General features: G+C 45.6%; 7 protein-coding genes and 1 pseudogene across 8 annotated transcripts; 3 read left to right on the forward strand and 5 right to left on the reverse strand.

The window, feature by feature from the left end:
* The first annotated feature begins 29489 nt into the window (after nt 1-29489).
* LOC120841324 lies at nt 29490-30491 on the forward strand. The gene has a single exon (XM_040212203.1). The coding sequence runs from the start codon at nt 29490-29492 to the stop codon at nt 30489-30491; it is 1002 nt and encodes a 333-aa protein (XP_040068137.1).
* A 25662-nt stretch (nt 30492-56153) lies between these two features.
* On the forward strand, nt 56154-72712 carry LOC8028251 (mediator of RNA polymerase II transcription subunit 18). 2 transcript variants are annotated; one of them, XM_029991786.4, is made up of 6 exons: nt 56164-56483; nt 61918-61984; nt 64340-64462; nt 65832-65910; nt 68164-68250; nt 72558-72712. In XM_029991786.4, the coding sequence occupies exons 1-6, from the start codon at nt 56303-56305 to the stop codon at nt 72687-72689; spliced, it is 669 nt and encodes a 222-aa protein (XP_029847646.2). In that variant the 5' UTR covers nt 56164-56302; the 3' UTR covers nt 72690-72712. The 2 variants fall into 2 exon arrangements, with proteins under 2 accessions (XP_042142494.1, XP_029847646.2); XM_042286560.1 differs by lacking the exons at nt 68164-68250; nt 72558-72712 and having other exon boundaries at nt 56154-56483; nt 65832-66153.
* A 4157-nt stretch (nt 72713-76869) lies between these two features.
* Nucleotides 76870-124732, reverse strand: LOC8028252 (26S proteasome non-ATPase regulatory subunit 14). Its single transcript, XM_029991787.3, has 11 exons — nt 124430-124732; nt 124169-124227; nt 120410-120484; nt 114635-114754; nt 101004-101074; nt 97281-97431; nt 92846-92953; nt 84604-84678; nt 82498-82623; nt 80005-80067; nt 76870-77089 (listed from the first exon to the last, which is right to left on the reverse strand). The coding sequence occupies exons 2-11, from the start codon at nt 124214-124216 to the stop codon at nt 76991-76993; spliced, it is 936 nt and encodes a 311-aa protein (XP_029847647.1). The 5' UTR covers nt 124217-124227; nt 124430-124732; the 3' UTR covers nt 76870-76990.
* On the reverse strand, nt 107984-110442 carry LOC115316746. Its single transcript, XM_029976183.3, has one exon. The coding sequence runs from the start codon at nt 109791-109793 to the stop codon at nt 108075-108077; it is 1719 nt and encodes a 572-aa protein (XP_029832043.2). The 5' UTR covers nt 109794-110442; the 3' UTR covers nt 107984-108074.
* A 175-nt stretch (nt 124733-124907) lies between the features above and the next one.
* Nucleotides 124908-133858, forward strand: LOC8028253 (bifunctional peptidase and (3S)-lysyl hydroxylase Jmjd7). The gene is made up of 2 exons (XM_002410712.4): nt 124908-125689; nt 133548-133858. Exons 1-2 carry the CDS (start codon nt 125020-125022, stop codon nt 133820-133822), a joined length of 945 nt encoding a protein of 314 aa, XP_002410757.3. The 5' UTR covers nt 124908-125019; the 3' UTR covers nt 133823-133858.
* LOC8028254 (nuclear transcription factor Y subunit alpha) lies at nt 133817-187038 on the reverse strand. The gene is made up of 9 exons (XM_029991788.4): nt 186708-187038; nt 168290-168528; nt 165957-166094; nt 162595-162642; nt 159207-159318; nt 157664-157776; nt 154784-155023; nt 147682-147867; nt 133817-137110 (listed from the first exon to the last, which is right to left on the reverse strand). The coding sequence occupies exons 2-9, from the start codon at nt 168443-168445 to the stop codon at nt 137018-137020; spliced, it is 1086 nt and encodes a 361-aa protein (XP_029847648.2). The 5' UTR covers nt 168446-168528; nt 186708-187038; the 3' UTR covers nt 133817-137017.
* Nucleotides 187039-195056: 8018 nt separating this feature from the next.
* Nucleotides 195057-196436, reverse strand: LOC120841325. Its single transcript, XM_040212204.1, has one exon. The coding sequence runs from the start codon at nt 196434-196436 to the stop codon at nt 195057-195059; it is 1380 nt and encodes a 459-aa protein (XP_040068138.1).
* Nucleotides 196437-232878: 36442 nt separating this feature from the next.
* On the reverse strand, nt 232879-233447 carry LOC120841326 (annotated as a pseudogene).
* Between the last annotated feature and the right edge of the window lie 54911 nt (nt 233448-288358).

A 288358-nucleotide genomic window follows, 5' to 3' on the forward strand; every position in this document is an offset into this window, starting at 1 on the left:
CACACCTATAAACACCTCGTCTCGTGGACTTTATTTGCGTCAGCGCACTAGCGCCAGTTGAACCTCTAGCGTACACTATACTAAGTCTATGGTCGCGCTGCTTGAGCTAACTCTTTCCTTGAGTACAAGGAAAGAGTTAGGTCACACGCAACCCCAAACTCGCGTTCAGATTAACCAAACATGAATTGTGAACGATTTGTACCAACGAAGCGCTGAAGAGGTCACGTGATATTTGCTACTACGTAACGTCATTATGGAACTGCTCATAGACGCTGCTTGCAGAAGCAGTTCTCACCACGGTTCGCCTCCCGTCGTTCGAAGCGCCATTACCTTGGAGACGGCCGGTGCAGCCAAACCCTGGAGCTCCACCAGGGGGTTGCTGGACTCCCTGCGTCACCGCGAATTCGGCCGGCTCGTCTGCAAGTTGGGCGAGCAGGGAGCCCTCGCCTGGCGCTCGAGACTGGCCTGCTAGAAGTCGGCAACCCATGTCGGCCCAGCGAAGACCACCGTCGAAAGCGCCGCTGCTAGGCTTGACGCTCTTCACCCTCTTCACCATCCCATTATCATCGTCATCATCCACACAACTCATTTGTACAGTATCAGTTCATCGTCATTAGAAGCGTCGCCGCAGGCCTTCAGAGTATAAGCGATTTGCCTTTCTGTGGCACCGCGGCTCACATGAGCCAGAACAATTATATCCACAAGCGACAACTACAGGGGTGCAGCGGGGCGCCTGCCCCCCCCCCCCCCCCCCCCCTCCTTGGCCCTTTGTTATCGCGAAAAGTTCCGGGAATTTGAGGCCTGTGCGACAAAGAAGGAGAAGGGACTCAGAAACTATGGAGTATTGGAGTTGCGGGATAAAGCAGGACTATGCGACGAATAAATGATAACCTGACACGCGCGCACTCGCGCGGGTCCCTAAACGAAATATTAATTGTTATTCTTGAAAAATAAACACAAACTGTACCTCCAAGAGGCCTCGCCCATTTTCTTTTTGAGTAAAAACACGCGCTGCTATCCTTCGGGTCAAAGTTCGCCTGACGTCCGCGATCAGAGTCAATACCGATGGCTTTCTAATGGGCCTTGTAGAAAAGCTAAAAGCTGCTTTTAAAACAACTGATTACATTCGGCTGGCGGCGCGCAGAAAACGCTGAACCCACCGGACAACAAGAGGCGTCTTCGTTCAGGCGAGCCGAGGCGACACAGCTAAGCAGAACGCGTTTGGGGAGGAGAGGAAGCACAAAAGTCCAATGGGGTTTTTGTTTCTTCTTCTGGCGGTCTCCTGGCTGGTTTGGTGAAGGAGCAACGCCATTCAGCTCGGAGCTCTAATGGCTGCCCGCCGTAGGGTGCGCCTCAAGAGTAGTTTATGACTAGACGAAAGAAGAGCTAATCGTTCAAAACTGACTAGGTTGGAGAAACTGCGCGCCGGCTCGCCTTGGCAAACAGATACAAGCACGGCTTTGGCAACAGCTTGAAGCGTTTTGCAACAAAGAAGAGTAATGTTAGCCCAGGGTAAATGGTGACAGTGTTTCAGTGTCTCCAAATGGGTGTCATTATAGCCCGACTTTAGAGTTCCGGAAAAGGAGCGTGATACGCGTCTTTGATTGGTAAATAACATCTTAGACAAGGAAAAGCCTGCAATAAGGTGCCGAAAGAGGCGGATCCAACCAACACCAACCGTGTATCCAGCAGATACATGGTATTGGAACACGCCCAACGAGATGTTTTACGAACATCAAACATATATAGTAGTTCAGACATATTCTTACCAACAACGTTCATGGAAGGAGAAGGGCGAAAGAACAATAGCGTCTAAGCATATAACAGAATATGCCAGGTCTGCATCTCTCACACCTGTGTCACTCCCCGGTCCGACACGTGGTCACCTGAAGTTTTCAATGCGGTCTGTGCTTAACCTGCCAACATTTCATCCCTGCTCAGTAAAAGTTCAATACTGGTGAGTGTTTTATTTCTTCTGCAAACCCTATTCCCAAATAATCTTAGATGGCCCGTGGCCTTTCATACAGGCCTTATGCTGTACTGCAATTCTATTTAAAATACTGTACACGACTTATTGTTCGCGGGCTCAATATTTTGCGATTTAGGTCAAAGCTGAAGTTTTTTAATAATTTGCGTGTTCCGATTTTAGCGACGCGGTGGGATCTCAATATAGATTCCAATGAGTTTACATTTTACTGGAATTTTTCGCGGGACCTATTTTTCGCGAACTGTAGCGATTCCGGGAATTCGCGAAAATTAGGTCCTCGCGAAAATTTAGTCGTTTACAGTATGCTGGACGGGAACATTGCGAGGTAACCAATTGGGGCAACTATAGTGTTCGTTATTATTCTCACCTAACGGGAATCGACTTTTTGTACTGATTTTTTATATGAACCTAAAATACTTCCAACTCTGTTAGCAACTGGATTTTAATTCAGTTGCGAGTCAGCGCTTTGTTCTATCCGGTGTGTCTCTTAATTTTATATATTTCTGCGCTGTTTTATGATTAGGTATAACAACTACCACCTAGCCCAACTTTTTACCTTATTACAGTATATGTGTGTCTGTAATATGTTTTAAAATAGATATGAAAATTTAGACATGTTTTGTTCGGTCGTGAGCACCATGAAACAAAGTATAGTGCACGCTAGGTAATTGCTAAGCCACGTTGGCATGCATATAAGAACAAATTCACGCGCAATTAAAGTTTTGGTGCTTGCTTCTTTTGGAAATAGCTGCGGTTTATGCTTTTCTTAGATAGATAGATATATAGAGGGTGTTTCAGAAAACTCAGGCAAAATCGCTCCTGCGAAAACTACTCATCGCAACGAAAAAAGGCTCGTGTTGTTTTTGTCCTGGGCCAGGGGCCCATTTAGGAAAATTACTGAAGTCCGAGATAAATAAGTTGTTAATTATTTTTGCGTAATTAACTTTTTAATATTGTGTTTAAGGGCATGGTTTCAATTAGAAAATTGCTCAGCATTGTCGAAAAACACTAAATCAACAAATTGCAGAACGCTAGAAGGCGTGCGAAGCATTTGACGGTTTTCTGAAAAACCGCACAAATTCGACGGGTTTTTTAAGTTTCGGTTTGCTATCGTAGCGCATCTGGGCCTCGGTGGCATCGCGCCCCGTGGTGAGATAGTGCAACCCACTGATCTCTACTATAAGGGGCTGGATGGCGCTTAGCTGCTCTCCGAGCCAGGCGCAAGTGAAGCCACCGGAAGTTCGGGGCTTGTCCCGGAAGTCGGGAGTGCGCTGGGCTTCCTAGTGCATTCAGTCGATATTTTGGACCATGCTTTTTTGTGTCTTTGATTGGGTTTTAATACTCCCGTTCTGGATTAAATCCCGAGAATGCGGCATTTGAACTTGGGACATATTCACAATTTGATCAACTAGAATCTCAAAACGTTTACATTGCATGGCTCCCCATGATACTTCTCGGGTCCGCATGCGCTCTTGCTGCGCAACATGCAGGCTCTCTTGAGGGAACAAGCGAAAATCCAGCACCCTCGACACTTTTCGAACCAGCACTCGAAAGGGTTACAAAGCCTGCCAAGCGCTCACTTCCGGGACAAGCCGCTCACTTCTGGTGGCTTCATACCTGTTTGCTCAATGCGCCATCCAGCCCCCTCTAGTGGAGATCAGTGGTGCAACCAGCCTCTGCTGCGCAGTCATCGCGCGACGCAGCAGGGTCTGGATGCACTACCTTTCCACGGGGCGCGGTGCCGCCGGGGCCCAGATGCGCTCCGATAACAAACCGAAACTTAAAAACCCGTCGAATTTGTGCGGTTTTTCAGAAAGCCGTAACATGCTTCGCATGCCTTCTATCGTTCTGCAATTTGTTGATTTGGTGTTTTTCGACGATGCTGAGCAATTTTCTAAGTGAAGCCATGCCCTTAAACACAATATTAAAAAACGTTAGTTACGAAAAAATAATTACCAACTTAATTATCTCGGACTTTAATAATTTTCCTAGATGGGCCCCTGGCCCAGGACCAAAACGACACAAGTCTTTTTTCGTTGCAATTAGTAGTTTTCGCAGGAGCGATTTGGCCTGAGTTCTCTGAAACATCCTGTATATACTGTATATATATATATATATATATATATTTTTTTTTTTATGTTCCGTTGACGCTATGGTTGCACTTTTCTTGTAACGTTCTACTCAGAGAATCTACGAAAACTGATCGATTATCTGCAGCTCAGCAGAAAATATATCAGGTTTTGAAATATTTTAGGCTTTAAACAACGGATGCACAGCAGAAACGCGCAACGAGCAGAAACGCGCAAGATTGCGGCATTTTCCTCCTGAAACCAGGAGCGGCAAGGGGCAGCTTACACGTTCCTGTGCTGGCCTGTGGCTGGCGTGACAATAGTAAATTATTTAAGATGTAAATTTATGTGCTCCAAAACCTCCTGGATGAGATATCTGGGTTCTGTAAAGTGTTCAGATATTGTTATTTCAGTTCTCTAATATTTATATTTACGTGTCCTCAATTGTTGACCACCACACACCAATTGTTTCAAAATCCTTGTAGGTCTTGGACATGCACAATGGGCAGATATCTCATCAAAAGACCGCGACTTTCAGCTGATCATCCAGAACGTATCCGCGAGTTCTTGCTACCGGCATTACTCCTCACAATGGCGAGACATGAGCTACGGCTGTGGCCGGTAGATCCAAGGAATCCCCTTCAGCGATCGTGAATATGACTTCAACCGGGCAAGCCAAGCTCTCGTGGTCTCCATGAGCGGCATACACTAAAAGCAACGGTTGGTGAGGCTTCTTGAAGAGTTGGGAATCCACCTACGGGTGGCTTTCATAAAAGGGAAAGACCGGTAAGGTGTAGCTTTCCACCTGCGTAACGCCTAGTGAGAAAGGTTTCCACTCTCATGTAGGTCGCGAGACAAAGATGCGTATACCGCTTTCGTTGAAAATGGCTTCCCCCCCCCCCCCCCCCCCCAGAACTGGAAAAAAAACATTGGAAAGGTTTAGTAGTCATGAAAATTCAGCACTTCATCGCACGGCTTCCATGGCACCGACACCTACAAGCACAGGACTAAATGTAGCCTCCGTGCTCTCAGAGTATAAACGTTAGCAAATGAAGGAGAGGCGTAAAGCTTTATTGGCAATATTGTCATCTGCTGTTGTTGTTGTTTTTTTTTTTTCTTTTTTTGCGTTTTAAGGTTTTGCATTGCGCAGTCACGATGATGACGAGGGCAACATGAATCAGCTTTTGCTGTTGCGCGAAGCTGATGTACCAGGGCAAGTAGTATGGCTGAACAGAACAGGCTATAAGTGGACCTCTCCAGACATACAGAACGAAATGCTGAAGCTAACAACCCACAGCCTACTTTGCTCCCTAATGAAAGAAGTGCACGATTGAGAGTTTTATGCAGTAATTGCTGACGGAACTCCCGACATAACTACGCAGCAGCAAGTGTCATTCTCTTAGGTATGCTAAAGAAAACCTCGAAGTGGAGGAGGTATTCGTTGGATTTTATGCAACCACGGACACGAGAGCACGTACTCTCTTTTCTATTCTGAAAGATGTGCTTTGTCGATTCAACCTTCGAATCGAGAACTGCTATGGGCAATGCTATGATGGAGCTGCAAACGTTTTCAGCAATAGCGGTGTCCTTCATGCCCTAGTGTAAGGTACTGAGCCAAGAGTTCCATACGTACATTGCTTTGCACACGTAATGAACCCTAGTGTTGCAAGATTTGTGCATGAAAATTGTTGTCTGTCGTGATTTTGTTAACTTGTCCCCGGACCTCGTCAATTTTGTTCAGACATCTCCGAAACGCCTCAGCGGGTACCAGCAGCTTCAGAAGGAAGTAGCATATGTATTGCAGGGACCCCGGAACCGGGGGTGCAACGGGGGCTTGAGTCCCCGCTGACATTTTCCAAGAGGTGCTGGGTAATATGCTAAGCCCCCGTGTGTTTGGCCCAAGGCCTACTAAACAATGCCTCCACCCCTCTCTCCCCCCCCCCCCCCTTTGGATACTGACTGCCAGTCAGCTGCCTTGGTGGAACGTGATGGACCATCAGACGTCATCTGATGGTCCATCAGATGACGTCTGACTGCCACTGCCAAGGGAATTTCATCAACAAGGGCAGCATTTATATAAGAGTAAAGCTATACGCACTCATAAATATCTCCAAATGCCTCGATAAAACAAAATGTTCGAGAAAGAAAAAAGAAAAAAGAAAGTAGGACCACCGCGGATCGAACCCGCAACCACTTGCGTACAAAACGGACACCTTAACCCCTATACTATGCTATGCCATCGCTTTGGAAACTCGATTTGACCATTCGTTTTATACGAAATGCTTCGGCTGCAAATGCAATTAAGTTTTCAGCATGTTATGCAAAGCACTCGTACATCACTCGCCGTACTTCAGTTCTACTCACCTGCCATGTAGAGTACTTTCGTGTCGTAGAACGATCCTTTTGTTCGCGCGTCTCCGGCCCAGTAGACCTGGTACACCTTATCGTCTTCAACTACACCGCTAAAGTCCCTTACATCGTCGGAACTCACAACAGGCTGGGTCTTGTCGAGTAGAAATTCTACTAAAACATAAGAGATTGTAGAGCCCAGGTATGCGATCGACAGGTTGGAGCAAGGGGGCAAACAAAACGAGTCTCGAGCGATTGTTCATGAAAGCTCGGCGAAGCCTCTATGGGCGAAGCGAAGTGGCGTGTTCCGCGTTTCGGCGGGCTTCTGATCAAGGTTGTCGGTCGGCTGCGTGTCATATCTCTAACATCAGCGGTTTTATGGGCTCACGTCCCGAAATCGTTTTCTTGTGCATAGATTATTTTTCGTATTCATAGATTTGAGGAAATAGTGGTATCCGAATGAACTTTACGTCCTTTGACCGTACGTCTGTCTGCACGTCAAAGCTTTTTGACGTACAGTCAGAGACAATCGATGTACAATCAGAATCGCTACCAAGACATCTTGATGGCATTTCGCGGCGGCCGACTGCCACCAGGAAACCATCAGAAAGCCGACAAGTGGAGTCTGACTGGAGTTTGACTGTCGGTCAGAGTAACTTGTTGGACAGTCAGAGATGCTTGACGTACAGTCAGGCACAGTCAGCGGTCCACTAGAAAACATTGACTGCCAAACAGGGTTACATTGATGGATTTTTCCTTCGGGGAAGTAAAGCAAAGTGTCAGTAAACCGCGGACGAGGCGGCTGCTCCGAGAAAATGGGGAGAAAAATGAAAGCGTTTACAACTCCCTGTAACGTCGAATTAGAGCGGAGCTCTTGAGGAGGAGGAGGAGGGAAGGGTGCTGAGGGTCACGTGGTCTCGGGGAGGGGGGGGGGTCACGTGACCTCGGGGAGGGGGGTCCACATGACCTCGGGTGCCACGTGACCTGGGGTCACATTTCAAAGACGAACAATTAAACAAAAATCATGCTGAAATAGAAAAGGCCATCGCCAGTAAGTGGGAGCGTAAAGTACGCGCTCCTTTACTCCTACTCCGACGCTCCGAGTTTCACACTCCGAGCGCAGCAACTAAACAGCGCATGGCGTACAGAAGCGCGACATACCGAAATTAACATCGACGAGCCACACGATTTCCTTCCGACCGCACGCGGTTATGACGAACCCGGCATCTCGTGGATACGGGTGGCAGAAGCCGAAATTATTTCGAAGATAAATTAATTAGGCCTGTGTGTAGCGGCAGAATATACCATATCACATGAGCGAATGGAGTTTTAGCGAACAGCGACATTCGAGCGAATAGACGTTTCAGCCAGACTTGTACGTAATCCGTTACAAGTAACGAAATTACTTGTAATCCGTTACATTTATCAGTAATTTAGTAACGGAATAATTACAAATTTTTAGTGTAATTTTAAAGTAATTTCGTTACATTTTTTACGTAACGGATTCCTTGTAATTCGTTACATCTTTTTTAGGACCAATCCCCCTCCCCTTCTTTCTAAAGAAAGGGTTGTTTTCATTTTGGTTAAAGTCGAGCGCAGTGACACTGTCACGCGAATTGACCAGCGCAAAGGGAAGCTTGGCACTCTTCAATTCCGCAAAGCCTTTTTTTTTTTTTTTTTTTTTTGCAACACCAAGCCCTTAAATCTATTTTTTTAGACCCTAACAACAATCTCAAAAAATCCAAATAAACATTTAAAAAAGGGGGAGGGGGGCAAGCTATATCCGCTTTTTTTACTCCCTTTGTTTTTTTCTTTGCGATCGAAGACGGGGAGAGGAGGACGCCAAGTGATTGTGTGCCTCTTCGAGAAGCTCGAGGTGGTAAGTGCACAGAAAATAATTAACAATGTCCTTCTCGATTATAGGTGGTATTCACTGAGCCTGCAGGTTCGATTTTGCCAGGGAGCGCCACCGTCGATCCGCCATCTTCGAGGTCTCGGTTTGACTGGCTTGGGTACGCTACGCGGTCGTCCGCTGCTAGTGTGTGCTAATTTCATATCGTTGAAGCTTCGTTGAACAGAAGAGAGACGAAAAGTTGGTCTCGGGGGCTTGCCGTTTTCCTTGTTGCCGCCGAGTAGCGTGTGTAAAGGCTGAACCGCATGTAAGCAATTTGGCGAGCGACGGGACGAGACAAGCGACGACGACACGCTTCGCTGTCGCTCGGTCACTCGCGCGACGTGGCAAACCGCATGAAAGCGACGGGAGCATGCGACCAAGGCGATAAATGACCCTTTCTAGAAATCCAAAAACCGAGCGACGCGACGACCGACCGCGAGAAATCTCCGTCGCTCGTCGCTGTCGCCATCGCTCGCTAAATCGCTTACATGCGGTTCACCCTTCACTGTCGCTCGTCGCGTAGCTCGGTTTGGGGATTTCTAGAAAACTTAGCGCTCATCGGCCTTGGTCGTGTGCTCCCGTCGCTTTCACGCGGTTTGCCTCGTCGCGCGAGAGACCGAGCGGCAGCGAAGCGGGTCGCCGTCGCTTGTCTTCCCGCTCGCCAAATCGCTTACATGCGGTTTTTTATTCGCTAGGGCTAATGAAAAATGCGCCGCATTTTTCATAAGCTCCGCACTCTGTGAGCCGCACGGTATGTTTCTGCACAAGAACGAACACCGAAGGCACGACGTACGTACGACACAGCGGCGATGGAGCAACACGATTACACGGCCGTAGTACAGAAAAAAATCCGCTAGAGAAAAACAATAAAGAAACTAGCAAAACGAAACAAAGAGTAATCACACCGTGCTACAAAGTAGAAAAATCTGTTCTTGCAAGAGCTACCGCCGTCGGCACGTCGGGCGACACGGAGCGCTTCATGGAGCCGAGGGAGCAACGCGGCCGCGGTGAACGAGTCCGATAGCGACAAAAACGAACTAAAAAACACAAAAAATACTCCCACGGCGCTTCAAAAACACCAAAGTATAAGAATAACCCCTATTTTCGATCAAAAAGACCCTTTAAAGTTGTAAAATACTGCTAAACCACGCTCAAAAGGTCCGGCCAGATGCAACCGGATGGCATTCGCGATAGCAAGAGACCTCGAAGATGGCGACCGTGGTGGGCGATGGCAGCGAACCTAGCGAGTGACGTCAAGTGAATGTCACCTATAGTGACTACGACCATTCTCATGTCACAACACGAGATAACGTCCCGTCTGCCCTTAAATCCACTAAAAGAGATGTGATAATATGTAAAGGTGTTATTGCCACAAGCATCCTCGTTCGTCGCTGCACACTTATCATCTTCTCTTAGAAAATAGGATGTATTTTTTTCTGCATCTTTCACATTATTTGACCTTGTTTTAAAAGCTACTTACTTTTTCATAGTCCAACTTCTAGGGTTGGTCCTCTTTATTTGTGAATTCCAGCCAGGTTATCTGCATCTCAGTCACCCTTTTATGAGTCAGCTTTTTGCGAGCATTTGGAAAAAGGTAATAATCTTCCTTTCTTCTTTTTTCTGTTTTGCCCCAGCAGAACGCATATCATTTCAAGCAGATATTTTTACAAATAAAACATAATGGTGGCTGACATAGACTTGTTATTCTGTGCTTGAGGAGTGAGTGAAACTCGTGAGTGGGACCATAGCGCGGCTTACTTAGTACTCTGCCCTTCGCTGCTCGTGGCGTCAGCGGACATCTATCTGGAGAACACCGGAGTAAACTGCAGTCGGTTCATGCTTCATGCGGTTATAACGGCACCAAGAGAGGTACATACGGCAAACGTGCGTTTACATTTCCTTGTTTTAACCGACGCTCTAATTAATTGTTGTTATGAGTTTTTTTAGTATTTATATTTATATACTGGAAACTTTGTTTTTATTCACCAACGTCTCAACCGAGGCTCGACCTCTTGAGAACCAAAGGAAAAAGAATATTGAGCCAAACCTTATTTATTATTTAAATATCACTTTACTGTTACAGCTATGCTTTGCTATTGTCTAGCAATATATGGCGGTATAGTAAGATGGACATAAATCAGTTCTTATTCAAGTTTTGGCTACATGTCTGATGACTTCCACAGCTTCGCGATTTCGACAATGGAGAATTTTAGTAGATCGGTCCGATGACTCCGATAACGGTACCCGATACCCCGCCGCCGCCTTTGCGCATGCATCATATCGTTATCAAGGGCATCGGAGTAATCGGAACGATATACTAAAACTCTCTTATATCAAGCAACGGCTGCAACGACGAAGCTTTGTTCTATCTTCGATGTAAATAGTACTTCCATTGCTTCGCTGAAGAAACTCAATGCAGAGCATAAAGCATTCGTGAGGAACAATATGGTAGTCCCATCCAGTGCCTCAGTGCAGTGGGTGTTCAGCGTACAGTCGACATATTGAGTAAAAAATAACCCAAAATGTCTGGCGAGACTTTCGAGAGCCAGCTGTTACTCAAAATACTCAGGGTCATTAAATGGAACAGCTTGCAACAATGAGAACTTGAATAACCCCCTTCCCTTTGTTTCTTACTTGAGGACAATAATGATGAAAGTAACGCCACGAAAGTGAGGGACTACTTATTAGGGTAACGGTCAGTTACTTTCATGGGAAGGTAACTGTAATTGTAATAAATAACAATTTAGCCTTGAGTAATTGTAAATGTAATTCCTTACTATTTTTCAGTAACGTGTACAAGTCTGGTTTCAGCGAATAACGCGAACGCGTGCTAACTCCGCCGCCCCCTGCCCCCCCCCCCCCCCCCCCCCCCCCCAATTCGCCCTCCTCCCGCGCTGCGCTTGCGCGGCGGCTCATTACAAAAACGTGCATCCACTTGGCCCATACGTAAACGCCGCTTCGCGGCGACCAACTATTCTCTAAAGTGTCATTCGCTGAAACGTGGGCGTCCGCTAAAACGTCATTCGATCAAGTGAGTGTCTCCCAAAATAAAAAAAAAAAATGGCGGGGTTATGAAGTTTCTATGAACGTTTTAATATTCCTGAAAGGTTTAAAGCCCTGCTACGAGCATATATAAGGAAAGTTACCTTGGCTTATCTATTTATTGACCGTACATGCTGTTCAGATTTAAATGAAAGACATTCTTGAACCCGCTTGTCGACGCAGGAAACTTTAAAACTTGTCAGATATTTCGTGGCTCTGTCCTGCAGTGCGAGACGGACACCGTCGGTGTGCTACGCCGATACCGGCACACCGCCGTTCAAAAGAGATGCATGAACAGAGCTTTTCCGCGACGCCAACTGATGTTTCGGCTTTCCGATCAAAGTATCTTTATTCGCTGGGCTAAGTGTTCTAAAAAGAACGGCGGTCCGACTGTCTTCTCATCTCGACAACTGTTCTGTCGCTGTGTTATCGGCAGTTACCGTTCGATAGATAAATTCGTTTTCATGCGAGGTCTACCCTTAGCGAAAAGTCGTTCAAAATCAGTATACTGAAAGTATACTAATAGTGAACTTAGGGTATGTACTGAAATCGTACTAGTTTCACACTTTTATGAAACAAAATAGTATACCTTTAGTACACCCCAAGTACATATGTAGTACACCATAAGTGCACCTCGAGTGTATTTTTAGCATACTATAAGTGCCCGTTTAGTACTCTCCATGTATGCTTTTAGTGTACTAAATGTAAACTACCAGTACATATATGCGGAGTGTCCCAGATAACTTGCACCAAACTTTAAAAAAAAAACACACACAAAAAAAACGAGCGTTCTGCGAGAGTGAAACCAACTGTACACTGTTAGAAAGTCTCTTGCGAAAGTGCACGAAATTGTTTTAGTGCGCCTATTTGTTTAATTAAAAGTAACAAGCTAACTTTTGAAATCTTCGTTTAAAAGCCGAAGTGTGAAAGGGAAAGTTGTAGAGCGCATTAAGAAACACCCAATTAAACCATTTTCAACAAGGTGCACTTTGCATGCTCCTTTTCCCTAGCCTTAAAAAAAACGCCCGCAAAATACAAAAAAAAAATACCCCGTGACAACTCGCTTCACCAATCACGGCCTGCGAGCGCGCCGCGAATGTGCATTCTTTGAAGGCCGGAAAAAAGCACGAAAACGTATCATGTTTCAAACACTTTAATTGGGTGTTTCTCAATGCGCCCTCATGGCCGAGACATTCGGTTTAGTTCCATTCCGCGACGACATGTGGCGCCTAAGCCCCGAGCGAAATCACTTTTCCAATTTCCAATGTGCCCTCTGTTTCCGCCCGCACCGCCAATCTTATCTTCGAATCCGGAGAGGAGACATCGTAATGCAGTAAGGGCATAGCACTGATAACACGCTCAAGACAGCTCCGAACCTCGGAACCTCTCAAGGTCACAGCTGGGCGCGCCTAGCGCAGACGTGCAATGTGGAATTGCTTCTCCCGCAGTCAATGTGCATTCTAAAGTGATAAGCTAACGCTCAAGACATTGCTCCATCGCTAAAAGCCAAATTTAAACCGAGCAAAGTTAAAGCTATACTTCGTCTCACCTTAGCATGGACTGGCCCCAAAGGCTGCTCTAGCGCGAGACGGTAGCCTTGATTGGCATTCGCGCCACACGAGTCCTCGTGCAGCCGCCGAGGTGTCGTCGAAGCACGCGACCAACAATAGCCCATGCTAAGGTTAGACGAAGTATTGAAGCGCGAGCCGAATCCTCTGCGTTTTCCTACCTCGCACCTACAGTGTACTAGAATATTCTAGTACACTGTATCGCACCGGCGGTAGTGCATCGGACATAAGGTAAAACGATGCTAAAAGTGCTCTGTTTCAGGCTCGGCTTTCTCTTATCACTGGGGCCTGTTAGAGAGGGTCTTCTGGCTTAGGGCACCTTGGCTCAGGCTAAACTTTGTCTCACCTCAGCATGGACTATTGTTAGCCATGCATGCTAAAGGCGCGAGCCGTTTCCTTTGAATCACTCCTCGGTGGCTGCGCGAGCGCTCGGGCAGAGAATACTTCAGTCGAGTTTGTCAAGGCTAGCCGCTCGCGCTTGCACAACCTTTTCAGTAGTACTTCGCAGTCTCACGTTAACATGGACTAACCACGGAGGCTGCGCTAGCGTGAGACGGCAGCCCTGACTGCGTAGATTGGCATCCTCGCAGTACGAGTGCTCGCGCAGCTGCCGAGGCGTCATCCAAAGCGATTACCCCAGGCTTTTATTGCGCGTGGTTGCTAAAAAGACACAATTATAGCTTTGGCCGTGATACGGTGGAATATGCACGTCAGCTATTTATTTGTCTGTTTGTAAACAAGCTCACTATGGTGGGTGACAGCTCAAGAGTGCAGTGGAAGCTCCGCCTTCAGCGCGCGCTCCTTGCCTTCCGCCGCTCTTTGGCTGCGCGTGCACACTTGTGCTATCAAGGCCACAAAGCTCATGCTGTAAGCGGAGCTTCCACTGCACTCTTGAGCTGTCACAGACTATGGATTCTACTAATGGCGAACCCCTGCGCGCTTCCGGATTCGAACTTTTTTCCGTTTTGTTCCACGTCATTTTGCTTTCTGTACAGCTCGCAAGTACAAGGGTCGTTTGATAAGTTTGTTAAATTTATACGATGAACTATTCAATGGATGACACCATGGCTGGCAAGTGTCATTCTTCAAACTAACCCAGGCTAGCTTCCAGACGGGAGTGAAGCGCTGTTCATGTTTGACAGACGGTTGAAGCGAACACTGTAGCGCTCGCCACAATGGAAAAAAAAAAAAACCTGTGCAATGATCAAGCACGTTTGTTTTAAAAATGTTAACGTCCACGTATCAAAACCGAGTTGCATGAAGTTCATGGGGACCATTATTCAACGTTGAAGGCTGTTTAGTTCTGGGTTCATTGGAGTAAACGCGGCAGAACGTTCCCTGAAGATGAAGCGCGCTCCGGACGCCGAGTTGAGGTCACCACGACGGATATTGTTGAGTAAATTCATAATATAATAATTGGAGGACAGTCGAGTGAATGTGCACAAGACTGCTGAGACCATAGGCATCTCAAAATAACGTGTGCACAAAACCCTTTACAAAAAGCTGTGTGCGCGATGGGTACCAGCACCACCTCCTAGATAACAAGGCCGTAGTGCTGCTAATTTTTCTCCACAGAAAAAGGCCGATCGTGGGCCGTGATTGGACGCGAGGGCTGCGTCAGCGTCTCGTGTCTAATCAGAGAGACGGACGCAGCGCTCGTATCCAATCACCGCCAGCGATCGGCCTTCTTCTGTGACGAAAAATTATCAGCACTACGGCCTTGTGATCTAGGAGGTGTTGGTACCAGACCGTTCATTCACCAAGACAACGCGCTCTCCTACGAATTGACTGTGACAATGGCAAAATTGGAAGACTTGGGCTTCGAGTTGATTCTTCATCCACCCCATTCTTCTGATATGGCGTCGTGTGTTTTATTCGTGTTCCCGAACTTGAGAAATCTGACTCTGTCGAAAAAAGTTCTCCTCGAATGAGAATGTCATTACTTCCGTCAGTTCATATTTTCTAGCCTTTAAGAAAACCTCTTTTTCTGAGAGAAAGAAAATTTAGAAACTTGCTGGGTCAAGTGGATAGTCCTCAATGGGGACTATGTTGAGAAAAGACATCAACCTTTTGTTCTAACAAAGCGTTTAACCAGCTTTTTTACCAAACTCATCAAACGACCCTTGTACGCACGTTCATATAAAGGTATAACTCGGAACACAAAGCACGCTTTGCATCAGAGATGGACAAATAAGCGCATTACCAGAAGTCTACTGGGGCGCGAAACACCCTGGCGCCCTTGTGATATCAACTCACGCCGAGCGCGATGAATAGCCGTCGTTAGGTGGTACAGATAGAGACGGTACCAACGAATGGTTGGACCACACCGAGAAGGTCAGCAGGAGAAGCTCCGTCTCCACCTCGCGCTTGTCATTCTTCGTAAGTTGAAGCGTTACCAAACTTAGAGAGCTAGAGCCGGAGTTAGAGCTTCCGCTGCTGACCATATATTGTAACAAACTGTATAATATGCAAGTTTTTGCAAGTCGTGTTTCCAGGTTCAGCAAAAACTCTGCAAGTAGCCTTGAAATTGTGGTAACCCACATGATTTTAAGCCCGTGTCGAAATTTGACTAAGTTGTCTGATAGTCACAGAAACATCTGTAAGCTCTGCAGTTGGTAATATTGTGCAAGGGAGAGAAAGAGAGATACTATATGGTGCAAATAAATAAATAATTATATGCTAGTTCGCCCATATATTTTATACCTTCAGCGAAGGCGAGGGACCCGCAACATTTCCTGTTTGAGTCCTGGTTTTCTGAAAGTCCCTAACCGAGGGTGCTAGCACATGCTAGCTCGGGGCATGTGGAGAGCAGAAAGATCAGGCTACAAAAACCCGGGGATCCTGGGTTCGTCCCCACCAATGAGGATGAGCATCGTACCGGCACGTGTTTGAGTTGCACAGGCTGAATTTCTCAGGCACAGCGTGAGCCAGTATCACCACCTCTCAAACGGCAGATCTAGCTCATGCGGATTTGTGTGGCTTCCTGAGCGAGGCGCAACTGCCCAAAAAACTCGTTCGGACTTAGCCGCCACAGCGAACAGTGCCGACGTTTGTTGCGAGAGACCAGATTGAAAAATTTATAGAAAAATAAATATAGGTGATATCAAAATGCTCTCCCGGAATATAGAAATAGGCATACAGAGGTACGTGATAGGGGAAAAATTAATCTTGTCAGACGATTTGTGTGGCTTCCTGAGCGAGGCGCAACTGCCCAAAAAACTCGTTCGGACTTAGCCGCCACAGCGAACAGTGCCGACGTTTGTTGCGAGAGACCAGATTGAAAAATTTATAGAAAAATAAATATAGGTGATATCAAAATGTTCTCCCGGAATATAGAAATAGGCGTACAGAGGTATGTGACAGAAGAAAAATTAATCTTGTCAGGCGATTTGTGTGGCTTCCTGAGCGAGGCGCAACTGCCCAAAAAACTCGTTCGGACTTAGCCGCCACAGCGAACGGTGCCGACGTTTGTTGCGAGAGACCAGATTGAAAAATTTATAGAAAAATAAATATAGGTGATATCAAAATGCTCTCCCGGAATATAGAAATAGGCATACAGAGGTACGTGATAGGGGAAAAATTAATCTTGTCAGACGATTTGTGTGGCTTCCTGAGCGAGGCGCAACTGCCCAAAAAACTCGTTCGGACTTGGCCGCCACAGCGAACAGTGCCGACGTTTGTTGCGAGAGACCAGATTGAAAAATTTATAGAAAAATAAATATAGGTGATATCAAAATGCTCTCCCGGAATATAGAAATAGGCGTACAGAGGTACGTGAGAGAAGAAAAATTAATCTTGTCAGACGATTTGTGTGGCTTCCTGAGCGAGGCGCAACTGCCCAAAAAACTCGTTCGGACTTAGCCGCCACAGCGAACAGTGCCGACGTTGGTTGCGAGAGACCAGATTGAAAAATTTATAGAAAAATAAATATAGGTGATATCAAAATGCTCTCCCGGAATATAGAAATAGGCATACAGAGGTACGTGATAGGGAAAAAATTAATCTTGTCAGACGATTTGTGTGGCTTCCTGAGCGAGGCGCAACTGCCCAAAAAACTCGTTCGGACTTAGCCGCCACAGCGAACAGTGCCGACGTTTGTTGCGAGAGACCAGATTGAAAAATTTATAGAAAAATAAATATAGGTGATATCAAAATGCTCTCCCGGAATATAGAAATAGGCATACAGAGGTACGTGATAGGGGAAAAATTAATCTTGTCAGACGATTTGTGTGGCTTCCTGAGCGAGGCGCAACTGCCCAAAAAACTCGTTCGGACTTAGCCGCCACAGCGAACAGTGCCGACGTTTGTTGCGAGAGACCAGATTGAAAAATTTATAGACAAATAAATATAGGTGATATCAAAATGCTCTCCCGGAATATAGAAATAGGCATACAGAGGTACGTGATAGGGGAAAAATTAATCTTGTCAGACGATTTGTGTGGCTTCCTGAGCGAGGCGCAACTGCCCAAAAAACTCGTTCGGACTTAGCCGCCACAGCGAACAGTGCCGACGTTTGTTGCGAGAGACCAGATTGAAAAATTTATAGAAATATAAATATAGGTGATATCAAAATGCTCTCCCGGAATATAGAAATAGGCATACAGAGGTACGTGATAGGGGAAAATTTATTCTTGTCAGACGATTTGTGTGGCTTCCTGAGCGAGGCGCAACTGCCCAAAAAACTCGTTCGGACTTAGCCGCCACAGCGAACGGTGCCGACGTTTGTTGCGAGAGACCAGATTGAAAAATTTATAGAAAAATAAATATAGGTGATATCAAAATGCTCTCCCGGAATATAGAAATAGGCATACAGAGATACGTGATAGGGGAAAAATTAATCTTGTCAGACGGTTTGTGTGGCTTCCTGAGCGAGGCGCAACTGCCCGAAAAACTCGTTCGGACTTAGCCGCCACAGCGAACAGTGCCGACGTTGGTTGCGAGAGACCAGATTGAAAAATTTATAGAAAAATAAATATAGGTGATATCAAAATGCTCTCCCGGAATATAGAAATAGGCATACAGAGGTACGTGATAGGGAAAAAATTAATCTTGTCAGACGATTTGTGTGGCTTCCTGAGCGAGGCGCAACTGCCCAAAAAACTCGTTCGGACTTAGCCGCCACAGCGAACAGTGCCGACGTTTGTTGCGAGAGACCAGATTGAAAAATTTATAGAAAAATAAATATAGGTGATATCAAAATGCTCTCCCGGAATATAGAAATAGGCATACAGAGGTACGTGATAGGGGAAAAATTAATCTTGTCAGACGATTTGTGTGGCTTCCTGAGCGAGGCGCAACTGCCCAAAAAACTCGTTCGGACTTAGCCGCCACAGCGAACAGTGCCGACGTTTGTTGCGAGACCAGATTGAAAAATTTATAGAAAAATAAATATAGGTGATATCAAAATGCTCTCCCGGAATATAGAAATAGGCATACAGAGATACGTGATAGGGGAAAAATTAATCTTGTCAGACGGTCTGTGTGGCTTCCTGAGCGAGGCGCAACTGCCCGAAAAACTCGTTCGGACTTAGCCGCCACAGCGAACAGTGCCGACGTTTGTTGCGAGAGACCAGATTGAAAAATTTATAGAAAAATAAATATAGGTGATATCAAAATGCTCTCCCGGAATATAGAAATAGGCATACAGAGGTACGTGATAGGGAAAAAATTAATCTTGTCAGACGATTTGTGTGGCTTCCTGAGCGAGGCGCAACTGCCCGAAAAACTCGTTCGGACTTAGTCGCCACAGCGAACAGTGCCGACGTTTGTTGCGAGATACCAGATTGAAAAATTTATAGAAAAATAAATATAGGTGATATCAAAATGCTCTCCCGGAATATAGAAATAGGCGTACAGAGGTACGTGAGAGAAGAAAAATTAATCTTGTCAGACGATTTGTGTGGCTTCCTGAGCGAGGCGCAACTGCCCAAAAAACTCGTTCGGACTTAGCCGCCACAGCGAACAGTGCCGACGTTTGTTGCGAGAGACCAGATTGAAAAATTTATAGAAAAATATAGGTGATATCAAAATGTTCTCCCGGAATATAGAAATAGGCGTACAGAGGTATGTGACAGAAGAAAAATTAATCTTGTCAGGCGATTTGTGTGGCTTCCTGAGCGAGGCGCAACTGCCCAAAAAACTCGTTCGGACTTAGCCGCCACAGCGAACAGTGCCGACGTTTGTTGCGAGAGACCAGATTGAAAAATTTATAGAAAAATAAATATAGGTGATATCAAAATGCTCTCCCGGAATATAGAAATAGGCATACAGAGGTACGTGATAGGGGAAAATTTATTCTTGTCAGACGATTTGTGTGGCTTCCTGAGCGAGGCGCAACTCCCCAAAAAACTCGTTCGGACTTAGCCGCCACAGCGAAGAGAGCCGACTTATTGTACAAGGGACGCGATTAAAAAAGTCACAGAAAAATTGTCTCCTGGAATGTGATGCTATACATACCGAGCTGTGCATGAAAATGCACAGCTCGGTATGTATAGCAATGCTTCTACACGTATTAAAGTTGAGGACGACGTATGGGACGACCTCTAGGACGACGTCGAGGGTGACATCTAGGACGACGTCTAGGACGACCTCAAGGACGTCATCTAGGAGGACACGGAGGACGACCTCAACGACGACGTCTAGGATGAAGTTGAGAACGACGCCTAGATGACGACGTCTAGGATGACGTCAGAACGACGCCTAGATGACGACGTCTAGGATGACGTCAGAACGACGCCTAGATGACGACGTCTAGGATGACGTCGAGAACGACGCCTAGAGGACGACGTCTAGGACGACCTCAAGGACGTCATCTAGAAGGACGCGGAGGACGACCTCAACGACGACGTCTAGGATGACGTCCAGAACGACGCCTAGATGACGACGTCTAGGACGACGTCGAGAACGACGCCTAGAGGACGACGTCTGGGACGACCTCGAGGACAACTTCAAGGACGATGCCTTGAGGACGACGTCTAGGACGACCTCAAAGTACCGGTTGACGACGTTAGACTTCAAAGCGTAATGTTAGACCTAACGTCAGGCCAGCGCATACCCGCGTCCCACCCTCACGTCAAACATCTGCGCGTACCGGTTGACGACGTTAGACCTCAAAGCGTGACGTTGTACCTAACGTTAGGCCTGACGTCGGTCCAGCGCATACCCGCCCCACCCCCTCCCCCTTACCACTGCGCCGCCAGCAGTTTGGCAGGCTCCTCGGCAAAGATGACCCCGTTGCTATGGAGCCACATGACGCGTCGCACCCAATGGGATTTTAGGTGACGTCTTTCCCCGGGTTCACTCCATGGGAATGCTTTCGCATTAATACATATTTAATCTATTGAAATAGTAAATATTGGCAAAAAGTTTTGAGCGGGAACTTCGTGCTGGCCGATCCATGTTTTCACGCTATTGCAGGCTCTCCATTATCACGGAAGTTTAGACCTCGATAACTCAAAATTGAACGTGAATTTCAAAATGCTCTCCTGGAATCAATTAAAGCTAAGATTAATAAAATAATCGTATTTCACCTCAAGTGTCTGTGGCGCCAAGATTTTCTTCCTGGTAAGTGAATGTCATGGTCTCTTTTTTTAATGGGGGTCTATGGGAACCGGTTCATTGATTCAGGAAGAAAATATAATGGTCGTGTGGCATTGAATTTTTTAAAATAGGCGGGCTATTAGGTCAATATTATAATCCTCCGAGTGCAAAAAAATCGGTGGGTTCTTTACTGAGTTACAAAAATATATTTTTTTTTGCCCATTGAGTTAAGCTGGGGCGCTGATGTGACTGCCAAAAGATGGCGCAAGTTGTAAGCAGCGGCGTGTCCCGGATTCCTGGGGTTGGCAACTTTACAATTGATATCTTGGCCCATAAAAGAATATTTGAAAGGTTAGCTCATTAATCTTAGTTATTTACATAACCAGGCGCATTAAAAAAATCTGTGCACTTTCTCAAGACGCTTGCTAACGACAGTTGATTTCACTCCTGCAGAGCCCTCCGGTGTTCTTTTTAAGTATGGTGCAAGTTATCTGGGACGCCGTGTATGTCGGGCGTTCTGAATGGAAAGAACGGTCTCAAATTGACAAGAAAAATCGGCGCCTGCATTTAAAAAGCTAACTTTTCAAAGGTGTTTCTTTGAACGGCTGTATTCTAACCTGTGAAATTTCATGTCATATAGCTCCATTCTCGTGAAATGTTAAGAAACGCCGTTGACAACTCAATTGATGATGATAATGCAGAGGCGCCACCATCGGGAGATGCACTCTTAAAAATGAGTCAGGAAATTAACGAGGAAATCTTTGGCAGCTCTATTCCTCGTGAGAATGATGTACCGGCGTCTTCTGAAACTGTGTGAGAAAAGCCATAAAGAAGGGGTGCGTTGCATTTTTCAACTGAAAGTATGTATGTGTAGCATACAAACATTATGGTCAGTGTTCTTCGCGTAATTGATAAGACAGAAATTGAAATCCTACTTATCACTTTATTCAAGTTTCCGAGCCTGCCTCACTGTACACTCTCGTTTGTGATGATGGTATGCCATTACATCCTGCGTAAAAAGAGAAGAGAAAATTACCCTATGCCACTCTATGATATGACATCACATAATTCGCTCAAAGGACCACTATTTGAGGAAGGCAAGATAGTAACAACTTCATCCTGACAAAAGGGCGAGGAAAATCGGACAATATAGTTTCTGAAAACCTGATACCTGAAAGAAGCTCTAACACAGAACAAACAAAATGATTGGCATTTTCTTAATGCCTCCTTTTCTTTTGCTGTGAACACACATACAAGTGATACGCTATTACACATTCAGTGGTGCGGCTTAATTTATAATAAGTACTCTTTTTATATAACTTCGAGCTTTTAGAGAAAATATTCAATATAATGGGTCGGACATAAATGGTTGCTATGAACTATCCTATATATTTACACATTATCTGATATCATAAAAGCACTAGAGCAGGGTAGGGCTGTACCTGCATCAGTTATAAATTTCTAGCCAATTAAAAGTTGGCATTTATTTAATTTATTAATATTGGCTATTATTCCTTGACAAAGAATAACTGGGCGAGTTGGAACATTGGTAGTCTTCCAACTCCATCGAATATTCAGGTTCTTTTAACATTTTTTCATGCTTTTGCTTTTTCTAACTGCTCTGCCTTTCGCCGCCACTAAAAAACGTGACATCCAAACCCATTTTATTCACAACACACAATCGCAAACTTAGAAAGCGTGCCGCTTCGGCATACGCAAAGAGATCGTCCGTCTCTACGGCACAGGCATCAGCACGGGCAAGAAATCATGCTGCTCGCTCTTGTAACGTTTTTCACGCTCCCGCTTTATGAAACAAATCGTTGACGAGAGACTGTTGGAACCACACCTCAGAACTAGCATGACCTGTGATTGCTTGAACTTCCGTCAGACTGTACTTGAACGCTCCGCAAAAGAGTCAGTCGGGCGACTGTCGTAGGGACGGCGCCCAGGACAGGCCCTCGGCTGGCCCTCGGTTCCGCCGCACGCGAATCTTTCTCACTCTGCGGAGAGAGTCATAAATTTTGAAGATACGCTCTTTTCAAATAACGAAATAAAACCGGGTAGAGCATAGTGAGAGTCAAGCATAGCTTAGCAAGCACACGGTACAAGACAAAGTTTGAAACAGCGGCGCACTTCGCAGAAACAAAAGAAATTTCATCACCTTTGCTTGCACCAGTCGGCCATGACTGTCCACCACTTGCGACGCTGCGTCTCACAGCTCTCAGTAATCGCTTGCTATTATTTAACACGGTATTCGTAAGCAAGCTATCTAAAATATCCGCTAAAACGGCTAAAACGTAAAAAGGAAGCGATGCTCGAACCCGGCGGAACTCCATGCGGCGGCCAAACAGAAGCTGATTGCAATAGCGATGGTCTTGCGCAGTTTTCAAGTCTCTTCTTTTTTATCTTTTTTTTTTTTTTTTTTTTTTTTGAAGACAAAATTAAGCAAATCAATATATTAATAATATTAATGTCACTTTATTATATTCGTGAGAAATTAACAAAACGTTTAGTCTATCTTAGTTTTTATCTAGACTTTCGGTTTTCGTTTTCAGTGAAAAAACCGAAACTATCTCAAGCAATTTCTCCCTTGTCGCCAAGGCTATTTTGATTCATCAGCGCATGCTTGCACCGCTGGTATTTCGGATTTTCTGGAACGATCGGCTCTCGCGGCACATAAATAATGAGGGCAACCTCGCGTTTTGAAACAATGAGCGTGCCCGTCTTTTTTGACGAGGGAAAGACACATTAAATTTACGTCGGTTTTTTACAGTGTGGAAATCTCGATCGACGGTGTTGTTCGTTGTTGCAATTGTCAATCTCTTTTCACGTGAATTGAGATGTCCTTAGAGTTTTGCAAGATAAATCTACACCATGAAACACTTTCGGTGAAAGCTTGAGGTTGTTACATAAAGGCGCCGATTTCTCCAGCCAATTTCAGAGCGAGCTTCCATTCATAACATCACTTCGCTTACGCGGCTCGGAAGTTGATTTGCGCTGCATGTGACCATGGAAGGTGGAGGATCTTATGTCCCCATTATTAGCCGTGGTTTCTTTTGCCTCCTGTCCTTTTGATTGCTGTGGATGCAGGTATCTGAAACAGCGTATAGTACGCTGAGACCTGCATTACAAAAACACCGGATTATCCTGCAAACGTAATTTGTCTACTAGCCTATGAGGCAGCACGCAAGTGGCGGTGCACTTTGAAAACAAAGTCATGTGCATTTTTTCATCAGCAGCATTAAACACTTGGTGCGATTGCCCTCGATCGCCTAGCTTCCGAATAGTGCTAACAGTTTCTTTACAGTAAACTTTTATTCTTCAATAAAGGTAACAAATACAGCTCAGGGAAAATAAAAGCTATCTTTGCAATAAAAGTAGACTGTTCAATTGATAAATATAGTAGAAATGGCTAGCTAAAATAATTATTGACAAGTTAGATAACGCTACTTTCCGTGGCGTACAATGTAGCTAATTTTTCTATTTGTGCTTTTTTTAGGCGTAAGTCCAGGTTGCATTTGCGACGTAAGTATGCTCTGACAGTGCCGGTCGTTCCCCGGGGAACTTTTGAACCACGTGGTCTGCAGTGAAATGAGAAATGAAGCATCCCTTTGTCACATTAATTATGTCAGCTATACCCGGTGATATTTTTTAATCAACTGGTTTCAGGAAAATTGGGGGCTCATGTCATGTTGATCCACTCTTTATGTGTGTCGTGCGACTCGGGGGACATTACATGGGTGAATAGCCGTGGCAACATTTTTTTTTTAAGCAATTAAAATCCGTAAATTTACTTTTTTTTATTATTGCTGTTTTAGAGGCAGTCGTTATTGGAGCCTAACACAATCAAAACTATTCACGAAACAGCAAGGGGCTTTAAGATATTTATTTATCAAATTTCGCACTTTTTCCCTCGATTCAAGAACCACGCGCGGCAGCGGCGGGCAAAGTGGAGAGTGAAATTAGCGGTTTTGACATGGCATATCGGTGATGGCATGTTTGTTTGTGTTAGCGAGAACTTCTCATTCTGGAGTTCTATGCATTATTTAATTTTCTAGTGAAGTTACAACCCTCATAAAGTGCTGTCGCATTCAGCATGAACGAAGTTGCACTATTTTGAAAGCGTGCCTTTGGTGGATGCTCCAGCATCATACTTCCAACAGTTCGACTTAAGGAAATACGTAATAATAGCATCCTGCGCTCAGTCCAGTGCGCTGTTTTTAATCAGGCGACGAAAGGCAGAGTTTTAGCTATGAATAACCCAAAACTCGCCACCTTTTCGCAAACTGTTTCATTTGGGCTAGAGTTTATTCATAGCCCCTTTAAAAATGAAAATTCAACATGGTCAATTACACCGTCAATTAAAAAAGCTAATTAGACAACGTACTGTGACGTTTATTTACTTATCTAATGTCCAGCGAGCCCCACAAATATTCTGTGAAAACGGCATCGGCCTATCTATCGCGTTTTTAGTGTGTTGATGTTAAAAATCGCACTATATATATATATATATATATATATATATATATATATATATATATATATATATATATATATATATATATATACCCGTTATTATAATTTGAGTACACCGACTGCAAGCACTGAAAGTAGACCTTTAGTATACTTAAGTGCACTTTCGGTATACTGATTTTGAACTACTTTTTACCGTGGGCACTACGATTCTACTACATGTACTAGTTTTGTACGGACGAGTATACTTTCAGTCCACCGCCATTTTTACTGGAAGTATACTTTAAGTACACTTAAGGTATACAATCAGTACAAAGACCGCACTGAAAGTATACTTTTAGCATACTTCAGTACACTTCGAGTGTACTGATTTTGAACGACTTTTCGCTAAGGGTATGAACAAACCTTTCCCGCAACGCTAACTGGTGTTTCGGCTTTCCAATCGAAGTACCTTTATTCGCTGCGGCTGGGCTAAACATTTGAAAAAGCACTGCGGTCTGATTGTCTTTTCGTCACGATAACTTGTCTATCGCCGAGCTTTCGGCACGCTCGATCGATAGACCAATTGGTTTTCAGGCAAGATGCCAAAGACATTTTGATGGACATAGCAAAGCAACGTGTCACGAGCCTTGTTCTATTTCAAGACGTGAGGGACCTTCTTTCGGGAGAGGAAGGGGAGCGCCTGAGAGCTCTTCTTCTAGAGCTTTTCAAGCTTCTCCTAATTGCACTGACGATTCCTGTAGCTTCCTGCACATCAAAACGGTCTTTCCCGTTCCTCCGGAAAGTTAAGACTTACGTACGCTCTACAATGGAACAGGCCAGACTAAACCATACCCCCTTGCTCTATTGCCACAAGGACCTTTAGCTCCTTCTCATTAATATTTTTCAAAGGCTTGTTCATGTATGAAACCTATTCCCTCGATCGTGCGTTCATATATCGCATGTTTCTAATAGGCTGCCGATTGGCCTTTGTGTAATTTCTTTTCATCTTTATGCAGTATCCCAAAGAACTGTAATGTTTGTGCTCATTTTGTACTTTGTTCAATGCGCGTGTAAAAAGCCGTTGTGAAGTAGCGACAATTTTACCTTCTATGGTAAACTGCGATTTGTTCTTAAATTTTTTTATGCACTTAAAATGTAAGCCAAAAGTTTAATATGTGTTTGGTTTATTTTGTTTCGTGGTTAATTATATTTTGGGGTTCCGTGTTTTAGGAGTTTATTTTTCGTCAAATTCGGAGGGTGTTTTTCGGAGTTTATTTTTTGCCGAAGATTCTGAGTTTATCGGAGTTTATGTTTCTTGGATTCCCAATTATCAGAAATTCTGAGTTTAATTTCGCAATCTCTCCTATTAAAAATAAATGTATAATTGATAACCGGATGTAAACTTATGCCATATTTGAAAAAAAAAACGCGTTTGTATCAATTAAAAGTTTAGTTAAATTTGGCGTTGGTGCCATTGCCATTGGCAATACTTATTTGTCCAACGACAAAAGTCGCACACAAGTGTTGCTTCGATAAACGTCGACACCTCAAAATCAATAAACTCCTGGAGGTAGTCGCTATGAAGCTCGCAGTCATCCCATCCTATTTCATCAATCTAGCCCGCGGCAGCGCAAGGTGAAGTGGTAAAAGATGTAATAAGGAAGTTTCAACTGCCTCTCTTCCCTATTTTATGCAATCTTTATGGTCCATAGCTTTCACTGTTTCAAAAACATACCCCATCCTTTTTTCCCAAAAGAGTGGCTTTTGTCGTGATCCGAATGTACAATGACTTGTTTCCCTGAATCAACCTTGGTCAAGCGACAAGACCCAACAGCGGCCCGAGATTTGAAAGATAATTATGGTGGCAATTTTCCCAGGGCCATTATACCCCCGCTGCTCAAACTGTAAAAAAAGAAAAAAAAAAAAAGAAGAAGTATATATATATGTAGTTTTTTACTCTTTTTTTCTTCTTTTTAGCGGGGGGCAGGGGGGGGGGGGGGGGAGGTGGAGGGGTGAAGGGGAGTGTGGCACTGGCACATAAAAATTCGGAGTTTGTCGGATAAATCCGAAAACCAAAATTTTACCGGCGGATGTTTTTTGGAGTTTTCGGATTTATCCGAAAACACGGCACTCTAATTATATTTGAGGGGTGATTTCAGATAAGATCGACCAAAGGGTGGCTGGTCCACATTTTTAAATCAACCGATGTTTTTGTATGCTATTGTCTAGTGTCTTGTATAAACGAATCTAAACTGAGTTTTGACCAGAAAAAAATATTTGGGGACAGGAAAAATCGTAAGGCATGAAGAGGTGGACAGTTGCATTAACGCGCACTGATGGAGGGGGCACGTTTGAAAGCGAATAACTAAAAGGATAAAACTACAATAATTCCAATACTTTTTTTCAAAAACAAACTATCGGTACAGCTTGCTTGTTATATAAAGTAATAATTTTTATTTAAGTTTTATTTATTTTTCTAAAAATTCCCGAACATGCCTCTCGAACGACAAATGGCAAATTTGGAGGCCTGTATCTTATGAAATAATTTAACCATTGTCATATAATTTGCAGGTAGTATCCTCCTTATATGTGGCTATTATTTAAAAAAAAATAAGGTATCTGAGTGATACAATAGTTGGGTTCTATTTAGGCAAACATGGGGAAAAAATCGAACAAAAAATTTCGATGCATATAAAAAACAAACATTACTTTCTTTTTTTTTTAAGTCTGGGTACCCTGTCATACTCTATTTCGGCATTCATTTCTATTAAACACATGTTGCATTATTTTATTGAGAAAGGAGACGCAACTCCCCAAAGTAGGGTCCTTTTTCAACGCCAACACTTAGCAGTGCCCCGTACGAGAAGTGACTCTGAGTTCCAGTTTCAGGAAACTAACACACATCTTTCATAGATTTTTATTCAGATGAGGTCACTGACAACCAGAGCAATCAGTCACACGCACTAAAAGTGAGGAGAAACTATATACAGTATTTTACATACAGCGTACAAAGAGGTATCGTATTAGAGACTAGTGATTCGAGAAAGGATGATACGGTGTGAAGTTTTACTTTCCGGTATAATTTATATTTAAAATTAAAAAAAAAAACTTTACTTTCACGCACAAAAATAAAGATAGAATACTAACATTATTGGTTAGTTATGTATTTCCGACGACAAACGAATTTCAGATGAGCGGTGCCACCGCGCCGGACTGTAAGAGCTTCGATACTCTCGGTGCACGAATGATATCGTGGCAAGCCGAGATATTTTATCCTGCGCGAGGATAACGTATCGGGATTCTCATATGGTGATCAGATAAAGATTATAAGCTATCACCAAGTAAAATAGTAGTTAAATACCTCGCGAAGAAAACTGTGACAAATAAGATGTCCCTGCATTCAAAATGAGCTGTCCTTGGGGCAACAAATTTGGCACTTGACACTAAGGCTTTCCTTGATGTACCCATTTCATAGTTTTTTCTAAGCAGATCCGAGTGTCCGTGCTACATATATGTCACAGGTGCCTTCTGTTGATGACTTGCACAGCTGCCACGCGCGCCAAGACTGAATGCCAGGAAAAACGCGCACCGTGAGCCGCTCCTCTTCTTTTTGTTGACGATTCCGAACAAGCTCATTTTCGTCCAGATACGCAAGATGCACCTAGTTTCTCAAATGGAACGCTCATCATTGTCCTGGCTGTCTGAATTGCGTTGATTGAACTTTCTCTCAGGTTGTTTAGCGTGGCCTGGTGCTTCACGAGATCGCCCACTCCGTCGCCTGCATTTTCCCGTGTCCAGATGCAGAAAATAACCACTAGGGTTGTGGGAAATCGTTCTGTGCAAACTGGTGAAGCTGTTAGCGGTTCTTAAAAATACTGGCGGCCCCGTCACTTACGTACGTCACGTGCGAGTATACTGCGACGTTGTCTTCAACCCATTGTTTCACTTTCTCTATAGAGCCGAGCACGTGAGAGCGACGTTGTCACACAGGTTTTCACTAATGATAGCAATGCTGTCTGCAGATTTTCTTGTCGTCATTACACACGTAAATATCGTAATCTTTTTTCTTCAGTGGTATGCTTCGACTTTGTCAGGAAGCCCGATGGTCTAGTTCCAGGAAAGTCAAAATTAAAGACAACGCTCCCGCGTTGCATATGCATCTGCTTTTCATCGTAGATCGCTTTATCTTGCCTCTGTCGGATATGGTTGTGAAATATCCAACTTTCAACCGTTACTTGAACGACTTTTAGAAAAGTCTAAAGATTTCATGTTTTCTTTTTTTTTTTTTTTTTACAAGGTCGCCGGACTCCCGTGTTCTAAGCACAATCTCTTCATCCTCTGGGATATGAAGTTCCTTGAGTGTAAGAGACTGGCCTTTTGGGCAGTGTTCACAGTCTTCTTAAAGACACAGACTTGTTAGTGGGTCGCACAGAAATGCTGAGTTCATCTGAAAAAACGACGACGAAGTGATCGATTATTCAAGCTGCTATAGAAGTTGATGTATATCATGTAAATACGTATTATTTTATATAATTTTTAAACTTTTCTTTTTTCTCTCTTTTTTTTTCTGGTAGGCTGAATGTGAAATGAACGACAACCAGATGGAAGATCTGACGGCCTCATCGAGTGCCGCTTCATCCTGCGCAGAAGTGTCTCGTAAGCTTGAAGACTCATCGGAAGCCTTCCAATTTCCAAAGCGCCGCAAGAGGCCAAGTACCGCCATCAGCTCCGTATCATCTGGCGCGACCATAATCACAACAGCACCGCTTCAGCCTACCCTCACCGTGATTCTGAAGCCCACAGATCCCGACAAGTCACTTGCGAAGATCAATCCTCTAAAGATCTCTGAAAAACTCGAAATGACCGCACCAGATGGCGTCATTCTTGTTAGACCAAATCGAAGACTTAACCTTCTTGCAATTGATTGGAGAAACACAGAATCAACGAAAGCTCTACTTAAACTTGAAAGCATCGGAGGAATACCTGTGCAAGCCTACGCACCGCACTCACGTGAAGCAGCCAAGGGAGTAATCTACGGAGTGCAGGAAGACATCAGTGACGTCCAGCTAGAATCTTCGGTTCGGGCTACAGCTCCCGTTCTCTGCCTTCGGCGTCTTGGGAAGTCAGAGGTTGTGAAACTAGTATTCAGCACTAACACCCTACCTGCCTACATCACCATCGGGTACACGAGGTACAACGTTGAGCCCTTCATTGAAAAGCCTCGACAGTGCCCGAACTGCAGTTCGTATGGTCATATCCGTGGCACCTGCTTGAAAACAAGTCGCTGCAGTCGCTGCGGTGGAGCTCACGACAGGAGCAAGTGCGACACAGAAGACCCTAGATGTATAAACTGCGGGAAAAAACACGAATCAACATCTCGTCAGTGCCCCAAATTCAAGCTTGAACAAAACATATACCAGTACAAGAATTACGCTGGAATGGACTACAAGTCCGCAAGATCAGCCATACTCTCCTCAAATGAAAAAGTGGAGGTAAACCCACCTGACACAACTGAACGTAGGCACCATCAAAACCACGTTGCTAATAACTCAACAGAAGTGGCCGGCACATCCTCTGTTAAAGGGTAAATACCAATTGAGAAAAAGTAACGCAGAAACGACAGGTCGTAGTACTTCAGATGACAAATCAAACACGTCTAACACACCAACATATAAACTCAATGACGCTAAGGAGTTTCCAATCCTTCCCCATCGGGAGCCTCCAGATAATATTAATTCCAGAGACCAAACTAGAACATTGCGAGAGAAGTATCCAACGAGTCCCTCTCCCCCGAGCTTGGGACCCACACTGAACACAGTAGCCGCGTTTATTCGTAGCATTCTTCTCACGTGGCACTCTCCTATAGCAACAGCTTTAATAACACTTCTTGATTACATCCTTCCGCTCATTCAGCTATGGTGTCAATAAGTACACGTCAATTAGACGCCTCCGCCGACATTATCACACAGTAGGCCCATGCAGTCCATTGAAAGATTACGTAGTCGAGCAGCTATCTTTCAGTGGAATGCAAGAGGTCTACGTAATCGCTTATCAAATTTTCGCCAGTTTGGTTTCAAATATCGTTTTCCTGTTATAGCAATATCAGAGTCACGAGTCGGCTCAGACATAAGACTATCAGGTTATGAGCTCTTTTATTCCCAGAGAAGATCGGGTTTAAGCAGGGTACTTCTTGGAATTAGGAAAGATCTCACCTTCTTTTTGCATACTGTTTCACCCCACCAAACTAACGAATACATTGCTGCAAGTATCCGCAAAGGAGCGATCACTTTCACGATAATTGCGGCATACATTCCACCAGGTAAAGCATTCGACAAGCTTAGACTAGAAGAAATAATTAAAAAGACACCAAGCCCACATATTCTGACAGGCGACTTTAATAGCCATCATCCAATGTGGGGCGGTAAAAAAGCTAATACTCGAGGAAGAGCATTAGTTGATCTGGCCTACAAATATAATCTTAAGGTTCTCAATGACGGAAGTCCCACGTATTTCAAGGGGGTCACGATGAGTAGCCCACTAGACATTTCACTGGCATCTGCCGATCTGGCCATTAAGACATCATGGTTAGCCGACAACGAAACCCACGGAAGTGATCACGTCCCCACCTATATCACAATAAACAAATTTTGCTGCGTAAAACTGGGTACAAGTTTATCCTACACTAACTGAGAAAAATTTCAAGAAAAACTAGAAACAAAGTGTCATGAGATCGCTACTACTGAAGACCTTGCGCACGTCATTGCGTCCGCAAAATCAGAAGCTACAAAGTCGTACAAAATGGCGAATTCGCAAGCTGCTGTTGATAGCGAATATGAACGGCTTCGCGCTATTCGCCGTCGTGCAGAACGTAGAGCCCGAAAAACAGGCAAATCTGAAGAATTGAGAGCATCACGGCGAGCGCAAAAGCACGTTCAACGGCATTTAGACAAGCTCTCAAAGAAACGATGGAGAAATAAGAGCGCAAGCCTAGATCCCAGGAAGCCTTTGACACGCATTTGGCCAATGATGAAAAGCCTTCGTAATAAACCGCAGCAATTACATCCCTTCCGATCCATAGCCTTGAGTCGAAAACTCACAGAAACCGCCGTGGCAGATGAGTATTGTGCAAAGATCACCTGTTACACGTCAAGCTCTAAATACAACATCAGTATCACAGATCAAATAACACATGCTTGTAGCCTAATTAATGTCCCCTTTACGCTACAGGAGTTAGAAATCGCGCTTGCATCATGCAACACTAAGTCATCTCCAGGGCCAGACGGAGTTGCTTATTGTGCCTTAACTCATCTTGGTGAAAGAGCACGATGTCTTTTACTGGACTTTTATAACATATCATGGGAATCTGGCGCTATACCAAATGAATGGAAGGTAGCTCGTGTCCTGCCTATTCTCAAACCTGGAAAGTCGCCTCTTGACATTAATTCCTATCGACCAATCGCACTATCAAGCTGCATTGGAAAGATAATGGAAAAAATGGTGCTTACGCGGATCGAATGGGATTTTGAGAACAGAGGCCTATATCCACCCCAGATGTCCGGATTCCGCCGCGGAAAAAGCAGCATAGACAATGTACTAAGTTTGGTTTCTAGTATCGAACAGATGAAAATGCAGAAAAAGAAAACAACCGCTCTTTTTATTGACATCAAAGCGGCATTTGATACAGTGGAACACGATGCAATACTTCTTGACATGAAAAACATGGGATTCGAAGGACCTGTAGTGATGTGGATATCAAACTACCTTAAGGGAAGAAAAATTTACATTTCAACACAAGACGGTGACACAGGACACCATGAAGTAAAACGAGGGGTGCCCCAAGGGAGTGTTCTTAGTCCAATTCTTTTTAATATATCGCTCATTAGTCTTCTCAAACTTCTTCCAGACACAGTGCATATATCTTTAAATGCTGATGACATTTGTCTTTGGGTATCGAGCAAGTCTTTATACATAAATCGGGTACGACTACAGAAAGCGATCAACATTGTCATAAAATACCTCAAGTCTCGTGGGCTACATATATCTCCCATAAAGTCAGCCGCTGTTGCCTTTACAAAAAAGGATACCAGCAAATATCCCATATATGTGGAAGGAACACCGATACCCTATGTTCCTGAATATACCTTTTTAGGTGTAACTGTAGACAGATATCTCACTTGGGGCCCTCATATTAAACGGCTGAAAAATAAACTCTTTCACTCAAATAATCCGAATGATAAGCGGAACAAGGTGGGGTTGTTCCGTCTCAGCAACGATGACTCTGTATAACTCTCTTTTTGTAGGACTCTTACGATACACCTTACCAGTTATGAACGGAGCCTCAAAGACTGTTATGAAAGATCTTGAAAGTGCCCAGGCACAAGCACTGCGCTCTTGTCTGGGCCTGCCCAAATGCACATCGAAGAACGGCACACTCGCTGAGGCTAGGGCACTTCCACTTTCAGCTTTAAGAATTCAAGAAACAATCAGAACTCACCTTCGACATGTCACTCGCAATACACATCACCCCCTTAAAAATATTGTTGAATCCAAACCTTCCTCTAGCTTCTCCAAAATCATTGCGCTCCTGAAAGACTATCTCCCCAACTTATTTGAGGCTGCACAGAATCCGACACTTCCGCCTTGGATGTATCCCCCATTAGAAATTATAGTGAACATTCCAGGTATAGAAAAGAAAGCAGAGACATCGATCGCCGTGATTACACTAATAGCCTTAGAATATACATATCGAACCTATTCACTATCTGTGCATATTTATACGGATGGGTCTACCACTCTAACCTCCTCATGTATCGGTGTATATATTCCATCAACCAAAACAACTATTAAAGCAAAACTAAGTCATATGACGTCCTCGACTGCTGCAGAGCTCGCGGCGATCAGAACAGCCATGCAGCATATTATTCTCCAAAATCCACACCAATGGGTGATATTCGTCGACTCTAAGTCTGCTCTTCTAGCTCTTTCTTCACTTCGTAAACAAAGTCCAAACATACAACTTATTCACGCAATCCGGGAGATCCACCAAAACGCTTTGGTTAAGGGGCACAATATAGTTCTCCAGTGGGTGCCAGGGCATTGCGGGATTACTGGAAATATTTGTGCAGACAACGCAGCCAGAGAAGCTCACAAAGAAACTGCTACTTTCCTCATTCCACTTTCAAGAACTGATTCCAACACCGTCACTCGATCAATCGGCAGGGAAATAACATCGTCGTTATGGACAGACCCACATTATTACTACAAATACCTAAAACACATTGACCCCAAATTAGAATTTTGCATGCCACGAAACCTCTCAAGAGCTCAAGAGACAACACTTCATCGACTGCGTCTCAACGTCGCATATACGAAGAAATACCTCCATCTTATTGGCAAGGAAGAATCACCCATGTGCTCTTCATGTTCTTCACCCGAAGACTGTGACCATCTATTGTGTATATGCAAGAAATACGATTCTGAAAGAAAGACGTTAAAAATACAGCTGGGACTAGGACCAAATGAAAAACTTGAACTGCACCACCTTCTTGGGCCGTGGTCAACGTCTGGAGACGCACATAAGGCCACGAAAGCACTAATTAATTTTCTCTCTCATACTCGATTATTCAAGCTGCTATAGAAGTTGATGTATATAATGTAAATACGTATTATTTTATATAATTTTTAAACTTTTCTTTTTTCTCTCTTTTTTTTTTCTTTCCTTTCTTGCCCCCCCCCCCCCCCCCCCCCCCCACCCCTACCCCCCTCTCCTTTACGAAGTAGCAAATCAGCTTTTAAGCAGGTTGACCTCTTCGTGACTGTAAATAAACAACTATTCTCTCTCTCTGAGTTCATTTCACCAGTGTTGAATGTTGAGCCTCTAACGTCCTCTACAGCGGCAATACAAAGGTAATAATTGGCGCAGCGCACACAAGCGCACAATTCCTAATGTGGAATATATTTGACTCATCTAGGGCGCAAGAAATAAAATTCCGCCGCAAGGAATAAAATTCCGCCAGCCCAATGCCGGAATCAGAATGCTTGTCTTTGTATACAGTACACGAAAGGCCTCTAGAATTGAGCGTGTCAGGAAGTGATTTGGCACGAACGTTTTCTTCCCATCGAGCATGATAGAAATCACGTCCTTCTGGTTGGGACTTTGGAGCGAAGATTGTGGCTCGCCTTTCGTGAAGTACTCTAGGGCAGCAGACAGGTACTCAGGGCTCACCTTGCACCTCGTGTAAGAATCCGGCTCGTACCACACGCCATGCTTTTCCTTACCTATACCGTAAACACTTTCGACATGTTAATCTTTCAAAGGTTAACATGGCGACAGTGTTTGCGCTTTATTGTATTTAGGCGGGACTCGAGTATTTGGGGGTCCTGCTCTTGTCGGTGTGCCTGTTTGTACCTGATAGTTTCGCCCTCGAAGCCAGCGAGTGGCATGGCGACAGGCACGACTGCTCAGTAAACAGGCATCGGCGGCCATATTTTGCTGGTTGAAGCGAATTCCCTCATCCTTGACAGCGAGCGGGGAAATACGAAAAAAGATTGCATCGGCCGTTTTGCCAGAACTAGCGACGAGTGTCGCCTGCTACTTCCGTCAACTATTGCGCCATAGTCGTGATCTTCGAGAGGAAATTATTGTTGCTAGCCACAGAACACTAATCACGCAGAAAGGGAATGTTGGAATATGTTTGTATTCTAGATATAAGTCAGGGATATATATAAGAGAGAGAGAGATAGAGAGATGGAGATGGAAGGTGAGAGAGAGGAGCATATAGTGCTGTAGGAAAATAAAGTAAACAAAGTACACAGTAGCTGATGGCTGCAGGATCTTTTCTTGATTCACTAGTTCGTAGTATGACAGCTCTTTCTACACAGTAGTTTCTCCTCAATTTTAGTGTGTGAACGATTTCTATAGTTATCAATGGCCTCATCTGAATCAAAATATATAAAAAATGTGTCACTTCTCGTATAAAGCAATGCTAAGTGTAGGCTTTAAAAAAGGACCCCACTTTGGAGAGTTGTTTCTTCTTTCTCAATAAAAAAATGCAACATGTGTTAATAGAAATTAATGTTTAAATAGAGTATAACAGGGCACCCAAATTTAAAACATATCGAAGGTCTTTTTTTTTAATATTTACATTGGAATTTTTCGTTGTTTGATTTTTTCTCATTGTTTGCCTAAATAGATTTCGACTATCGCATCACTCAGATACCTTATTCATTTTTAAATAATAGCCATATATGAGTAGAATATTATCTGCAAATTATATAATAATTATTAAATTATTTCATAAGATACAGGCCTCCAAATTTTGCCATTCGTCGTTCGAGCAGGCATGTTTGGCAATGTTTAGAAAATGCACAAAACATAAATAAATATTAATATTTGACATTACAAGCAAGCTGTACCCATAGTTTCCGTCTAAAAAGTATTAGAATTCTACTAATGTTATCGTTTTAGTTATTCACTCTGAAACGTGCCCCCTCCCCCAGTGCGCGTTAATGCAACTGCCCATCTCTTCATTCCTTACTGTTTTTCCTGTCCCGAAATATTTTTTTTCTGGTCAAAACTGAGTTTGGATTCGTCTATACCAGACACTAGACAATAGCATATAAAACCTTCAGTTCATTTAAAAATGTCGACCAGCCATTCTTTGGTCGATCTTATCCTAAATCACCCTGAGGATTTAGATATATCTGTATATCTATACATAGCATAAAATCCCGAGAGATGCCCCACCCTCGAAAGATAACCACCCTAATTTTAGACACGATTTGCTATTTTTTGGAAACACCGAAATATAGCCCACTTCTAATAATTGCAGTGCCTTGGCCAATGATGTCCTTGACAGAAATGGTGTTACTTGGCCTCAGCGGGAGATAAGCGAACATTGTTGATTGGAAAGGACAGTCGTCTTTACAAGTTTCGCAGGTCACAAAATACAAAACTAGCATTTTTTCAACTTTGTTTGATCGCACACCGAAATTTAGCTTACTCCTTATTTTCAACCAATCTGCATTCTATTTTAGGTGGGCTATCTCTCGGGATATCACGGTATATATGTAGACTGTCATGAAAAATAGAAATTGTGTGTGCCTTTCACGTGTGTGTTGTCAATATTGTCACGTAGGCGAAGGAGACGTTGGCGCGGTGATAGGACCCAAGAAGGGTTTAATGAGCAGGCTGCAAAACAGGATCAAAAACAGGCGGCGGGCCGGTCCGGTCGATCTGTTCGCAGTTCTTCGAAATTGCGCGGGGTATGAGAGAGCGCCAGGCGTGAGCCCCGTGCAGAACCGAAATCGAATATTAGCCGCGAGATGTTTCGGTGGCGCCCTCGTTCGGTTACCTTTCGTAACGTCATTACCTTGTGAACAACAAGTTCGATGGTGTTTTTAATGAGCGTGGTGGAGGCCTGAAGTCATAGCGCTCTCAAAGCAACACTGCCCACACCGTCAAAATTGAAGTTCTTACATTCCACTTATTTCCGTCGATGAGACATCCTTTGCTGACGTCATAGTCAGCCGACCGCAGCGACGCTTTCGATCGCTCACGTGTCATGTGCTCACGTGTCATGGGCGAACAGTGAAAGTAATTTGTTAACTGCGGCAATATATGTCATTTCTTCTTTCTTTCTTGTTTTGTTTAATATTATTGTGAGTGAAAGTGTTAAGGGAAATACAATGAGGTAACAAGCTGCAGCGTATCATTATATGTGTGAGAACAGTGAAAACATTTTTGCTATGTCTTGTTTCTTTGATGGTATTCGCTGTTATTCAATGTTACAAATATAATTTTTGAATTTATGTATACCATTTATGTGCCCCACTTCGCAAAGAATGCACCGGCCATGCGGAAATAAAATCTTCAAAGCTTGCTCACTGGGTGACCTATTTTTATCTGTGTATCATTATCGACGCATTTTTTAGCGTTAACACGCAACCACTCTACAGTCTACAGGCGCTTCACTTCCGCAGCACCTGTCACCCCCGAGGAAAATGAAAACACGACGTCTTCGAATATATTACATCAATATCATAGATATAAATATACCTTATAATGTTCGTCTTTTATTTTCGCGCCCAGCTGATTGAAAGCAGCAGTGTGCCTAGATTTCAGTGAACTCTGAAAGCCACTTGATCTTATCCGATGTTCGCCGCTATTTCCGAAGATAACTGATATGTACCCCCGATTACCCCTGGGCCAATGACGTGGCCGGTCTTCTGAGCATGTTCCGCCAGCGCGCTGCCTTGGATGTCATTCTTCTTTACGTCATACGTATGTCTACGCAGACGTTCGGAAAAGTTCTTCGTTTCCCCCACATAAGAGGCGTCGCATTCAGCACAAGAAATTTGGTAAATCAGGCCTTGAGCTTTTTCTTTTGGTGGACGATCCTTTGGAAGAGGAAGAAAATGGCCTAGAGTTGGAGACAGGTTTATGCGTAACTGCGATGCCTTACGGTCTCAAAACGCGGGCTAGGACCTCGCTCGTGCCATGGAGGTACGGGACGCACATGCCGCTGGAGGTGTTTTTGTTCTTGGACAGTGTAGGAGGGTGACGAAGTTGCTTGTATATTTTGTCGACAAATCTCGTGGGGTAGTCGTTTTTCCGAATGTCTCGCTTTATAATATCGACTTCCATCTTAAGTGACCTCTTTGTTGAGCAGACCGTGAGCGCGCGTCGAAAGAGCGCCGACACTACAGAGGATTTGTGAGTTGTAGGGTGGTCTGACAAGAAGTTAAGGTAGCGACCGGTGTGCGTTGCTTTCCTGTATACTTGGAAGGATAAATGGTTCCCTATTTTTTCCACTGCCACAACCAGAAATGGAAGGCACCCGTTAGACTCATGTTCAGCTGTGAATTGAATGTCTGGATGGATGGAATTGAGATGTTCGTGGAGGTGTTCGACTTCGCTGGACTTGGCAACACAGAAGCAATCATCCACGTAACGTAGAAAAAGAGTCGGTGTGGGAGAAAATGTGCTTAAGGCTTTTTGCTCGATGGCTTCCATTGTGAGGTTGGCTACAGTGACGGACACCGCGGCACCCATGGCTGTGCCACTACTTTGCTTGTAGTAGCGACCAGCGAAAGAAAAGTAGGTATTTGTCAGGCACAGCTCTAGTAGCCGACATAGCTCCATCCTCGACACATAAAGAAACTGGAGAAAGCGGCTTTTAATAGAATCTTGGCACATACAAGATACAAGCAACAATCTGAACCGATCCACCGGAACGCTTCCAAGCAGCTATATACACAGGCTAAAGTGCGCCACACACAGAAACAGAAGAAAACAAAGCTAAGAGAGAAGAGAAGAAAACGACGACAGGTTGCTACTTTTGGGCCCATATACAGTCACCCGAGAACAAGGAGCCGAGCTGGCTTTGAAACGTCGGGCACATTGAAGAAATTGGTTAGAATCTACGTAGTACTTTTTCTTAATGAAAGGGTACCATGAAACAGTGTTAAAAGTACTTGGTCTTTGAATGTACATTTTATTTATCGTACTTTATTTGAATTACATTGCGTCCGGTGTACTTATTGCTTTACCTGGAGTGCATGACCTTTCATTTACTATGTACGTTGTGCTAAAGTATTTTTTTTTAGATGCACGTAATTTACCCAACACTGGCAAATTGCATTTACAGTTTTTTGCCGCGTAAAGTCATCCTTATCTGTGCATTATTCATGGTTTTAAAGAGAAACATTCCAGATCCTCTGAGTTGCAGACAGTGCTTTGTTAAAAGGGGCCCTGCAATCATATTTAAGCGTCTACCTTTTTTGCGGTTTCCACGTCTCTTGAAGTTTGGGCAAGCCAGCGGGCACGGAGAGAGTAACTAAATATCAGTGCGTCATATTTTAACCGGACGACGCGGAAACCTCCTCCACCGACGAGGGCGACCCGCGGTACCGAAAGCGCGCAAAATGTGACGTCTTTGGTCCTGGGCTTACTACTGGTCAGAGCCGCTAAAAGCTTCTTTTTAGTCGAAATACAAAATATAAGTGTCGCGAACCGTTTCAATTACTTACAAAAGTAGTTTTTGTTCACTATTTTAGATGAGAAAAGAAACAAATGCAGTTTATAAAGTACGGAAACAAGAAATGACCCGTCGACATACCCGCCACCTAGAGCACTACATAGCTCCTTCGGAGCAGAGTAGCGCAGAGCCGTATATTGGGAGAGTTTGGCCAGTGGGTGTGGCGACGAAGGCGCCGGAGAGGAGAAAAGTAAATGAAATGGAGGAGAGCGCCGAAGGAGCGAGAGAGAAAGAAGGGAGCAGAGAGGAGACGACCGCCATTTTTTAGCAACTCTGTCGGAGACTGGTCAGAGAAGAACATTGCTGAGGCTACGCGTCGTCTGCTATGTGTTTTATGGAATTCCTCTTATTTACATCAGCATAACTGGTCCCTGCTTCGATCGAGTCCAGACCCTGTCTCGTGCGAGTCCAGCTCCCGGTCTCGTGCCCCGTGCAAGCGGGAGCACATCATCTTCACACGCACCTGGTTCGCTCTGGCCACACCCATGGCCAGTCGCCACCACATATCCCCCTCCCCTCGGGAATGATCAGTCATCTAAGTATCGAGAAGGACGTCTAATGCAGCGTCCCGTCCTTGTGTGAGGATGTGATGCGTCCTCGCACCCCTCCTGTGGTACTTCTTGCCCATCACTATCGGCAGGAGCCGCAAAATTCGTGAAGGTCTGAGTGGTCTTATTGGTGTATGGTACGAGATGTGTACGATTTCTTCGCACGACGCTTTGGCCGGTGTCAACGAGATATGAGCGTGGCTCTGATGTTGGGCACTGCACCGCTCCCTTCCTTTGGAGATCGACAACCCATACGTCTGTTCCATCGACTATGTCGGGCAGATGGCGGACACCATGGTGTTTGTCGTAAGCCGACCGTTGCTTGAGCCGGTAGCTTGTTTCAAACTTCGCGAGCTGCTGTAGGTTTGGAGCTGTTGGCCTTAGCAGTCTGTTCGGGATGGGAAGCTTTGACCGCAGTCGGCGTCCCATGAGTAGATCGGCTGGGCTGTACCCGTTTTTCAGGGGTGTTGTTCGATAAGACAGCAGGGTCTCATACGGGTCTCTTGTCTTATTCGTGGAGCTCTTTATTATTTTCACTGCAGCTTCCGCAAGTCCATTGCTTTGTGGATAGTGAGGGCTCGAGGTTATATGTTGGAAGCCGTATTCTCTAGCAAAAGTGGCGAATTCTGAGGTTGACACTCGTGAAAATTGTGGGCCATTGTCCGAGACGACAACTTCTGGAATACCGTGTCGTGCAAAGATACTCTTGCAATGGTTCACTACGACTTGTGCGGTCGTACTCTCCAGGCGGGCGATCTCAGGATATCTTGAGAAATAGTCGGTCACGATCAACCACCACTGCCCCTTCTGGTAGAATAAATCCATTGCGATCCGTTGCCAAGGTCTCTCGGGGAGTTCGGTGGGTTTAAGCGGCATCTTTCTATTTGTTGATCCTTCAATGCAAAGATGACAGCTCTTAACTTTTTCTTCAATTTCTTTCATCATTCCTGGCCACCACAACGTCTCTTTAGCTCGCGCCTGGGTCTTCTCGATGCCAAAGTGTCCCTCGTGAAGAAGACGCAAAATTTCCGATCTGCAAGATGTTGGCACAAGGATCCTTGCTGTGAACATAAGCAAGTCGTCTTCAAAGGTGAACTGGTGGCGAAATGGGTAGAAAGGCTTAACTTCGTTGTTGAGGTCACGCCGGCAGGGCCATGTATTCTTGCAATAGTATCTTATTTGCTGACAAACCGGATCCTTTTCCTGGCTGTCGATGAGCCACTGGAGGCTGGAACTGACAGCCGGAACGGTTGACCTTACAAATTGGACGAATGCTTCAACCTCTTCTTCCAGTTCAGACGACTCTTTTAGGGGAAGAGGTGCTCTTGAGAGCGTGTCTGCGGCCATGAGCTGCTTTCCTGGAACGTATGTTATCTCGTACGTGTATCTCATCATACGCATATGCATTCGCTGAAATCGTGGAGTGAGATCGTTTAAAGACTTGGAAGAAAATAGACTCACGAGAGGCTTGTGGTCAGTCTCTAATTTGAATGTTTTCCCGACGAGGTAGTCGCTGAACTTTTCGCACGCCCACACTGACGCGAGGCCCTCTTTCTCTATTTGCGCGTAGCGTTTTTCTGTATCTGTCAGCAGCCTCGAGGCATAGGCGATGACTTGGAACCTCCCGTCGTCTTGTCGTTGACGGAGAATGGCGCCAAGTCCATACGATGAGGCATCTGCGGTCACTACCGTTTCTTTGTTGGCATCGTAGATGCCCAGTACTGGTTCAGATGATAAGACAGCTTTCCATCTGTCAAATGCGTTTTGCTGGACTGGTCCCCAGACGAACTCTTGCTTCTTTGAGAGCATCGCAGTTAGTGGCTGCAGGATTTCGGCGAAGTTGGCTACGAACCGAGCCAGATAGGTCGCCATTCCGAGGACCCTCTGTAGCTCTGTTCTTGATGTAGGCGGTGGCATATCCATAACAGCTTTGAGTTTTGAAATGTCGGGTCGAATTCCTAGGCTGTCTATTCGGTGACCAAGAAACGTGAGTTCCTGTACACCAAACAAGCATTTGTCCTTGTTGAGAGTAATTCCTGCACTGCAAATCTTTTCAAGGACGTTACGGAGTCTTTCGTCGTGTTCTTCTTTGCAGGATCCCCAAATCAGAACATCGTCCATGAGGCATACGACACCGCTGAGTCCTTCAAGGATGCTTGACAGTTGTTTTTGGAAATGTTCTGGAGCAGATGAGATCCCGAATGGGAGTCGGTTGAAACAAAATCTGCCGAAAGGTGTGATGAACGTGGTGAATTTCTTGCTTTCGTCGCTCAGGGGAATCTGCCAAAACCCGGAGTTAGCGTCGAGTTTCGAGAAGATTTTCGCGCCCTGAAGAAGGCCAAGAGTATGTTCGACGGACGGAATGGGATGCCACTCTCTCAAGACATAGCGATTTAATTCTGTGAAGTCAACGCATATGCGCACTGCTCCAGTCCGCTTTGGTACGATCACCATGGGTGCGCACCATTCGGTTGGGTCACTGACAGGGGAGATGACGCCGATGTCCTCCATACGTTGAAGTTCTTGCTTCGTCTTTTCGTACAGTGGGATCGGGACACGACGTGGCGAGCTTAGAGCAAACGGTTTCGCGTTCTCCTGGAGCTGCAGGTGATATTCCCCAGGGAATGTTCCCAACCCTGTGAACAGTGATGGAAAGTCGACTTTCGGGTTTACCGTCGTTTCGATCCTGTTGATTGGTGAAAGTAGTTGGAGCCCTTCGATAGCCGGCTTTCCTAAAAGGGGTATGGTAACGTCTTGGAGAACATAAATGTTCTGCTCGGACACTCGGTCCTTGTAGGACATTGCGAGGCGTGCCACACCTTGTATTGCTAGCGCCTTTCCGTCTGGTCCACGAAGTTGGCGAGGTGGATTCTGCAGTAGCGGCTGTGGTTCAAGCTTGTTGAACACCGCTGGTGGGATTACCGTTTCGTCGGCGCCTGTGTCGATCTTAAATCTCACTGGCTCGGACTGGATTAACACATCAACCTCCCAACTATTAACTTGCGGAGATGTCACTGTTCCAAGGAAACCGACGTTGGGACCTGGAGCTTCTACGAAGTCCACTCTTTTTGACAGACATACCTCGGAGAAGTGTCCTTTCTTGTGGCAATTTGTGCATACTTTGGACCGCACTGGACACGAAGTGCGTGGATGCGTGTCTCTCCCACACCACCTGCATCGTGTTCGGTTGTCTGATGGCATGGTCGGCGGACGTTGCTGGTATGGAGTGTTTTCCCTCTGTCTTCTATCGTCAGGACCCTCGCGTTTGTTTGTACTGAGGGCCGTAGAAGCAGTTTTTTCTTTGTCCGATGACGAAATCTTGTGGACGTTCGGATTTCGGTCCTGGTTTAGTTCCTCCTGTTGTTTGCGCACGCTTTCTACATGTCGGGCTGTTTCCAGCGCTGTCTGAAGCGTTAGTTCGGCGTTAAGCTGTAGCTTTGCAGAGAGTTTTGAGTCTTGAATGCCGACAACGAAGCGATCCCTCACCAGTTGCTCGCGCAGATTGCCGTAGTCGCAGTCCTTCGACAGGGTATGAAGTGTCGTTGTGAACTCTTCAATGGACTCTCCGTCTTGTTGGGATCTCATGTTGAAGCGTGCCCGCTCGAAAATTATGTTCCGCTTTGGGATGAAGTAGCTGTCAAACTTTTGCAGTACGACGTCAAAATTCTTGGAATCCTCCGCGGACAACTGGAAAGTGCTGAGAACGTCCTCTGACTGATCTCCCATTATATAAAGGAAGGCGTCAATTTGGTGCTCCTCAGGCTTCGTGCAAAGTCCTGATGCGGTTCAGAACCGTTCGAAGCGTTTCTTCCACTTGGGCCACTCATTTGGTGACGTAAAGCAGAAAGGTTCAGGTGGCTGAATCATAAACGATGCCATCGAAGCAGAAGGTTTGAGGCTGGCTTCAGCCATTGCTCACCTTTCTGTGCAGCAGGTGAAGACTGTTCGTTGTTCCTCTATTCTGACACCATGTTTTATGGAATTCCTCTTATTTACATCAGCATAACTTGTCCCTGCTTCGATCGAGTCCAGACCCTGTCTCGTGCGAGTCCAGCTCCCAGTCTCGTGCCCCGTGCAAGCGGGAGCACATCATCTTCACACGCACCTGGTTCGCTCTGGCCACACCCATGGTCAGTCGCTACCACACACTATGGGCCGACTTCTTTTTCGCCTGAATAAAAGTTTGTGGCCATACGCCGAAAAATCTTCATTTATTAGCTTTTTAACCCACCGAGGAATAACAGAATGTCATTTTCTTGCCAGAGCCAGCGATATAAAAGGCAATAATCGAGATTTAGATGCCGATCCCACGCATTCCGCCGGGAGAATGATCGAAGATGGCGGCCCTCCCCACTCAGGTGGGAGCAGCCGGGAGTTCACGCGCATGCGCTCATGCCTCTCGCTGTACGCCGCGTGCTGATTGGCACAGTTGGGAGGAGAGCGTTATGGCGGCGAGATCATAGACTGACCAAACTCTCCCCATATACGGCTCTGGAGTAGCGCAATCTAGAACGCTGCCTCTCGGCGCCTAGCGGCGAACGCCCGGAGGTTCCAACAGCGGTCAGAAATGCATGGAGAACGTGAGAAAATCGTTGTTTCTCCAGTATTGTGGGAATGCACGGAATCGCAATCATTTTTGACATAATAATGGAACACTTTAGAATAATTTGCGCTAAATTTTGTGCCCCGCAAGGACCTGACTCTTTTTTAAAGATTGCCTGAGCGGCATCAGCAGCAGACGACACGGCGACGTCACACCATTCACGTCACCCGCTCCGGCCAACCCGAAAAGCCCATCTCCGCTGCGAGCAAAAATCGTCTGCTTCAAACGCCATTGCCTTGGAAATTGCCTTCTCAAAATTTGCACACGCATCCGATATTGTTAAAACTTTGATAAAGTGTTTAGTGCTTTACTAACTTCACGACAGACTAGTTTTGAAAAGTGTGAACTCGCCGTTCATTTTTTAATCAGCCATGTTGTGTCGATCTCCATGTGTTCTCCCATAGGGCGGGCCGCCTCCTGGAACCCTGAGTGCCACGTGACTCGCGCCGAGCCGCTCTGTCGGCCATGTTGTCGGCAAAACACGGGGTTCAAAGGATTGCGTTACTCCGCTCCGTAGCAGCTATATAGTGCTCTACCGCCACCAAGCGGTGGAAAAGGCGGCGCATACTAGAAAGAAGTAGTGGGATCAGGCGCCGACACGGAAAGGTCCCGGATGTACGCGGCAGCGCTGCGGTCGTATGGGCAGGAGGATCCGACCGGCTCCGTGCCTTCCGAAGGCCGTCAGCGAGATGCTTTGTTTTGCTGTTTGGCCGTTTCGCGGTATGGCAGCGCGAAGTGGCTCCCACTCTGAACTGATATTTACCCCGTGTTTGCTGTCGTTTGTGGCCAATGAAGTGCCATGCCGAATTAGTGTTTAACCACGCAGCAAAGGCAATGAGAGCCGCTCTGGCTGCCCGCTGCATACAGCCTGTCCAGAACATGCTTTAGTGGCGCCCTCTCGCGCCGTCGACACGGAATGCGGCAGCTGTGAGCGCTCGCGATGAGCTCACTACCCCTCCTCTAGTTCACGGCCGCTCAAGCAACCAAGGACGTCATGAGGGAGGTTATTTTTTGCTTGTTTTTGTAATTTTGATTTGACTATAACTTTTAAAATAAAGCTAATTTCAAGAAAATAAAAGTTACACTAAGTTACTACGTTCAGTGCGCTCAGGTTTGGTGCAAATTAAAAATTAGTAAAAAAAGTGCTTGCAGGGCCCCTAGTCCTGAAAAAGGGAACCCTCTTTCGGGGTGCGTCCATGTTTATACCGCCTAGAACCTAGTCTGCCTCAACGGGCAACTTATCTCCCAGCTGTAGATGAGCAGTTTAGCCAGTGCAGTACAACAGCTAGCCTGGGGTCTTTAGCGTGCATCACGCAGCAGTGATACACGACCGCACGCCGGTACAATGTAACATAACTTTTTACTGTGACACCGCCAAGAAATACGTAAGGTTTCGGTTTCAGTTTCGGTTTCGTTTTTTTTTTTTTTTTGTCTTATTTTATTGTAATGTTTTTCTTGTCTTCTATCTTAAAAGAAAGAAATCAGTTTCATGTTAATTTATTACTATATTTTCTTTAAGCCATTTAATTTTGTTTTTTGTATCAATGTCTAGAAAGAGCGGCGGCGATATGCAGATCCAGCTTATCTCAACTCGCAACCTTGGAGCAGGAGAGATGTGTTTTTAAAGTTGGCGTTCGCACATCCTGCTGTGCTGTGTGAACGTTCCGAGTGTCTTTCCGACTCAATTTGTCGCGCGAATTCCGCGAACAACCACGACATGATCTGACCTGTGCAGTAAGGAAGATATTGGCGTTCATCTCACGTGGCAACCAGCGCATCTGCTGCGACGTGTTTGTGGTGTCGTCGCGCGAGTCGACTTGTGGTACATACACGGAAATTCTCTCGGTGCCCAGTGAACGAGTTGTGCTTCAAGCTTTGTCTGTCGGCGCTTCGTGGGTAGCGTTATGTTTTGCGGTTTTGCCGAGAGACAGCAGGGTTTATTTTCAGTCCCGTTGCTACATTCTGCGGGATGTTCTGTTGTTATTACTGCTTTATCGGTTCACGGCGCTTGAAGAACCTGACGTCACTGGATAGCAGCTGTCGTGTGGACGAGTTTGTGGAGCCCCGGTTTGCACAGTGATTCCGCGGTGGTCATTCCGTGAAGCATTTGTTCGTAGAATGTGTGGTTTGTTGTCGAGCATGGCATTAGGGGGTGATAATGGAAGTGGTTTTTTTTCGGTACCAAAATACCTCGGTAAGGAAAAAAAAAAGGCGTTCGAACTGGAAAGTTTTCGAATTTAAGTCTAAATAGCGTCGGAAGGAGGATATCTGCACGGCAAGGCTTTAGTTTAGGGATGGTCACTGCACAGGGCTATCCCATTTCTATGTAGACCGACGGTGTTTGCTAATCATACTGTGTTTGATTCTTTCAGAATCCTCACCAGGAAAACTCGCAGTCAATGCGACAACTTGTAACATCAAGAGGAATCAACCTATAGAGACGTTATTGCATAGTGTACTTGGCCATCTTTGTTGTCGATCAGAACTGCATTATTCCTTGTGGTCTCTATCTTCGAAAACCCTGCCCCATGTTTGTGACATTGTTGTTGCTTCAGGACGTTGCAGCATACCATATTTTCGGGATTGTAGCCTGCACCTGGTGTATAGTCTGCAAACAATAAGTTTTTCCTTAAATACTTAGTGTGCATAGTCCGTATATGCTCGTAAAGAATTCTCATACACAGCACACCTTTAAAAATGCCTGCTTTATTAGCGCACAAAGAAAGTTTTATCACACACAAATAATCCCAAAAATCTTCAATTTACAAATTCCCGTGTCCCTCATAATGTCCGATCTCGACCAGCTTTCTACACAATGGGTATCAATTTGTTTGAACCGGCAATCTTCTTTTACATTTGCCACATTTTAAATATGTTTTGACGGAAAAATCTGGCAATTGCGAGCATTCTTCTTGTATTTTGTTCACTGGCCCAGTGTCATTTTACTTGCGCATGACTCTCTCAGGGAGAAGGATGACCAACTGGGAAGCCAGGTACCCCCAGTTCACACCTGCACGCAACACCTGCGCGAGTCTACAGGAGGCAAAGCTTCCTGACAACCACAGAGATGTGTAAGTAGTGTAGTGCCAACAACATGCTACTTTTTCTTTTCTTTTTTTGTTAGCATTGGCAAAATGACTAGCTGCCTCACCAATATCACTATACACCTATACTTATGTTTACAAACCAGAATGCCCCCAACGACACGCCACCGGCACCACGCATGTGCGATGGGGTGTGGGCAAGAGGTGCGCTGTCCCACCATTGACAAACCATTGGAGTTCCCGTGCTCTTTTTCGCGTTAAAATTGTTGACTCTTCGTCTTCCTAGCAATGTCTCACTACTTTAGAGGCCTAAGCAAAATTAGCGAGGCTCGTTACACCGCAAAACTTTGTTTAAATAATGTGACATGCGGCGGTTCATTCCGCGTGAATGGGCAGAGTGGATGCTAAAGCCTGATTCACGTGATGAGATTTTGCTCGCTATTTTCAGTTGCGACGTTGCTCGGGCTGCAAAAGAAGTGTGGACAATAGCTGCGGCTCTCGGCGTCGATACTGAAAATCATGAGCAGAATCGAACCAAGTGAATCGGGCGTAACAAGTCAATGAAGACCACTGGTAACAATGATCCAAATCTCCTTGTATCCACTGTTTACATTGAGCCTACTTACCCCAGCCAACCTTCAAACTTAATTCCTTTTGATGCCCCCACTTCTTATTGCAATTACCGGGTCAACATTTGCTCTACGGGCCGTTGTCGTTTGAACAAGCAGACGAGTTTAAAGGAGCAGGCCACAGTTTGTTCGATCAGATGGCCGTTTGAACCTGAAGGCACGCTGAACGTGGTTTGTGGGTAGTCCGGTCAGTTTCATGGTTTTCCTACATTCATGTTGAAACAAAATAAGTAAATCTGACGGCCACAAGCCTTTATGAATTCAACCTAAAATGCTTTTCCCAGAAGCAATCTTGGTCCGACAGCATCTGGTTTTTTTCTTTTTGCGGCACCTGTCTGGCGTTCTTGGACGAACCGGGCAGGCAGAAAATGGCCACTTGCGCCCACACCCCAGACCTGAAGTGCCACCGCCACGGCGTGACTACCATAAAATACCAAAATACCCACCCCGCTCTCACTGAAGACTGGGTTAATCTAGGCATGGGTGCTTGTCCGGTCAAATCAGGGGCTTAATCTATAATTTGAAGAATTCCCAAGTTGGGGAGGTGAATAAGGGTGGCGATGTGGGTTAGTTGGTTCATACTGACGAAAAGGCAAACAGCCTTTTCGTTTGGGAAGTGTTAATAGTGGACGCTTTTGCGGTATTTTGCGGAAGATAGTTGAGTGAGACGTCTAATAAATGCCAATCTAGAATGTAGGTTAAGTTTTATTTCAATTCCCTCCTTTGTTGAGGAATTAATTAGTCTGTCGTCTGCTACGCGACATTGGCTTCTTGCACGGGCGGAGGGAGCGACGCTCGATCACTCCTTATTGTGCGGGATGTCGCTGCTCCACTCAATTTTCTACTCTACTGTAGATTAGTCTCAGTGAGGTCAAATTAATGATGTCACATGATTGTAAACTCTCTGCCTTGTTGATTAGTGTTCGATGCATTTTATACTTTGGCTCCAAACACCTGTGAATGTAAGAAGGGTTTGAACAGGGTCACCCCCCTCCATTGTTTTTGGAGCATGCTAGAGAAGTAGAAATTGCAAGCTGCACTTTTCAAATGGTTCCACATGCATCGAACTGACTGGAGAAGATTATACTTCGTTAAGCCTTAAAGATGCCCAGATACAGTTTTGGGTTTGAGTGTTATGTATGTAACATACACAATCATACTGATGCAAGTGTGCCACGTGTATGCTCGCATGCAACACCATGAATGAAGCAGACTATTGTTTTCAGTTCCTCCTTTGCAAAGCTTGTTGATGTAGTCAAGGGGATTAGCTTGGTGTGACGATGGTCAAGTGCGGCTTATGGATTAGACATGAACATTGCACGAGCACTAGACTTGAGCTCGGTGACAATCAGTATGCTCGTATGCTTCTGGGTTGGGGCTTGTGTCCAGTCGCTAAGATGATGAGCATAGCCCAGTTCTAACAAACTCCGGAGCACGGAACAAGCCCCGTGAATTGCCAATCGTAGTGTGCGGCTGTGATCAAAGATGTGGGATAGCTCCCCCTGAGACATTTATCAAAACTTTAAATAAATGATATAAGATAGAGAGAAAGATATCTAAATAAGTAAATGAAATGAACTGGTGTGTGACAAAGATACATCTAAGTAAGTAAATGAAATGAACCTAGTGTGCTACCTGGCTACAGACGTTGAAATAAACACCCATCCTTGTCCTTTTGCACCGTGTTTATTTAAACAAAATGACTTTGAATCGAAATGGACTGGTGGGCTGGTTGGTTACACAGATTGAAATAAACGCTCAACCTCATATTTTTGCGTAGTGTTTAATTTTCTAACACTCCTCGTGCCGGCTCAGAGTGCACGAGATGTCGAAGCCTCATCGAAGGTGGTGCGCCAAAGGCGGGACAACCGTTGTCTTCACCTGGTCAGTGACAGTGGTCCCTCCGTCTCCTTGCACAGGGCAGTCCCCTGGCAGCGTCCCCGGCGTCAGGGCGGCCCGGTGCGGTGGGCGGTGGACCGGGAGTTCCGCTGCAGCGTGTGCGGCATGTCCTTCAGCCAGAAGATGAACCTGGCCCGGCACATGCAGCGCCACACGGGCGAGAGGCCCTACCCGTGCCACCTGTGCCCCAAGCGCTTCAACCAGAAGTGCAACCTGGAGCGCCACGTCCGCTGCCACACCGGGGAGAAGCCCTTCCACTGCTCCTTCTGCCCCAAGAGCTTCAATTCAAAGTCCAACCTCAACCGCCACGAGACCAGCCACCTGACGAGGATGCAACTCTGAGCGGGGCTGTACGCCCCGCGGTGATCGCGACGAGCTATTCACCCACTGCCACTGCATTTTCTGCAGCATGCGATAAAGTCGCTGGATCTGGGAAAGTAGCGCCATTGCTTTCCCACCTGCTAGCCGGAGACAAGCGAATATACCAACATGGAGACGACAAAGCCTCTCAAGGTGATTGGCTCATCTGTCTCGGTTGCCATGGCAATCGCCATTTCGGGCCTTTCAAGTCTTCAAAGCTTCGAAAGGGTTGTTCCAGCCAGTTGCACCATGAACGCTATGGGGCATCATCATACTGAAAGCGTTCATCGGCCAATTTTACCGTCTTTGGCTCTGTGCATGCAATAAACTTATCACTCATGCTCACCTCGCCAGATCACTTACATTTATGTTGCTCTTCTTGCTTATTTCAAAACGGTAAAACAATTTTCCAGTGCCTCCAAGCACCGACGTTGCGTGTGATGGCGGTACGAAGATGTAGGCCATTACATGCGACGTCTGTGCTTGGAGGCATTGAAAAATAATTTTCCTGTCTCGAAATATGCAAGAAGAACAACCATATTGTAACAGATCTGGGGAGATGAGCATGAGTGATAAGCATGTACTGCATGCACAATGCCGAAGACGCTTATATTGGTCGGTGAACACTTTCAGTACGATGATACTCCATAGCGATCGTGGTGGAACTGGTTGGAATGATTCTTTTGGTTGTTCTTTCTGCGGCCCATGGCAACCGAGACCAATCAGCAAATCAACTTGAGAGGTGTTGTCGTCTCAATGTTAGTTTTTGTTTGTGTCTGGCTAGCATGCTGAAAGGCAATGGCGCTACTTCCCAGATCCAGTGACTCTAACAAGCGTTGAAGGCTGTCAACTGTAGGTCATCACTATGGGCAGGCATGTCTTTCTTTCGAACACTGGTATGGGCGACGCACGGACAGGTCAGCTTGTTAGAATGACTGCTGCGAAGCTTAGGGCTGGATATTTGCTGTCAGGTTCCTGGAGCGTCTTCTTTCTGTGTATATCTTTAGTCTACCTCGAGTCTGAACACCTGAAAGGCAAAGAAACCACCTTCTTCGCTAGTATCAAGCTCTGAGGCTGCTACGATTCCTTGCCGCGCTGCCGAAAAATTCACCGTGATTTCTGCTGCCCGAGTTTGTGGTGTGTTCTGAACATCGAGAGTTTGATCCGGGACAGTTTGTTTTCAGTGTAAGTTTGTGTCGGTGCCTAACCTGACTGGTTGTGAGACAAGTAACGCGACCTTGATGGAGTTCTGAAATGAGAATCTGCTCCTATTGTAACACATCTCACAAGGAGCTTTGTCAGAGGCAGCGCTGTCGCAGACCTTCATCGTGAAGTTCCAAATGCCATTGCTGTCTGGCACCAAGAAGAATGTCCATCCATCAGCCTGTGACTTTCAGAAGTGAAACAGCTTTTGCCCATAGCTCCAACCTCTAGTCAAATGTAATGTTTGCAATCTTTTGCACACTGCAGTGTTTGTCCGAGACAGCCTGCTGGGATTGTTCCTCAAGAATGAGTTTGGACCATTCAACAATATAGAAGAGGAAACTAGGGCCCTTTTGGTGGCATTCCTGCCAGACTGCAATTAATGAATGACTGGAAGCAGTTCATTGTGAGCAAGGGTGGGGCCAGTGCGCCGGCGAGAGTTTTTTTGCTGCTGCTTCATCTGGTGGTAACTTAGTAAGGTTTGAAGAGTGCTTCCGAGATGACCACTGCAAAGGCATGTCCCACATCAAGATGACTTTGCACCATGTATTTTCTCTGCAAAGGGGATTTTGTGGACTAGCTTTCAAAGTTGTGTGTTTACACAATCTGGTTGACTCCATCTACCTCAGAAAGACCTTTTCTAGTGACCTGTGGTGGTTGCCTTCAATTTTGCATTTCCATGAACTGTTGGGCTCAAGTCTGGCACAGCATTTTGGCCAATGGAAGACGGTACATTAGTGAAGTGCTGCGACATGGTATGATTGTTTTGTTTTTCTACTTGCCATTGTTTCCTGTGGCTTAGTAGGGTGATGGTGCATAATTGCCACGAGAGTGTTTACTGCAATCCTCCAGGTGATTGTCTTTCTGGTTCAACGGGAATTTGGGAGTCACTTCCATCTTGCAGCTGAGCTGCAGGATTTCTGTGAAAGCATGTGCTGCTCTGAGTCGGTCTGTCAGAAATATGTGAATATCTTTAAGTACAAGGAATCTAAGTCAGATGAGAGACACAGAAACACTATTGATCTATTTTTTTGCTCTCCATGCAGAAGTCTGTTGCGCAAGAAATATCCAGTCCATTAACCCCCCCTTCCCCCCTCCCGAGTGTTATTGTGAATGCGGTGAGCAGTTTATCACTGATAAATATTATTCTGGAGCTTTAATGGACTAGTGGGTTTATTAGAGGTTCTTCAATTAGGCAATGTTTAAACATTTAACCTGTCTTTATTTTTTTAATGGAGTTCAAGGCCACTTGTGAAAAGCTACATATATTTAGAGCATTGTTTTTTGTTGCATATAAATATTGACCTCTACAAAATAATTTGTTTTATATGTTGAAATTCTATCCCAGAGGTAAATTATCACTGTTTGCCTTACTTGTTATGGAAAAGATGTTACATGTTTGTTCTTTATTTCCCCAATAGATGTGAGGTGACAATTTAATATTTGAAAGTGAGGTTTGCAAGTTTGTCACAATAGGATGCTGAGCATTTTGCACAGAGTTATATAGTGAGCTCATTCGATTTACCCGTGCCTGGCGCACTCTGTGCAGACCACCATACTCAATCTACGAGTGCAGCCTATCTAGAAACAACCGAAGGTACATTGCCCTGTACATTTCTGCACTATGCTACACTTTTCTGTGCCAGTGCAGGCTGATGGAGGTAAATCGAATTATCGCGACGATGCTCATTCGATTTATTTACCTACTTGAGACAGACAAAATGTTCCCAAGATAAATCAAGGTCAGTTGATAGATGTCCATGAAAATTATTTACTTTGTTATTTCTCGTTATGAAGCCTAGTCTCTCCTTGTCATCAATCCTGTATTTTGATCAGTTTGTTCATCTGTGGGACAATTTTTTCTTGTTTTCTTGCGTTCAACCGAAACCATGGATCCATAACTGACCATATGTTTTGTTAAGTTTGTGCAAGAGCATCTTGTTTGAAGGTATAATAAAGGCATAAAGATACTACTTTGTGCACTGTTTCATTGTAAGAACCCCAAAAGAGACATCTTTAGTGTGTTTATGCTAAATGGCCCTTTGGTGATACAGAAGGATGACTGCTGTTATTTATTTATTGTTGTAAAGGGGTACTGTTCTAAAGAAGTCTTGTCTCTGACAATGGTCCCCAAGTACGTCCATCAAAAAGCCATGGACGTAACAGCAAGAGAAGCAAACTTTTAGTATTAATGTCTTCATATGACGGTACAGGAAAGGTGTTGTTTTTTTTTTAGTAGAACAGGGCAGACTAGTTTGGTACGGTATTGACTTGTTTCCTGAATTATGTCGTCAACATAACTACACCGTGTCATCAAAAAAAAAAAAAAAAGTTTTTTTTTTTTTTTTTTTTTTTTTTTTTTTTTACAGTATTAAAGTATGCATTGCCGAATGCCCAATCTCCGCCTAAACTTGCTGTTAGCGATCCCGACCAGACACCAGAATTTCAGAACTGACCGTTACCTTATTCAAAAGTTATAAGCGATTTTTATAAATTTTCGATGGGAATAAAATGGTGCCTGATGTAGTTTCATTGATATTTATCATTTTTCTAAAACAACAAACGCGTACCCTCCATATTTACAGGGGCCTCAGGCTTGCGGCGTACAGGGACGTGTAAATCCTGTGACCAGCTGCACTTCGTAGACAACCCGCCTCACACTTTCGTGTATTCTTATCTGAGGAGGCTGCAGCCAACACTTGGTTGCAGGGTCTTCTGCCTTTTGGCTGCCTCAGGCTCTCGGTTGTATGGAAGTAAACCCAGTAAATTCCTTTGAACCTTTGTTGGCATCATGGTGAGCAAAACACAAATCTTTGACACGTTAAAAAAAAAAAAGAAAAAAAAGTGGGCGTTTGGGTGGTTAGTGATATTTCTGATCTGCGAGTGGTCCCAATCATGGACGAGCGAGGTTACGCATCATCCACGAGAATGCGACGGTGTATACTCCGTTTCACCTTATCTGTACAGCAGCGAAGGCTAGAAGCGCGAGCTCATAGCGTTGGCAGCTGCCCTTGGTGCACGGGATCTTGTGCCGCCGAGACGTGTCGTAGAGCACGGAGCTCGTGCTTGTGGCCTTTCCTGCGGTACATCATAAGGTGAAACAGAGTATAGTGCCAACTAGGGTGCCTCAATGTCCTTCTGTTTAGGGTGATGCCACCCTTTGTAGTACCACATGCCGACAGCACGCGCTCACGGGAAAAATACAAAAAAATCGACGAGAACAAAATGTCGCCATAGCACAGTCAGCGCCACAAGCGCGTGCAGGGACACGCTCTTTCACGCGCTTCTGAACAAAAAAAAAATAAATGTAAAAGTGTGTGACAAAATGGCGAGATGCCACCACCCTAAGCAAAGCGCACATGAAGGCACCCTAGTGCCAACAGTGCGGCGCCTGTTGTCCATTCGAATGGCCACCATGGCCACCTCTTTTTCTCCACGACAAGTGCGACAACTCCTAGAATGAGCGCAGCGGTCACCGCCGTAACAACTTCCATGTCGACCTTCCGACAAAGAATCGGTTCCCGAAGTGAGGGGATCACGGCTGTAGAAGAACGCAACTGACGCAAACCTCACCTCGTGACGCGCGCGCACCGCCATGTTCCTCGAAATCGCGCATCAGTGTCTGAACCACTGTAGTCTGAACCATTCAGTAAAAAAAGTATGTTTTATTCCTATCAATTTTTAAATTGGTTATTTCAAAATATCTGAAAGCCAATTTGAAACCAACCGGAAACATCGTCTGCTGGTGATGCGCATGCGCATTTCATTATGACCAAAACGAATTTGAGTTTAATTTATTTTTACATTTAAACTATTGAAATTGTTTTTATAATCCAATATAAATTGTTACGTTGTTATTTGTTATAAAATACGCTATTTCAATCAAAATCCAAGTTATAACTTACAGACTGTTCGAAAGCCAATCCGAATCCCATCCGGAGCGTCATTCGTTTCTCGCCGCGGGTTGGATTCGTCCAAGGGTTCATCCAAGTGTTCATCGGAAAACTGCGGGTTTCATTCCTCGTTCTCTGCACTGTGTTCATAACTGCGTTCCTCGCAAAATAAGTCTGCGAGGATGGAGGGCGGCAGTCCCGTGCGACGGGGCGTCGGCATGATTCCGCAGCAGGAGTACCTGCTGCAGGGCAGCATCATGGACGGCGCTTGCGAGGTGCTCCTCCACCGGCTGCGGGGCCTGTGCGACAACTCCGACTCGCCCATCGAGTCCTTCCACGACTACGAGATGGTCTTCCAGATACGTAAGACAACGTCGTCAGGTGTTCGCGGTCCGGTTCTTTGCGCGGGTCACACCGGTCGTTTTGTAGTGACAGCGGATGACAGGCTGTTATTTCGGCGGTACCGCTGCCGTAGCCCGAACTGGTGGGCGCCATAATTGAGTGCGGTTTTCAAAGCGTATGCTCGGAACAGGCCCCTACTCATCTTCCGAGGACTACAACCTTGGTGGTGCGCAATGCACGTTGCGGAAGCGTTTTGAAAACGCATCGTAAACTCGCGCTGAGCAGCAACGGGCTCAACTATGGCCACCCGTGAATACCATTCACTGATCTCTATGACAATTGCTGGATTGCGCTTCCCCGCTTGTTCGCTGCAGCGCGAGTGAAGCCACCGGACGACCATCTTGCTCGTAGACGATTTGCGGTTTTGCTAGCGTTGCAGAGGCTGGCGGCAGCATGCTAAAGACACGTTTTCTACTCGTTCGTCGTCATTCGCTGAAGGAAGTTTTTAAGACACTGTGTAACCGTCGAGACTTGCCGTTGTAAACATGTGGAAAATTTTACGAAAGCGGAGTGCCACAGGAAGAAGACGTAACTCGTCGAAAGTAAGTTTCGCCGGTCTCGTGGCGGGATCAAAGCTTTTTTGGCACGCCGAAGTGCTGCGTCTCTGTGCCTTCGCACACTTGCATGCCGATCAAGAATCGACACTGTGTGGACGTGGTTTGCGAGGGCAATGTGCGTGAAACCGTATGTAAAGGCACAACTCGTCGAAAGCAAGTGTCGCCGATCTCGCAGCCTGATCAAAGCTTCCTTGACATGCCAAAGTGCTGCGTCTCTGTGCCTCTGCACACTTGCAGGCCGATCAAGAATCGACACTGTGTGGATGTGGTTTGCGAGGGCAATGTGCGTCAAACCATATGTAAAGGCACAACTCGTCGAAAGCAATTGTCGCCGGTCTTGTAGCGTGATCAAAGCTTCCTTGGCATGCCAAAGTGCTGTGTCTCTGTGCCTTCGCACACTTGCCTGCTGATCAAGGATCGACACTGTGTGGACGTGGTTTGCGAGGGCAATGTGCGTGAAACCGTATGTAAAGGCACAACTCGTCGAAAGCAAGTGTCGCCGGTCTTGCAGCCTGATCAAAGCTTCCTTGGCATGCCAAAGTGCTGCATCTCTGTGCCTTCGCACACTTGCATGCCGATCAAGAATCGACACTGTGTGGATGTGGTTTGCGAGGGCAATGTGCGTGAAACCGTATGTGAAGGCACAACTCGTCGAAAGCAATTGTCGCCGGTCTTGCAGCCTGATCAAAGCTTCTTTGGCATGCCAAAGTGCTGCGTCTCTGTGCCTCCGCACACTTGCATGCCGATCAAGAATCGACACTGTGTGAATGTGGTTTGCGAGGGCAATGTGCGTGAAACTGTATGTAAAGGCACAACTCGTCGCAAGCAAGTGTCGCTGGTCTTGCAGCCTGATCAAAGCTTCCTTGGCATGCCAAAGTGCTGCGTCTCTGTGCCTTCGCACACTTGCATGCCGATCAAGAATCGACACTGTGTGGACGTGGTTTGCGAGGGCAATGTGCGTGAAACCGTATGTAAAGGCACAACTCGTCGAAAGCAAGTGTCGCCGGTCTCGCAGCCTGATCAAAGCTTTCTTGACATGCCAAAGTGCTGCGTCTCTGTGCCTCCGCACACTTGCAGGCCGATCAAGAATCCACACTGTGTGGATGTGGTTTGCGAGGGCAATGTGCGTCAAACCATATGTAAAGGCACAACTCGTCGAAAGCAATTGTCGCCGGTCTTGCAGCCTGATCAAAGCTTCCTTGGCATGCCAAAGTGCTGTGTCACTGTGCCTCCGCACGCTTGGATACCGGTAAAGATTTGTTTCGGCGCCATATGGATGTGTTTTGCGAGCGCAATGTGAGTGAAGCCGTATGTACCTCTGGGCAGCGTTTTACTTTTACTGTGACTACTGTATTTGTAACTTGTAGCACTCGCGGTCCAGAAAGGAGATTGATCCAGTGTCCAGTGGCAACAGAAGAGGGGGGGTTGGGGGAAGGGAGGGGAAGAGGGCGGCATCAGCGGCTTGTTGTTTTGTTTTGTTTACTAGACGCTTATGGCAATCAAATCAGTAGTACAAAATCTTACAGAGACGCAGCACTTCGGCGTGCCAAGGAAGCCTTGATCATGCCGCTCGAAACTTGATTTTGACGAGTTGTGGCTTTTTCCTGCTGCACTGTGCTTTCGTAAAAATTTCCACCTGTTCTCAACGGCAAGTCTTAACCCTGACACAGGATCTTAAAAATTTTCTTCGACGAATGACTACGAACAACTAGAAAGTGTGTCTTCAGCACGCTGCCGTCAGCCTCTGTAACGCTAGCAAAACCGCAAATTGTCTACGAGCAAGATGGCCGTCCGGTGGCTTCACCTGCGGGAGCGGGAAGTGCGATCCAGTAATTGTCATTGAGATCAGTGATACCGCCTATTCGTGACTCTCGACAAATATGGTAGCCAAAAACAGGTCGGACTGCGCTGCGGGCCAGCTCAACGCACAACGCTCGGGTTTAAGCAAGAAAGCATTGGCTTCAAAATGTTTTGCCCCATTTCTTATCAACTGCATTCAAAACCTTTGGCAGTGTGTTGGCGTAAAAGAGCTTCCAAAGTCTAAACCTGTTTCGTGGAAGCAATGGAAGAACTGCCTACTGTCCTCCTAATGTTGATTAAAGTGCAATGACCGGCTCACGCTGTTGCGTAAGTTGTGTTCAGAACGACCTAGGCAACTCACTGATGCGACAGTAACAACAGAGTCACTGCGACAACAGTTCGCCCTATACACAAAATGAAAAGCATCATAAGATGCGCCTAACTCGTTCAGACATTATGAGTTACAGTTTTCTCTGTTGCCCTTTTGTTGTTGTCCTTTCCAACACTGTTGTCACAACCAACGCAGCTTCCCTTGCTTCACTTTGGTGGCCATTGCGCCGTTCGCCGACAACATACAATCACGGAAACAGAGACAAACAAAAATTGCGAAAGGACCTGCTTCGGGCAGTTCAGTGTTCGCACTAAGATTTTTTATGGAGGCGGCCGAAGGTGGTGCATTCTGTGCATCTGAATTTCAGGGAGTGAACATACCCGAGTAAAGAGTAACGAAATTATGAGCGTGAATGCGCTACTTTTGGCGGCCATCTGCAAACAAAAGATGTCTGCGTGGCACAACAGGCAAGGGATGGGCGGCAGCTGTTTACATCGAAACAGCCTGACAAATAATGTTTTTTGTTGGTTTTGCATTCTTTCAGTGCTTTTTATTAGTAAAAACAGAAAAATCATGCATTACAGCTAAAGAGCCCTCGCCGAATTTTACTCAAAAACATTGTCCGCTATCGGAGGTCAGTGCATGCGCTGTACCGCTGCGCCAATTGGACACTTTTTGTTAGAAGACGGCCACCGTTCATAGCGAATTCACAACCTTAATTTTTTTTACATATTACTCAAGTGAGCTCATTGTTTAGAATTTTTGATACGCAAAATACACAATTTTCAGCCATCTCTGCAGAACATCTTAGCTCGATACGTAAAAAGACCTATCTATGCAGTCCCTTGGAAAAGCTAACGATCTCTGTGGCTCGCACGGTAAGGGCATTAAGAATCCAGGAACTCGGTGTCGTATTCGCAGGAAAAATCGGTGCCCACACGTAGCTGTCTCAAAGTTTCAGCAAAGCTGTATTTTAGTGGTGCATTTTGCCTCCTGACATTTCGAGACGTAGCTCTGTTGCCCGTTTAAAATTAAATTGACACTCGTGACATGTTTGGCGGCTGATGCCATGGCAGATGACAGAGTGGTCGTGCTTGCGGTGCCATCCCCTGATGGGTGCAGCAAGCGGAAGCATCTGGTTTCGACCGGGTGCCATCATCTGCTCGCTGCGCTGAAGGGAGATGGTGCTGGAAGCGTACCTGTCGTTTAACTCAGTTGTCGGCGGCCTCCGTCGAACCTGTTGAGGGTGTTGGTCTAATTTTCGATGGGAAGGAGACTTGCAGCCGAAAATTTCCCGGGGTAAAATACACCGCCAAAATAATCTTCAATGGAGGTTATTGCGACTAACAAATTTAGAATGGCGGGACAAGTCCTGCTCTTCTCTGCTTGCCATGATTGGTGGTTTCCTCCTCTCGCTTCGTCATCGTCCCTTTCTTTGCATTTGAAGGAGCGAAACTTTGAACCAATGTAGAAAGCGTCTTGTATACGTGGCTACTGCTTCACATGCCATACACTGTATCGCTGTAATGCACCAAGAAGACGGTGGAGCTCCGCATATCTTTGGAACGGTCTACCGCTCCAGCTTGAAAAGAACCTAAGCTCGTTTCGTGAGCTGTATCAAACTCAAACAAAATAAGAAAACCCAAGCAGCTTTTTTATTTTTATGAGAGGGGGAGGGAACGAGCCATCGAATTGAGCGCTGCGATTTGTTTCACCCTAGAGGGACACTGAACTGAAGAAGCGTATTTTGTTTTAAGTACTCAGATAGAGCGTGTGACTCGCGAGCTGAATGTTCCTTTAAGGCGCCCTGCAGAGAAGGCTACGAGCGTCAGCTACTTGCTCACAGTCGTGCCTCAGGTGCAATAATTCGTGTGCAGCAGGAGCTACGAAGGGGGACTCTCGGCCTTTGCTGCGGTACGTCTTGATGTAAGGAGGAGCATTGTGCCCGTTTTTAACGCAACGGCCGAGCTGAAACAAGTTCAAAGAAAGGGTAGGTCACTTGAGGCACCTTTACACACTTCCGGCTGTTTAGGATGTCTTACGTTCTACGAACACGTTGGAACCATCTGTCGGGCAGCCGTGGAACACTTACAATTTCCATATGTTTCCTTCCTTTTTACGCATCCTTCTTTCACTATCGTCGCGACAAAACTTTCGGCAATGTTATAAATGACCGTTTCTTGTAGATAGTTTGTACATTTGATCTCGCGAATACTGCAGAACCTTTGCTCTAGTGAAATGCAGTTCCAGGGCCACCTCACAGATGGCGCCAGAATGTTCTCTCGCCGGAAGAGATTGCAAGAGGTCGTAAAGCGGTCGGTCGAAAGCAGTCGCGAGTGTGTGAGCCAGCCTTCAAGGAAGCTGCAGCCTGCTCTGCCGGCAAACGGTACCTAGTGCGTGGCGCTGCAATGTCCTGCACTCCCGTAAGATCACACTCACGCCGACCAGATCATTCTACAAATGGGACATTTAGGCGGTTTTTACACTCTCAAACGAACACAGCAATTAAAATCAACCGGCAAGGTAGTTGTTTTCGTGACAAGTTCTATTAGAAGAAGTACGGGACAAGTTGCCAGTCGGCGCTTGTCCCGCATACTTACATCTTCTATTAGTCCTTGTCTTTTGCACCATTTTATTTTTCCGTCGTCTGCCACAACGGGCAGTTTTGCTGTCTTGCGATTTCTCGTCACTCTTGCAAATGTTTCAGGAGGTCCGACGAGTGCCCCGCTTTCGGTGCGTGCCAGGCAGTCCTTGGACAGCCCGCAGATGCCTTGGTGAGTGTCGAAGGGTATTACAAATGATGCTGCTGTCTGCGGACAAGAGTACTTCGGAGTGTCTAACCGGTAGGCACTCCAGTAGTCCAGCATAGTCTTTTGGGCCGTTTGGGCGAAACCTGAACAGCCCAAAATTCTCGAGAGAGTTTGGTCAGCCCACAAAAATTAAAGATGTCGGTGATTTGGGGCTAAACCACTTTCGAGTAGTATCGCCCTACTAGTATCACGATACTGTAACTCGTTATTTGTTTGGTAGCTCGTAACTATAATGCGGTACCTTCTTTTGAGGTAACTGTAACGATAACTTAATTACTCTTTTTGTAAAAGTACCGAAACGTAACGGCAAAAACACTTGATGGAAAACTAAACCTTTTTTTTTAAAGGGAAAAGTGGGCTTGAGCCTATGAAGAGGCTAAGCCCGACAGCAGAAGCGAAACATTAAACAAAAAACAAACTATGTTTTCTTCGCCGTAAAGTGTCCACACAGATGGCAGATTTTTCTACTTCTCTGTTTCTTCTTATTTATTGCTCACGTAAGCATATTTATTTTGTTTCCAACTGTTGCACGCAACTCTTTCACTCCGTCTTCTCCCTTTCCGACCTCTTCAAACACCCGTCTCATTCGAAAGCCGACTCACAGGAGCATGTAGTGTGAACCGTTCAAAGTCTCACAAAGGGACGAGGGCCTGTTTTAGGTCGGAAGGCTTCATCTTTTTTTACATTCAAAGCTGCGAAACACCTCCTTTAAGGCTAGTCTGGACACTGGAGTCTAGCCTCAAAGCAGGCTCTTCCTTTGCAAAAGCAAGCCCCAGATGACGTTTCCTTTGGCCAAATTGCCCTCTCCCAGAAACCTAATGCCCGTGGTCAACCTTTTTTTTTTTTCTTTTTTTTCTGCATTGTATAAAATAAAAAAAAAATAAAAAATTCAAGCACAATTTGAGACAACTTTTTGCCGTATCTGACCTGCCCTCATGTTATCAGCAAACGGCTATGTGTGCAATAAACCAAGAATATAACCAATGTTTTTAGTACTAGGCCAGCTCTGCTAACTTTCGAGATAGAAACTCCGCTCTCCCCCCAACGTGTGTCTCCACTTGATTCCTGCACAACCTCTCTTGCTTGCCTTTGGACGCATCTGTAACTAAGGTTCAGAAAACATCCCCAGTGCACAAGGAGGGTGGTGCTTCGGTCGACTGGTGATGAATTTTGGCGGAAGGGAGATTCCGGCTCGTGCAAGCGAGGCTCCGAAACGGTGGTCCGTTTTCCCTACATTTTCGTATCACATTGATCGTCAGTGTAAAATGGCCATTTAACGGAATTTCATACCCAGCACAGTCGAAAAATGATAGCACCATCCTACAGACCAAATGTGAAATCATTAGAACGTCTGGCAACACTCTGTGTGCTGCCATCTTTGTTGCATCAACATTCCTCTGCTGTTTATCAATTTCGTAGCGTTGTCGGTAACAATCGAGGATTGATTGCATTGTTACGTGCTCGACACCTTGCCGGTCGCTGGTTTCTCACCGCAACCACCATGGTATACATAAACGTCCAATCGAACTTTGGCTTTGAATGCCAGCAAAGGCATGCACGTAGGCACCTAGGTTTTGAAAGCGCTTTCTCTGCATGAGTGCTTGTGCGAGTGAAGTATTCTTCAGAACTATGCTTTCGTGCCCTGGCCTTTGCCAGCGCCAAAGCCAACTGGTGAGATGGAGCGTGTCCTTCGGCACCCCACTAGATGGCGCTTTGCATTTCGCATATGGCCTGTTACAGCAATCGCCCATTTTTTTATTTATTTCACATACATCCGAGTGGAAAGAACCATCTTTAAATAGACAGCTGCGTGGTACATCGTTCTGAGGGCTAAACCTTCTTGTTATTCCTTACATGGGAAGTATGTATGTAACGAGCAGTTGGCCTGAATTAACATGGAACCTCGTTGATGTATTTTGGTGCTTGGTGTATTTTCCCGGCTGTTACGTTCACGAACACCAGTCCCATTGAGCTCCCATAGGGGTATGTGTATTTATTTTACGTTCATTGCTTTTGCATTCCCTTCCGTCAGACCCCAAAAAACTGCTCACATCTGTCGTGCCTGGTTCTGCCAGTTTCTCTAGTTTCATTTTGTTCTGAAGTCCCGAGAAAACGTCCCTGAATTTGCTGAAAAATAAATCCCGAAAATATTGAACCCCACCCAAAATTGCCGGGGCAGAGTCCCGTAATAAATACAGGGCGGGGTTTCGTAACAAATACTGACTGAAGTCCCATGATGTTTATGGGGCAGGGACCCGTGACACCTACAAAGTCGTCTGGGTAACAGTTACGGCGTTCCCTGTTTGCGTCTGCTTGCAGGCACCTCCGCTACGTGGGTCAGCCCGAGGTGGGGGACAGGAGCAGGCACACGGTGGTGAGGAGCTGCATCGACGTGAGCACCTCCAACAACCTCGTCAGCTTCCTCAATGAGCTGGGTTTCCGGTAAGCAACACTGGGCCTAGTCGCCTATTCAGGCCTCAACGGCTCTGCAGGCCATAACAGTGGCGCCGATTTTAAAGCAGCTAGATGATACTTTGCAGACAGTTTGTTTGCCGACGCAAGCGAAGAACAGATTTTGTCTGCTATGAAGTGTCACTCTCAAACAAAACTGAGACAAAAAAAAAAAAAAAAAATCCGCATGGCACAGGGTTCTCACGGGTCCTCAAAAACCTTCAAAATCCCTCGAATTTGGAAACGCTGTTTTCCAGAACTTGAAAGCCCTGGAATTTTTATTGGTGCTTAAAAACCCTTAAATTTCCCAATGATAGTTTCTTTCTTTTTTTGCTACAATGAAATTTGTTTTACAATAATAAAATATAATTATTCTTGTTCTGTGTATGTTAACATAAATTTGGAAATTCCAACGAGGAAGTTTTCTTATATGGCACATTTAGACACATTTAGCGAATGACTACTAAGCGCCTTGCCACAATGGTTGCTGATCTGACAGCTTCAGCCTATCATTTCGCTGAGAAAGCAGAGGCAACAGGTGACATCACCTACATTGTCAAGTCGAACAGGCTAAGGAAAACGGCGAAAATCAACATGCAAGAGCTTCTAAACATCAGCCAGGAAATCAAGGAAAAGCTACAGTAGCTCTTCAGAACCCTTTACTAGCAGCTCTTTGGCAAATGCGCCTTTTTCTAGGTATCGTGCAATAAAGAATTTTTGCAGTGCATTTAGGAAAGTTTTTATATTATGAATTTACTATATAGAGTATTATAAGCACTCCTTGAACACATCTTTACTTGCTCTTGAAAACTCTTCAATTCTTTTCGTTGGACCCTGTACGATCCCTACTGCTATCTGCTAACAAACCGAAAACTGGTGGATCTCTACTACAGACCTAGTGCCACGGCGAAATATGATTGCACGCAGGATGAAATCGTGATCGTCTGCTATTTCACGTCATAAGCGATAGACGGCCCGTGCATTCTTTGCAAATCTTAAATTGTTCTTTTGCCTTACACAAGCTGATATCGACTGGTGGATGAAGGAGGTCTCAGGAGAAGCACATCAGAGTCCGCGAGACCTCTCTCACCATTACTGTGTTGGTGGCCAGCTCTCCCCAAAATACTGCCTGATTGTGGTCCCACAAACTGTTCCGATATTCCCCGTTGGTCGATTACGCTCGCCTAGCAGAAAGATGCGGCACCGCGACCAGTTAGCAGCCGAGAAAGCCCTCGCTTCTGCCATGCCCAAAATTGGAATGCGGGGGTTGTTTCGCTCGTGGCTCAAGCTCCATTCCAAAACTTAAAAATTTCACGTATTAATCTTTCACTCGAGGGTTTTTGTCTTTTATCTTTTCCAGGTTGGACTTTGAGTTTGTGCTCAAGGGTCACATGTTCCAGAAAGGTCGCATGAAGGTCATTGTTGCCAAGGTCTTCAGGGTAAAGCTCCTGCATTTCACCTTGCTCCTTTGCATTTGTCAACTGGTCTTCCACAAGGGTCCTTCGAGGTTGACCGGGACTTGTATTCCTTTGGTGGATATGAAAACTCTGGCTAGCATGAAACTATGTCACTTTTTCCAGTTATTTCCCGCATCCATTCATGCACCGCCGCCATCATTTTGGGCAACGACCCGATTCCTTTGGCGTCGGAAGAACTGGGTTCTCTGACCGCAGTGGGATGCACGTGCCTGCGGGGTTCATTTGTCGGCAGTTGTCGTCCTTCACCAAACTGTCGACACTGCTTGTCCACTCTTGTTTCTGACATTGTTTGTTCCCCACACATAAAATAGGAAAAATAAAAACACTGAGGATTTTTGCAGACAACCAAACTCTTCCATTTAGCTACGACAAAAGCTTATTTCTGGGCGCGAAAAATTCACACGTTGACCAAAATCGGGGAGGGCTGAAGGAGAGGAGGTTACAATCGGGAGCACTGAAAAGGAAGAAGAAAACAATGACAGATTGCGAAATGTGGGCCCACGTACGGTCACCCATGAACAAGGAGTCGAGCCGGCTTCGAAACGTCATGCACGACGAAGAAATTGCTTAGTCTACTAAGTACTACCCCTTTCGTATTGCTTACTTAACTAGGTGGAGCTTTGCCGACATGTTTGTATTTAAGACTGTATGTAGTCGTCTAAACAAATTAAAACAATCGCTTCTTAAATACTGCATTTCAGGCATTCTAGCACTTTGAAGGTAAAAGTCGCTGCCAATTTTATTCATCAAAAATTTGATTACGAACCACCACTGCACAGTTACAGATAGATGACTCGCCACCACGATAACTGGAACTGCTGCGCATGCGTGAAATAGAATAGGTCATTCAGACCGTGCGATATTGAAGAAGGATAGGTTAACATTCTCCGAAAGTTTCATCGTTCTAAACTTGTTCATTGATTTCCTTGTGGACGAAAGTTCCAGTCAACCTCGAACAACCCTCATAGGTTCCACCCACCATGACTCCATGCCTTTTCGTGTATTTTGAGAACTGCCATTGTCTATATACTTCCATAATTGTTGCCTTCTTATTTTATGTCTAAGAATAGCCCCTTGTTTCCCTAATGAACCTGACATCTATTTTTATTGCATGTATTGCCTATTGTAAGCCTAAGGTGAAGTAGGTACTTGCATAAAGATAAAGATCTTTTAAAATGGCAATTGCCGTAAAGGCCGGTAAATTAAGCGCAATGCTCCAGGACTGTAGTAGCAGGGGTGAAGGACAGCCCAAAGTATTTTTGTCTTCACTCTACGGCAGGTATTGACCAAACACACACGGAGTAGGTTCTAGAAATAGAAATGAGGCATTTATTTGGATAAAAGGTTAAAAGCGTTAATGAAAAAGGGGGACAATGAATATGCACACATGACAGGACAGGCGCTTTACTCTCAGCTGGTTTTTAATAGCAGCATGGTCACCTATATATACACACATTATTGCCCTATCTGCATCACACCCAATCGCACACTCAATGACAGCCATCCAAAAACACAGATTCACTTTGAAGCAGTTAGACAGATGGAGCACTGACACAATTGCCTTCTGTCTTTTTTATGTAGAACACCTCTATAATCTCTCTACTCCTCAAAAAGAGATTTAATTCAGTTATGGACCAACTAGTCTAAACCCAAGTTTTATTGCAGTATTTGGCCAATCGAGATAAGAAACAGAACCTGGTGGTGCAGAATTGGGATTGCAATAAAAGGATTGTGTCACGTCTTTCCTCGTAGCTGATTTGTTAAAGGGGCAACCATCTTGACTTTAAAAGAATTTGCAGCTCGTATTTTTTGTAATACTGTTTATCTTGCCATAAGTGAATGTGCGTCACCGTCCTCCAAAATACTGCAATTTCGTTGCGTAATCATGACAGAATAAACACTTTTTCCCCGATCTACAGCCACACGTGGCTGTAGATCGGGAAACGGTGTGACATCATTCAGGGTACACAAGTTATTGTGGTGCCATCTATCGGAAGCAAAGAAAATTATTTCCTCTCCGTCGCTGCTTTCTCCATCTTTAGCGGCGAACAGTCTTTCATCTTGATCACTTGCCGTGACCTTGAACAATGCTGGCAAAAATGGTTTTCTGTTCGTCTTCTTGGCGACACAGACCGATTGCTGCAATTAATTGGCCAAAGTCTGCAAATGGTTGCACAGCCCCTTTTATGCTTCATTGATTTGTCTCGCTCGCAGCTGCTGCAGCAGGGGAACCCCGACAGCTGCGAACCGGTGTCGCAGTCGCACATCATCGAGCTGAGCGTCATCGCTCCGGGAGGACAGGTGAGGCCCTAAAGCTTCAAAATCTTGAAAGAGGCACTGATGTAATTTTTAAAGCTTAGTGTCGGGGTTGCTGTAGGTAGTAGTACCATGTGGCAGCACTGGCACCGTTATCAGCCATGGCAACGGTGGCCACACCACTTTCCCGCGGCTGCGTGCACGACTGACCGAGCCGTACAGGTCGTCGGCTCAAGTGGAAAAGTTTTTATTATTTTATTTTGAATACTGTCAACCCTCGTTAAGGGCTATTCACACGAGGAGAAATCCCGGGGATTTCTCCCTCGTGTGAATACCCCTTTAGGGTCATTACAGGAGAGGGATTCTCATGATCTTATGAATTAATAAAACAGTAGCCTTAAACAACAACAAAAAAAGAACAAACACTTGCCCTGAAAAATATAGATGCCGCATTCTATGGTTTTTGTTTATAATTTATTTAAAATTTTCGACAATACAGTGTAGACCGCATATAACGTATGTCGCGGGAGTTGCGAAAATCCGCACGATAAGCGGTACCGCGCTGTAACCAAAACATCAATTTTTCAGGCCAAAATGCATGCCATCAGACAACTTACCTTTGTAAAAGAATTTATTTTATGTTAGATGAAAAATAAAGCTTAGTTTGAGGAAAGTCTTTATTTCACCAGACTAGTACTCTTTTCTCTCAAGTGTGTCACACATTCTGAAAGAAATGAGCGACTTTTGCCTGGCGCAGCGTTTTAACGGCGTCGCGGGTTGCGGACGGACGTTGCGAGCGTTCAGGATTGCTAACCCTAATCACTTTTCTCCAGTGATGAAAACGCGTGAAAATTCGCATCCTTCATACGGTACGCGCCAGCAATACCTTGAACTTGAGCACACGCATGAAATACGCCAAATAAGAAATCCGGGCGATGTTCGAGGACACAAATGCTTAGCAATCACCACTGTAGTCGAAGTAAACAAACACGACGACACGGGCGTTTCTGCCGTCTTGAGAGCGTCGCCACGACATCGCCGCACGAGTAGGTGGATCTTCCCTTCTAGTACGTGCTGGGTTATCATAGCGTCACACAGCAAAAATTCAGTCAAGGATAGCGCTTTTACGCAGAACGATGAGATGAACGCCGTAGAACCTCCTTGTTTCCAACCATCGCAGCGGAGGGACGCACGCACGTGAGCGACACGTGCGTGCGTCCCTCTGTCGCTATGGCAACTGAAGCCTCTCTCTTCGCTTCTCCCCGCTTCTTCGAGCAACCTCCTTGCCCCGCGAGTGCCGCTTGTGGCTCGCGCCGTCAGCGCTGTTATCTAGTGTCGCACAGGGAAGCGTGCTCGCTGCTCCGGTCGTCAGCGCGGTCGGCAGGCTGTGCCAGAAACCGCACTATAACCGGTATTTCCCTTCGCGCGCCTGCATTTGAAGCAGTATGTAATTACATGGAGTTCTATGGGAGGCGAAGCGGTGGTTTAAAAAAAACCGCGTTATACCCGGTCCTGCACTATAAGCGGTTACGTTGTAAGTGGTCTATACTGTACAGAATTGCCTTGGCGCAGAGGCAAAAGGCGACAGGGAATGTCGCCTGACTGGGCGCCTACCTTTAGAGTTCACTTGGAATGCAAGCGGAACTACAACAGAGCAACACAAGTATGACATAAAAACTGCAAATACTGTACAGTCAACTCTCACTTGAGCGAACGCCAATGAACCCAAGCAAATGGTTCACTTAACTGAGTGCACTAAACTGAATATATTGACTAGAACATGGAACAGCGTAGGGCACAGTATACATCCAGTCAAAAGTGTGAAATCCAATTTATGGAGTCATGTACATCGATATATACAAACAGCATAACAGTTGCGTCGCTGCCTTTCTCATGTTTAAAAAAAAAATCTAATTTTCATTAACACCGGCCGCAACGGCATCGCCCACTGGCTCGAAATATCCCGTGCAGAGTCGTTTCCCATTGGGATTGAACGCAGTTTCTCCTTCAAGCTTCGACTTTTGCTTCACTATCGTTGACAACGTTGACAGTGGAAACCCTTAGTCCTTCGCAACATCCACTTGCCTTTGATTGTTGTCCAGATGCTGAAGGATTTTGGGGTTGTCTCATAGAGACAACTGCTTCCGTTTTGTCGTACTCATTACGAAAGTGGGCGCACAAACTGCCGTCCTGCCGTCGTTACCCAAAACTAAGATGGCCGAACGGAACTGACGACGAAGAAAAGGCAGACACAACATGTTAGTTTTTGTCTACCGCACCGCCACTTTGCCTAGGCGGCGCTGTAAACGCCAGCGATGATACGCCGCCGCTGCAGAGGCGGTGATGGGCATTGGCTACGCCAGCACTGCAGAGCACAAAACTCCATTGAACTGCTTGCTAAAATAACCCTGGGTCCATCGATCAAGTTTGTTGAACTGAAATATTTGCTACTCTGAAATCCATTTTTCGTTTAACTGAAACATTCTTATATAGAATGCACAGCAAAACTGCCGGAGATTTTTTAAAAATTTGTTATTCTGAAATAATTGTTAGACCAACCTAGTTTACTGTACAGTAGTATATACAAAACATGCAGTGCAACAACAAAATGTGAAATAAAAGCCATTAAAGACATTGAACCCTATGAGAAAGCCATTAAACGAGATATAGGAGATACATCTTCAATTGTTTCCTGAAGGTCTGTGGACAGGAAGTGTGTTCCAATAGATCAGTTAAGTCGGGGTAAATATGCAGGAGGGTTGAGGCAATTCAATCGTTGTGTGCCATAGTTAGTTCTGGTTCTAGTTTTTACAAAATGTCTACAGTCGCCGACCGATTTTTCGGATTTGTCAGGGGTCGGAAAAACGTACAAATAATAAAGCAGTCAGAAAAATTAGCAAATTAAAAAACTTGCCTTTATTACATCTAAACGGGCTTAGAAAAACCTGTCAATAGTGCCTTGCTCCAGGTTATGCCTCCGCTTGCGTTGGCCACTTTCTATTAGCTTGAGAATCGTTGCCTTCTTTGCTAGCGTTAAGGTTGAGCAGGGTTGGGCAGTACCGCGATACAAATGATGGCGATGGTATCTTAGAAATATATGTTGTATTCATATTTCTGTATCGCAATACAATTTTTCAACTGTATTTCGTATTTCTGAATCGAAATACATTTTTGGGTGTATTCGTTTTATCGCAAGACTATCAAGGGTGAAAGTAACTCGTAACTTTTTCGAAGGAGTCGTTTAATCCTGGCCCAAAAGGGGAATGCTGAAATCCTACTGCGAGTATTTAATTGTTTGTTAACAATAATATCAAATTTAATGTAAATCATGTATCTCTACTTATATATCTACAAAATCTATTCCTGTATTTGAATTTTCAAATACTTTTCTTATGTTTCACATGTATTTCTGATACGTATTGCGATACCTTCTTATAAATGTATATCAGCATCAGCATTTTAGGCGTATTTGCCATGTATCCCAGTATTTGTATTTGAAATATTTTGTAGGGTATTTCTGCCCAACCCTGTGGTCGAGTACATTCCGCACTTCTTAGTGACACTTTGCGGCGGCAGAAGAACAGATGGGGCCATGACGTCCAATCCAGCGTAGTCCGAAAACACGATTCACCGATACAAGATGTGGCGCAAATCCACGACTGAGAATGACGAATGAACAAAGCAAAATGGTGACAGTGATGATGATAATGACGCTCAGCTAGAGAGAAAAAAAAATCCGTAGCATAGCATCACCTAGCGGTAAGACTTGGCAGTACTTGAGTATCACCGCCAAACCACGCCAATCCATGTGCAGCCAACATAGAATCTAAAAAGGCAGCTTCTTGGTGATGTTTCCCACTGATCGTTTGCTACGATTTTGTCCGAAAAATCAAACTTTGGGACTTCAAGTTGTCTGAAGCATTGATCGTGAATATATTCATATCGGGTAGGTAACAGTTCGTCCTTTAGGTCCAAAATATCGAACAAGTCCGAATCATTGGTGTCCAAAAAATTGGTCGGCGACTGTATGTCCAAAATTGTAGTGCGTATTAGAACTTGTACATGTTGGAAAAAATAATTTGCATTCAGCTTTTAGTTTTTAAAAAATTACCTCAGACAAACGCTGGTTATATAAGGCTTCAATATACTCAGTAAACAATTTGATTTGGATCGTCTTTTCATTTTGCTCGACATAGTGCTGGCACTCGTACAAGCAGTCGCTACATTGTTTTCTTTGTAAATTTTAGGATTTTTCACGGTATCTCAAGTGCATATAAATCCAATTTAATCCAGTATGTTGTCGGACATTTCCTCGGGTGGTTGACTCAAGTTAAGCATCTTACTCTTTTCAGGAATCACTTGGCGACGAGATGAAAGCATTTGCAGACCAACTCAAACCGTATCCTTTTTTGCATTCATTTTTTTCCTTTCTGCTTTTCCTAAAGCAATTCTTCGGGACATGTGTTCACCCGAGTCTTGGTTAGTGGGCTGCACTCTAGAATCTTAGTGGAACCAAGGCTATGCGTGCCCTTCTATCCCTAGCAGGCACTTGTAATGCTAGCAGATGCTTTTTGCCAGTGCAGCCCAAACCCACGGTCTCACTGGCACTGCACACAGAGTGCAACAAAGTATGGTTGTAGCAGCAGAGCCTAAGCCAGAAGTGTGCAAACTCTTTCGGTTACAACCTTCTCCTTTTAGGCCACAAGTTCAATCTATCTACGCTTCAGTTAGACGTGCCATTGCATCTTTTTGCTCCGAGAAGGTTATCGAACATTGAGAAGGTCTTGACTCGATCGGGAGTCCACGGTCGAGCAACATTTTCGCAAGAATGTCTCACGAATATTAGATGGCAAGAGAGCTCTTGAGAATGCGGATATGGTTGTTGCATGTGCTTCTTTGTCTGCCGGCGGATTGTGCCTGTGTACTGCCGAAGAGTAAGGTTCGCAAAGCAAGTCTGGATTCCCAAATCACTTCCAATCGGAAATTGCGGGAGTTCACAATCTCAGCTTGTGCTCAACCATGTCGTCTCCGGGACTCTATTCGTAGCAGACACTTTACTTATTTTCTGTTCTGTTAGCAGACGACGCGTTGGTTTTTTCCCGTCCAATTTTCATCCGCGAATGGCCCAGTAGCCGAGAAATATGCATTCGTTGCTTCGTCAGCTTACGATACCTTGGCTCGCTAAATGAATTATCTTTGATAATGACTGAGTGTTTCTTTTCGATACTGCAGAATATTACTTACTATTTATTACCTTTTGTAATAAGAATAGATAGAGCACAAAAGGAACACAGAGCCTTCCTCTTAGAAAGAAGGCCCTGGTCAAAGTAGGTTCTATTTACAATGAGTATAAAAAAAAAAGGTTGAAAAATTAATCATCAGAACATTTCATTTCGGATAGAGCTTCTTCCCTCCCTCTTTTACACTCCGTAGTTTTTTTAGCCTTTAAATATAACTTCTGTAAATTGCCAGCTCAATCGAGTGTATCCACTAACGTGTCTATCAATAAAAACGAGTCCCCCGAATTTTATGAGCCTACCAAATGCGAGACTCTAATATCTTATACTGCAAAAGCAGCCTACCACAAATATTCTGGGAGCCTTGTGTGCTTTCAAGGCGACGCTGGTCTTCAGCGCCGTTGAAACCAGAGTTGAGTCAAAGTTTGCCACTGTTTGGATCGACAGCTGCACAGACACTGCCCAATTGACTACCATATTAATTCAAATTACAGACCCATATTTTTTTTACACTTTTTCGGAGAATCTTTTTAAAATTAGTTCAACCTAGAATCAAGATCAAAGAAGGTCGACCCGCAATCATTCGGAGCTTTCCGAGCCTATCGCGTTAACCCCCCAGGCACTCCCCATGTGAGCAGCTGCTCTGAACACTCCGGTGTAAAGCAGTGAAACTCTTTGTACGCGTGTTGGTGAAAGGCGGTGAAGGTTGACGTAAGCGGTGCAAGGTGCCACGGTACACTGTAGCCACGTTACAAAGACATGTGGCAGACACAATAATCGAGCAATCTCATCGGGAGTACAATACCCTGGTCCTGTAGTATTGCAGTAGCCGCCACCCTATCTCGCAGTTTGCTCGTGACTTTTAGTTCCCGACATTGTCTGGATTTAGACGACGTCCACCATCAACCGGCCAGCACAGTTGACGAGGAATGCCTATATACTTTGTTCCACTTCGAGTCAAAGCGCAGCCGACGCTACGAGCAAATGAGAACAATCAAACAGCTTCAGTGAGCGACAGCATGGCATTTTCCATCTTCCTGTACGTGTTCCCTGGTCGGCTAAACAAATCTAGTGCAGCTAATGTTTACGACTCTCGCTTTTAGTATGTGTGCTTGTGGCTGTATGTGTTTAATCCTTCACCGCGCCGACTCGAGATGAAGTCATACGGCGAGTAGGGGCGTCGTGCAGTATGTATTTGTAGCATTTTCTTTTTCTCTCTCCCTCTTAACAAGTCGACCAATATTAAAACATTTTTATTCTTTTGCATATGACGCAGGTGTGGTGCAGCGTCGCTGTGGTAGGCGCACACCTTCGCATTCATCCGAGGTCGCACGCTTTGCCCTCTCGTTTTATTTAGGTTGACGGTACATGGCTGGATTGGGCCAAAGTCGTTCCTGTAGTCTCCGCTTCCCTTTCTTAACCAGGTGACACCAGACTCGTAGAGTTGGAGAAGATAGACCACACGAGGCTGCAGCATCTTTAAGGCGGACACCACATCCAGACATTCTCATCGTCACCCCATCATTTCACCGACAGACCCGTCGCATTCATTGTTGAATAAACAAATAAAGTTTGCATTGTTGTTTTTCAATCTACAATCAAGTTTATTCTTTGTAGCATAAGCATACATTACTACGTTAATAACATAAATATGCTTTGTAAACATTCCCTTCGTTTAGTACCTGTTTACCGGTGCCACTAAGCATAAAATCTATGCGAGAAGTATTTTTTGCACCTCTTATTATAAGATAACTCTTTGCTCACTGGTGCAGGCGAAAACGGCCACAATTGTCTCGATCTCTGTACAGAGATCGAGACAATTGTGGCTGTTTTCGCCGGCACATGGAAGGAACGAGTTTTCGATTTCCGAGTCTCGTGTCAAAAAAAGTTGGTGCCGATTGTGGCCTCAATCGTTTTGTATGGCACTGTGGTCTGGCATGCTGACATTCATTATAAATTACTAAAGCCAGCTGCTACACGTGATGTTTGTGCAAAATACTTCTGCTAGGAGCAGCACCGTGACGTCAGTGTGTCGTCGCGCACTTCCAGTATTAGGTTGGGGTTAACAACACTGGTTAGGTGGCTCAAGCTGATGCCCTATTCAAAGGGTTTCGCCGTATGCATCCGTCTATTCGGTACATAGCAAAGCCCCGACTTCCACAGCAGTCAAGAATGACGCTGGTGTGTCCCAATTTATCAGCGTGCTACACGGAATGATGTTTCGTCACAATTAGCAATAAATTACCAGAGTGTCGGAAAAAAAAAAAAAGGTGTCTATGGCAAAGATGAGTACCAAGGATCACAAAATATTAGAATGCAAGCCACGGGCTTTCTCAATAATCTGCACAGACCACCCTCCAGAAGTCTGCAATTGCGCAGCATATTTACTAACCAGTAAAAGTGAGGCTTACGAGTGCATATTATTGCTTGGTCATTTCTGTAAAGACCAGTAGTACCAGCATAGTTCATACGAAAGGTTACCCCGCATCACTCGACTTTGGTCGTCTTATCTGGTGAGAATGGAGAAAGCAAGTGGCGCCACCTACCAGATGGCACCAGAACTTTTCCACCTGCATACACATTTTCTAATTTGCCCTATGTAATTCTTTTGCCTCGAATTAATTTTGACAATGCATGTGCGGGTTTCTCATAGTGCGTAGGTCCCACAAGTACTGCCAAACCTTCAGTATATAGTTGTATGCAGATGAGGAGTGGACTACCCAATAAATGGCGACGGTGGGCCAGCATGTTCTCTCTCACAGAGGGAGCTTGAGTATTTGACCAAAAGGTCTCTTAGGCACTAGCAGTGATAATTCTTTATTATTCTTTATATTTTAATATATATATATATTGTCTTTTTTTGTAATTGCAAACAAGCACCGCACATTCCGTCACATGCAAATGTTTGAAACAGCCTCGATTTCAACCAGTCCCTCGGTTTACACTTTCGCATAAAAGTGAGAGTGACTGCACCAAACGCCGAGCAAATGACAACGCAATTTACTTCTGCACAAGTATGTAATGATGGAGTTCTGACATTACCATTTAGAACCTACCTCATATTACTTTTTATCTTCCTTTAAAAGTTCCCCCTGGCAATACCAATTTGGGATGGCCATCACTGATAACACAAATGCCTTGGAATGTTTGCAAGCTTTTTAATCTGGCTCGACTGAAAGCCAGGGAACCCCTGCCTGTCTCGGCAATGATATAATAAAGCAATTTAACGAACTTGGATCCTGTAAACAATAATGCGCACGAGTGTTTGGCTCACATTTATGCATCTGGTGAAGAAAGACCAGCGAAGCTGTACTATGGTGGGACGACCTTAAGGACGACGTCTGGGACGACCTCAATGACAACACCTAGAGGACAGCCCCTCGGATGACGTCTAGGACGACCTCAGGATAACTTCTAGGACAGAACCTTGTGTGTCTCCCAGAGTTTTTAAATGTTTTAATAAAAACTCCCGTACAGCTGAAGAGGGTGGGCACTCCCCCCATCTTCCCATCGTCCTGGATTGGCAAAATTAAATAGTTTGGGGATCTTCACTTGAACACCACGGTGTCCAGCATCGCTCCGAGGCACTGGACGATGTTGGAGGTCATGAGGACATCCACCCTCTCTTCCAGATGGCGCTTGGGGTCCTGAAAATGTAGATATGCAAGCCATTGAAACCAAAAACACCGCATAGACGGCGCAAGCTGGCACCAGATTTGGGTATTCCGCGTATTCGTCCATCCATCCAACAAAAAAGGGGCGTGTCACAGCCAAATGTTGAGACAGGCCCCATTTCTCAGATATCTACAATATAAGGCGAGTGTTTGGTCATGCTTTTAATTAGGGATGTCACGAACCACCCTAGGTTTGAACTCAAAAGGTTTCGATATTTTCTAAACCGAACTAAGGTTTGAATTCTAAAGATTTTGATGTTTTCGAACCGTATCGAAGCTCGAATTCGAAAAGTTCGCAACTTTCGAACACTGTGGAGTTTTGAATTCGAAAAGTTTGAAGCTTTCACGCTTTCTAAAAGTTCGGGCTCGAATATTTTAAATATTTTTTTACTTGAGGTTCTAGAAATTCGAAGATTTTGAACTTTCCTAACTTATAATTCGAGAGATTCGAAAATTTTGAAATTCTCTTTGAATTTCAGAACTTCGAAACAAGTTTCTCCTACCAAAATGTGTACAGGCTAAAAGAAACACGTCCCAAAAACATAAAACAAAAAAAAATATTAAAAATATTAAAAATTGCTTTCCTTTTATGATGTGCTGAACTTGAACAATATCAGAAATCTTCCCCCATGAGTCAATTTATTCCTTAGCATGAAGAATCAATAAATACATTATTTTGTATTCTGCAGATAATGATACATACTGTCTCTGGTGTAAATTTAAATGCGATACCTCAAACAATTTAGACGAAAAAAATTACAAAGTTTAGGGCATAATTGCTTGTAGATACATGTTTGGACATTTCTTTGAAACTCATCTTGAATAAGAATAATCACATCTTAAGACGACACTTACCTAGGCTATACACAGATCATTCTTAAGAAATTTAACACCTCTATCATAAATATCTTCAGCTATAGCGCGCTTCCAATATGGCACGAACGACAATTGTCAAAAGCCCGTGGTCCTTCCTCGCTCCTTCGGGAATCTATTTCTTTAAAACTAAGGATGCCAGAACATTGAAATAAATGGCATTGCCTTTCACAAGGAATGCAACACCGCATGTAAATATTCGAAAAAAAAAAAAAAAAAATTATGAATGTACTTTATTGTTTGAATCCAAATGAAACCGCCTGCCAGTCTTTTGAAGTTCGACAAACTTCGCAGTTCTACTTTAAAAGTTTGAAGTTCGTCGAACTTTCGTTTTTTAAAACTCGAGAGAAACTTTTCAAATTCTCTGAATAAATAAGCTTGAAAGTTAGAAAATTATAGAATTTCTAAGCGTAGAAAGTTCAAAAAGCTTTGAACTTTGTAGTGCAAGAAGGTCGAAAGTTCGAAAATCATTGAATGTCTATCAAGTTCGAAAGTTCAACAAACATCAAATTTTGCAGCATAATAAATTCGAAAGGTCAAAAAGAATCAGATTTTTTTTGCGTAATAAGTTTGAAGGTTTGAAAAACATTGCATTTCTGAACGTGCAAAGTTCGAAATTTTGAAAAGCGTCGATCTTCATAGCTTAACAAGTTTGATAATTCGACTCCCCTCGAATTTCTCAACATAGAAAGTTTGAAAATTCAAAATCTTTCTAACCTTTCAAACCGCTTGATTCGGTCATCGAAACTTCGGTTCGAAAAAAGTTTGCAGCATCCCTACTTCTAATAAAAAAAAAAGACCACGCATTATCATATTCTTTTTTTTATTTTTTAGGACGCTTGGGCCACAAAGATTTAGTTATCGTCGTAAAGAACGGTTTAAAAATCCACTTTTAATGTGCAAATTTTTGGGCAATATGTTAAAGTTAAAAAAAAGTTTTGTTATAGTACTTCCTGTTGCTAAAATGAAGAGACATACTTTGTGCCATAGTTTCTGATAACGGTGCTGTAAAAAAAGTTGTGCCAAAACATTTGCATTAAAGTTATGTTTTGTGTACTGGAAGAGATAATAGAAAGGAAATAAGCTTATTCTACATGTCTTCATCACCGAGAACAATGGTATGTGTGAGAATTTCCGTGACATGCAATGAAAAATTGCAAACATGTCAAGACCAGCTTATAAACTACACTTTAAGGGGGGACATGGGCCTAAATTTCAAATATTTTTGAAAAAAATCATTTTTCAGTTTTGAGGTTATCGGTTTTAGAAACTACTTATACACCCTTACACCAAATTCGATAACCAAACGCCAAATAGTTACCGTTAATATAAAATATTTTCAACACATTGTGAGGCAGTAACAAAGTAAGGAGTTCAATGTCTGAATGCCTTTTTCTCAGTTCCACTTTTTGCTGCAAATTTCATACGAAGGAATCTTTTGTTCAAAGGTAAAAGTATTCTGACACCACAATCAAGATGTTTCTGAACTGAAATTTACTGGGGAATGGGGCTATCTACTTTATTTTGTTTTAAATTGAAGTCCCCAGTGATAAAAAAACTAAGTTTTAAAGAATTGACACAGGGCAGAAAATGCTTTTTATTTTTTGAGGTAATAACTCTTCCTGAAATATTTACATTTAAGTTATTTAAACTAGATAGCCCGAAGTCCCATATCTCCCACTTAGTATTCAAGCAGCCAAAATGGTGCTTAATACCTTCATTTGCATATCATAGATTTCTTAACAAAGAGTGACGCATCATCTTATGCATGTATGTAAATTTGACGTAGAGAGCTGAAAGTTTGCACAGTACACCTACGTCTGAAGTTAAATCTCCCCTACAAATTTCATTCTAATCATTTCAGTAGTTCAGAAGTTTGACCTCCTAGCCAGTGTCCCCCCTTAAAACAAAAATGTGGCTAAATGCCACACTTGCTTTCTCCTGTCTTGAATTAAAACAAAAGGCCAACAATTAAACCAAGGAGAGACACTCTCAACAGCAGAACGTCAACCCACCTGTTTTCCAACGTTCTTAATGGCCAACTGTTCCGGGGTCATCTTGTCTTCTTCCTCCAAAGACTAAGCATTGAGAGAAGAGCAAAAGAATTTTGAGCACACATATGCTGCACCACTGTAAGACGTGCACTCAACAAGTTCTTTGTGATCCAAGCACGCCTATGTTAGGTCCCATCCTCCAAATAATGTGCCATATGCGGCCATTACCTTTTTGGTGTGACATTACAACACCACTCGAAAACCTGTGCAAGTTTCTCATCGTAAACTTGGAGGGTCCATAAAACAACAAAAACCGTCAATTACCTAAGTAAGGGTAAGCAGGTTATAAATGCTAATACAGTGTAGACCGCATATAACGTATGTCTCGGGAGTCGCGAAAATCCGCACTATAAGCGGTACCGCGCTATAACCAAAACATCAATTTTTCAGGCCAAAATACATGCCATGAAACAACTTACCTTTGTAAAAGAATTTATTATGGTAGATTAAAAATAAAGCTTAGTTTGAGGAAAGTCTTTATTTCACTAGACTAGTACAGTTCTGTCTCAAGTGTGTCACACATTTTGAAAGAAATGAGCGGCTTTTGCCTGGCGCAGCCTTTTAACGGCGTCCCGAGTTGCGGACGGACGTTGCGAGCGTTCAGGATTGCTAACCCTAATCACTTTTCTCCGGAGATGAAAACGCGTGAAAATTCGCATCCTTCATACGTACGCGCCAGTAATACCTTGAACTTGAGCACACGCATGAAATGCGCCAAATAAGAAATCCGGGCGATGTTCGAGGACACAAATGCTTAGAAATCACCTCTGTAGTCGAAGTAAACAAACACGACGACACGGGCGTTTCTGCCGTCTTGAGAGCGCCGCCACGACATCGCCGCACGAGTAGGTGGATCTTCCCTTCTAGTACTACGTGCTGGGTTATCACAGCGACACACAACGAAAATTCACAGTCAAGGATAGCGCTTTTACGCAGAATAACGCAGAACGATGAGATGAACGCCGTCTACGAAGACGATCACAACCGACGCCATGTTTACGGATAGCAGCAGCCGGCCCGCGACCGGAGAGGAGGAGGAGGAGGAGAAGCGTTGTAAGAGAGGTTGGGGGGAAAGGAGAGAGCATGCAACGCGCGCGAACACTTCTCCTCGACCTGCGATTGGTCTGTCGTTGCGGTTGTTTGTTTCTTTGTTTCCAAAGCAGCGGAGGGACGCACGCACGTGAACGACACGTGCGTGTGTCCCTCCGTCGCTAAGGCAACTGAAGCCTCTCTCTTCGCTTCTGCCCGCTTTTTCGAGCAACACCCTTGCCCCGCTAGTGCAGCGTGCGGCTAGGGCCTACCAGAGCCATACACGGCTCTGGAGCCTACTACGTGCGGCTCGCGCCGTCAGCGCCGTTATCTAGTGTCGCACAGGGAAGCGAGCTCGCTGCTCCGGTCGTCGGCGCGGTCGGCGGGCTCTGCCAAAAACCGCACTATAACCGGTATTTCCCTTCGCGCGCCTGCATTTTAAGCGGTATGTAATTACATGGAGTTCTATGGGAGGTGAACCGGTGGTTAAAAAAAACCGCGTTATACCCGGTCCTGCACTACAAGCGGTTACGTTGTAAGTGGTCTATACTGTATATCTGATGACAAGAAAGCCACATATAAAGGGTGTTAAATTTTTATTATAGACCAGATTTTCTCTGAAATGTGAAAGGTAGAAGAATACGGTCTGTGCGGGCAAGTTATACGGCCAGGGGGACATAATATGAGGGGCTAATCGCTGTGATAAGTAAAATAAGTAAAGCGTGTTAATTATCATTTTAATTAGTAAAAATAATTGCACGGTTCTAATTAGAAACTTGCCAAGGTCATCTAAAACCACTATACTCCATGTCACTAGTTGTGTGCAGCACAGGCAATGCCAGGCAAAGAGAAAGGGCATGCACTAGGAAGGCAGAACGGGAGAGGAGGATAAGAGGATAAAGGGAGAGCACTGGGACCGTTAAAGAAAAAGAGGAGGTTTCTCTCCTTGCCTGCTTCCTGGTGTGTGTCCTTTCTTCCCTCTACAGGCATTGCCTTCGCCTGTACTGCACGCAACCAGTGACACAGAGTGGACATCGGTAAATTGTTTTAAATTTCGAGGCCTGTGGCAAGCACATGGATGCGCCTAAGTTTGCGCTTGTGCAGCAGGCGCAATGCTGGCAGTTCGAAAATGCGAATAAAAAGTTATCACGCGCATTTTCGGATTGGAGGAAGAAGGGGTCCTCAAATGTGGCGTTTCGACATCCGACGGCAACAAAACGCGACATCCGATGGCGCGACACGGCAGCTCCCGCGACGCATTTTATTGCCACTTCAAAAACACTCTGAACACGCGGGCGGAACGGGACACCATACGCGTCGGTGGAGGAGGCATTCCGGGCATCATAGCGATACCACGCTGTGGACATTGACAGGACGGATGGATTGATCGGTCGGTCGGGTCGCCGAGGAAAAAGGGGCGCCCACCTTGTTGTACGCCTTGGCCAAGTCGAGCATCTCGGTGACCGTGGCCTCGTTGACCTTGCAGTGCTCGTCGTAGTCCTGCAGGGTCAGGCCGTCCGTCCAGCTCTTCTTGTGCAAGTTCAGCAGCATCTGCATTGCCATCCCCACCATCCGGATGTTATTATATAAAAACAAACTAAAAAGGTATGTATATACGAGGGACACACCATCTTCATTTACAATTTATTTTTTTGCCTCAGTCACTTGGAGGGTTTGTGCACAAACTTCTCGGAACACTCCCCCTGTAGCCAGATGCTTATGTGGCACCTGTGTGGCAGCTTAACACCCATACCTAGACAGCTGCTTCTAGCTCATAATGAGTAGGAAATGGCATCCTCGCAGGTTCTTTTTATTGCACTCTACAGGTGAGAATTACTGCTGGCCCGGTCAGGCCGTACCCATATGCGACTAAACGTCTGACTGATCGTACGCCGCATCAAAAAGACGGACAGACCCGATCAGAACCAGTCCATTACGGCCGAACATGAATGCACACAATGCAATGACTGATCCGAGCCTGATACGGTTCAGCCATCTTTCCGACACATCGTACGACCAAGCAGTTGTTTGGTCGCGCATTCCTGCCGGCAGACTCGAGTTTTTTTATTTGATTCCCTATGAGCGCCACGCTTTTCGGTGTCATTTTATTTATTACGACCGTCCGCTACAGCTGGTCGCTGCAGCCAGCTGTTGCAGCTAAACATTACAGACGGCCACTGAAATTGGCTGTAAACAGATAAACAGATTCTGTGTTAAACTTTAGTCCATAGACCATTCCGGAAATATGTGGTGCCTCCCATCGTCTTTTCGATGCACTACAGCAATTTAATGTATGCGCGTGAAAGAGCGCCCCTAGATAGGGGTGGTTTACGTTTGTTTGACATTTTGCGATTTCAGAAGGCATAGAAAGCGGGACGGTAACCAAACATGGTATGTATCGGCTTTGTCATGCATTTGCTCCGTTTTCTTTCCGTTCGGAACTTTGAGTAAAAAGAGGGAAGGAATTCAGTCGCTTCCAAGATGGCGGCCCGAGCATACTTTGAAACGGCCCTATGATTCCCAGTGCCGCACGATGCAATGGGGGGTGGAGAGAGGCCTTGCGCGATCTTCCGGAAAGGTCTATTACGGTATGAGAGAGACTGAAGATAGACTGTCAGAAGTGCTATAAATGCTGTACAATCATTTTGATTTGTGACGCTGTTAGGCAGACTTTTCCTCTCCGCTACTGCTAACGGCGACATAGAACAAAAGAAATGAGACAGATGAAGCGAAAACAGGGCAAAACTTTACCCACATTATTATTGCGGGGGAAAATATGACTGGGTGGAAATGACTACGAAACACAGACGTCACTGTTACGATAGTAGACTACACGAAGCAGACACAGGCGTGGGAGTTTCCTCCCGAACGAGAGTGAATCGAGGTTAGCTCACATTCTAAGCAAAGTAATGCTGGTGTCTCGTGAGTGATCTGAAAACATCAATCTGAACCTGCTTAACCAGTGAAAGACAATGCACGAGCAGCTGCAGTCAAGCACTCCCAATTTATGTTGCACCCACTCTACCGGACCGCTAGACTCAGCATCGAGCAATAAGGGTGCACAAATAGTGGCTTGAATCAAAAAGCGCAGCGGCATCCCCAGTCTTGACACTAAAAGGGACAATAAATTGCATTTCGAGGTCGCATTTTACGGTGATAACTGAACCTACAAAGCCCAGGTGACCTTAAAAGTTCGAAATCACGATCATGCGCAGCCCTGTTTTCCTATGAAAAGGAGCGTGTCGCTCTGTTTTGTCACCAATTTTAAATGGGAGAAAAGGCCAAGCACCCCCCCCCCCCCCCCCCCCCTATTTTCGGTTTTTCTAGGATGCGAAGCCATATAGACTTAGTTTGTGCCCTAAAAAGACAGATACATAGCCATATAGACCGAGTTTGTGCAATAAAAAGACAATCACAAAAACGAGTTTTGCGACATCTTCGGCAACCCTTGACTGTCATTGCCGTACAATCCCGGGCACCACACCGCGGCGGAAACAATGTGTCCAATGTTCGAAGACGGGGTCGACTCACCTTCTGCTCGAGCTCATTCTTGCGGTAGTTGATGGAGATGGAGTAGTAGTGGCGATTCAGGCCGTGGATCAGGGCCTGCAGAGGGAACCAGAGCGGCGAGCCGTTCAGCACCATACTGCCACCGGTACAACGCGACTCTCAAAGCGTGCAGCTTTGAAGGGACGATGCTTTTATGGGCCGGTTTTAAACTGCTCGCTCAAACACTTGTGACTGCTGATGATGAGAGCGGCGTTGTTTGTCGGGTGGCCGCAAACAAAAGAGATTTCCGTACATTTCCCATTTCTTCCGCTCGTCGTTCTTTCGCTACCGGTTCGAAAAAACTTTCGACGATGTTATAGACGACCATTTCTCGAATAATATGTACATTTGTATGCCACACAAAACGGCCCCTCGCATCCGTGTTCAGCATAACTAACTCAGACATTGTATGTCGCGTTTAGGCAATCTTTTTTCCCGGCAATGCCACGGAAAGGACCGCATGCCTTCAGCGCAATCAAAGGCTGAGGGTTGCGGATGCCTGCTCACACCTCACTGTAGGGCTCTTGTCTCTGCCCAAACCTCTCAGGCATCATAGAGAAAGCAAAAAAGTATGCTCGTTCAACGAATATTTCAGAACGGCCCGTTCCTGTGGTTCACAGGAACGGGCCGTCATCATGACGAATCCCCATTTTGCAAATCCTAACTTCCTAAACCTGGCTTCAGTAAGTTTGCTTTATTTTAAGTGTCCTCCAAAGGCATGATACGCAACAACTTTTCACAGTACGAAGTAACGAATTTCGCAAATTATAGGCTCGTACACCCAAGTGACACGCCACCCCCGTGCTGCCTCGCCGCGGAACAATTGTGTTTAAAGGGACACTGACACCCCCCAAAACTTTTTTTTCATATTTTGCCAGGCGCTTCATTATGGTGTCGGAGGACTACCCAATTAATATTTTGCAACAGCGTGGCGTATTTTTTTAATAAAGCCAAAAGACGCAACTGCTGGAAACCGAAACCGAAACCCGACGGAGGTCGGAGAAGTGGAGAGAAGAGAGTGGAGTGCGGAAGTCACGTGGCTACACCCGACCGTGCATTTTTTTTTTTTTTTTTTCTCCTCTCCGGTAGCAGACGACAGGACATGCGGCGTGCGATGCGGCGTGCGGGAACTGTTCGCCGTGATTGTAATTGTAATTGTAATTTATTTGCACAATAAGTATGATGTATATGCGACGATGTGCGAGGCTAGGCAGAAAGGTAACAACCCTTACGCTTGTGCGCCTGCTAGCCGGTCGCCGCATACACCGTGGATAAGGGGAAAGGAAAAGGGGAAAAACATTCTTTTGGAGTTATGTTCGTTCCGCTCGTTGTTCTGTACTCCGAGATGAGTTGTTTTGTACATTAAGAAGTTGGAGATGAGTAGTGAGTGCCCGTGGTGAATTTCCATGATCGGCTCCGAAAAGAATACACCCAAGATGTTGCGTGAAGAGCTGGCTCACTTGTCCTGCGTCCGAAAAAAAAAAGGGGCATTGTGCGACAGAGTTTCCGAAAGATCAACGGGATCGGGACCAATGGCTGGCTGTAATTCCCGTAGAACATATACGGACACCTCGGAAAGCGGACGGTACCTGATTTATATGCCCCTTGCATTTTGTGGAAAGTGATTACATTGAGTTCGCAGGTGTCAAAAAGGAAATTTCATACCATTTAATTCAGCGAAGTGTCGTCCACAACATGTGTTTGTTATTTTTTTGTTTGTTTCTTTAGTGATAATTAAAAAAAAAAAAGATATGTAAACAACAAAAAATGTTGAAAAAAAGAAAAAAAAAAAAAGGTTTCACGGGGGATTGAACCCGGGTACTACCGCATGTGAGGCGGACGTCTTTCGCACTGAGCTACCGGGGCAACCCTTTACTGCGGGATCTCTTTTCTTAGTAATAATTCAGCCGGTAAACTGTAAGTTGGAAAGTTTGCTGCCGATTTTCCTCTAGCAAAAGCACTCCCGGGTCGAAGTCGGGAAGCACCACGCATTGGCGACATTCGCACCTTGTAAAGGAATCGTACGCGTGCATATTCAACTCGAAGTAGACACGTCGTGCTTGACGTTTGCGCGAGCGATGTCTTCATCCACGAGAAGGGAGCGACGGCTCGGCGACGTCTTCGTGCAAATCGGCTTGGTGGTCGGGCGTGTCGTACGGGATGAATACCAATTCTTTTGATCAGTCCCTAATTTCTCTTTTAAAGGTAGACAGAATTCGCCGGTACCGCGAACGACAGTTCTGAAATAGAGGTCCCACGCCCGTCGTCCGCTGCCACCGCCGTCCCCGCGAGTTCCACGATACGCGAAAAGACGAACGCACAGAATGCTTCCGGTTGTCTGTGGAACTTTTTTTTCAATCAACGTATTTGCAGCTGTTTAGAAGCCACAAAAAATTGGTTTCATATTTTTTTCTATTTTTAATATTGAGTGTGTGCCTTCAGTGACCCACGACTTTGATCAAATTTGGTGGTCGCATCGATACCTTAGAAAACGGCCCGTGACCGCGGAAAAGAGAGTGAGCGAGACTCGAACCGGCCAGTTCTTGATCGGCGGTTTTCGGGAGGAAAGAAACCGAATTTCGAGCCGCAAATTCTGTTCTGGGTAGTTGAGCTCTCATATGTCACGTACAAATCAAAACCTCGGCGAGCATAAATACCCTGTCAGTGTCCCTTTAAGGGGGCACACCCCCTAGGGGGGTCAACTTTTGAACCCTTGTCTTAAAATTAATGAAACTTACAGGGTAGGCTGGTGGTCATGCTAGAGGGTGTATAACAAAATTTCAGGTCTGTCGGTTAAATGAGAAGAAAATAAGAGTAGCTTCTATCAGCAACACGCCTACGTTGTTTAGTTAATCTATCGTCAGAAAACTATTGCGATATTAAAGATTTTTATTTGCTGGATATGTAGCAGAATGCCTAGAGGGTGCGGCTATGGAACATTTTTTCTAAAAAATAATTCATTTCTATAAATTTTCTCTTCTGCAAAATTGGTCAACTTTTTGGTCTTCTGTGCCTTCGACAAAATGTCAACATTTTTTACAAAAGACATCCGTAAAGTGACGAAAAAGTTCCATAGCCGCACTCCTTATTAAATTTCAGTCAGGAAAAGGGAAGAATGAGCTTTCCCTGTTTTGCCATTATCAAACGATAGATTGACTAAAATGGAATTTATACCAAAAAGTGGAACGGAGAAAAATGTGTTCAAAGTGCTCCAAACCCTACCTTTACTATAGCTTTAGTGGACAGAAAATAATTTATAAAAAATTAACTATACAGTGAAAATTAATGAAACCTTTTGGGAATACTCTCTAGATGTTGGTGGATGTAAAGATATCATTTTTCAAAATCAACTTTTTTTGCAGAAATTTTTTTTTCTGGGCAGTGTCTCCCCTTAAGGGAGGAAATGGGGAATAAATATGAAATTTCTTATTTCTAGAGATATCTGAATGAAATTTACAGAATGTGTTTATAGCACTGACATAAGAGTAACTGCAAAGTTTCATGGAGCTGTGCATATTATTTCTCAAGTTACAAATATTTATCAAAATCGTCCATATGCATTCCTTATCCCAGGTCTGGAGAATTTGAAAAAGGTAGTAGCGGCGTAAAATTTGTTATGATGACCCCTGGATACATTCCCCAGGGCATAACAGAGCCCTTTTTTTAAATTTCCTTGTTGAAAAATTTTAACGCAACTTTGAATTTTGTGTAGTCAATGAAACCCACATTCAGCAAATTTCATTTTTTTATTATAAATTTTTAGTACAGTTTTCTAGAAAAAGGGCTCTGTTATGCCCTCACAAAGTTATTAGAGAACAGAATAAAAAAGACAGCACAAAAATCCATTCATCAGTTTCTGAGATATCGCTGGGACGAGCAGCCACGACAGTGAAAAAATCCATTCTGAGAAAACAGCACCTGAAAGTTGCACGCAGATTTTCGGCTTTAGAATGACCCTGCAGAATAGTCAGAAGTGTTCTTGCGCACTTTCTTCTGGTTCCGCCTTTTTAACTTGTCTTGATGTCGTTTGCTGGCCTTATGCAGACGTAGGGCATCTTTCTCGGCAGCTTGTTGGAGGGCTAGATGGGTCGGCTGAAGTCCCACTGCAACCGATATTTCTGCAGTTGCCTTGTAGCAGCCGGCGTTGAGCCTCAACACCGCTTCATGCAGTGCAGTTTGCTGGCATAGCTCCAAGTTCGGCTTGAGCAATATCACAATGTCTAGCTTCTGCTTCGATCTCCTCACGCGTCAGGAAATGCGTCCGCAGATGGGTGCTAGAAGACGCGCTCCTACTTGTCGCGGCAGGCGGAAGACGGGCGCTGGGACCCGCGATCTCGGGAGGAACCACAACGGTCGGCATGCTCGGTACTCCAGGCGTGAGCGGGGCGATGCGTTCTTCCTCGACGACAGCCGATGGCACAGAAAATCCATCACTGGAAGTGTTGACGCGATCATCATTGACGGCACGCCGTGCAGAAACTTCCAACTTCGCCATCCGCACTAACTTCATGGACCGCTTCCGCGCGCCAAACGCGTGCACCGTCTTGTACTTCGAACCCCGCATCGTGTGCGACCACAAAACAGACGGGCACGCTACACGAAACTACTCAAAGAAAGTTCGGAAAACGATCGTAAAGATGGCGAAAAACGAAGCGGAGCTGACAAAGCAAGAGCGCGTGCAAGCAGACCACTACCAAAAGCAGACGACGCAAGCGGCAACAGCAGGAGAAACGGAGGAGGAAAGCGCTCCGCGCCGTCCGCGCGTGGAGAAATTGCGTCCCAGCCAATAGCAGTCGCGCGCTCCCCCGCACGCTCCTCGAGCGCGCGCTCTGTCCAATCGCGTTCTTGCGATTGCGACATGGAAGAACGGCGACCACGCCGTAACCACGCGGCCAACGCCACTTTGGGAGCTGGCAAAAAAAAGAGAAAGAATTCACGTTCAAAACAAGACTAAGATGGCGGCCGTCGGCCCAACGCGTCGAAAATGGCGAGCGCGCGAAGTTGGGGTTGATTTTGACGTTTGACCGTCACTTGGATGCTATTCAGGCCTCGTAAATAATTGTTTTTAAATATTTCCCCGTTGTATTTGGTGCTGATAATTACAGAGAAGGTAGTTTATGAGATATACAACCGAAAAATAAGGTTTTCTAAAAATCGACTTTTTCGCGATTTTCCGGTTTTCAAAGCCCGCGTCCCTCCTTAAAGTCTTTTAAAGTCTGCTCACATTTCTGGCAAGTGCCGCGAGATGTGCGACGTGACTAGGGGCTCGAGAAACCGCTGTTTAAGTGCGAGACACATGCGCAACAAAGCTGTCCAATCCGACGCAACAACCGTCGGAGAAATGGCTGCTCCGATTCGCTGCACACGATGGTTCGAGACGTGCTTCAAACGCGTCGCTCCATTCAGCTCCGCCCAGTTCCGGCGTCCCTACAAGGATGCTTTACCACCGCATAAATGGATATATGTTAATGGCTGCTCCCTTTAAAACGGGCGGTACCTTGCACCACCTAGCCTAGGAAGCAAAAATATTGATCTTCCCCTCGCCCTTCTAATGCTGTTTAATTCCGCTTGATTGTGGCTTTTCTGGCCTAAAAAATACACTGAACCTTGCAAAAAAAAATTTTTTTTTCTACCTAATTAATACAAAATAAATACAGTAAAACCTCGTTATAACAAAACGGGATATAACAAACTAATGGATATAACAAAGCAATAATAATTCCCCTTGCTTGCTAATAGTGGGAAGAAATGGACATTGGCTATAACAAACTAATGGTTATAACAAAATAATTACGACCGCTCCTTCAACTTTGTTATAACAAGGTTTTACTGTATTAGTAAAAAAAGATAATTTTTTTGTTGTTGTTGTGTTTCTTCTTAAAAGGCAGAGATGCTCCGAATGCAGATTGTGTCAGATGTAAGGAAACGCATTTATTAAATCGAAAAGACCATGTGATCTTGAACATCAGATTCCTACACTAACCCCTAAACTCGACGGGTCTCGTCTAAGCAAAAAAAAAACATTTTGCCCCGTAACCCTCGAATGCCCATTAAGAAATATATTAACCCGGAAACACCCTATTTGCAGAATTATTTCTACAAAAATCTCCCTTCTCGTCATACATCGGTTTAAAAAAATAGTAACCGATTTCAAACCCCCATATTTCGAAAAACCCAAAACCCGAAGATGAAGAACCCCAAGCATATTCGGGTCTTTACAAAAACTCAAAGGCAGCCAAAGGCAGAAAACTCAAAGGTGCGAGTCTTCAAGCGATGGCCTTCCCTCCCGATCGGGCCGACCGTCACATGACAATGAGACGTTTGCACCATCCGTGCCGCCATTGGCTGCGGCCGTGCGGCAAACATCTGGCAAGTCGGTCGCACGCCGGAGCCGGACGGACCCCTGTCCAACGCTCCGGTGTGACTAAACCTGTCGTATCCGATAATTCGTACGTTGGATCAGACAACTTTTTTGCACGTGTCTCGCGCTTTATTCGAGCACGTGTCTTCGAGGCAATGCAATGCGCAACCGCGTCTGTGTGGGGGCCCTAAACCGGCAATGCCCCTATTGGGAAATGCGCGAAGCCGGAAGGAAATTTCGGCCCCCTTTCTGGCTCTGTTTGGGCACCTCTCTCTTCGTCCGCTGTGCCTTAGTCAAGTTCTTTTTTTTTTTTTTTATTTTTCGCATCAAACGAACGACACTCGTCTCAGAAACGAGAGAATCGGAGGGACAGTATTGCGGTACTTCCTTCCAACAGCCCGAGAGAAAAGAAAATACGGATTCTGCAATAATGTGTTTCTTTCACTACCTCTCCTTCACGTTACGCGTGTCGTCCCACATTGTTGTGCAGCAAGATGCGGCATCGCGCGACACCCCGCGATGTCTATATGTCGCACTGTGTCATTGCTTGAAGTTGTGTCACATGACGCATCACCCATATTTAGGGAAAAGTTTACCGGCCAAAGCTTTGGGAAAACCCACTGAATGTCAAGACACATGTCATAGCATTTTCGCGACGACTTTTCGCGATCCTCTAGAATGGAGGTCAGCAACCTTTTGCGGCGGCGGGCCGAGCCGACGTAGAGGGGCAGGACGGCGAGTTGCGAAGGGGGCGGGGCAAGCAAATAGAAGACAACAAAGAGAAGACGAAAAGGAATCAAGAAATGAAAGCCATTTACAACTCCCTGTAACGCCGGATTAGGGCACAGCTCTTGAGGAGGAGGAGGGAAGGGTACTGAGGGGTAGGTGACTCCCTGAGGTCACGTGACCTCAGGGGGGGGTCGTGTGACCTTTTGGGGGGGTGGGGGTTACGTGAGGGTAACTCTCACAAGCCTTGTGAGGGTAACCCTTTTGAGGGAACTAACCCTCGCAATCCTCGTGAGAGTAATGCTCAAGACACTCACGAGGGTAACCCTCGTAACCCCCATGAGGGTAGCCTCGTGACATCATTATGGGAAACTACCAATAATGCAACGCACAGTTACGCTGTTGCATGCAACGCACAGTTACGCTGTTGCATGCAACGCACAATTACGCCGCTAGCACGCAACGCACGGTTACACCATTTGCATGCAATGCGCAGTTACGCCAACGCCTATCAAGCCAGAAACGGACGCCTAGGGGCTGCGCTCTAAAATTCTTTACCCCAATATGGGGATGCTGGACATTGCCAGCTGGAAGCACTCCTTGTTCCTGTCCAACCCCATCTGAGGTCAAAACTACCGCGTGATCCTAGTTCAAAACTGCCCGCAGGTTGCCGACCCCTGCTCTAGACTCGTTAACCAGTCTATAAAAGCATTCCACCTCTACTTGTCTTTTTATTTATTTTTATCATTTTAACCGGAAGCAAACATCTGTACTGTATTTTCCGGACTACGGAAAATACAGTACAGACAATACATGTTTGAAAGCTGAAATTTCACGCATTGCAGACTATCTACGGGTGCGGACTACGCAGGAACCAGTTTTTTCGAGATTGTTCGTCGTGACGAGACGGGACCAATTGTGTGAGTGAAAGAGTATGGTAATGATGATTTATATATAATACAAGTTTCTCTGTGATCTAATAAAGCGGGCATTTGTCAATGTGTGCTGGTACATGGTCCACCAGGTGTGGAACATGTACCAGCTGCGGACTATGTAACGAAACATCCTTTCTAATCGCCATTTGCCATTACACACCATGTGGGCTATAGTCCCGAAATTACGGCAGGACTGCTCTACCTGTATAGATGGCTTGGTGAGGTGTCCCAGGTTAGAGGTGGTCTGCCGGGGCTCCTGACCCAGCACCATCATGTTGGGGTTGATCAGCCGGAAGGCGTCGATCACCACCTGTGCCGCAAACAAAGACCGTTCAAAATGGAAGCTTGGGCATGTTGGTAAGGCACAGTTATTAAAACGTACAGCCCAAACAGACGGGACAGAAGAGAAAAGACGCAACAACTGAAGTTTCACCATCAAGGCGCAAACCTATACACGACGACCAGACAAGAAAAAAGCACGCACGCACCCAATAACGCACCGCTAGCTCCCAGCACCATAATCGCAAATCCTGTCGTCATGCAAGGAATTTCGACACACTGCTAGTTCCCAGCGCCATAATCGCGAATGCTGTCGTTATGCAAGGAATTCCAACTCTTAACCAGGTAGTGAAACAGACGGGGCGCTTACATGCTTGCACCTTGACAAGGGGTGTGGTTTACAAGGTGATAGGGTTGCAAGTTCAGCAATTGCGTGTCTTCTCTTCAGTCGCGTCCATTCGCGCTCGCGCTGTACGTCACAAAAGGACGTACAGGTCAGTCTGACACAACTACATTCCCCATCATTAACAACCCTACCACCGAGGGCACCTCAAAATGGAAAGGTCACCCCCTCAGAGTGCACACTGTTTGCCGCCGAGTTTAGGGTTTCAAGACTTTGGGAGCTTATTTTTCTTGGACTTGGGAGATGCTTTTCCTCCCGCAGCTTCAGTGTCAATTTTCAGAGTGGGACACTACATTGGTGTTTATCGAGGCTTACGTTGAAAAAAACTAGACATGGGCGTGAGATTTCCGAAGTGCTGGCGAACACACGTTTCACCCCTTGGTAAAGATCCTAGAACCTACACGAGAAGAAAACGCGACAAGGGGCATGGTTTACGAGGAAAGCAGCAGTTCCCCCAACGGTGCAGACTGTGTCACGGCTGAACACAAAACAAAGCAGTCGATAATGGCTTCTTCCCACAAAGTTCAGGTTTTTCCCCGTTTTCTTCGATTTTCATAAAACCGGCTAGGCAGTGCTCTTCGGGATCTATCGGGGTTCCTCATAATTCAGTCTCCACGTCTCCAGCTTTACAAGCCAAGCGAGATTCCGAAAAACACTCGTGTTTTCAAAATTGAAGTGCCAAGTTCAACTACAAGTGAAACCCGACGTGAATGCGGCAATTCTTGAGCAACAAAGCAAGAACAAGGCACGGACTGACTCGTCTGCTTGCATCTACCAAAGCACTCCACAGAATTGCCCGATTTCTCGCACCAAGTGGAGGTCTTCGCAGAGTTTTAGAAGAGAAGGAGGTGGGTATTTTCTTTTTTCCTATTCTCTTCGAGGACTTTCGTATGCAGGCTTCCTTTAGCAAATACAGTATAGACCACTGACAACGTAACCGCTTATAGTGCAGGACCGGGTATAACGCGGTTTTTTTAAACCACCGGTTCACCTCCCATAGAACTCCATGTAATTACATACCGCTTAAAATGCAGGCGCGCGAAGGAAAATACCGGTTATAGTGCGGTTTTTGGCACAGCCCGCCGACCTTGCCGACGACCTAAGCAGCGAGCTCGCTTCCCTGTGCGACACTAGATAACGGCGCTGACGGCGCGAGCCGCAAACTGCACTCGCGGGGCAAGGAGGTTGCTCGAAAACGCGGGGAGAAGCGAAGAGAGAGGCTTCAGTTGCCATAGCGACGGAGGGACGCACGCACGAGTCGTTCACGTGCATGCGTCCCTCCGCTGCGTCGGAAACAAAGAAACAAACAACCGCAACGACAGACCAATCGCAAGTCGAGGAGAAGTGTTCGCGCGCGTTGCATGCCGGTCGCGGGCGGGCTGCTTCTATTCCGCAAATATGGCGTCGGCTGTGATCGTCGTTGTAGACGGCATGCATCTCATCGTTCTGCGTAAAAGCGCAATCCTTGACTCTGAATTTTCGTTGTGTGTCGCTATGATAGCCCAGCACGTACTAGAAGGGAAGATCCACCTACTCGTGCGGCGATGTCGTGGCGGCGCTTTCAAGACGGCAGAAACGCCCGTGTCGTCGTGTTTGTTTACTTCAACTACAGTGGTGATTTCTAAGCATTTGTGTCATCGAACATCGCCCGGATTTCTTATTTGGCGCATTTCATGCGTGTGCTCAAGTTCAAGGTATTACTGGCGCATATCGTATGAAGGATGCGAATTTTCAAGCGTTTTCATCTCTGGAGAAAAGGGATTAGGGTTAGCAATCCTGAACGCTCGCAACGTCCGTCCGCAACCCACGACGCCGTTAAAAGGCTGCGCCAGGCAAAAGCCGCTAATTTCTTTTAAAATGTGTGACACACTTGTGACATAACTGTGCTAGTCTACTGAAATAAAGACTTCCCTCAAACTAAGCTTATTTTTTCATCTAACAAAAAATAAATTCTTTTCCAAAGGTAAGTTGTCTCATGGCATGTATTTTGGCCTGAAAAATTTATGTTTTGGTTATAGTGCGGTACCGCTTATAGTGCGGATTTTTGTGACTCCGGAGACATATGTTATATGCGGTCTACACTGTATAACAAGGCGTAAACTTCCTGGCAAATGAAGCCTCAAAGCCCGGAACCCCCTGACAGAAATACAAACGGAGGGCCGGCTCTCCTCGGCTCTTAAAAATAAAAGAGCTATTCGCTTTATCAGCACCCCAAATGCTTACGCCAACACTCGAAGCATACTCAAACTTCACTTCACTCCAATTGTACATTTGCCTGCAGTGATATTCGGCCAGTGTTTTCTAACCATTGCGTTCAGACACCCAGGCACGACTAACGTTTGGTCTGCTCATGCAATCTAATGAGCGAGCCTGCCACAACATACTGGTTGTGTGCTTGCCACCGTCGCTTATAGATGGCAGTAGCTGTCCAGGTAGGTTTGTGTCAACATACCGGACACGATCCTGGGAAACCTAGCCCTTAACAGCTCTGCTGTAAAAAATTGCCATTTTTAGGTTCTGTCCCTTCCAAGCTTGTCATGGTGGCCATGGGCAATGAAGCAAAGATGACTGCACTTCCCAGTCAGCAATGTTTGCTTGTATTCCGCCATAGCTAACTCTCCCCATTTATGCCGAGGCCATTATTGATCCCAACACTGCTATTACAAAGAGTGGGCTATCTTTTGGTGCTTAAAAAAATATAGCAAATCAAACCAAAAATAGGGGTGGGTTATCTTTCAAGGGTGGGGCATCTCTCGGGATTTTACGGTGACTCTTCCTTGACCGCTGAAAAACTGCCCATCTTAAAAATTCTCAGTAAATTTTTTTTTTTTTTTGAATTGTATGATTGTAAAATTTGTTGATGTATATTGAAATGCAGACAATAAATACTTGTTTGAATGATAAAAGTATTAAATCAATCTAATAAATAGGCAAAATTTAATTTCTCAAAAACAAAAATTATTGCGGCCAACACAACAAAAATAGAAAGGTATGCAGATATTGCGGCAAAACAAATTTCAAAATAACAAAATGTGCAAAACTTCAGAAGCAAGAAAGGCTGCAAATTGCAGTGCTCTAGATAAAAAATACTCGTCCAGTTCTACCACCGTCTCAACCATCCTGGTGCGCATGCCATTAGATGAAGCAGTTTCTGGTAAAATCCCATAAGGCCACTTTCTCCCAATTCATTCCCCAACCCATTCTTCTGGCTGCATGCCTGTAATATAAAAATGACCGCATCTCCACGTGGTGAAGGATGTTGATTGGGGCGAAGCTCTGGTGGTGCTTGTCTGCGTAGACGCTGAGCCGCAGCATGCGGAGCCTTTCGTTCGTTTTCATCCAAGTCAGAAAGAGAATGTGTGGTATGGAACGTGGTTATATACGCATTTGAATATTTGACCGCAGCGCCCTCTCGTCTAGAAACGTTGAGCCAATGCATATAAAGTTTAACGCGATAATATACGCATTTGACCGCAGCGCCCTCTCCTGTATAGACGTTGGGCAGCTACATGCAACGTTTCATCCATGACATCCCCAGCTCCTGAGTTACTACCATATCTCAGAGACCCCTACTCATCATGCAGTCGTGGCCTTTAGTGACCGTTGAAATGCCAATCGCCGACCGCTGGCGTTCCGCATCACAGCGACCTTCGGAGTTGGTTCGAACAGTTTATGGGAAGAAATGAGGAATCCAAGATGAGCCCAATATCACAAAAGAAAGGACAATGTTTGCAACAAAACAAGCCGTAACCAAATAAAAAATAACCTGTGCATACTGACTTTGTCCATTAGATCCGAGATAAATCTAGCATTTTTTCACGATTATCTCCAAATTTTGCACGGGCACTCACACAATGTTTCATGGCAGACGGCCCTACGGGTGTTAGCAATAGAGAGGTCCTCACTGCAAAGCAGTGGGGCAACGAACGCAAGAGGGAAGGAAGGAGGGATGCACCTTGCCCTTGACGCTCTGTATGGGGTCCACGACCACAGCCACGGCCCGCTCCGAGAGGGCCTCGAAGCTCTGCTGGGTGTTGATGTCCACTCCCGAGAGCCAGCAGCCGAACCCTGGGTGCGAGTGGTACCAGCCCACCACCATCTCGGGCCTGCGAGGAGGGGACGGCGGGTTGGTTATTCCGATGCTGGGGACTAACATCTATGTTATTAGATTGTCTCAGTCGTGGAACTACCCGCCTCTCCCCTTCGAGCCTGCCACCCTTTGATTGGAGCGCCGCCTAGAGGTCCGTTTCAAAACCATATTCTTTGGAGACGCGTGAACCCCACTAGATGCTGCACTTCAAAACCTGCGTAACTCCAATTAACGTAGCGGTTGTCCCCTCTTAAAAACGGTGGCACGTCAAACGGCGGAAGGCGGACCACGGGATGAGGGGGGGGGGACCATTGACCGTGGAAGCGACCTGTATGGATAGTTCTGTAACCTAATAACGTTGACAAACGTGCCCGGAAACAAGATCTAATCCATTGGCGTGAGCATAATGTAATGTAACGGAGCGTTACTATAACATTGGCAGTGTCTTCGAGTTCTATGGTGCTCTACAATAAAATGGCTTTTATCTCTTATCAAATTGATGAAGGGAGGCCAGGAATATAGCTGAAAAACAGTTTGACGGGTCCCCAGTCCCCTATAATAAACGGACAGCAAACTCGTAAAAAGAAAGAGAATTTGGATTACAATGTTGATCAAACACATATTTAACATTTTGCGCATAAATTTTATAGTTGGATGGGGGCAAAAGATTTTGCGTTCAAATTACGACCAGTAAAACTCGAGTAACTTTTGTTGGTTATAATTCGTTTTCCAAGGGCCCACCTCCCGATTTTCAGCGTGACAGGTTCGAAAGGCTCGAACGATTTCGGTCAGCATCGTAAGACCTGCCAGAATTTTTTTGTTTTTGTTTTCCCCATTGATGTTACAATTACAGGCCAATTTTAAAAATAAAAAATCCGCGGGTTAATATTGACGCGAATTTACCACAGTCATTCCTGGCCTACAAAGCTGTGCATTTTACTAGATTAGTAGGTTTGATCGCAGAAATACAGTTGCGCAAACTTCTGTCGACGGCGTCGCTCTCCGCACAGTCTGCCTCCAACGTGCGGATGAAGTCTGCACCCCAAGAATGTGCTGGTTTCGCTCATTTCCCCACTATCCCGAGTCCTTCTCGAACCTCCTCCACCGTGTGGAGTCGCGTGACACGGTCACGCAATGCGGCCACTCGGTCACCCACACTGTTTTTGCCCTTGGCATAAAGAAACAACATAAAGCCATGATCACGGTGCTAATACAGTGTACAAAAAGCAGTCCGCACACACTGTCCAATTTTTGCCTTGTACGACTGTCACATTCTTCACACAGAAACCGTCTGCATGCACATTCAAAGCACACTTACGCACGAGGCAAAGGTGCTTCCAACATGCTCGAGGACTGTCCGTGGGTAATTCGGTCATTCTGTTTTAAACGTTGCGTGTTTTGTTCAACGGACGAGTCTCTCCGTCGGCACGGTGGCAGAGCGTCGGGTTCGGGACCCACGACGGTTTATGCCATTCGTGAGATCAGTCGCCACGGTTTCCTTTTAGCTTTGCAGCCTCGATACCACGTCTTATGAGACGGAGGAGCCGGATGGAGGCTATAGACCTACATTCCAGCTCCGCTATGGTGCCTGGAATGCACCTCCAACCGGTCCATTTGGCATCTAAAGTGGTAACAAATGGTGGTCCCCACATTCAATGTGGTCCCAAAGTGTCAACGAAAGACGTCGCCAAAGTAGGAGTGTCGATCCGCTGGACGTCGCGATTCTGATGGTCGGTCGTAGACGTGCCGGCAGAAAGTAGAAGAAAATGCGAACACTGCCGTCGTCGCATCATCCGATTCCGCATAATTAAAGTACTTTTTTCCTTAAAAATTGATGCATATTTCGAGGGTGCGTTTATCGTGCGGGGTGAACTTTTCTGCAGTTGTACTTTTTGCTTAAATGCCTTTTTAGGCACCTGTTCGATGGTTGCACCACTGCAGCACCTCTTCGCCGACGCTCTACAAATTGCTAACCTTCTTAGGGCACCTTCGCATTCTTTCCACCAAAGAAAAAGCGCCTTACGAAGCTCATTGGACACAGAGAGTGACGCGAACGTTCCTAGGACTAGCCATTCACGCAATATCACCGCCCGAAGGCAACCACCGACGAAGGCTTGTTCGTTGACGTCGATGCATCTGATGGACGAAACATCTCCGGAGCCCGCACAATTCCTCGACTCCAGCATTATTGGCTGCATGTGCCGCTTGGTTACGTCTTCGATCCCTTCTGCAACTTCCCACTTTCAGCTATAACACACGCGTGCGCTGCCACGCTTAGATTGGCATGGCCTGCCCGTTTAACATCTTACTTGACTCGATGGCTGGCAGGGTCAAATGCAGTTCACCTTGCAGAGTCAAAAATGGCTCGCACATTTGCACCCAGACACAGATGTGCCAACCAGTCTTTAGTTGGCCAAACGTCATTTCTAGGCGGTGCCAATGCAGGTCGTGGAAAAAGCGAAAAATACGACAAGACAATGTAAGACAGTTAAGAGCGCTAGTTACACTAGCGCTCTTAACTGTTGTTGATCCAACGACAGTTGACTCAGTCACGTTTGGCCAGAGTTATACGGCGACCCAACTGTCATCAAGGTTCTAACAATCATTGAGTTCAACTGAGCTGGCCTACCTCAGTTAACAGATGGGAATTTCCCTCAATAGAGCTAAGGATGGTGGCGTCGGCCACATCACCGCCCATGGCCAGCGCCAGAGAAGCACTTACCATTGCAGAAGATCGGGGGAGGTATCTAGAAAGCATCGTAGCAGCAAATATTGTAGGAAGAGATAGAATCTGGGGCCAGAACTGCCGCTAGAACGATCACGGCACGTCGCGGAAGCTAAAACTATGTGAGGGTGACCGTTGTGATGTCGGTGCCAATAAGACTTTCGTCGTGTCTTTCTTGCTTGAATTCGCGCAAAAACGTTCCGACTGTCAAAGTGGATCGGTGGCCGAGTGGGCTAGCGCACACCAGCTCGGAGCACGTGGAGCGAAAGCTTGTACTGCAGAACCCCATGATCCTGGGTTCGAGCCCCACCCCTGCCCGTTTCGATCTGCATGAGCATCGTACTAGTGCGCGGCCGTGTATCACTACTGCATGGTGCACGTTCAAGACTCCAGGCTAGCGGTTTTACTGCACTGGCTAAATTTCTCATCTACAGTGGGTAACAATATCGCCATGCTCTGGGAGACACTCCCTCTGTATAAACAACTAACGACTTAGTTGTATTTGTTTTCTGATTGTCATTTCTTTACTCCAAAAACAAAAAAGATGTTCATTTCATTTTGTTTTAAACATTTATAATGAATGAAGAGTGTGCATATAGTTCATATGCATCACTTTTTAGAAAAAGGTAATGCGACATCAATTTTGGTTTTTGTTTCGGTTTCAACTGTGTCCCTTGACACACACCTGAACTGGGGTTGTTAGGCCAATGTACAGTGTAACATCAGACAACTTAGTTAAGCTCAATGACAGTTGGGAGATGCTAACAATCGTTGGCTCAATGACAGTATAGAGTGCTAAGGTAACTAGGGTAGAAAAGGCCCAACACTATGAAAAGCTGCACATTTCTGCTGAGGTCACCCACCTGCCCGTCTGCTTGAGCATGTCCAGCATCTTGGCTTGGAAGACTGGGTCCACTGCCTCCACGCTCACACCCTGCAAAGATCACGTCTATCAAGGAACTACTCACAAAAGCCACTTAATGGCCGGAGATTGGCCAAAAAGGGTACCACATTTTCTTGACTACAGTCCCCGGGCTAGGCATGTCCACAAGTTGAAATTTTGCCTGGTGCATATCATCCACGGGGGCAGACTATAGGAGGATTTGTTTTTTCAAGACTATTCATTGGGACAAAATGGAAAATTTTTAGAGCTCAGCTCTTAGGGGCCCGTTCCCGGTTTGAGCGGCGTCGGCGTCGGCGTAACCAAGGTCACCCCAAAATCACGCGACCCCCAAGGTCATGTGACCCCCCCCCCCCCCCCGAGGTCACGTGACCACCCCCAAGGTCACATGACCCCCCTCCGAGGTCACGTGACCTCCCTGATGACGTCACCAGCATCCGCATCGTCATCATCACTGATGATGTCATCAGTGACGTCACTGATGACCACACCGGCAACCGCATCGTCATCGTCATCATCACGGATGACGTCATCAGTGACGTCACTGATGATGTCACTGACATCCGCATCGTCATCATCATCATCGCTGATGACGTCATCGGAGTCCGCATCGTCATCGTCACTGATGATGTCATCAGTGACGTCACTGATGACATCATCGGCATCATCACGTGACCCCCCCAGGTCACTTCACCCCCCCCCCCCCAGTACCCTTCCCTCCTCCTCCTCAAGAGCTGCACTCTAATTCGGTGTTACAGGGAGTTGTAAATGGCTTTCACTTTTTTTTTTTTTGTGGATGACAAATCAAGTTAAAAGTTAAAACCAGTTTCTTTAAGATATAAACCTCATTATGCACTAGCAGCGCGGGTATTTTTCGAGGTGAGCTGCATCTGCGTGCAAACTACAAATCATGTGCATGCTATCTAAGGCAGGGGTCTCTTCACGCGGCCCGCAAGCTTCCCGCGGGTGCAAGCACTCGTTCTCATGTCTGGAGCACTACATCTCTATGTGGTCGATTCATTTCCGCTCAAAAAGTAGCTCCGCTCTTATAAACTGTTCAAATATTTTGCACTATTCTGTTCTCTTACGTACCGAATATTCTTTCGCTTATTTTTTTTCCATTTCCTGGCTCTTTTTCATGTCAATCGCCAGCATGCCAATCCCACTACCAGTGTTGGGAAGTACTTTAAGGACATTGTACTTAAAATACTACTTCAAATAGGTTTAGAAAACTTGTACTTCAGGTACATTTTCTGAGTATGCACTTTCCGAAGAAAGAACAACTCCCAACTTCAAAGTACACTCCCTAAATTTGGTTTGGCAAAATTAAGCTTTTTTAAAGACCACAGCTCTTTTAAAATTAAGCTCTTTTAAAGACTACTTGTACTACTCTACTTTGAAAGTACACTGTATATATAGCACTTTACTCGAAGTACATTGCAGCTAGTGTACTTACTACTACTTCACTTGAAGTACATAACCTCTCACTTACTTTGTACTTTACTTAAAGTACTTTTATGATGTACTTTGCCCAACAGTGCCAACTACCTTGGCCACTGCCAGAATAAGGGGGCACTATAGTGGTTTCTGAAAATGTCTACTTATGGTCATAACACAATCTATGGCCTCCCAGCATACTAAATAACCCTAGATTAGATTGATACACGTCCAATTTCACCATTAAAAACAGGATCAAAAATCGCGACACGCCTGTTTTTTCGCCGTTTGGCGTAGAAACCGAACGGTGCCACCTGACGTGCGACAACCAATCGCGAGCAATTGCTTACCGCGTGGCAAGGGGCCGACCGACAGCAGAATACTTTTCTAATGTGCGTGACTCGCATGCCGGAAACGGTTGCTCGTGAGTGGCTGCGCCAAATCGCAGAAAAACGGTTGCGTCCGAATCTTGGGTTTAGTTCTTAATACAAAGATCAGATGCATATGAATCTAATCATGGGTATTTTAGAATATTTAGAAGCCCGTAGGTTGAGTTTTGACCATGAATAGGCAATCTCCAGAAATCACTTTAGCGCCCTTTTATGTACCAAGATTCTCTACCTCCAGAACGTGGTCGTCACCTTCCAAAGGGCTTTGGCTGCACGGGCGAGGAAGTGTTATTGAAGGCAGAAATCTCGCGCCTTACGGGCTTCTGAACTTGGGAGCAATCGTAGGCTGCAAGCCTACGATTGCTCAAAGACGCACTTTGGCTGCGCGAGCTCTCACTCAGCTGCAGCAACTGCCAAAAATGAAGCTACGTGATCAACCTCTTAGTCGTCGAAAAATATTATTAAAATATGAGTATATTCTTGTAAAGCTGGCTGCCATAAACGTTATCAAGAATGACAAAAGTGTACTATGAAGAATTGTTTTTTTAGACACCACGAGCTAGATTCATTCTTGAGCGAACCGAGTGACAGAGCAACGACAGTTTCCGCGCTCCGTCCGAAAATGCCAGCACGTTGGCAGAGCGGTGCCATTTCGAATCTCGTTATTGCATCAGGTATGGGCCCAAGGTAATTGTAAAAAAAAAGGAAAGCTAAAAATAGCAATGGCAAAACGTCGAGCTCGGAAAGAGCGGAAATCTCTGGGGTGTCTCCGAGAGACTCTGCATTTTTGGTGGCGTGAAGCGCTGTGTCTGTCTGTCTGTTCCAAAACATATCGCCCCTCTTCGTTGGCCCTGGACCTTTCCAGGGTGGGCTCCCCGGCCCCTACACTCGAGAGAGTGCAAGTCGGACCCCTGGTTCCAGAGCACGTTTTAACAACTCATGCCTTCCCCTTGCCACAACAGAATGGAATGATCTGCCAAATACAATATTAATCGCTTACTTAGATATTTTGAGAAATGCTGTATCATCTCCTATCGTTTTATAATCGGTCACATTCTCAAACATGGCTGCTGCTTGGTCTACATCCAAAACATTTTTTCCCCTCAAATTACTTTTATTTGTTTGCGCGTGCATCTAATTTTTCACATGCATTTTTTCTTCTATAATTTTTGTTTTTTCTCCTTATCTGCATGCCAATGTTCCACATAAATATTTTTTTACTGTATTGCCACCATAGGTCGGCATTTTAGGACCCACTCACTCACCATCACATCACCGAAATTGGCAGCCCATCAAAGTCATTCGGAATCACATCACAAAGTACACCACCATTCAAAAGTCACAGCCCTTCACATCACAGAGTTCAACTGTGCCAAAGACTCATAGCCAATCACATCACGCACCCGCAAACTTGCCCCCATCATGGTTACTCACAATCACGAGGAGGTCCCACTCACAGCCAGTCACTCACATCACGGCCCCTCAGAGTCGCCCCCTTCACGGCTACTCACACTCATGAAGAGGAGGCCCCACTCACGGCCGCATCACGGCTACTCACACTCATGAGGAGCTCACACTCACGGCCAGCCACTCACATCACGGCCCCTCAGAGTCGCCCCGATCACGGCTACTTACACTCATGAAGAGGAGGTCCCACTCATGACCCCATGACGGCTACCCACACTCATGAGGAGACCACACTCACGGCCAGCCACTCACATCACGGCCCCTCGGAGTCGCCGCCTTCACGGCTACTCACACTCATGATGAGGAAGCCCCACTCACAACCCCATCACGGCTACTCACACTCATGAGGAGCTCAAACTCGCGGCCAGCCACTCACAATCACGGTCTCGCGTCCCCTCATCGAGGGGCCTCCTCGCTACGAGCCGAGCGGGCCGGCGCCTGCGGCTCTAATGTTTGTTTTGGTTTGTTCCCAGTATTTCTTTTTAGTTTTTTTAACATTGAGCAAGAGGCATCCACACCACGCCGGCACCACAGCACTACTAAAAAAAAAAAAAACTATATATACAAAAAAGCCAACCCCCGAAAGTTTTTTTCTTTTCCCCTTTTATTTGCACCGAGCGCGAAACCCGCTTTTCCAAGGTCAAACAGATTCGGGACGACAACTTCCTGTTGTCCCCGGCCCCCCATCCCACGGGGAAAACCGCTCCGGGACAAGCAGGGAGCGTGTGCTGCAGCCAGCATGGTTGCAAGCGCTGCGGACTCAAAAGTCGAGACCCCCAACTCTTGTCCGCCGTCTTGTTTCCGCCCATCGAACGTCGTTTCTGGAGTGCAGACCGTTGAAATTTTACGTTGTGCGGACTATCCGCAGGCTTGTTTAGTATCACGAAACGAATTTTGTGAATGAAGGAGTATGTTAATTTATATATACATATATGTAAATTTAAAATACGTTTCGAAGTGCGAATTCATTACTTTATATATATATATATATATATATATATATATATATATATATATATATATATACGGCAAATCTCCCCCCTCAATCGTCTTTTTAATGTTTTGTTGAACGCTCATTCTCCGCCAAGATGCAGCGCTAGAGGTCCGAACCAAGGTAGCCAACCGTTATCTTCTTCAAACGTTATTTTTTCTAAAGTGGTCTTGGGAAACTGGGACCCATTTTTGCCCGTTTTCGCTAACTAGCGGCATAGAGCTCCATATATCCGAGCCATATGCTGAGAAAGTTCGGCAGATGGGTGGAGCTTGTGATCCGCTAGATATAGCTAAAATAAGCCGACCTCGAGATAACACAATATGGAGATTCGTTTTCGCTTCGCCACTTCGCTCTGAGCGAGCCCACTGAAATTTGAGGTTACAAGGAGCGTTATGGAAACATTTCTCATTCATCGGTATTCTATTACGCCTGTGATTCATCACTGTATTAAAAAGAACAAACTCTTTTTATCAATCTCTAAATAACAAGACCTACAAGCAAGTTTTTTTTTCGTTTGTTTGTTTAAAAAAAAAAAAGCATGGTTTCTCAATCAAAAAGGGTCAGGCAATTTAGAGCATGTGTTCGCAGTCTCAGCATGGGAAACGCTTTCAGTGGTGTTGAATTGTAGCAGTAGTGCGAACATAGAAAATTAATTTTATAGAAAAAAAAGAAGGAATGGAAGACGGTACAATTTTTGGAAATCGTTGCAGATAGGGAAGTCTGAGCAATTGATTGTGTTGAAAGACATGTCACAACGGACGTGGAGTGGCTAATTTAGAGTGGGCCATGTTTCAACTGAAAGTACAAGTATAATGTTTAACGCAATATTTTATAAATGAGAAAACACGATTAAAAAAGAGAATGACGTCAGCCCCGTAGCTTCCGCAAGCAATCATCTTCTGGAGGAGAGTCCTCTCCTGATATTTTTAATCTCTTTACTTGCGCTGACAGAGCTAGGAGTAGCGGGAATTCGAAATGCTCTGGGAAAGCCGCACAAGCAACACACCGTAAAAACAATTTTTACGGTGTGTTGCGGCTTTGGACTAGTAGGGCCACTGACTCGTGAGCAACGTTACTAAAGCAAGCTCAGTTTCGCAGCTCCCTATTCTCGCCTGCAAAGGCGAGTGGCCCAGGTGGCGGTCACGAAAACTAGCGGCGCTGCAGTCGGATCTTGCTCCCCGGTCCCGCGCGTCGTCTACTACCACCGCGTTGAGAGCTTCTTTTTTGCTTTTTCTTTTCTTCCTTTTATTTTTTACTTGCATGTGTATATTAGCAAAAGAAAGAAAAAAAAAAGGTAATGAAGATGAAGTGTAACACACCACAGAGATCAGAGTCGGTGCGTTGTGAGTGTTCTTTGAGTGTTTGAAATTTATTTTTGTGCGCGTCTGTTTCCTTGCGCTGTGAAATATTAGTATGAATTGCCAACTCGCTCAAACTCGAGTATTGCTATTGAAGCTTCGCGGGCTAGACGATCCGGAAACAAGACTCGACTCGCTGCGAGTTCTCGTGACCGCCACTGAGCCCACGTCACAGGCAGAGCTGTGAAACTGAGCTTGCTCCAGTAACGTTGCTCGTGAGGGCAGTCATGGGAAGAATTTCTCAAAAAACATCCACGGGATACTGATGTCTGTGACTCGAAATTAGAAATGTATGGGATCTGCTTGGGCATTTGCAGATTTTTTTTTTTTTTTTAATTTTTAGTTTTCGTTTGTGTAGTATATTTTTCTTATTTTTCTTTCGTCTGTTATTTATTTTATATATGTACTCCTTATTATGCTTTGTTCTTTAAAAAAAAATTCTAAAACTGCATTCTATCTCAAAATAAAAAACAAATTAGTTTTGTTTATACAGCAGGAGTTTAGTCTGCCAGAACATGGCGATATTGTTACCCACTGTAGATGAGCAATTTAGCCAGTGCAGTACGACTGCTAGCCTGGGGTCTTTAAGGGAACATGCTACTCGGAGGCACACTTTTTTTAATTTTTGCCCGAGGACGATGAAACTTTAGATATTTATAGAGTTTTGCCTGTTCTTTTCAGAACTGTAATCAGTTTTAATGTGGCTTATATAGTTTTTGTTTAGTGCCACACCCAACGACAGAAAAGAGTATTTTTTGTGCACACGCTCCAACATAGTAATTTTTCACAAGGAGCATTGGGCATTAGCTCATTTTGCTCTTTATGAAGTGTAGATTGCAAATAACTAGTCAGAAGCTGTGCACTACTTTCCAATCTTGAAAGAAAAAAAAATATCTTGGTAAAACTTCTATTCTAAAACCCCTTTACAGGTTTTTTTCAAGTTTCTATAAATATAACAGAGATATTGCAGTTTCAAATACATACCTGCACTCTACATATACCCAAGATCATAGGTGCAAAGTTTCATTGTAATGCGAAGATTCTAAGTGCCAAAAATGGAGCGCACAAACTGTGACGATTGCCCAAAATTGCAAAATGAGAAAAGTGCATTTGAAAGTTCAAAATATGTGTACTCATCAATATAAGTGAGATATTTCAATTTCAAATACATACTAGCATTCTGCATACTGTAATGATCATAGGGACAAAATTTCGTTATGATGTGAATACTCTAAGTGCCAAAAAAGAAGCGCACAAACTATGAAGATTGCCCGAAATTGCAAAAAGAAAACACATCTGAAAGTTCAAAAGATGTATTCCCGTCAAAGAGCAACAGTAATTACACAAAACTTGGCTGGAGCGGGGTGCCTAGGGAGAATGCAGAGTGTCTAAAAGTCTCCTGCACTGTACGTTGTTCCCTCATGGTCCTTGCGGCTAGAGTCCTCGAGACGGGCCTTCGTGACCATGCTGCGGCGATGGGCTCGTGCCTCCGCTGTCTGCTGGGCAGACATTCTCCGGATCCGTAGATCGTCACGGGAGTCGCCAAGTGTGAGAAGTCCTTCAGGTGGAAGCACTCCGAGCTCCTCCAAGACATGTTCGAAGCTTGCATGCCCCCTATTGAACCACAGGACTGCTATCGCTGTGGCCGTTTCCACGACCGTCCGGGAGGCAAACCTTGTCTTTGGGCAGAGCAGCCAGATCTTGCTGTTCAGGGACTCGGCAGCATTCTGGGTTTTCCCTCGGATACAGCGGGCCAGCAGCTTCTCGTCAGTCAACCGTCTGTAGATGGGGAGCACTGCCTTCCCCTGGGCCTTGGTCAGGGTTGGGGTGTGGTCTGGCGCAGGCTCTCCCAGGGCTTCGGCTCGTTTGTGTTTACACCAAGACGTCGCTCCCTCTGGGCAGAACTTGTGGCTGTGAGCAGTGTTCGTAGAGCAAGAGTGGAAGTATGATGCCCATATGGCACAATACATGCCGCGGATGTCGGCTCTGTTGCTTATCACTGCTATCTGGTAGTATGTTTGAAGCTTCTGGATGGTGCCGTCCTTGAGCTTCTCCCCACGTGGTAGCGGAGTCTTGAGTTTGCGAAGGCCAGGGCCAAGACGCTTCGCCACATGGTTAGTGCAGTCTTCCTTCTCAATTGCTGCTCCATCATACACGTCGGCCTCGGACACTGCTGTGAACGCCTTGCTATCTCCATCGCTCAAAAACTTTGTAAAGCGCAGTGGCGTCTTGTAGAATGGGGTTCTCTGCCATATGCGGACTGCTGCCTCCGTCTCCATGGCATGGGAGGAGCACTCAACATTCCTCTCACAGTCAACACTATGGAATGCCTGCCAGGCCTCTTCTTCTTCACCCAAGTCTTGGTGCCGACTACATGCAAGGCAGTAGTTTGACAAAACTTCAAAATCCAAACACAGACCAGTGTCCACAGACACGGCTGTGCCCACACCGTTGTGGCTCTTGTGGCCCCTCTTCTGCCAAGTACCATCAAACATTACGGCGACATCCGCTCCACCCACCTCCTCTTTGGTCAGGAGCCTGGCCTTCTCAAGGTTCTGACTGGCGGCTGTCATGGCAGCGTCATGAACCTTCTTGCCGATCGAATTGAAGGTCTTATGGTGCATAGGCTTCGGCAGGCCGAGAATAGCACAGAAGCGTGAGAGCTGCTCGTGTCCGGCTCCTATCGCACGCGTGGCCACTACAGCCTTCACATTGACTGCAAAACCGTCGCGCGAGCTCCCACTGTCGTGGCGTCCGTTCGCGCTTTCGGCTCCACTGGGGGTGACACGTTTTGACGTAAACGTTGACGAAAGAACTGACTCTGGGCACTCGCTGTTCTCACAATGCAGTTCGAGGAACGACGCAAGTCCCTTACGCTTCTCCGCCGACTCCCGAACGGAGAGTTTGCCTTCGTGACAAGCGGGGCAAGTCACACCGCTCACTAGTGTCGTCAGTGCACCAATGTCACACACCACTGCACTCGCAGAACCATCGCCGCTTCGTCTCTCTTCGTTTTCGAAGAACCCGATTTTTTTTTTCCGAAGCACTGACAAACGTGAACGCAGCGTCAACTGGGTCGATCTCTTCGGAGCCGCCGGAACAGCCATCGTTGCTGCGGTTAGGCCTATCGGGCAGCGGTAAACTTTGCGCCGTTGGCGTTCTCCGCTTGAGTTTGCGCCGCCTTCCTTGGAACTTGTACTTGCTCCGGAACTTTCGAACAGTAAAATCGCGCTTTTTACAGTTGTCCATCGCAAATAAAGTCGGAAAAACGTAGAAACACTGCAGTTCTTGTTTGCGACGTAGCGACGCGAGAGCAACACCCAGGCTTCGCTCCTGTCCCGCAAGCCGCTCAGCCAATGGCGGTCGCGCGATGGGACCACGTGATTTAAAGGTCCAGTAGAGACGCGCGAAAGACGCGGCAAAATGCGCAGTTTATTATTATTGGCCGAGGAAATACGAAACTGACGGATGTTTCGCCAGCGAGAGGAAGGTTGTCGCTACCTGCCCAAACATTAGCAATGGCGGACGGCGCCGCTATCGCGAGTTGGAGCCGCTCAAAGATGGGCGAGATTCGAAAAATTTAGCGATTTCTCGGCCTGCCGCGAGTTGTTCAGACGCGGTTTTCATAAACTTTTCGTACAAATATTGTTCTGATTATTTTATACGTAAATATAGGATGTATGAAGATAATAAAACAAGCACAAACGAAAAATCGGTAATTTTCGGGAAAAAGTCGGTTTTTCGACCCGCATGTCCCCTTAACGTGCACCACGCAGTAGTGATGCACGACCGCACGCCGGTACGGTGCAGCGCGAGCTTTCGCTCCACGCGCGTCGAGCAGGGTGTGCGCTTTAGCCCACTCGGCCACCGATCCCCCCATTCTATCTCGCAATCATGGAATGCTCGAAGGAACTACGAAGAAGAGGAGGTGGAGGAAGAAGAAGTATTAAATAGTTGATGGTCAGCTCTGTGTATGTCCTCCCCTGTCTGCGTGTAAGTGTTTAATGTTCAAGCTGTTTCCTCATAGACTGATTTGTACTCACCTCAGACGTGGACCACTTATTTTTTTCTGCGCCGTGCCAAGAAATGATTCTTCCCTTCTGATTATTCAATATCAGTCACACATAAGCGTTTAAATTAAAACTACCGAATGACGGAAACTCCAAATCAAAATAAATGCTGTTTTTCAGAATAATATTTGGCGGAAAGGGTTCATACAAATTGAGGCAGCAAGAAATTATGTGATTTAAATAAACTCCTTTTTTCTCCACCCTGCTTGTAAGTGTGCTGGTTAAAGCCCCTTGATAGAGTTCCTCAATGATGCTGTGCTGGCGCAGCGCACAAGCAACATTGAGGCACTTTAACCCTCGATGTGCTTCATATGTCTTATATTCGAAAAAAAAAGAAGTGCCAATGAGCAGGTGCACGCTTCGTGGGCTCTTGGAAACAAATGGCGGCGCAGCACTGAATTGTATTGGAATGAGCTATCGATCGAGACACAATGTTTTCGTTCTAGCACGTACTGCCTTTACGTTTCTCGCACGTCTGAAGAACAATGTTTGTCGACTTTTAGGAATCACGAATCGTTATTTATCGAAGGATATAGGCGTATGTGTCGCTGCTTGTACTTCTGGCTTATGTGAGAACTGCATTCGTCCGTGTGCTGCCAATGCACAACTCAATCACGCGCCTCAAATAAAAAAAAAAAAAAAACGTTTACGAGTTCGACGAAGGGCATCTGTACGCCCCAGCGGAGAGCTGAGGATTAATTTCGACCATCTGGGGATCTTTCGGAATGTCTCCGAATTAAGCCGACATTACGTTGTGCGATTGTGCATGTAATATTTGTTCTCCTGTGGCATAAAGCCAGTAAAGATAGCTCGTAGTTCAAGTGCCATTCACGATTTATTATTAATATTTTCTTGCCGCACGAGTGACCTTGCAATCGAAAATTTCAAGTATATGTGGAAAGGGAATTAAAACCCAATTAATATGATAAGATTTCGCTTGCGATGTCTCAGCTCTAACGTTAAGCACCGTAGCTTCCACCGCACTTTTATGGCCGCACAAGCGACGACGCAACAACAAAAGCTTACTTAAAATCGTACAACGTGTATCAAACATAAAGGCATGATTGTGCGAAAAAGACATGTGCAAAAAAACAACCCCAAATTGCACGCAAGCCGGAACAGGCGAAAACGGTTTCATGCCTCCTTTAAGATACTAAAGTGTTCAATGCTAGCTTATAAAACATATCGTTTTGTTAATAGCTCTTTAGAATGGAAAGAATACAGCTAGGCGAGTTAGTTAGGAAACGATTGTGAACCCATTATCAGGTTCACAAGTATGTCGTTAAAAGAATACAGTATGTAAGATTTCTGTGCGATAAATACCAGCCTGCAGATCGTCTCGTGCAGACGACCAAGCTTCATCCAAAGCAACTAGCTCGCGCTTTTAGCATTCCCGGTTAACAGTAGTCCATGCTAAGGTTAGACGAAGTATAGCAGGAGTTGAGCGCGGACATCGTTTTGTCCGTGGACTCGTGCTCGGAAACGTGATCACCACGTTCCTTGCTTCTAGCTTTACTGCCGACGGAAACCAAAATAAAAATTAGAGTTACGTCCAAAGTCATTTTACCCCAAGGTTTCGAGTTACGTCCGACGGAATTCGAAATCAAAATTAAAGTTAAAGTAAAAATTAAAGTAGACGGAAATAAAAGCTTAAGTTATGTCCTGTGTAACCAACGCAACCTTACTGAATGTTACACTTTACGACCTATACATGATGTAAACGAAAAGATATCGTGAATTATTACTACGTTACGTCCGATGCAGCATTCGTTGATCGGTTAAAAGCGCTGGTCCTATCTCGTCGTCCTCGTGTCCTCGTTTTTTAGGCGCTTCGCAAGTTAAACATCTACCAACTAGCCCACCTATCCATTTACCGTAACTTTAATTTTTATATCGGGCTCCGTCGGACGTAACTTCACTCTTTATTTCGAGTTCGGTCGAACGTAACTTTAATTTTTATATCGAGTTCGGTCGGACGTAACTTTAATTTTTATTTCGTGTTCGGTCGGACGTAACTTTAATTTTCATATTGGGTTACGTCGGACGTAACTCGCAGCCTTGGGGTAAACTTACCTCGGACGTAACTTTAATTTTTATTTCGGTTTCCGCAGGACGTAACGCTAGACATTGCGCTAAACGCGACCTTTCTAGTGCCACGCCCCCCCCCCCCCCCCTCCCCTCCCAGCTTGTGGCAGCGGAAGTAAATATTCTCGCCCGCTATCTTCGATGACTCCATTTCTATAGGTATACAAGCCCCGCTATCGCCGGTTTTTGCCCAGCCCGATGTGCGTGATGCACACAGCACTTCAAACGTTCCAAAGGCTGCGCGAACACAACTCGACAATAAACGTGCTTTCAATCAATCGCCATGAAATTGCTGGCAAACAAACTTCAGCTCCTTGCACTGCGAACGCCACCTCCCCAGCCCACGACTCTCCTCTTTTACGCGCGGAAGGCGCCGTAATCCATGCCGACTACACAAAAACCTCTCTACAGCTTTGCTTCTGCGACGCCCCCTCAAGCTCATCCATCTGCTCAAGCACGGAAACGCAATAAAAACACAACCAAACACAACAGTCGCACGTTTACAAAAAAAAAAAACAAAAAAAAACACTCCACCACCCGCGCGGTCCGCACCACCCTTGCCATCAATATCCCTCCCCCCCTCCCCTCTTTCGCGGCGCCACTCAGCTCTCCAAAGTCAAGCCGCACAACTTTCGCAAGAAACGCCAACAGCCAAACTCATTTCAGCGTCTGAATGCACTCATGAACTCACTCACAATCACGAACGTTTCAGATTTCACAGGTTCACTCCCCATCAGATCACGAACCCATCACGCTCACGATGCTACTCACAATCCCATCACAAACTCATCACGCTCACGAAGTCATTCACCACCCCATCATGAACTCATCACGCTCACGAAGTCACTCACCGTCTCGTCATGAACTCATCACGCTCATGAAGTCGCTCACGATCACATCATGAGCTGATCCGAGTTCATGAAGTCACTCACAATCACATCATGAACTCTTCAAACTTCACGAACTCGCTCACAGCCACTCACAATCACGCGGTGAGTGTGAGTGAGCGTGAGTGAGCGAGTTCATGAGTGAGTTTGCCGAGGTATGATTGCCACCCCCCCTTACATAATGCCCCTGCTGGGGCCCTTAAACAATGATAAATGGATGAATGAATGATAAACCCCTAATCTAAGAAAACCCTTTTTTTTTTTTTTTTTTTTGTGCAGTTTATAGCTTTGTGCATGGCCAAGTTTGCACGTCCCGCGGCTCCCACACAAAAGAATGGGGTATGAACCCCATCAACCTATAGAATGTTCTGAACAGGAACAAGCAATGCATTGCAGGATTCTACTAAAAGGTTCTAGAAGAGCCACGTAAGATGATTTCATGGCTCTTCTAGAACTTTTTAGTAGAATCCTGTCATGCATTGTTTGTTCCTGTTCAGAACATTCTACACACACAGCTCTTTCAAATAGCAACGGACATGTATTGACACCCATTTCACTAAAGTGGCTCATCTTGATCTGTGAAGAAAGAAAAAAAGAAAGGAATATGAAAAAGAAGGTCAATACATGTCTGTTGCTATTTGAAAGAGCTGCGCGTGTTGTCCTCTGTCCCTGTAAATGTATCCTCTTTTGTGTCTTCCGTGTTTCATCCCCATCACACTACCTTCCACGTACATGGCAACATCGGACAAGTTCGGAAAGAATGGCAGGTGTTCCTCGACAGAAAGGTTGAGAATCCTTTAAACCGCCAACCTCTCCACTAATACGTCGCAGCGACGGTCGTTTGCTGCCCGTTAGCATCCGCAAGCAAAGTGGATCTGAGGGCGATTCGGCCAATTCCCCGCTCACCGTTCCAGACTGGGGCATGGCGAAGACGTCTATGACCCGCACGGTGTAGTCGTCCACAAACTCCCCCAGCATGAGCCCCATCACCTCCATGGGCACGCCCGCACGCCCGTGCTTCAGCATCTGCCCAGGCAAGGACACAAAATATAAATGAAATCAGAAACAAGCACACATTCGTAAGAAATCGGCATGCACAACACCACAGCAGGCTACTAACAAAATATTGACGTAACAATCATTTTTTTTAAATACCAAGTTTTCCCGCAGGTAGTGTCTGAATGTAATCGTTTGTCTGACACCATTCAATCCACGTCTGTATAGATTCGTTCGCAAATACCTTAGACCATTACCTCGTCCAACTTGTGCATACTATTTGCTTACTACTAAGATTTTATTATTCGCTCACTGTACTTATTTTATTTTCTCCTTTAAACATGTAGGATGTCTGTTGCGTTATTATATTGCATTATGGCTCATATACGTAGATTCACCATTGTAGTCCAGTTATGTTCACCCTATAATTTGTATATAGTTCTTAAACTGCACCAGGGGCGTAGCCAGGGGGAGGGCTGATGGGGATTCAGCTCCTCACCGAAATCCAGCCGATCCTCTAAGATACGCATACATTTTGACACCTCCTGCCCCTCTCTGCACCCCAAATCATGAACATCCCAACCACCTTCCAGCCCGCCCCCCTTCCCGAAAAAAATTCCTGGCTAAGCCACTCAACATCACCACCAACTGCACAATCTTTATTTATTTATTTTAACCCTTTGTAACCACCCTACTGAAGTTCCAAATGTTAGTATTACTAAATAAATAAACACACTTGCTGCTTTCAATGAGATGTTGCAAGAATAGAGGCACTAAGTTGGTTCCAGAAGAAGCACATTGACAGCATAGAATAACAATAGAATAAAAGCTGATAAAGTTAAAATACACCTGCAACACTAGTAAAGCCATTCAAGCCGAAGCCCTAGGTTTTTTTACCCCAGGAGCTCACTTGAGATTTGACATTTAAAAGGTCAGATTCAATACTATAAAACTCAAATGTTCAACATTGTCACTGCAATTGGCTAGGGAAAAAAAAAGAGAAGGGAAACCCCAGAGCGGGCAATCCTCGACCCGCAGCTTTCTTGCGGATAACAGCTACAGTTTTGAGTCTCCAACTTTTTTTTTTACTGTACAATAAAATGTTAAGGGCAGTGTTTTTATCGAAAGAAATTGCATAAATGCCTCATTAAATGTACTTTAGCAACTTCTAACCAAAGAAAGGGCATACCCATCGTGCAAATAATTTCTGTAGCCCCTTCTATAAATTACGCAGCTAATACTTGATTCAGGGGTCCGTCTTTGGTCAGGGAGAGAGCGAGAGCACTCTCACTTGCCGATTGTACGTGGTATCGCAGCTTCCTGCCGGGCGCGCGTAATCAACCAAAGAGAAATTCTTGCCCTGTCCGCGAGTTCCCAATGGGTCAATATTTTGTTCAGAATGCCTCGCCGACATACAAATATCAAAAAAGGTCTCGGGGCTCCTGACCGAGCTCGTCCTTCGAACTCCTTCATTCACCGGTCGATGTTGGCCTGTGCCAGGCAGCAGAACAATTTGAGATTTGCAAACGTAGGCATGGGCGTACCAACCGGGGGGGCAAGGGGGGCACTTGCCCCCCCAGTTCTCAGAGTGGGGGGGCAAGGCATGCGTTTTGCCCCCCCTGAAACGGCCGCCACTGGGCAGAGCAGACACAGGCCGGCGGCGCCCAAGGAATACCAAGGGCACTGCCCCCCGACCCGCGCGGGCATATTTTTAACGCGCAGGCGATACAAACCCTAGCAACGGTGCTCACGCACGCCGGATTGGCTGGTTCGTAAAGCCTTGCTCCACGAACAAGGCTACACGGTAACCTTACGGAACCCATCCGCGAGACATGGGCCGGACGGGCCGTCCAGACCAGGACGTAGGCCCTTACACAAAATAAAGTTTTGCTTGCTTGCTTGGAGATAGGCGCTGCCGCCGTCATCATAGGCAGCGGATGCAATGCGAGTTTCCGAAGAGGTAGCGTAACTTAGTGGTGAGATGTCTGCCTCTTACGTGTCAGACCCGGGTTCTATTTATGGTGTGGGCCGGCTTACTTCTTTTTATTTTTTTTCTCGAACATTTTGTTTTGTCGAGGCATTTGGCGATATTTACATTTCTTTTTTACCATTAACACTAAAAAAACGAATGTTGTTGACGAAACATCGCTAAACTAAATCGTATCGACTCTTTTTACGGAAGTGCATGGGGGGCAGCGGGGCTTGGGTTGCCGACCGGACGCCGCAAAGCGGCGTGTTCGGGGGTTAGGGGGGGCTAGGTGGGTTAATAGATTTGTAATTAGCAGCCGCACACCGTCACCGCGAAGCGGCGTGAACGCAGGCGCGGGGGTGGGTTAACGCGCTTCGAGTGATACACGAGCAGCCCATCCGGCGTGAGCGTCGTTGTTAGGGGTTCTATCGCCTGCACCGTAAAAGGAGCAGTGTGTGCACCTCCTGTAGTGGGCAAGAATTGGAGAGAAGCGGGGACAAGCCCTTTCTTCAAATGCGTCAAGTCTCCTTGAGCTTCGGAATACAAAGAAACGCCACTATTCGGAGCTAATCCCACAGTTACTCGACCTCTCTTGCGTCATGTCTGTTCGCTCCCCGCGCCTCGTAGCAGTGTTGTTGCAGTGGGGGGGCTCGTTAAAATTTTGGGGTTTTTTGGACTATCTAAATCACTTTCTTCCTTCCCATCCCCCCCTTTTCTACTACGCATGCTTCCCCCTCTGCAAATATCAGCTGACCTTCCGACCTCTGTTCTCTGTTGATAGGCAAAACAACCACTAAAATTAGAAAGTAATTTGTAATTTGAGTGGAAGTCACTCGGAAAAGTAGTTACAGTAAACTACTGATTACTAGAATAGAAATGTAATTAAAAGTTACTAAACTACCCAGAAAAGTAGTTAAACTACAGTAACTTGAGTAAAGTAGTTGAACTACGTACAAGTCTGGCCTGGCAAGCGCTCTGCGTAAGTGTTTTCACTGATCTGCCTAGCCCCGCACACCATCACATGGGCCAAGAAAGGTGTAGTTTTACTGCAGAGGAGAAATCAGCAGGGTCCAAGATGGTGACAATGGAGGATGGGGGACTGTTCCAGTGGCTGATGGCTTGAGAAAGGAATGACCAATTGAAAGCGTTCGTAGAGCCAGAAGTGTGTTTGATGGTGCAGACGTTGTTGAGGCGAGAAGATGTTCGGTCGAGGGGTAATAACAAAGTGGTTTTGAGGTCGGGAATGTGGTAGTAGATTTTGTGAATAAGGCACAGCTGAGAGACTTTCCTGCGAAGCTGCAAAGAGGACATGGTTAGTTCAGTTTTTAGCGCCGAGACACTGAAAGAAAAGTCATAAGTGGATGAAATGAAGCGAGCAGCTCTGTTCTGAACTGCCTCTACAGCGTATTGATCAGGTACAGTCGATGGGTATTCCAGATGGTTGAAGCATATTCTATTTTTGGTCTGACGTACGTGTTAAAGGTTAGCTTAAGGACAAAGGGTGGAGCGATTTTTTAAGTTACGTCTGCTTAGTCCAAGAGTTCCAGATGAATCGGCGGTAATGACTTCAATGTGGTTATTCCAGGGAAGGTCAGATGTTAGTCTTACACCAAGGTATTTATACACAGTAGCGGTCTCAATCAGATCGGAGTCCAAGAAGTAATTAAATGACAGAGTGTTTTTTTTCTTGGTGAAGTGGATTAGGTTGCGTTTATACTTGTTTGGTGACATAATCCACTCTTTGCACCAATTGTTAATTTTATCTAGATCTTCCTGAAGCTGGTTATTATTTTGCACACAAGTTACTTTGTTATGGATGACGCAGTCGTCGGCGAAAAAGCGTTTTTTTGAAGAAATCCCAATGGGAATGTCATTAATAAATATTAAAAAGAGTAAGGGCCCAAGTACGAACCCCAGGGGAACACCAGGAGATACATTTATTAAGGAAGATTCATGATCATCATGGACGTGACCTGTACACGGGAAAAAAGAAAGTCACGAATCCATGCAAACGGTTATTGGTCGAGGCAAAAAGATGATAGCTTAGAAAGAAGGCGTTGATGGAGGACACGGCCGAACGCTTTGGAAAAAAAAAAAAAAACTGCGTCAGTTTGGACGTGACATTCAAGGTTAGTGTGCAAGTCATGGATGAAGTCGCAGAGTTGCGTTTCGCAGGAAAGTACCTTTTGAAAACCGTGCTGCTGTTTAAAGAAAAGAAATGGGATGATAGGTGCCTCATGATATTGGAGTAGAGGATATGCTCAAGTAGTTTGCAAGAAATTGAAGTCAATGAATTAGGGCGATAATTAGATGCGGAAGAGCGGCTGCCCTGTTTAAAGACTGGGAATTACCCTTCCCACCTTTTGGTCAGATGGAAGGCAGCTTTGAGATGAGGACTGAATGAAGATGTGTTTCAAATACTCACTAGAAATAACACGGGTGTTTCTTTTAAATTTTAGGGTTGATGTTATCGGTTCCAGCGGACGAAGTAAGTTTTAGTTTATCAATCAATGTTTTAATACCAGCGGAGTTAACGTTAATAGGATGCATGCGCTCGTAAAGCTCTTCAGGGAGAGTGGGGACGAAGTCCAAGCACTCGTTAGTAAACACTGATGAAAAGTATTCGTTAAACACAGAACTATCATGCTCGACGTTGCACATCCTACATTCCTAACTCTCCCCCTCTTCCTAAACGTCCGTGTGTGTCCTAACACCAGAAACCGGAATTTTAAAGGTTAAAAACGACACGTTGCGAATATGGAACGCGCACTTTCATGCAAAGCTGACGTCAAGTGACTCAAATCGAAAAACATGCATATTTACAGTATTGTTATCTCTTCTGGTGAAGGCTAAACAACCGTTGCATCCGTTTTCGCGCACGAAACGGTGCCTCCCAGAGAAAGTAAGAACGCAGTGATTGTCTTTATTTTAACAATGTAAACACACTTGCAGGCGTGCGCTGATGAAGCCTCAAAATCAAAACTCTCGTAGTGTGATTCGTGACTGCTCCGGCTACTACCCAACCTCGTTGTCACGCCACTTTCTGCAAGCAAACACTAAAATTGCCAGTAAACACACAAAAGCGACATCGATACAATTATCTTGTAGAATATCACCTTATTTAATCATAACTGTTTCAATAGGCACTACAAGTTGTATTTATTTTAAGAAGAAGCAAAATTTTTTTCGTGAGAAAAAACAAAATATCAATGTTAAGTCTGGTAACGTTGTAATTTTACCGAATCATTGCCACATCTTTAGAAAACTTCGACAAAAGTTGCGCCGAATTTTCGATTAAGGGGGGGGGGGGGGGGGAAGAGGGTCGGGTTTGCCCCCCCACTCAAAAACAAGTTGGTACGCCACTGAACGTAGGTAGCGCTGGTCGTCAATGGCTTCCAACGTAAAATAGCGGACATCCCAATTTCGTTCCACGGCACTCCATTAGTAGCGCACAATCAACATTTTTTTTCTAGTCAGCTAGCAGACGACGTACGGAATTTTCTCGTTTTATTTCCATCCGCAAATGACGCTAAGTAGCGGACGAACCATATTCTCGTTTTGCATTAGCAGACGAACCGTCTATGAACGCCATCTTTCATTCGCTCTGCGAGAAGCAAGTTAGATCTTGCTCTCACGGTAACCAAAATTGCACCGCTGGAGAGAGAGTTTATGCTAGACATTTGCGAACCTTCCTAACCCTGCAGCAACGGCCTTACCTTGAGAAGTGCGAGCGACGAAATGTAGACCTGCTCCGCCGTGTCGACGACCGGTCCGTCGCTTGCTGGAGGAGCCTGCAGGGTCACAATTCCCCTCAGAATACGGACGGATGAATGGCAGCGGTGCCATCCTTTGTATCGGGTGGCAGCTTGCACCACCTTGCACACGACATTTCTACGCCCCCTTCGCCCCCTAAATGCTGGCAGGCAGAAGCAGCGTGGCCTGCTGTCTCCAGCTTTTGGAGACACCTTTTTTTATTGTCTTTTGTCAAAGGCTGCCACAATAGTCACTTGTCCATCCATGTTGCGTGACACATATTTACCGTATTTTTCAAACTAAAGTTTACGAACTATACACATTTAAAAGTTTAAATTTCACCCAATAGAGACTATCTGCAAGTGCAAACTATACAAGGATTTAAAAAAAAATATTTCGCTAGACCGGTTCTTATGACGAGACCAGACAAATTTTGTGAAAGACAATATATAACTGATGGGTTATGAATGATACAAGCTTCTTCGTAAGCTAATAAGGCAGGCAATTGTGAAGGTGTGCTGCGTATGATAATTTTTTTTAGATGGAGACTATACACAGGGTACGGATCACATGGGAAAACATTTTTTTAAAGGGCCCCTGAAAAAAAAAAAAAAGTCTTTTTCTTCTAAACAGTCTGGTTGGGACTCGCGTGTCAAAAAATAAATTTTATGGGAAAACATTTTTTTTGTAAGCAGTATTGACGGCGTGAGACGCAATTTAGTTGGCAGTCATCTCACTTGTTTTCTCTATCGGCATTTCGGGCGCGTGGTCATTCCGAATGACCCGTGACGTTATGGACTTTGCGCACCGAATTTCAAATAAATCTCTCGCTGTCAATATTGCTCTAAAAGAATTTATTTTTGCATAAACTTTATTTTTTGACACATGTGTCCCATTTAGACTGTTTAAAAAAAAAGCTTTTTTTTTTTTTTTTCAGGGTTCTTTTAATCAAGATTTGCTCCTGCAGGCTATGCACCAGGACACTCTGCAAAATATGGCACAGGCACATTACAGGCTTGTGGCTCTGAAAAGTTTTGAATGGCAGATACAGTGTTAGGAGATTGTGATGGCATTGTTCCACTCGGTTATGGACCGCTCTATAAAGCAGAGTGCTGGGATCTGAATATGTGAAAAAACGTATGAAGGCGGTGGTTGATCAGACCGACAACAATTGCTGCGCCCTCCAGCTTCTTTCTGAAGTTAGGCGCACACTCCAACGTAGTTGTTAGAACTACACTGACTGCATCCACTGCTAAGAGGCACTCAGGTATTGTACAATTGCTGCTCCGTTCATATTTTTTTTTTATCATTACTGTACACTGCCTCATTCAATTTAGATGCCAGAGTTACACTAAGCTACATTTTTCTGCACCAGTGTGGGCTAGTGAAACTGCTGAGGCAAAGTGAATGAGCCCACTGTCTCGTTCAGTAGTCACTTTACCGGTACTCTGATATATAGAGCTGTGCGAATACTAGTCAGATTCAAATGGCACTGCACAATTTATAGGCTTCACAGTCCGAAAGAAAGCTACGACAACCTAATCTATTATGCCCAAGTCCCACTAGAGCAACAAAGAAAAACAAACGACAGCGACAAGCCTCAAACCAGAGTCCTTCGCGATTCGACAGGCTTTGTAGAATAAAGGAGGCTATGCTCAAACACGGGAATCATGCACGCAAGGGTATCTTTGGCAGGCTTGCAATCACTCATGCCTACTTCACGGGCACAGAAAGGCTAAACGCCTGCCAAAGGTACCATTGTGAGCATGCTGTATGTGTTTGAGGCTTGTCGCAGTCGTTAGGTTCTGTTGGTCGCTCCAGTGGGATTTAGGCATTAGGCCCAGTTCAGACGGGGCAACTTTCCCAGCAATTTCGGGTTGCTGGTAGGCTGTTCCCTAGCTTTTTCTAAATCGACGCGAATTGCTGAGATCGGGTCCGGCTCAAAACGGATGAGCAACTCGGACAACTCAGAGACGTTTGAAGCGGCAGCAGCCAATTAGGGACATTATATTTTCAATTGACACCCCCCTGTGGCGGTAATGATGACAACTAAAGAGTTGGTTCTGGTTTGAAATAGATTGTTTTTGAAAATAAACGATTTCAGAAAGATGAGTAATTTTCTCAACACCATTTAATGATATATAAACACACTTATAGCGCGTAACTGTTTCTAAAAGGTGCACAAAAATATCAAATCTAATTATGATGATGGCATATCGTAGTCATTTGGTTGCTGCATGTGAACACCGTTGCTGGTGTTGCGAAGTGAAGTTGCTAGGAGAAATTGCCCCGTCTGAAGCGGGCCCAACTAATGAATAACATGCACGGTGCATGTCATGACATGTCATGACATGCACTCCTTTAGTGATATGCCACCGAAGTTTATGTCTGATTTGTAGAATGCTTGCTCTACTATCAAATTTGTTAGGATATCAGTAGCAGTTACTTTAATCGCTTACTGTTTAGATGGGACGAATAAGTTCGAAAACCGACCGTCGAACAAGATAGGAAAACAGCGCTGACTTTAGAAAATACCTTCCAAAACTTTGTCCTCCTAAATTTTTTCAAGAAAAAAAAAAAAAAAAATTCTGGCTTTGGGGATGTTTGTTTTCTGTTACTCTAGCGCACAACCTCTAAAGAAAATAGCAAACAGAGCAAATGTGAATGTCATATTTTCAGCAGCACACAAACTTCACATCCTCTGCAAAAAAGTAAACACCACCTCAATCAGCACCGCTAGCTGCGCAAAGAAACACAGATCCAACTTTGTCCCATGTGCTAAAGGGGTGGTCTATTCATTTCCCCTTTCCTGTGGAAGAGTACATTGGATAGACTGGGCGGTGTTTAAACAACCGCCTGCGCGAGCACAACATTGCCAATGCCAAATCCGGTCACCTAGGTATTCACTGCAGGAATTGTGGCTGTTTTGCACGACTGGACAACTGTGCTGTGCTAGGCAGGAGTAAAAACCAACTCACCCGAGAAATTATAGAAGCGGAGAACATTGCAAGGCGGGAAGCCCAGTGCGTTAGCACTCCGTCCTTAGCTTTATCGGAGAAAGAACTGCATTATCTAGACAGAAGTTTTCAACAGCAAGCCAGTATAACCACTGGTCTCTTTTTTTTTTTTTTTCTTTGTTTACTTCTGATGTAATTTTTATAACTCTTGAAATTTTTGCATCAGACAAACTATTTACGCCAAGAGTGTAGTTGACAGTAGACCGGCATATCACCTGGGTTATAGATGTTCGTGATTAATTTTGTAATTTTTGTAACTCTTGGACTCAACTGTATTAGTATTATTCTCCTTTTTTTTTTTTGTTTTATTTTTATTTTTCTATTCATCTGTTTTTCTTTCGCCTTCCTCCCTTTGCCTTGTCTTTCCCCTTTTCTTCCTTGGCAACGTATTCCCTGGGGTCAAAGAAGAGGAACTTTGAAATGCAAATCAGTTGATAGTTCAGCGCTCTGTGAGTATTTCTGTGTTTGGATTTTGAGTAACTGTCTATCTGCGCTGGTTCGTAATGATGCCTTACCAACTCGCCCAATCTGCAGTATTAGCACAACATCTCGTTTGCCTGTAAGCGTTTTCTTTTCTTTTTAAATATGAGTTCTTTGGTAGGGCTGGCCTCGTCTGATAATACGAGTGGCAGTCGGTCTCTTTTGACGCCGCCTTCAATGCTAGCGGTCTCGGAAAGATATTCTGCTCGTTCCTCGCGAGCTCACCTGTCCAAGGCCCGTCAAACCGCCTCCTAATCTCAGCAAGCGGTCCATGATGTGAAGATCTGCAAAGAAAAATGCTTATCACTGTGACATAGCCAACACGATGACAAGCATGTGTGGCAAGTCTCCCGCGAAGCGTCAAAGAACACGTACATACGGCGTTTAACCCCCGATGAAAGGGTCTCGCCTTGCCATTACGCGTTAAATTTTATATGAAATTTTATATGCTACAGCAGAAAGTATGACAAATGAAAGCGTAGTTACCTTCGTGCAGTCAAAATGACTCGGCACTCTGACTCTGTCCACTCGCGTTGCTCGCGTCCTGACTCGGTTCACACGCTGAACGCTTGGGGCGCCTCCGGCGCTTTTTCAAAAGAGCTCTCAAAAGCTATGCTCAAAAGTTCGAAAGACAGCACCAAGTTTTAACTAAAAAAGTGAGAAAAATATAACTTCCTGTCATTCTAGCCATCTGAAATTGAAAGTTTATTTTTGATATTAAGCGCTAAATTGCGCGCTAGAGCAAAAATTGGCTAGAGGCGACACAATTCACCGCCGAATTTTGACTTAATTTGATCATAGATAGCACTTCAACCCCTAATGACAACGCCTAAATTAAAACAACAAAAACAGCACAATCATTTAATTTGTAACTTTTTTTATTTTCATTTATTGACAAAACTAGATTGTGCAGTTGCAATTAGTTTTTTTTTAAACATTGATATCAGTCGTCGGAATCCAATCCAATCTCACTGTAGATGTCGTAAAACGATGGCGGGTTGAATGGATTGAATGGATCATTTGCCGTCGGCAAGCATTATTTACATTTGTGGCCGAGCGTCGCGGTGACACCGAGAATGATCGAAAGTGCGTTACAAACTTTCTCAGAAAACTGCAAGGACCTGTACTTCCCATCGACGATATGCGAGGTGCAGCAAGTGCCTTCTCCCCTGGAGTTTCACAGGCGGTGGGTATGCCCCAACGTGCCGCTCATAGTACGTGGGGGAATCTCCCACTGGCCCGCCGTTCACAAGTGGACGCACCAGTACCTACGCGACAAAATCGGAGCACGAACGGTTACCGTCGCGGTTACACCGAACGGCTACGCCGACGCCGTTCACGACGGCCTGTTCGTCATGCCCGAGGAACGTCGCCTGTCGTTCGCCAAGTTTCTCGACATCATCGAACACCAGAGCGACTTCAAGGGCGTCTTCTACGTTCAGAAACAGAACTCCAACTTCACCGACGAGTTCGAGCCGCTAGCGGACGACGTGGACGTGGACATAGCTTGGGCGACGACTGCCTTTGGAAAGGCGCCCGACGCCGTCAACTTTTGGGTGGGCGACGCGCGGGCGGTCACTTCGATGCACCGCGACCACTACGAGAATATCTACTGCGTCGTGAAGGGACGGAAGGACTTCATTCTGCTGCCGCCGACCGACCTGCCCTGGATTCCGTACCGAAATTTCCGGACAGCGACCTACCGGGAAAATCGGGACACTGGGATGTTCGAGGTTGTCCCGACAGGTAGCAGCGTTCGATTTTTTCATATTAAACACTATCGTGGCGCAGGAAGCGGAAACGCCGTGTGTTGCTTCGCGGTGATGTTGCACGGATGAGCGCGGTACGCATCTTGTGCCTCGAAGGCCCCAGCATAGTTGTACGTAGCGTCTCGCAAAGAAAGCCCTGCCAAAGCTAGCGCCCCTGCGAGAGTGGAACGTGGGGTTCGCGTCTCTTGCGGTCGCACATCCCAGCTTTGACCCTGCTTTTGCGCGTCTCCCAGTTTCTTCCGAATTATAGGCGTTTGTTCTTTTCCACCTCGCTTTATGGGAGTGCGCTCGCTCGGCTCCTAGGTGGCAAGGCTGTGGTGCTAGATTTTGTACATTGCCCACTGGATGCCAGAGTGGCTTACGGATTGAGTGCTGCACCAGTGTTCGACCGGGATTCAGTCAATGAAGACACGTGTTTCAGTGGAATGCTCGTGCAGCACTGTTCAACACAGAAACACCCTCCCTCTGTTGAAACAAAAGTACCACCATTTCGAACTGTCTGTACTTGACCCATTTGCAAAGACAAGACTAAAAGAATGTGTCGACTTGTTGATGTCCCAATATCTTCTGGGCATCCTGTGGACCTTGCCTCACGAAGCAGTTAAGACCACAAGCAAAATCTCGCGAGACCCCGTAGGGAAAAGGACCACCCAGAGTTTAAGCCCTTCACCAGGATGGGTGGATTGATGTTAATGGCGTACACCTTATAACAAGCTGTAGCTTGCACCACCTATCCTAAGAACCAAAGCGCACGGTTCCTCCCCACCCCCCCTTTCCAAGCCAATTCCCTTTAAACAATAGGCTGATCTAACCAGCCAGTTTGGCTTCACTGGAGCTGTCGCAGTACATTGAGCGAACTTTAGTTTTTCAGCACATTCGGCGACCTTGCTGAAGCTTTGCACGCACATGCAGAGCAGGAGATGGCACGAGCCGTCGGGCCCTGCCACCTGCCTCCCGTGAACTAAAGTTATGGCAGCTTCAAGCATGCGCCTTGCTTGGCGAGATTGGTCTATTAAAGGAGCTGTGCAACGATTTTAACGTTGAAAGAATTTGCATCTTCTACTTTTGACATTGTTTATCTTGTCACACAGGACAGAAACACATCTCCTTTTATTTATTCAGGTACCTTAGAGGCCCATTGCTGGGCATTACATAAGGGGGGACTGTTCAAGTAAAAACACAAAGGATACATAGAAGACAATGCTGTGATGGATGGATGGATGGAAGAATCATTTCATGGACAACAGGGTCACTTCAGTTAATAAGAGAAATCACAGAAAACACCAGAACACAAAAAGTGACAGGGTCACGTCAGTGAAAAGCTTGAATTAAGTATGGCACAAGAACGACAAATAGACATGCCCGAATATTTACAAAACCTATGTTGATACGGGACAACAATCGAGGATGCCAGAATGCAGACTCTCTCCAAAATTTCCAGGATCGCTGCCTGGCTGCGGCAAAAGCAAAACTTTATTCCACAAGATTTGACAAACGATCCACGAACACCCCAGGATCAGCAATGGCGACAATGTCCTCGGGCAAGGAATTCCAGGCTCTAATGGCTCTAGGTATGGCTGAATTGTTGAAGGAAAGTGTGGACCCCGATATTCGGCGAACGGACTGGCTGTTCTTAGTGCAAGAGGACGCCCTGTGAGGTGGTTGTATAAAAGGGAGCTCCTGTACTCCCTGGCTGTAGAATAGTTTGTGAAAAAAGCACAAGAGGGAGATCTCACGACGAGAAGCTAATGGAGGCAGACCAATATTGTTTTTAATTAAGGATGCACCATCGTAGCACGAATAAGATGACTTAATAAACCTGGCCGTTCGATTCTGTACCTTTTCTATTTGGTCGGTCAAGTAGCTCTGATAGGGGCTCCACACTGACGACGCATATTCTAATTTAGGTCTGACGTAAGTCTCGTATGCCAGCTTCGGAATATTGGGAGGTGCAAGTTTTAAATTTCGTTTTATGAAGCCTAACGTACTTGATGTATTCGCCGTAATTGCGCTGATATGAGTGGACCAGGAAAGGTCCGCAACAAGACAAACTCCGAGGTATTTGTAGTGGGGTGATTGTGTCAAGAGTTCATTGTTCAGTGAGTATGGAAATGAGGATACAATCCTTTTACGAGTGAAGGTGACTGTTTTACATTTGGAGACGTTGAGGAGCATGAGCCACTCTCTACACCAGTCGTCAATACTATGCAGGCCTGTTGCAGAACAAGGTGGTCGTCATTTGACTTGATTTGTCTGTATATTACGCAGTCATCTGCAAATAACGAATCTGTGATCTGACACGGTTTGGAAGATCATTGATATATATCAAGAAGAGAAGTGGTCCGAGTACGCTGCCCTGTGGAACACCCGACCCCACATCAATCACAGATGAACTAGAATTACCGTTCAGGGGGCGGTGCAACGATATTCAATTGGAATGTTTTTCACTTTACACACTGGCACTAGTGGGACTCAAGGATACTCACACGCAACGCCACTGACCAAGAAACTCCTTTGTTGCACTGTAATTTCGAGGGCAAAACCGAGTGTTTTCATTCAATCTCTCCTTCGCAAAACCTGATGACGTAGCTGGGCGGTAGCAGCACCGCCCAGATATTTGAATGTGGCTCATAGATTGGACCCGAGCATGGCGTGGAAACTCGATTTGGGCTCGTGATAATCGATAGCTCAAGAAGCATTCGGGTAGTGTATTGTGTCCAATCGCTGCAATGACGACAACAGCCGAACTATAACAATGTCTGGAACTCAGCGCGTGTCCAGTGCCTTGCCAACCCCAGCGCATGGCTATGATCAACATTGGCGGCATATAATCGGCTCCAGATCACGTGGCCGCTTGTTCTGGCTGTGAGTTGAGGAAGTGAACTCTGCTCGTTTTCCTTTATTTTTTTCCGCGACTTCGATTGCGTGTGGTGAAAAACGAACGGGTATTTCACAGGTCATTAACGTCGGGGATCCGTTCGAAGTGGTATTTGAGTAAAATACAAAAATCGTTGCATCGCCCCTTTAACGGTATACTGCTGCCGATGGAATAAAAACCCGCGAATTCAGGAGAGGACCTGAGAATTAAGATTTAAGGACGAAAGTCTTGTCAAAAGTCGACCGTGCGGGACCCGATCAAAAGCCTTCGCAAAGTCCAAGAAGACAGCATCAGTTTGGGTACGGTTGTCCATATGGGAATGAATGTCGCAGGTGAATTCAAGTAGTTGCATATCACAGGAGTGTCCCCTGCGGAAACCATGTTGGTGTTCGAAAAAGTTGTTGACCAACAAATGTGACATGACGCCAGAATATATTACATGTTCTAGAAGCTTGCATACGATACTAGTAAGAGAAATGGGCCTGTAGTTTGAGACAGATTTACGATCACCATCTTTGTGTACTGGAATTATCTTTCTAATCCTCCAGTCGTCCGGAATATGACCTGTGGATAATGATTGGTGAAATATTAAGCTAAGTATCTGTCTGCAGGTCAACATAGTGTTTTTTAGAATCTTCATGTTAATATCGTTGTGACCGGCTGATGTTGACACCTTAGCGGTTTTGATCAGATTTGAAATGCCATTTGGCGAGATTTCGATTGGATCCATAAGGAGTAGCTGGCTTCACCGACCACTGGGATGTCTGACAGGACCTCACTCGTAAAGACGGATGCAAAATAGTCGTTAAGATAAGTAGCAGCGAGTTCGTCAGGCACTGCATCGCCGTTTTCATCCAAAAGAATGACGCTGCCCGAGGACTCGTTTGGGGACATTAGTCGCCAGAATTTCTTGGGGTTATTGCACAGCATAGCCGGTTAGTCGTGCATGAAGATTTTGGTTTTAGCTTGTTTTATGTTGTTGGCGTTCGGACATTAATCACAACATTCCTTCGAAATGTTGCGATTCCGCCGCGTCATCGCGAGGCAAAAATTATAATATTTCCTGACCGGCAGCCGCGAGCAGTGGCCATGAGAACCACACAGCGTGACGTCAAAGGGGGACTTGTGAAAAGATAGCAAATTGTGCAAATACCTGTTCGATAAAAGGGGATTTTTCTACCAAATCTTGTCGTTCCAACATAAATATAAATTTGCAAAAAACCTGGTATCATTGACAAAACTTTTTTATATGGAGTTTTATTGGCGCCATCTATCCGAGGTCAACAAAACCGTCAGCTCTATCTGCTACTGCTAACAGCCACTAGCCGGAGGGGGAGGGGGGCAGAGCCGCACGGGGATGGCCGGACCCGGACGAGACTTTCCTCCTTTTGCCGTGTTGATTGCGCTGCGCAAGCACGTGGTCACGAGCGGGTGAATTCTCGCTGCTTACTGATGGCTCCAGAGAGAGAGAGCTTCACCAGAACCCCGCACATCCCCGTTTGATGTCACAGTGCACGTGACTCGGAAGATGGTGAAGGAGTTCAGAGGTGCCGAAAACTTCAACCTTTATCCAAAGACTAGGACATGTAGGCAAGAGCAGTTTTTTGTTCTTCAGAAATGTTGAGACACCAACTCCCAAATTACTTAAGCAAAGCACTGAAATTGTTGCACAGCTCCTTAAAGGGATGGTGAACCGAAATTTGGATTTTAGAAAAAACAATTCAGGAGATTTAGGCTGGACGCTACAATTCCTACAACACTACTGGTAAGGCGATATCTTGAATGGACAGCCGTATTTTTGGAAAACGATGTCGAGATTGAACCAGGCCAACGAGGTGCATGACCGTGAAGATACCTAGTTTCCTCCTCCCTTCGCTTCGCTCCCTCAAGGCGGCGAGGTGGAGAAGATGCAAGGCTGTTTGTTCCCTCTCCTTCTCGGAGAAACATGATGTCAACACTCCTGCCAAATGCGCCTCCTTTTCTTGAAAAATATGGTTATCCGTTCGAGATATTGCTGTACGAGTGATGTCTTGGTGTTTGTTGCATCCCACGCTTAGCCCCACGCTTTTGGCCGCGTGTTTTGTGAAATCCAGATTTCGGTTCAGCATCCCTTTAAAGCCTTTCGCATCTCGTGCTCTGGGCAGTTTAATGGGTTCAAGACGGCTTGGAGTTTGGCCATCTGCCAGCTACGAATGTTGACTGTCTTTTTGTGAATACCTACTCGCATGGTCATCCGATTAGAATAACAGGGTCGAGGTCCCTTTTAGACTAAGTTCTGTGGCATACATTTGCAGATGCTAGACATGTTCGAGAGCCAGTTGTTTCGGCCAAGTGCTATCGAGCTACCAGGTTCTTACTACCAAACAGCTTTTTAGAGAAATGCAGAAGCTGTTCGAAACTAAAGGTTGCACCGGATAAACTCTTTATTCTGTGAACTGGCTTTGTACAGGCTCCAGCGAATTGGCTGGATTCAGCTTCTAGTATTTAGTACTCGACAAGTATCGCAAGCCACGGAAGTGTTTGGCCTTTTCATTTCATTTATTTTGCCCTTACTCGCAGTACTTTGTGGAAGTTGCTTTTCCAACTTTGCTAATTTTAACTCCTTTGACCGTTCCTGTCATCATGCAGACATTGTCTAACTAACAGGGTACCGGAGAAGTGGCATAGCCAGGGATATTTTTAGGTGGAGGGATGTAGTCGGTATAGTGCATATGCATAAAACCCAACTCCCCCCCCCCCCCCCTATATTTAAGGGAACACTAAACACAATCCTGATACAGTGGCTTTCCTGAGTCCAAACTTAAAATCTGCACTTTGAAATGACAAACACTCCGGAATGACTTCCTAGTCATTCCGGAGTGTTTGTAAATCTAGTTGCGATGGGTCCAAAGAAGCAAATCGTAGCCTCATAGCTTGCATTAACGTCGCATCAGCTGCCATTGCTCCTTACCATGCTCCTGCACCCATACCTTTTGCAGCATACGTTTGGCATCATTGAATCCGTTCTCCTCGGCAAGGCTCAGCAAAAAGTACAAATTCTGCGGTGCCAAATGTACGCTGCAGAAGGTATGGGCACGGGAGCATGGCACGGAGCAATGGCGTTGGTGTGGTGCCATACGACGTTATGGAGGGCTAGAAGGGGGATGTGTGACGACTGCACTTGCGAATGTGGCTAAGTGATTCACCACGCAGAACTGCGGTGTGTCATTGCAGGGCGGAGAGCCGTCCATAAGTGGATAGCAGCGCCACCCTGCACTGCAGGGAATAGAAGGTGAAAGTATAGGGTGTCCCAAATCACCAGGCTCGATCTAAAGTGGCCCATAAAAACTGACGACCGCACATAGCTATCTAAACTTTTCGTCAAAGGTGTATTCCACAGGTCGATTTTTTCTTGTAAGATTACAAAGCGTAGCTCCCTTTCTGTAAAAAATAGAACCAAGAAACTTGCCAGTGTCAACGGTGGGAGGCGACCTAGACGACCGAGTCGATTTGCAGGGTGCGTTTGGCGTTCTTATTGATAGATGGCATCGGGAGCAGCACCCGAAGGTGTAGCCAACCAGCGAAAGAGAGCAGACGACACGCAGATGAAGTCTGTTTGCAGCAAATGCGCCGTCGTTATGCAAATATAACGACGGCGCTTTTTTTTTAACTTAAGTTTGTATTTTTTTGTTTGCATTTATTTTTAAATTAAAGGTACATTACTACAATATTGTGTTCATTTTAATAAATCGTGGTGGTCGCGAGCAGTCTCGATAAGAAGGTAGCACCATCTATCAATCCGAGCGCCAAACACACCCCGCTAGAACCGTATATGGGAAAAGTTTGGCCAGATCTCGCCGCCGTAACGTCGAGTGAGCCAATCGGCCCGCGGCACAGAGCGAGGGGCGCGAGCGCATGCGCGTGAACTCCCGGCTGCTTCCAGCCGAGCGGGGAGGGCCACTTAGCTGGGAGGGCGCCCCGTTGACCTAGCAACGTTTACAGGACTTGCTTGGAACAAGAAAACGGGGAGTCGCAAGCTCTTCCTCTTCTTCCGTCTTCTTGCATTAGGGCAATGTTTTTCTCACAATTGCCGGGCCCCGAGTTTATGAATTTTGTCAGAGTATTGGAACTTTCAAGCTGTGCGAGAACTGCGTCACTCACATCGATGGCTACAATATGGCAGCCCTCTGCAGTTTCATTAAAAATTATTTTTTTAATGCAGAATTTTAAGTTTGTGGAAGCTAACACAGATTTCATGTTTGGCTATGGCGTATCACATGATCCGACATCTCGGCATCAAATTGCGACATCTTGGTGTCAGCATTCTTTGATTTAGTAATGTTGGGTTTGAAGTTGTGACAATCATGCCATGCAACAATGTCGCATGGAATCACGGCATCGTGCGACACTGCCGCGAGACACGACACAATTTGACATCATGTCGTTGCACGACCACATCACGACGTCACTTGGCACCATGGCGTGGCACCGTGTCACGCGACACCACGACCCAATGCAGCGATGTCGCAGCAGCGCAGACATTGCGATTCCGCAAGCAATGGTTTGATCGAGATGAGAATACAGCTGCCAATTTTTAACGCAATGTTTTCAGCCAAATTCTACGAGCACTGTACTGAAGGACTGTCATCATGCGACGTCATACGACACTGTGAAGTAGGCCATATGACACAACAGCGTTATGCTACATCATAGTATCACTGCGTGCATGACCCAGTTTCTCGACTCATTCTTTCTCGTTTCTGGCACAAGTTTAAACCTTTAGTTTGTTTTACGCTTGTCGATTCATTTTTCGTCCCCAATACGATGTAATCGGGTCATATGACTGACCTCGTGTAGTCAGTCATCCGACCTCAAGAGAGAATTGTCACCGACACATTGCACGTGCCCAGCCCATTCACCACCATTCTGTGTTGCCCAATCAAGCTAGGGTAATATTTTCGCTTCTTTTTCCTCAAAGACGGGGACTCGTCGGTGCCCTGGATACCCCTGGACCCAGAAAGCCCGGACTTGGTGGAGTACCCAAGATACGGCAGGGCGTCTCCCGTCGAGTTGTCGCTCCGGGCGGGGGACCTCCTGTACCTGCCGTCCCTCTGGTTCCACCACGTGAGGCAGAGTCACGGCTGCATCGCCCTCAACTTCTGGTACGACATGGAGTTTGACCTCAAGTACTGCTACTACAAGCTCTTGGAGGCCCTCGCGGAAATCCCGGAAAGAAGCCACACCAGCCTGTGAAACCAGAGTTTATTTATAAAACCTGCCAAAGCCCAATCGGGGTCCAATCATTTTACCGCCTGTCAATCGACTGGGTCGTACCGAGCGGTTTCCGGTGGGTCAAAGGTATTTACGAAGATGCAACCGTGCAACAAAGACGTGTTTTTGAAAGTTCAGCGTGCCAACCAACGCCCGCCAAAAGTTGTAAGATACAATCGCACAGCCCACTGAAAGTTGCAAGTTCATTACAAAGTTTGCTAAGCCTGTTTCTTGACGATAAAAATATTTTCGAATACCTAGCAATACCTAGCATCGTTCTAGTAAAAATAAAAATAACCAACTGCTGTAAACAGTCTCTGGTAGAACATTTCTCAATAAAGTAATCCTGAAAATCTTTTGCGCAATTTTAGGAAAAATATGGCATGGTTAGTGTGCCAATCATTCTACTAGTCATATTAAATATCATAAAAAAAACGATTTTGGAGAAATATATCCAATATTAGTAGAAATACTGGAAGGTAAGAATGCCAACCAGTTTAAACCATCTCTGATCGAACATTTATGAAAAAAAACAATTTGAGAAAAATGTGCGTAATTTTAGTTGGAATGCAAGGATGCCAATTGTTCTGATTCATCACTGATCTAACATTTTAAAGATGATGCATATAAATGGTGACTCGCTGCACCGTTTGTCCGGGTGTGTCAGGAAACAGGCTTAACGAGTCCTTGCATGGTGAAATAAATGTGTCCATCCGAAACATTTGACCGATGCTAGCTTTCACACCGAACATTGCGGGACATGTGTTGACCACACGGTAACACGTTCGTGCAAAATTACAAGGAGCAGCGTGCCGAAGGTGATTTGCACGGTTCGACGGAGTCGTCGCACATTGCAACAACACACTCTGTACGGGTGAATAAGTACATTCGAGATTAGTCGACAAAGACTGATTCTTGGCTGCCGCCATTATTGCCTTCGATAAAGTTTACGGAACTAGCTTTTGCAAGGTTTCACAAGAACACAAAATACCGCGTAGGTTTGTGGGAGAGGAACAACAATAAGTATGCGGCACTCTTGGAGAGGCAATGCGCTTTGTGGCTTTGAACCGCGCGTCGCGTATGTACAGAGGAAAGGGCACGCAAATTATGTTACTGCGTTCGAGACGAAACCAATTCGGCAGAGTCATCGGTGATTGTGTCAGTTTATCGGATTATGGAATCGCCTTGTGCGCAATTTATAACTTGGCTAGAACGAGTCTACTTGCCTTTTCTTTATTCTTTCTAATTGCTTACGAACAAGTTAACATCTTTTTGCAACAAAAGAATCAAGAACACAAAAACAAGAAGCTGGGAAGGTTACTAAATTTACGAGGCAAGCTCGCAATCGAGCCTCGACAGAAACATCTTGCGACGAAATGGCTTCATGATACGTGCCACTGAACAAAAACACTCCCCCAAAACCGGAACAATATTCTACTGGATTCCAGGCAGGCAGTTCAAGCCCCAAGACCAAAGACGCGAACCGATAACAGGTGCTCCCACACACCAAATCTGGGCAGCGCAAAAATGACGTTGCCACCTTCAGCTTCGATTGGTGACATTAACCTCAGCAATGCGAGAAAGGAAGAAAAGAACAAAACCCGCTCTTAGCAAAGAAACACAGTGTGGAGATGGGTTGTGCATCAACAAAAATCACGCAGCTTTTTTTTTTCTCCATTTCAAAATAAACAAGAGAGCATGCGCAGTAAAAGTTGTTACAGTGATGGCAATGTTTCTGATGCCTTTGCGATGTCTGTAGTATGTACAACTGCTAATATGCACAGGGTGATAATGAGCAAACCAGAACAGTTGGAGGTAGGGGTGTGTGCATGTTCAAAGTTTCAAAGATGAAGTGAATGAGTGTCGATATTTCGAAATATACTCGTAACCATTCTTAAAAGAACGATAGACACCAGCACTTTATCATGAAATCACATTACGAGTGAAAATGTTGCACAATAATACAAAACTGGGCTTTTTCACAGCGAGCATACTTATTGAACAAAGAACGCTACAGTTCAGTTCAAACCTGGTCGATCCATATTTGACTCAGGGTCAATTTTCAACTTGTCATTTGTGCTCAATTCAAACAAAAACGGACATTTAATGGAACTGTAAAGGGATTTCACAATTGTAACTGGATGATGATCAGGTTGAAAAATTACATTCATGTGTGGAATAGCAGACCGTCTTTATTTACACGCAATGGCTTTTTCTTCTTTTTGTAAAAAGAAATTCGGGACATTTGGATAGCTCTTTCCTTTTCAACAACCTTTTTACATCAGCAAATGGAGCTCCCAGGAGATGGAACGACAGAACATAATATTAAAAAAAGACAGTGAGATAAAAAAAGTACAACAGTTAACAGTTAAACTTTGAAGCACAGAAAAAGTAACAAGGGCATAGCGTACGATAAAGGAAAGCACCATTCACTCACTTCCGCTAAATTCGAACATTATTAAGGTACATACAATCTAAATATATGCAAATGATATATACTCTGCATCTGTGTTTGATTCCAAATTAGAATCTGCCTCGGCTGCATTCAAATGTGGATTCGAATACACTTACCGTGATATCTCGAGAGATGCCCCACCCCCGAAAGATAACCTGTCCCCTCTTTTTGACGGGACAGGGAACGCCAAAAGACAGAGCCCACTTCCAGTAATTGCAACAGTGACCGTAGCAAAAACGGTGTTACTCAGCCACGGCAAAGGATGCGCAAACATTGCTGACTGGGAATGAGTCGTCTTTGGTTCGTTGCCCCTCCCTGCAAACTCAACTTTCGCAGGTCGCAAAATCTAAAACTGCATTCTTTCTACTTTTCTTTTTATCGCACACCGAAAGTTAGTTTACACTTTATTTTCTCCCAACTCGCCTTCAATCTAAGGTGGGCCATCTCTCGGGACATTACGGTAGACTGCATCGAAACACAAATTCAAACGCGCTTCGGTCAACATCCGAATGGTTTCTAAGCATCCGAATATTCTTTAGGCACGTTCCGATTCGAATACGTTCGAATACGGAGTAAATTCGAATCCGAAACACCATTTTGGGTATGCACACACCCCTAGCTGCGCCGTAACCGCCGTCTCCGACGCGCATCTGCCGTGCGAGGGGGCCTCGCGCCCGTGGTATGTACATGGTCGGGTGAGGGTGACGGAGGAGAGGGAGGGTTCAGTTGGAGTCGCCCCCAGCCACCATCATCTCCGGCGCCATGACGTTGATGAGGCCGTTCTGCACCGTGAACGTGTACTTGGACGACTGGTTCTGCGGGGCAAGAAACAACGCGTGTCGGAAGGTAAAGACTGGAGCCAAAGTCTGTGTCTAGCATTTTTCTAGCTTCGTTTTGCGCAAGAACGCCGGCGTCGTGCATCGCATCAAAAACTTACGCGAGCTCGATCGTGCCGCCAAAGACCGGGTAGAGCAGAATGGGTCCCCGCAAATTACTCTCTCTGTCTGGTTTTGCTCGATTTTTGTGTTATTCTTATTATCTACTTTCTCTTTTTGTTTAATCTTAAACTTTAGCATTTTATTTTCATTATTTTATGTATTTAGTTCTTTATTTTGCCATATTTTAATCTTTTTTTATTGCATTCGAATAAAAATTATTTATTCCTCCGGCCCATTGAGTCGATCGTTCGTGAGGCTCGCTACGACGGTCGTTGCAATAAAGTTGACAAGCACAGATAAATGGACGGAGAGAATTGGGGGATCGGGGGATTCCGTTAAAAAGCGGTTCGGGATTTAAAAAAATGTTATCCAGGAGTTTGGTGTCTCTTTGAAGTTTTACTACAGTGCCTGCAACGCGTCTCCCACCGGTGTGTCGTCCTCAAAAGTGGTCCCTCGATTTCCGCCCGACAAAGTCGTACCAGTGCCGTGCTGTCGCTAGTCGCGATCTTGCCTGACCGTCCAGAAAAACTTTGAAGACGGGAGTTGGGAAGCAGCAACCCAACTCTCGCCGTCGGATCGGAAAATCGCAACGTCGGAGACCCGGAGGATCACGACATCCGAGAGTGCGACATTCCGTAGGATGACCTCAAGGACGATGTCTAACACAACCTCAAGGATGACTTCTAGGACGACGCCTAGAGAAATTCAGCCTTTCCACCCTGGTGAAAACCAGAGTGGAAAGGCTGGAAAGGTTGCCACCATCTATGAGCGACGGTGGCAACCAGACAACTGGTTGTCTGGTTGCCGCTGTCGCTCATAGATGGCAGTAGCTGTCTGGAGTTTTGTGTCGACATTTGTTTGTCCACAAACATGATACTGGAGAAACTAGCCCTTAACAGCTCTGCTGTAATATGATGTAACGCAAAATTTGTGACCGAGCAACCTCGCCGGGCATTAAAGGGACCATGAAATGATTTTAAAATCGAGTTTCATCCACCGCACGTCGTAAAAGGTGTGAAAAGAAACACAAAAACACAAAAATAGGGAGCCCAAAAAAATTATTTGCTATAGAACTTTTAAAAGAAAACTGGACTCTGTTGCGCCTTCTTTCCTTCGCCTGTTCACTACGATGCATACGCAGAATCGGTGCACGTCAGCCGAATCCACATCGCCTATTGGGTAAGAGCCTACCTCACCAGCACCGCGATCGTAAACAATAAATAGCCGGCGAATGTTTCCTAAAAGTTTTGTTAAATAATATTCAGATCCACATTTTGTAGCATAATTAGAGATGTGTGGCGAAAATTGCCAAATTTGATAATGCTGAGAGCCAAGCGCCATCTATCGTGTGGTAAACGAAGCAACTACTGCGCGTGCGCAGTAGGGCAGGGCAGAGCCTCCTATATAAGTGTACAATGCCCGTCAGCTCGTGGCTCCGGCAATGCAAAGGCGGCCGGCAAAAAGTGCGTGTGGTTCCCGCGTGGCGGCGCCAGCTAGGCGTACATGTTGTGTTGTGCGGTGAAGCCCATGGCCCTTCCCGAAGGGAGCAGAAGATTCGCCGGACGTGCTCGGCGGCCAAATGGCCAAATATCGGCGTGCACGGCGGCAACTCGGTGAGAACCCCATGAGCCGCTGTGATTGGACTCGAACCCCGGATGAGGAGCAGTATCTGGGTTACAACGCAATCTTAACCTGAATTGTGCGTAAGTAGGAAAAGCGCTGCAGTATTAATAATTTCCGCCAGCAGGGTTTGCAAGCTCGAACGTCAGAAGAGAGCAAAATTGAGGTCAGGCAAGGCAGTGAAACGTCGGTCGAGAGTTCGGCTTTCTCTATTACGCAGTCGCGCTGGTCAAAGGCTTTCCATATGATAATATTGCATCGTGTCTAAATTTTCAGCATGTTAAATTATCTAAATGAAAAAAAAAAAAAAAAATGCTACGTCGTGAGCAGTGATAAGCAAGAATCGAACTGTGTCTAAATAAGGGACAGCAGTTCTGCTGAAAGAAGTTTTGCAACAACATTTTGTCTCCCTTTTTTATAATTGATGCGTTTCAACGCATTAAAACAAACCCTAGCAACACAAAACATTGCTGTAGTGTTGTGCTATGTTACCGGTGGAACGTGATCGAGTCACGTTGCAGTGACGAGTGCTGGAAATCCGACCAAATTTAAGGGAAAACCGACTTGTAGCAGGTGCTGGATTTATTAGCGGGAGTAAAGGCACCCAGTAAACTCCTTGGAAACAAATATAATCTTTATACATATATCATATAATTTGCGCAGAAAGACCAACTGGGACACAAAATCACTAAATGCCAAGGCCAAATAAAATACATATGAACAGAGTTCCGCTTGACTAAAGGTAGAAAAAGAAAAAAAAAAAAAAAAAAAAAACACTGCTTTAATCTACCTTTGCGTGCACTCTACCTCACCTTCTGAAACTTCCGAGATAGAGGCTTTCGTGCAAACATCTTAAATCTATCGTTCCTGTCTGTGTGACAGAAGGCATAGTTAACAAGGAGCGGTCTGAAGAACTTTGTGCAGACAAGATGGATCAGTTCACGGCGATGAGCCTTGTTGTTCGTTGGGCAGAGCAGCAAAGGAGAGTCATACACTGCTGGCAGTGCAAACTTCACAAGAGTTTCGAGGGGCTGCCAATTCCTGAGGTTGTACGACAACACATCCGCTGCAAACATCCTGAGGACATTGAGAAGGTGGGCAAGTTCATCTGAGGGATACAAAAGGCCTCCCCGGTCCAGGTGGTTTGTGATCCCTTGCAAGGCACTGTTTGTCTTCGGCTTTGTAAGAAGAGGTATGCAGAAGAAGCATGAAAAGTGTTCTTGTACAACACGGGCAATGTAGCCCCCAACGTGCGCTGTCGCCGACAGCTCGAGGCTTGGCAGGTATTGTACATTGGGATCTGACAGCTTTTCTAAGATTTCCGCTGCACTCTGTGGAAGTTGGAATGGCGTGGCAGCTGACACTGCTGGTGGTATGCACCGAATTGCTGAAGTCATACCCGATGAGGTCGAGGCAGCATGTGACACATTGCTCTGCTGGGAAGCTGTGATGAGACCAGTCTTCAGGATCTTTTCAATTCCTGAGATTGCAGCCCGAACGCTAAGCTGGTCATTGCACCCTTGAGATCGTCTCAATGAGCCAAACAGGGACTCAATGGCGTCGCTGCTGAACTTCCTGGTCAGTACAAATCCAAACTCTTCCTTGGTGAGAAGGTGTTGTACACATGCAACTGTCGAGTATGTTGTCAAGAGAAGGGCTTCGTAGGTTTCTGTCGTCAGGAACTGTGATGGGCTTGCCGTGCTCTTGATCTGCTCGAGATAGGCTGGGAATGAAAACTCGAGCCATTCCAGACGAGGGTCGTCTGGGTGATCATACTGGCGCACATCTGGGTAGCGTTGGTGTATGTGTTGTGTGCAGTTACTGGTATCATGCAAAATGAACCAGCGGTACACAGAGTCCATGAAGAAGATGGTTGGTCCTGCGTCCGCATACAGTAGGTCACTCGTATGGCCAGCTTGTTCCTGGAGGTGCTTGAGCACAGCTGTCACTTCAGGGGAGAAGAGCTGGACTGCTCTCTTGGCATTCATTTTCTCTATGTTGCTAGGGAAAAGATGTTTGCGACTCAGGAACCTGACTGGCTTGACAGCCGCCTCTCTCTGCAGCTCGTACAACTTCTTGAGGTAGAAGGACTTGATCTCATTGTCCTTTCCAAAGTTGCGTTCCAGGAATTGGGACCGTATATTCTTCAAGATGTGAACATAGTCAAAGCTAAGAAACAGAATCCTCTCCGGGTCATTTGGGTGCAGGATATGATGTGTAAGGAGTCCCCCACAAAGCTGCTTCATTGCATTGACATTCACTCGGTGATTGTCAGTTACAATCCGGAGTACTTTGAAGCCAACGTCTTCCACCTTGCCCAAGACATGAAGCAGAAGCTTGGCCAGTTCTGTCCCTGTTAACCCTTTGGTAAAAAAGTAGGCAACAGGGATCCGGTATGGAATGCTGAGCCCATTCATGAGAAAGCACAGCAGCGAATTTGCCAGGATGGGCTGCTTGGTCTTTTCAGTCAATGGTCCCAGGTCCACTTGGCCCACAAAGACATCCTGCTGCTTGTTGTACTGCAAGCTCTGTTTGATCTGCATTTCATCAATAATGAGAGAGCATGTCCTTGATTGTGTGTTTGCCAGGTTGTGTAGTTCTGTTTGAAGCCGAGCCTTCGCCAAGTCGCTGAAGCCAGTTTGACCTGAGGCAGCTCCAATGTAGCTTTGCAGAGTGTTCCTGCTGGGAAGTTTAAAAAGCTCTTCAGACCTTATGTGTTCATAGGCCTTCGTAGAAATGTGTCTCAGCAAAATGCAGTGACGGATGGTATGTTCTGTCCACCTTGGGCTTTTCTTGTGGTAGTTCTTTACTTGGTCGACTAGAAACATAGCCGATATGTTCTTTTCCTTTGCTTGTTCACGGATGTTAAGAAAATTTGTGACATCATCTTCTTCCCTCAGGTTCCGCAACTTTTCCAAGTCTTTTTTGTATCTGTCAACCGTGTTCTTGAGTCTCTCCACTTGGTTTCGCAGGGTGGTGACTCGTCGGGTCCATCTACGTTTCTCTACGGTTAGTTGTGCTGACATTTTTCGAACGTTTGCCTGTGTTCCTTGATGGGTGAACAGCACTGGCTGTTGGCATGGCCTGCTGTCTGGCACTTCTGATGCCTGCCTGTTTTGAGGCTCCAAGGTGCTCGCTGGAGATGTCCAGATGATTTGGATTCGTTCAGCACCTTCATTGCACAGAAAAGAGGTCGGTGGAGTGTCCAGTGTAGAGCTTGATGTCGCATCAGTCACTTGCGAACTGCCTGTGTCCAGGCATTGCCTCTTCTTGGGAACTTCTGATGAATATGGAGTGCTGCACTTCCTTCTGATAGCGTCCTTCATCTTAGTGATATTTGAAGGCGGCATGCTCCAAAAGATGCTTGGGATAGCGCCTTTCTTCAGCTTTCGGCGTTTGCCCTCAACATAGTCGGATGGCACAAAGTGCCGACTGCAAACCATGGAGTAGGTTGATGGCAGCCAGTCATCTCTCTTGATTGCTTGTAGCCAGCTCGCTCGTTCATCCGGGTCCGATGGTATTTCGTGGAGCGCAAAGTTCCTTTCTTGACCTGGCTTCCGTCTGCTTGAACCACAATGTGGTATGCAGCAGGTCATGCCTGAAATAGGACGTCATGATTAGGGCCAAACCATCCTTTTCTCTTCCTTATCTGAATATAATAGTGATCACTCGTGTATCTGCAATTAAATGCTTTGTCATCTTCTGTGTGTAACATTCTTTACATATGTGAACTTCGACTGATAAACTGTGCGCATTGTCGTAAAAGGAGTATGTTCAGTGTTTATTTGTAACATATTTGGGGTTCTGCGTATTGGATTTCATTTCTGAGCAAAATGCATGCAGAGTTTTTCGGAGTTTTAGTTTGTGGTACCTGAAATTCAGAGTGGCTTTTCTAGCCGAAGTGAATGAAAGGTAGAAAGCAGCAGTTTCCAAATTTAGTAAAGGAGCCTTTTCATGTGTGAAACATATTCGATTGTGGTTGTAGGGAGGCTAGCTTATTTTTATTACAAAAGACTAAACAGCAATTTTGTGACACCTACAATTGGAAATTGACACTAAAAACGAAGTGAATCGTAAGCTGGCTCGCGGAACCACGGTGATATAAAGGCCTGTTGGGTTTATTAAAGCTGGCAGACCCAAAAAATTTCGAGTTTTTACGACAAATCTAACTTGACAAAATTTATAAATAACAAAATTTTTTATCGGCAAGTGTTTTCTGGTTTTTATTGGCTTTATTCAAAAACGCAGAACCTATTGCAGGTTTAAAGGGACACTGACAGTGTATTTATGCTTGCCAAGGTTTTTATTTGTACATTACATATGAGAGCCCAACTACCCGGAAAACGATTCGCTGCTCAAAATTTGTTTTCTTTCCGATCGAGAACTGGCCGGTTTGAGTCGCGCTTTTACTCTCTTCTCTGTGGCCATATGCCGTTTTTTATGGTTTAGACACAACCACCAAAGATCAGAGTCGTACGTCATCGAAGGCAGGCACACAATATTAGAAATGGAAAAGACATATGATGCCCATTATTTGTGGCTTCTAAAAAGCTGCAAATACGTTGTTTTAAGGGGGAAAGAAGTATCACAGCCACCTCTCTCCTCTTCCTATATTTCTTCTTCCTCCCCAGTTCATTAAAACTTGTTGGCCTAGTTGCTTCATGGTGCAGTTTAGTAGTGTTTGCGCGACAGAAGGAAGCAGAGGGGCTTGTCCGTGTCTACTCACTTATTGTCCCTTGTGTCGCACAAAAACTTCTAGACTCCCCAGTCCAGTTTCGGTTTCGGTTTCAAGCAGTTGCGTTTTTTTTTTTTTACTTTATTAAAAATATACGTGACGCTGTAGCAACATATTGATTCGATAGTCTTCTGATGCCATAATAAATCGCCTGGCAAAAAATAAAAAAAAAAAAAAATTTGGGGGGTGTCAGTATTCTTTTGTTTTATAATGGTTTATTTAACACCACTTGCGAAGTACACATATGTTTGTGAATAAATGCTTCGAAACTCAAGCTGGATTTTCTCGGTTGATTTTTCAGAATGGTAACGTGTTAGCTACTGGACCACTTCCTTAAACTATCTCCCAGGAGTTTGTTTTTCGGCACGTATATGTGTTTGTAGTCATATATATTAGCAAGTATGCTAGCGCTAAATGACGCTGATTTATTTCAATATGATGACCTGCCTATGGAGATACTATGTAAATGATGCCTAGCACGTACCAGTACTGATATATGCACCATTTTCGCTCCAAACAGGCTTCTAAAAATACGAAATGTCACCACATCTGTAATAAAGCTAAATTAATCCTCATACTGATATGTGGTCTACGTGTCAGATGAGACCTAAATAAATCGCAAAAAATTCGTATTTGCGAGCTACAACACTGTAATTTATCACGCAAGTTCGGCTAGGTGGTGAATTTAGTTACTTAAAATATCAAGAAAAATACTTCCCTCAGTCAAAAGTTACAAGGGAAAATCAATAAATTACCACGTATCTCGATCTAAAAAAAAAAAAAAGAAACCGTGGTTGTAGGCCATTGGGGTGCTTGATTTAACAAAAGCGTGGACGGGACAGCCTTGATATCGTCCCCCGTTTTTGTCTACCAAACTTCCCAGTGGCCCACAAGATTGTGGCTTCACCTTATGTCGGCCCATAGAACTTTGCTTGTTTTTTTTGAGTGGGTCTAGTCTGTCCTTTTTTTTATTTTCAGAAATAAAATCCACTACCGAGCCGAACTTCTGCGGGCAATTACACTGTCGTAGCTTGCAAATCCGATTTTTTAAAGATTTATCTAGGTCTCGTCTGACATCTGGACCACGTACGCTGTATAAATTTCGGTAATGTACGAAGCCCAAGAAAATTATTTCTTTTTTTATGTGCTACTGGCAACTGATGAAAGCAGGCGAGACATAGACATGAAACCGATATAAGACATGAGATGTTTTGACGAGGGGAGAGAATGGCAGATTTTATATTTTCTCAAGAGCCGAGCTGGTATATGTGCAATTTTAAAATGACAGTTGAACCACCAAAATATAGCATTCCGTAGTTTTCTTATACAGGCGTGCTATAAAATTATTTGAGACATACGCTACTTCTCTGGAAAATTGTTTGACGGAACATTAGGACGTTTTCGCGTCTAGAATGCTCTGTTTTGGGGTCGCGCATGCAGTTGCGCCGCTATTTACCGGGCTTGTGAGAGCACTAAATGGTAGCTTCGCGGTGATTATTTGCGTTCATGTTCATTATATTATTTAGAGTTATTCTGTCACTCACCTGCTAACAGTCGTTGCACGCCGTTTCCGTCCCCGCCCGAGAAAGCGCCGAAATTCCGTTTTAGCAGACGAAGCGTTCGGCGGTCGGGCCGCACCAGCGCCTCCTGGCTACACTTACCTTGGTTTAGCACAGAAGTCGTTTGATGGCGCCACTTACCCGTACACGGCACGTGTACCGCCCTGAAAGCGGAGCTGACAGGCATAGTACACTTATCTAGGAGGCTCTGGGCAGGGCCGCCAGTTACTTGGGTGACGGCGGCCGACGAACATTTATTTTCTTTGTTTTCCTTCCTCTCAAAACTCTGACTGACTGAACGTTTATTTTTCTACGTGTTCTTCCCGCGCGTGCCGACTTCAAGCAGCAAGAAAACAGTACTTAAAACAGACCACGACGAACAAGAACGCTGGATTCACCGACTCCGACGAAGCGTATAGGCCTAGCAGGCATTCCGACTCGGCGCTGCGTTGCTTCGTCGCAAGACCGTCTGCCTACGACCGGCTGGCGTGCTAAATGGAATATGCCCGCGCGACCCTTGTGGACCCTTCCCGTATTATAGTTTGATCACTGACCTCAATTCTAGATTAAGAGGTGAGGAGGTCAATCTCTTCCCCTTGTTTTCCGAGGCAGTGTTGACGAACACTCGTCGAAAAGGGACTCTCGTCGATTCTATCTTCTTGTTTTGTGTGATATAGAGCTGAAATAAACGCCGTATGGATTGCCTTCGTAACACGGTATGTACACTTTGTTATTGGTATGCCATTTTTATTCTGACAGACTGCACGTCACTGTCGACCCCGGTCCAACCTTTCTTTGCCGAGCGTCGCGTCAGTATCGAGTTGCAATCGTAAAAGAACGGTCCCGAAGCGCTTACCAACAGCGCGAATACAAGACTTCCATCAAGCGCGCGCGTCCGCTCCGAGTGTAAGCAGGTATTTACGTGGCTCTTGCTGACACTCGTAGTTCAAACGTATCTTTTTTAACGTCGGCTCGCTCCTGCATCTCCGAGGCCGCGAAAAACGCCATCTACGTCGCTTTGCAAACGACTGACACGGGCCGGCCCTTCTGCCAACAATGACGGGGTGGTGACAAGACTCGCTGCACTTCCCAACAGGCATACCGGCGTATGGGACTAGTCCCATGCTGTCGCTGTAGCGCAACATATCTCATTGAATTTCGCTCAGCTGCGATGCGGCGATGAGAGGCGCCGATTCAGGAAATACGTCGGTGACATCAGCGCAGTAAAACCTACCGGCGCACCCCAACTCGTTGCCGCTAACACTCCCATTCTCCTACTGCCGAGAGAACTTCCGGTTCCGGAAACGGTCTACGTCACGGCTTCTTTTGCGGTCAGTTGGAGAGAATGAAAAAGTCGATATTTCAATAATTTTTTGTGTAAAAGTTAATAAACCGAGACGAAAACGGATGCCTGTTCGGCATTCAGTGAACATTGACAGTTTAATGTAAAAGTTATCTGGAAAAAGTAAAAAGGTCATTTCATGGTCCCTTTAATCGAAGCGCGTGAAAATTTTGGCACATTTGCACGGTGCAAAATAATTCTGAGAATGATAAAACTAACACTGACCATACGCAACAGTCATGACAGAGCACACAAACCTACACAGGCATGAAGCGAGGGACTAAGAATTGTCAACCTGGCTATGACAATATTCGATGAATGATATAGCGAGAGGACCTACGTTACGATGCAATTTTTCTCGTTCTTCCGGTCACTTCGAAACGGCGGCTCATAGACACGGATGTCGGCAGTCGCAGTGGGCGCATGTTGCTAGCAACGCTTTAGTACGCACAATGAAGCAACCAAAAACTACTTGCGAGGCCTGTACTTACTTGTTTTCTAGCTTTAGTTTGCACGAAAACACGAACGTCGCACACAGGGGGTGAAGAAAAAAGCAGAATGCGGCAAATCCTGGGCGCCGACATTGGCGACCCCAAGAGAAAGAAAGAGAAAAAGCGACAGAAGAGCGGAAAAAGAAAGCAGACAAAAGGTTAGGCGTGCTCGTTTTGCCGCCACGAGTCGAAGTCGCTCGAGCGCTTGTCGACTTTATTTAGTTTCATACAACGTGCGATTCTGGTGTTTTCTTGCAAAGTAAGCTATAAAAGAACAAGGTAGAGGCCTTACGGGTGATGTTTTGCTACTTCTGTCGGCGTATTAAGGCGTCGCCAGCGATATGGGCCCGTTGGGACCACGGGAACCCCTGCTGGGACCGCCCACGTCCGCGCCTGGACGTTCCCAAGCGGCCCCAATGAGTGGGACCTTTCCCTCTAGATTATTAGATTAACTCTACGGTTGCACTTTATACAAATAGGAATTAAGTGGACAAGCCCTCGAACGGCTCGATTTGTCGCGGCAAAACAAACGCGTCCAAATTTTGTTCGCTTTCCTTTTCCACTTTTCCATCACTTTCTTTTCTCCAGACCACTGACGTCGCTGCCTACGATTTGTCACGTTCAACTCGTGTCTTTGTCCCCCCCGCCGGTCCGCGAAGCGTGTTTCGGGCGCCACTTTTCCCCGCGCCAGGAAGGCTCACCTCCATGGCGTGGAGTCCGTTGGAGACGTCGTCCTGCTGGGACCCGTCGGCCGAGTTGTGGTTGCTGTTCCCGTCACCCGGCGACCCCACGCCATTGTCCTTGCGCGAACTGCCCGAGTGGAAGCGGCCGCCCTCTCCCCGGATCCGGTTCATGGCGTGCCGGTGCCGCGACTCGTGCAGGTACTTCTGCGGGAAGGAAAGGATGCGCCGGCCGGACCGGGCGTTACTCCGTGGCCTGGACCGACACGCACGGCCAAACCCTTCGAATCGGGTGACGACTTGTGTGCCACCCAGTCAGCGCTTGGAATGACGCGTCAAAGTTAATGCGGCACGAAAGGACGAGGAAAAAAAGACCAGCGCCGATTGACGTTTAACCCTTTGGAGTCATGTGTCGGGTGACCCCAGACAAAAAAATATTCAGGTTCTGGTCAAATGTCGGGGCTCCCCCGACAGGCCCATTTCTCCTTTGAGGTCAGGTGTCGGGCGCGCCCCGACAATGTCAACTTGCGCCATCTGTCATCGGGAATGTAAACTAGACTTCTTCGACCTTCGAAAAGTGCTGCAAATGACGCTACACATTTTTTTTTTTTTTTTTTTTTTTGCGAACTGCGCGGGCGGGAATGCTGCGCGCCCTTTTACGAGTTCATCATGGCAACCTTTACTCCGTCCGCATATTACGGAAAGGCTTGTGACTCAAGTGACAGTGAATGTGATTTTAGTGGAGAAGACACCTATGATGTAAAGGAGGCCTCTGAGATAGTCTCTGATGAGTCCTCAGAGAGTGATGGTGACAGTACCGAGAGTGATGAGGAGACATGCGCCGCCGCCACCGCGCATGCCTATTTTTTTTGTTGCTGGAAGTGGGAGTAGTCAACAGCTACCATTCACTTCTGCCTCGAAAAACTCAGCGAAGGCGAGCAAGCACCGCAGCACCTCACGTTTGGGAAGGCATTGATAAAGGACCTTGTTGGAAATGTCCGCAACCAGCCAAGGAAACGGGGGCGCTCTTCTGATGGAGACTGTGAAGAGAGACTGAGTGGAAAGAACCACTTTATTTATAAACTCGATGGAAGCAAAAACAAGGACTGCGCCATCTGCAAGAACAGAAAAACCAAGGGGCAACGGCGCGAAACAGTGTTCTACTGCAAAACCTGCACTTGTCAACCTGGCCTGCACCCTGGCGCTTGCTTTGAAAAGTACCACACGCTGCGCAAGTACCGCTAGCATTTCAAGAACTGAAAGCACCCAGGAAAATGCAGAGTTATTTTCAATTGAACATATTACTATATTAAAATAAAAACGTTAAATTTCAAGTCACTTGTTGCTTGCATCACTTTTGCATAAACTAATTCTGACCTGAGGGGCCGACAAGGGGAAAACTCACATGACCCCAAAAGGTTAATGGACGACTCCGTTGAACGTCGGTCATCGATCGTCGCATCTTCTACTGTCCCTTCTGTTTCTAACGACCCACAAACTAAACTGGGTGTCACTCTATGATCGAGACTGGTGGGTCGTACTAAATGCTTCAAAGGGATACTTCAACAAAATTTGAAATATACCCGTCGTGTTCAAAAATAGGTTGAATAAGATCCACAATATTTATAAATGACAATCGCACGTTTGTATTTTGGGCCTGGTGGCTGTATTTTTCGTTATAAACGGCTCACCCTGGCAAGCGCTCAGAAAGCAGCCAGTGAAGAGCACGTGACATCTCCCGCAATCGCGACGTAGTTCGTCTCGGGGCAAGCAAAGCTGCAGCAAGGCTGACGTCGAGAGGATGTTGTAGTCGTTCCAGCCACCAAAGCAGCTGCTTTTGTACGAATTTTGAGTGACAAGTTAGTCTTCTCTAATCTTATAGAGGGACAATAGCGACTTCTGGTCACACAAAAGAGATTCTTGAGGAGAGGGGAGTTCCTCTTTCATCTCCTCTCGTGGTGGCCGGAGGCAGGACAGTTACCGTCACTGCCAGTAAAGAGCCCTAGGCGGGCATTACAAACGAGGAGTTAGCGACATACACCAGGTGCTCTTTGCTAACCGTTTAATTTGTTTTAAAATTCCTTTTCTGTCTTTTTTAACAGGACATTGGTGTGTCCGACGTGATACTGCTCCTTTGAACACGTATAGACCAAAAAATAAGAGCCGAAATCTCGTTGTAGTATCCCTTTAAACCGGACAGCGGGTTACAGCTCCCAGCCAGTCTTTTAGTTAATTCTTTGACGGTCGTCGCCGCACAGCCAAGGCGGCGATTACGCATTTGGAAGTGCCCGCCTAAATACGAAACCATGCACACCGCGGGAGGTGTTGCTATTTGTTCTCTTTTGCAAAATATAAAAGTTATATTCGCGCAGTGTTTCACCTCTGTGGAGCTATTTATAGTTTTGAAATAAGACGCTCCGCGCAGGTGATACGTCCGATGTGGTTGCTTTGCATCTCGGCTGCTCCGGCGGTAGTGGCAATTGGAGTGCCGGTTCTTCCGCCACAGACTTTTAGCACTTCGCAGAATCGAATTCAGAGGATAAAAGCTTACCATCCAGAGGAGAAGCTCCATAAAGTACCTCCAGCTCATAATCGCAAACTGCCGGAACAGCGCGAAAGCAGGCGCGCCAAAAGGAAACCGAATGGAATAAAGACGACAACTTTTTGCCTGCCATATTTCCATGCGACACTTCTGACTTTGAACAGCAAGCAAGCGCTGCATGTGCTCCCACTAGACAATTAAGAAAAAAACCCGCGCAATTACCGCCTCTTTATGAAATTCCCTTGGAAACAAAAAATTGACCACTGGAAAACTCCGAAGAAAAAGACTCAACCGCCAAATGGTTAATAGGGACTTTTAGTGGCTCATTCTTGCATTCAGACACTCTCCCGGTGCAAATGCGCACGCGTCACATCGTTATTGGGTTATTAGGGCGCAAAAACATTCGACTAAAGCCCCTCAACTTTGCTAGGGCTATGCCATCGACGTTACATTCCCCGATCGTCTCGAGTGCACCACCATCACCTTGTTCTATAGTGCCGAGCAGGCGCAATCCAACTTCTACCACTTATAGAGACGCCTGGGCTCAAGAATGAACAGCTAGAACGCGACGCCTTCGCGAGGCTCATCCGACTCGTTTTACCGCGGTATTTGGGTACCTTAGTAGCATGTCCGGGATTTCTACTCGCATAGCTTGGGGACGACCAAATCTGGTTCACGTTCGAGGCAGACCACCGAGTCGTTAACCCCCAAAGCGTGCAAATCCCTCCGGGACCCCGGTACACTTTCAAACAGATCCCATGTTGCTGCGGTACGAGTGCCCGACAAGAAAAACGTCGTTTTGATAAAAGGTGATAGCCGTCACCGCACAGACGAAAACTATTTGTGATAAAATAAACGACAAAGCATTCAATTTATATTGATAGGCTCACGAAGTGACAACGCCACGATCGTCGTTGCTTCGGTCCTTCCACGCGATCAAACAGTGCCTTTATCCTCTTGTTTTCGTCAATATAGTCGCCCAAGTCGTTTTGTGTTAAGATTTGAGGAGGCTGAACGGCTCAGTCTAAAACAAGTTGACCCGCGCAAAACGAAGAAGGCTCTTTCCCGCGAAAAGGGTTAGGTAAACTATGCTCGTGTACAACATACAAGGTGGCGGATCTGTATCGGTAGCACGCAATCTCTAACCCAGGGGCGTCGAGCATCGCGCGCACGTCGGAGAGAGGTTTGTTGGCGATAATTGGGATTCCGACACGCAAATTCCGGAGCTTTGGATCGGTCCCAAAGCTTGGCTGATATCGTATCTTTCTGTTGCAGACTGTTTGAACATTTCTGAAGGACGTAACTGTGTTTCCTGCAATTTCCAAAAAGGCTTCAGATAACTGGCAGCAATGCTACCGAACAAGGCGGCTGAGGTGTCGCGACTCAGAAGCGTAGCTTACTTCGTTGCTCTAGCCAGACCCATTGAAGGGATAGTGAAGCACTTTCCAAGAAAGCCGAGTTAGAAATGAACTTCTATAGCTTTTCGTCCCATGAATTCAGTTATTGCACCTATCTTGGGCAGAAGCAAATATAAACCGCAGTTACATTGGAAGATACGTGCAGCGTTTGTTGCAGGTCATGCAACGAGCCTCTCTGCAGCCCATTATCTGTCCAAGGCGTTGTGACGTCGTCGTCGGCATCTCCGCGCCAGCTTAGTTATAAGCGAGGATGACCTGACCCCGCCCTTGAAATCACTTTTGTTAGTTTATCTCTCCACTTTCGTAGCCTCCCACGCTCGGCGCGCAGCAACGGGTGGGGCTGCGTCGAAATTTTAATTAGCAATTACGACGCTCCTACTAATAAGATGGAAAAAAAAATTGAGACATACATTTTAAGGGGCCTACATCAAAACCAATTCAAGGACCTCTTCAGCCTCCCTTTAACCCTCCTACGGTCGAGCTTCCTTTTTGACGGGGTAACATAAAGAATAAGTAAACGCGCGTGTTTATTTTTAAATTATGCAACGCAAGCATGTACTGGTGCTTGCAAGCTGCTTAGATAGAGAAGCACCCAACAGAAATATTGAGGGCGGAAAGTTGTCGCCTTTCTTCCGCTCGGTTTCGTTTTGGCACGTCGGCGTTCATGACGCGTTGGCAGTTTTACTTCTTACGGAGTTCCTTCGTCCGATGACGAGCCCTCCTCCTCCAAACTCGACTCCGAGAAGCACGGAAAGTCTAAATCCCAAAAGCGAAAAGCATTCAAGGGCCAGCGTGTAATTTCGGAACTATCAACGGCCCCGGTGAAGCGAAATGCAGCATAAATAAAACAATTACAGTCTGCCAAAGACGTAAGAGAGAGCGGCACCTTCCAAAGTCGCGCCATTTCGCATCTGGGTAGGCACTTGGAAATGCTTGATCGCAGTTGTGTGTTTACAGCGATGACACTGAATGGGTTAAACCAGGCAACACCTTGAACCACCTAGTCAGAGTTTCGGTATAATAGGAAGCTTCGGTAGATTGCTTTTGTATTCCAATAACAACGAGAGCTACTTCACCGGCGGCCTTGTGCGCGCATCATTTCATCAGCTTAAATTCATCTACCAAAAGTCTAATTTCTGCAATTAAGCTCTACCCAATATACAAAACATCAAGCCTAAGTCCTTTGACGGTGATCGTGCTAAAAAGTCTGATCCGTGCAACGGAAGCGCTTTTTCGTAACCGAGTGCACGCTCCTCCGTCTTACGGACTGACGGAAGTACGGGAAAATATCTGCCCTTCCCCTCAACCTATCCGACCAAACCCCAGTGCCTTCCCTAAATCAATCTTGCCTCTTGCAACTGCGGGTGGGGTCTACCGGTAATGCAACCGAGAGGGTGGTTCACACTGCAAGAAATCAGCCTCCCAACGGTTACTCCTACAAAGAAGTCCACACTCGTTACACGAACATAGCTAGAGTCGAGCGAAGGGAAAAACAAGTGCCGACACGTCGAGCGTACGTTCCCAGCGACTACAGATGGGCAGTTGTAGGTGGCCTTTTTAAGAAGACCGACGAATGCCTATACTTGGTGACAGGTTAAGTGCTCGGAGGAAACTCCTTCCATTCCTTTCCACTTTAGCAGAGCAGACGCTGGAGAGAAGGTGACCTCCTTTCCAACATCGGCCTGCTAAAGTGGAAAAAGGTTGAGTTCTCTTAACCTGTCACTGATAGTAGGTACCTTGTCTTGTGAGGGCAATGCATGTTGCACAGGTGAGCATTCATACGCAACATGCGCAAGATAGGATGCTTACATAACACAAAAAACAACATATACTATAAGACACGAAATAATGGTGCATGGAAACGTAAATGAACCACATAATAAACTCTCCTCGATGACAGTCATCCACGACACATTATATTATAGCACACTTACGTTTGTAGGCACCGTTATTTGGCATCTCACAGAATGGCATAATGTAGTCTTTTTGTGTTGAGTGAGCTTGCTACCTTCTGCGTGCTGCGTACGAATGCTCACGAGTGCGACATTCATTGCCCGCACCTGTTTAGGAATTCGGCGCACCTACACTATCAATAAAAAGTAAATCGATAAGCTTGGGGCATAAGAAGATACCTATAGGCACGCACAGCGCAACATAATAACGCAAAGAAACCTCACCACAAAACAAGCTAAAAACACATACCGTATTTATTCGAATATAGGTCGACCTTTTTTTTTCGGAAATGTTGTCAAAAATTAAGGGTCGACCTATAATCGTGACCAAAAAATTTCGACCTAATTCGCGACCAAAATTTGAAACCCTACCGAGGGTATGGAGCTATCAATCACCTAGCCGGCGTCGCGGTAGAGCCGCGCGGCTTCTTGTTTCAGAAAGCTTTTGATGCACAAACACAACCGAACAGCAGCAGCCGACAGCCCGCGGCCGCCGGCTACGGCTCTCGCGCACATTCCCTCGGCGTCGGGTTTCGCCATCACGCCTGTAGCGTTCCCCTCGCTGGGCAAGGGGGAAGGGGAGGGAGAGCAACGCGATGCGCCATGCACTTTGCCCTCCTATGCGCTCCATTCCTCTCCCTCACAAACGCGCACACACACACACAAAAAAAAAAAAAAAAAAAAAAAACATCGAAGGTACTTTAGTTTGTTTTTTTCGGCGGGTCACGTGTTGCTCACGGTGCTCGCAGCGTTGCTCATGTCTTTGTATTTGGTCTTTCGTTGCTCGCCCGTCTCCACCTTCTTTCGTTTCTTCATGTCGTCATTTTACAACGGTGTCAGTGAGGTATTGTTGCCAATTTGTGAGGATGTCTACCAAGCTGACGAAGCTTCGGACGATGATATGTCCGAAGTTCCGACGATGAATAAGTTTTTGACATCGCCCTGTGATTTAGCTGAGAGTGCTGTAAACAAAGGTTTGTTTCTTTTGCCCTAACTTTCCCCTGTTCCTTAAAAAAAAAAAAAAAAAAAGGTTGACCTATATTTGAATTATTTTTTTTTATTCTCGGTGGGCTCAATAAATAGGGGTCGACCTATTTTCGTGGTCGACCTATTTTCGGGTAAATACGGTACTAATACACACTGGACGGACAAGAGGCAACCTGCAAACGAAGGTTCGTCCGCGTCTAGGCCAAGGTGGGAACTGCACTCACCCTGCGCTCCTTGGGGATGCGTCCCTCCGCTTCCAGTCTGGCCCGTGCCTGCCTCCTCTTGAGGATGCGGTGGTACTGCTTGGCGTTGACGTAGAGCGGCTCTTCCTCCGCTATGTCCGCTGGCGCTGCTGAGGCGGTGGCCCCCGCGCCGGGAATCGGGATGCGCTGCACCGTCTGCAGTGTGGCCGCCCCGCCGGCACCGCCCCCCGCGTTCCCCGACACCGCATTGTTCGGCACCACCTGGGGAGAACGGCCGGCGGGAATTAAATGCCGAGCATTTATCGCAAGCGCGCGACTCCTAGCACAAACACTTCCCATAGATGTCGCGTGCAGCAGCCAACCTTAGTTTCTAATCAATGTTGGCCTTCCCGAGCACGGCGGTATACAAAATATCCTGGGGGCGCGGTCGGCACTAACCTTTTTAGGCGAGATTCGGAGATTGAGAACTCGTCCCCTCCATGCGCTGGAGAAACCAGTCACGATCATCTCAATCCCAGTATGTTTCCTCTACCTGCGTCAGCGAGCGAAGAGCTTTCCAATAATAATAGATTATATCGCTTAGTGGCACCGGTGAATGTTGTCCCGTTGAGATTTTTCGGACCGTTGAACCCACAAACACTGTAGACGTATATTCTGACGTGGATACACGAAAAACGTGGCAGTACGTCGCCATCTTTGCCACTTACAGTTGTAGGAGACAAGACGTAAGAACACGTGCGGAACAACATTGCCAAGGTGCCAAACCTTTACTCTGGATCAAGATTGAGAAACGCATGAAGGCGCAGACACAGCCGAAAAGCTGTGACTGCATTCGAAGAGGCCTGACCAGAGAAACGTAGCACAGACGCCGTCATTTGTGTGACTGCCAAGGAGGATGGGTGCAGTCCCTTTAAGGTGCATTCACACTAAGCAAAAAAAAGCGCGGTTAAATCCACGTCAACGCCGCCGTCAAAAAAAAAAATGAGGCAGTCACACAGGGCCACACGACGTCGGCGACTTCTCAAAAGGGACCTGCAGTCATATTTAAGCGTCTACCTTTTTTGCAGTTTCCACGTGTCTTGGGGTTCTGGCAAGCCAGCGGGCACGGAGAGAGTAACTAAATATCAGTGCGTCATATTTTAACCGGACAACGCGGAAACCTCCTCCACCGATGAGCCTCTTGAATCGAAAGGTCAGAAGCCAAAGAAGGGCCTTGCTGATAAGGACATGGAAAACTAAAACCCTGGTAGCTTCTAAAGTGCGAAGCAGAACCTAGAAGTTTATTAAAGACCGTTTCCTCTGAACTTCACTTTTTGCTTTCCGCTCAGCTCGTGGAGCTGATATCTTGGTAACCGCTTTGAGTAATTTTGTTCCATTTGTTTCATTATACTCTTTGGACTATGCTACAGCTCAGGACATTCCTATTTTTTAGGTTATTTTATTTTCCAATTTATGAGGGGGTTCTTTGTCTGCATGTCCTTTGTTCCTGTCCAAACTAGGTGACAAAAATTTCAATTAAAAATAATTATGGCAAAAATAAAAATAATTCAAGAATGTCATGTTCTGTAGGATACATATGGGAATATTGTCGTTGTACAACAACCCTTCTATTGTATCTTTTTAATACTGCAGGCTCCAGAAAGACCAAAGCAGAAAAGTTTGATAAATCAAAAAGTAACTTAGATATGAAAGTGATACTTTGGTTGTATCACCACACAGGCTTTATCAACATATGTGCCAAATTTTATTAGAATCTATTGAAAATCAGATTTCTGTCGATCCCTATTTTATCCCTTAAAGGGAAGATGGGGCACTTCTACATTTGAGAAAAAACGCTTGAATGGCGTTCATTTGGCCTTTAGAATAACAGATATCACAATTATATTTCAATGCGACGCGCCGGAGAGCCATAAGAGCAATTTGAAAATAGGGCTGAAGCCCCGCCTCCCTAGCCTTGGCAAGCCAAAAGATCCATCGATGACGTCACGTACAGCGACTATCTTTCGCGTTTTTCCCGCGTTTAAAAATACTTGCGCAGTAAATGATTTTGGTATTCGGGTTCACGAGGTAACAATACAATAGAATTCACTTCTAACTCATTTTTTTCAAGAAGCTCCGTAGCTTCCCTTTAAAGAGATACTACAACGAAATTTCGGCGCTCATTTTTTGGTCTATATGTGTTCAAAGGAGTTGTATCACATCAAACATACCAATATCTTGTTAGAAAAGTCTCCAAAATGAATTTTAAAACTAATTAAAGGATTAGCAAAGAGCATGTGGTCAATGTCGCTAACGCCTCGCTTGTAATGCCCGTCTAGGAACCTTGACAGCTAGTGACGGTAACTGTCTCGCCTCCTGCCAAGACGAGAGAAGAGGGGGACGAGGAACTCCCGTCTTCCCGAGAATGCCTTTTGTGTGTTGCAGAAGTCGCTATTGTCCCCCTAGAAGATTATAGAAGCTTAACCCGTCACTTAAAATTCGTACAAAAGCTGCCGCTTCGGTGGCAGGAACGACTAGGCCATCCTCTCGACGTCAGCCTCGCCGTAGCTTTGCTCGTCCTGAGACGACCTACGTCACAATTGCGTTGGATGTCACGTGGTCTCCGCTGGGCCTTCTCCGAGTGCTTGCCAGAGTGGGCCGTTCGTAACGAAAAATACAGCCACCAGGCTCAATATACAAACATGCGATTGTCTTTTACGGACATTGTGGATGATATTCAACCTATTTTTTAACACGACGGGAATATTTCAAATTTCGTTCAAGTATCCCTTTAAGATGTGCACACAGATGTACACAATGTTTCCATCGTATGTGTAGTACACATTGCAAACCAAACAACGAGAAAGCGGAAGCGTTCACGGTTTGCTTTCCCAAACGTTGCTCGAGGAGGCGGTCACTCACCATGACAATGTTTCCGCCGCCGACGGAGGAAGGGAGCGTGATCTGCTGACCGCCCTGCGTCGTCTGCACCACCTGCTGGGTGGCAGACGGCGCTGCTGGAATCTGGATGATGCCTGAAAGCGGACAAACACGTCGGGGACCCTCAATTGCGTGCCTACAGAGGTGTTAAGGAACAGCTGAACTTCCTAAAGACAGTTCTTTTGGATAATTGGGTAGACCATGCATCACCAAGCAGAGGACCAAGGAGATCAATTCTCACACATTCAAATAGATAATGGGGGGGGGGGGGGGAGTTCGAGGAGATGCAAGAGTCTGGCAGGTATGGTTGGTAGGTCGTTTTCGGCGTCGACACTCAAGGCACGACGTGGCCTATTTGAAAATATTGCGGTACGTACCCAGCCGATAAAAAGTGTTTCGGACACGCGTGTGTGTTTTGAAGAATCCCTTATGTCCAGCTGTGGGATCATTGTGTGAAGAATGCAATATATGGGTGCGGAGGTGTCTAGGAAAGGCAAACAGAAGAGCCGATTTGTGCGTGCAGGTCATGGTTACGACGATTAGAACAGTCTCTTTTCTACTGTTTAGGTAGTAGTGAGGCACCTTTCTTTACATGCCTTGAACATTTTTTGAAACACTGAAATATTTGAAGCAATCCTTCGAAGCAATCGTCTACAATCACCGCTCGCTGTGCCCGAGATGGAAAAGGTAGGGAACACCATGAACGGAATCGCTGACGATGTATTTGTAGTGCTAGTCTCGCAATACCCTACTACCATCGCAAAGCTACAGAAAGAGTGCCAACGATGGGAAGGACACCGAGACAGGCACCATAGCCTACCCCGCACCTCCACCAAAAGATGTTACGTCGATATAAAGTCTCGCACTAAGGAGTGAAGCCAACGGGGTGGCTCAACGTTGGGTTTTAATCTGACCGCCGGCCAGTGCGCGAGCCAGAACACGCTGCTGGCCGCTGGCCCGTTGCGCTCTTCCTCCTCTCCGTATCAATATACTCATTATGCGGTTCAATTTGTTTTTCTCTCGTGGTGTGACCCATTTTCGGCAAGTAGAAATTCTTGTTTAGGCGATTTCTGTTTCCGGTTTGCTCCTTCGTTATTCCAGAATGGGGAACCATTTGTATTCGGACTTCATTGCAAACACAGAGGTCTATGGATTACTAATGAACCCCGAGCCCAATGACTAAGGAAATGTGGAACTTCTGTTCCGAACAAAGAAAGTGTGAGGTCGACCCAAAAAGAGCGCCTCCGGGTTGCAAGGCTGAGGTATTATTTTGCGTAGTACCGTTTCTCAAAAAGTATGGCATGAGCTGAGAAAGCCATCTAAGGTCAAAGCCACGCAGACGTTAATTAACGTTGTGCCCATAAATAAAATTGTATTTGATAAGCAAATATATTTTATAAAGTGCGATACTGTGTTATCGGGACTGAAATTTGCACCTGGCAATCAAAGGGTTACGGTAGAGCAGGCGACGTTGCAAAGATTAAATGGCTCCCGAGGGTGAAAAATGAGGCCATCGTAAACGCACCTCCGTGTCCCTGCACAAAGTTGCTTCCGTCTACGGTGACCGGCTGGTAGACCAGAGTCTGACCGTCTGACGTCTGCAGAATCTGGCCCTGCTGTGGCTGCTGGATGATGATCTGGACACAGGGAGGAAGCACATCATCTTTTTTCATCATTTTATCGTAACTTATCATAGTTTATAATAACCCACCATAACTTCATGATAACTTATCGCCATCAGCACACTTTTGTGATAACTGATTCTAATTAACATAATTTTATAACTTATTGCAACTAGCACGATTTTACTATAACTTCTCACAATTAACATATATCTGTGATCACTTATCATAATTTTATCATACTTAACAGTTTCAAAATACTAGTCACAATTTTTTCATAGTTATAATCATTTTATCACAACTTACATCATTTTATAGTAACTTAACTAGTAAAATTCGTTGAGCTGCAAACGCGTAAGACGAAAAAATAAATCCTAATGTTTTTCCAAAATTTAGCAAAATATAGAATTCAAGAATGAAACCTACCCTTTGCAGATCTCTTGAATGTACTACACCATTTATTGTGGAAATATATTAACTAGTTTTTCTAGTTAGTTTTTGTCAATATTAGACAGGTTTGTCTCAACTTTTTCAGGCAATTGTTAGTGTTTGCACAGTAGAGTGTGTACCTTCTGTTGTCTTTACTGTATGCAATGCTCGTTTTCTTCGTCTACTATGACCTTTTGTTAGGTCCCAGTGTTGCAAAATAAATAAAATTTTAAGTTAGCTTAGTTAGCAAGATACTAATTCGACAAAACCAAAGTATCTAGAATGGCCGTACAAGAGGAAGCATTCGTGCAGGTTGGAATAAAATTCACCAGATTACTGAAAGGCAGAAAGATGCACTTTGAGGTGCATCAAGGAGAGGTACTCCACTAAGTCGGCACCTTTTTTAATACAAAAAAGAAAACACTCCCACCAAAGCCCTAAAATTACTATGGTGCCGCCCAACCAGACAGATCTGTCAAAGATGTTTATGTTCCAGTGTGTTTCTTGCACAGTTCCCTTTCCTCCCTATAACCTAAAGCCCAGAAATCCCTAAAACTTCCCTCGCCTCTGTTCCAAAAGTAGAAAAAAAAAAAGAATGTCCGAAACTTTGGTTTTTTATTCTATTCAAAGTGACTAACAATTCTCGAACTTTCCCAGCTAAATCAAATCCCAGAGGACACCAGCTCTTCCCATCGCTAAAAGCTCTCCCTCTTCCCACCTCCTGGGATCCTCTACTGTAGGCAACAACTTAAAAAATGTGGGCGTGGCGAGTGTCGAGCACCCCATCGTGACTCTATGGTCAATGAGATTGCAGCATCGGTCCACAAAGTCCCCAAAGAATGATTCACGAAGCAACAAGGGTGAACAAAAACCAGACACCTTTATCATTAAACGGTTGTTTTGGGGACTAACGAACATCTGGTTTATTCATTTCCAATCTATACACCAACTCAACTCTCCTACGTCACGCCGCGGTGGTGGCGCGCCGGACGCACTTCCGGTCTGTGGTGGTGGGCAGAAGTCGCCGTGCCAGACATGCATTCCTGTGTTCCCTTGGAAGAAACGAGACGAAAAACCTGCTTTCTCGTAAAAATGCTGCGACTAGGGCTGTACCAAGAGAGTCTGGAAAGGTTTGAAGATCAGTTTTCATGTGTTTTTGCCCCCTCCGTTCGTCCGAGAACGTGGATAGTAGCCGTGAAAAGGGCAAACCAGACGCTGTCGAATTACGATTGCGTGCGCGGGCAACACTTTGTGGTCGCCAGATGTATTTGCTTTGTTCCAACATAAACGAGAGGAAACCGCCAAGTTGTCCGAACCACCCACGGGTTCAGTGCGTCTTCAAATTCACACGGCCGCCTGATCGTTCGAACTTTCGTCTGCTCTTTCAAACGTCTGCTTTTTGTCGTCTGCTCGTTCAAACAAAAGCGGCCCGTAGACCAAACTTTGACCCGGTGATTGCAATACGAAGTAATTGCAGACCACAAAAGACTTAAGTAGGCTCGGTGTAAAAAGTAGATACAAGGTGTTGATCATTGGTACCGGTGGTCATCAACGACTTGTTACGCTTGGTCTGTTCCCGCTTCCAATTTTCAGTATCGACGTCGATCATCGCCGCTACCTTCTACAATTTTGTAACACGAGCGACGTCGCTACCGAAAATAGCTGGAAGAATCTCATCATGGTTTTGGCGTCCATTCTGCGGCGTTCATACGAATGAATCGCCGCACGTCAAATTATTTAGGGAAAGTTTAGCGGCGTAACGAGCCTTGATAATTTCGCTTAAGCGATTAGAGTGGTAAGACATTGCGATGAGGACGTAGAATCGACAATTCCAACCCGAAAAAGAGTAGGCAGACTCACACAGACGCCGACAACGTGACATTCGAGTGGTTTGTTGACGCGGGACGGCAGTGCTTCTTGCCCGTACCCCATTACGCATGCGTTCGAACTGTCGTCTGCTCTTTCAAACTTGGCTGGCTGCTTTTTGTCGTCAGCTCGTTCAAACGACAGCGGCCCGGAAACCAAATGTTGACCCGGTAATTGCAGTAAGAACTAAGTGCAGGCCTCCAAACACTTTTGAAGGTTGGTTGGGGTAAGTAGGCTAAGTGTAAACAGATACAAGAAGATGTTTATCTTTATTGTTACTAGTGGCATCACCGACTTGTAATGCCCGATTCTACTTGCGGTTTTCAGTATCGACGTCCACCATCTTAGCTACGGTCCACGCTTTTGCAGTCCGAGCAACGTCGCGTCTGAGAACAGCGAGCAGAATCTCATCGTGGGAGTCGGGCTTTAGCGCCCATTCTGCGGCGTCCACGTGAAATGAATCGGCGCACGCCACATTATTCAAGCAAAGTTTTGCCTCGTTAGTTTTGCTGAAGCCGCTCAAGTAGTCAGACATTGTTAAAAGGACGTAGCATCAACAATTCCAACGCCAAAATGAGCACGGGGACTCCCACCGACGCCGACAACAACGCAATTCAATGGTTTGTTTATGGGCGACGGCGGGCTTCTTGCCCACCATCCACCGCGCATGCGCGGCGCCGGTGGCGTCCGCTAGGGGCGCTCCGGTTTGTTTGTAAACATGAGTTGGTGTATACTTAGCGGGGAACATCGTGATACCACACAACACCGGAAAGTGTGCAACAGTTTCGAGTTGCGGTGTCGCGTGAAGCAAATTTCGCCGCTAAATCTATCGACATTGCTCGATGTGGTCCTGCCAAAACACGGTGTTGTGCGACACCCCATTGTCGCGTGGTGTCAACTTCCCCGCTAAATATGGTGGGGAAATGCACAAACAGACAGACTGACAAATTTGCAGTGCCGTTGACTATGGAGAGAGGGTGAAAGCGAACCAATTACCTGCTGTCCCTGCTGCCCCTGAAGTTGGCCAATGGGAATCACCTGCAGCTGCAAGGAAAGAAGGGTAGGGCTCGTCACGTACACGGCAGGCGCACGACAGAAGAGGACAGCCCCCCAAGAATCAGCTTCTTTGTGGCATTAGAAGAACGAGTCTATTACAGTCGCGCTTTTAGTATACGGCCGAATACCGCTGGAGCGAACGACGCTTCAACTAAATTTCCCCAGCAACAAACTATATTCAATTGCTACAAGGTTTGTTTAGGTTAGTTGGTCGACGTACACTTCTCGGTAAAGCAGCGCAATGGGACAAGGACTAAGTAAATAAGAGACAGTGCGGTCACTAGTAACTCAAGGTTTATTTTGCTTACACCCCGTATATAAACGCATGGGTGAAAGCCAAATGTGGTCACTGTAACAAACCGCGGTGGTGCTTATTTCGTACAAGCACCCACCATTAACGTTTCCCATACTTGGTAGTAATTTCGCAAATTATACTTTTCAGTGTTCACCCCCTGCAAAGGGCCGGCATCAGTCAAAAATAATCACCCCGTTGCGGCGGCCACGAGACAGCCAGCAGCGATGACTGGGATGTTCAGTACGGTGACTCATAATTCGCATCTTCTCATATTCGGCCAGCGCATCGCATTTCTGCCCGTACCGAACATACGCCGAAGGTTTTACCAGTGTTCACACACAGAGTGAGATATCAAAACTCTCTATCCCTCAGTATTGTCAATAAATGATTGGAATTCGCTAGGTGCGCACATAGTCACTATAATAGTATATTCTGCTTTCCAGAATGCAGTTCTCTCGCTGCTCCGAGCTAAAACTAAAATGTCCCCCCCCCCCCCTTTTTACCCTTTTTGTCATTTCGTTTTTGCCTCTGTATTTTAATTTTAGTTTTAGTAGTTTGTAGTTAGTTTTGAGTGCATTTTTTGTATGATTGAATGCATTGAAGTAACCCTCTTTTTAGCTGACTTTTAATGTGAAAGCATTAACTGTCTCATGGAGCGAGCCGACGTCATCAGTTTGTAGCGCGAAAACGGCTCCTAGTTTCCGCGATCACCTTCAGTTCCATTGGCTGGTGCGCGTCGACGGGGCTCCCATTGGCCGCTGCGCCATGGCTTCCAAAATTCCAGAGTGCACGCGCACTAGTACGCAGCAGACGACAAAGGGAGTGGACGAGCGACTTGCACGCTTTCGCATTTACAACTCATAAGAAATGCTTAGGTGTAACTCGAGCTTTTTTTGTTTCTGAACATGTTCTAGCTATGATGGTTCATAGTGTTTTCGACAGCTTTTGTATGAATTTCTTCAACGGATTTCTTGTAGGACTGATTTTACAGGAAAACCACCGATGTGATGCCCCTTAACCCCTCAGGGGTTTCTGAAATAAATAAATAAATCATGCGGAAATAAATGTGCTTTTTCCGATTCCGTTTGCCCTGCCTTCAAAGCTCTTTATTGGCCACCATCTTGGCTTTTACAGACTTGACCAGACAAGCGCCCATGTCCAGATTAACCCAGCGGTCAGCAAAAGAGCGGTGGGCACTTTCCCCGGTATTTTACGGTATACACAGGGCGTGAGCAAAATAAACTTTCAGTTGTTAGTCGGTGCACTGTCCGTCTTTACTTGGGGTCCCGTTGCACCGCTTTACCTCGAAATATATTCAATACTCGGTCGGTCATTCCTAAAAGATAATGTATAAAACTTATCTCCGCAACAAACAATTTTTTTCAATGCCGTTTGGCTTCCACGAGGGCTCCTGTAGAAAAGTTTGTTTTGCAGTCACCAGAGTGTAAAACGCGACGTCATCTAAGCTGTGCATGTACACACCGTTGCTTTGCTTGGTGCTGCACACTCGTCGCTAATGGAGCTTGCCTACACCGACACATCCGTTCCAGTGCAATTTGACAGTAGGTGGTCAACCTTCGTACCACACCATAAGGACCAAGCCTAAGAGATTGTTTTTCTGCAGTGGCACTTTCACTCTCCCACATTGAATGTGTGGCCAAAGAGTTTGCCACGCTGGAACTTCCGCTCGAAGATAAAGCCGGAGTTCCGATAACTTCGTAAATTGCCAAGCTTGCCCCAACAAATTAAGACCATTGGCTTGGTTTTCTCAAATTTTTGCTCAGGAAGTACATATTTAAAAAGATCTCGCCGAGAAGTGCGCCACATGTCTTGCCGATTCTTTGGGTTCGCAAAAACAAACACAAGAGCGGCCGTAGTCCATAGCTGTGTGCCTCACCTCTAGGCTACTCAAGTGTCACTGACTTTCTAGAATAGATTGTACAGACCGTGACTGCAGAGGTGGTTCTGTGCCGACAGGGGCATTAAGCATTGGTTTAGCTGAAACCTTTGGGAGCCAACCACACCCTCTTCCGGCCAGTTGTTTCAGAGACACATTTGTTTACTGGTTTGCAAAAAGGGAGAAACTGCAGTAATGAGAGACCAACGCTCACGGAACACTATAGGACCAATAGGGAATGCCGAAAGTCGCTTTCATTCGAGCATTTATTTCACATGTGAGAGGTGCTAGAGTTTGGATTGCCCATTTTCAACTTGATGGGACGTTCCTTCTTTAGTTTTCTTTCATTCCGATAATAAGAAAACTCACATGTCGTTCACCGTAGAAGGTGTATTGCGTTAAAAGTGCCGGATATTCTACTTTCATTATCCGGGGCTTTAGTACTGGGATAGTGAAAACTTTACCCACCCTTTGGCACTTCGACCACACAAGTGTTTGCTTAGCAGGATTACGTGCGCCATATCACGTCTTCGAGCCAGAATAAAGAGTCTTACTGCAAATATCGCTCCACCGAATAAAGGAAGCTCGTGAAACTGGATTTGCCACACCACCCAAAAAATGCACGAAGTGAGCAAATCGATCGAGGGATCTGCGCCGTCTGCTCAATCTCTCCTACAAACGACGATGACGATAGCTACAGAAGTGCCTCGTTGACTGCACACGCCGCCAATGGCCATAGAAAAATCACAACTAAAGCCTGTTACCAATGGCTATGAGCAAGTCTGCTGATTTGATTCCCACCAAGAGACAAACAAAGAAACCTGGCTGTGTTGTCACATCATCATTATAGCCTACAATTTATTACGGTGCTCTAGATCGTAGGTTCTCAAACTGGGTTGTTTGCCGAGCTTCCAAATTTCCTCGACCGACCCTGCCTGGAATTAATGTTTTCCCCCGGTTCCAGTGCTTTGTTATCAGACCCGAGTAACCCGTTTACGTACAGTTAAGAGCTACGCACATTATTGTTTACAAGGTTCGCAGGCTTCTGCATCGTTCTCTATGCCAAGGCCGGGAGGAGTTCCCGGGCTATGAATAGAGCGCCTCCCTCACCTGAGGCATCTGCTGTCCCGGCTGACCCTGTATCTGTATGGCAGCCGTCTGTCCATTGGGCAGCGTCTGCACCATGATCTGCTGGCCACCCGCCTGCAACAGCTGCGTCTGTCCGTTGGCCTGGGGCATCTGGAGCACCTGAAGTGGTTGGGAGACAGCACCCGACAATGGGTCATCCGGCACGCTTGTCTGTTCATGATCATAACCCAATCTATGGGCTCCGAGAATTCTAAAGAACCATAGTAAAACAAGTCCAGCTCCTTGGGAAGCATTAGAAATTTCCTCCTTTATGTGGATAATGAAGATATATGTAGGTGCATCTAAGATTAGATATATGTTATTTTATCAAGACGTACACATTCCTAACGCCAAAAGCATTGCCTCTTCCTCCGACAACCAAATCTCGTAAAAACTTCTTCGCGCCGATTGATATGTTTCCAATTTTCCTATTAAAAACATGATCCAAGATTGCAACACGCCGAGGTTTCTGCGATTCGGCGCAGAAACCGGAGAGAACTACCGGACGTGCGACGGCACCCTTTGGTTTCTGTGCCAAATTGCAAAAAAACTGGCTTGTCGCAAACTTTGATTTCGCTTTTTATGAGGAAATTGGACCTGCATCGATGTAATCTTTGTTTGTGTTTTTTAGAATCCTTAGAGCCCGTAGTTTCGAGTTATGACCATAAAAAATTATAGAACCCTTCTACTTCACATGAAGATGGAGGACCAGCGAAGCTGTTATTTTTACGACGTCTAGGACAATGACTAGAGGACGACGCCTAGGACGACCTCAAAGATGACTTCTAGGACGACCTCGAGGACGACGCCTAGAGGATGACGTTTAGGACGCCCTTAAGGACTACGTCTAGGAAGACCTCAAGGACAACTTTTAGGACAACGCATAGAGGATGACGTCTAGGACGACTTCTAGGATGACATCTAAGACGACTTCTAGGACGACCTTCAGGACGACATCTAGGGCATCCTCGAGGACGACGTCTAGGAGTACGCCAAGGACACATTCGAGGACAACCTCGAGAACGCTGCCAAGGACGACATGCGGTAAGTATGGGAATGTTCCGAACTGGAACACACGGTGACAGCTGAGAACGAGCAGGAACTTTCTGGAAGAGTACGGAATCGTAAAAGAAAAAACCGGGTTGACCAGGGGTCCTAAACCCGTCCTTCCATGCGGCAGCCGCGTGCATTGTTGGCTCTGCCATACTTGCGACAATATTTAGTAGACTATTTAATACGCTCGAGCGCGTCGTGAGGTTAATTCCTTTGACTGTACTTTTGGCAACGATATTGTTGCACCACGTAAGTATTTTGTGCAAGACAAAACATACCATCCCACGGGCCTCTGGGCTGTTAACCTTCTGATAGTCATCGCCGCGCATGTACACGGCAGCTTCACGTTTGAAAGTGCCCACCTAAACGCGAAACTAAACACATCACGGGAGGTGTTGCTATTTGTCACGTCTTAGGAAACTATAATCGCGGCACCGTGGTTGACTTTGCAGGGACCGTTTATAGTTTTTAAATTAAGACGTTCGGCACGCATGACGCACATGAGATGGTCGCTATGCATGTCGGCTGCTCCAATGGTAGTGGCAATCGAAGCACCGGTTCTTTCGGTTCAGTCTTTTAATGCTCCTCAGAATTGAATTCACAGGACGAGAGCTTACCCTCTGATGGAGAAGCTCCGTAAAGTACCTCCGGTTCAAAACCCGAAACTGACGGAATGTCGTGGAACCAGACACGCCAAAATGAAACCGAATCGAAGGAAGGTGACAACTTTTTGCCTTTAGTATTTTCACTCGATGCTTCTAAACCTGAACTTCTTGCAAGCACAACATGTGCTCCCAGTAGGATCCTTAGAAAAAAAAAAAATGTGTTGACCCTTTATTTAAACTGTTTCTTTCGAAATAAAACCCAATTACTGGGAAACACTTTATGGAAAGAAAAAAATGAAAGACGTTTACAATTCCCTGTAATGCCGAATTAGAGCGCAGCTCCTGAGGAGGAGGAGGGGAGGGTACAGAGAGGAGGGTACCCCCCTCCTTCTCCCTCGTGACGTCACTTGTGACCCTAGTGACATCTCTCGTGAAGGCCTCGTGAAGGTTGTGACATTCACGTGACTTTCACAGTGAAGGTCGTGACCTTCACGGGTGACCCTCGTGACATTACACGTCATGTCATTATCGGGAACGTCCCAGAATGCAACGTGCAGTTACGGAGACACCACTAAGGCCGGAAACGGGCGCCTAAGAGCTGCACTCTAAAACTCGACCGCGAAGGGGCTAAGTGGCACCGAAATGAACCGTCCTCACCTGCGGCTGTGTGGTGACGTGGGTGATGGGGGTGCCGGACAGCGACTGCATCACGGCCACCTGCTGCTGGTGGTCCGCCGTGGCCACTGCCAGGGACTGGCCCTGGGACGAGCTGGCCCCCACCGAGCTCACCACCTGGTACTGCTCCATCTGCATCCCTCCTCGCACCGGCCTCGGTCCGGGCCCCGTGGCAGCGCGGGCGCTACGACTGTCGGCGACCTCCTTCGAGCTCGTCCCAACTGCATGGGGGCAGTGTCGCTCGTCGGTGATTCCCTTTGGCACGACATTTGCAAGCGTGAACTGAACAAGCGTTACCCAAAACATGCCACTAACGTCCGATTATGAGCTAGTTACCATGTTTTCCGGACTATAGTACACATCTAGTTTATTTTCTGGAGAAGCAAAGTTTGGTTAAAGAAAAAAAAGTTATCTTTTAGTCCGCACTTGCTACTTGGTTTGCACATAAACAATTCTCGTATGCAGCGCATGTTGACAAATGCTCGCTTTACTTGCTCACAAAGCCATGTATCCTACATAAATCATCGTTCACATGCTGTCATGCAATAAACCTTGCACACCTCGTCATAATAAACAATATTTAAAAAAAAAATCCTTATAGTATATAGTGTCTGCACAGCACAAAAATTCAACTTCTGAATATGTATAGTCCAGAAAATATGGTATAGTGCTCTAATGTGCTTATCATAAAAGCAAAATACCATGTGGGTCTTATCTGGCTGGTGAGAGAACATGGCGGCTCATTTCTCTGGCTACGGCAAGACGTTATAGCGGTTGAGGCGATGCCAAGTTTTCGGCATTTAGCAATATCCGCATCAAAGGTTGGAAGCAATTTTAGTAAGTTATCGTTAAACTAAAAGCAAAATGACGGACAGCATGGAGTCAAATACAGTGTCCGTTACAAAGAATGGACACAATTTTTTCACCAAATTTGGAAATTATTTATTGACTTTCTAAATTACAGTCAGTCCCAAAAATGTTTCATCTGATCATAACTGTACCACTATACACCAACTTATGTTTACAAACAAACCGGAGCGCCCCTAGCGGACGCCACCGGCGCCGCGCATGCGCGGTGGATGGTGGGCAAGAAGCCCGCCGTCGCCCATAAACAAACCATTGAATTGCGTTGTTGTCGGCGTCGGTGGGAGTCCCCGTGCTCTTTTTCGCGTTGGAATTGTTGATGCTACGTCCTCCTAACAATGTCTCACTATTTGAGCGGCTTCAGCAAAACTAATGAGGCAAAACTTTGCGTGACTAATGTGACGTGCGCCGATTCATTTCACGTGGACGCCGCAGAATGGGCGCTAAAGCCTGACTCCCACGATGAGATTATGCTCGCTGTTTTCAGACGCGACGTTGCTCGGACTGCAAAAGCGTGGACCGTAGCTGAGATGGTGGACGTCGATACTGAAAACCGGAAGTAAAATGGGGCATTACAAGTCGGTGATGGCCACTGGTAACAATAATGATAACCATCTTCTTGTATCTGTTTACACTTAGCCTACTTACCCCAACCAACCTTCAAAAGTGTTTTGAGGCCTGCACTTAGTTCTTATCGCAATTACCGGGTCAACGTTTGGTTTCCGGGCCGCTGTCGTTTGAACGAGCTGACGACAAAAAGCAGCCAAGTTTGAAAGAGCAGACGACAGTTCGAACGCATGCGTAATGGGGTACGGGCAAGAAGCACCGCGTCCCGCGTCAACAAACCACTCGAATGTCACGTTGTCGGCGTCTGTGTGAGTCTGTCTACTCTTTTTCGCGTTGGAATTGTCGATTCTACGTCCTCATCGCAATGTCTTACCACTTTAATCGCTTAAGCGAAATTGTCAAGGCTCGTTACGCCGCTAAACTTTCCGTAAATAATGTGACGTGCGGCGATTCATTCGCATGAACGCCGCAGAATGGACGCCAAAACCATGATGAGATTCTTCCAGCTATTTTCGGTAGCGACGTCGCTCGTGTTGCAAAAGTGTAGAAGGTAGCGGCGATGATCGACGTGGATACTGAAAATCGGAAGCGGGAACAGACCAAGCGTAACAAGTCGGTGATGACCACCGGTACCAATGATCAACATCTTGTATCTACTTTTCACACCGAGCCTACTTAAGTCTTTTGAGGTGTGCAATTACTTCTTATTGCAATCACCGGGTCAAAGTTTGGTCTACGAGCCGCGTTTGTTTGAACGAGCAGACGACAAAAAGCAGACGTTTGAAAGAGCAGACGAAAGTTCGAACGATCAGGCGGCCGTGTGACTTTGAAGACGCACTGAACCCGTGGGTGGTCCAGACAACTTGGAGGTTTTCTCTCGTTTATGTTGGAACAAAGCAAATACTTCTGGCGACCACAAAGTGTTGCCCGCGCACGCAATCGTAGTTCGACAGCGTCTGGTTTGCCCTTTTCACGGCTACTATCCACGTTCTCGGACGAACGGAGAGGGCAAAAACACATGAAAACTGATCTTCAAACCTTTCCAGACTCTTTTGGTACAACCCCCGTCGCAGCATTTTGACGAGAAAGCAGGTTTTTGTCTCGTTTCTTCCAAGGGAACACAGGAATGCATGTCTGGCACGGCGACTTCTGCCCACCGCCGCAGACCGGAAGTGCGTCCGGCGCGCCACCACCGCGGCGTGACGTAGGAGAGTTGAGTTGGTGTATATTCTAACAGTATCTAAGCTTTAGGCTAGTCACGTTCGTGCAGTCTGGAAAATGTGATTCACTGTGCTCAGGGGCATGCACTGTCATCTTTAAAATGAAAAAACAGAAAGCTTTAAAAAAAGATTTTTTTTTTAAGCTTACTGAATTTATTAAGCTTCCTGTAATTTTTTAAGCTTACTGTACTTTCCCACTGAAATTTTCATAAAATTTCAATGAGAAAATAGAGCTGAATGCATTCTAGAAAAAGATTCAAGAAAATCACTTATAACTTTTGAATAAGATATTGGTTAGTCCCGAAACTTTGGCATCTAGTTTGGACAACTCGTGCTACATTTGGGCGGATATTGAGCATTCGGCGACGCAAAGATTATTTTTGCGACGGAAAAAACCTTGTACATTTTTTTTTGGGGGGGGGGGGGGGGGGGGGGGGGGGGGGACACCCTGTACTTTAATCAAAGCTTTTTTTTAAGTTCAGTAATAAGCCTCTTCAACTTGGCTTCATATACCAGTGGCATGCCGTAAAAGCATGAACTTTTCCTTGGAATAATATTTCCCAGTGGCTTTCAAGGAATGTGGAACACTTAATGTCCAGTTCCCATACTTTGCGTGTAAAAAACCAGTGTGAACTGTAGATAAGACAGTGTGGGTTGATTTTACTATGGGGACTGCCAGAGTAAGAACGAAAGGTCTTCCGAATGCCTGGCTTCCAGCACGCGCTCTACGCTTTTCACCGTGGTTCCGCCGTGGGCGCACGCTACGGATGCACAAGAAGCTGAAGCACTGTCGAAGGCAGAAAGCTGGAGGCAGGACAGATGAAGCCCGCCGTTCACACCTTGTCAGTGACACTATGCCATCACAGACTATTTCATTGATGTTCACCAGAGACGAAGTGTTGCTGTCAAAGTACCAAGACAGGTTGGTTTGAAACATTACTTGCACTTTCCTTCGAAGATATATGGCTGATATGTTACGTTGAGGCTTGCGCAAATGGCAGTTCAAATCGCATGGCGCAGCATCGTTCGCATCCTTAAAGGACACATGCAAAGGAAAAAAACATTTTTTTTAGACAGCTTAGATGGAAAAAGGATGTCATAAAACGATTTTGCAACGAAGAAAAAAAATTTTTAGAGCTATATTTACGGCGCTATACGAATTTGTAGTTGGCGCTCGCGGGAGCCGCCGCTAGTCACGTGGTAGGCCCGCGCGCCGCCGCGCTGCGTCGCCGCCGCACGCGGAGCGTTGTGCGAACGTCGCTTCAACGGGTTTCTCCACGCCGCCGTCGCCGCCGCCGCACAAGTTCGTCTGCTTCGGGGCGCCGCCGCCGTCGTCTGGCCGGCGCACAGGTCTATCACGTCTGCTTGCGCTTTTTCAGGAGTTTCCTTTGGGTTTTAAAAGATACTTATTCATCTTAGTTTTTTGTTATACTTCAAACAAAGATGAATAAGTTACTTTTAGAGGCCATAGGAAGCTTCCGAAAGAACGCAAGCACCACGTGATAAATAAAGACCAGTCACGTGATAAATACAGACCACTTTTCCGCGGTGCCAGCGGGCGCCAACTACAAATTCGTTTTGCGCCGTAAATATAGCTCTAAAAATTTTTTTTCTTCGTTGTAAAATTGTTTTATGGCGTCCTTTTTCCATCTAAGCCGTTTAAAAAAAATGTTTTTTCCCTTTGCATGTGTCCTTTAACGCTGCAAGGCAAGCTAGTGTAGGATAGCTTTTTATTGCATTGTGAAGGCTATAAATGTTGCCATACTATTCAATTATCTGCACTATTAGCACGAGCCCATAGGTAGTTACATTTCCTGACAAACTGCCACTTGAAGCAATGGATAACTGCATTTGAGGATGGTTCAATGACTGTCAACGATCGAATAAATTACAAAAATCTGACACCCGCTCCCTCCTCCTAGTCTTCTACCTTCATTTTACGTTGTTTACATGCGAGGAACATTATAACATTCCGACGTGCTCTAACCCCGAGCACCTTCCGGTCACTCCCTTTGGACAGGCCATCTGAGATCGAGTTTCTTTATGCCACTGGTACCAGTTCGCCTAAATGCTAGGCAATCGACAAAGCTGGAGATTTAACAAAGTTCTTCCGTTATGCTATCTATTGTGTACTGGATGAGACCGGTCATCCCGGAGGAGTATTCAAAAGCGTGCAAATGATGTGGCACTCACCAATCCTCTAGACAAAGGGGCAGTGCGGCGAATTTAACATTGAAATAATTTGTAGCTCGTAATGTGGTGGAAAGTTGGGCAAGTTGGTGGTACATGGTAATGGCGAATTGAAGTACACAAACACAGGAAATGAAATAAGGTATGCAACGCGCTTCGTGTGTGTACTTCATCCTCTTGACCTTAGTTTTCTTGGCGCTGTGTATTTCACCGTTCACTTGTAGCTCATATTTTTTATACCATTTATCTTGGCACAAGTGAAAGAAAATACTGCAGTTTAGCCGCTTTATCGCGAAAGAAAAAACTCATATTTTCCCGATCTGCACCCGCATGTGGCGGTCGTCGGAACCTCGGTGTGTCGTCGTCCGGAGCACACAAGCTTTCGTAGCGCCATCTGCCGGAGGTCAAAGAAACCATACCCACAGCGAACTGTCTTTTGTCTCGGTCACTTGCTGCAAACTTCAACGATGTTAAGTGGATGTGGCGCTCTATTGCAGCCGAATTCAACTTTGCAAAGTCGAGAATCGCATTAGTAGAACCCAACGTCCGAGTGACGTCACTGCACACCTCACTCGAAAGATTGTGCGAGTTGGGCAATACCCCAACCTCCGATTTGTTTCGTTCTTTATAGAATCTGGCGTACAGAAGAAAAAAAAATGGTTTTCTGTTCTTCATTTTGTAGGTGACATAGACTGATTTCTGCGATTAATTGACCAATTTCTTGAAATTGTTATTCCGCCCCTTGAAGCATTGGCAGAATGGGAGATAAAATGTTTCATGGACATTTCAGGAATTGGAGCTTGACAGGCTCCCGCCCCCCAGCACTTGATATAGAGTACACAATAAGATTCAAAGTAAATAATCACTCAAAGCATAGCAGAACATTTAAAGTCTAACCGACGAAGAGGTAGAGTGACAATAATACAGATATAAACGCACAAAAATATATATACCGGGTAGGGATCGTTTGCCCTTTATTTATTGTTAGGTGCCCAGATGTAAATGCAAACCGCTCTTATTTTGGAAAACGGCGCATTTGGCGAGCCTCTTTACTCCTGGTTATCTGTCGAAGGCATCGTGATGTCATCATCGGCATCTCTGAGCCTGCTTAGGGGCGAGTAAGGGTCACGTGACACTGCCGACGACGTCACTTTCGCTAGTTTTTCTTTCTGCTCTCCTATCTTGGCACGCAGCAGTGGGCACAGCTACTTTAAAAAAAAAAAACTGATACCAGCCAAATTTTTCTTTTTTAGGGGGGGCGATTTATAATGGTTGTCAGAGTACTACCCAATTAATACTTTGCTACAGCATCACATATATTTTTAATAAACCAAAAAAATGCAACTGCTCAAAACCGAAACTGAACTGGGGAAGAATAAGAAATAGAGGGGAGGAGAGAGTTGGCAGAAGTCACGTGGCTGTGCAATGTTTTTTTTTTTTCTTGAATCAATGTATTTGCAGTTTTTTAAAAGCCACAAAAAATGAACATCATATTTTTTGTCCATTTCTGGTATTGAGTGTGTGACTTCATTGACTCTGATTAGCTTTGGTGGTTGTGTCTAAACCATAAAAAACGGCATGTGACCACAGAGAAGAGAGCGAGCACCACTCAAACCGGTCAGTTCTCGATCGGCGGTTTTCGGGCAGAAAGAAACCGAATTTTGAGCCGCAAATTGTTGTTGGGCTCTCATATGTCGTGTAGAAATGAAAACCTTGGCAAGCATAAACACCCTGTCAGTGTCCCTTTAACCCTTCCACCCCCAGGCCTGGGCTGTACTCGTCATTTGGAGTTTGCACCAATATCGCCAATGACGAGTCGCACTCATCCACCCCGATGCTGTGCCGCTCTCTGCGCCAAAGGCGAGTTACGCCCGGTAATTGGTTCCGGTTTCTAATTTCAACACCAGGGGGCGGTAGAAGTCCAGAAAAACAAAATATGCTTTGCATGCACCTTTGCCGTGTACTTAGCCTGACAACAATCGGTGGCCTGGCAACGGCGATTTAAAAATGGCGGCACGCATGAGGTATGCCAGTGGCGGCGATGTGTCCAGAAAAAGAGCCGTTTCTTGCAGTAGATTGGACAGCAGCGATGCTGAAGACCTCGGATTTGTCTCCAGAGCGAGTCTGACATTGTTTGTAAATACAAGACGGCTTCCGACGACGGCAACAAGAGCGGCGACAACCACGGTGACGAGCTAGCTAGTGCCCGCATGAGCACCAAGAACTCGCCGCCAGTATAAAGTGTCTACGAACTTCACTGTTTGTTACGCCGTATCGGTTCAGATATATATGGCACGTTTCAGTATATTATACCATATTACTCTTGCATACATTGAGAAAAAGCCGTCCTTAAAGTGTTTTAGGGTGATTTCAGATAAGATCGACCAAAGGGTGGCTGGTCGACATTTTTAAATCAACTGATGTTTTTATATGACATTGTCTAGTGTCTGGTATAAACAAATCCACACTTAATTTTGACCAGAAAAAAAATTTGGAGACAAGAAAAATTGTAAGGCAGGGAGAGGTGGACAGTTGCAATAACGCGCACTGATGGAGGGGGCAAGTTTGAAAGTGAATAATTAAAACAATTAGGAGAATTTTAAAACTTTTTACAAACAAACTATGGGTACAACTTGCTTGTAATATAAAGTAATAATATTTATTAAAAATTTATTTAGTTTTCTAAAAATTGCCAAACATGCCTGCTCGAACGACAAATGGCAAACTTTGGAAATCTGTATCTCATGAAATAATTTAATCATTATTACATAACTTGCAGACATTATTTTACTAATATATGGCTATTATTGAAAAAATAAATAAAATATCTGAGTGACACAATAGTTACAATATATTTAGGCAAACATGGGAAAAAAATCAAACAAAGAAAAATTCCAATGCGAATAAAAAAAAAACACCACCTTCGATTTTTTTTAAATTTGGGTACCCTGTTATACTCTATTTCAGCATTCATTTCTATTAAAAACATGTTGCATCATTGCACTGTGAAAGAAGAAACAACTCCCCAAAGTAGGGTCCTTTTTCAAAGCCTACACTTAGCAGTGTCCTATACAAGAAGTGACTCTGAGTTCCAGTTTTATGAAACTTGCACAAATCTTTTATATACATTTATTCAGATGAGGTCATTGATAAAAAGAGTGATCGGTCACACAGTAAAAGGGAGGAGAAACTATATACAGCATTTTACATAAGCGTACAAAGTGGTATCATATTAGAGACTAACGATTTGAGAAAAGATGATGCAGTGTGAAGTTGTACCTTCCGGTATATTTTACATCTAGAGTAAAATAAATAACTTTACTTCCACACACAAAAACAAAGATATAATAGTAAGATATTTAGGTTGGCTGTGTATTTACGATTACAAACAATTTCAGGTGACGGATGCCATAGTGCCTAACTGGAGCAGCTTCGATGCTCTCGGTGTATGAATGAATCGTGGCAAGCCGATATATTTTATCCTGCTCGAGGATAACATTTTGGGATTTTTTTTATAGTGATCAGATAAAAATTATTAGTAACCACCAACAAAAACAGTAGGTTAAATACCCCGTGAAGAAAAATGTGATAAATAAGATGTCCCTGCATTCAAAATGAGCAGTCCTTGGGAAATCAAATTCGGCACTTTACGCTAAGGTTTTCCTCGCTGTACCCATTTAATAAAGTTGCTTCCAAGCAGATCCGACTGTCCGTGCTACATATACGTCACAGGTCCCTTCTGTTGATGACTTGCTGAGCCGCCACGTGTGCCAAGACTGAATGCCAGGGAAGGCGCGCACCGTCAGCCACTCTTCTTTTTTTTGTTCACTATACCGAACAACCTCATTTTCGTCCAGATATACAAGATGCACGCCTTTCAGTTTCTTTGATAGAACGCTCACCATTGTCCTGGCCGTCTGAATTGCGCTTACTGAACGTTCTCTCAGGTTGTTCAGCGTGGCCTGGTGCTTCACGAGTCCGCCAACTCCGTCACATGCATTTTTCCCATGTCCAGATGCAGAAAATAACCACTGGGCTTGTGGGCAATCGTCCTTTGCAAATTGGTGAAGCTGGTAGCGATTCTTGAAATGACTGGCGGCGCCGTCACTTACGTACGTCACATACGAGTATACCGCAACGTTGTCTTCAACCCACTCCTTCACTTTTTCTAGAGCCAAGCAAGCGTGAGCGGCGTCGTGACACAGGTCCTCACTGATGATGGCAAAGCTGTTTGTAGATTTTCTTGTCGTCACTACACATGTAAATATCGAAACTTGTTTTTTTTTCCAGTGATATGCTTGCACTTCGTCAGGAAGCACGATGGTCCAGTTTTAAGCAAAGTCAAAATGAAAGACAATGCTCCTGCGTTGCATGCACTGTTTTTCATCGTAGATCGCTTTACCTTGCGTTTGCCGGATATGGTTGTGAAGTACCCAACTTCCAACCGTCACTTGGATGACTTTTAGGAAAGTCTCAGGTTCCAAAGTTTTTTTCACAAGGTCGCCGGACTCCCATGTTGCAAGCACAATCTCTTCATCCTCAGGGATATCAAGTTCCTGGAGTGTAAGAAACTGGCCTTTTGGGCAGTGATCACAGTCTCCTTGAAGGCACAGTTCTGTTGCTGGGTCGCACAGAAATGCCGAGTTCATTTCACCAGTGTTGAATGTTGAGCCTGTAACGTTCTCTAGAGCGGCAATACAAAGATAATAATTGGCGCAGCGCACACAAACGCACACTTCCTGGTGTGGAATACATTGGACCCATCTAGGGCGCAACGAATAAAATTTCGTTAGCCCAACGCCGGAATCGGGATGCTTGTCTTTGTATATACGGAAGGCCTCTCGTATTGAGCGTGTCATGAAGCGCTTTGGCACGAACGTTTTCTCTCTGTTGAGCATGACAGAGATGACGTCCTTCTGGTTGGGACTTTTGCGCGAACATTGTAGCTCGTCTTTCGTGAAGTACTCTAGGGCAACAGACAGGTTCTCAGGGCTCACCTTGCACCTCGTGTAAGGATCCGGCTCATACCACACGCCATGCTTTTCCTTGAGTTTTCGGGATTTACTGATGAGGTACATTGAGGCCTGTGGAATCATCTTTTGAACCTCATTCTTCGTCAGTGTTGACGGCAGGAGTGTAAGCAGTTGACAACGTTTCCGGAGAGAGGTGGCGGTTTCAAAGGCCTGCCGAAAGTTGTCCACCCACTCAGTGCATGTGGAGCATGTTGGTTCGGACGACCCCGATGGTGCGTCCCTGTCGTACGCAATACATAGCCTTGAGCGTATATTCTTGACAGCAACCTGCTCCAGTTCTGTCTGCTTTCTCTTGACATAGGCAGGCCTGTCTCGACTTCTTACGACGCTTGGTTGTCTCAGCGGCGACACATCTGTAGGTAGTATGCTGCGATTTAGATCTTCAATTGCTTCTTCAGCTGGCACAAATATGTCAGGGCACTGCTCTGAGCTTCGCATCGAGATCTCCTTAGTGATGTGCATGAAGCAATGGTAGCACAGGTAGTCCGTCGCACTCACTTTGGTGGAACAGTCAGGCGGAAGAATTTGCTTCAACGAGTTTAGGTCCAACTCGCCAACACTTCGAAAATTCCGCTGCTTTGGTATAGTCTTTTTGTGTTTGCAAAAGTAATCTGCACAAAACACTCGTTCGGAGCTCCAGGACGTCTTCATAATGTATACATAAATACTAGAAAGTAAACCCCAACTGATGGCATATAATTGCCAAGTGAAAGAACTACTGGGTGCACAAGTGACAAGTCCGAGGCTGAGGAGCTCACTCACTGCAAACATACATTTGAAAAGAGAGGTCACAACTGAGGCTGTCGGCAAAGCTTGATCCACGTCAAAGGAAGAAAGAGGGAAAGTCTCCAGACAAAAAATTGTGGTCAGCGGCCTTCGAAAAAGACTTTCCGGAATCGCACTGTCGTCCCTCCACGCGCTGATATGAAAGCACCCGAGCTTCTACCACGTGGTTCATGACACAGCCTGAGCCATGTCGGCGACCGGTTCGCGAGGGGTTGGCGGTGGGGTTACGTTGATGGTCACTCGGATTAGCCCTTGCTGTACTGAGCTACCGCCTGCAGTGCCTTATCGCCGGCTGGTGTCAACAACGAGAACACACACACCCTGTCTACACCAAAACTACAAGCACTCACCGCACACGCGTCGCCGCCGCTTTTAAGCTTTTGTGAAATTGCTTTCTTTTGACGCGGAGAACCGCCTTATCTTAACTACGCGCCTGAAATCCTTCCAGGCGGGCGTACACAATATCAAGCGTTTCGAGAAATGCCCGTGGAGTAGAACTATGGGAAAATTCGGAGCCCGCGATGTCGATATCGTCGCCGTTGTGTTAGTACGCCGTCGCGTACTGCAGTCCCCCGTTGGGGGAGGGGGGGGGGGGGGGGGGGGGCGGTCTTACTACGATAACATGGCGACAGCGTTTACACTCTATGTATTTACGCGAGGCTCGAGTATTTGGGGATAATGCTGCCGGTTGGTGTGCCCCTTTGTGCCTGATATTATCGCCCGTGACGCCAGCGAGTGAGATGGCGACAGGCATGACTGCTCAGTAAACAGGCGTCGGCGGCCATTAGGGAGGCTCAAGTGAGGGTGGGTGCAACTGCTAGATCGGCGATCACGGGACATGGACGCCATTTAATTGCTAAATTTTGCTGGGAGTCTATGGGGCAAAGGGTCGTTTTCTTTCCTAACTCGGGTCATGAAAGCCCATTAAGGTGCTTGAATAATTTACACAAGGTATAAATGATTACTTTTCCATAGCCACCAGTTTTGTTGCGATAGGTTAAGTATTTTTTTAACGCGAAAAATGGTAAATTCCGCCATCTTGGACGTTGCTGCTTGTCTGGCAACTTTGCTTTCTCCGCTCGACGTTTGCAATTCTCGGAGCGAGAAGGAAGCGAGAGAGGCTGCGCCAAGGCGCTCGTTGCTTGCAATGGGAGGCGAGAGGAGGAAAGGCGCATGGAGCAACAGAGTTGCAACAGAGCGGGCGCCTGTTCTCACGCAGGCAACACTGGCGCATATCCTTTCTCGAATCCTCTCTCTCAGGCGCCGCCATTAAATTGCAAACGCTCTCCAGGTTTCGAGTTGCGCCCACCCTCACTACAGCCTCCCTAGCGGCCATGTTTTGCTGGTTGAAGCGAACCCCCTTGTCCTTGACAGCGAGCGGGGAAATGCGAAAAAAAGATTGTATCGGCCAGTTTGCCAGAACTAGCGACGAGTGTCGTCTGCGGTTTCCGGCAACTATTTTGCCATAATCGTGAGCTTAGCGAGGAAATGATTTTTGCTAGCCACAGAACACTACCACGCAGAAAGGGAATGCTTGAACATGTTTTTGTTCTGGATATATATCAGGGATATATATGAGAGAGAGAGAGAGAGAGATGAAGGTAGAGCGGAAGAGGGAATAGCATATAGTGTCGCAGGAGAATAAAGTAAACAAAGTTCCTAGTGGCCGATGGCTGCATGATCTTTTCTCGGATCACTAGTCCGTAATATGATACCTCTTTGTACACGGTAGTTTCTCCTTAATTTAAGTGTGTGAACGATTTCTTTAGTTATCATTGGCCTCATCTGAATAAAAATATATAAAAGATGTGTGTTGGTTTCATGAAACTGGAACTCAGAGTCAGTTCTTGTATAAAACACTGCTAAGTGTAGGCTTTGAAAAAGGACCCTACTTTGGGGAGTTGTATCTTCTTTCTCAATAAAATGATGCAACATGTTTTTAATGGAAATGAATGCCGAAATAGAGTATAACAAGTTACCTAAATTTTAAAAAAATCGAGGGTGGTGTTTTTTTTTATTCGCATCGGAATTTTTCTTTGTTTGATTTTTTTTCCATGTTTGACTAAATATATCCTAACTATTGTATCACACAGATACCTTAGTTATTTTTTAAATATTAGCTATATATTAGTAGAATAATATCCTCAAATTATATCATAATGATTAAATTATTTCATGAGATACAGACCTCCAAAGTTTGCCATTTGTCGTTCGAGCAGGCATGTTTGTCAATTTTTAGAAAAATAAATAAATTTTAAATAAATATGATTACTTTATATTACAAGCAAGCTATACCCATAGTTTGCGCCTAAAACGTATTAGAGTTCTCCTAATGTTATCGCTTTAGTTATTCACTCTCAAACGGGCCCCCCTCCATCAGTGCGCGTTAATGCAACTGTCCACCACCTCATGCCTTACGATTTTTCCTGTCCCCAAGTATTTTTTCTAGTCAAAACTAAGTTTGGATTCGTTCATACCAGACACTAGACAATAACATATAAAAACATCAGTTGATTTGAAAATGTCGACTAGCCATCCTTTGGTCGATCTTATCTGAAATCACCCTTTATTTATTTTTTTAGTTTTAGTATTAATTACAACCAGGAACCAACCAAGCAAAATATGTTCCCAATCAGAAAAACAAACAAAAAATGACTACATACAAATTTTTTTGGAAATTCGGTGCATTTTTTGGAAATAATCTGGGGGTTAAAGGGTAAATTGCCAATGATGTATTTTTTACTCACAGAGTGATGGAAGTGGCATTTGACTTTCTGCAGCAGGTTTTGTAGCAGGCAAAATATTGATTCGAATCAGCCACCAAAGCTTTTGGAGTACATGCCAATGCTTATTTGCTCATCACTTCAAAATGAAAACGTGACTGCATCGCTAAATAAAACGTACACCCTTTTTTTTTTTTTTTTTTTTAGAAATAAGACTTAGGTCAGAGTAGGTTCTGTTTACATGTGGTATTGAAAAAAATTGTCGTGAAATGAAGCATAGTGTGATACCTTGGTCGAGTCTCTCCTCTTTTTACTTGGTAGCTTATTTAGCTTGCAAAAATAATTTCCATAAAATGCGAGGAAAAACCAGCAAAACCGTTGAGATGTATTTCAATCAATATACAACCCCGATCCGATCCCCCCCCCCCCCCCCCTCGTTCTTTAAACCTAGAAAACTCAGGATTCCTATAAATTGCCACCCACAAATATTATGAAAACCTACAGTTGCACATTAAAAAGTAGAACTGCACTTTAGCAGCATAGGAACCAGAGTTGAGTTGATATTCGCTGCCCTTTCACCTGAGTGCTCGAACAACCATATTTATTCAAATGTACCGTAAAATACCAGACAAACGCCCACTCAAAATTTAGAGATAATTGTGAAAAAATGAGGGATCGGCACTTAGCCACATCAATTTTACATATCAATGTATTGTGCATATTTCCTCAGATCTTACCAATCTGCGAATGGGCGCTTACTCTGGAATGGGCAGATGCACAGTATTCTACGGTAATTTTCGAACCAACCCAGGCGCTCCTCCATGTCAGCCGCTGCTGCTAACACTCTGGTGCAGAGCGGTGATGCTCGACGCGCGCACCGGTATGAGGCGGTGAAGGTTGATGCAAGCGGCATAAGTGCCACGGTACATTGTAACCACTACATGGCCATAACCCCATTAGTGGCATTATGTCAATGCCTAAGTGTTTTGAACATTTTTTCTTCGCACCAGTTTTGGGCTAGTTCTGTTATGGGCTTTTATTTTCGAAACAGACTCCAATGTCAGAACGTTGGCATGTCACGACTGACAAAATACACACGAGAGAAATAGGAACTTGCCAAATGTAGTCCCTGGTTATATTTTGGGATCTGTCCTTCCAATGTTTCTTTTTTGCAAAATCCTGAGGGTATGTTTCATAGTTTATTCTTTGCTGAATATTCAGGGTTTAGTGGAGTTTATTTCAGTTAGACTCCAAGGGGCTCCGAAATTCAAAGCTTAATTTTGCTGCGTTTACCGTCTCTCAAAAATAAAAATAAACACAAAAAGAAACTAATTTATTTACATTGCAAGAGGTCAACCTGCATAGGTGATATCCGGACAGATAAGAACTCGCCTATATCGACTGATGATCCCTCAGTTGGATTTGGCACCCTCGCCAGTAGCTAACTACAATACTAAAGGCCACACACTTGCAACTTCTTAGGACGGCATGCCCTCGAAACTTCCTAAAACCTCTTACTACAAGATGACACACTGGCACCACTTATCAGGCGACACTTTCAGTGTCTGCATAATTCTCTTCTTTTTTTTCATTTTTGCACACCATTTTTTTTTTGTGGGGGGGGGGGGGGGGGAATAGTTTTTAAGCTGTTATAAACTAACATTACTCACAGATAGTATGTGGATCTGATCTCCGCAAATACCGGAAAACATTCACTCTAGAGAAATGGAGTTCCACGGTCACCTCATAAAAAGCGCCAGCATGCCAGGTTTTTTTTCTTTTTTTTTCTATTTGAATTTGTTTTGGATAGAAGTAGAAGCAGATGTTTAAGATGCAATACAGAGTTTTTATTGGAGCCAACATTACTAGAACACTCAGTTGGGAAACTTGCCGTTCAAACCTAGGTCGCTGCTGTCCACCGAGACCAAGCTAAATACGATAACAGCGCCACCCTTTAGCGACGAGTTGAAACATGAAAGTTGCCTTACGTGGCTACTGTTAGAGACACTGAATGTTCCCAGAGTACCGAAACTCCCATGCTCAAGGTGCCAAGATGGCAGCTCAATCTCTTTTCTTTACTGTGGTCACCTTGAGCTTCTAGAAAGCATGCTTTTGCATAAAAACAAAATGAAAAAACCATCTTTGTAGGAACTTTTATTGGAGTTTAGTACAAAATGACAGGCACGCGATGTTTTCCAAAATCTTTAGTTTACAAGGTTTTGCAGCACATTTAATATTGGTTCTTATACAACCATGTCTTACCGGCGATTTCAGGCAGCGTATCCTGACCTGGACGTGTCCTAACCTCGGTAGTAATTCGCGGTGCATCTGCTTGGGAGACGGGGGTCAGTATCCCTTCCACCGTATATGTTTCGGCGCCAAAATGTCCGATTAAACCCAGAATAGAACAGTCACAGCGGACGCTATCGAATGCGATACTCTCGAACCAATACAAGTTCCCCGAGTGGTCGCTGTAAGAGAAATGGCGGCGTTGCGATTGCCATTAGCTCGGTTCTCGAGTACTGATCAGTGCCACTTTTTCAGAGCAGGCTCTATGGCAGTTTCCCAACTGCGTTGTTCTAGTAACGTTGATGAGAGCTGTGCAAGTGTTATGTTTTTTGTGTTTGATAGCTTTGGCGAGTTTTTTAATGCACCATAACATCGACCTCTACGTCAGTCTGTTCTCTTGTCCTGAAAGATTTTTAAAGTTTTTAAGGCACAAGGTCCTCGGAATATGCGAGTGTGTCAACAGGCCTCAACTGCCCCACGACAAAACTTGCAAACAAGTGTTGCTTCGACAGATGCCGATATATTAAAATCGCCAAACTGCCAGACGTAGTAGCCGGGAAGCTTGTTTCCTTCACATTCTTATCCACCATTCCATCCCACAGTTGCACAAGTGCAAACAAGGTGAGGGACAGGTGGAAGAAACAAACAAACCACACACTGCAGTTTGCAATAGATTCCGTTTCACCTGGGGCCGCAGAGCAGGCTACAAGTCAAAGACCGTCCAATGTTCCCAAAGGCCAAGTGACACTTGCGCGACATTGGATCAGTTTCAATGGCTCGTAGCACCGTCCGAGATCCATCATAAGGTCCCACCCCCACCTATAAAATCGGGGGTTCCTAGCTTCGACTTTTGTGAGAACTAAAAAGCACAACGTGCCTCCCTCCCCCTCCCTCCCTCCCTCCCTCCCTCCCTCCCCCCCCCCCCCCCCGCCCCCCCAAAATATTTAAAATGTGTTTTTCACCGCATATATAGAGTGTGCGTTGCCAATTGCTCGATTTCCACCCAAATGTCAAAATTTCCCTACCGTTACCTTATTCAAAAGTTAAAGAAAAGTTTCAGAATTCAGATTGGATTTTCTGAAACTTTCAATAGGAAAATGGGGCCTGTTCTCGGTGGCCTGCCCCATGCATATGTGGGCTTTGTCAGTCACTATTTTACCACTGAAAATTTCCAAAGATCACTTATAACTTTTAAATAAGATTATGGCACCTGGTTCAAACCGCAAGTGCTACATTGGGGAGAAACTGAGCGCCAAACGCTATTTTATTTTCCAGATAAGAAATTAAAAAAAAAAAAAAAATTGAGTTTTATTAGTGGCCTGTTGCCCTGACCTAACTTGGGCGACATAAACAGTCGACCCCTTTCTGCCAAAAGTAGGGTTTAAACGAACCTGGAGTGGCCTCTACTCAGGATCTTGTGCTCTGACCAAACGTATTAGTACCCATTTGTAAAAGACTGTTCTTTTGTGCCACTGCGAGTTGAAATGTTTTATTGTTTCGGATTAATTCAAATGGACGAAAATCGCACCAGCGAGTGTTGTTCAGACTTACTCGAATTCATCCGAAAACGGGACCTCTCAACTGTACAAATTGAGTTTAAACTGCAGTTGATGAGATGTACCAATTTAAGAACCACAATTAGATCCCTTAATTGCATCAGCCTTGTTTTGTTCCTTAAAACATCTCTATGATTGTGCTCCTTACTGTATGGTCACAGGGCAGTATGGGCACATATTTGCCTCGAAGCCGTCGATCGGTAGAAGTTCAGCGAAAGTTACTGTGAATTCCTGCATCACCAAGTACCGGCTCGCGGAACGCACGACGTCAGGTTAAAGTGCTATGCGAGAAAGAAAAACCGGCTTTATCGTCTGCTAAATTTACACCGCCTTGACGTCTGCTAGCCCGGCCAGCATGCCAGTTATGCCAGCGAGTGGAAGGGGAAAAAATGCGCAGTCTGCCAGCGCAGCCCAGCGCGAACGCTTTCCGAAAAGAACAAAACGTGGCCTGAGAGTTAAAGCGCAGTGTTGGAATCTGCGACTGGAATTTGTCGAAGAAAAAAAAATAGATAAACGACAAGTCGACCCCACGAAGCAGACAGGCCGATTCCCATGACCGCGTTGGCGTCAGGTCAACGAAACCAAACTGTGCCACCCATCGAATCGCCTCCTATTTTAACGTCCTCAGTCGGGCAAACTAAGCTCACAGTGGCGCACTGGGCGCACGCTACGCAACCTAGCTGACCTAGCGCGGAAACAATGAAGCAAACAAGAAAAGCGAATCGCAAGGTTCCCTCACCGATACGCGAAGATGGTATCGGCAACTGCGGGAACGCTAGGCCTAACTAAGCAAGCGAAGCCCACGGTGGCGAAATAATCGGACTCGGGAGCTCGGGACACCTCGAGCGCTCGTATCAAAAGATGATCTCGCAAAATATCCACAGCGATACCCGGAGCACTCATTCACCGGTGATACGAAGAATGGTAGCTGAGCGTCAGCGAGTTACTGCGGAGGCTTTCTTTTCTTTTCTTCTCCGAGTGAAAGCCAGCCAGCAAAGTTGCTTTGTGAGGAAAGGGAAAACAGCGCGTCGAGAACGGCCATTGTCTCGGAAGTTGGCAGTGGGTTTGTCGGGTCGGCGCGCTGGAACGTGGGTCCAAGCTCAAATCTGGCGGCGCGGACGAGGCGAGCAAGGCACTCGCGGGACAAAATCGAAGATAATTTGCCAACTTACATTTGCCAGAAGCAGAGTGGTCCCAACGTAGGTTCTGTTGATTGGCTCCGGTCGCCTATGGAAATCCTGCGCCAATGGACAACGAAATCATCCGTCATAAAAACAAGAAGCTTCGTCTTTATTGGCGACCCGTTGAAACGCTTTCTCGGGGCCTCTGGGGAAAAATGTTAGTTCTTAAAATTAAAAATAAATGTCCTATACCGCGTTTGGAGTGATTATAAATAAGAATTAATGTAAAGTGTTCTAAGTTTTATTCGTGTGGGGAGTGCGCGTAACGCGTGGAACGGCACAAGCTTTATCAACTCTACCAACTCTGCAGCACGACCCTTACTGGGCGAATATAGAGGATGTTTGTTGCGCCCCCTCTACCTCGTTGTCTTTTTGCTCGTTGTATATCTACCTCGTTGTTGTATATAGTGCTCTCGGCTGGATGGATAAATAAATCCCTGATAAATCCCATAAAGCCCAGAGCCTCTGATAAATCCTGCTGAGCCCTTTGGATCGGGCGGTAGCTTACGCCACCATGCCGCGAACCACCCTAGGTTCGATTTCGAAAGATTTCGATATTTTCGACCGAACTGATGTTCGATATCGAAAGGTTTCGATATTTTCTACCGTACGGAGATTCGAATTAAAAAAATTCGCAACTTTCAAAAATCGTGAAGTTTCAAAATCGAAAAGTTCGAAGCTTTCACGGTTTTTAAAAGTTCGGGTTTGATTATTTCGAATATTTTTTTTTACTTGAGGTTCGAGAAAATTGAAGATTTCGAACTTTCCTAACTTGAAATTCAAAAAAATTCGAATGTTTCAAATTTCTTTTGATCTGAAATTCGAAAAATTCTAACTTTTTGAATTCTTTTTCATGAAATCGAAGATTTCGCATTTCTTTCTACATAAAGGTAAAAAAATCGAAGGTTTCGATTCCCTTTAGCGCTAAATTCGAAAAAGAAACTTAGGTTTCGAATTTCTTTAAAGTCCAAGTGCGCAAAGTTCGAAGTCCGGTTTTCATGTTCCGCCACAGTTTCAGTTTCAAATAACGTTTTCACGCCTCACTGGTTTTCACGAAATCAGGTTTAGAAATGGAAATGTTCGGGTGTGATATTCAGATTGCGCAAAGTTAGTGTCCCGGATGTGCTGGATTATTTGCCAGTGCAGAGTGACGTGTGCAGATCAGTTTTGTGGCCGGGGGGTCTTTAACGTGCATCACGCAGTAGTGATCAGTGATCACACGAACGCACTGTTTAACGATACTCATCTAGTTCGAAACGGCCAGGGGCAGGCAGGTGGTTGAGGGTCACTGAGGCTCAGAAAAACCTTGAAGCGATCTGGCAAACTGCCTCCCCACCCCCTTGCACGCTGGTAGTAATCCGCTCGAACGCCGAGAGAATGAGGTCGCTGCCGAGCACAATGAGCCAGAGCCATTTATCGAGAGAGTTTGGCCATACATTGGTTTGAATAGGCGAACGTCTCGGGGCCAACCACAGGCCGCGAAACAGCCCCTAGCGGTGGTCTTGAGCTCTAAATTTGTGACACGACTAATTCAAGCCGTTTCAGCGTCGCTAGAGTTAAAAAGTGTGACTCTCAGTGACTGAAAACTTTTTGCGTGCGAGGTTTTCGTCACGCCAATATTCAAGTGTAGAATAAATGAACGTGCGCTCCAAACCAGGGCTAACTTGCTAGAAACAGCGTCTCAGCTGAGACGATGAAAGAAAGCACTGCCAAAGCCAGCGCACGAGTCGAGCGGGACTCCGCGTCTCCAGACGCTCGCGCGTCCCACCCTTTGCACTGTTTTCTTTCCGCCAGTCACAGGACGCTGTTCTAACAATCCAACATCAGCGGCGCAGAGAAAAACATGGGCACGAGCGCGTGGCTTCGGAAAGTGGCTCCTATGCAGGAGTTCTCGTACAAACAAAAGCGTTTCGCTGAGCTAGGTTCACGCGCCTGTACCTTTGTCTTCACTGCCGACATTTGTGAGATGGAGCAGAGAGACCGAGATTGAACGCGTCTATTTCACGCTTTGAATGTCGTTCGCAATATTGTGACGTCGCGGTCTCCTGATTGGTCGACGCTGTGTCACAAATTTAGTTTACGCTCTAAGCGCGGGGGGACTATTCGGCGCTGGCGGCGGCCTTTGCTCCGCCTATTGGCCAAACTCTCCCAATACACGGCTCTGCAATGAGCCAAAACACGTAATCGCAACTAATAAGGTTGTGCTTCTCGAAAAAATACGCGGACAAGGAGGTATACACGACGTTTCGGGCAGACGCCCTTCGCCGCTCGAGTAGACCCCAGAGGCAACAAACCGTTTTCGAGCCCAGTCACTGAGTTTGGGGCTAGACTCCAACGAGGCTAGACTCTCACCGGCGTCCCTTCTAACCCTAACCGAGTGGACTGTGCGCCGCCTGCGTAGGCGCAGTTTCAAACGCTGCTGACGGCTAAATTCTCGTATTTCCCCGCTATATTTTGTGTTTCATGGTACCTGTATTTTCCCGAAAACATTGAGAAAGCATTGTGCCACATTTAAAAAAAAAAAAAAAAAAAAAAAAAAGCTGTAAACTATTTTTGTTGCGTACGCGTGCGACAGAACGAATGCGACTGGAATCTAGTTATTTGTTTTTTTCTAACGATAAGTTTTGACGGCGCCGCGGGATTCGCCGCATGTGAAACGACAAAGCGCTTTGCTGTCAAAAATAAATTGGAACAGAAGAGGGCCAAAAGTCATGCATTTTTCACGCTCACAAATAACGTGTTTATCGATGGACAGGACACGGACATACAATTGAGGAAGTGTTACCATTCGAACAATATGTCGTACGTACCACACGATGCAGCGTTATCCGAAAAGAATTTATTTGAGAAAGATCTCAAATAACACAGTCACAGTCGACGACAGTCACATCTTGACGATCGGACGGAATCCGAAATGACTTCGTTTTGGGTACACCGTGGTTTTGGGGCAAGTTTTGGGGAGAGCTTCCTTCTTTCACAACCGCACCAAGGCAAACAAACAAATGCGACTGACCCGCTTCTCACCCCAACCCGGACAACTATTTTGGGAGATGACTGGGGATTCTACGCGGATTATCTGTAAGAGGGGGGAGAACAATGGTCGCAAAATCGCGTCGAGGGTCGTTCGACGTCCTTCACCTCCTTCGTTTCCCTTGGATTTCGAGCAGAAAAGCTTGAATGGCAGGCACTTACCAGCCTTATTTTTCACAATGGAAGATAACACAGAAAGGGTACGCAGCACCCATAAAAAAAATTAAGTGGAAACTTTCAAGAGAGCCGAGAAAACGTTGAATGCAAAACCGCAAAAACGTAGGTAGAGAATCGCGCTAAGCGGGTCTTCACAGTCAGAGAGAGTGGCAAAAAATTTCTAGCTGACAGAGGGCGCGAGAGTCGCACCAGCCACATCAGCATCAGGAACATGGCGGCGGCCTAGGAGCGTTTTTTGCAAAGGTGTATTGTAGGTTTAGTTTGTACATGATGCAAAATCCTGAGACTGGGAATGAAATTTGAAAGAAAAAGTGTAAGAAGACAGAAAAAAGGGGACAGGACAACGTTTCAAACTCAACTCAGCTAAAAACTCAGCTCAGGAATAACGTCTCAAATTCAACTCAACTGAGTTTGAGACTTTGTCCTGTCGCTTTTTTCCTTTCTTCTCACACTATTTGTTTAGAATTTCATTCCGAGTCTCGGGATTTTGCATCATGATCAACATATACCAGCTCGCCTGCACCCTGACAATTTTTTTAGTTTGTAATTGTTTTGGAGGTTTATTTTCCGAGACGAAAGAAACGCCGAGCAAAAAGCACAGAAGCTGACACAACTTGACGTCGAGGAGCGTTCTACCATACCAGCAGCGTCGGAATAGGAAAAACGGGGGGGAAAGGGGGGGGGGGGGGGGGGGGGGGGGGGCGGGGGGGGCTTCAGTCTCCCCCCCCCCCCCCCCCCCCCCCCCCCATGATATTTCGGGTTGTTAAAGAAAATAATACGGGGAAAGAGGGCATGGTCGAGCTTATTTTAATCTAAAATTATTTATGCATATGCATACCTACTGTCGTTCTTCACTGCATAAAAGATCGCGTAGATTGTCATTGTAAGAAACTCGTCGTCAGAAGGCCCTACTCGTCACGTGCATAGTGGTTCGGAAGTTCAAAGCTATGTCTTTTCGACCTAAATAACTGTGCCATTGGGAAGAAATAATAAATAAATAAACATAACAATAAATGCAAAAAATAAAAAGCTGGAGAAAAAAAAATCTATCTAAAATCCGCCGGAAGTGTGGTATTCTTGCATATTAGAGGCCCAGAACTACGAAATAAATTTCTCCTACCAAAATGTGTACAGGCTAAAAGAAACAGGTCCCAAAAAAGTGAAATAAAAAAAATAATAATAAATATTTTTTTTTGACGTGCCAAATTTGAGCAATTTAGAAATCTTTTTTTCCTCGGTTAATTTATTCTTCAACGTGAAAAAAACAATATATACATTAATTTGTATTCTGCAGATTGTAATGATATGTACCGGCTGTGGTGTTAATTTAAATGCGATACCTGAAACAATTTCGACGAAAAAAAGTACCAAGTTTAGGGCATAATTGCCCGTAGATACATATTTGGATATTTCTTCGAAACTCCGTCTTGAACAACAATAATCATATTTTAAGACGACACTTACCTAGGTTATTTATTGATCATTCCTAAATATGTTTAACATCTCTAGCATAAATATCTTCGGCTATAGCGCTTCCAATATGGCACAAACGACAATTGTCGAAAACCCGTCGTCCTTCCTCGCTCCTTCGGGAATCTATTTCTTTAAAACCAAGCATGCCAGATGATTGAAATAAACGGCATTGTCTTTCGCAAAGAATGCGGTACCACATGTAAAAATGCGAGAAAAAAAATTACGAATGTACCTCACTCCTTAAATCCAAATGAAACCGCCCGCCCGTCTTTCGAAGGTCGACCAACTTCGAACTTTTACCCTAAAAATTCGAAGTTCGTCGAACTTTTGACTTTTCAGGAATCAGAAGTTCGACAATTTTCGAATTCTTTAGATTAATAAGTTCGAAAGTTCGAAAATTATCGAATTTATTAGCGTAGGAAGTTCGAAAGGTCGAAAAGCTTCGAACTTTTTAGTGCAAGAAAAATTGAAAGTTCGAAAATCATCGACTTTTTTGGTCTATCAAGTTCGAAAGTTCGACAAGCATCGAATTTTGCAGCGCAATAAGTTCGGAATTTCGAAAAGCGTCGTACTTCTCAGTTTAACAAGGTCGAAAATTCGACTTCCGTCGAATTTCTCGATATGGAAATTTCGAAAGATTTCGAAACATTTCGAACCTCTCGAAACGCTTGATTCGATCATCGAAACTTCGATTCGAAAAAAGATCGCGGCATCCCTACTTTCTGCCAGCATTGGCGCGCCCAGAGCCGTGTATTGGGAGAGTTTGGCCAATAGGCGGAGCAGGGGCCGCCACCAGCGCCGAATATTGCCCCCACGCTTAGAGCGTAAACTAAATTTGTGACACAGCGTCGACCAATCAGCCGACCGCGACGTCACAATGTTGCAAACAACATTTAAAGGGATACTGAACCAAGGAAAATAGTGTCCATAATAAGTGGTGCACGTTCTTTCCACGAGCCAGCAGCCGCCGGTGTGCGCGAGCACACGCAACGAAAATGACGTCAAAGACCTCCATTCGCGGTTAAGAGGACATTGAAATGTATGGGCTTCGGGCCGAAGGAGGTGAAAGACAAGTATTTCATCTACACAGTGGTGTCTGGTGTAAAAGGTAAGCGATCAATTGGTCTAACAAGCACGCAGTTTTCAATTGTAGAGATGAAAAGCCTGTCTTTATTCTCCTTTGGCCCGAAGCCCTTTGACGTCATTTTCGTTGCGTGTGCTCGCGCACACCGGCGGCTGCTGGCTCGTGGAAAGAACATGCGCCACTTTATATGGACACTAAATTCCTTGGTTCAGTATCACTTTAAAGCGTGCGTTCAATCTCGGCCTCTTCTCCATCTCAAAAATGTCTGCAGTGAAGCAAAAGGTACAGGCGCGTGAGCCTAGCTCAGCAAAACGCTTTTGTTTGTACGTGAACTCGTGCATAGGAGGCACTTTCAAAGCTACGCGCTCATGCCCATGCCTTTGTCTGCACTGCTGATGTTTGGGCCGGCTTGCTAGAACAGCGTCCTGAGACTGGCTGAAAGAAAACAGTGCAAAGGGTGGGGCGAGCGAGCGTCTTGAGACGCGGAGTCCCGCTCGGCTCGTGCACTGGCTTTGGCACTGCTTTCTTTCCCCGTCTCAGCTGAGACGCTGTTTCTAGCAAGTCGGCCCTGGTTTGTAGCGCACGTTCGTTTATTCTACACTTGAATATTTGCGTGGCTAAAACCTCGCATGCACAAAGTTTTCAGACACCGAGAGCTAAACCTTTTCACTCTAGCGACGCTAAAACGGCTCAAATTAGTCGTGTCACATATTTAGAGCACACGACCACCGCTAGGGGCTGTTTCGCGGCCTGTGGTTGGCCCCGAGATGCTCGCCTATTCAAACCAATGTATGGCCAAATTCTCTCAACAAACGGCTCTGCGCGCGCCCAGCTGGGTTAGTCTCCTTTCGGGGTTTTATTGAAGCTCATAAACGTAAATACTGCCACACCCCCTTTCTCTAAAAGGGGAGATGGAACTATACTCGTTTTCACCTTAAGAACCGAAGTAAAACAAGTCCGGCTGGTGGCGGAGTGTTCTGGGTTTCCACCAATGAAATGCCGCGATATCGCGTAAACTTCACCACTCTCCGTCGGGAAATGGTGGGATCTACAATTAAAGAACGAAACCAAAACGAATTTAGCACTGCAACATCCTCTTGTGGCAAAAAGCTAGAACATACCTCGTTAAATAGCGTTTGTTTCTGATAAACGTGCTTATGCTCTGCACAATTTTGCATCGCTTCTGTCTTCAATAAACATATTTTTGTATATCTAACATTGTTTATACCGTCGGCTTTCTAAAGCCACCATGAGGAAAAAAATCAATGTGTGCCAGTTTTAACGTATTTACAGTTTTGAACGGCAACCATGGAGCGCTAAAGCAAAACGATCAGCTGACATCATCGACATCGTCGCAAACTTGATGAACTGGGATTGATCAGACCTACTGCCAGCCACTAACCTATGTTTGCATAGTTTATTCTGTCCTAATAGACCTTTCCCTACCGAAAAATCCGGTATAACTTTTCGCTATCCGGATTATGGAACCGGAAATCTATCTGGATTCTATCCGTTAGACGTTATTGCGCTGACGTTCATGTGTATATATTGAGTGGGCAGTCGGTTTCCTTGTGTGTCGCGGTGAATTTCAATTTTTATTCTTTAATTCTGTTTTCTTAAGTACCGTGGTGTGGGGATGGTGGTACAAATCCTGATTATAAGCAAAAACAGCGTGGTTGATGTGAGATACGTTCTTCCAGGATCCCATCAAAGCTTCTGCTTGTTGCCCGAGTGGCCCTGTGTGAGGATGGCGATAAGAATCCCGATTATAATCTGAAACAACATGGTGGATGAGAGATACGTTGCCAGAGCGACCCCAAGACATGTGGATGGCAGTTTGTGAGTTTACTTTCCCACAAACCGCCTGGGGAACTGATCACTGCAAATAACAGAGCTATCTCAATGAAAGACTGGGCTGAACATGACGTTTAGACCTCAAAATGAGGTGTAAGCGACACTGAATTTGCATGAGGTGAGCAAGTGAAATGTTACGCTCAGGGTCACATTCCAGAACAATGGTCCACTTTCGGCATGCCGCCAACACAACGTCTTCTTTCTCGAATGAAAACGACCCTTAAAGTGTAATTGTATGCATATATGTTTAGAAAGCAAAAAGGCAAAATGGCGCCTGACACTTCTGCTGTAGATTGGCAAATTAGCGAGTGCAGTACAACTGCAAACGTTTTTTTCTTTTTTTTAGGGTGAATCTTTGTACTGGTTATCCACGGTGCGGTGGGATACATACAGCTGATTTCAAAGACCTCGGGAAGCCATGAACAAGGCTATTACGTAATGAAAGGTAGAATCACGACAACAACATGACACTGGAGGTTAGGCGTGTATGAAGTCGGGAATCCGATTTTACAGTATGTGAATGGTCCTTAAAAGGACCGCTCTGTGTTCTGGGGTATGACAGAGTCCAAAGTTCTAGCCACTTTCAGAAGAGAACATATCCTAAGGGGACATTAGTTCACGGTCAATTCCATACTAAAGACTGAACACCGAAGATCTCTTCACCCTCATCCTCGTCGTCAGCTTCGTCGTCGTTTCCACTCTCCTTCTCCGTGTCGCTTGCGTCAAGGGGTGTAATGACTGGCTCGAGGTTCGACTCCTGGGACATCACATTCTCGAAACTTCGCCTCCATTTTTTTCACATGCTCTACACAGTCATGCCAATGGACAGCTGTTACGTTGTCCACTGCTTCCCTCAACAGCCGCTTGGCGTCATTGGGCTTGAATGTGATGTTCTTGGAGGCTACCTCCTGCTTGACTCGTGCCCATATCAACTCTATAGGATTTAGTTCGCAATGGTATGGTGGGAGCCTCAACACTGTGTGTCCGGCGTCCGTAGCCATGACGTCAACTTTGTACTTTGTGTAGCGATGCTTCACCGTTGCCAGGATGCTCAGAAGGTCCTTTTTCTTAATTGTGGCAGTCCAGTCTAGGTTCTTGGAAGAGAGCCACTGCTGGATCTCGCCCTTCTTTGTTGCAGTTGTGGGAACTGCTTCAGCCTTTCTGCTGTGGTATGGCGCGTTGTATATAACAATTACGCTGTTAGGCTCGATGTGGTCCAGCAGATGAAGAAACCATGCTCCATACCTGTTCGAGTCCATTTCATCGTGGTAGTCCCCCTTTTTCTTCCCACGGAACACGTCCAGGCAGCCGGACATGAAGCCAGTGTCACTACCTGCGTGGGTGACAATCACTCTTTCACCTTTTCCAGAAGGAACCTTTAGCCCGGTCGTCAGTCCAGACATGAAGGCTTGCCATGCTGACTTTATGGTGCTGTCAGTCCACACCTTGTCAACTGTAAGGCCGGCGTTCACCCAAGTCTCGTCCTGGAAGTAGATCTTGCGGTTCTGGGCTCTGTGCTTTCCGATTGCCCTCAAATACCGCCGCCTCCACTCGACGATGTCCTCTCTCTCAATTAGGAAGGAATTGCGATTCCGTTTCTGTTTCTCGAAACCCATGTCCTTCAGCAGGCGATACAGGGTAGACCTGGAACAGGACGGCAGCACGTCGTGTTCTTGGAGACGAGCGGCGATTTTCTTCAACGTTGGAATCTCCCCCCGACGGAAGAAACTGTGCAGGCAGCTTCTCACGGCCGTCAAAGTGCACGCGTCGTGTTTTGAAATCCTCTTCCTTTTCTCAGCGAATTTCGGGCACTCCTTTGAAGGAGATTTCACAGCTCCGTTGGCACGTTTGAAGCCACGCTTGATCTCGTAGACCGAGCTAACACTGGTCCCCGTTGCGGCGGCAGTCAGGTTGACGACTTCCACCACATTTGTTTCTTGGTACTGCCGCATCCAAGAATAAACGTTCAAAACACACTGCCTTGTCTGGCTCGACAGGACATTTCCACTTCCGTGAAGTTTGTAGTACACCCGAGGGGAAACGTCTTCAGGAAAGAGTGCTGACATCACAGACCGATCAGCCAGAGTTGTTGGAGTCGCCATTTTGGAAGGCGAGCAACAGCGGCTGGCCGGCTGGCTACAAACATCGATCCTCAGATCTTGTAAGGCGTTGAATTGCGTGAATACACGCGTACTAAGGAGGGGTATTATTTATCCTACTGAGAATAACAAATTTATTTAAGCTTAAATAACGCTAGTTTCCCAGAGAGCAAACGTTTATCGGAACTACTTCGCAGAACGGAATAATATTTGCGACGGCATGCGACCAATAAGCATGCGACGAGAGGGACACACCCATTTTTTTCTTAAGGTGAAAACGAGTATAGTTCCTGAATCTCTGCGGTCGAATGATTCATCGCCCAGCTCTAGTGCACTTGTAAGGTTCCCCTTCGTTTGTACTGGAGTCGATGTCCTAATCCTCTGGAACGAGCACTTGTTCGGATGTCGGTTCAGCGTCGTTGGTGCACGGTGTCTGAGCCTTCTCTTTTAGACCGGGCTCTTGTTCGGATGGCGATTCTTTGTCATAGCTATCTTGCTGTTTCTGATGGGACTAAATGGTAGGTATTCCGGACCAGTTGCCTGGATGGTGTTTCCACCACGAATGATCTCGGGTTGTCCGTTTTCCTCACCACCTGGGCCTGCGTGCCAAGGTCTCTAACCCACACCGAACTCCCTATGGGCAGCTCCTTGCGATAGCTTGCTCCGTCCCCTTGGGCTTACTTTGGTTTCTCTTCTTTATCCTTTCTCCGAAAAACCATGTGGTCGGGCATTTTCGGGAACAGCTGGGATGGTAAGATAGGCAGTGTTGTACGTAGCCGCCGCCCCATAAGCAGTTGTGCTGGACTGAATCCACAGGGGCCTGAAGTAGTTCTGTATGTCTGGGTCTTCGGACTTTTTTAAGATGTCCTTAGCAACTTTTACGATTCGTTCTGCCTCTCCATTGCTTTGGGGAAAGTGTGGACTGCTCTTTATGTGGCAAATCTGGTTCTTATTTGTAAATTCTTCCAAACTTTAGTACGTAAACTGCGGTCCATTGTCTGACCTGAAAACCTCGTGTATCCCATGGCGGGCAAACACGGACTTGAGGTGGGCCACAGCCACCTCTGATGTTGTTTGGCGTAGCAGGCACACTTCTATGAACCGGGAGTGCTAATCTACTACTACCAGATAGTTCCTGCCCTGCAGTTCAAATAGATCCGCTGCCACTAGCTGCCATGAATATTCTGGAAGCTCCGAGGCTGTCATGGGTTCCACTCTTGGCGTGCGCTCTTAGATGCTGTTTGTGCAGTTTGCAATCCCGTCTGGCAAATCGGTGCTCAATCCTGCCCACCACATTGACCTCCTTGCTTGTTTTCAGCACTTTGATACTATTCGGTTCCCTGCATGCAACTTGCACATCACATTCTTCCTCAATGACTTGGGGATTACAAGTGTGTTGCCCTTCACCAGGAGGTTGCTTTTGTATGGTGAGGCCGTCCCTGTTCCTAAGGTAAGGCGCAATCTCGGGAGGGATGACGGCCTTGTTCGGCCAGCCCATTGTGCAGGACTCTCTCAGATTGCAGCACACCGGATCTTCGTTCTGTGCTGCCGGCACCTTCTCCAGGTAGTGGCCCGTAGCTGGCAGGGAGCTTGCCACTAGCTGAACATATACCTCTAGCTCCTCTTTCATTTTCTCTGGGGGCTCCACAGGGGACCTGGACAGAACATCTGCCGTCCATAACACTTTCCAAGGTACGTGCTCTATGAAGTAGTCGAAGCGCATGAGCCTCAGCTTGAACTTTCGTATACATGCAGGAATGGCATTCAGCTCACTGTCTCCCAACAGTGCGACAAGGGATCAATGGTCTGCTTGCACATAAAACTTTGTTCCTATCAGGAATGTTTCAAACCATTCGCATGCCCACGTAACCGCATAAGCCTTTCTCTATTTGCGCATACCTTCCTTCTGTCTCACACAGACCTTAGGATGCAAAAGCAACTGGACGCACAAGCCCTTGTCCATCTTTCTGCAACAACACTGCACCTACTCTGTAGGACGAGGCATCTACTGACACTATCAGCTGCTGTCCGGGGTCGTTGAGTGTCTGAGTTGTAGCTTCCTTGATAGCCTTCTTCACTTGGTCAAATTCTCCTTGCTGCTGGATGTCCCAGTTCCATTTGGTGTCTCCCCTGAGGAGATATCCGATGGGCTTCAGCTTCTCCGACAGGGTTGGCAAAAACCGTCCGACTTGATTGGCCATGCCAATAAACTGGCCGACCTCCGTAACGCAGACCGGTGCAGGGAAGTCCACGATCGCTCTCACTCTTTCCGTGTCTGGCCGAATTCCCTTCTCACTCGGGACGTGTCCCAAGAACTTCCCCGACGTCTTTGAAAACTCACACTTTTCATAAAGAGCGATTCCTGCCGCATTCAGTCTGTTCAGGACCTCTTCCAGCCTCTTGTCATGTTCCGAGACATCTGCTCCCGTGATCAAAATGTCGTCCATGTGACACAACACTCCAGGTACCCCCCCCCCCCCCCCCCCCCCCCCAGCACTTGGTTCATGCGTCTCAGGAAATGCTCCGGCGCTGAGGAGGTACCAAAAAGAAGCCTTTCGAAACAAAACCTGCCAAAGGAGGTTAAAGATGGGAAGACGACGACGTGCCTCGCCTTAGGAACACCAAATCTTCTGCTCCCGATCTGTGAGTCAATTTTTTGGGATCAGCGAACGTTTTCATCTTCGCGACGACGGTGGCTCTGTTAAATGTCGTACGGCAAGCCTGCACCCCACCCAGCGTTTCTATCTTCAATGACGGACGCCACGTCGGCGGCACCAACACAGCCAACCCCTATCCCACCACTCCCCAACCAATACCCAGACGCCGAGAACATTGAGGTCGACTCGCTGTCGGATCTCTCCATGGAATATCTCCAACAAGATACGAATCAAGGATGGATAACGCCTGGAAAACATCGAAAACAGCGCCTTAAGCCACGTTTATAACATGAACTTCACACCGTCGTGGTGCGAGTTCCTCACACCCTTTGCTTTGAACACATCAAACCGTATGATCTCCTATCTGCCTTCACTTCAGCTGCAGCACTTCCCTCTCGAGCACGCCAGGATCTCACCATACACATTCGCTTGCTGCAAAGAGTCATCCTCCTAAAAACCGCCTATGAAAGCACGGCACAAAGACTTGCCCAAGTCTGCAACATCAGAATCAACAACAAGCTTCACCATGTCACGCCCTATTTTGCTTTACCGCTTAACTCGTGCAAGGGCGTTATACATGGTGTCAAAGCTGGCCTCTCCACCGATGAATTGATGACATCATTGGAAAGCTATCAAGCCACCATCATTACCGCTAGAATGATGGGGGCCAGCGAGTCCGTCCTCATAATCTTCGAAGGCACCAGTGTCCCCTACACTGTCCTCTTCGACCGAGTCGAGTACAGGTGCCGCCCTCATCAACCAAAAGCAGCAAAATGCGAACGCTGCAGAGCCTACGGACACCGCGCAATCAATTGTTCTGAAGCGCCGACTTTCTCGCGATGCCCCACGTGCGCCACCCCTCTACAACAACAGCAGGCCCCCCATCCATGCACCCCTTGGTGTTATCATTGTGGCGGTGAGCACCCCTCTTTTGATCCAGCATGCCAAGTACAGCAACAGAAAGACAAAGCAAGCATCAAAGCAGCATATGACCAGCGACTCCATCTCCGCAACACCTTGCCGCGGGTTACGCCACGACCAACATCGTCCCACCAGCGAGATTATCATAGGCAGCGAGCGGCAGCTACGCGCACAGCACAACCCACGCCAACGGACATAAGCAACATGCGCCCTCACCTCTACAACACTACCGGCAGCCCCAGCAAACCATACAACAACAAGCGTCGACTCCCGAGTCAACATCATTCCTTCCCCGAACGGCGGAATGGGGACGCCAATCTCCACCACCTGGTTCGCCGACACATCAAACAAGTCAGCCCACGATCCAACGGCCGCTTCTCCGACCGGCCGTTCTACCTCCTCGAGCCACGACACTCATGGAACCTACTCCGGGGACCAGAATCCCTACCACGAACCCTACAAATGAGGCTCCGTCATCGTCGCTAGAGCCAGAGTTAACGCCAGCTAGCCCTTCGAGGATAGGTCCATCGTCGACGCCACCAGGTACTCCCGAACTCCCCACCAGTCTCCGTCCCGCCTCTCAACCGCCCGTTACCCCTTCCACCCCCATCTCCACGTCTCCACAATATCACCAACACATGAACGAGCGATTTAATTTGATCCAGGAACGCTTGGCCCCATGTGAACAACAGATCGCTCAACTCACCGACCGCATGATGAGCCTAGAAAACATGATGTCCAACATCTTAAGCGTAGTTGACCCCCTAGTTTCCCGGATAAATGAACTTACGAATCTGGTAACTTCTTTAGAAAAGACAATTGTAGCGCTTACATCACCCACGCCTATGGAAGCCGTGTCCCAATCTCCTAAAAGACCCCGACCCCCCACACCCACAGAGGAAAGCGCCCCTCCCTCGCAACCACCTCCTCACACCCCCGCCCCAACCACAAGGTAATGGCCAAAGCTATTTCATTTCTGGTTATACAGTGGAACTGCCGGAGCATCAAAACCAATCGCACTCCCCTTCATCAATGGCTTCTCACCCTCAATATACAACCCCAGATCTTACTTCTCCAGGAAACGCGACACCCGGCAAATATTCCAGGCTACCGAGTAGTACATGCCGACCCTAACGGGTCCCCCCTAGTGTCCACGTACATTCGGCGAGATCTCCAGTACGAACCGCTGGACGTCCCCTCGTCTCTAGCACATAATCTAGTGGCATGCGCTTATTACCCCTCCCCCCAACACAAACCGATCTGCTTTGTCAACTTTTATAACCCCCCTAAAGAGCATCGTCTATTCAAGGCCCTCTTCGACTTTACTGCGGAGTTAACATCCACATACGAGGTCTTCCTGGGTGGAGATTTCAACGCACCGAATGTCATCTGAGGCTATCGGTCTACTCTCCGCCCAGGAAGAACTTTACATCCTTACATTTCACAACACCATTTCACTCTTTTGAACAACCCCAACGTCCCGACAAGACAGGGCACTGGTAAGCAGCAATCCACTTCTCCGGACCTTACACTGTTCCAGGGCCGAATTGAAAGCACTTGGACCCACACCCAGGAAAGACTCTTGAGCGATCATTTCATCCTCTCCATAACACTTAACATTTTCTCACGTCCTCGTAAAGTCTCCATCAAACACACCAACTGGAACACCTTCCGCAGCATCTTGGCCTCTACTAAGCGCCAGTCAGAGTCGTATGAGACCTGGATACACGCGATAAAGCAAGCTCAGACACAGGCAACCAAGCCAGAAAAAGCAACAGCTCCATCACCACTCCCCGATCCTTACCTGACGCGCCTTTGGAAACGACGGAAGCGAATCCTGAGACACATAAATCAACAGCCTCTTAATCACCAACTTCGAGAACGATTAGACGATGTCAACAAGGAAATTATTACGCACTGCGACGTCTTAGATATCTCAAACTGGAACAAGATATGTAATGAAATCAACGGTTCTCTCCACCAAAAATCTTCATGGAATCTACTCCGATCCCTGCTAGGACCCTACCCTCCCCCCATACCTACCTCGGCTAAATATCTCACCTGTCAGGGCTCAAGGCAGCTGACTCAGACACTAGAAAGTTTGTACATCCCTGCACCACTTTCGTCGAACTACCCATCCTATACAGGCCCGGAGAATTCAGAATTAGACCGCTCCTTCACCTTAGCAGAGCTGGACTGGGCTTTCACACAAAACTTTAAAAAATCTGCATCCGGAGAAGATGCCATTACGTACACGCTACTCCGCAATCTCCCAGAGGAAGACAAAGAGCAGCTCCTGGCTCATATAAATACACACTGGTCGGAGTGTACCTTACCACAAGAGTGGAAATCCTCTATCATCACCATGATACTGAAACAAGGAAAAACCCCCTCTCTCACCAACCTTCGTCCCATTTCGCTTACCTCCTGTGTGGGCAAGACGATGGAAAGGATGGTGCTGGACCGTTTACGGGACCATCTGGAAACCATCTCGTTCTTCCCCCACAAACAAATTGGCTTCCGTTCTCACGTATCCACACAAGACCTCTTTCTCCTTCTTCAACACACTTTTCTTTCCCCACCATCTGCTCAAGTCCACGCCCTTGTCACTGTAGACGTTCGTAAAGCATTCGATTGCATTGGCCACGATCACATACTCGCCTCAGTCTGAGAAGCAGGCTGCGGACACAGGTTTTACACTTACATCCTGAACTTCCTTAAAGACCGCACAGCCAGTTTTCGTATTGAGGCTGAGACGTCCCCACCGATCACGCTCACACGCGGCACCCCACAAGGGGCGGTGCTGTCTCCTACTCTATTTAATCTCGGCAAGGCCCAGCTGGCCTATCGCCTCCAACAAGTCCCCAAACTCTCACACATCTTCTACGCGGACGACCTCACCCTCTGGTGCACTCACGGGTCACCAGGGGAAGTGGAACCGACTCTGCAGCAGGGACTGGACATTATAGCTGAATATCTTGAACAAGCAGGCCTTGAACCTGCCCCGGAAAAATCGGAACTGCTTCTTCTATCAGATACTCAATATCAGCGATCTGTTAACCAGCACATATCCTTACACATTGGTCAGCACAACACCCATCCCGAAAGTCTCTACATGTAAAATTCTGGGCATGCATTTACGGGAAAGATCACATCAAGCCAACGTCGTTTCAGTCGTAAACACATGCCACTCGGTTACCTCCCTGGTACGCAGAGTGGTCAAAAAGCACGCGGGTCTCCACGAGAAGCAGGTGAGTCACCTAGTTCATGCGTTAGCCCTTAGTAAAATTCTCTACTCCATACCACATGTCACACTCACACAACAACAAATCAACAAACTCTCAGCAGTATTAAACACATTATACAAGGCCTCTTTAAACCTTCCCATCTCCACCTCCAACCAAAAACTATAGACCGTTTTACTGAAAGAGGGCGAGAGAGAGAAGGGGAAACGGCTACCGGCGCTTTCCCCCTTTCTGATTGTGTAGAAAGAGTGAAATTCCCGGATGAGAGGCTTCGCCGGTGTTGGGTGTCTGCTGTGCCCGAACTTCGTTCGCGCTTTCTTTTCTGTTTTAAACTCGCAAACTTAATTAGAGCCAGAGGCTTCGATGGCAACAGTCTCCCGGTCATCGGGACACTATTGCTGGGTCATAGGGTGCACGAATAAAAACAGAAAGCATAGAATACTGTCCGAGGACATATGTAGCTCGCAAGGAATCCGGCAAGGCGAGAGCGGCTGCAATGTCTTTGAGCTCCATTGCTTTCCACATGACCCCTGTCTCCGGTGGCAGTGGATTGCGTCCGTAAACCGAAAAGGCGTTTCCTCAACGCCATCCTATCGACTTCGCTCGGGACATTTCGTGAATGGAACGCGCACCGAACGCTGTAGTGCCGATGAACATGGGGTACGCTCGCAATGTGCGTGCGAGTTTTCTCATGATAACTGCTGTTTCAGCTTGTAAAATTTCGTAACTGAATTTATCTTAATAGTGATAATTTGCAGTGGTGACTAACTTGATTTTATCATCTACAACACTTAGTTGAAGGCTCATTTCCGCCACCGGGTGAGGCTGGAAATTGTTGAAAACATGGTTCTATTATTATTTTTTTTTTAATCGTGATCTTCTGCGCGATACTAAAAAGCCGGCAAAAGCGCTCCTTGGAGTGCCGCTGGTGGGTTGTTTCTGTTGACTAAGGCGCTTTGAGGCGCTTGATAGTCGCTGCAGGGAACGTCTCTTGTGTTGCGATCTGCGTTTTCGAGCCCAGTGTGCACGTTTCTTTGTTTGAGTCATGGCATCCGCCAGTGTGGCGACGGAGGGAACAGCGGCAGCGAACGTGCCAGCTAAAAATTGGAGGTGAGTACCCAAAATATTGCATCAAATAGTAAAATAATTCGTGGCTGCTTCGAGGCTTTCTGCGGTTCGATAAAAGTACATCTACAGCGTCTTCGTCGTTCATTCACAAGGAGATATAAGAACAGGGACACGAATATAAAAACAGCAGAGCAAGACGATATGTAGCAGCTCCGGGCGTTTTCAAAGTTAATTGAGGTTCCCGTTTCGTGTATCGCTTGTTGATTACAACTAAAAGCGGCTACGTTGAAAAATGTGTAAATGGTTCATCATTTCCAGTCATGCGGAAAGCAATGGAGCTTAAAAAGATTCCAGCCGTATTCGCCTTGCCGGATTCCATGCAAGCTACATAGGTCCTCGGACAGTATTCGACGCTTTCTGTCGTTATTCGTGCACCCTATCACCCAGCAACGGTGTCACGATGACCGGGGGACTGTCGCCATCGAAGACCATGGCTCTAATTAAGTTTGAGAGATTGAAACGTAGAAGAAAGCGCGAACGAAGTTGAAGCACTGCAGACGCCCAACACCGGCCAAGCCTCTCATCCGGGACTTCCACTCTTTCTACACAATCAGAAAGGGGGAAAGCGCCGGTAGCCCTTTCCCCTTTTCTCTCTCGCTCTCAAAAGGGCGCTACCCACGATAAAACGGGCCTCTTTCTCCCCCTCACCTCTCTTTTGCACCTGCATCAAGATCGGCAGATAGCCCGCCTCTCAGGAACACCGCAGGGTAGATGGATCCTGGAGCAGGCAGGACTTTCCCCCATAGACCTTCCCTTACATATACCTACCCCAGCCCTACCGTTAAATCTGCGCTTCGCCCCTGTGCCTCGCCGCATGTCCCCGGGCCTCAGCGACGGTCGCAGGAGGGCGCAAGCTATCCATCACAGTCCCCCCTTTCAGACACACACCATAGCATATTCTGATGCATCCATCTCCAACACAGGAGATAGAGGAGCTGGGGCATATGCAACGTATACACTACAATCCCCAACCGCCACAGTTCACACCTGCGGTCCATATAGCAACCCTCCAAATATCATCACACTAGAAATAGTCCCCATTATACATGCTATCCAAACCTTCTCCCAACTACCTCTTACATCAGCTTATACAATCTATACGGACTCCCAGGCAGCCATACGCGCTCTGCAGCAACGCAAAATCCCACCAGATCTCCGATCGGTCCTCGATGAAGCTCTGCGCGCACTAAACCCATCCTCTGTCACCATTCGGTGGGTCCCTGGTCACAGCGGGATCACAGGTAATGAGTTGGTTCATCAACTCGCTCGCGAAATGCAAATCCGAGCGCCTGTGATCCCGTGGCCTAGCCCCCCGACCAGTGACGATGGCTTAATCTACAAACGCTCAATCAATTTCTATTACAAGCAGCTCCGTAACTCTCAACGACTACCTCGACCCCACCCGAACCTCAATGTGGCACAAACTCACGTCCTCCGAAAAATCCAAACGAACACCGTTCTTACTCCCGCTAGGCTTTTTCTTCTTCGACGTCGTTCTGATCCTTCACGCCCTAACTGCCCCTCCCCATACGCCAACCTGGAACATTAGGGAGTTTTAGAATAACGTACGCAATTTTAGCGCACGCTAGCGCTAAATTTAGCGCTTGTATTAGCGCACGCGACGCAGGGGAGTTTTAGAATAGCGTTTCTCCGCCGCGACGCAAAAGCCAAAGCATCTCGCGCTTGCGACGCCACCAAGATACAGTCAAATTTTTATTTCACACACGAAATGATGTAACTTTAAAAGAAAACGAGTTTTTTGGTCCAGAGTAGCATTTTAATTTGTTTAAACATGAGAACACGACGCGAGCGGTTGACCGGTCGTGTCCGCTTGCGTCGCCTCGGCAAGAGAGGTCTCGTGTACTGACCTTCGCACATCGTTCCTTCGCCGTGAAGAAATGTTCGCGCGTCGCAAGCATCAAGTTGCCGGTGATCGCTGCCAAACCGAGTACAATGTCGTCCCGTATTGAAAATTGCAGTTGCGAGGATGCCGCCGACGTCGCACTCACGACGCCGCTGTAACGCCGCCAAAGCAGCCGCCGACATAATCCTGGAAGCCGCCATTTTTTTTTAACTGTGCTGGTCTTGGCTTTAGCCAACTTCTCATCACGAATCCTCCTTGGAAAAGCGCAAAGACTCTTTGCGTACGCACGCTATTTCCGAGAAATAGCGCGCGCTAAAATTGCGCACGCAAAGCGCAAAACCTGGTTTGCGTTCGGAGCATGCGCAGTGGCGACGACGCTATTCTTTCGTCGTCGCCACTGCGCATGCTCCGAACGCAAACCAGGTTTTGCCTTTGCGTGCGCAGTTTTAGCGCGCGCTATTTCTCGGAAATAGCGTGCGTATACGCAAAGAGTCTTTGCGCTTTTCCAAGGAGGATTCGTGATGAGAAGTTGGCTAAAGCCAAGACGAGCACAGTTAAAAAAAAATGGCGGCTTCCAGGATTATGTCGGCGGCTGCTTTGGCGGCGTCGTGAGTGCGACGTCGGCGGCATCCTCAAGACTGCAATTTTCAATACAGGACGACATTGTACTCGGTTTGGCAGTGATCACCGGCAACTTGATGCTTGCGACGCGCGAACATTTCACGGCGAAGGAACGATGTGCGAAGGTCAGTACTCGAGACCTCCCTTGCCGAGGCGACGCAAGCGGACACGACCGGTCAACCGCTCGCGTCGTGTTCTCATGTTTAAACAAATTAAAATGCTACTCTGGACCAAAAAACTCGTTTTCTTTTAAAGTTACATCATTTCGTGTGTGAAATAAGAATTTGACTGTATCTTGGTGGCGTCGCAAGCGCGAGATGCTTGGGCTTTTGCGTCGCGGCGGAGAAACGCTATTCTAAAACTCCCCTGCGTCGCGTTCGCTAATACAAGCGCTAAATTTAGCGCTAGCGTGCGCTAAAATTGCGTACGTTATTCTAGAACTCCCTATTAGGGAGTTTTAGAATAACGTACGCAATTTTAGCGCACGCTAGCGCTAAATTTAGCGCTTGTATCAGCGCACGCGACGCAAGAGAGTTTTAGAATAGCGTTTCTCCGCCGCGACGCAAAAGCCCAAGCATCTCGCGCTTGCGACGCCACCAAGATACAGTAAACATTTTTATTTCACACACGAAATGCTGTAACATTAGAAAAAAAAAACGAGTTTTTTGGTCCAGAGTAGCATTTTAATTTGTTTAAACATGAGAACGCGACGTGAGCGGTTAAGCTGTCGTGTCCGCTTGCGTCGCCTCGGCAAGAGAGGTCTCGTGTACTGACCTTCGCACATCATACCTTCGCCGTGAAATGTTCGCGCGTCGCAAGCATCAAGTTGTCGGTAATCGCTGCCAAACCGAGTACAATGTCGTCCCATATTGAAAATTGCAGACGCGAGGATACCGCCGACGTCGCACTCACGACGCCGCCAAAGCAGCCGCCGACATAATCCTGGAAGCCGCCATGTTTTTTTAACTGTGCTCGTCTTGGCTTAAGCCAACTTCTCATCGCGAATCCTCCTTGGAGAAGCGCAAAGACTCTTTGCGTACGCACGCTATTTCTGAGAAATAGCGCACGCTAAAATTGCGCACGCAAAGCGCGAAACCTGGTTTGCGTTCGGAGCATGCGCAGTGGCGACGACGCTATTCTTTGCGCACGCAAAGCTTTAGCGTGCGCTATTCTAAAACTCCCTATTGTCTCCTACAGTGCCCTATTGCACTATCCACACCGTTCCTCCCTAACCCCCCTTCCCTTTCCTGGAGTGCTTGGCTGGCGTCAGACGAACCGGATGACCAAATGGCCTTGGTGTTACAAGCCATGGATGTTTTGAACACTTAATTTGTGCTCAATATTAAAGTGCATTCTCTCTCTTTCCCAAAGGAGGTTGGAAATGTCGTGAGAAGCTGGGACTCTTGTGCCAGTTTTACTTGCCAAAATCCCGCTTTTGCATCTAGCTTGGAAAATATCTTTGCGCCAGAGAGGCGCCCCAGAGTTTCTTCTACTAATGGAAGGACAAGCTTCTCCCTCTCTATACTCTTGGTGAGGTCCCGCTCAGCCATGGTGGTTTGCGAATCACCACCATGGCTGAGCACCAGTGTGTTGGCTAGCTCTTCCACTTTTCGGATGATGCCGTCTTCCTCCATCCTTCAGCTGGAGTCGGATCTTGTCCTACAGGGCCTACACTGGGCTTGCGTCAGCCTTGAGCTTGATGTTGTAGTCACCTTGCATTACCCCCAGTTCATTAAACAATTCTGGAATTCTTTCCTTGTATTTGGTACTTGGGGCCTCTGTCACTTCTGGCAGGAGCGGTACGAGCTTTAGTTCTGTGCTTGCACAACGTCCCAGCAGGGGTTCTTCTAGTCCGTCGAAGACGTACATCTCCCTCCTGATGCTGTTTTCCCCACAACCGAGTCTGGCTTTGAGCATTCCCAACACCTTGAAAGGCTCCCCCTGGCCCCATACAGTCTCACCATTGTGCGCTTTACTGCAGTTGCACCTGGCACCACACCTAGTGGCACAGCATTGATATGTGCTCCGGTGTCTATCTTGAAACAAACCGAGTTCCCGCTAACGTTTCTCCATACCGCCGTGTTTTTTTTTTCAACTTTAGTGCACATAGCGTTTATCTCTCGTGAAGCCTCTTTCTCTTCTTTGCTGACCTCCCGCAGAGATTTCTTGCGGCGCATCTTTTTCCACAGCTCTCTTGCCGCAGAAGAGGCACTTGGATGTGGATGCAGGGCAGCTATTTCTTTCGTGAAACGCTTGGCCGCCGGATCTCCCGCAACTGTGGGCCAACCCGTGCGGTAACTTTTTCCGTTCCGCGGTATCGTTTGCTGCGTCCCTGGAACTGGAACGGCCTTTGCTGGCAGCTTTCCACAGAGTGTCGACAGATGACAGCTCCTCGGTTTGGTTTTTGTGACGCACGACAGCCTGTTGTCTTCGTACAGCTTCTTTCTGTCTCGCCTTCCTTACCGCCGTCTCCAAGGTGAGCTCTGGATCACGTACTTTGCAAGGTCTCGGACAGCTTCGCGTCTTGCAGGCCAACCACCTGGCGGTCACGCACCAATTCGTCCTTAAGTGCTCCGTAACCGCAGTGAGCCACCAGTTTGTGCAGGGCCGTCACGAACGCCTCAACTATTTCGCCTGGCTCTTGCTTCCGCTGGTTCAAATCTCGCTCGCTCATGACGTTTCTTTTCCCCACGCAGTGGCCTTGGAACACTTCGATCACCTTGTCAAAATCAATCTTCTCTTCCTCTGACAACGTCGTTGCTGCCAGTATATCCTCCGCGTCTCCGCCCAGGGAGTAGATCAAAGCGTTCACTTGAGCTGGCCCGTTTTCTCCGAGGAGCCATGATACTCTCCTGTACCTCATGAAGCGACGGGACCATGCTGTCCACTCTTCTGGGCGCTTAAAGTCGAACTACGTTGGTGGCGCGAAACTGAAGTTAGGCTTGTCTGGCCGTTACTCCCGTTGCTCTTCTGCCGCCATCTTGTCTTCTCCGATGCCTCGGGCGAGCCTAACAATGGCTCGGCTCTCTTCGGCCGTACATCTTTGTGTCTCTTTTTCCCGCGGCCGTCCCTGGTCCTCTACCTTTGCGGCTGTCGGTGTGACAATCGTACTACGTCGTCCGTCGGGCTCAAGACCCGTAAAGGCCCTGTCACACTGAGGCAACAGTTGGACAACTCTATCCGGCAACACGGGAAAGACGTGTTGCCGGCGACCCTGTCTCATCGCGGCAACAACAACAGTCGGGCAACATGTTACTGCCGCCCGGCAACCGTGTTGCCCGATTTGTTGTCCGACAAGCCTGTCACGCCGCGCTGACGGCGAGGACAACATGGGGAACACTCCGCCATCTTGATTGTTTACCTTTGTTTATGTGCGGCGCGGAATCGCTGGAAATGTGACTCTACGAAGTGCTAGTGCGTTTGAAGGGCCGGGAATTACCACGGTACGACATGAACCAGTGACTGCAATTAGAAAACTTGACACGGGGAGTATTTTCCGCTTTTTATTTTATCGAAATACTCTTCCTTCGCTGGCAAAGCAGATAGCCCTAACCGAGGAAAGTGACATCGCTGATATATTTTCGGGATTCACGCCACCGTAAAGGGCAACTCCGATTCATTTTTGGTATTTAGAAAACTATGTAGCCCTCTTCAGTATCATATAGGAAGACCCCATGTCAAATTTTACGATCTAATTCCGTCTCTATATTTAATAAACTAGCCAGCGAACTTTCAAATGAGCCAAGTCGCCGAAATCCGCCAACTCCAGCGTGCGACGTGAGGTGCAATCGCCAGCGAAGTCAACAGGGAGTTTTCGTAGACCGCGCTGCCTCCTCCGCTAAGCGTTCCGCAACGAAGTTGCTGCTGCACCTGCGCGCCGATAGCATTAGGGAATTGTAGTAGATCGTTTTTCTCCTCCGCTACGGTATCCGTGAAGAAAACGCCGCAGCTGCGCATGCGCGCCGACAGCCTTATCTACATAGTTCAAGGTCTTGTGGAGGATTACGGAGCGCTATCCGGGTGCTTAACGGGGGGCGGAAACGGTCTACTACAATTCCCTATTAGGAAGTTTTAGAATAACGTGCGCAATTTTAGCGCACGCTAGCGCTAAATTTAGCGCTTGTATTAGCGCCCGCGACGCAAGAGAGTTTTAGAATAGCGTTACTCCGTCGCGACGCAAAAGCCCAAGCATCTCGCGCTTGCGACGCCACCAAGATACAGTCACAATTTTTATTTCACTCACGAAATGCTGTAACTTTAGAAAGAAACAAGCTTTTTGGTCCAGAGTACCACTTTAGGTTCGTTTAAACACGAGAATGCGACGCGAGCGGTTGACCGGTCGTGCCCGCTTGCGTCGTCTCGGCAAGAGAGGTCTCGTGTACTGACCCTCGCACATCGTACCTTCGCCGAGAAGTGTTCGCGCGTCGCAAGCATCATGTTGCCGGTGATCGTTGCCAAATCGAGTACAATTTCGTCTCGTATTGAAAATCGCAGTCGCGAGGATGCCGCCGACGTCGCACTCACGACGCCGCCGAAGCAGCCGCCGATATAATCCTGGAAGCCGCCATTTTTGCTTAACTCTGCTCGTCTTGGCTTTAGCCAACTCCTCATCATGAATCCTTCTTGGAAAAGCGCAAAGGCTCTTTGCGTACGCACGCTATTTCCGAGAAATAGCGCACGCTAAAATTGCGCACGCAAAGCGCAAAACCTGGTTTGCGTTCGGAGCATGCGCAGTGGCGACGACGCTATTCTTTGCGTACGCAAAGCTTTAACGTGCGCTATTCTAAAACTCCCTATTCACTGTGAAGTTCCCGCTATCGTAGCGGGTTGTGGAGGGCCTTGCGGGACGGCGAAAACGATCTACGAAAACACCAAAATGCGACGGAGTTGGAGCTGCCAACGTTAAGCCACTACGTCAGAGGCATTACTACGTCATTCTCACGTTTTGTTTGTGTTTACTTCTCAGAGCGAAATTGAACGATGACGTCATGAGTTTCTCCTCCCGGCGTTGGCTGAACGGCGTCCACGTGATCACGGTAACGCGGATGCGCTAGTTTGCGCTACCCTGTTCGCTTATCGGTCTGTTTCTCCGCTCCCCTTCTCCTCTTTCGTCTTCTCCCGCTCTCCCTCTCCGCCGGGTCATCACCGTCCACGCCATGCGAAGCGACCTGCCCGCGTCGCGTGTCCTGTCCCTCGCCCCCACGAAGGTCACAAGACCACGTGGTTCGACGTGACGTGGCCATGACTCTGACGGCACGAGACCAATGTTGCCTGACGCAACCGAAGTTTCGGTTTCGGTATTAGCTGATGCTTAAATTAACATTACTAAAATATTAGACAGTTTTAGCGGACCGTACGCTATAGCTTTGCGTACGCAAAGAAATTGCGGGTCGTGAGTGCGCATGTACAGAACGCAATAAAAGGGCTAGCGTATTGCGTACGCGCGCAACGCTGGGGATTTTGCGTTGCTGGCTAGCGGGCCTTGCGGGACGCTCTCGAGAGATCTCGGACCCAACGAGAGCGCCAGTTTCAAGATGGCGGTTGCCTCGACTGGTGCAGCAAGGGGGACGTAGTGTTTTCGAAGTTCTGTGTTACGTGAAATTGCGTGGTGTTCAGCTCGGCGATTCTTTCTGGGACCTACCGCGGTCGAATCAGATCGCCGTGCAGCTGAAGGAGTGCACAGTGAAAATGTTCGCCGCTCGGAATGTGCGTCGACGCTGCGATCTCCTCAACGCTAAGCCTGTTCCCACAGTTCATCGCCGACGGACGAACGACTCTAAAAGAAATCGCCGAAGTTCTCGCTATGCACTGGACATCAGGGTCATGAATTTCATTCTGTGATAGCATTGATAAAAGGTGCCGTTTCCACGGGACGAGTGACGGAGGCTCCGTGATCGAATTTGGCTACGCACTCGTACTCGTAGCCTCTGTACCCCGCAGAAAAGCGCGCTTGACGAGGCAGCTGTGGCTTGGTTTAATTTGAAATAAAATGATTGGACACGTTTTCATTTTCAATATTTCTTTCCAGGAGCATGGTTGCGATATAAGCACGCGGAATTCTACGGCTCTAGCAAATTTAACCAAGATCATGTGCGGTGTTCATTCGAAAACGTAACGCACAACTAAATTCGGTCCGAGCAGGTCATTTTTAGCGTACGTTATACTATTGCGTATTGCGTACGTAAGGTCCAGCCACGCTATACTAAAACTGTCTAATATTCCACATTTCGCGAATCCGAGGACGTAGAGCTGTTTAGTAGTGCTTTGTGAAATGGAATCACATGTAAGCCTAAATTTTTCGGAAATGAGTGGAGTTGCCCTCTAAGAAGTGTTTCTGTCCGGTTCTTTCTTGCAAGTCATATGTCTGCTGTAAAATTGAGTTAGCACCGGCAGTACCTCAAAGCGTCTTTTGTAGCGTGGTGTTGAGCTGAACCGACAGTGCTTCAAAACTGCGACACCGACACGATCGGCCTTCATAACAATCGGTGGAATAAATATTTTTCAACGCTGTCTACTTACCTACCTCCTGCTATATGATCGCTTCATTCCCCCAAAACGCCCTGGGTATTTTGAAAACCAATCAGGTGTCTGGTAGCGGCTGTTTCCAAGTTTTAAGCATCAGCAATCATGATCAGAATGGTCATTTTAATGTTTAGATTTTTTAATCTTTGGTTTTCTGGATTATTTTTATCATACTTCATAAGCGGGTGAGTAGGCATGATATTTTATTTTACTATCAGTAATGTGAGCTCGTCTCTCGGCAGTTCTAGTTTCAAAACCAGTCTGAGCGTTCACGACCGTAGCTGTGACCATTTCGAAAATCGGTTTCGGTAACTACGCGGAAAAGACATTAATCAAAAATATTTTAGCTGCACGCCAGCCCTAATTATTGTTAAATAACATTTTCCAAGCCTTTATTTGAGTAAGGCATTATTGAGAGGGTACTAGCTCTACCATCGAAGCTACCTTGTTGTCGTGTTGCCGGCCCAAAAGTCGCGCAGCCAGCGATCAGGGCAACACACGTTGTTCAACACAAGTTGCTGCTGTTTTTGTTGCCGAAAGCTATCATACCGAGGCTACATTTTAGTTGATCATAATGTAGAAAACCCGAGACTGTGGTAAAAGCAAGGAAACGGAGTCGAAGAAGAAAGGGGAAAAGAACGTCTCAAACTCAGCTACTGCGTTTATTTCCTCGAAGTCTTATATACCCACACTCTAACCATCGACCACCAACGTCACAAGGTCATCCTTTGTTCTCTATACAATCCTACCCACACTGGTTTTCACCTCCACAGTACACGGTGATCTCAATTCCAACTGAAAATTGAGGACCTCGAACAGAACAACCAATACAAAAAGAATTGAGGTCACCGTACACGGTGACCTCAATTCAGTTGGAATTGAGGTCAGGAACTCCAGGTACTCGGCACTGGCAAAAGCTGGGCCATTGCCCGAGATTATTTAGCCTGGGAGTCCCTGGGCGACGAAGACAAGTCTGCAGAGATGGTCGCCGCTCTGGATGGGGTGGTTACGGTGTCGACGACTATTAATTTAAAAAGTATCGTCCTTTGAAAGGTCCACCGAAGTCCACATGCAGGCGGGACCATGGCCACTCAGGAAAAGGCCAAGGGGTGAGCTCAATGCGTCGGGGTGCTAGTTGGTGTTCCTGGCAGTCGTGGCATTGCTGCACGGGATGAGCAATGTCTTCGCTCAGACCAGGCCACCAGACGTGAGACCGGGCAACCATCTTCATCATTTCCAACCCTGGATGGCCTGCAGGCAGCATTGGAAGAACCTGGGGACGTAGGACCTGGGGTCTCACTACCCTAGATCCCCAGAGTAAACAGCCCTCTTGCAGGCTCAGATCAGCACTTTTGTGGGTAAAGAGGATGTATTCCTTCAACTTGGCGGAAGGCCTGACCTCTTCCGACGACTCTAACGACTTTGGACAGAACCTTGTCCCTATTGGTCGTTTGGCGGCTTGGGCCAGTGTTGTCCTGATGGGTACACCCGCATAAGCTTGCTCCAGCAAGAACATGTCTGCTGGCACCTGCTCACTTGCTTGAACCACTGGCAGCTGAAGCCCACTGAGGGCACCCGCATTACCGAGAGTCTTCCCGGGCCGATGGACCAGCTGGTAAGTTTGTGCAACGAGTTTCAAAGCCAGCGGATTATGGGTGGTGAAGCTTCAACCGGGACCACTTTGCTAGCCACCAAGAGTCCGAACAGTGGATTGTGGTCAGTGATTGCTTCAAACTCTCTCCCCCACAGGTACTGATGAAACCGCCCAACGCAGTAGACCAAAGCCTGGGCTTCTTTGTCTAGTTGGCTGTAATACTGCTCAGCGGAGTGCAGGCGGCGTGAGGCGATGGCCACAAGGAGTTTAAGTCCATCGCTGTCTCGTTGCGAGAGTACATCCCCAATGCTGTATGGGGATGTCGAGAAAGGGGGAGGTCGCCCACATTCAACGGAAATCTAGGTGTCGCCGATGAGAATTTCGTTTTCGAAGCGTGTCTAACAAACACAGCACAATATTTCCATAAACTCCGGCGAAGAAGACTGGAAATACCGAAAAGTGGCCATAAACGTACTTCGGCCGTTGACGACGAAAAACTACTGACGCGATTGCAATGCACGAAAGCGGAACGCTGGACAGCGCATTTAAAAAACTGGATTTACGCGGCCCCCCGTGGGCACTGATCTCTATTGTAGTAGGCCCATCGGTGGCACCACCTGCGGCCATTACTTGACACCTGACAATACGCGCAAGTCTATGGGAAAAACAAACAAAGGTAGGAATATTGAAGCTCGTTCGCTGTGCTTGAAGGCGAGTATTTTATGATGTACTGCGATCATTATATTGGGTGTTTTGAGATCGAATCGGGTATTGTCAAGAGTTCGAACGCCGATTAAGAAAATCAAACGTGCCGGAGCACCCACAGCTGAGCTGGCAAGCTTGCTTTCGTAGTGGAGTAAACAAAGGAACTTGCCGTCAATAAGACCGTTTTCGGGGAAGCACAGAAGTTGATGAATGTCGAAAAAGTTCATGTTGCAGCGGCTTTCTGGGAGTGAGGGAATTCTGCGTAGCAAAGCCTTAAAACTTGTCGTCTGCTAAACCCAACTCATTGACCGCGCTCATTCACACTGCAAGCGAATTCGCGTTCGCAAAACGGTTGCGAACGCGTTTGTATAAAGATCCAGTACAATTGCAAGCGCACTTGATGTCATCGAGTGCGCGTGCAATTGCACTGGATCTTTATACAACCGCGTTCGCAAGCGCTTTGCGAACGCGGATCCGTTTCCAATGGGAATGAGTGGTGAAACCGCCACAGGCTCCGTGGTAACTTTAGGTGACTCTTGTCTCATTGATCTGCACTACACTCTTCGCCCAGCGGAGTCACTCTCGACCGCTAAACATTAATTTATAAGAGCTGTGAGGGCTGTCAGTTTTAATGTTTGTGCACAAGCTATTTGGCTGGCTTCCTGGGCCCGTTTGATCGAAGCGCTAACCGCGGCTAAAGTTAGCCGCAGTACGTAGGAGAGGGATTTTGAAATCACGTGACTGGGCCTCGGTAGGGATGCGGGGAAACATGGCGGTGCCCCGGTGAGTGAGCGCCGCTCGCTTTGGAACTAATATAACGCTGTAGCTGCAATATCGGGCGCGTTAATCAGCAATGAATGGTGCAGGAGGCTTTTGCTTTGCCTTACCTCACTTAAATCACAAAGCATGAGTAATGACCTGGCCGCATTTTTTAGATAGTATTTCGATTCTGGCCATTCCTAAGCCTAAATGAACGCGATAATTGTCGGCATGGCAACGTCTTTAGAAAGTGGATTGCCTTTTTGTATACATACATACATGCATGCATGCATGTATGTATGAATGTATGAATGTACGAGTGTATGTGCGTATGCATGTATGTACGACGTACACACGCACGCACACACGCACGCACATACATACATACATACAGACAAGTACGTGCGTACATACGTATGCACGTACGTACGTAATTTTTGGTTAGAGCTCCTATTTTTCGCTTCATTTATTCGCTAGACAGCTCTCATATCAGTTTCAGCCACCGCTCCCACGTTATATCTAACAGTTGAGCGCACTATATATATGTATGTATGAATGAATAAAATGAATGAATGAATGAATGAATAACTCTGCCTGCCGGCCAGCGAGTGGAGCCAGCCTTTTTTTTTAATCGCGACTGCATGCTTAGTATAGACCAGTGTCCGCGCCAATTCCAGGGCGCCGCCATGTTTATCTACGCTCGCGCCACCACGCAGAGAGTTGGCAGGCAGGAGGGGAGGCTGCGTTGGCGGCGTTGCTTTGGGGAGCTGGATGCGGCAGGCTGTCCGAATGCACCGCACATCGTGAAAGATGTCTTCACCAGAAGCCTCCGCGGCCCGTTCTTCAACAGACAAGATGTCGTGGACATTCGAGAACCCATCTCGATCAAGAAAACAAGAGAAAACCTGTATTGTCTTAAATGTTCTCGGTGTCTGCTGACCCTTGACACTCGCGTTTCAGTCCGGGTTCATTGCATAGTAAATATTTTGCTACCGCTTCCTTGCAGCTTTCAAATGCTTGATTGTTGGCTTCTTGTATACGACATTACATTCGTGGCACGTTTGAGACCGATTTTCGCGATCTGCTTGCCTTTCTGCGGCAGCGCGGCTCTGCCGAGCCGAAATAAGTGGGAGGCGTTCACTTGATCGAACGCCGTTTTAGCGAATGAAAACGAGACCACGACGTTTCCTCGAATGACTAGCGAATGGGTCTAGTTACATAGACAGCTCGGATTAGCTTTCTTTTGTAATGTGCCGCCTTGTCTGCCGCCACGAAGCGGCGTAAACGAGGGCTCCGAGTATGTTAGCACGCGTCCGTCCTCGCCCCCCCCCCCCCCCCCCCCCCCCCTCACACACACCCTGCGAGCGTCTGGGTTCGAAACTATTAACTGCCAGTTCTAAAGGATGGTACTTACTTGAAGTGGGAGCTGGAATTCTACGAGGTACCAGGAGACACTTACTATCGGGCAACGAAGTAGGGTGCCTGTGGGGGCGGAGTCTAGGAACGCTACTGATTAATATTGTGACAGGCGATCAGTTATGATAGCAGACGAAACTTCGACTCATTTGTGCAGAGGTTCGCGGTGATATTTTATTAGCCCTCGTTACAGCACACCAAGGATCTTACGCAGTGAAATTCATATCACGCAGGCTCGTCCGTCGTAGTCAAATGAGCGCAGTCGACGACGAGGTGTAATGAGCTACTAAGCTTCACAAGGAAAATGCGCGTGAGAAAGAGTTTTGAGGCAGTCCAAAACACCGATCCAGCAGACGCACGTACGTACGTTTACTCCGGACTCCATCAACCCGACGGCGCAAGATCAAAGCAATCAAAGAGCACCGCCGCCATCGCTACCCGGTTTTCTCTGCACTTTGCGCGACAACGGCAATGCAATGGAGGGCACTCCCCTCGGCGTTAACAATCCGCGAAATAGATTAATTTCCCACTCTTGAAGCCATTCCAAATGATAAATGAAAATACCTCGGCGTTGTAGAACATCTGACGACACAACTGTGCCGAGCGCCTGCTCGGCATTGCTGTTGCTCGTGAAGGTCTGCTTATTTGTAGTTGAGACGATGATTCCACATCTTCCGTGCCATTCGTGGTGCTTGCAATAACTTCGAAGGGCAGGGGAATCTTCTCACGAGAACGTTGAAGACACTCAACACCGGAGCCACCAAAGCAATCGCACAAACCGTCGCCATGTTTGCTTCTTCTTCGTCACTCGCGGCGCGGTCAACTCGTCGCGAGTAAAGCCCCTTGATAAAAGCGTTTTTTACAAGTACCGCCAACCATTGTTGCGGAAGCGCTCGAGACAAGTGCCATGAGCGGGTGCTCCGCCGCCATTCGCTTCCAAGGCCCGCTCATTTCAGTGCTGCGCCGCCATTCGCTTCCAAGGGTCGCTCGAGACATGGGCCTCGTGCACTCGCTCATTTGACGCTACTTGTAAGACAAGCGCAAACACATCGAGGGGCTTTAAGGGCCGCCCACACTAGCGAGAAAACGCGCGTGGCACGCCGATCGCGGCAAGTAACAAAATGTCGCCGAAGCACAGTCAGCGCCACGAGCGCGTGCAGAGACACGCCCTTTATCTTCCCGCTTAACCGATTTATCGGCGCGCCGGGCGCGTTTTCTCGCTAGTGTGGGCGGCCCTTTAGTCGCGAGATGTTTTCCGGCTCGGCTAGATGGAAACCAACAGCGGCAAAGTGGCGTATGGACACACGGCTCTCACATTACGGGCACTATACTCACATACCGCGGTAAACAGGACCGATGCCGGCGAAACGGCAGTCGGCACACCAGCGAAGAAGCCCTCAACGGGAACCGGCGGCGCAGGCCGACGCAGCCCCCCCTCCCCGTGAGCGTCTGGGTTCGAGATTATTGTTCGCTTTTGCTCCTTGCGGTGGAGGCTAAAAAGAGCACTTCCGGACACTGGTCTATATAACCTTTACGCTTTCAAGCCACTTGGAAACATTTCAGTAGATATACTTGAAGTGAACTGTATTTATAATCCTGAACAATACTAATGACACACTTAAATTTTTCTTACAGTGCATCATCTGATTAAAATGTACTTGCTATGCACTAATATTGTGAATACTATAAGTGCGCTCTGCCAGTATACTTCGATCACAGAGCGGCTTTCAGAGGTTCCGTACTATTAAGGCTGCGGTCCCACGGCAGCCATCTTGAACAAGGCGTTAGTTCAACGCGACACGCACCCGTGGGGTGTCCGAAACATTGGTTCACAGTGGGATGGCTCGAGCACCGTCACGTTCCCCTCGTGGCCTTGCTCGCGCTGCTGCCAGCTGTGCTCAGCTGGCTCAAGTAGCGTGGCCCAGCAAACGGATGTATGCGAGAATGTCAGGCTCGGTATAAATTGTTCTCTGATATAGGGAGATGCGGTTCGGCGGTTGTAACGGACTTTCGCAATGAATCTTACCAAGAAGGAATCAAATGTTGATTGACGTGTTAATATTCTATCAATAAAATTTTCTTCTGCAGGAGTGCACGCTCAGTAGACTCAATCTTCCAAGACACCAGCCGAAGCGGACGTCAAGTAAACTGCTTCGCGATTTACGGTACTTACTAAAATAACGTCACAATATATTGTGTTTCGCGGGGTCCGGAAGATGTTGTAAAGGTTTTTACATTATAGTTCCCAGAAAACAAACGCCGTTGCAATATTTTCGGAAGTACCGACACACATAATGTTGTAAGTACAGCTTAGGAGGAATATGATGAAAACCATCAGAAGAAATAGGAAGACGTTTATTTGCAATGATGACGTTATGAATGAACGGCGTTTAGCGACGGCAAGTTATGAGCGTTCGGGAATTTATAAGTTCACGTGATTGCTAACTATGGACATGCGTTTTTGTCGGGAGATGGTGTTGCGGTGATGACCTGATATCGGACGACTCGTGGCAGACGAACAAGCAAGTTTCTTCTCAGCGAGTGGTAAGTGTCCAGTGTCAAGCACAACACGTGGCTACCGACGTTGTAGACGTTTCGAACACTTATCGCTTTCGACAGAAGTCCAGGCACCTGGGCTAACTTTCTGGAAAGACTCGAAGTCTTCCTCGAGTCCAACGCCATTATGAACAGTAACTGAAAACGATCCACCATTCAATCGGTGGGTGGCGAAATGTATCCGCATCTGCGGAGTCATGGGCGATGCGTACTCTAAATGGCTGGAAGTTTACACGATGCCTGCCACGACGTCCAAACACGTCATTGACGTTCTACGCTCTCTTTTACCCACTTTTGCCCTACCGAAAATACTTTTCTCTGATAACGCGCCAAATCTTGCTTCAAACAAAATAAACAAGTTTTTGAAGAAAAAAATTACACCATCTTCCCGAGGGGAACTCGGGGTGATGCGGAGCATCGCGGATCGCTATTAACGGTGTTATTAACGGTGAGAGTTGCGCATGCGCGCGCGGTGTAAGTAGAAGTGAACGCAAGCGAAGTGCACGCAGCTGGTAGAGAGAGAGAGCGGAGAGAGTAACGCGCAGCTGTTGGAGAGAGAGAAGGAGGAGAGTTGCGCATGCGTAGTGTGAGTGCGGACTACGACGCCGACGCCGCGGGACATAGACCCGAGCAAGAGATGCTCCGCATCTAAAAAAACCGGCATCAGGCATCACATTAGTGCACCATACCATCCTGCAACTAACGGGCATGCAGAACAGATGGTGTGCGAAACAAAAAAAAAGCTCTTTTGAAGCTTACGGAAGTAGCAGTTCAGTGAAGAATCGCCAGGTTGTTGTTCCAGCAGCACGCGACGGTCTCATCTTACACGGTAAAAGCACCCACCGAAGCAATATTCGGCAGACGAAGAGCCACACCCCTCGATCTCATGATACTATGGCTTACGAACGAAGATCGAGAGATTCCCAGATCGGGAGTAATTGCAGTTTATTCGGTCGGACAACTCGTCTACGTAAGGAATTTCAGCAGAAGTCGGGCCTTCCATGTAAAACTTGAGTAGAAAAGGCTCTATGCTGGTTGACCAGGAGGTGTCATCTCTCTGAATACGTTGGATATCAATGCCCTTGAGTGTAAATATAACTAAATCACAAAACTCTCTTTGTGTATTGTGTAACTGCCCTTGTATTTGATAGTAGAAGCTATGGTGGTGATTTGGACCTTTCACACCAGGCTCCTTTTTTATTTTTGGCTTCATACTCCTTTGCGGTTTAAGTATACTTGAAGAATCTTTTGGAACGGAGACACTTTACGTCAACGAGGCCATTTGTTTCAAGTAGTCAATCAGGGAATGCTGCTAGAAATCCGTCCCTCCTATTAACGAATAAGCCGCACTTCTGCACAGTGCAGTTTTCCTGCTCCACGTACAGTTGGAAAGCAGCATCCTTATTGATTCTACCGTATTCTGTTGCGGGTGAAGAAGGTCTTTGGGTACACGATACTTGAAACAAGCCTGGCACTGTACGTTGTGGTTCGACACCCACTATTGTCGTCGTTCTTATAGAGCCTCATCATTTAATCATTACCCCGTCACCTCATATTGCTCTTCATCAACAGTAAGTACAATAGGCTACCGCCATATTACAATCCAAGAATTAAAAAATTGAGTCGTTCAGTCCTTCAACAAGTTTATTATTTATATAATGTTATTACGTTACATTACGTCGAGACGATCGACGTCCATTGTCGATCTTCAAATACTTATACCTGTATATAAATTAGACGCACAAGGGGGGGGGGGGGGGGGGGTCGGTGGCCGAGTGCATGGTCTAGCGCACACCAGCTCAGAGCACTTGGAGCGAAAGCTTGCGCTGCAGAAGCCACCCCGCCCCTGCCCGTTTCGATCTAGAAGAGCATCATACCGGCGTGCGGTTGTGTATCATTACTGCGTTGTGCACCTCCGGCGATATTTTGAGCAACCCCAACTAACCATATATTCGAAATCGCCGTCCGTTACTCTTTTCGGTATGCTATTTAGTATCGCGAAATTCAGAATAGTTTTTGTGAAATCGGCAAATGAAAACGACGCCAAAACGAAGATTCGAATATACCCGCGCTTTTTATTGCCCTGACGTCACGGTTGGGCTGGATTGCAGTTCGAGCAGGCAGTCTAAATATGAACTATGCTGAGCATTTGTATCGTGCTGCTGCGCGGGGGCTGGAGCAACCTTCCAAAGCATTCATTTGACACCATGAAACTGTTTGTAATCAGATGTGAACAAAGTCTACAGCCCAAAGAGTGAACTCCTACCCAACCATGACGTCACTTTTTCAATGTTGCCCGTAGAGCTTTTCACTTTGAAAAACACGATGAGGTCCAAAATTGTAAATTCTGTAACTGCACGAAAAAACGTTATTTTGTCCAAATATTTGGGTTACTAGTCCAGCGATGTTTGTTGGTGTGTCTAGCAAGCTTTTAGGCAAATCGGGGACTATGAAGAAAACGGCGGAGTACCCCTTTAAACCTGCGCAAGCTCGCGCGTTCTCTCTTTTGAGACGGTTAGAACGGTCGCACATAAAACCCGCGTTTCTCCTACCCGGCCGCTTCCTCTTCTCATTATGTGTAGTTGGTTATAGCTAAATAAGCTATAATAATGGTGTAGTATTCATATTTACTTTCAGTTTCAGTCAGGGAAAAGGAGTTTCGCTGGAACTAAAGCAAATGAATTAGCTGCGCTTAGAGTATCGGCCCTCTCTTCCCCGACAGTGTTGTGAACGCCGCCATTCTGGTGCTTGTGCAGAGCAGGCGCAACTGCCGATCGCCATGATTCAAAAGTGCGACATCCTCAGCATTAGATTCGGTGTTAGGAAGCTCATGTAATGTTGCTTTGCTTTGTCGCACACTGTTTAAAGTGGAGGACGGAAAAGCGTTTCTTGTGACTTCAGGTAAAGCTTCAAATAACTGGGACCATGATTTGAAGCCACAATATGGCCAAGTGTCGCTATTCTGACGCGTAGCTTATTTAATGACACTATTCATGCTCTTGTTCAAGAGGCTTGTAATACCTGGAGGGGCCATGACGTTAGCCCCGTGGATTCCACAAGCCACTAACTTTTGACACCTGCCTCTTCCTCATTGTTCCCGCTTGTGCCACTATATTAGCTACGGTTCAGAGTAACGACACTTGGCCATACTGTGGCTTAAAATCATGGTTGCCAGTTACCTGAAGCTTTATCTAAAATCACAGGAAACGCTTTTCCGTCCCCCACAAATGTTCAAACAGCCCGCGACAGAGCATTGCAATATTGTATCAGCTTCCTAGTACCGCATCTAATGCTGAGGAAGTCGTACATTTGGATCATGACGATCGGCAGTTGCGTTTGCTCTGAACAAGACCCAAAATGGCGGCGCCCAAAACAATTTTGGGAATGAAGGCATGAAGTGAACTATTTTCGTCTTCGTCTTTATTGTTTATTGATTTCAATCATATCGAATAATGAACACATTTTATCACGCTAAGCGTGTGTAATTATTTTTCTTAGATTTTTTAACCTGACCCAGTACTTAAACCATTCATTTATCGATAGTAAATCTTCCAATATATTTTTTAAATGTGAAGGTAAAAACACACGGATACTGATGATGATACAGACGCCAACGCCGCCCTCGGAAATTTTTTGAACACTAGAAATCAGCAGTTTGTCTGCCATCCGCCAGGTAGCGCAACCAAACACCCAAACAGTTTTTAATTGTTTTAATATTAGCTAAGCTTTACACCTATTAAGAAACCAAAGCAAGATCATTGTGAAAATTTAATACTTCGCAATGTATATCTATTCCAAACAATAAATGTTATTAGATGCCAATAAATCTGTTTGATGTCCAAAAAGATATGCGTCAAAAACAGGTAAGTTGGAAGGGCTCCTGGAGCGTTATGACTTTGAAAATGAAAAAAAAAAGCCATCGTCCACCTCTCGGGCAACCATTGTAGCTCTAAATGTTATAAAATATTTTATCATAGTTTAATTATTTCCTTAGCGGCATTTGAAGTACCATGACTCGAAGCACAAAAAAGTGCTACGTTTGATATAAAATATCTAAACAAAAAAATTTTACACAACATTAAATTTTTTTTCTGCATATTACCAATTAAAAGCACTATATCTGTTGCTAATTTCATTGCCCTAGCGCTTGTCATTAAAAACATATTTGTGCTGAAAAATGTCAATTTTAGGGCAATATTTGGAGGGATGAAAAAAACAAAGTAGTGCAAATACCAAAAAAGTGTATCGTTACATTCTGCTCCGACATCATCTTAACAAAACGGCTATATTGGAACCGTGCTATCTTTAATGGATCGTTCATAAAACATGAACTAGCAGAGCAAGTGAGGGTCCGCGCCATCATATTCGCAACGCTACAAACACGCATGAACAGTAAAAACCAACACGTACATAATATCAAATGAAAGAGGATTGCATTGCCTTTCGAAAGACATCAATCACACAAAACAGTAATTAAAAGGAGTCGAGTAATGACCTGCCAAAAAGTACGTAAACTGCCACATTCAGTGGGACCGTGGCCTTAATGTACTTTGAATACCATTAGCCTACTCTATCTGCATAGTAGCACTCTAGAAGTACACCTAGTATGCTTTCATGATGCTGTTTTCGCTAATGATGCCCAGGGCAGGGTTTTGGATGGAAGCAGATTACGTCCCACCATGGTCTCTCTCCGACGCTGCGCACGCTTTCCTTCAGCACCAGCCGGATATCGGCCCTTTGAGCTGAATATTCTGGGTCATCAAGAGAAAAGAAGCCCGCTTTTCAGCGCGGAACGAGGAGTGCACTCCTCGTTCCGCGCTCAACCCCTCTCTGTTCCACGCGCTTTCTCACACCACCTGCTTCTGCTTCTCCCAATCCTGTGTGTCGAGTGCGTAGCTCAGTCGGCAGCGCACTCAGCTTTTACGCCGGTGACCCGGGTTCAGCCCGTGGCACCTGTTGTAGTTTTTTTGTTTTGTTTGTGTTTTATAGATCGTCTAGCGGTTACGGACTAACCAACCTACACATTTTGTGCTTACGCGGCTCCTTAGGTTGGTTGTCCATGTTAGCAAGAGAGGCCTGGTAAGTTGTCGTCGTGAATCAATCTCGAAAAATAATCCGGTTTAAAAGAAATAAGACTGAAGTTTCATAAAGGCGCGTACCAAATCAAAGCGTTAAGCGCGAAACACATGTACGACGAAACCTTCCGATCCGACGTGCGGACTGCCGGAATGACCTTGGGGGGAGAGGGTTTTCGTAGCATCGGAGAGCGTTGAAAACCCTCGCCTCCGACCGTCGTATTGCGCGGTCGGACGTCGGATCGGACGGTTTCGTCGTACGTGTGTTTCGCGCTTTATAGCCTTCCAGCCGCCATCCAGGGATGCTCATGCATCCTCGTGCTCTCTCGATCTGGCCTCGCCGATCTCGCGCATTTATTCAAAAAAGCGATGTCGCTGATTCGCGGTCAGAGAACGCTAGAGCAAGCTAACACGCCAAAATAAACGTGATCAGATCCCCAGATTATATCTCGTAGTCCTTATAACGGACTGGCGTTCGGCGAGTCCAGGAAGGGCGTGACCGTACATCACTCAGATGTTCCAGGTCCTCGAGCGTTTCATCTGTGATCTCTAGATCTCTATCGGGTTCTTCGGGATCTTCGGGGTTTTCCAGATCTGCACATACATAATCAGGACCGTCGTCCAGGATGTGTGGCTCTTTGATACAGAGACCGTCGCTGTGGTTGGCATCCTCGGGGTCAGCACCCTGCCAAAGCATCTGTGCAATGTCTGAATCGCACTAGTCAGGGACATTGATCTCGCGCGTGGCATGCCGTCGCAGCTGTTCTACGTTAACCACCCGCTTTTTCAGTTGGCGGTGGCTCTGTAAAGCGCGCTTGATTTTAATTGTGTTCTCTCCCATAAGAACTGTTACTTGGTAAGGTCCGTCAAAATTTGGATCCAGTGTCGTTGATCGACAGCCCATCGTTCAGTAGACAGTGTCGCCGATCCGAAAGTTTGGAACCGTGTGTTTGCCATAATAAGGTCGTCTGGCGCTCGCTTGGTTTTTCTCCAAGTTTTGTCTTGCTCGGTCTCGCTTCCTGGAAAGCTTGGAGAGCCCTGATGATTCACTTAGCTCCTCATCAACGTCAGAGAGAAGAAGCTGACCTGGTAGACATGAACATATCCGTGCATGAGTTGGAACGGGCTAGGTTGTGTAGATTTCTGCTTGGAGACGCTGATGGCGTATACTGCTTTTGGAAGTCTCTTATTCCAGTCAAAGTCAAAGTCGATGATTTTCCGGAGTGCATGCTTTAGGATTCTTACCATCCGTTCCACCAGACCGTTTGCCTGATTTTACGTGTGCTATTCCAAGACGTTGATGCACAGCTGTTGTCTTCTTGTTGACAAAGCCCTTTGCTTTATCGGTCACGACAGTCTTGGGGACGTCGAATCTTGGTATCCATCGATTCATTAGAAGAACGCTGAAGCTGTTGAGGGGACTGCCGCTGCATCGACGTATCGTGCGGTATGATCGATGCACACAAGCACATCCGGGTAGCCATCGCACTCTCCCAAGGGACCAAACTGATCAAGTGATATGACCGTGTTAGGTGTCTCGGAGATGGCCCTAGGTTGCAACAATCCCTCCTGGAGAGTGGTCCTTTGTTTGATGCTCCGGCAAGTGTGGCAAGACCAGACGTAATCCCTCAGGTGACGTGACATGCCTGCATTTGAGCTGGTTGGTATGACATGCTTCCTTGAGTGCCAGCTGAACGTAGAGAAAAAGCAAAGCACTCTCCTTCGCTTTTCCTTTACGTTCAGCTGAAACTCAAGGAACCATGACATGACACGTTGGGCCACCAGTGCCTTTTTTTCAATCGAGCCAACCTGCGTACCGCACTAATATGCCCTGTTGAGCCATGGCATATTTTTAGCAATATGTCCTGTAACACAGCTTGTACCACTACCTTGGGATAACTTCCATCGGCGTAGGTCTTGACCATAATCTCGTCTTTCAGTATGAAATCTGTACCGTCGTCGTTTGCTAGTTGTCACAGGCGTTGGCAGTCTGCGTTCGTCGTTTGATAATCCAGCAGGCGGTTGTTAGCTGACAGTTCCACTAAGCAAGTGTCGTTCCTACTCGCCGTCGCTTTGAGGTGGAGAGACACATGCTCTCGGCCCGGAACGTCCAGCGGGGAAAGAAAATCCTCTATGGTAAGTTTGCCTGGGCGATGACAGGTCTTGAAGCCGTAATCTGTCGATTCGATGGTATATCGTGCATATCGTGCATTTTGGCGGTGTTTCGCTGCGTTTTGTGCCAGACAAGTGAGCCTGAGGTTGTCCGTCAGCACCATGCACTGCGGACTTCCTTTGAGGTAGATGGCGAACCTCTTGGTAACAGCCCAGTGTAGAACCATGCATTCTAGCAGATTCTTTATTTTTTATTCAAAGATTACCCCGCATTGGCCGGAGGCGTTATTGCAGGGGGATTACACTTTTGAAAAAAAAATACATCTTCATTTGAAGACAGCCACTTCCACATTTCGAGTGGAACTGGCTGTAATGTACATTCAATGCGCTGCTTGCATATTAGTCACACGTTCTTTAGCGCCTTGTGTCTGAGTAAGTATGGCCCGCAGTTCGTACTGGCTAGCATCCGTCTGAGCTGTTGAAGTACAGTCACTGAAAAAGTTGGCGAGAACAGGTGGGTTTTTCAATGCGTGCTTTAGGCCGTAGGTTATTGTCTGGTTTTTCTGGTGTCCAAGAAAACTCGCTGTTCTTGGCAAGACGTTTCCACAGGGGTGACCTTTTTGGCTGAGAAGTTCTCTATGAACCTTCTGAAGTGGTTGGCAAACTGCAGAAAAAAGTAGAGGTGTTTTGCATCGCTTGTCGCTTGAAACTTGTCAATGTTTGACACTCGTTTTGGGTCGGGAACCCTGCCTTCGTATGTGGCACTGTACCCAAGAAAGGACACCTGGTTGCAAACGAACTTGCACTTTTTGATTTCCATCCTCAGACCGTTGAGAACAACACGACGGAGTGCCTCGTCCTAGATTTTGAGAACCGTCGTGATGGACTTCGCCCCCTTGGTTATGTCATCGATGTATGGAGTCGTACATGGAAGGCTCTAGAAACTCTTGCGCATGACCGTTTGCATGAATTATGGTGCTTTGCAAAAGCCAAAAGCCATACACAGGTATTCAAACTTTCCGTCAGGCGTCACGAATGCTGTCTTGTGGACTTCTTCGGGTTTGACACGAATTGTAAAGAAGGCGGTCTTGACATCCATCCTTGAAAAATAGCGTGAGTGATGTCTGATGATCTCGTTGAGAGCATAAGGGGGATTCAGCGTCTTGGCGTTGAGTTTTCGATAGTCATGAACCATTCTGCTCAATGTGGTCGGATGATTCGGCTGGTCTATGACAAGACTGCGTGCTGCGTCTTTGCTTTCAGTAGGACTGATGATCCCTTGTCAAAATATCGATATCCCATACACAAAGTCCCAAAAGGGCTATCGACAGATCACATTGATATTGTTGATGCGTTTGTGGCGTATTTTTCTCGGTTTCCGAAGTGTCAAACTTGAGCGACTGATTTGGTTTTACTTTATCATGCAATCCAACTTTATCAGGGCAGAACGATGGTTTATGGCAACGGGATTCCCACATATGAAAAGAGAAGCCACATTTTTTATAGCCTCTACCTAACACAATCATTGAGCCACGTCAAAATAAACATACGAGCAATCATAATCAATTACTATAAGCCAGCTGTGCTCTCATTTGAAGTTACCGACCTTCTCAAAGTTCTGCTATATTTTTTTAGTCCGAGTTCCTTTCCCGTTTTTCACCACCGTCCGAGTAATAGAAATTGCGAAGCGTATTTCTTGATAATTAGTTTTCTTTAATCGTTCTTTTTAATAGCGCAAAAGTTTTGAGACCGACGCTTCTTACAAGAGATGCAATTAGCCTCGCCGTAGTATATCTTCACATGTGGCACTTTGTTTGCGCGAGCGCTACGTTAAATACTTTTCTTCGGAGTATCACACCTAAATGAAATACTCCGATGTTTTGATTGTGCTGTCACGTACGTTGATGAGCAGGCTCCACCCCTCATTTAAATTTGAAACTATTCACTGATGTGTCTATAAAATGTGGGCGATTCCTGGCGTTCGAAGAAGCGAATCTGGGCTTCGAAGCAGAACTTGCTTTTTCGTGGTGAGTTCCTTTTGAAATATACAGCATAGTGAATTTGATTCATGAAGGGGTGCCTACTATAACGTCTTGAGAGTTTAAATATGCTGGTCCAACGCTTACATTATAATAATGTTACACCAACACTCTTAGGATGCTGATGAGGGCACGAAAAATAAGATGCTGGCAACTTTAGCAGCATCCTAGGGATATATTTTTACGAGCAGCAAGTTTACAAACAAGCACGGCATACTGTTCTCATAGACACAAAAACAGCGAGTGCAGACAAAGATTCCGCACGAGACTAAATATTATCATGGTGGCTGTTCACCGCCTTATAAACTAAACAAATTCAAACGTTAATTCACAGGTATGCATTTTCGTATATTACCTCCTTAGTTACAAAAAATACAGGTACGTGGCTTTGTTCTCGTCAATGGTTACTTTAGTGCATAATTTATTCAAGTTCGCTCTAGAAAAAAGTCTGAGATGTGATTGGAAATGGTACTGGAAACTTGATATCTAGCGAAACTAAATTGAATATGATGCTGAAAGTACGGTATTTAGTTACTTCAAATCGCAAATATGTGCTGGATGTGCGTATCCAACTTAAGTAAGATAACATTTAACTGAACTTGATCAAGCTGGAAATAATAGTGCTGGAAATGTAACTAGGCAATACTTGACTGGAAGCAGATCTGACTTGGATATGCCAAATCCATTCTACACGATCAGGTACTTTGCTGGAAGTGACATGTCCACTTTGGAGAGACAAGCAACAGTGAAGTATAAACGACTAAAGGTTTAGAATGAATTTTCATTTTTTGCACAAAACATGTAAACGACATACTTTTTTACTTTTGACACAAGTAACCTGACAGCTACTCGTTGTTCGTAAAGGCGTGTGTTAAGAAATAAAGCGGGCATGTAAAATCCCGCCTCAAACTAAAAAAATAAAGGTGACGATCAGCAACGTCCGTTGACGTAAGTTACAGCCTACTGACAAGATACGCTTTCTTAAGGCTGCTGGAAGTCAACGGGGGCTGCCACAAAGATGAATGGGTGCGATGTCAGTGAGAACTGACTTCATTTTTATGCAGTGCTCAGATGAACTACTTCGTCAACGGGGCGATCGAAACCGAAACCATGTTACTCGTCTGCATGGCCAACCAGGACCCATAATGGAACGCGTGCAGCTTTGAACGCCGGAATTTTTTTTAAAGTATGCTATTCACGATTGTTGAAGAGCATCTTTACCCCGGGCGATCTCAAAGTATTAACATCGAACAGACAAAGGTGCCAAGTATTATACAGACTCCTAGGAACAAGCTGCCCTCAAAAACAGGCGCTTGAAAGCACACAGGTAGAAAAAAAAACAAAAAAAACGTGCATTGTGTCTCAGGATTTTGTTTGGCGAAAAGAGAGCTTGCAATAGTTGCCAGATTACGTTTTAAGATGTAGCTGATGCCAAACAGGCTTTAGAATCTGGGCTTCAATCTTATTTTTGTATGTATCGATGAGCAGGGAGGTTTGTACCCCAAAAGAAGGCGTGGTCACCCGCTGTGCTTCAAAACGCAGTTTTTCAGCCAAATATATTACTTCCTACAAAAACGATGAAATTAAAAAAGCAAATAAAAAAATAAAAAATAAGCTTCTCAGATAGCGAAAAAATATTTTTATCTGTTTTTATTACAAGTGCCCTTACTGAAGAACATATGAGCAGATAAAAGTGAGAGGAGAAAGAAAAGTTAATGAGGATAAAAAAGAGAGGGTAACCAAGGCGGCGGCCTCGGTCGGCTACTCTGAGTTTGGGAAGGGGACGGGGAGATGTAATGAGGAGAAAAAGGGAGGGCTTAGGGAAGACATCGGTATCTGCCTAATACCCGCATTAACACTGCGAGTGTAGAATTTGGCGCGTACCTGATCATAAAGTATCGACGTAACCAAAATGACAGAGCGCTGAACGTACATCGTTTGTGCATCACACATGTTAACCCGCATACCGCGAGTTTGGCGTACTGGCACTTTAATTGGACCACATAAAGGGGAACCCCGCCGATTTCTTCGTAGACTTCGATTTGGCTGGAAATTTGCAGACCGCATCAATAACCCTTTTTCAACTGATAACCAAAATATTAAAAAAAATAAACTTTTTTCGTGAAGATATTGAATTTTCAAGTTACGCCGGCCGCGAGGGTTCCAGAAGGCGGCTTTCTACTGGCAACAATGAAAAATCCCTACTTTTCCCTACCCGCATACGCGTCACGGATGTGCAGGCGGACAAGCGACCCGGGTAGCCGCGAAGTGGCTTTCCGGACGCCAGCGTTCGAGATAATTTTTTCGCAGCTTCAAGGTTGAACGTTCTTTTGCAATGGGTAGCAATCTGTACTCCGCGATAGATTGTACAAACGGTGCCGGGAAAAAGATGAATTGTTTTACCCTTGTTTTCGTGGGAGAAAACAAAAAAGCGTTCCCCGGCAGCAATGCAGGCCAGCCACGTCAAGGTGCTTTTGCGCGAGCTGTGTGCCGAGAGAACTGGTGTCACGTGAAACATTTTCTGTTTTGCTCGGAACACTTTATAGCGGCGTGCTGCGAGTTGAGTATCCCTCAGCAGCTGGAACGGCTTCAAGAGTGGCGAGCGCAGACTCAAGCCGGCTGTGACCATCACGACATCCGTCCAAAGAAGAGCGCTAATAATATCGAGAAATATAGTACACAATCTAGCACTATATTCGAAATTTTGCACCGTCACATTTGTTATTCACAATTGATTCAGTGATTTTTTAAAACAAAATCTTATTAACACAGTTTTTGTCTGGTACGTCGAATCTAGATCGGGCCACTCTCGGAGTTCCACTCACGCGGCCGATATGTTGAAGACGAGAAGTGAAACGTCTAAACAAAGTTCAAGTCTGAATTTCAATTCAATTCAATTCAATTTTATTTCCAACACAGTGTCGGGGATCCCCGGGCGAAAAAGCTGTCGTTGACAATTTGAGAGTGCATGGGGACCCATACAGACAGCAACATATTGTGAAAAAGTACAAAAAAATATGACGCGTGCCAATATGAGTACACATAAACACCGTGTGAGCTTATTCATTTCTATATGGTACATCTCAAACACTAAATAAATATTATCAACCGTTGATGATATTATAAATGACACAGATCAAAATTTCCCACATGACTTGTTTCCTAACAAAAATCACAATAAAGGCTTAACACCAAAACTTTCCCATATACAAGATAGAGACTAATGCGTTATCATCTATTGTTTACAAAAAAATTCTCACATTTTTTACTAGTGAATGTATCAAAGTAAATACTTTGTTCTAGATGCTTGTTTAAAATAAAAGGTACGTTATATGTCAGCGACTGCGAGAAATATTCAGTGCGCCGGCGCAGCACTAACCACCTGTCACAGCTGCGGGTGCGAGGGCCACTTATTGGTTTCGATAAGTGAGATGTCCTTTTTAAAAATGATCTGAAACTTTCATTTGACAAGAAAAAAAAATGCAATAAACGAAATCCATATTTGTTTACGCTTATTATACCATAATGAGTGTACAAGTGTGCGGTTGAGTGTAATCGTGGCACATTAGCAATATATCGAATTGCTTTTTTTTTAAGAACAAGGATGGTGTGTACGTTTCCTGCTGTGGTCGTGCCCCATAAGAGCGTGCAGTAATTTATGTGTGAAGTGAATAGGGCATGATAAATATAAAGTTTTGCATTATATAGAAGGATGTGTTGACATCGTGACAAGGCTCCTGTCGCCGATGATAAGGACTTAGTGTCCATGTCATATTGGCAGAAAATGTAACTCCAAGGATCCTGTGTTTGTTAAGTCTTTCAACAAAAGTGTCACCGAGTAATAAATCGTGTATTGTTTGTGTCTATACTTATGTGTAGTTTTCAATAAAATAGCCTTAGATTTATTTTTATTTACTTTTAGACCATTCTCATTGAACCAGTGCCACAGTTTCGAAAGTTCCCTTTCAGCTTTTTAAAATTATTTCGTTTGTGTACCATCCGAAAATAAACAGGCTTCTGTCATCCGCATAGATAACGTAGACTGCGTTACTATCTTGCTGAACAACGTCATTAAAAAACATTGAAAAGGAACGGTCCTAGAACACTTCCTTGTGGAACACCGGCAGTAACTAATTTGGAAGATGAAATGTTATTATCTATTACTACACACTGCTCCCGGTCGTTAAGATAAGATTAAGACAACGACTGAAACAACAAAAGCAACGAAACATGACTTTCGGCATATTGCTATTCTTGTCTGCTATTACAGAGGTTTATGGAGCTGGTGTTGAGGTCCATTAATATACGATAGAGCCTTACCTGGTTCGTCAAATGGTTGGCGTGCAATATTCTCTGCAGAAGAAGTGATGAAAACGTCCTTAATTTCTTCTATTGCGGAGAAATTTGGGACTGAAAAGTTTTTTTAAAACAAATTTACAGCTGACAGAAACTGTGCTAAACCAACTTAATTAGAACAAAGAAATCTTATATAGAATTACCCCTTCCCAAGTGCTCTCGTGGATGGGTGTCTGAACGCGTTGCATTCTTTTCCAAAAGTAAAAAAAAAAAAAAAATACGGGTGCACATTTTTTCAGTAACTTTTGTTAACTTATTTTGAATGAAAGGATTTAGATGCCTTTTTGTATTTCACGCACTACTGTATCTTCAGGCAAATATTCTTTATTTGGAAATGAACAGTGTGTTGTGTATTTTATACGCATTCCATTGAACCTTGATGTTTGGCTTGGTGGTTGCGAAGTTCTTTTAATCGTCATTTCAACACGATCTTCATGACCAGTAACATGCCATCTGATCTACACGAATGCAATTAATTCCATTCCATACATTTCACTGTTTACGAGAATCACAGTCTACATGTCTTAGGTCCCAGCCCAGCACGCAGATGTTCATCGCTTTGGAAGGCGAGCAATGTACGCGCCACATGCACGAACGCTGAAAATGGCATCGACCAGAAGCGCTTTCAAATGGTCTACAGATCTTTTGCTAAATTACTTAAGCACCAAGGAGCATATTCATGCCACAAGAGTAGTTACACGTGCTGACGCCTGCAACGGTAACTTTTCAAAAAAAAAAATAAAATCTAAACCAAGTGGCACGTTCCTTCAGGTCATACGAGCGTGTGGGGCATTTGCACCCACATTCCGAGCATTTTCCGCGGTGCTTTGGCAATTCAAAAAATTTAGTGCGTGACTCTTGGACCTTTCTTCGCCAGCCATCTTCTAATAGAGGGAACAGATTTACCAGCAATATCACAAAACTAGCGTAGCGAGTTGCAAAAACGGTTTTATAAAAATTCTATTTGCTCCCGTTTTTTTTTTTCTGATATTTATGCATGTAGGCCAAGGCCATACTTTGTGCACATACGTATATATATAATTATCAACTTAAAACAGCATGAACGCCCAGGTTTTCTTGCTCTTAGACGGGAGAAAGGCGGGCGCGACCGTACCCGATTTCCGGCCGCGCGCCTTGCTGGCCACCGGTGACGTCACGCTTGGGCGGCGGGGAACACGGGGAAAAACTAGGGAGAACGATGTTTTGGTTTCGGCAGGAAACAAAATATCACTTTTTGATTAACTAGATTGAATCTGGGGGAACGAAATAGCATTTCGGACTCAGGAAGCCACCCGCATTCAGATTATGCCTTTGAACTAGGTAGCTCGAACAGTCGACGGAGTTCCCCTTTAACCCAAAAAAGTTTAGAAAAACTGCAGAACTTAGTCTTGCACGGAAACACAATTTTTGGGCAATAAAAAAAACTTTTTGAGAAGCAGAATTCTAAGCAAGTTTCTGATAAAAAGAAGTAAAAAGCGTTTGCGGCCTCTAGTAATTATTACGTCGTAAATGGTAAGTCGTCCAGATGTGAAAGATATCTCTTTAGTTCTCTTTATGTAACGTAAAAAGTACATTTACATAGTAAATGGGATATAGTTTCTACACAATCACACCCTGGACAGTTTGCACTGTGCGTTTCCCTAATTCGGTGCAGGAATTGTTAGGTGTAAGAAACACCCAGGCGTAATCGGTGCATAACAGCATCAGTTCGCTCTCGTAGATACCACCTATCGCGACACACGATAGGTGAGATCTGGATCCATTAAATATCAAGGAGCGAAATGGTGTGCTACACTCTTCCAAATTGCATTTGTTGCATTTTAGGAATAGAGATTTGTGTATAAGGTAGCGTCGCATCTAGAGTATGGTTTTTCTACGCTGAAAAGTAAGGAATGGGCTGAAGTCGGAGCACCCCTTCACGCCTCATTTGCGTCCTCCACGAGGACACCAATGAGGATACCAACGCTCCTAGACCTTGCAGTGTCCAGACATCTACTGAAACTCAACAGAATGTACTCTATTAATACATTTATCAAGATGGCAAAAAAGCTTGATAACAATTTGCGCATTGTAACTTAGACCTAGGTATGTAGAGATGCTTTGGAGTGCCAGTCTGGAATCTGAAAATAATGTCCCTACTTGAGATGGCTTTGTCAATATAAATCAAAGAGCTTCTCGAAGTTCGGCATACTTAAACCCCAGTTGAGAACGTTTTGGGACAGCTACTAGTGTCGCACGTAAAACGGAATCACAATGCTTGCGGTGGAACTATCTTTGGTACATAATCCATCTGTACATATGTGAGTTCTTGATTCGTGATTACAAGTAAATGTGAATATAGCGAGTTACTTAAACACTAGTAATGGTGAATTTGATTTCTTATTGACACACTAAATTTCGAGTTTACAACGGATACATAGAGCCTTTATTGGGGTGTGGTAGGTAGGTCCAACAATCCGATATTATTCTGAATATATTGCTTCATTTTAGCAATGCCTTAGATTACGCTGAGTAAGGACGTTTAGAGGTAAGATGATAAACCCGACGGCCCGTGCCTGAACTACTTTGCTAATTTTGTTGCTGGTTTGGTAAGTAAAATGTAGAATGAAGATGCTATACCACATTAAGCCAACAAACAAGGGCCAAGCCGACTTGTAGCATGGTAATATGAAACCTTCGGTAGCGCCCCACGAGGTTCCACTAATAAAGCACTCAAGAATAAAAAAAAAAAAAAATCTGTCCGCTCTTCCCGCAGGTTGAAAAGATGAGGTAACCCAACCCGTTGATGGTGACTCTCAGGAATGTGTGGCATTTGATGTGTGGTATTGCAAGCTTGCATATCTTAAGTGGATATTTGTCCATTTTGTGACGGGTGAACGGAATGGCCGCTGTTTTGTCGATGTAAATTTGGACACCACGGGTATTAAGACATTTAGTAATTTTTTTTATAGCAGATTGAAGTTTTGCCTTTCCTCGAGCTCGTATGGAGTTGAAGCGTACTAGCACTACGTAAGAGCTGAGAAGCCCTTTTATGTTCCGGTACGCTTTCCCATGCTCCTGCGTCCACGCCCATTTTCTTTCTTGGTCTAGAAGGCGATGCAATGGCTCGGCAACTTTAGCCTTCCCTTCAAAAAATCTACTGTAAAAGTTGACTAGTCCCCAAAAAACTTGTAGTTCTTTTTTGTTCTTTGGGCTTGGCGCGCTCTTGATTGCAGTCACTTTTTGTTTACTTGGGTGAATGCCAGTGGAATCAATTCTGTGACCCAAGTACTCTACGCTTCTTTCACAGAACTCGGAATTGTTTTTGTTCACCCGCAAACGCGAGTCTTGCAACCGCGGCATGACTGCTTTTAACCTTCCATCGTGCTCCGCCACGGTCGAGCCCGAGATAACGATATCGTCGAGACATACGACAACTCCCGGTACACCTGACAGTAAGCTGTCTACAACACTTTGGAACAATCCTGATGCGAGAGATATAACGAAAGGAAATTAGTGAACTTTGTACAGTCCTTTCAGCATATTCACGGTGAGGACTTCTGATGACTCGTTATCAAGTACGAGCTGCTGAGAGGCATGGGCTAGGTCTAGTTTTGTGAATATCATACTTGACCCTAGAGTGGCAAACGACTCGGTGACAGTCGGCAGTGGACAGACGTTGTTCTTAACCGCCTTGTTAACTGTGCTACGATAATCGCCGCACAGGCGTAAACTTCTGTTTTTCCTTCTCACCACTTCGAGCGGTGTGGCCCAGTCGTAGTACTGGATCGGCTCCAGGATGCCTTGTTTCTCCAGGTGGGTTAACTCCTTAGACACATCCTCTTGAAGAGCGAACGGCACTGGCCGACTCTTTAAAAACTTGGGTTGCACGTCGTTGAGCTCGATATGGATCGGAGCTCCCTTGAATCCGGAAAAATTGGTGCGAAAAACCTCGGAAAACCGCGCTGTTAGCGGTTTTCGGGCGGGCTGACGTGTCGGATGCCGTGTAACTCGATGCCTAGCGGTCTAAGCCAGTTTCGTCCCATCAAGCTTCTTCCGTGCTGTGCCATGACCATGGTTGGTAAAACCGCCTTGCGTCTTTTAAACATGACGCTTACCATTGCCGTGCCAACTGTAGGTAATGTTTGTTTTGACCAGGTTAACAACTTGGTGGATGTACTCTCAATAAGAATTAGTTTCTTGTATATCGGGCGAAACGCTTATTTGCTCATGATTGAGCAAAACGCTCCAGAGTCAACTTCCATGATTACTTCTTGTGACTCTATCTTTACTGGCACTAGAAACCTTTCTTCGGTTTCGTACACCTCGCAGATCGAACAGAGTTCATCTATACTTCGTAAACGCCCTCTCCCATTTTTGTGTCCCTTCCTTTCTTTACTGTGGCGGTCTTACTTTGGCATGCTTTTGCTATCTGCTCCTTCTTCTGGCCTCTGTCGCAGACGGAGTCTTTATATTTGCACAGAAAAGATTTGTGCTTACTGGTGCAACGGTGGCAGTTTCCGCTGTCTGCTTGCTTCTGAGGTTTCATTGTTATCGCTTGAATTTCACCATCAGAGTCAACTTTAAGGCTCATTTGCCGTTGCTTTCTGATGTCTCGCTGCTGCTGCGACGTTGCCTTTGTAGTGACAGCCAAGTCGTAGGCTACGTCGAACGTCAAGTTCCATTCAGCCAAAAGCCGTTGCTGCATCCTCTCGGGCGCGATGCCGCAGAGGAACCTGTCTTGCGTCATGATTTCAAGTGACAGTTCTTTATCTCCAAATCCGCACTCTTCTGCCAGCTTTCGAAGCGCTGTCACGTAGTCTGCAACTGTCTCGCCGGCGCGCTGGTCGCGCTTGTAGAACAGGAACTTTGCGTAGAGTTAAGATGGTCTTGGGTGCAGATGAGGCTTGACCGCTGTCACTATCGTGGTATAGTCTGCAGCTGTCGGCCTCGTCGGCTTCACCATGATGATGATTAATGCGTACGTTTCTTCTCCGCTGCCACTCAGGAGGACCGCACGCCTCAGCTCAGGCGTTGTCAGACTGTTGGCTACGCAGTACATTTCGAGTCGCAATGCGTACTCGTCCCAGGAAGGGTTGGTGCTGAGGCGATAGTCGGTGATACCGACCACAGCCATCCTCGAGGTCCAGGCAACGGACGCTTGCCCGTTTTCTTCGTCCGCTTCGTCGGCAATTGTAATATGCAAGCAGAGTCATAGCGGCAATGTACCACTTTAATGGAGATTGTCGTTCTTCAACGGTCATGGCGGGTTGACGATGATCGAATGACAGGAGCACGAGCTCAGCTCGCGCACCTCAGAGTTCACGCGCCGGTCACGCTAGCCCGTCATGCAACAACGGCATTGTAGTATTATGCAACAATGAGCACTATATTACACATTCCTATATGGCCGTACGGCGTTACTTGGTCCCGTCGGTATTTTGCGGTAGATAGTCTTTATTCGACCCTGGAGGGTCGCAGCATCACAGAAAGGCGATTGGCCCGTGCCTGAAGCCTGTGGGGCAGCAGTATTACAGGAACTTAACACAACAGTAGCAAGAAAATTAACAGCAATTAGTATTTAATGCAAAGGTCATATGGGATGGTACATGTCAGTCCCAAGAAAAGGTGTCCTCACTGCCAGAGAAAGTCAAATGCCTCCTTGCACCAGGCTTTCATGCCTTCTTTCTCTTGGGGGGGACACTCGGTGAGCTGCCTTGGTAGTGAGCGCCACAGTGCTACAGTCTTGATGAGGAATGAATTCCTCATCAGGGTAAAGACGCTGGTATGATACGGACGTGGCTTTACCACCACCTCCTTTTGTGCGGCAGGCACGCTCTTTCTCGGGCCTTTCGTTTGGGGCGGGCAAGACGGACCTCGTGCCTCGCCATTCTCTTTTGCCACCCTTGAGAGCGCTTTGGCTGGATCTTGCCCTGTGTTAAAGTGACAGCGTCCGTCCTAGCCCGGGTCCCTCTTGGCTATCTTGGATAACGCGGACCATCTGGCTGTCTGGTGGCTGTTTACTTTCTAGGACCTTTTATAGTGACTTGGAACCCTCTCAAACGTTCTTCACCGGTGCCCCCGCGGTAAAGGTATATCCATACGACGGACCGGGCCGCGGACCGATTGATCACGTGATGCGTGGCCCGCGGGCCGCCCGGCTGCAGTGAACATCCACACGGCCGACCAAGAGAGCAGACGACAGAGTGAACGGGCCGGTCTAACCCTCAACCTCACAGCTCCGCCAAACGCATGCAGCGAACTGCTTTGAGGCTATTTGTAAGGAGCCAAGATGGAGGTTGAACGAAAGAGACGTTTGGCCGCGGTGGCCCTGGCATTGAATACTGAGGACAAGGACGACTTAACTGAACCGAAAAAGGCATGGGAACATCTTTAGATGATTATTTGGGTAGTCGTCGCGACTATTGTCCCACGGAGCGGGGAATTGCTCCATGAGCGCGATGAAGTAAAAAGTTGCATCGTCGCACAACAAAAGGTTCGTCTTCTTCGTTTTCAACAGTTGGCACCAAAAGAAAACGACTTTGGATTCGGATTCCAATCCAAACAACAAAAGTCAGCTTGTTGCCAGAATTAGCGCTTCAATTATACTAAAAACGCCGCGTTCCGCCGCCAAGGTCCGGGCGAGAAAAGTCGCTTGGCATTTCTCACAAGCGCGGGCCGCGGACCGCCGGCGGACCTCAAAAACCAGTGACGTAAGATCACGCGAGGCGCGGCCCGCGGACCAAAACAGCAGTTTGGTCCGTCGTGTGGATACACCTTAACCGTTCCCCAGTTTCACGGGGCTGCTATTGAGATATTCCGGCAGCTCCGCATCAATGTACCAAGAGGATACATAGCGGATGCTCCGATGTCTCGTTTAGTTAAGATCCTCCACTCGGCCCAGTTCCCGGATCATTAGCCGTAATTAACTTGGGCCGTCGTCTTACTTGTGTACAAATTCAATTAGAGTAATTGAATTACTGTAATTTAATGATATTTCTTGGTAATTTGTAATTGTAATAATTACTTTTGGCTACAAGGAATTGTAATTGTAATTTAATTACTTTCTAGCATCAGTAATTGCAAAATGTCAGGCACATTTACAATTGCTTTTGCAAAACTTTGCGGCGCCGACGGAACCTCTCTGAAAGCCTCAGCGCTCGAACAAGCGGCCTAGCTCTCGGTGAAATACTCGCACACAGACACGCACTCACACACACGCACAACGTAAATAGCGTCACATTATTTGTTGTTTTGCTGCTTACACAGCGGTATGAGAGACAATCCTCTTTGGAACCTCCCTCAACGGCGCCATGTAGCGCCATCTGCGGTGCGAGCAGAAAAATATAGCAGAAACATGCCAAAATATTGAAAAAAAAAAAATAAAAAAAATATTGAGCTTCAGCTTTTAGCCGAGGCTGGGAATTTTAATTGTCTATAAAGTTATTTTTCTTTCTTTTTCCCCAGTTTTTTTACGTCCTTCGGCCAGTACTGTCGCATATTTGTATCTTTGTATGATTTTCAAGTTTATTTCCTGTTAATTTTACTTCGGGTATTATTTGCATAAGCATTTTAAAGACTAACCTCGCACCCGTGAATATTGTTACCAATGATTCGGGAGCCCCGATTAAGTTTTTATATATTTCTGAACCATTATAATTTCAACTCAATTTCAATTATTTACAATACTATAATGTTTGTATGTGAATGCGGTTGTATTAGTGGCGTGTGAATTTTAGTGTTATAGCAACATTTGTAAAATAGTCATATATGACTATTTGTCGCATTTTATTTGCCTGCCTAACAAACGTCTGTCAACCCAATTATTTTCTTTAGCGGTCTGGCGTCTTCCAGCATATGAACTAAGTTACTATTTTTTATTGAAAATATGAGAACGTAGTACTTCATTGCCCCAAACTGTCAAGTTCTATCATTTTAGCGAAATTCATAAACGCAAAGTCCAATACGTGACATTTATGCAGCGATGCTTAAGCCTCCTCTAACATTGGGGCAAGGAATGAACAAATACAATGCATTCTATACAACTCGTTTAAAGTTATATGACCCAAGACAGGTCCCTCTCAGAAATAAGTAATGGTAATGTAATTGCATTACTTTTAAAAAAGTAATTTGTAATTGTAATTAATTACTTTTCCCATAGTAGTAATTGTAATTGTAGTTAAACTACTTTTGAAGCAAAGTAATTGTAATTGTAATTAACTTCCATTTTGGAAGTAATTTACTTATGTATGGCCGTCGTACACCGGAGTGACCTCCTCCGCGGTAGCCTACCTGCAGAAGTCGGCGACTTCCAGCGGACAAAAAAGAACGGGGGTGGGGTCCTGCCAAGCTAGGGCCGTCTTCGCCGCTGCGGTTTGGTCAATGATGTGAAATGTCCCAACTGCCGTGCCGTAGAGACGAACGTTCACGTGGCGACGCAGTGCCGTGGTAGCGCAGATTTTCTTTCGCCTTATGTGGCATGCGTCCCTCGACACCGGTGGGCTTCCCTATGTCAGACAAAGTCGCCGTCCCCGAGGGAATTTTGCTCTGCTTGCAGTCGCGTTGACCGAATGGGTCCTGTGGCGTAACCGCTGCTCCTGGGAGGAGCGACAGGGATGCCAGCGGGCGATGTGACCACTTTTCCAGCCCCTGCGACAGGAGTTGGTCACTTTATTAAATTCTCAGTCGTTCCTCGTTGGGGAGACCATTTGGGAAGTTGGTATGAGTCCATCAATATAGCGCGAAAAAAGCAAGGACAAATACTGGATTACGCGGGGAAAGCGCTGACTTCTGATTTTTTATTGGACTGTATAGATTACACTGTTGTTAATCAAACCAAATCAAATCAAATCAGTTTATTTTTTCACCTTGTACAAAGTTGAAGGAGCTGTGGAAAAAAGCTGCAGCATTGCAGCTTGACGAGTCCACAGACCCTTAGTATTGGCAGCTAAGCAGCATCCTGCTAAAGTACTTTCAAAAGAGAGAGAGAAAAAAAAGTAAGTGCTTTTCCTATATAGCCCTCCTTCTTGGTCCCTGTCTCTTTTGCGCTGGTTTTTTAGAAAGAGTGAGCGTCTGCTGCGCTGGTTGCATCGGCACCTCACGGTGCTCATCGGCCTGTTGTACCTCACCGATGAACATCCCGCCTCGCCGGCTGCGGACGCTTGAGTGACCTCTTCTGATGTAGAGCATACATAAACTGTGACTCTGGGTCTTTGTGCACTTGCACTGGTGTGAAAATACATTCTCATGGGCTCCTTGTCGACACTAGCAGCGCTCATGGCCGCGTACCAAGCTCTCCTATAGCGTTAAGGGGAAGTTTCGTGACCAGTAGCGTGTTATAGGATATCCGTTTCACTCCAAGTCCAACCGCTGTCAACGCTACTATCCAATAAAGCCAATCCAGCAGCGCCAAAAGTGTAGCGTCACGGCGCTCATCGCCTTTCTGCGTTTGCTACCATTCTGCACTTTCTTTTGTGCGTGATTAATGGCCAATTCGTCTGGTGGGCCCGCATCGCACCGGTGCAGTGCGGTTCGTGGTACACGAAAGGCTAGAGTGGAGGGGGAAGCTTCCTTCTCTCCCCGCCAGCCTTTCGTGTATTGAAGTGGATAGAGTTTACTGCACTGGACGGTGCTATGTGCCCCAGACGAAAAGGCTATAAGTTATCCAGGGTTAGCATACCTAGACACCGCAATGACATCCCCGGGATATACTCAGGACACCCTGAGGGAGTCCTGGACTCACCCTTGAATAGACATTGACAACTCCCCGGCCCCAAAAAGAAAAAAAAAACTTTTATTTTTTTGTCAGGCGATTTATAATGGTGTCAAAAGACTATTCAGCCAATATTTTCTTTACAGCGAAACGTATATATTTATTAGGTAAAAAACGGATCTGGTTGAAGCCGAAACCAAAACTGGACCGGGGAGGAAGAAGAGGAAGAGACGTTTCCCAAAAGTCACGTGGCTGTGCAACTTTTTTTTTTTTTTTTTACAGTCAACGTATTTGTAGCTTTTTAGAAGCTACAAAAAAAGAGTAGCATATGTATTTTTCTATTTTTATTTCTCTGTGTGCCTTCGATGACCCACAACTTTGATTATACATGGTAGTTGTGTCTAAACCATAGAAAACGGCACGTGACCTCGTAGAAGAGAGTGGGCGTGGTTCAAACCGGCCGGGGTTCGATCATCGGTTTTTGGGCGGAAAGAAAACAAATTTCGAGCCGCAAATTGTGTTCTAGGTAGTTAGGCTCTTATGTGTCATGTACAAATAAAATTCTTGGAAAGCATAAACACCCTGCCAGTGTACATTTAAGCCGTCCAGCGTACATCCTCGAAATGTTCTCTAGATGATGATTCAGGTATTTTTTTTTGTGCATTTCCGGGACATGTGCACACACAATTCTTTGCTTATAACTCCAAGCTAATGTACGAGCATGTAACTAGAATTTGTGATAGAATTCACTTAAATGTGGTTCTTTCCTGCACTAAAACCATCAACTGCTGTATTTGTAGCACCAGAAATGCGGCAGTTTGGCTTTTTAGGGCAGTTAAAAACAACAATTCTATGATCCTATCACAGTTCTCCTTACAGGCTCATGCAATTGATGCTTTATGGTAGCCCTTGACATTTATCAAGTGCTGCCACAAGGCATCAATTGGGCAATATGTTACTGTGGAGATATTTCTTGTTGAGTGATGTAACAAAACTACTTTGTATTCAAAATGATCACTGAATACCATTAGGGTTGTTTCTTTTGGGTTTATTTTTATTTTCACGTCTGTGACATAATTTCATGAAAGAGGGGGGGGGGGGGTTATTTTGACGTCACTCTATCAAAAATATTTGCTATTTTTCTTCAAGTAGTTTGAGACTACAACACTACAGGTAAAAGCAAACGAAAGAAAATCAAGGTTAAGCCGGGTGGCTCCAACTGGAAAATAGGCAAACGGCAAAACCAATTGAAGACTTTGAGAGATCTGAACCCCGAAACTAGAGGGCACAAACGGGGAAGGGCAGCCCTCAACCAGGACACACGAAGGACAATAGGGACACAACCATCGAAACAAGGTATAACTTGCAGACGTTAAAATAGTGGCTGAGAAAAATAAAACCAGAAAGTAAAGAACCCTAAATACTTTGTGTAATCAGCTCTTGGCGTGAACAAAAAAAAAAAAAAAGAGCATAAAACTTTTGTAATATAAAACCTATTTTTATAAGTAAATTTCCTTAATATAAGACCGGATTGATTAAGTAAAAAAAAAAGAAAAAAACCTAGAAAATGTAAAGATGAACTGAATCCAGAAGAAATTTTAGGGGCTTATACTTGGTTTCAGCTTGGGTCCGAGCGTGGCCATTGTTGTGAGCCGAAAGTCCAATCAAAAAGCGCAAAAGCGCAACGTCATGGCGGTCTCTGCTCTTGATAGGACGAGCCGGGGGAGGACCATGCTCTGAAAGACGGCGAACACCGTTGGTCCTATCAACTGCGGAGATCACGCCATGACGGTGCGCCTTTTTCAGCGTTAGATTGGCCCTTCTGCTTATAACATCGGCCACGCTCTGACCTAAGGTGAAACGAAGTGTAGTATGAACTAAAAAAAAAAAAAAAAATACAAGAGTGCACGCAGGCTGGTGGAAATTTATTATGTACAGTCTCGAACAGAAGAACTGCAAACGACGGGGCGACAAGCTGCCACCTTCGTTGCGCCACTTAACGGATTTCAGCGAAAGCGCTCGTGCAGCCTATGGTGTGCTTCGAACAGTGATGGTCCTATGTGGCTGGCCCTTTAGGGTAAATGAGACTCGCGCCAGTTTGATTCAGTATTTCACCACAATCGGCGCTAATCGAGTTGGCAATGCGGTACGTGCATTTCGAGCTCCCCGTCATGGTATGTAATAAAAAAGATGAGCCTTAGGTTGAAACAAAAGTGACAAGAAGATTCACACAGTAGTTCGGGACCGATAAAATATTACTTTCTTTGGAGTCATTAGGGGCATTTGAAATTTATATGTGCGTGTTATCAACTCGGGGAAGATCTAGCGATTAGCGCCGCATATGCATAGAAGAATGTAGCAACTCAAACAATCCAATGCCCATTCCATGTCGCTAAAGGGTGCGCGACTTGGAGCGCCTCTAGCCTCAAAGTGCACGACAAGTGGTGCGAGAGCTTCCGCTGAAGATCGTGGAGGTACGCAACAACAGCAAAGGTTCGTCGCTCCTTCGATGAAGTTTCTTTTGCTTGAGACTATGCAATAGGTAGCTTCAAAACAAGACTTTAAAAGTTGTCATTACCCATGAACGCGTATGACTCCCTTTTTCAATGTCATCAGAAGAGTGTCCTGGAAAGATAACGAACAATTATAAGTGTGAAGCTGCAGCATTATAAAAAAGAAAACCTTCACATCTGAACAGACGTCTGGATTACGAAGAAGCGCCAAGGTTCGGGCTTGGGACTTGGTGAATGCTGTGAGCCACAGAGCAAATCAAAAAGTGAGAAAACACAACCTCATGGCGTTCTCTCTGCAGTTGATAGGACCAGCCGGTGTTCGCAGTCTTTCTGCGCGTGCAACTGCTCCGACTCATTCTCTCAAACGCAACGAGTACGCAATAACGTTGCGCCTTGTGATTGTTCCTTCGGCTTCTAACATCGGCCGCGCTTGGACCTAAGGTGAAATAAAGTATAGCTAACAAAAGGGAGCGAATTCAAGCGCCCGCGTTTGCAATTGCTTGCGAAAATACAACTCGCTCTCCCCGGATGCGGGGAGTTCTTGAATGCGTGCGACATCATAAAGCCAAGGTGTAATTTCGTGATGCCTGGGTGCGATGTCTTTACGATTAAAGGAATTAGTGCCGTTCCAGCTGCTCTGATCGCAACATGCTCGTGATGGCTTGTCCTGCCAAGTGCTGTCGCAGACTCTAGACATTGTAAGCTCTACATACTTGCATTGATCGTTGCACAGTGAAACAAATATAATGTTTGGATAAACTCGAAAGCTCATAAATTAGTTTTCAGGTCGATTAATCGTGCGCCAAAATTGCCGCTTCAATATCACGACTCGAATAGGACAAGGCAACCATCTTAAGGAGAAGACGTACATACTCCGTTCAAAATCATCTGCCGTTTGACGACCCATCCACACCCCCTAAAAAAAAAAGAGAGAAATAACAAAACAAAACGGAATGCACTTCTACGATCGAATTTAATACCACCTGAACGAAACAGATATTTGAAGAAGAACAATGGCGATTCAACGCCGCAGGATGAAATGCACCTCGGCTCCTTGAGTTGGCTTGACGAGAGACTTGACGAGTGAATGGGGGATAGGGGCTCTACCCTTGGTAACAGGCGGTACCTTGCGCTACTTAGCCTTAGCTACAGTTGACACGTCCTGATGCAGGCGTATAAGCGTATATATAAAATCTCAAGAAAAACACTCGCTTTCATTTGTCAGACGCTTTCTCTTTATAATCTTGAATTTTTGTTATGTTTACGTTTTCCGCTCGCGTATGTGTTTACATCTCTCTCTCTCTCTCGAGAGAGAGAGAGAGTGCGATCCAGGCGAAAACATATGATCCAGGATAAACCATGGACTTTATTGGGATCTCAATAGAAAGGCTGTCCTATGGGCGTCCTCAGTTAGCCCCATGTGGCTCTAGGGGGTTAGAATCATTTGAGGACATCCAGAGAGTTTATTGTGTAGTCAGGGTACTCACAAATATAACGAGCGCCGTGACGGTGCAATTTAGCCACTGCTTTCTAGGCTGTTTTCGATCGTGGTGTCGTCAGCAGTCGGACTTGTTGATTCTGCACCCCCAAGATATTGCTGGACTGCTGTCATATATTGGCCCCACTTTCCGCGATTTCAGACGCTGGCGGTAGCGAGCAGGTTCGGACATGCTGTGGGTGCTCCTCCTCTGCGTTCTTGTGGGCGTGGTGAGCGCGGGAATCTCGGGACAAGAACTGGACAAGGAATGGGCCAAGTACAAGAAGAAATTCCGTGCGTTGAAAACGCTTCCGTTTGCTCACTACTACTTGCGGCAATCTCCGCGCTAGGGGGCGCCACTGAGCAGCACTTGAATGCCTCGTGATTTTCGGATTTTGAGGATGCCGGGTGCGTTTACGTCCCGTGCGGTAGTGCTTGATCGCTTGTTTTTGGCCGCTGAGCTGCGGTTCGTTATTGTTCTGTCACCCGTGGCACAATATACGTGATTGGAAAAAAAAAAGAAGAAAATTCAGTTTCCTTTGATATTCATAAAAAAAAAAAAAAGACAACTGGGAAAGTATAGATTAGAATAAAACATGGCAAGAAGGTGTGGACGAGCCCGATGGTGTGTTCGAAGCTCGAGGCGCGGAGAGCGGTCCCGTATGGTCGCCCGCAATTTTTTCCCGAGAATAAACGCGAGCTTTTATTGCCATCATAAGTAAGCGGAATATAGCGGAGCTGCTCGGTTAGGGCGGCCCCCGTCCAAGCCTTGCGAAGTACCACTTGCGCGTCCGAAGGGGTCCCAAAGGCTTCGGCGCAAGCACGAACGACACCGAGAGCTCCGAGCACTGCAGAGCACTGCATGGTAGCGCAGAACGAGCATCTCCTACCTCGGTGCCGTTCCTGGCTGCGCAGGAGCCTTTCGGACTCGGGGTCCGGTTGGTCCGGTCGCGATCGGCGAAATCTGGCATGGCGAAGCGCGGAGGCGTCCTCAAAGCGTGCGCACACACGTCGCTTCTGGTCCATAGTGACCCGGTGGCCCATCCTGGAGCCCTAAACGCTTGGGTTTAGGGCTCCAGGCCGGGCCCTACCAAGCCCTACACGAAGTTTGCTCCCTATTACTTAAAAATAGATAAATAGCCAGGTTATATAAGCTTAAAAACTTCTTTATGGGACACGAAAGAATATTTCTTTAAATCAGCCTTCAAATTCAAAATTTCCTTACAGGTCTTTAAATCACTGTCGCGTTCAACAGGAGACAGAATGATCGTTAATGTTTGTTTGGCGCACGCGCCAGTTTTTGAGAGAGTTGTGGCCTTAGGTATATTGGACACGGGTCGAGCTTCAGACATTGTTAGAGTTGAGCTATTTTCATCCTTCATCGAACACAACCATACCCGAACGTATGCGGAGGCTTTTGGGCTTGCGAGAAACAAGTATGCGAAAGTGTCGCGTGACGCGCAGTGTAAACAGCGAATTGGGATTGGGACCTACAGTTGGTGGCAGGTACAACATTCAGTGGATACCCCACCTCAAAAGCGAGCTGTCCTACTTTTGATAACACTTTTCAGCACGGGAAGCCAAATCCCGGCGGAAGGCATTGAGCGCCTGCTGGAGGTGAAGGTTCTACTTAATTCTTAGCCTGTCACAAACTATATAAGAATGTTAGATGTTAAGTCTTGGTGTAACATAATGTCATGGCGTTGCGTGACATGACGATTTGAGGCCACTGTGTCACGTGACGTAACGTCTTAACCTTGTTGAGGGAAGGGGGGGGGGGAAGGGGGGGAAGGGGATGGGGTGTCCAGAAACTTTGTGAAGCCGCGGATTATTTGAATGCGGATTGGCCGAGCCAATTATGACGCCACCTATGACGTCACACCCAAACTCGGTGCTGATTGGTTGATTATTTTTTAAACCACGCTTATCGTCAGTATCTTCATTCCAGCAAGTGCTATCGAAGGTACATGACATACGTTAACAGCTAAACAAACCAATGAAGAGCGGGAAGGTAGGCGCTAGTCCCAGAAGGATAGGGCTACACGAAGAGGCCTGAACTTGGCCACTCATCCGGACGCCCTCCGGATATGAAACCTATACGACGAGCAAGTGTTCTAAAGTTTGTCTTTGTCGCACCGAAATAATAATATAATAATAATATTTATTTTTCCATCAAACAATTGATGGAGGGAGACCGAGAAAAAAAAGCTGACAATGACAACAAAGAGAACACCCAGACAACGTACGTTGGGGGCGATCAAGCCCCTGACGTCATTGATTCAAGTCGGGCGGAAGCGCCTGCGTTCATTTAGAGGGTAAACAAAGGCACGGTCTGCACCAGAAGCAGATGAGCTTACATGCCGTATAGTCGGTTATAAGGGGAAGAGCTAAGCGCAAATATCCCTCGAAGGAATTCATATCACTCCGCCAGTCAATTGCTCGGTTTTACTTGAGTGACGTTGCGGCTTTTACATTTTTCATACCTTCAGGTCTTTCACCTGTGCGGTTCGGTGTTGACGCTGACGTGTTAAGTTTTTTTGGTAACGTACTAACTCGGGCTGGGAGATCGATTTATGAGCCTTCTGATTAATTTATTAATGAAGTTTTTCCATTTTTTCAATTTTTAATTTACAACTGAAGCAGGAGCTTCAGTTGTGCCGCCTTTAACGCGAATTTCCTACCTTCCAGAACGCTTCAGCATCTCGTACACTAGAGCACGTACGCGCAGCAAAAGCACGACGGAAGGCATGAAGCGCTTCTGAAGGCCGGCGGTTCGAAAGACACACCATGGCGTTCTCATTCTGTTAGTGACTAAATACTCCGTTTAAATTTAGATGAAGCGCAGAGGACGCTACGGGCCGCAAAAGCCGACACGTGACCTCCATTTGGCGCACGTGGGGCGCCATGTCACGTGGTCTATTAAGAACGCTGGATTGGCTGCGTCGGCTCGTACGTCCGCTCCGGTCTCGTTAGGGGACACGGAGTATAGGTATGTTTAACTGCAAGTCCTTCATAAGGACACTGTTTTCACAGCGATAAGCTCCGAGTAGTTAGCTGAGCTCGTATATAAAGCGGAGATTGATGTTTTTACTTTACAATTTATTAACTTACGGATAGCGGTATGAAGTTATTATGAACCTAGACATCCTAAGTTTGTTGGTGAATAAAGGTCGCGAATAAAAACGATGTTGTCTTGAATTTTACTTAATATGACAGCCTTCATATAATATAATATAGCATGTCGACGCTAGATAGTTTGTTTATGCTCATAACAGTGTAAAACCTGGTAACCTGTCATTAAAGAAAAACTTGCGGTTGCTTTACTCTAGCCAAATCTTTGAATGTCCTATGATATAAAAAATGTTTCGGGCGTCTTATTAGAACCTTTTAAAAAATTTCCACCAAGCAAATTTGATGGTCACCATTTCTTTGGCGTGAAGGGAACAAGGATTTTAAGACTACCGTTGACTTCAACTTCTCGCCATGGACCCAGAGATCTGTAGACACCTCGCACACGAACTTGATGTGGTCTCGGTCACGATTCGTATAGGACTTAGGCATCCCTCGTTTGAACCGACAGTAGAGGTTTGACGAAGCCAAGAACCTAAAATTGGAATCTTGCACGAAACCTTTTTCATGTTTCAGGCTCAACAAACTCGCATCCGACCCCGATTCCGCAGCACGGTTACCAACTTGTCACACAACAAACAAAGCCCAAATCTTGAGGTTGTACGGATTAAAAAACAAAATATAAGAAAGCAAGACAAAGCGTAACCACGCCTGCGTTAGGTAAGGTTGAAGAAGTTAATGTAAGGGTGCGGGCAAGCTGGTTAAGAACTCACATTTTTAAGTATGAAGAGTGGGGAAACAGCGGTACAGGACGACGTAAATTCCTTCGTCTAATCGCGATCTGGGTGTAGTGTACAGGATTCCTGTGAGGTATGGTTGCTCCTATTTGGGTCAGTCGGCCAGATGTCTTAAATGCAGATAAATTGAACACACATTTAGGGTAAAAACAAATTTGAGGGTTCAGAATTAGCGAATCATCTGTCTTCCAGGGCAACTGTCTCGGCGCTTGGGATAATACGGAGGTGCTGCAGAAGGAAAGCGATTGTTACAAAGGCTAGTAAATGCGTCGTTGATTATTGATGTGCACGCTAAATAATCAGCAACGTGTCCGTTTCTCTAGGTAATATCACGAAGGCGTTTCTTAATCTATAACAGTTTTTTGTGGTTCTGTTAGCAGTTAATTGACCTTATTCCTCTTATTGCTTAGTAGTCTTTCAATTGTTCCCCTTGACTTTGTTCTCATTTGTTTTTCTCCGTATCACGGTGCAATCTACCATTTCTTTATTGCGAAGTCTGGTTTGGGGGTTGACGTGCACCCTCTTTGGATACGTGTGCCCAGGTTGGCTGCGCCTGACGTCGTTGTTGTCATCCGTGTCTTCATTTGGTTTGTTTAGTTTTTTTTGTATTGGTTGTATATTTAAGCCTGTGTTTTGTGAAATAAACCTCAGCTGTGTTTGGAGATTCATATTGTTCTGCTCGCCAGTTCCCCCCCCCCCCCCCCCCACCTTCCAGGGTTAAAACAAAAAGTTAGTATCAGTTCCATTCTATGGTATATGTTATGTGCCAATTAGCTGACAATCCTGACTACCAGCATCGCGCCTGCACCACACTGCGCCAGGAGCGACGGGAGCTGATTCGCCGATCACATAATGTGATTCGATAGAAATGACATTATCTTTGCCATGCAAGAAATTTGGGATTATGCGTTAGCATTGCCTACATGATTGTAATTATCAGTCGTATTGCCGTGTCCGCGTTAACTTGATTCTTAGAGTAATCCGCTCTTCCTTGTCCCATAACTACACATTTCACCAGTTTGTGAAAATTATTTTGTATAAAACATGCATTTCACCCAGATACAATTACAACACTCAATGTCCTTCTGCTTAAAACGATCACATCTTTCTTATCATCACTTCCTTGAGCCATCTCAACAATAATTTGATGCTGTAATAATTTGCCTGTGTACTAAAATTTGCATTTAGCCCAGTCCTGTGCAGCTCTTAATTTACATAGTATAACACGCTTGTTCAAGTATAGTTTCGTTGTTACGATGGTCAATCCACGAGCGTTGCCTTGTTCTGTGGCTCTGGCGTTTCCCCACTTGAGCGCTTAACGGTCATTTTCTTTCGGGCCATGCGGGAGGAGCGCTGAGACTTCCCTGTCCTAGAAGGTGTAGCCGAACCCTTTCTTTTCGGGTGAAGAGGAGGGAAGACAGACAGTAAAGAAAGGACTTGGAGAGAGAGTTTTTATCCAGGCAGACAGTCGGTTGCCTGCGACTCCGACCTTATTAAGTACATGGCTAATGTTTCACTACTCTGAAGAGTTACTCCTCTGATGACTAATTTTTGCTTATCTAAACGTACAGAGAAACACTATGACAACCCGGCGGAAGATCTCCGGAGGAAAAAGCTCTTCAAGGCGTCATACGACTATGTTCAGAAGCAAAACCAGGCCTACTCGAAGGGAGAGAGTACTTGGTATGCAGGGATAAACCAATTTTCAGACTATGTAAGTGAATTAAATAAAGTAGCGCACATATATCGTGTGCCGAGAATAAGGTCATGTAAAAATAAATATCGATAGCGTGCATCAAGGTTTCAGCTTTACATACTTAGTGTTTCGCCAGATACTGAGGTATTAAGATAAACAAAAAGCCCACTCGAAATGAATATATTCTAACTTCAAAATAACGGTGCGACCCTGGTGGATTGTAGATGACGGGCATGTTGTGAATAAAAAATGAATTGCGTAAACATTGTAACGTAATTTTTCAAATACTCACCCATCTTTAACGCTCAAAAGAGAAATGTGTTGCATGTCGGTAAAACATGTCGCACCTGTTGTTAGAATTCATCAAACAAAATCGTGTCACAAAACATCGCCGAGTGATAAGGCATCCCTTGCAAACTGGAAAGGTATTCAGTATTCCTTCCGAGCCATTGGATTTGAGAATACTGCAAAATTTTGTTGTTTAGCGTGCGTTGGCAGAGGATGTTTTTTAGCATAAATTATTTAGCTCCTTCGAAAGGAGTGTTCGTCTAAGCATGCACCGTAAGACTACCTACAGTGGCGTTTATTACTATAGACAACAACCAAATTTTGCGTGTGGAGCTTTGAGCCAGGATTTGTAAAGCTATTGGTCTGGGAATCACTTTTGAACGTACACTATTTTCCAAGCTGCGTAGTAGGCGGGTCAAAAAAATTTATATATATATATATATTTTTTTACTTTGTGTGGACTATAACAAGTTTGTTACATTTTTAAGATCGTCTTATATTGTCGGAAATGCTCAGTACAATGAAGTGTCCTTTTGTGACATTAATCAGTCGTCGAGGATAGACTTCGATAAACCTTGCGATAAATGTTTTCTGAGTTTATTGTCGCAAGAATTTTCGACACTCGTGTTTCGCTTATTCTTAATTTCTCACGTATCAGCTCCTAAATCCTGGAAAGGTAAAAATGGGTACTTTTGTGAGTAATATATGTGTTGGTCCCCATCGATAGCCGGTCAACGAAAATTTGGAACTAGCTAATGACAAGAGGGATGTTTGCCATAATATATGGTAACATTTTCAGCTCTGTTTTAACATACGCTGTCATACGTTCAAAGGTTACGATTGATCATTTAGAGTTTGCCTCTTTGCTCGGTTTCGATAACCGTGCCTGTTGAATTTTTTGCATACTGATAACACATAGAATTGCAAAGTATGGAAACACCCAAATCTTGCATTGTTTTGAGCCAAATAATCAAGTGAATGAAACTTACGATATGGAAACTTAAAATGTGAGCAATATAGAATAACCAAGATTATACCAAATCATTATAGTCTGTTAGAGGCGTCTTTATGTTTTTTTGTTGTTATTTACGTATATACTAGATTTGGGATTATAAAGCTGACTGATTTAAAATATAAAAATTAAAAGCGAACGTTCTCTGTAAGAAAACAAAACGATATTGTTAGCATGTATGACATTTGTATAGTACAAAAGCTTTTTTTAGCAGAAAAATGTTGTTTCCTTTGTTCCTGCCAATGATTCTAACAAAAAAAAATGCAGCAGTACTTTTTAATAAGGGTAAAGTTACGTTCTTGATCTCTCACATTCGATCACCATCACGTCTTATACAGGCAGACTTTTAGGGGCGACGCTCCTTAGGGGCTAGCCATGTCCGTATGTCCGTCCGATGTCGGGCGTCGGGTGCTCGTGCTCACGAGCATGTGAGCACGTGCTTCCGTGCTCGTGTAGGGCAAAAAAAAAACAACAACAAACAAACAAACGACAAACAACCGCATCTCTACGTGGAAAATGATGTTGATTGGTGAGAAGCTCTGGTGGTGCTTGTATGCGTAGACGGTGAGCCGCAGCATGCCGAGCCTTTCGTTTGTTTTCATCCATGTCAGAAAGAGAATGCGTGGTATTGAACGTGCTTATATACGCATTTGAGCATTTGACCGCAGTGTGACATGGATGAAAACGAACGAAAAGCTCGGCATTCTGCGGCTCAGCGTCTACGCAGACAAGCACCACTCTGAGCTTCGCCCCAATCGACATCATTCACCACGGGGAGATGCAGGTTGTTTTTTTGCTTTCTGCTATGCGTAGTTCATTTATGAGAGGACAAAACACAGTTTCATCTGCTTATTTGAACCCTGTCTAATGCAACACTGCCTGACCTCCCGGAAAAAAATAAAATAAAAATAGTTTATCACACCGACAGCTCATCAAAACGTTTGTATAGCTCCCAGTTTAACGGGGGTACCATTTTAATTCGAACCGATGTATTAAACAAATCCGTGAAAGATGCACTAACATGGTTTGTTCAGGTGAGCTATACGGTCAGGGAGACATCATATAGGTTGATAATCTTTGCGATAAGTCGGATAATTAACTAATCTTTCTTAATTACCTCTTTAATTAGTATCAATAATTACATGGTTTCCAGTAGAAACATGCTGAGCATATTTGAAAAACCACCATATGAGTCAATTTTAGAACAACTTGAAGCTCATGGGAAACTCAGGAGCGCATTAAAATCACCACTCGTGCAGCAGCTGCAAAGATAGCAGTGGCAAAACGCGGATGATTAGATTATCATCGTGTTTCGGCACTGCTAATTCGCGCCTGCTGCACGAGCAGTACCTTTGGTGCGCTCCCGAGTTTCCCACGAGCTTCAAGTCGTTCTAAAATTTACTCATATGGTGGTTTTTCGATTATGCTCAGCATGTTTTTAATTGAAATTATGCAATTATATTTACTCATTAAAATAATTATGGAAATTTAGATAATTATTTGACTTCTCGAAAATATTAGCCACCTATATAATGTCTCCCTGACCGTATAATTACTCACCTGCACAAACCATATTAGTGCATATTTTACGAATGTTTTGTAATAGATCTGTTTGAATTAAAATGGAACACTCGTAATATTATACTAACAGTTTGTTTTGATATCACTATACTATTGACCTTTTTATTTTGACAATTCACTGCTGATATGTATCAACAAGGTTTTTATTGATTATTGATAATTTCTCAATGGTGTTTCGATGAATGATCGATAGCTATATGAAAATTCCTAATTTCAATCGCCATTTTTTTTAGTATCTGTCAGAGTTCCTGGGTGGACTCTTGGAGTTTGTTTCTCTAAAAATGAGCGTTTATAAGTCTGCTATATTCGAATAACACTAATTATATACTGTTAGTCTTGCAAGTGATTATCGATAGTACAGTATTGATTGTTTACAATAGTCGACCTTGTATTATACTATGAATAGTTTTATCATAACAAAATATTGATAGCACTCTAGCTTGTTTTTGCACAATCCTTAGTTTTACAATAGTTGTCTACAAATAGTACACTATCAATCATTAACAATAGTTAAATATCGGTAGTACTATAAGTTGTATACAATAGTTCACCATCGATAGTACGATCAGCAGTTTTACGCCTTTAGAATAGACACCTCCAGCGTCTTGTTTTAAAAACTTTACTTGAGATAAATAAGTTAAGGCGTAGTCTTGTTGGACACACGACTGCAATTACCTAAACCATGGGTGCTCACAACATCCTTCAACTTAAGATCAATGAAGCATTCACAGGAAGTGAAATATAACCCCTCGGCTGGAAAGTGGTTCGGTGCTGGGAAGCTTTTGAAAAACATTTCGGAACGCTCGGGGAAATTGGACGTAAAAACCGGTTATGAAAGTAGGCTCGGAAAACTGGGATTGTTTTCTTGGCCAGATCGTCCCATTCGTTTCACTACTTAAGGCTGGTTCACACACTTGCGGCTGCATACGACCGGAGAGGCTGAAAGCCGGATTTAAGCTTCTCGTGACTTCTTACGACCTGCTGAGCAGCAGCCCAGCCGGTTGTAAGCATTTGCAATACACTTAAAATCCGATTGTGGAACACTCGCTAGTAGTCAAACGCAAGTAGGTGAACTGTTCTTAAGAACGGGTATTTAAGCCACTTGTGACCGCTTACGACCGTTTTAGACTGTCGTGACCAGTCACAAAAGGTTTAAAACCTATTTATATAATTTCCGGTCATAAGCAGTCGCAAGTGTGTGAGCCAGCCTTTATAGTTTTAAGCTTTACAATCAAAAAGAACTACCTGAACACAGGGCTTCAGGGTTTGAAGACTGGCAGCGCCCTTTCTACTTTCTGAAGTTACCCTCGTAAAACTAATAAAAGAGCTTTCTGTTTTTAAAAAGTTCCGTACCAATCGCCCCAACAGACTGCTGAAGAAATGGCTCACATGAGAGGAAACAGCGGTCCTAATCAGAAGCCGCCGAGGATAAACCGGCTTCAGTAGTCCTCGGCGGACACAAAACATCACGGCAGTGCTGGCGAGCGAGTCAATGCGGTAAGTATTACGTTCCTCAAGTTCAGCAATGGGAAGTTCTAACACACATTGCGTTTATGGGCTGAAGTTCTTACGAAAGGCGTAGTGCTCGAGTGTAATAAAAAAATCTTCGCTCTTAGGCCAATGCAAAATGAAGCATTAATTGGCCGCTGAAGAAACTGTCAGCATTCAAAGTGTGGAGACAGCATACTTAATCATAATATAACATACGTAGACATAACTAGGCACAATGAAGGCCGGTTCAATATACAGCGGAGCGCTAAGTTAGCGCTACGCGAGCGCTCGAAGGAGCGCTCATGTGGCGCTTCCTAGCCCGTGGTGTATAGTGCTCGGTTAGCGCTTCAGCAGCGCTCTGTTTGCGCTTCAGAAGCGCTTTGTTAGCGCTCTGTTAGCGCTTCAGAAGCGCTTTGTTAGCGCTCTCACGCTCCTTGTGTGCCGTGCTTGCTGCTGCGGAACAGCGCGTGCACGGCGATTCCGTTGTTGTTTTTCCTTTGGCATTGAAAGAAGAGGAAGTAAAAGAGCCGATGATATTGTAGTGAGTGCGCAGGCGAGCTGGTGGAAATTAACCATTCTGATGTTAGCCTGAGACTGAGGCAGGAAAAGAGGAAGTTTCAAAGTAGAAGAAAAAGGAACAGTCGAGGATACGTCTCTAACACAGCTAAAGACAAGTTTATTCGGTCACCCTCTTATATACACTCCACAATCTTCACCACAGAACCTTCGCGACCTCCAAAGCCAAAAGATAACAAAGAACTCATCTCTTTCCACCACAATAATCAAACGACCTTGACAATCCTACAAAGCCCCCTCACCAACACAACCTATCTCCTCTCTCCCGGAAGACGATCGACCTTCGCGTACATAGCACACCCTCCTCCTCTCCTCCCCGGCCCACAATCCCGAAACAACCCGGCAACAAAAGATACCAATCCACCTGATCCAAACCAAAGACACAAAGGAGGAAACCACTTACACCCTTTCACAATCAACAACCACTTAAAAAAACTCTCAAATCCGCAAGAAGGTTTTTGCACTGCTGCTAAGCTGTAACGACACTTGACTAATGCAGTTGCCCATTGATTTCATTCTTATTGTTTCCTTTACAACCCTTTTGATGTCGTTTACTTCCCTGTGTATTATTTCTGTTTCGGACCAGCGTGGTATACAATTATTACATTCTTGAACATGTTTCGCTATTTCCGAATCAGTCGCGTTGTTTTTTACATTTCTTTTGTGTTCAGTCAATCTATCATTTATACACCTCGACGTTTGACCCACATACTTAAAACCACATTCTAGGGGAATTTCGTATACCACTCCATTATCACACGGAATAGACTTTTCTCGATGCATTTTTGTGCATTCCCTTACACTCTTGTGGAAGGGCGTGAGCTTACTCAATTTATAGTCGGAACTAAAAACCAGATCAACATTGAACTTTTTTGCACAAGCCTTCAAGTTGTGAGAAATTTTGTGATAGTACGGAATTACAGTAGTTCTATGTTTTGGCCTTTGCTTTGGTTCTGCTCTACATTTGTCTGCGAATTTTACGGATAACTGTTTCCCTACGAATTCATCCTGATAACCAGCACTGTTTAGCCTTCTCCACTGCCTTTTCACTGATTCAGCCAAGAAATGAGTACATGATCTGTCCATTGCATTTGTGATTAAAGACCTGACAATACCTGCTTTGACTGTTCTTGAATGGCAACTGTTTTTTGATAGCAGCGGTTTTGCGTTTTCTTTTCCATATTCCCGACATAGCCCTTTTTCATTGTGAATCATAAGCTCTAAAAACTGCAGTTTACCATTCATGGGTCGTTCGACTGTAAACCTCAGTTCCGGGGCAGCCGATCTGATCAATGCTTCCAGAGTGTCAGACAATCCCTCCCGAAAAGAACAGATCAAAATGTCATCGACATATCTTTTCACAAAACAGGATTCGGACGTCAGTTCTTGCAACTTGTCAGATACAATGCAATCCAAAGAATTTAGGTAAATTTCCGCTAACGCCGGTGCTACACTCGACCCAATGCATACTCCCTCTTTCTGTAAATACTTTTTTCCTTGATACTCTACTATTGTTGACTGCAAGTAATAATCAAGAACGGCAAGAAAACTGTCCACCGATATGCCTGACCGCGATTGGAACCTTACCAAATTCATTTCAAGCACCCCTTTTACACTTTCCAACAGACGACTCTTCTCTAATGAGTAATAAAGATCCTTGATGTCCATTGACAACATATCTCCTTCCTTTCCATGATGACCTTCGAGTACCGTGATCAACTCACTCGAATTTCTCAGTGACAAAGACTTATCTAGAATTGCATGATTCTCGACTGTTCCTTTTTCTTCTACTTTGAAACTTCCTCTTTTCCTGCCTCAGTCTCAGGCTAACATCAGAATGGTAAAAGAGCCGCTTTTTAAGCAAAGGGTCGGACAGACGATCCAGAGTCATGGACTCTGAGCGACTAAATGATTGGTTACGACCTCATCGCTTTCTGTTCGATATGCGCGGCCTGGATTTCAAAGACACGCAGTTAAAAATAATCGCCTTCGAAAGAGCTCCGTGTCTCGGTCTCTCAGCCTAGGAACAAGGTTCGCCAAGCACCCGTCGGTGTCTCGGTGGCGGAGGATTTCGCGCACCCAGAAGGCTCTTTTGGGCGTCAAGCCGTCCACACACATATACACTAATCGCGTGTATAAGAGCATTTGTCGCATTTCTATTTCAGCATCGCACATGTGCGCAGTGCACGCGCTAATCCGCAGCACCGCGGTACAAGAAGCGCTACTGAAGCGCTAACACGGCACTACTGGAGCGCTAACAAGGCGCTACTGGAGCGTTAACAAGGCGCTACTGGAGCGCTAACAAGGCGCTACTAAAGCGCTAATCATGCGTTATATTACAACGAAGTCACGCGCTAGGAAGCACCACATGAGCACTCCTTCGAGCGCTCAACGTAGCGCTAACTTAGCGCTCCGCTGTATTTGTGAACAGGCCTTTAATCAAAACCATCGAGATTCACCAAGGAGCTCGGAGGGGATAAAGCCTCGGACCGCCTCATTCGGAGTTTTCGCTCGGTGCCACGAGGAGTATTTCTTCTTGCTTTCTCGCTCGTCACAAGGAGAACGTAAAAGAGAACTGGACCAGCTGGACTAAGTATGACGTGCCTACAACGGTTGCCTGCGGTTGCACGCGAATTTCCGCGGCGAGTGATACTCAGTCCAACATATGAAGCTCATAAAATTTAGTCAAAGCATACTTAGTCCACAGGCGGCCGGCGGCGGCGAGTTATTCTTTTCCAGCATTATTAGTACGCGAGCGATCGATGGCGCGAGTTAAATCTAGTCCATCGTGCCAAGTGTGCGGATGACCGTCGGTGGTGATTCATACTTATACTCCGTCTCACTAACATCGTGCCGTACAGCCAAAGCTACAAAGGAGAGAGGGTATCCCGACCTGTTCAAGAGGAGGGAAAGAAGGAACGGGGGAGTCCCAGCCGTTCTCTCCCGTTCCTCGGTTCCCTCCTCTTGAACAGGTCGGGATACACTCTCTCCCCAGTAGCTTTGGCTATCACTGTAAAACATGTATGTAATATAACAGCAAATATCCAGAAATTTTCGGTAAAAATAACAAAGCGGTTCTGTTAAGCTAAACTACAGGCACACTTATCGGTGAAAAAACAGATATTGCATTATTTAGAAGAAACAAACTTTTGTGGTGAAAAAATAGTCCACAGGAACTGAATTTCACGGTAAAAAAAAACAAGAATTTACGTTATTCTCAAAAACGTAGTTGGAGGGTAAATAAAGAGTAAATAAAACTCACCTTCTTTAAGCAAATAATTTCTGTTAATCCGCGACCACATCGCTTTTTGGTAGTAAATATAGGAAGCAAAGTACTTGGTGCCCCAGTTATCCCGGACGAAGCTTTAGAAAAGGACTGAACGCTCTAGGCGAATGAGAACAACTGTATGTTGTTAGGAAACGACTTTCCAATGAGCCAGTAATTGTTTTATTGAGTCTAATTATTTCTTTAACTAAAAGTAATCAGCTAACTTTTCAAATAACAATTTAAGAGTAAAGGTGTCAATTTAAAACTCGCAGGACGCCTTAATATGGAGGTGTTTGCAACGTGGTGCGCTTTGTGTGTCCCTTTTATCCAGCTTTAAAAAAAACGGCCGCACCACCTATGATTACACCCCCTCCAAGGGCGGACACAGGTATTTCTATAAGGGGGGGGGGGGGGGGGGGCAGGCGCTGGTCAGCGGATCCTATATATAAGACCCCCCCCCCCCCCCCCCGTTTCCGCGCCGTAAACTTTTACACATGCAAAATTCAAGGGTCAGGGTCAGGGGGTCAGGACATCCGGACCCCCCCCCCCCCCCCCCCCTTCTGAATCCGCCCCTGACCCCTTCATATATTACCCACTCGCGGAGAGCGAGGTCAATGATAAAAGGCAGGCGATTGATTGGTCTGGCGAACACGTATCTTCCATTGCACCGTCCATTTAGGGGAGAGGGAGCGGAGGCCTTGGCCCCGACCGTGAGCAGCACCATGGACGAATTATGTATCCCGGGTGCAACCTTGCCTGGGTGATAGCTGGGGGCGATAGCTCAGAGCGTGAAAGGACCCTATTAACATGTATTCGAAGAAAAGGAAAGACATATGATAGGAGAGGTGGTGTGGAATCTGCAGCACTGGATGACAGGCGCCAGAGGTTTCTCCCGGAATTGAAATTAAGGGAGGTGTTTAAACGCTTAGGGGGGGGGGGGGGGGGGGGGGGTGGGGAGGGGGGAGTCATTGAGAGTATAGGAGTTGCGAATTAAGGGCGTGCCTTCAGAAAAACAAGGGGGGGGGGGAGCACACCCCCGTAAAGGAGGGAGCAGGTGGGGAAACTAGTGACAGGCGCTCCGGTTCTGGTTCAGGTTCGGCGCGGCCTGATACACTTTTTAAAAGAAAAAGTGCGTCAAGGGACCCATTATCCCCACGACCCTGGGAACCTCTTTTCACAAGGGGTAACTCGAGCAGTTCGTATATCGGGCATCGTGCGGGAACTATAGGGGGCGCTTTGAAAAACGCGCGTAGCGCCTCTAGCGGAGGAGCTGGCGTTCGACAGTGAGGCGCACTCAGCAGCCTGCGGAGCCCGTTAGCATGCGAAGCTGTGGCGGCGGAACCGCGCACGGACGAAACTTTTGCTTTTTGAGCCGATACGTTGAAGGTGACGTTGCATGACCGTTGGGGCAGACATAGGAAGGGCATCTAGCTGTTCTCCACTTCTTATAGACGCTTTGCAGCAGCTGTGCATGGTCGCCGCCATAAGTGACCTTCAGTTTTTGTTTTTTCTTATTTCGTTTATTTCACTTCATCATTACCATAGCAGGCCACACTGTTGCCATATTATATTCAACTGTGTGCTTTTCTAAAGCATCGGCCTTTGTAGAAGATCGTCAACTACCATTTCAGACGCTCGGCGCCTCGGTAAGGCAAGAGAAGATCAGCAATGGCGGCTGTAATTTGGCGCGTGTGTAAAGCGTCTATATATTGAGTTTGAGCCGTTATTAGGAATAATTTCTCTAGTTGCGGCCGAAAAAAGGGTTGGAGCAACTTTCTGAAAAGCACGACGGCCGCCACCATAATTGCACTGAGTGGGAAGTTTGTTTCGCTCGTCACTGTAAACTGCTGGAACGATGATATTTGGAGGCGAGTGAGATGTTCACTAAGTTTGTGCACGAAGTGTGCCAAGTTTCATTAAGACAGCTGGTGTGAAAGTTATGTTTATATCGAATAAAGAAATAAAGTTGTACGGGATATCCAATATTGGACCCGAAATGTTGTTTTATAACCGGGCTCTGCGAAGTGCAGATTTGGGCATACAGGTGCTTGAACTTGACACAGTAACATGATACAGCACTTATTATTCCAAAAAGAGGTGTCACAGGGAAACCAGGTGGAAATTTGGTTTGGGCGGCGTAACTTCATGGTAACCGGTTTTGACCATGAAAGGGCTGTCAAGAGAATACCACTCGTCGTGGGATGTGGATACTTTACAGGTAGGAAGGTACTAGTGGACTGTACTCCCAATTGAAACAACTTTACAAAACATGGTTCTAAAGCCGAGAAAACAAAGTTTTCGTCCAACACACGGTTCGGCCGTCAAAGGCTTTTGCGGTCAGCTGTTTTGTAATAACCTGTTGCGCGAGGTGCTCATTTTCGGCACACAGGCACTTTGACATGGCCGTAACTTGACACAGCACTTATTATACCAAAAAGAGGTGGAATAGCGAAACCAAGTGGGAATTTAGTTCGAACGGCGTAACTGTCAAGCTAATACCACTCATAGTGGGAGGTGCACACTTTACTGGTAGGAAGGGACCAGTGGACGGTACTTCCAGTTCGAACAACTTCGTGATAGGCGGCTCTAAAGCCGAGAAAAAAAATTGTTGTCAACAGAACTCGGGGTGTCAGTGTTTCCACATTCTAAAGGAGGCTGATCAAAAAAGAAAGCATACCACATAAACTTCCATACTCAATCGTCGATTCTCCAGTGATTCCGAGTTTCATTGTAGTTTTTCTTAGATTCATTATTGTCACTTTTTTTTTTTTACGGTTTGAATCTTTCTACATGAAGTACAGATTATGGGCCATAGCTGTCCCGAAATATCATCGTCACGTACGACGGGAACGAAACTTCTTTGGAGGGCATTCCTCCAACGAAATTGGCGCGGCATACCTGCGAATGTGGGATGGCATTTCAGTTCGTCCCATCGGCGCTAACACATGTAGGCGTCACTGGTACGAAAACAAACGCAGAGCGCAAAGCGGCAGTGTAGAATATGTCAGCCGTGCCGACACAGTGGCAGACATGACGAGAGACTAAATTTCTCGCGTAGTACGGCACGGATCCATCATTGTCGCTGTCCCACAAAACATCGGCGAGGTGAAAAACTGTGAAACTTTGTCCCCACAAAATACGACGCATAACTATTGAAGTACTTAACGACGCAGCACCGGCAGCACTTCACGCTGTCAACCCATCGCAACCGCACCGCTCAGACTTCAATGCCAACGTACGTGGCGCGGTTTCGTTTTCGTTTTCTCTGGGGTTCTCACCGCCTACCTTCGGTAACGGCCGCGCGGCGGTGCGCCAGTCGCGTCGCACGGCAAATGGATGGGGAGCAGTGGGCACGAAAGGTTTTCGGCTATTTATACATGAGGAGTGTAGACACAAAGTGGAGACAGTGCACTAGGAAATTAAGAGGAAAGTTTTTGGGCTATAGTGAAGATGCGGAAGAGCAAGTCTCAGCGAAGAAGAAAGTTAAGGCCACAGAAAGAAATCGGTGGCTAGAAGGAATGCAGACAAAGACGGCTCTAAAAAGCTATCCGGAGGGCAAGTTCGTCTGCTTCTTGCGCAGGGGGTAGCGGTGACGTCAGAACGCCGAGCCATGATTGGCTGATCGCGACCCCCTATCTGAGCGTCGTCTGCTCCTTCGCAACGTCGTCTGCGTCTGTCTTACCTTTCCTGCGACTTTCGGAAGTGCAGAGGCCAGATTCACGAAACTATCTTACGCCAAGAATGTGCATAAGACAAAACTTAAGAACATATTCGTATTCACAAAACGAAGTTTTCGTACGTTTTGCGCAGGTTACGACGAAATCCTACGACAGCTCCGAGGCTGTCTTACGTACTTCTTACGATCAAATCAGCATGGCCGACAGCGTCGCGGTTGCGACGACCCACGGACGTTTATTTTTCTACGTGCGCTTCTCACGCGTCCTGACTTCAAGCAGCAAGAAAAAAGTAAAAAGTACTTGAAACAGACCACGACGAACAAGAACGCTGAATCCACAACCCCCCAGGAAAACCTCCAACGGCCACGATTCCACTGAACGTGACCAAGCGAGGTCGGCCAATACTGGCTCGACAGTTAGGCCTAGCGGGCACTCCGCAACTCGGCGACCGTCTGCCCACGACCGACTGGCGTGCTGAATGGAATATGCCCGCGCGACCCTTGTGCACCCTTCTCGTATTATACTTTGAACGCTGACCTCAATTTTAGATTAAGAGGTCAATTTCTTCCTTTTGTTATCTCCTTGTTTCCCGAGGCAACGGTGACTCTCGCCGGTGAAAAAGCGGTGAATCTCCGACAGACGCAGGAAAGGTAAAGCAGCCGTCGCTTTGACTAGCAGACGTAAAGCAGACGACGTTAATTGCGCCAACCCACCGACGCCGTTAAAGAATGCGGGGTCTTGCCGCACACGAAAGGAGGGAAAAAAGTATTTGGGAGGGAACTTGCGGACACTAACACGCTCGCTCTCGGTTCTTGGCAAACAAACCTCGGCGCCTCGGGACACCTCACCAGTGAGTCCTTTGATTTCCCTCCTTGATGCGCGTCTGCTAGTTGTTAGACAAAAACAACGTACCGCTCGAGTTATTTCGTCTGCCCTCTCTGAAAGGCGAAGTCGAGCTCGCTCGTAAAGACCCCTGCACTTTCTAAAGTCGCAGGAAAGGTAAGACAGACGCAGACGACGTTGCAAAGGAGCAGACGACGCTCAGATAGGGGGTCGCGATCAGCCAATCAGGGCTCGGCGTACTGACGTCACCACTACTTCCTTTCTCAAGCGCAGAAGACGAAAATGAGCCCACTTGCGAGGCGTATAGATTAAACAAAACAGTTATTGCCAGGGAAAGCCTTCATGACAATTCTAGGGGAAGCTCACTGTTGTTTGAGGCGAGGACGGGTGTTCTGCGAACCAGAACATACAGAGTGAAGTACCAGGAAAGGGATACAGTGTGCACTGCTTGTGAAGAGGAGAACGAGACGGCTTAGCACTTGATACTCTATTGTAAAGGGCTTCACCCTATGCCTACCGAAGATAATATAGATTTAATAAAGTCATTGGGTTTTAGAGACAGCGAAGGGCGAGTGGATTTCAAGACTGTAGAGATTACCAAGCAAAGATTAAGAGAATGGTGGCAGAAATCGAGAGAAAACTAAGTATTTTCTTATTTACTGATGGCAAGGGGGTTTTCATAGTCTCACTTTCTTTGCAATGCGGAGTGAATATAGATTTCACATTTAAATATTCTAAGCTTAAATGGTAAAACAAAATGGCTAGGTGGCGTAAGCTACCGCCCGATCCAAAGGGCTCAGCCGGATTCATCCATCCATCCATTCATCCATCCAACGGAGTGGATAAAATACTTTAGTCCTTTTGTCAGCTATGACTGCCGCAAGCCTTCGACGAGGTTGATGATGCATCAATCGAGTAGTTATTTTGGAAAGAAGCCTTTTGAAAGCTAGATTTTGGCCCCGGGATTTAGAGATTGTGACTCCCCGCGCATATTTAGTGAATGCCTCCGTCCGCGAAAAACATGAAATAGAATGCCGAGAGACGCAGAGGCGACCGGTAACGAGGCTACCTACTCTCTACCAGCCGCTTCCACACCTCCGAAGCTGTGACCAGTGGAAGTGACGGCCTCAAAGGTAGAGTTGTGACCGATCAAACGGTGAGTTTTGATTGCTTTGGCCACTTGTAGAGCAGCAGGAACGTTATAGGCATTTCAGAAGGTACTTCATAGAGCTGCAGTATTGCCCTTAGGATAGGCGCTCGCTGTCCGACGCGGTCGGGCCCGTACTCACCCGTGTTAGCGTCAGCAAAGACAAACGAGGCCTACCCTTTCGAAACTATGCCCGGAGGCAATCAGTTCGTCAAACAAACGATGTTACATCGCAGATCGTTTCGTCGACGCAGCGACGTTTTCATGCAAGTTAATTTTATCGAAAAGTCCCCGTGTTCGTTTCATCGACAAACCTTGCGACGTTTAATCGAAAGCGTCTTTCCGCGCTTATCTCCTCGGTCGTCGGCGTCTCAAGGTGCCGGCGACTGAGGCGGTATGAGCTCGCTGAAGCGAGCGTGCCCAAATATTGGCGGTTCCTATGAAGGCTGGTGCGAGTCCGCGCCTTGAGATTACAAAGCAGGTAGTGGATATTTTGCCGGCAACCGCCACAACAAGCCGGGGAAAAAGATTGCCGGCAGTTGTCACAACGATTATATAAATCCGTTAAGCAGTCAATGGCAGCCAATAAAAAAATACTAATAATGAGTAGCTCAGTTGAAAGGTGTCCGCTCTTCACGCAGCAGAACCAGGTTTGATCTAAAGGGTGGACGCGATGTTTTTTTCTTTTGTTTTTTAAACCTTTGGCGATATATACACTTTTCTTTTTTTAAACGTATCTTTAATCAATATTAAAGTTTCCCCGAGTGGAGCGAGGGTTTTTAGCGCGTAGTGCGGACTGTTTGGAAGCGGATAAACGCTCGCGAATTTATTTGTGGCCTGCCAGAGCCGCCTGGGTAAGTCCGATCTACGAAACGTCGCAGGGGTGTTCACAAAATTTAACAGTGCCGCGAAGTCGTGCTCGCGCGCGTTTAATTAAACATTACTTTATGCGTTTCCATGCTTTCGGCCATGCTTTCGGCCATGCTGGTCGGCTCCGCAGCACGGTTCAAAGTTTCAACCATGGTCGGGAGTCACCAAATCGGAAGGAACTTGAACGCTGTAACGATACACTTGTTTTTAGACCCCCGCGTCGGAGGTGCTTTGTCTTGATATACTTGTCTGCTTTTGAGATATTCACTTCGGAGTTTGGTTCCGCCCGGGCCTCTGTATAACTTCTCTTGTGCTCGTGGCTTCGAATGAGGTTTGTATTGTTCAGAGCTGCTCTTGTGAACTTCGTTTAAAATGTTTATTTGCCTTTTGTATGCTCTTCATGTGATGTTTGTGTTAGCTTTATGGTCTAAGCCTTTTCATTGGTGCTAAAGTTATGTTCCCGCTAAGATGTTTAAAGTTTGTAGTCTTTTTACCTTTCAAATTCGACATGTCTGCTCGTTAAATTTTAACCAGTGTTCCTTTCTACATAAAACAAGGAGTAGTTATTTTTTTAATATGAAGCTGCCTAAATAAAATCTTGGATCCAGGGCGGGACATGAAGTTTTGTGTTGCTCAGTGTAACGTGACTATACTGTCTTGCCTTTTGGACCTCATTGTCCAAGATATGAAAAGCCATTAGACATACCTTTATGATGTGCGTCGGCCACTCCCATTGTTTACTTTGTAGTGAAGGTTGAAGGGCTTTGGATATGGCGTACCTTTAATGCCATGTTTGTCATGGTCGCAAGTGCACAGTTTACTCTCCGTACATCTTTTGAAAAAGCTCAAAATATTTTCCAGAGATGTTGTATGAATATTTTTTTTCATTAAAGATAATAACACAAAATAATTCCCGGCTCATTATTATCTGCAGCCACTACTAAAAGTGTGGTTATAATGAATCATAGCTTGTGATGCCACACGAAAGAACTGTGTGGCATATATTATGTATTTTTTTCACAGTGTTGAAGGCACAGTGCAATTTGATGTTTGCATCGGGTATTCTACCAAACTTCCCCCGTCAAATAGCACAGAATGGCATTGTTTCCTTCCACTTTTCTATAATCGTTTTCAAGTTAAGGATGTTTTAATTCAATTAATCTGGCGTACAGCAGCTGACAATATGTTTTATGTATAAGTGGTTAAGGTAAGGGAGTTTGTCTTCAAGTGCTGAACATTGTAATGTCCACTAATTCTTAGTGCTCGGTTTTTTTCATATGGTATAATTGAATTGTGAGTAGTATGGGTGCATATTAATAAACAACTATAACAATTATTGATCTCTTCAAATATATTTGGTACCCTTGAAACCCTTCTATTCTTATTTCAATAGGTGTGAATGATGCACCTTCGAGCAAGTTGCCCAAACTCCTTACCGTCTTTCATGCAAGTGAGGCGACTCCTCCATACTTTTTCTGCTCTTGTGGCTATTTATAAAAAAAGCTTGAAAAAACTTGGGTATATAGTATAGCTAGGTTAAAGCTGAAATATAAGTTATTTCTGCATTGTTTCTTGGGCTGACCCTTGTTAACGTGCAATGTTGAACAAGATTGACTTATTTTGTTGATTTTGCTTTCGGCAGTCAAGAGCATCGGGGTCTGCTTTGAAGACAAGCACGACCCACATTGACAACGTAGAAAAAATAGCTCCTGACGTAAAGAGGTTCCGTATGGAGGATGACACAAGCCAAATTTTGCATCCACAAAGAGGATTTGCTTGCAAAAACTCCTCGCAATCGGATACCTTGTAAGTGTATCCACATTTTGAGTTTAAATTTGATCTGCTGGTCAAATGAAAGCTGCATCCTTTACATAAAACATGGCTGCCATTGGAACACCGCCAGCGCCTGCTGATTTCTTTCAATTCTTTGATTTGGCATGCCAAGACCTCAGGCTAAGGTTTTCCATTGTGTTCATTCTAACTGCACAAATTACTTCTCCGGGGCCACAAAGCTGTGAATGGCATGTTCACAGCGGTATAGTGCACAAAGGAAACTTTTTTTTTTCGCACAAAGGAAGTCAGTTTCTAAGGCAGTTTTATGAGCGATGTTATTCATTATGTGATGAAAGTCTAAGCCCATAGATGTCGTAGGAGAAATTATGCTTGCTGCTATTGAAAATAATGAGATGAACTATGCCATTTTTTCGCGGGCTAGTTGGTTCGAAAATGGCGTCGTCTAAACCAGAAGTGAGCACATTTTTGAGTCCCGGAAGCCCAAAAATATTGCAATGTGGTCCGGCAATCCCTGCCTCCCAGACACACACATGCACGTGTACACACACACACACACACAAACCCATCTCACCACGCTCATTGTACTCATTAATGGGTAAAGGCTGGTCTCATATACATACGACTTCACCAACTGGAATAAAGAGCATTTTAGGTACACATGGTGAAAGGGAGAGACCGTTTATATGCCCAGAAATTGCATGACTTCCGCTTCCTGTGAATATATCGACAGCAGCCTGCTCTTTTTTGTGTAATCCCCCGATCCATAATTACTGTGAAGGGGTTTTTGGCCTTCTTAATTTATTTACATATTTACAAATTCACTATAGCATTGATGTGCTTGTAGCCCTGATGATGTCTGCTTCCGGAGGTGCGTGTTGGTTGCTGCCGCAGATCGTTCTGTGTCTCGTGCCATCTGCTGGTGTCGCACTTCGTGTTCTTCGGTGCCGCTGCGCTCGCCGCTACATAGTTCCCCCCCCTAGCGAGGAGCCGGGGAGACGAGCGGGTTGGCTTGTCAGTGAAACGACTCTCTTACGACGTTTTACTGTTGATGGCTTTGTTGTAGGGGCCGTTGTGAGGCTGCCGTCCTTGTTTAAATCAGAATTGTCCAAATGTGCGGGCTTCAGTCGGTCCATGGATATTACGTCGGTACGACCTTTTATAGCCAACGTCATGGTCTTGTCGGTACGGCTGAGGACTTTGTAAGGTCCGTCGTACGGTGGTTGGAGTGGTCGCCTGATGGTGTCGTTGCGAACGAAAACATGTGTGCAGTCGGCCAGGCCCTTGCTCACAAATACATCGCGCGACTGTGGTCTTGTTGGGCACGACTTGATGTTTTGTAATATAACTCGGAGACGACTCGCGTAATCCTCCGGATCGATGCATCCTTGATGCTTGCTGTTTTGAACGAGTTCGCCTGGGAGACGCAGTGTCGTTCCATATACCATTTCAGCTACGCTGCAGTTGAGGTCGCTCTTGACGGAAGTCCTAATGCCTAGCATCACGATGGGAAGGACTTCGAGCCAGGATGTGGAAGGACCTCGTGCCTTGATGGCTGCTTTCAACTGGCGGTGAAATCTTTCCACCATGCCATTTGAAGCAGGGTGGTAAGCGGTAAGGGAAGAAGGTTGCGTGTTCGAATCACGTCCGGGTCACCACTTGAAGGGGTTTTGGCCTTCTTAATTTATTCACATATTTACAAATTCTCTATAGCATTGATGTGCAGCCCTGATGATGTCTGCTTCCGGACGTGCGTGTTGGTTGCTGCCGCAGATCGTTCTGTGTCTCGTGCCATCTGCTGGTGTCGCACTTCGTCCTCTTCGGTGCCGCTGCGCTCGCCGCTACAACTGCATGCCTCGGGCAAGGGTTATTGTTTTCAGATGGCAAGAAATATTGTGGACACTACATTGTTTTCATTCTCAATATTAAGCACTCCACCAGAGAGGCTATATCTTTTGTGCCTCTTTGCTCAAAACTGTCATTCAATATTCCCGAGAAACATGCTAAAGAAAATTTTCGCACCAAAGTTAATAGTAAAATATTTTAAAGTCAGTGCCAGCGTCACCATCAGTACTTCAGCTTCACGAAGCTCCATGCTCTCACTGTCCACATTCTAGATTACACTGTAATGCTCGCATGATGAGAAACAAAAATCACAGTATGAAGTCTCCACTGCAGTTGAGTTTATTTGCAGAAGAATGACAACTAATATACATAATAAAGGGGGAGGGATGTGCACTTACAGATTTTAGAAAGTGCACATAAAGGTGTGCACTTTTATTTTGCACATCTGTGAAATATGAAGAAGTCAGTTGACTGAAACTAGCCAAATAGGCTAAACCCCTCCATGTGGTGCTGAAGTGCCCGCCAAGACCACCTCTTTGAAGGATCAATAAGTCAATCGACTGACAGAACTTATCTTTTTTTTTCTGCTGATATACACGAAACATAAAATAATTGTAGGGACAAACAGCTGGAACAAAAACCTAATAATAAAAGTAACAGAAGTGTTCATTCAAATGTAAACATGGCTGAATAACACAATTACCATGCTCTTCTAGCCAGGGGTTAAAAGCGCTAAAAACGACGGACGAGTAGGAGGGACACACACTACAGAGCGCTCTGGGTTGTATGTCTCTCCTACTCTTTCGTCGTTTTTAGCACTTTTAACCCCTAAACATGTTCAACCAACTAGCCCAAATCCAAACCCTTCTCCTCTAGCCAGCATTTTTGTTAAGATGTTTTTAGAAAAATACATTTTCTTTCACAAAATATCTTTTTCCTTGGCACAAATTAAACAAACTATTGTTTGGCAAGTTCGGAAGCAGCGTTTGTCTCTCATTTACGTTTTCAGTGTTTTAATTGTCAAGCAAGTTTTAAACAAAAACGAATCACTCTGAGCGATTGAAAACAACTGTATGTTATTAGCAGGCATCTTGCGAAAGAAAGTATTTTTTTGTTGGGCTTGATTAACTTATTAATTTTAACTAATTAAATAAATATTGAATTAAGGGCAAGAATGTCAATTGGAAACTTGCAGAGAGGTGCTTGCCACATGGCACTCCTTGCGTGGTTCGTTTCTCCACCACATTGCCAACTCGTCCATCGGGTGTTTCTTTAGGCTCTCTTCAATTTTCCGATCGACACCTTTGCCTTTAAACATTTAAAGAACTAGCTAATTAGTCGTAATTCTTTAACTAGACACAATAAAAAAAGATATTGCCTCTGGCAAGACGTCTGCTAAGAACATACAGTTGGTTCCATTCGCCTCGAATGCTCTGCTTTTTTCAAAGCTTGGTTCCAGATAACTGTAACACACTGAGTACCTTATTAAGCGAACAGGCCGACTTTTTCCGAAAACAATTACTTAAAAAGTTGCGATGCGCATAATTCCCGCCGGTAGTTCATACACCATAAATATGGCGGCAACCCAGGTTTCTGTTTCACATCACTTTGGCGTCCTTATTTGAAATGAGTCGATTAGGCACTTGATTATCCATGTGATGGGCATCTGCCGAATTATCGTTGGCACTCGCCAACATCGAATCCATGTTTCCTATGCAACGCATATTTTTTGTTGGAAAGTTTTGACTAGCATTGCATAACCTCCCTGTATATTTAAATAAAAAAGGTTTCATTGGGAAGAATGCTATAGTAAAAGTATGTTTGTTTAGTTCCAGGGGTATTGCAAGCATCAACCCACCGAGAGGCACCAAGATTGTTGAAAGGAAGAAGCAACACTGTGTGTCACCCGCAGTTGCCAAGCTGATAGCGTCCCTAGAGCAGTGTGCCTTCTAAGCGGAAACATTCCTAAAACTTTTCAGATTAAAAACAAAAACAACTTAAAGTTCAAGCAAGGCAAAGAGAAGGAATCATATGTGTTTAATGGTATATAGGGTGGCACAAGTAGCGCGGTAGGATGTCAATTACACCGGAAAAATTGGCTTCTGTGTGTACCTAGCTCAAAATTTTCACCACAGGTGTACTCTAGTGATACACATTACCTTGTGAACTTCTAAAGCGTATATCCATTTCTGTGAGAATTAAAGACAAGAATCCTTGTAAACTCTATGGTGGGCACTGATGCAGGCGACCAAGTCGCAGTGGGCGGTTAGAGTCCGATGTAAAATGAGTACTCGCATTTCACTTATAAAGGAGGACTCGTTTCGCAATGGGGGCGGTCGAATCGGGCGATGAACTGGCTCTAACAGGGTCGATGCGACTTGGTTGTCTTGAAGGTAAACATCTTCGACAGACGTCTATCGAAGCAGACTTGGTTGTCTGTTTCGTTGCCCACCATAGAGATTTAGAAGAATAGTGTTGTTGTTTGTCACAGTTATGAAGCTATACTTTGCAAGTTCACAACTTGTGCCATTAAAATACATGTTTGGTTAAAATTTGACCTAGTTGTGTGCAGAAGCTAAATTTTGGGGACATACTTACAGTTACCACAATTTAGGCCAAACTACACTAAGTGTTTGCTTTTGGCTGCACCAAAATTTCAAAACAAGAAGTTTCATTAGGCGGGTACAACAAACAAGGTTGATTGTGCAAGTATGTGGCTAATTAACAGATATTTTTAATTAAATTCTAATTAGTAAACGGAGCCATATTTCAACTAGAAACTTGCTGGCCATGGTCCAAAGCCACTAAATCTGTTCATTAGAAATGTTGGGGGCACGGTCATTGTTTTGAAAGTCATTTAATGTAAAAACTATGCATCTCACAGAAATAGGGTTGGCACCACATTGGTGATAGTCAAGGGAACCACTCAATCAAACATGTAGTGCTTAGGATAATTAAGTTTTTTTTAAATCACTTTGCATATAATAATAATAATCAGTTCCAGTTAGAGACTTGCTGGGCATAATCAGAAATCACAAAATCAGTTAATTTTAGGAAGATAGGAAGCACGTACGATGTGTGGTATTTTCCAAAAGTTACCACTTTTAATGCAGGCGCAAGGCTGGCAGAGCGAAAATGTGGATGATGAGACGGAAAAACATGGAGGTCGTGACACATTTGCAGGATCCAGAGAAACAATACATGTGTTCCTAGTCTCTAAATTTTAATGATTTAGTGGTTTCTGACGATTCTCACCAAGTTTCTAATTGTAACTTAATACTTATTTTTCTAACGAAAAGGTTAATTAAAACATCTGTTGTTCCTAGTGGCGGCCGAGTCAAGTAAGCTTATGGCATTATCAAGAATGCACTAGTGCAAGCTCCCTTCAATAATTTGGTCCATAAAAAAATACCAGAACCCAAGAGGGCAGAGTTAAAAGTCGAAGTACCTAGGCATGTTCAATACATTTCATTCAGTCAGCCCCAAGCGTGGCAATGTTAAGAAATAAAACTGCAGCTTCTAATAGTATGTTGAAGAGAAACCATCTGGTCCGAGACCAAGCGTGGCAAATGCATGAAATAAAGTCGTTATTTACAAATATTACCATATCTTGCTTTTTTTTTTTTAACAAATTTGACAACTTCTTTGATAGCAACCATCCAGGATTAAAAAGTGCAGGAAGGTGGGGAAGGTGTAAATATGGCGTGTTCCTAAAATGATCAGTGGTTTATTTCAGTTGGTATTGAATATTTATATCACTGACAGTTTTGTCCCACAAAACAAAAACAAGTTTCCAAGTTGGTTTGAGAAACAATAGACTTGATTTGAATTTTGGCTAATTATGAAACCCTCCTAAAAGCTGCAAGCCTGCGAGCTTTTGAAGCTTGCAAAACGTTGGTTGATGAGCCAAATTTAAAAACATGTTTCTTTCACAGGTTTACAGAATGCAGCAACTATATTCCGTATTGTATAAGCGGGGTGCGGCAACAGTGTATAAGCTATAAGGGCAAGTAGGTAACTATAAGGCCCCGATATGCTCTGTCACAAACTATAGCATATTTATTAATCAAACAAGTTATTGCCATGTTCCTCACAGGCACCTAAAAATTTTTCAATAACTATTCAAAATCTCTTTATGTTCACATTGTGAAGTATGACTCAATTCCGCCCCTGTAAGGGTCTTTACTCCTACTTTGGAGACTCATGTGCAGTGTCGGCTTGTCTTCTTGGAAACGTAGTTCGCCTCTGTAGGCGAAACAAAAGGTAGTTGACCAATGCATTCGGAAGATTCCACTTCCTGGATGTTGCTGGTCTAGAACTAGATGCCGATCTGCCTAGTCGAAGCAGGGACCTTCATTGGATTGGAATTCAGCGTCTTACTCGGCAATAGAGAAAGAGTGGATAATAAAGGAGGTTTTGTTAAAAGAAGCCTAAATGTTTATTAAGAATGCGACGATAATCGGATGGTAATAAATAAGCATATGCAATAATCTGACGGTAATGATTAAATATATGCTCTACCTTGCGAGAAAATTTGACATTATCTTAACACTTTCTCTTGTACACCCGCCGGCAATATGAAGGTGAACACCTTACCTGGTTGCTTGCTGTTTTACGGCTCCCTAAAGCTGTATTAACTCTCAACGTCTCAAATGGTGCGTGGCTTGGAAGTCTAAACTTTGCGTTCTAGCCCTTTTCTGGAAGAGAGCTTGTTCCAAAACTTGCAGGAGCGTCAAAAACAAGAAGAGGGCTGTTCACCTTCATATCACTCACGAGTGTACATGTTTCTTATGTGCTAGTCCCGCCAAGGCGACAGTCAGCAACAGCCGACTCTGACAAACGTTCAGCATTCACACAATGTTATCTTTGGCAGGCTTGAATCGCTCGAGGTTCGTTCCCGAGCGCAGTGTGCTCCGTGAACGAAGCATGACTGATTGCAAGCCTACCAAACTTCGCTTTGCTTTAATGCTGCACGGACTCGCGTTTTGTCTATGTCTGCATTTGCTTATGTCGCTTTAATAAGACTCGGGCTTAACAGATTTTTTTCGATGCTCTCGGACTGTTATTGTTTTATTATATGAACTCGGTTACATATTTTCAATTGAAACTAATTTTCTTGCTAACAAATTTCTTAAAGTTGTCTTTTTACAAAGCTCTAGAACAGAAACTCTGTTTCAAGAGAAAATCTTTTTTTCACAAAATTGAATAGAAAGTCGCTCTTTTTACAGAGTCCCAGAACAGACAACCATTTTTTTTAACAGAAATCATTTTTCCACAGAATTGGCCCAACAAAGAGTCGATTTTTTTACAAAGTTCCAAAACAGACAACTCTTCTTTTCACAAAATCCGGTGTTTTCAAAATATTCGACTACAGAAAGCCGGTCTTTTTACAAAATTTCAGGACAGACATTCTCTGTTTTAACAGAAACCAGTTTTTGCAAAATTTTACAACAGAAAGTCAATTTTTTTTACAGAAAAGCCAAGAACAGAAAATGCTATAATTTCAACAGAAAGTATGAAAACAGGGAAACAGTCGAAATCAGGGAATTCCTGAAGCTCTTTCTGTTTCTTTACACAGTTATTTTTTACAGTGTATACTGGACTGTTTTACTGAGACAGAGTATAGTTCAGCATACTTAGTCTGCAGGCGACAGTCAATGGTGAGTTATATTTAGTCCAGCATACTTAGTCACAAGGTGATTGTCGGCGGCAACACATGCGTAGTCTAGGATACTTGACCCGCATGTGACTGTCGAAAGCGAATCATAATTAGTCCAGTACACCCAGTACGAAAGCATCAATCAACGCACGCAGCTGTCTCCCGAATGACCACATATAACCAGCCTACCACGGGGGCTCCCAACACCACGTGGTGAATCGTCACGTACAGTCCAGCGGCCCCAAGCTGGACGCTTGGCGAAAACAACGGCGAGAAATCTGGCGGCCGCGATTGGCCAACGCCACACTTGACCTTGGCGCCGGCCAATCATAGCCGCCGAATTTCTCGCCGACTTTTCCGCCAAGTGTCCAGATTAGGGCCCCACGACAGTCTGAAAAAGACGAGGCGACTGCGTGGCTCCATAGACCCCCAGTGCAATCTACCAGAAAACAAAGCTGAGTCGTCATTGAGGCTACGGAGTGAATGAGCAGTATTTCAACGGCTGTTCGACATTTATAATCCCTCCCCACTTGACCGGCAAAAAGCTAATGAGTTGACAACAATAGTAGTAGTTGTTTTTGTTGAGAGGCGTGTCTATTGAACGAAAGTGATATAGCTGGCGATGGTTAAACTACGGTATGGCGTGAGAGATGATTGATGAAAATCAAAATGACGAATACTTAAAAGTATTACTAGTATTTTTGCATTTTCAATAACTTTAAGAAACGAGACGCGATGATCTGGCGTCGGTCTTCTTTTTGCAAGGCTGGTTAAATCTTGCATCTTGTTGTCCGATCTTCAGGTTGCAAGTCCTCTATCGCCTCCCTGCGAAATCGGTTCTGTCCCTGGCATTCTCAGTCTCTAGGCGATATGTTTTTTGTCAGGTGTGATGTGTTTCTCGTTACAGTGCTGGCAATCGTACGGCTGCGGTACGAAGGTTGGATCCTTCTTCGGCTTCGCCTGAGCGTTCCATTTTTTATATTATGTATGGAGTGATCGCGGCGTTGGGTTGGAGTTTTTGCATAAATACCGCTTCGTGTCAGCGCGTTCCTTCGAGAGACTTGGAGCTTTTATTTTTCTTCGTTGTTTCTTTATTTGATGCCGCACTTGATGACGTTAGCGACTGCTTTTCTTTCACGGACAGGGTCGTACCGCATCTAGTTTTTGTTTGAGTCATCGTCCCTGCGAGAACGGGGCAAAGGGCTGCCCGTTGATGGGAAAAGCTCTCCAGCTGTCTGGTTACTTAGCTCATTGCCTCGTATACCTGCACGGCCGGCGACCCCGTGTATAGACACTTTGATTTTCTTTTTTGTATGGAGGTTTCTGCTGTCGTTGGGATGCATCGTACGGGTCTGCTCGTGTCTTGACGCGTTCTTAGTGTTCTGATCGGGTCTTGAGAGTCTGTAAAGATGTAGATAGTTCTGGTCTTTTCTTGTACTTGGCTTGCTGCGTCCGCGAAGGCTCTTTAGATTGTGGCCATCTCCGCTTTGTACGGGGACTTGAAGCTTCTCGAGTGCCCTGCTTTGGTGGTGATGTTAATTATGTGCTACGCAATGGGCATGGGACTGTCTTTTCCGAACAAGGTATACACTTAGCGTCACAGTGCGCTTTGCATTAGAAATATCTTGGCACGTTTTGTCTGCGCCTTTGCCTTGTATCTCCTTCCTTCCGGGTTAGCTTCGGGATTCATTTCTTTACACAGGGGTGGTGCTGGTACCGCCACAATACGGTCCCATGATGAGAGTGGCTTTGGTAAGGCGGGGTGTTCGTTCGATTGCCATCCAAGTAGCCCCGTGACGTATTTTCCTTCTTGATGCTCAGTAATCTAGTTTGTATGGATCTGCTCCTGAGCTAGGGCCATGTCTTTTAGTTTGGAGAAAGGCACCAATCTTTTGAGTTCCACTATCTTTGTAGAGTTAGGAGGCTTAGAATGCTTCTGACATCGTTGAGTAGTTTTTATACCTGCTCCTAGTGATGAGCTAGCATGCTGTGAAATTTGGGTCCGTACATTATCTTCGGAATTAGCGCGACCTGGATGATGTTGCGCGAAATGGCTTTGCTTGCTCCACTTTTACTGCCAACTATTCTTCGTGCGTTGTTAGTATCTTGTTTTCAAGTTTCCGTTTTCTGCAGATCCAGTAGGTGGGGTTGCGTCTCATGTAGACGTTTATGTAATGTATGAATCGTTTGTCAATTCTTTCAATTCTCTGCCTGTTGAAGTAAGGTTTGGAATTCACTGGGAGGCTTCTACGAATAACATGAGTTACGATTTTTTGGCTGAGGGCTTCATCCCCACGTTTACATGGAAATTTCCGATGACTTCTACTTCTTTCTGCAACACCTTGATTTGTTATTGTTGCGTTCCTACTTTGGTTTATATGATCACATAACAAAGGCACGCTTTAAAATATGGCGACAAGCAAAGCAAGAAGAACAGGATTGTCATCCTCCAGGGCTCGGTACTATTCCCAGCACGTTTCAACGTGCCGATGTCACTCTGAAATATAATAAAAAGCGGTGATCGTTATTTATTTTGGGAAGTTATTATCAGGCGCCCGTAATCTTATCGCTATATTTGCTGACCCGATGAAACCAGCCACGCTTGAGTTTGCTTTTTGCAGCGGAATGCCTCTATATTCAACAAAATCAGCATCAACTCGGCGACAGCTAGTCACGCAAAGAGTGACGACGAAATTGAGCATCCAGTCGATAATGGTTGCGATTTCTTCTAATAAATGACAGGCCCTGTAGGCCAAGGATCCACCTGGGTGTTTTTATATCTTCAGCGAGTTCCCCAAGGATTAGGACGTATGACGTCACAACTCAAGACAGCAATCTATAAATAGTGGAAAGGGCCCTATAAACATATTCCCCTTGTGATTATTTCATTTACCACAATGGACTCCTTGCAATAAAAAAAGCACGAATAATTTAAGGCACAACTGGCACCCACAAAAAAAGTAAAATCCAACAAAAACATATCATTCAAGCATCCTGACACGCTCCACTCCTGAAGACCTTCAGACTTGTCTCGATCATTCTGATAAATTTAAAGAATACAAGAGTGCATCGTGTCTGCAAAGCACCCGAATTCACGCAAAGCTCACCGTAACCAAGCGTAGCAATTTATAACGTATGCACAATGTAGACACGCCATATTTTTCTGCTCTGCGAATTAGAAAACAAATCTGACGGCAACTTTCAATACATCGTCTTTGCGCTCCAATAACAATAGGGTACATGTGCAATGGCGCCGGCATAGCATCTTGTATAAATATCGGAGTCACTGGAACGTCTGAATCTGTCTAATAATTCGGCGCCGCTGACATAACAAGCTGAGTGGGCAATCAGCTGATTTAAACGCTGCCGTATATCTTGAAGTTGTAGGAACCTAAAGAAGGACTATATATATATATATATATATATATATATATATATATATATATATATATATATATATATATATATACACGGAAGAAAACGCACCTGAGACGGTTGTCGGAGTTTTTAAAACATATTATTGGTAAAGTTGGTCGACGTTTCGGCCTGAGCCAGACCTCAGGCCGAAACGTCGACCAACTTTATCAATAATATGTTTTAAAAACTCCCACAACCTTCTCAGGTGCGTTTTCTTCCGTATATACTTTTCGTCATCCTGCGCTTCGTTTTCTCTCTCTCTCTCTCTCTCTCTTTGCATATATATATATATATATCCCACTTTTGAAGTCCCGCTTGAGGAAGAAGTGTCCCTCTTTGAAACGTCGCGGCTTCTGTATAACTTATACACGTTAAATTAAACCTTCCAAGTTTGTTTGACCCTCGGTGGCTTCTACTTTTTATATATATATACATACTGCTGAGTAACGTCGTAACCTCTATTCTCTAGCTTTCGCCTGTCGATCCTCCCTCACCTTCCATACTTCTTCCTTCTCTTATTCGTCATTCTTTTTCATTTCACTTTTAACTCTAGCGTGTTACACTCAAGTGGCCCCCCTCCCCCTACTACCCCCCCCCCCCCCCCCCCCCCCCCGGGAGCTGCTCGTCTCATATAACACAGAGTAAGTCCCTTCGGGTGACGTATAACTTCAGCTGACTAGAATGAGTTCGAAACGCTCGTTTACACTTCCATTGACAAAGCACCGAGAGTTCTTCCACACGGTACGTGACAAGCCCAAGTTGTTCGAGGTCCGAACGTTCTACGCGTCGAACATTCTACGCCGACTATTCCAGAAGCTCACTCGTGTACATAAGGGACTTCGCATAGCGAGCCAGAGTCAGTTTCGCCCCAGCGTTCGACTCTGCTGCTACGCCGACTTCGACGCCCGCGATGCTCTGTTATTATCTTCTGTACCCTTTTATTTTGGCACAAGTTCGCCCCATTAAACGTTTACATCTTCGTGTTTATTTATTGTTTTTTTGGTAACCACCCGTACCAATCTCTGTATTGCTTGATAACTCTTGAATGATTGAGTCTAGATGAACCCGCTGATGAAAAAGTGATATAGTTTTTCCTGTCAATAATAAATAGCTTGTTGACAAGCGAGTATACGAAGCGTAATATATCTAGTTTAGCTCTGATCTCCAACGATTGTATGCTAGCCTCTGCAAGTGAACCTGGTGTAGAAATATTATATCTAAAATTGTTAATTATAAACAGGGTTCCGCGTTTCCGGTTTTTATTTTTTCGAAATTCAACATACTTTTTTCGGTGTTTACTTTAAAATTGAATTTTCGGTTTTTTAGGTGTATATTTATTTCCAAAAAAGTATACCGTTTTTTTTTTCGGTGAATATCAAAGAAACACCATCGGACACCGGATCAGATGTTCCTGGTAGCTGTCATATTTGGGATCACTCAAAGAATAACGGCACATATACATCCGTGGTCTTCGGTACAACTTCCGTCATGACACACCTCAAAACCGCGGGACTCGCGGGCATAATCTTTGGCGCGCTTCTTTTTCCTTCTCATTCTGACCATGTGAACCTCTGAGGTGATGACCGTACAAATAAAAAAAAAAAAAAAAATGGAAAAAAAAAAAAAAAAAACATCATTCATTGTATTTATGTTTTCAACCACTGGGAAGTTTGAGAGAGGGTGTTAAGAAAGGTATTAACGGCGTTCTTCGATGTTCTCTGAAGTGCCATGAAGCGAAAAACCTCATACTAGCCCACATCCGAACTTTATTTTTTAGGACCGGGAACTTTGCACAATAAGCCCGATCACAGAAAGGACACACATGTCCCGCGGCTAATCCAAGACCTCTTTGGTTGCATGTTGAACCTTAGAAAAGGGCAATCACGAACTCGTCACACAATGTCGAACCTTGCAAAGCCCTCTCTTTCTCTCTCCTCCCCCACCACCCACCTCGACGTAACCCTAAAGAACTGACCCTTTTCGGTTGAAACTGAATATTAGAAAACGGATTAGACGTACTTTTATCGGTTTTTATTGGTTTAGACCGAAAACGCCGAATCTACAAACTTACCTTTTTCGGTAAAAACCGATTTTTCGAAAATGAATGCGGCGTAATTTTATTGGTTTTTATCGGTTTAAACCGAAAAATCCGAACACTAGTTATAAATCGCCCTGCAAGGTTTTGTACACGTTCAAATTTACTGATTCCCTCCGTTTTATGAGATTAGCAGACTACATTAGCATATTCCACCATGGGCATCACGAGTGTATAGGACGCATTTTTTGGTTACCCCATAAACAAATTTTAAACTACATCAGTGTAATATGTTTACCCATTGTCCTTTTAACAACATAGTCTATATTCTGATTCCAGTTTAGTTCACCCCTTGTTGTTGCTCCGAGGTATTTGTACTGGTCGACATAACTGATGTGAGTCCCATTAATTGATTAAATATGCTCCAAATGATTCTTTCAGGTTACCGTCATTTGTACTATTTTAGTGCACTTTACCTGGATTTGTATTTATCCGTCAATTTTGAATTTTAGAGCGCAGCTCTTAGGCGCCCGTTTCCGGCTTGAGCGGCGTCGCCGTCGCCTTCGGCGTAACCGTGCGTTGCATGCAACTCAGCGTTACATGTCGTCGTAACTACGTGTTGCAAACATTGCAGGTTGCATGCAACCTGAGTTGCTTGAAACCCACGGGTCAAGTGAGCCCCAGGCCACTAGACCTCCCCCGAGGTCACGTGACCCCCCCAAGCAACTCAGGTTGCATGCAACCACCAGGTCACGTGGCTCTCCAGGTCACGCGACCCCTGGTCACGTGACCCCCTATGTCACGTGACCCCCCCCCCCAAGGTCACGTGACCCCCCCACCTTGTGCCTTCCCCTCCTCCTCAAGAGCTGCGCTTCAATTCGGCGTTACAGGGAGTTGTAAACGGCTTTCTTTTTGACAAGGATTAATTCAGAGCAATCTGATCTTGAGTTTATTTTACCTCAAAATAAACAACACAATAATCGGCAAATAATGTAATTGGTACTTTGGTATCTTTAATAATGTCATTTATAAATATTAATAAAAAAGGCCCAAGAACTGAGCCTTGAGGCTCGGTTCGTTACAGAAAGAAGTTCAGAAGACTCAGCATACTGTGATCTATTGGACAGGCATGACGCTATCCCTTTTGGATAGCATCATCATCATTTTGGAAAATTGTAGGAAGTTTTAAAAGAGTTTATGGGCATGATACACGATAAAAAACTTGCGATAGGTCAAGAAAATTTATATTTGCCTGACTCCTATCGTTAATTGTGTTGGCAAGTTCGTTTAATATTTTAATGAGCGGCGTACTTGTTGATAATGATTTCCTCAAGCCGTGCTGAGTTGATATAAGAATATTGTGAGTTTCGAGATATTGCCGCGCGCAGGGCTGAGAAAGCAACGCTCGGTCACGGACCTCTAGAAAGTTCTCGTTTATTCTTGTTTTAAACGTAACTTCTATCATTTATTCCTGATTTTGTTTTCTCGAAAGTGCGTGTTCATTCTCACACCGAGCGCCCGACGCTCCAGCCGCTTTCGCCGAATCTTCGAAATAGTGACGCACTCTAGATAAGAGGCCGCCCGCGACCTTGCCACGTCAGTCTCGCCCCAGCGTTCGACTCCGCTCTTACGCCGACTTCGACGCCCGCGACGCTTTGCTGTTATCTTCTGTTTCCTTTTATTTTCGGGCACAAGTTCGCCTCATTAAACGTTTAATTTCTTCAGTTATCACCGCCTCATTCATCTTCATTCGTGACAAAATTGACACATCTGTGAAAGTATTATACGCTCTAGACGCTTATAGCAGGTACTTGTTAAAGATACCGGTCTAGAGTTAGCCGGTTTGTTTTTGTCACCAAACTTGTGAATTGGAATAATTTTTTAAACTTTGCAATCATAAGGTAGTACTCCTTGCAAACATATGTGGTAAAATGGATGCAAAGGTATTTGAACATCTATTCTGCATAACGCTTAGAAAGCTCGTCATATATAGTGTCAGGACCAGGACACTTCTTAGGGTCTATATTATTTAACAAGTGAAATATTCCCTTCGCTGAAATTACTATGTCCTCCATACAAGGTGAAAAATTGATGCCAGTATCTGACATAAATTCGTTATCCGACGTAAATACCGATTTAAAGAACTTGCTAAATTCATTCGATGTTATACTTGTTAGTAAGGTTTAGTTTTAGTAAGCGAAACATACCTCCAAAACTTCTGTAGAACATTGTATAGAAATGAGCGCAATGTCTCGTTAAATAATAATCGATTTGACTCAACTATCATGTTTATCTCGCTGTTGAAGTTGGATACTGTCTGGTCAGAAACACCCTCTTTGCGTTTTTTATTCGTTCCCTTCCTTCGGGCAATTTTACGCTTCAAATGAAGTGTGCCTCTATTGCTCCATGAATGTCCAACATTGTTTCATGTTTTTCTTAACGGCAGAAATCGCTCAACACACGTGTTTGTAATGTTCAGAAAGTATAACCAGATTTGATCATATTTGCCTCACAATTACCAGAAAGACTAGTACACTTTTGAAGGGACATTTCTAAATAGTCCAAGACGCCAACATCGTCTGCTTTCTTGTAATCTTGGACATTAGTCAGTTTTACATGGGAGAGATTGATTTTACTCGAAATGAATATTCACTGCAACCATTTTATGATCAGAAATACCTTCATGAATGTTGCCAGTACAAGGGAGGTCATTCAGCTTATTGTTTAAAAACACAAAGTTGATTAAAAATTGAGGCAAACCTTGGGATCGAGTGAAACCCTCAAACAGGTGGACAAAATTATGGTAAATCGCAATGTTTGAAATAGCTTCACCATGCAAGCGATCCACATAGCCGAGTGACAAATCAGACCAGTTTATATTTTCTAAGTTGAAGTCACCAGAAAATATGAAGTTTCCATTGTAGCTTACGTGATTAGACAAATTTTCATTAAGAATGTTCATTATGTCTAAAAGGAAGTTTGGTGGTTTATAAAATGCGCGAACATAAAACGATACAGCTTGCACTATTACTTTGCTCAGTAAAGATTCCGATTTTGGCATGTCGCAGAGTTGTCTACATATCACTTCTTGACGAGAAACTATTGCAACCCCACCTCCTCTAGATGGTTTATCTTTTCTTGAAACACTAGAGCCAGGGGGTATATTTGAGAATCCAGTATATTTGAATTTAACCATGTGAGTTTTCTTTTTCATTTTTGAGATAATCGATTATACTCGATCTCTCTAAGTCCGCTGACCGTTCTGCCGGCTGGTTAAGTAGGACTCACACTCGAACCGCGGGAGCGTCACCTAAAGGATTACGTGAAATAAAATAGACGTCTTGGTGGTGTTTCCGGCTTCGATGAGCAATTGAAAAATCGTATTGTTGAAACTTTCCCATCAAGCAAGTTTCAGTGTGAGGTCCCCTTTAGGGTGGAGCTACTGCAAGGCAGAGTTGTCTGTGGCCACTGTAAATGCTTTGCCGTGCCGGTAAGGGCGAAACGTTTTATCGGCCCACTCCGCCGAGAAGCATTCCAGTTCCGAAGAGTGGCACCGACTTTTAGGTTCACTTCCCGCTTCCGTGAAAGACCATCTTGCCTCGTTACAGAATATCAGCATCCAACCCTTCGGCACTGGCATCTGTGTGGAGGAACATAGGTGCGTCATTCAGGAAATGTGCTAGCGTTGGTGGTCCTGAAAGAGCTTTGTTAAGATCCGTAAAAATTTCAGCTTCGTTTGATCCCCATCTCCATTTTGTGTCCTCTCTCAAGAGGCGATTCACGGGAGCAGCCTTCTCAGAGAAGTTGTGGACCAAGCGGCGAAAGTAAGATGCGAAGCCTAGATAGCTTTTTAGTTCTCTTAGGTAAGTGTCTACAGGCACGTTAGTAAATGCTGACAGATTCGCAGGAAGTACACGTAGCAGGGCACGTTGAGAGACTACAGAATGCACAGAAAGAATGAAACACGTAAAGGACGAACACAGGCACACACAGTTCTTTTAATATATCGGCCAGACTGAAAGATGCCCGCGATAAGAATAGCCGAAAGATAGACCTCTAATGATGGTATTGATGCATTTTTGGAACGTCTTAACCCAAAGTGAATTCTTATATACCCAAAAACTCCGAACGGTGTTGTCATGGATGTTTCTGAAAAATCCGTCTGCTCGACTGGAATTTCTTGAAAAGCTTTCATCAGGTCAATTTCGAAAGCAAAATTCGTCAGAAACACTTACGACTTCTTATGCGTGGGAATGCGAAAGGATTATAGTCCTTTTCAGGCACTAGGCATACCTTTAGTGAGCCAGAACCGTGGAGCCGCCGTGGCGTCGAAGAAGCACGCTCGTATTTATTTATTTATTTATTTATTGATACCCTTCAGGGCCCGAAGGCATTACAGAAGGGGGGTGGGCATAGCAACAATATACAAACAAAAGAAATATACCTAACTAGTGAGTTAAACAGGACAAAAATATAATTTGAAACAATATATACACAAACAAATTCACTTAACAAGGGAGTTATAGAGGATGCAAAAATTAATTGTAGACAGCAATTCGAAAATCAGAGCTCTCGGCAATCTCGACTACAGCTGCGGGAAGGCGATTCCAGTCCAGTGACGTTTTGGGCAAAAAAGACAGAAAAAAACGTGATGTGTGACAGTGAGCAATGCCAACTTTATATCGATGGTCGACGCGCGATGAGATATAAGACGGTTGTATTAACAAAAGCTGGCGCATTGACGTGTTAAGATAATGGATCTTGTGAAATAAGCACAAGCGTGACACTTTCCTGCGAAGAGAGAGATCAGGTAAGCAGAGATTGAATTTCATTGCTGATACGCTGGATGTTCGGTGATAGTTATGCAGTATGAATCGAGCAGAACGGTTTTGAATGGCTTCAAGTGATGACGCAAGTGTTATACCAGGGTCCCATATAGCTGCGGCGTATTCAAGTTTATTTCGAACCAAAGACTTGTAAAGAAGTAGTTTTAAAGAGGTGGAAGCAAGAGAGAAGTTTCTTTTAAGATAGCCTAACATGCGGTTTGCATTGTTGATTACGTATTGAATGTGAGTATCCCAGGAGAGGTTATTTGTTATATGCACACCGAGATATTTATATGATAAGACAGAATCAAGGACAACGCCGCTAATATTGTAAGAATGGCATGTGTTCATTTGATGTGATACTCTCATGGATTTGCATTTGTTAATGTTAAGTTTCATATTCCATGAGTCACACCACCGGGAAATGCTGTCAAGGTCTGACTGAAGAGAATGAATATCAGAATCATTGGTTATTTCCCTGTAGATGACACAGTCATCTGCAAATAAGCCAATGGATGAAGAAACATGAGTAGGTAAATCATTAATATAAATAAGAAATAAAAGAGGACCTAGTACGGAACCTTGGGGAACGCCTGAACTTACTGGTGAATGATCTGAGTTGCAGCCATTAATATGAACAAATTGTGAGCGGTTAGTTAAAAAAGACTCAATCCAAGCAAGAATATGGGGTTCTATGTTAAGGACAGTGAGTTTATGAAGAAGAAGCCGGTGTGAAACTTTGTCGAATGCTTTTGAGAAGTCTAAAAATACACAATCTACCGCGGA

The sequence above is a fragment of the Ixodes scapularis genome, unplaced genomic scaffold (genome assembly GCF_016920785.2).
Source record: "Ixodes scapularis isolate PalLabHiFi unplaced genomic scaffold, ASM1692078v2 PGA_scaffold7__128_contigs__length_106722199, whole genome shotgun sequence".
Classification (NCBI taxonomy): Eukaryota; Metazoa; Arthropoda; class Arachnida; order Ixodida; family Ixodidae; genus Ixodes; species Ixodes scapularis.

Bases quoted from the DNA above. Each gene is read 5' to 3' on its own strand.
- LOC120841324 (XM_040212203.1), top strand. From the start codon at position 29,490: ATGAACGACAACCAGATGGAAGATCTGACGGCCTCATCGAGTGCCGCT.
- LOC8028251 (XM_042286560.1), top strand. From the start codon at position 56,303: ATGGAGGGCGGCAGTCCCGTGCGACGGGGCGTCGGCATGATTCCGCAG. The intron at 61,985-64,339 runs GTGAGTGTCGAA...GTCTGCTTGCAG, and splicing joins GACAGCCCGCAGATGCCTTG to GCACCTCCGCTACGTGGGTC. The intron at 64,463-65,831 runs GTAAGCAACACT...TATCTTTTCCAG, and splicing joins CTCAATGAGCTGGGTTTCCG to GTTGGACTTTGAGTTTGTGC.
- LOC115316746 (XM_029976183.3), bottom strand. From the start codon at position 109,793: ATGGCTGTTCCGGCGGCTCCGAAGAGATCGACCCAGTTGACGCTGCGT.
- LOC8028252 (XM_029991787.3), bottom strand. From the start codon at position 124,216: ATGGACCGCTTGCTGAGATTAGGAGGCGGTTTGACGGGCCTTGGACAG. The intron at 114,755-120,409 runs GTAAGGCCGTTG...TTGCCTGGGCAG, and splicing joins CGTCGCTCGCACTTCTCAAG to ATGCTGAAGCACGGGCGTGC. The intron at 80,068-82,497 runs GTGGGCGCCCCT...CTCAATGCTTAG, and splicing joins TGGCCAAGGCGTACAACAAG to TCTTTGGAGGAAGAAGACAA.
- LOC8028253 (XM_002410712.4), top strand. From the start codon at position 125,020: ATGATCGAAAGTGCGTTACAAACTTTCTCAGAAAACTGCAAGGACCTG. The intron at 125,690-133,547 runs GTAGCAGCGTTC...TTTTCCTCAAAG, and splicing joins GTTCGAGGTTGTCCCGACAG to ACGGGGACTCGTCGGTGCCC.
- LOC8028254 (XM_029991788.4), bottom strand. From the start codon at position 168,445: ATGCAGATGGAGCAGTACCAGGTGGTGAGCTCGGTGGGGGCCAGCTCG. The intron at 166,095-168,289 runs GTGAGGACGGTT...CAACCACTTCAG, and splicing joins ACGTCACCACACAGCCGCAG to GTGCTCCAGATGCCCCAGGC. The intron at 162,643-165,956 runs GTGAGGGAGGCG...CTTTCCTTGCAG, and splicing joins CGGGACAGCAGATGCCTCAG to CTGCAGGTGATTCCCATTGG.
- LOC120841325 (XM_040212204.1), bottom strand. From the start codon at position 196,436: ATGGCGACTCCAACAACTCTGGCTGATCGGTCTGTGATGTCAGCACTC.